The sequence below is a fragment of the Rhea pennata genome, chromosome 1, assembly GCF_028389875.1.
Source record: "Rhea pennata isolate bPtePen1 chromosome 1, bPtePen1.pri, whole genome shotgun sequence".
NCBI classification, from domain to species: Eukaryota; Metazoa; Chordata; class Aves; order Rheiformes; family Rheidae; genus Rhea; species Rhea pennata.
This window is the reverse complement of record NC_084663.1, coordinates 151,769,796-152,011,538: the sequence shown is the minus strand read 5'-3', so window position 1 is coordinate 152,011,538 and position 241,743 is coordinate 151,769,796. Positions and strand designations below refer to the sequence as shown.

The 241,743-nt window shown below is 40.1% G+C and overlaps 2 protein-coding genes across 3 annotated transcripts; both read right to left on the bottom strand.

The window, feature by feature from the left end:
* Positions 1 to 2,654: 2,654 nt before the first annotated feature.
* Positions 2,655 to 45,699, bottom strand: GAS6 (growth arrest specific 6). The gene is made up of 15 exons (XM_062601665.1): positions 45,519 to 45,699; positions 44,877 to 45,043; positions 32,001 to 32,025; positions 31,095 to 31,157; positions 24,493 to 24,615; positions 22,862 to 22,981; positions 20,397 to 20,522; positions 19,133 to 19,254; positions 18,466 to 18,584; positions 17,897 to 18,086; positions 11,645 to 11,809; positions 9,963 to 10,131; positions 8,257 to 8,429; positions 7,204 to 7,432; positions 2,655 to 3,236 (listed from the first exon to the last, which is right to left on the bottom strand). Exons 1-15 carry the CDS (start codon positions 45,586 to 45,588, stop codon positions 3,085 to 3,087), a joined length of 2,013 nt encoding a protein of 670 aa, XP_062457649.1. The 5' UTR covers positions 45,589 to 45,699; the 3' UTR covers positions 2,655 to 3,084.
* A 60,785-nt stretch (positions 45,700 to 106,484) lies between these two features.
* RASA3 (RAS p21 protein activator 3) lies at positions 106,485 to 241,259 on the bottom strand. Of its 2 annotated transcripts, XM_062601661.1 has the most exons (24): positions 241,064 to 241,259; positions 201,136 to 201,253; positions 190,414 to 190,517; positions 175,043 to 175,137; positions 162,316 to 162,392; positions 140,128 to 140,208; positions 137,176 to 137,248; positions 132,562 to 132,641; positions 128,371 to 128,475; positions 127,697 to 127,853; positions 126,744 to 126,892; positions 124,710 to 124,824; positions 123,776 to 123,850; positions 123,062 to 123,185; positions 122,319 to 122,425; positions 121,604 to 121,681; positions 120,616 to 120,693; positions 119,984 to 120,057; positions 116,096 to 116,202; positions 115,038 to 115,120; positions 111,242 to 111,453; positions 110,331 to 110,434; positions 108,244 to 108,427; positions 106,485 to 107,758 (listed from the first exon to the last, which is right to left on the bottom strand). In XM_062601661.1, the coding sequence occupies exons 1-24, from the start codon at positions 241,116 to 241,118 to the stop codon at positions 107,683 to 107,685; spliced, it is 2,511 nt and encodes an 836-aa protein (XP_062457645.1). In that variant the 5' UTR covers positions 241,119 to 241,259; the 3' UTR covers positions 106,485 to 107,682. The 2 variants fall into 2 exon arrangements, with proteins under 2 accessions (XP_062457645.1, XP_062457647.1); XM_062601663.1 differs by lacking the exon at positions 128,371 to 128,475.
* Between the last annotated feature and the right edge of the window lie 484 nt (positions 241,260 to 241,743).

The following is a 241,743-nucleotide window of genomic DNA, read 5'->3' as shown; positions in this document are numbered from 1 at the left end:
AATGAGGTTAGTTTATATAGATTATAAAAATCTCTCTTTGTTCAATTAAGAACATTTTTCTGGGATGCTAAGTTTTAGGCCACTGTTATCAACAAGGAGACTTACATGGACCTGATAAGAGAAACAAAAGTCAGAGAGGACTCATCATATTTTTGATTTAAACATTAATTTAACCAATCCAAAATGCTTAGTAATGTGCAAACATATGCTGTAAACAGTTTACATCACCCTAGTCATGCACTTAATGGAAAAACACACATTTCTTTTTGCTTACTATTATTCATAGTAAGTAATTATTCATAGTATTATTCATAGTAAGTAATTTCCCTACTAGGGGAACCACCTGCATTCACTTTGGTGACTCAGATCCTGGAACAGACTTGCTCCCTTTGGGTTGAGCACCTAGGCTGCTTCCAAAACAAAAATAAAATCAACATTTCCCTTGGGCTGAAGCATTGTGATTGAAGAGGAATGGAGGGGCTACATTTATCACCTTTTTCCTTCTCAAAATGATATACAGAAGCAGCTGCCTCCAGTGGGCCACTGCTGTAGTGTATTAAGAGTAATCAAGCTTGATGCAAAACAAGTCCCCTTTTCTGTAATTCTCCAGATTTACAGATTCTGGACTTCTCTTCTAAATTACATTTTGGGTTAGGGTTCTTTGTGGTCTGTACAATGTATTCATATATACATGCACACATGTGCACAGTCCTAGGGCAATTTTTGTGCTGAAAGAACTAAAATTCCATTTTTAAAAACAATTTAATTTGCATAATATTAAGTCTGAAACTGCGGAGTTTCAGACTTAATACACTGTACCACAAGATTTGTATTTCCAGTATCCAAAATAATTCTGGCCTCATAAATATTACCATGTACATTAACACAGAGGTCAGACATATTTTTGATTCATTTATGCCACATAGTATTTTTGGGGGAACTACCACAGAAATTATACAAAAATGCCAGGCACAAGACTATTTTGCTAGCATGCCTCCTCTGCAAAGAACAAAGTCTAACATAGGGTCTGTTTCATCTATTTGGTTTTAAAAATACGAGGTGTCTTCCAAGCTTGTGCTCTTTTCATTAGACCTACTCCAAGATGAAAAGATGGGAGATGTATTTTAGAAAAGAATTACAATAACAAGGAAAAACAAACAGAAAACAAAGCACCACAGTGGAGAAGTACTGTTAACCACAATACCTTCTATTTCTGCTCTCACTGAAAATACTAAACTGACATTTTCTAGATTCTCCATCATATCACAAGTTGATCCAAAGCCATTAACTATAACAGAAAACACTCTCAGCGACAACTTGATTTCCCTTGCTAAAAAAAAAGTAAAAGAAAAACCTAGAAAGCAAAACCCCTTACTCCTGGGTTTCTCCTGGGTGCACACACCACCAGTAAGCCTATTCCTTTATATTACTGTCTAGTTAGCAGATATCCCTTCAAACATTACAGGTGGTCATACCTGAGCGTGAAGAGTCTTCTGAGGGGTCCTTCTGCAAGTGTGAGGAGTGGAGTGGCTGAAAGTGACAGAGCGCTCTGGCTCTTCTGTCCTGCAGTGTTACTGCTGACTGGTTTGGTCATGATAAGGAGCCACGATGTCATGCTGTCTACTGGCTGAGACAGTAGCTGCCTTTTTTCTTTGCTGAAAAAAGCAGTGATTTTTACCAGGAAAGACATTTGCAGTGTTCTTCCCCATCTTCCGTCCTTTCCTCTGGGAAAGTTTCATCTCCACAGCTTGGTCACCGGTGTTGGCTTATATGTGCATTATTAAATTGTCATTTCTGTATTTGACTAGGCAAAATATTACATAGAATGACTAGGAAAAAACTATAAAACAATCTGTAGAATTAGACCTTTTCCATACTAATCATCTGAAGCACAGGATATCCCTAGCCACTCAGTATCGGGATTTCCACCACAAGGATATACCACAAGAATATATATGCCTCTCAGTTCATTGCTCTATTTTGATGCAAGATAAGGACCAAATAAAGCAAGATTTTAAGTGCCTCTAAGCAGGATAAGCAAAGTGCAGCCCAGCATCACAAGAAAATTCATGCTATTAGCTCAAAAGTTAAATGCACTTTCCGGCTCTACAACCTCTCCTGAGCAAATCCGTGTGCATATTCTCACCACACTGCAATTCAGGCTGGCTAACTTGCACAATCTCAAACTTCAGTGCTCCCATTACGCTCACAGTGAGCGAGCGAATACAAAAATTAAGCAGCAAAAAAATGTCATCACCGCATAATATCCCCCAATTCTTGACACCTCATCATTTGCTTCAGTGGTTATTGACACAAGACCCATATGGCTTTCAACTTACTGAGTCTTTTCTTCTAATTGTTTCCTGCTGATCCAACTTCGTTTTCCATTTTCTGTTGACCAAGAGCTTTTCTAAAGGTCATATCTGAATCTATCTGTGGTACCAAAAAACGAAACTGTAATAGTAATAATAATAGCAGCAACCATTTGCTCTTTAGCCTGAGGATATACAATACTGCCATATGTATACAAAAATAATCTCCAAACAAAAAGAAAACAGGGAAAATAACTCCCATCAGTATTATCTCCACCTCAGGCACAGCCTGACTCATTATCCCCCAATTTCAGAATAAAGAATAATCTCAGCACAAGTAAATTAAAAAGTTGTATGTAAATATTTTATTCTCTCATATTTTGTAAATCAGAAAGCAGTGTTTGGTAATAAAAAATAATACAGCATTATTATTTTTCTTCCAGTCCACATTCATATATTACCAGGTTTTCCACATTACAGATAAAACTGTCTCTTACACTCTGAACATAACATTCACTTTAGGCATATTCTGTAATTTTGGCTTATTTAATATTAGTCTTCTGAACTATTTACAAATATATTACAACCTTTAAACCTCAAAGCAAAGGAGTATCTCAATAATCAATTGACATAAGGATCAGTAGCTCCTACATAACTTCAGTGTTTAAGAGAAACTATACACGCAGTGCAGTAGGTCTGAATAATTTATATTTTTTTTTAAAAAAAAGCATTGAAAGTTTCTGAATATAAAACTTTCGCTTTGCAGTGGTACCTACTGACTCGCCTCAACTGGAGGACAAGAATGTGATGTGATGTCACTGTGCTTGTAAAGAGCCTCATCTAAGTCCAGTGCCTTGTTACTCAGCTTCACAGTCATGCAGCCGTGGTAGAACGCAGTGACCGGAGTTGAAGTGACAGGAACATCTAAGCAAAAGGGGAGACAAACATTTTTGAGGGCCCATTTTGAATAAACACCTGCCCCATCATACTCAGAGGATCACCACTTTGACAAATGCAAATTCTCCTCTTTTCCACTCTAGGATTTCTTCCTTCCTCCGACCCCTCTCATAGGAATGCAAGGGCGCACTTCCAGACATAGGAAGAACGCTGCCTGCTTTCCCATGCAACAACCCATTCTTCCAGGCTGAACCCTCGGCTGCTCTGCATCTGTGCATAGCCTCCAATACTGATGAAACTGCGCCACTGCAGAACAGCACAGCTTCACACCTGTCACACTATGAACATTGTGTTCACACTGCTTTTCCATCCCACTATTTTCTCCCACTCCATCTCTGAATCCTCTATTTTGTCTTTAATGGAGCTGCTAAACCTTCCTCTAAATTCTATTGTTTCAAAATATTTGCTGAAAGATTATAGGAAGAACTTAATGACAGGAAGACCCTCTCCATACACAGACTCTACCATTTGCTACAGTCATCTTTACTGTTCTGCAGTTATGCTATGTATCAGCAAAAGGAGGTTCCTGGCATTGATCAGAAAGGTGCTGGAAGACATCAATTGAGTTGATAAGACCAATGAAAATAATTTTTTCTAGAGAAATCCACAGGTAATATCCTTCTAACCAATTTCAGGGGCAGAGAACAAATAGCAATGAGAAAAGTAGAAGTTAATCAGATAAGATAGTTAATCAGTCTTATTACTAACTTCTGTAACATCAAATACACACTGACCTTAAATAAAGAAACAAAAATGCATGTAGTAAAACATAACATGAACATTTAAACGAGCTGCTTGTTCTTTAACCTTCCCCAAAAGCTATTAGTTTATTTACAGCCCAAAGTCAATCCAGTCAAGCTGGTTGTGCAGTGGGAAGCAATGAATGTCTCAGAGAATATTTAATCTCAGAGTATTCAGGTAGCTAAATAAAGCCCTTATCTCTGCACCGAAGCAAGGACAAACTGAACAATAGGTTCTCCTGTTAGTCTGAGATTATATGTATGTAATTTAAAGGGTCCTGTGTGGAGATGTGCTGGACCAAATTCAAAGCTAATGTAGACAAAACCAGCTCACACTGAGGACAGACAAACTCTGGGACTGCAGACAGAGAAAGAATGTTTGTGAGGGATTTATTTGTAAGCCACAATAATAAACTACAAATTCTTCAGCTTCCTTAACATCATACAGGAATGGCTTGGTACTTGCTGAAACAAATGATTTAATCTCTCCTGCTTAAGAGAACTGGACTCATACTGAAGAAGAGGGTATCAATATTATAGTACATGAATGTAAAATAAACTTTGACCTCATAAACTGGCAGTGTTGGCTTAATGGCTTGAACACTCATCTAAGGGATCATGCAAATTGTTGTTAGTGTGGGCTTTAAGATAGATTTGTAAGATACTATAAAAAAAAAGATTTTTCTTTGTACTATAATTGTAAATCAGGTCAAGTATTTATTTATTCTATTATGACTAGGAATGGATTTGTCTCAGAAATGTGGTTCTGTAAAGACTCAAAAGTCTTGTTTAAAGTCTCATTCACCTGGTTGGTACACACACTGCCTGGAGAAATACTTATGCACCATGTAAAATTAAATAATTTAAGATTAGCCAGGACTGAAAATATCATAGGAAAGGTAGCAAATGCATATATGTTCTCTCTTATCTCTTAGAACACTGAATACTTCTTCCATGTCTGCAATATTATCTGCACTTTACATGGGACATACTGCATATTTCAACCCTGGGTTCTTTCTTTATTCATGGCAAATGGAAATAACAGATTAAGTGTGACTTTGCTCTTTCCAAAGGGTAAGAAAGCAAGGAAAAAAACGAAAACAACCTAATGGTATCAAAATCTGAATGAGCCAACAAGGATCCATCCCCCAGCTCAATTCAATATGACTTTTTGATAAAACTACAATCTTTATTCACTTGGCAAATTTCTCAAGGCAAGCAGTGGGTTCCTCTCAATGGCAAATGCAGACCACAGGTAGAAATTTCTGTTGGTGAGTGGATCAGATCAAAGAGCGAAAGGAGCTAAATCTAGAGAAACCAACCTGGTCTAAATGGCCATAACTACAATAGCTCACACTTAGTTATAGCTACTGTCAAAGGCAGCCATGGAGAACTCAAGAGATACAGAATGGGGCTGTTTTTGTGAAGGTCTCTGTTGTGCATCTAAGAGCTATTTAAAAGAAAGCAGTTTACATCTGTTGCTTGTACAATGGCCTGTTCAGACGATGTAAATTGCTGATGATACCAAACTGGGAGAAGTGATGGATACACTAGAGGGCTGTGCTGCCATTCAGAGGGACCTCAACATGCTGGAGAGATGGGCAGAGAGGAACCTCATGAAGTTCAACAAAGGCAAGCACAGGGTCCTGCATCTGGGGAGGGGAGGAATAACCCCCTGCACCAGTACAGGCTGGGGGCTGACCTGCTGGAAAGCAGCTCTGTAGAGAAGGACCTGGGAGTCCTGGTGGACAAGATAACCATAAGCCAGGAATGTGCCCCTGTGGCCAAGAAGGCCAATGGTATCCTGGGCTGCATTAGGAAGAACATTGCCAACAGGTTGAGGGAGGTGATGCTCCCCCTCTGCTAAGCCCTGGTGAGGTCACACCTCAGTACCTGAAGTACTGTGTGCAGTTCTGGGCTCCTGAATACGAGAGACACATGGAACTACCAGAGCGAGCCCAGCATAGGGCTATGAAGATGATTAAGGGACTAGCGCATCTCTCCTGTGAGGAAAGGCTGAGAGAGCTGGGCCTGTTCAGCATGGCCATGAGAAGGCTGAGGGGGATCTTATCGATGGGTATAAGTATCTGACAGGAGAATGTCAAGAGGATGGAGCCAGACTCTTCTCAGTGGTGCCCTGGGAAAGGATGAGGGGCAACGAGCACAAGTGGAACACAGGAATTTCCATCTGAACATAAAAAACAGTTTTACTGTGAGGGTGACAGAGCATTGGCACAGGCTGCTCATGTAGGTTGAGAAGTCTCCTTCCTTGGAGATATTCAAAAGCTGTATGGGCACAACCCTGGGAATGTGCTTTAGGTGACCCTGCTTGAGCAGCAGTCATGGACTAGACGATCTTTAAAGGTCCCTTCCAACCTCAACCATTCTGTGATTCTGTGAAAACCTAAAAATTGTGGTAGTCCCTTGCCTGTGCACTAAGTACCCTTGTTGGGAGGAAATATGTTATTAATTGTGGACTGGTGTGTTCAGTTCAAAGAGAACTTCAGTCATGGAGAATCACCATACAGGATTTCCCAAGCTTCAGCCAAAACTGCATAAAGCCACTGGAACTGGTCATTTTATGGAAGAACCTATATATTAGGAGATCATGTAGATCTAGGAGTCAGACTGTAAGATTTTAGAGACAAAATGGCAGAAAACCTTATCTGCGTATTTAAGAACCTGGGAAGGTGCTGTGTACTATGGCATGAAACATCAAGCACTCAAAACAGCTTCCTGGGCCAACTCTGAGAATTCCTATCAAAACTGATGGCATTTACAAAGACTTCAATCGAGTATAGATAAGAACTGAGATTACCCCAGGAGGAACACTTAAGCTAAGAACATAATACCCATGCATTTTCATGTAATGAACATTTATGTATCCCTGCAGAAGCTTATGGCACGGCTTCTATGGATTTTCCAGGTTTAAGACAATGACCCTACTTATAGCTACTCTTCAGAAAAATCATTCCCTATTGCTGACCAAACAAAACCTCCTCTTTCTATTTTTGCCTCCAACTGCTCTCAGAAGGACACAGCCATTCAAAAAAAAATTGTCAAGGGTCAGCCTGGTTAAGCAGAAACAGAGAAAGAGGCTCTTTGGTTTAATAAACACAGAGTATATTTCCTGACTGCCAGCTCACCAAGGTGAGTTGGAGTCTGTATTCTATGCTGCAAACCTGGATGCTCACCTGGCAATCCTCCTACATATGTCTTCACCATTGAGTGCAAAGAGTTCTCCAAGATGGACAGGCTGTCCTCTAGTTCAGAGGTACTTAATTCACTCTCTCCAGCTTTCCCATCTACGCTCAAGGATAACTGATTCTTCTTTAGGAGGATGTCCACGGAGTGTTCCCTTTCATCACAGAGATTTATTGCCATTCTGGACACAACCATGTTCTCCAAAGCCAAGATGATAAACTGAACAACAGGAGAAAGAACAAAAAGGGAATGAACTGAAACATACTTAGCCACAGCTACCCAGGGCCATGATGAGCCACTGTGGCCTTGTTTACAAAGATTTTGCAGAGCCACCAGAGAACTGGCCTTATTATTATTGCTGATCATGCGCTGAGCTCATTTGCGCAGAGGCAAAACCACCGAATCAGTGGGCCTGATTCTTACAGCAAGACCACTTTCCTCTCAAAGAGAGTTCTTAGTGGGTCTTAAAAGAGCTTGTTATATTGCAGTGGAACTAAACAGAGTGAGTCTGAGCTGTTTTCGTGTAAGTGAAAGTTGGCTCATTGAATTTAGTAGAATTACTCCTGATTTACACTCATGTAATGGCAGAATCTAGCCCTGTTTCATGAATGTTAGTAAATAAGTAGCTTGTACTCCGTTACAACCAGCCTTTTACAGTGTGTGAAGTAACATCTAAGACTGTTCCTTGACTACCTTGCAACTAGTACTGATAGGTTCCAGAGACTGCAAATTCTTTACTTATAGCATTAATAGCTTATATGCCAGAAAAAAATGTAACAAAATATGTTTGGATTCAACAGACCAGTTACATCTTTTACCCAGACCACATCTGCAAAGAGCTCCCTAGTAGCCCTGAGTATGTATCTAAGCAGAACTTCAGTGTTAGGCAAGCATCTCAGTCTCAACTCATGTTCTGAATTGGTTCGTGCAAATAAGCACACAGAGTGGCAGGCAGCAAACCTGATGACTGTTTTTTTGAAAGTAGTCCGAGTTCCTGGGAAATAGCAATGTGTCTTCTTTGGAAAAAACACTTAATTCTGTACCTGTTGCTTAAGTTTCTTCGTGGAGTGATAGTCAATCAAAGACAGTGATAAAGGAACAGATGCTTCTTCTGTAACCAGAGCAAAGAGCACACCAGTATCTGTTGCTGGTTGAATTACAGCATTTACTTCTATTTTCCAGTTTGTCTTGTTTTCATTTCCAGAAGAAGTTTGCACTACAGGAAAAGAAATGCACGGCAAGACAAACATAGGACTAACAGGTCAAATGGTAGGCAATGTAATTTCTGCTTGGAGAAGAGGATAGATGGGATGAGCATATGGACAGATTGCTACATTTATTTTATTCAAAAAAAGCCACGGCATATGAACATATAATTGGAAAAGAAAATGGCATCAGCTTTGTCTTGTTACCTTACACATTCTGCTGCCTTTCAAGTCAAAAATGACAAGGTTAAGCTTTTTAATCACAAAGAGATTCATATTCCCATGACTACCAATCCATCATATTCAAAGAAGTGCTGCAAGATAGGACACCCAATTTTTACATCTTTCTTGACTGTCAAAAGATGATTGAGGGATCACAGTCCAAATCTGACACAGAAGAAACACTTCTACAAAAGCCTGTACTAAACTAAAAAAGGATGTAAGCAAACCATATTGATCACCTCGTCACCACCTAATCATCAATTATCAAATGCTTGGGATGTTTTATCTCACTTGCTCAATTCTGAATTAAAAACTTGTTGGAATCTTTCTTACTGAGCCAGCATCCTTGCAATTTAAAAAGTGATACCAGCAACAAAGAAAGATTTCAATATTGTTTCTGTGACAAATAAAGCTTATAAAGCTTACGGTTACTGAACCTGCCCAAAAGACCTTTATTTTTTGTAGAAAAACATACATATAAATATGCAGGTGCTGAGGACACATTTCTGCTGAATGTTCTCAAACTGCACTTCAGACTTTGTATAGTTTTAACTTTGCAGCTTTTGAATCTATGTGGTAAACAAGATGACAGACACCTGATATTCCCTAATTTACAGTGGCACAGCAGAGAAATCCACATAATGCTGCACAGAAGGCTTCTGGAGAGGAGGACTTGTACACAGAACTAAAATAGATGGTTGGCACTTGTAATGGTTTAAAAGTACTGACAGTTTATCACACATAAACAAACAGAATAATCTAGAACAAAGAACAGGTGTCCTTATGAGGTCATCTCAGAAGGTCAAACTTGGTTTGAGGTAACCTATGGTCAAGCTCAGTGTGTTTGTCCCAAGCATAACAAGTATCATCCAATGATTAAAAGTAAATTTGATCTTGGGTATTTTGCTATAGACAATATTGATTTTCTGTCCATCATAAACCTAAGATGCAGCATTACAGCTTACAGCTCTCCTTATTTAGGAGAAAACAATGGAAAGGGCTGGAACCAGCTACAGAGTTGACAAAGGGCCTGTGAAGCCACTAACAACGCAGGTGAGCTGGAATATGTGCCAGCCCAGATGTCAAATTGCCGAAGCCACACAGAGATAACCTAATCAATGCTGGCTATATTCATGCCTTCCTTTGTCGTGAACCACAAGTTCAACTATTCTTTTTCCCATCCATAGCTGCCAGTCTTTTCAGCACCAAGCACTGAGGCTGGCATACATGCAAGTTTTAAATTGTTTATTTTTGCTCTACCAAGTATGTCTCATATGACAGAACAGCTTAGAAATAATAATAAAAAAAAAAAAGGTACTTACTATAACCAAGATTAAATACAGCAAAACCTCGGCCAGGATAGAAGGACCCTCGTCCTGCTACAGAAAAGCACTGCATCCTGTCATTCATCTTTATGGTCTCTTGGATAGTGGTATCCTCCCCATTCAGCCAGTTCCATGCCCGCATACAACCATCCAACCGAGGGTTTATCTACAAAGATAAAGCCATATCTTGCACCTTAGAACTGCTATGCAGTGAGGAAGTGATTCCAGGTGCAGAGGAATCATATAAGACTGAGTTATATTATGATATCAAACGTAGGAAAAATCATTTCAACGTGTTACTAGTATGTAACCAAACTGGCTGCAACCCCAATCCTGCAGCCCCAAGCAAATAAGCAGTAGGGTCCTCCCAAGATCAACTTGCCTCCACAGGACATTAACACAGGCCCCAGTTTTGGTTGTATTGATTCTGTTAGCCATTTCTACATGCTACACATTATGGCATTTACTTGTAAAGCTTTGAAGCCAAAGCTTTTTAATGCCCGTAATTCTGCATTGCAAGTACTGGATGCTAACTTGAGGTAAAAAAATCATACTTTGTGCCACTGCAAACAGTCTTCATGACACATAGCATGTTGGGCCTGGCCATGGTATAAATTGTCATATTCTGGCTTAAGGGAGGGGTGCCTGAGCCACAAGATGTGCACAGTACTTTGTACACCACTTGTTTGCTCCAACTTCTAGTTACGTTATTCTGTATCCAAATGCTAGCACTAACAGTGAGACAGTATGTAAGGAGAAGGCTCCCTGCAAAGCCTCTAAATCAGCAATACTACCCCCAATTAACTGAAGCAGGGAGAGAGTAAGTGTCTAAGCCAGGATAAAAACCTCAGGATTTTCTGGCTCTTGGTCCTATGTTCAGACCACACCTCTAGTTTAATATTTCAAACAAGCAGTGGCCCTGAATGACTTCTTGTGAGGAACAGAAGCCTCCCTCAGCTGCTGCATTCCCAGTCATGGAGCCTCAAGCTTGTCACCTCATTTAAAAATAAAGAGATGCCAATCTTGGCTTCAAGATGCCAGCTATGTGTGTGGTAGACATTCAAAACAGATTGAGCAGTAGCTATTTGAGAAATACAGCAATCATCCAATCTCACCCAAAGAGTGTCTTCTGTTTCTACACTCTACCTACTTGAACTGAGGGGACATAAAGAGAAGAGGGTCCTGTTTTTCCTTGGGTCTTACTAAACAGAGACAGTAAAAGCAAGCAGTGGCAAAAGCATGGTAGGATATACATGAAGCACAAATTTCAATCCCAACACAAAAAGTGCCCCCAACAGCTCCAAGACCCAGTGGGCACAATCATCTCACACAGCTGTAACGCACCCACTGACACACCTGGGCCACTGCAGAGCCAGTATGATCACTATTAGTTCTCAGGGCTTTACCACATGCCCCAAGTTTTGCTGTGTCCTAATTCTGTAGGCCAAGGGTGGAATAGCTTATTCACCCAAGCTTATTCATGAAAAATCAGAAGTCTCACCTTTACTACCAGTTAGCTCCCTCTCTAGTCAATGGAAATGCATATGCAGAAGATGATAACTCCACCCATTTCAGGGCAGGCTGAACTGCTCTCAGGAAGGACCTACTTTACCCCAAAAGAAGATGAAATGAAGCCCTTCACGCATGCAATACAACCCAAATGATCTTGCTATACTTACAGGTAGAATAAGGTCCTTTGTTTTGAAAGGAATGCCTCCTACTGTCAAATTCAGCTGATACAGTCCTTTGTCTAGAGTAAACAGGTCCCCTGAGACAGCTATTTTCATAACTGCATCCCTGTTGATCTTTATAACCAAACTTCTCTCAAGTTCTTCAACTGAGATCTGAAGAAGTGAAAATGGAAATAGAAAAATTCAGTATAAAAAGAATTTAATATCTGCAGTCTCAACTAAAGACAGATACCACTAGTGAAATCACCAAAATGGAGAAATATTTTCTGTTCCTGAGCCTCTTTATTTACTGTTAAGTTAAATTCCACCTTGGTATGTAAATCTTTACTCCTGGAGTTGCCTAGGCAGAGAGCCTAGCTACTTCAGAACAGCTAGATGAAAATATATAAGTGGATTAATTACTTGACATTTTTAAGTCGCTAAATAAGTCTATGCAAAGTTTATATGCAAAACATGTTATTAATGAGTTATTTCCTATTGTAGCTGCATGTGAAAGGAAAAGCTGGAAAGACAGATAAGAGAATGTCTGTTGTAGGACCAGTGAAGGATAGCACATAAGCTTTCCAGCCACAGTAAGTCTAATCTTTAAATATGACCACTGAAAGAAAGAACAGTTTACAGCATATTTGAGAGGGTAATAGAAATCTGTAATAGGTAATAATTTTTGTTTCAAAAGTCTGTAAGTTTTACCTCCATTCCTCCAAAGAGCTACTTTTAGGAAAAGTCTCTCACCATCAAAATTTCAATGATTTGTTATAACTTTTATTGAACTGCTATACTTAGGGTATTTCATTGGCACAAAGAACCGCCACAAGGTGCCTCATTTCAAAATAAAAGCCTAGGTTGGACAGAGAAACACTATAAAGCAGCCCCCTCTGGGGAGGTAGAGGAGGAAGTCAGGCACAAACCTGATCTGTAACACCCTGCTTAACAGTGACATGGATTCTGCCACACATAGGACATTCTGGGGCCACAGAGGAAGGCAACCTCTTTCTTCTTGCAGAGAAGAAGAAAGTAGTAGCTATTTCACAATCTTCACCCAGCGCTCCTCCGTCCCACTACATGACAGATGCTCACTCTTCATCTGTAAAGGTCTATTCCCTGGGACACCCAGATATCTAATTTAAAACCCTTTGTCAGTCAATCACTGCATAGAAAGAAATATCCCATCAACAAGTTTAGCAGCTGTTTAGACTTGTTCTTCCCTCACCCCGCTAAGTAGCCCAGGTCATGAGTATCTTTCTCTCTGCATTTTGAGAATACCTGTCTAAAGACTGTTACCATTAGCCAAGCTGCGCGCCTTGTCTGTGGATGTAACATAAAGAACAACAAGGTTGAACATGTTTATACTTGGACACTCCCCTTGGATTGTTATCTTTAGTAATGAAGATTAAGGGGATTTGATAGTTGAAAAGATTATTAACAGAGTATCAAAGCCTTTCCTTCTCATTCCAGTACAGCCTGGTTTACATGGTTAAAACACTGTTTACACCTGAAGGCTGCTCCATGCTGTATCTTGGAGGACATGAATTTACTTGTCTTAAGTATTTCTATTTAAGATAGCATCTACACTTCCTCACTGTGTTCAATGCACGCATATGAGCCAGTTTCAAATAGTCTTTTTGGGGTATTGGCAGGCTGTGAAGTCCACTTGATAAGCCGGGAACATTAGCACATGATCAGGTCCTGGCAGCCACAGCCAAACTGGTTTAAGTATGGTAGCCGTCTTGCTAAAACTTCATTTGGGTGCCTCTACCTTGTGCTGTGGTAACTGCTATCCCAGAGCACAAGGGTACAGAGTGCCACAAGCTGCTGGCACAGACTGTCTCCCTGCTCCTAGCAGAGACCACAGGCAGCCATGGGACAAACAGGAGTGGACGATGTGGAAAAACTGGCTGGAGCAATGCCTCCACTGTGTTTCCTCTATGAAGAAAACATTCAGCTTCTGGGGTGACAAGTACTCCTAAAAAATTATTAAATGATATAAAAAGTATTAACATATAGACCTTAATTATATTTTTTGAAATTAGTCTGAGTTTTTAGCTGCTTCTGATCATCAAAAAACAAAAACAACAACAAAAAAAAAACAGATCAGTGGAAACTTTCATAGCAAAAGGGGTTAATCCCCACGGAAGCTCTTGAGAAATTTCACTTTAGGAGATTACATTCTACCTACTTCACACTGCCCTCAGGCATTTTCAGCTGTGGTGCCTTATATTCAATGTTTAATTGCTGGTGCACCACCATCACCTACAAACCTAAAGGGGAAGCACTTCAGTAGCGAGCAGACTGCTGTAATTCCCTCCCACTGTTGTAAGGCTTAGCTTGTTCCTGCTGGTGGATAGTATGCTCTGAGACTTTCAGGTGGTCAGTTCTAGTAGCTAAAGGCTCCCACACAGTTTAGCCATAAGGGCAATCAGTTTTGTGTTTCAATTTCATGCTCTGCATAATTCATGGTGCACAGCCAGCCTATCTATCTGCTTTATGCTGGAAAGCAAATGAACAGTATTGAAAAGAGATTAGACTAGAGACAGCTGCAGGGTTAAAGCTAAATATGAATCTGTTTATGATTGCTTAACTTTCAGCTCTGACATTTAACAATGTAGGTAGTTGGTTGTTTTTGCTAACTCTACCGTCCTCATATCAGCACTAAACTAAACGTCGAAAATAACAAAAAATGCTGATTGTTTTTTCTGGAAATGCAACACAAAAAGAAGGCAAATGTACCGTCATCAATTCACACATGCCACTTCGCTCAGCTGCATTACACATAAATAACTGCATAAACAATTTTTTCTGAGGCTTGATTGTTTGTGTTTTCAATGTTGGGAACAATCAGCTAAAAATAGATTAGAAGACATCAACATCAGAGAATACACCTAGGTAGGAATGTTGGTCTTAAGTTTTGACGATATCTTAGTATTTCCATAAAATTGTGCAACTTTTGTTCAAGAGACCAAAAGACATATGATGTTGGTGACTTTTTGATATGTTTTACTTTTAAATAGCAACTTTTTATCTGCTGAAAATTAAATAGTAAAATTATTATTTTCTCACAACCCCTATAAAGTTCCCACCAGAATGTAAAATCCACTGTTCCAGGCCTTACCAAAAGTAAGAGTTTGATTCTATGCACACTGAAGTCCAGAATAAAGCCCTGCAACTGCATTTAAAGAGCCTGTGTTATGACCTCTGAAGGTTGTTTGTGTTGTGCTTCATAGAATATGAGGTTGAAAAGTACACAGAAGTCCATGCTTGAAATAACTGTGTGGCTACATGTTTCAAAAAAGGAGCCAGGTAAAAATGCATAACTCTTCCTTGAAAGGATTTTCTAAGTTAAAAACCATGCCATACAGAGGAAAGAGGAGAAATCAAGGGAGGGAAGAATGAGAGGATCGTGTTTATAGTTTTTAGTTGCATGGCTCATCCATACAGATTAAAGGGTATTTAGAGATAGGGACGACACTGACTGCTAAGCAGTAGAGGAGAAAACACATGCAAGGTGGAGGTAAGGGGTAAAAAAAATGGAGCAGAGAAAGGAGAAACCAACAACTAACAGGACCCCAGTGCAACAAACAGCACCCCAAATCTCAGAGGTGAGTGAACCATAAAGTCAAGAGACTAAAGGTTCCTTCTTATTACTGCTTTTCCTCTATAGTTAAATCATCAAGCACAACATTAATAACTTAACTTTGGGAGACAGCTGCACCACCAGAACTACAGCCATTGAGCCAAGACTGAGGGGGGATCTTATCAATGTGTATAAGTACCTGAAGGGAGGGTGTCAAGGGGATGGGGACAAACTCTTTTCAGTTGCCCCGTGTGACAGGACAAGAGGCAATGGGCAGAAATTGAAGCACAGGAAGTTCCTCCTGAGCGTGAGGGGGAATTTCTTCCCTGTGAGAGTGACGGAGCACTGGAACAGGTTGCCCAGAGAGTCTCCTCCTCTGGAGATCTTCAAGGCCCATCTGGATGCAGCTGTGTCTAACATGCTCTAGGTGACCCTGCTGAGCAGGGGGGTTGGACTAGATGATCTCCAGAGGTCCCTTCCAACCCTACTGATTCTATGATTCTATGACTTCAGTGCCAAGCAAGCACTTCTGTGCCAGCACTGCATGATTCTCTCTCTTCTGCTCATGCCATACTACATCTTTTGGCAGCTGCAAGGCCCTGCCCAGACAACGCTGATGGCAGGACTGCTGATGGCAGTGGCAGCAACATGGCACCTATGCCTCACTTCAGTTTGGCTGCTCTCTTCTAACACCACCTAGGGCAGGGGCTGCTGTCACGGCATCTGCAGCTCAGTCTGCACTGTCCCCAGAAGCTGTGTGGAGTCTTGAGAAGAGTTTCCAGTGGATTTATACAATGTCTAAAAAAAAAAAAAAAAAAAAAAAACATGCACAGAGAGTACCTGCTGCAGCAAGCAGTCTGATCTCAAGCAGGCAATTTCTTTGACAGTGGTACATGGGGATAAGACCTCTGTCACAGCTGAATGGCAGGAGACTGGCATTTGTGCTTATCACCTAAAGATGATATTTACTTTTATCATACTGCCTTCCCTGCCTGCAGAAAGCAAATACAGCCTTTGCACTGTTTGCCCTGTAACTCCCACGCATTTAAGCCTCTCTGTATTACTTAAAGAAAGAAAATGAATTCCAGACATCTCCTCCAAAACTGATATGGGAAAGTTTGTAATTACTCCACAGAGAGGTCTGGCACTTAAAAATTATGTTACGCTCCTATGTTAAATGGTTTAACTGGACAATAACTGTTTTATGTGACTGGCAAATCAGTTCAGTGGCATCAATTCCACTTCCTACTTCTTCCTTCACAACTCTAAAGACTAGGTCATACCATCCCCCCCTTGCAGGCAATTATAGATCACTGTATTTCAGATTACCAGAGCAAACCTTTAATTTAGTAAGACCTGGCTTGAGGCTATTCCTACCTGTAAAGTTATGGCAATTTATACATTTCACCTGTGGCTTCACTGCAGCTCCAACACTCTCCATTTGGAATCTAAAATTATTTGTTTCAGTGACAGTAAGGAATTAAGTATCACTTCATGTACTGGAAATATTACCAAATGTCAGCAGTTGACAACACATGCACTCAAGGACTTAATCTAACTGTTCACTAGGAAAAATAATTTTCCACCTTGTTTTTTTTGTAAACATACAATTCTGGTTTTTTTATACTAGAAAAAAACTTTTAAAAATAAAATAATTCCACAGTTATCAATATCTGTGTTCTCATATGGAAGTTAACGCAGAACTTCCCATTTAATTCCCAAAATGCATCAACTTAATTAATAGTGAGAAGATCTGATAGCAAAAATTAAGTATGGAAAAATGGAAGTGTGGAGGGGAAAGGCACAAGTGAGAAGATGCATCTACAAAATCCTAACCTATTACAGATCATATTGCAGGGAGGTTTTAGTAATGGTAACAACAAGTATATGATACCTCCCTAATCATCAGGAGACATTCTGAGAGTGTCATGAACATGATTCCATACAAGCTCCAAAATGGAGCACATCTTCCTGTCAGATTGCTGGGATTATGTTTTTAGTAACTAGAGATCCATGTATTTTCTAATAGACCATGTCTTTACACTGGACTTTACAGGGACTATTTTGTATTTAAATAAGCCTGCACAGTTTAAGAAAGGATACTGTAGCATAAGAGATCACAGGCCAGAACTGAGCCCTGTGAAAAAATGAAACAAAACAAAACAAAAAACAAGAAAACTAACAACAGCCCCCCCCCCCCCAAAAAAAAAAAAAAAAAAAAAAAAAAAAAACACATCATACATCAAACAAACCAGTCTTGGAAGCTTTCCTAAATGAAAAGCTAAAGAGCTTCTTCCCTCTTCCTCCCTTCCTACAGTGACCCATAGGGTGTCCTCTTGAACAACTAAAGCCAACTTAGCACTGATCTATCTCAGAGGAGGCACTGTGTCTGCTATATTTACGCTAGCATTGTGCAAACTAGTCATGCACTCTTGTTTACCCTGGATGTAAAGAATAATTCAATTTGTTAGAAAAAATAAACTATAGTGTTATTTATACCATAGAACGTATAATATACCAGCATGCAAGCAAAAGTTTTGACCACTGAAATAATAGGTTGAAAAAGCATCTTCTCAAAAATACAAATACACAAAACCTGGCTAAATTTGACAGAGCCTAGCAGAAACAAGCAAAGAAAGCGTAAGAGCTCAGAAGTGGTCTATACTCACTGTTTGCCACATGCCATGGTTGATAAGTGGTCCACTGCTGGTCACACGGCCTATCCCGTTGTACTTCAGCTGCAGCTCTAACCGTCCTTTGCGCAAAGCCAAGACTACCCATGTGCTGTCTTGATGGCCTCCAGCAAAGAAAAGGATACCTTCAGGATCAAAGGTTCTAAAGTCGAACTCAGCCACAAGTCTGACCACACAGGTGCCAAGAAATGAATTAGTTTTGCAGAGTTCAGAAACCACAAAGTACTTTCCATACAGAGAGCATCAATTCTAACACTTACAAAGTACTGTTAAAATATACAAGCTTTTAATGTATTTCTGAAAGACTTCAGCTTGAAGAGGGATTTTAATATGAAGTCATAACTCAAGAATACATAACTGTACTTCAACAATTATCTTAGGAGCTCCATGGTCAAGACTGCCTCTCTCAATTAATGATTTGGATAATGTTTAGCATAACAGGACTCCATAATCCGAACAAATAACAATGATCATAGTAGTAAGTGTTATTTTAATGACTTAACTGCATTGCACACATTAAAGTTGCCATTCAAAACTGTCCTCACCTTGTCAGTTGTTTCCTTTTAAAGCGCAGTGTGATAACAGGGGTTCCACTGAACATCCTCCCCAGGTATAATGATTTAATACTTTTTGCAACAGCAAAAGGCACACATGGTATAATGTTCTATAATCAAAACAGATATATTTTCCTCATACAGCAGAAATAAGAGACTCGAACAGTATGCCTTTTCCTTCTTTTCTTTCAAATATATAGTCGCAATACATACAGTAGTTTAGAGCACTTTAATTGGTTATACTCTCAAAAGAAAGTCGTTTCAATCCTGAGGACATTTTCTCCTTCTTTCCCTCCTCCCTGCTATTCATCCATCATGGAAGAATGTTTTCCCATTGCAAATCATTCCCATAACACAGAATCACAGAATCAGTAAGGTTGGAAGGGACTTCTGGAGATCATCTAGTCCAACCTCCTTGCTCAAGCACAGTCACCTAGAGCTCACTTCCTGAGCTTTTCTGGGAGGATGTTATGGGAGACATAACATGAGATCCTCCTTCTCAGGAGGACTACTGTCGTCAGTAGTGACCTTAGCAGTACAGTTCTTTTCTACTGCTCACTCAGCTCAAAGAGCTTCAGTGCAGAGCTTCACCAATTATTCTTAATTGCAGTATAAAGGAAATGTCTGTTCTGCAGTTACTAGACAAAGACTAACTTACCTCACAGGTGTTCATGTCTTGGGAAAGTTTTACTCCCCCTCTGCCATCACAGTGACAGGTGTAACTTCCTGGCGAGTTAACACAGGTCTGTTCACAGAGCTGCTCTTCACATTCATCTATATCTGAACAAAACCAGCAAAGGAGAGAGGAGAAAACAGAAATTTTGTTCTGTGGGGAAAAAAAAAGTTACTGGTGCTGTTTTGCTGCACCTTCCATTGAACGTGTCCAGGTATTCCATAGCCAGTACTTACCTTTTAACACATTCTTACAGGAGGGAAGAATTAGTATTAGCATCTGCACAAATCTGTTTTCATATACAGATTCAAGCTGCCCAGAGCTACACAGCAAGTCAGTGGGAAGGCTGGAAGAAGACCATCTTCTGGTCTGCTGATTCAGAGCCCTAGGCTTTAACTTCTACAAAAGACTTCCTCCCTTCAGATCCCTTCTGCAACTCCTGTGCTGACTGGCTCCTGTTCCTTCAATTCAGGGTAGCAGGGACTGTTTTCTCTGCTTGCTTCATTGCTACTCAGCAGCACTGGATCCTTAATAGACAAGCAAGAGCTGAATTTCTCATTCATTATTTTCCTTTCCTTTTCCTTTCTTCTGCTTTCTTCTTTTCTCTTTCTGCTTTTGTAATTTCTTCTAGCACATTCTTTCTCTTTGGCATATTTTCAGCCACTTTATAAACAAATGTAGGAAAACAAATTGTGATGGCCCACAGAGATCTCTGCAGGCAGAGATAAACACCTCAAGCCCTGCAGGTCTGGTGAGTGTGTGATTCCAGTCATTACATTAACTTAGAAAAAGGCAGGGAGCAATGCTAGTTTTGGAACACTTTCAAAACTTACTCAGTTGAGAAAGCTTGCAGGCAGTGTAGCCAGCAGAACTGTACACGGTTCCATGCATACTGAGCTCCTAGTTCAGAGAAATACCATATGACAGTTTTTGAAAGAGCAACAGCTACTGCTCTGTTACTTTTCTTGTCCTGCAGAGACAGCAATATGCACAGATGCTTCTGAGCTTCTAAGATATCTTGTACTTGTAATAAATTCAAGAAATCTCTGTGACTCCAGCTTGTACAGCTTGATTCAAGCCAAAGAAGATGACTGCAAACTTAATGTACTTGCTAACAACTAGTGAAAGGCAACAGAAGTCTAGTGTCTAAGCAAGATGAAAAAACTTTTAAAGTGTGCAGCTAAACTTGTGTTTTTTATAGCTTTAAGCATGTAATAAATGCTAACATGATGTTATTTCACGATCTTACCTTGACAAGTCTTTCTCAACTCATCGTATTTGTAGCCTGCATCACAAAGACATTCGTATGAGCTTATTAAATTTTTACAACGAGCTTCTCCACAGATGTCTGTTGATGCTGTGCACTCATCTATGTCTGCAAAAACAAGCAATTAAACAACACTATTTCAGATGAACATAATCACTTCAGTGTTCACACAGTGGAGTGGGCTCAGGGTCAATTGATGTGACTATTATTTTGGTAACTGAAAAACTAGTATCTTTAAGAACCTACCTTCAGTGCTAGCTAGCTATTAGAAGTTATTTCAGCTTTCAAAAATCAGTTGTTGTTTCTTTCTTTAAACTGTTAACCACTTATAGAAAAAAACAATTCAAAGCGAACTAGAGGAAAAACTGTAAAATAAATAAATAAGTAAAATACCCTCCCTAAAAATCCAAAAAGCCACTCTGTTCAGAGGCACAAACTCCAGGATAAAAAACAGAAATCAGGAAATGACAAAAGCAGTCTGATTTTTAACATTACACAGAAGGAACACTTAACAACCACAGCTTTTTGTTTTTCTTCAGACAGCCAAACAACCTTTTTCATATTTACAAAATGAAGATCTAAATCTGCCGATCTGCTGTCATAAAGGAGAGTTGAGGCAGCCCAATTTGCTACAAAGGAGAAGTCCTGTATGACATATTTTGTGGGATTTCTCTCCAGACACAGTTAATGGGCTGGCACTAGAGGTCCATAAAACAAAAAAAATGTTTTTCTACCATGTTAACTAATACCTAGCAAAATCCTGGTATTGACAAAACATTTGCAGAATATTATGAGAGAGTTTAATATTTACTTCTGCTTTCTAATAGATATTGAAACTACAATTATATGTTATACTTGGTTATTTTCCCATGTATGAGTGAAAGAATGAACTTTTTAATGTGTATATGTAATTGTAGGAGTTAACAGAAGGAAACTGACAAAAAATGTATAAACAGCATGACAATTCACAGCCGACATTAATCACAGCTGATATTAATATCAGCTCCCCAAAGATCGCATCTTGAAGCTACAAAATGCTTATATGTTATATCCACGGAATCACAGCATAGTAAAGGTTGGAAGGGACCTTTATCTAGTCCAACCTCCCTGCTCAAACAGGGTCAGCCACAGCAGGATTGTGTCCAAACAGATTTTGAGTATCTCCAAAGATGAAGACTCCACAGCTTCTCTGGACAACCTGTTCCAGTGTTCAATCTCATAGTATAAGATTTTTCCTTATATTCAGATGGAATTCCCTGTGTTTCCATTTACGCTCACTGTCTCTTGCTCTGTGTCACAGTATTCTGATAAACAGTACTAAAAGGTTACACAAATATAAGTACATACCATAACTAATAAATATAATTGTGAGTTAAACCCACACTCAGTGTCCACCTGTCCATGCCAACTGTGTCCACCTATCCCTGCCAACTGACACCAGAGGACCATTCAAAAGTGAAAATGTCAGCCTTGTTCTTGGCTCTTCCAAGTAGCTGGTCTCATTAGAAAGGGATACCATGTAAATTTTACAATCATCACTTTAAACACGAGAAGGAGCACAGAAATAAAATCCTGCTATTTGCTTGTTCTAGTTGTTCAGCTGAAGTGGCTGAGATGACATAGAACTATGTCATCACACTATCTGCAAAAGGTGTATATGCAATTTGCTTGTTTTTTTTCCCATGAGATTCAGCTAACACTAACAGCCACTCGTGATCATTAATGAGTCTACGTCTCAGTATGCAAAAAAAGGCACTTTTAAAATCTCAGCTACTTAAAAGTTCTTTTGTTACAAATTCACTCCAGAGTTTCAATCAGGTACTTCTGATTCTCATTTTCTGTTCTCAACTGTTACGTAAAATACCTGCCTCTCTTCACTACTGCCTTTCTACAGACATGAATAATCAATTACAATCTTTCAGAAGAAATAAAAGCTCTATTCTCTGCACTTTACCAATCTGAATTTATAAGCTGCTGCACATATCCAAATTTAGAAAAAAATATATTGAAATAAGGAATGCACAGAAGAAAAACAACCAGCTCACACACTACAACACAGCGAGACTGGAAAGAATCAAAACAATGCATCTGGCCAGTCCTTCCTCCTTTCAGTGTTGGAATATGAGGTCTGATCAACTGGACCAATTTAGCCCAATCCAAGCCACAAATCCTCTGTGAATCACGCCTGTGTTGTGAATCACGCCTGTGTTATGATGTTGGAGAGCAATGTGGTGTGACCACTAACAAGCCCAGGCATGCATAGCTGGCTGGAGTACCAACTACAACCACAGCAGAGTGCAGCTAATAAGAAGTACCAACAGCAGTGGGGCTAGGAAGGCAGCAGACCAGCGCCACTCAGTGCAACCTGGCACTGTGAAATACAATCCTAACTCACTAAGAATTTGCTGAATCAACTGAAACAAACTGAGAGGCCCAGGAAAGCTTACCTTCACATGTTTTGCTGTCTTTAAGAACATAACCGCTGTAGCATGAACAACGGTAGCTGCCTATCTTGTTGAGGCAGATCTGGTTACAGCCACCATGCTGCACACTGCATTCATCAATGTCTACATCAAAAGAAAGTGTCACAGTCAGTTTTTCGGCTCTGTAAATAATCTAGAGAGTGGCAATGGGATAGGAATTGGGATGGAAAAAGTCCAAACAAGAAAGATTATTACATCTGCAACATAACAATATAAAAAAAAGTACAAAGATTTCATTCAATCACTGCAAGTTAATCCAAGTTCACTTAACAATAAAAATGTCAAAGACATAATCAAACTGAGAATCTCCCTCACAATTATGAGCACGTAGAAGAGTACTGTGGAGGTGAAGAGGAGTCTATCTGCAGAAGCAGACCTCTCTCTTTTCTAGAGAAAGAGATATTATAACCAATTTTTAAAATCCTATCAAGACCAGCAAGCTTGGGATAGAAGCACTGAATAAAACAAGAATAAAATGTTCGTACTACTGCAGAACTCATCAGAATGTAAAAATTCACATATAGTGAGCACTGTGAGTCAAACTACTCCACTGAAATTAGCAGTAAAAGTCTTTAAATTCAGTAAAGCCTGGATTTCAGCCTCTGGGAGCTCCATCTGCTCATTTTATCCTGCTTCTGTATATGGAAAACTAGAGTTAACTAGTTGGTAGAACAGTAAATTTCATGGCATTTTATAGGAAAAAGAGGGGACATGCTTCAGACTGATCACTGCTGAGCTCACAGAACTGTTTGTATACTGATCAGCCAACTATCACAAATGCCTAAAATAAGCTGCTTGAGAGTGATCCCATCATTTTCCCACAATTTCACACCAGAAATACAAGTTTTAGCTCTCCTGCTGTCTTGGTTGCCACAATTCTGGACTGGCTGAATGTGATTTCTGGCAATTACTTAGTTCTGGCAGGCAGAACAGCAGCAGCCCTGGTAGGAAGCCTTGCATACAGAAAAACAGAAAACACTAAACAAGAGGAAGAACTTCAATATTCCATAAAGGACAAAGAAATCTTCTTGCATGTATAAGTAGTTTCTGCCTGAATTTTCCTTTTGAAATCAATTGGAACAAGCAGAAATGTGTAACTGGACTTGGAATAAGCTCCTATTAGCAAGGAGACTTTAACATACTGATTTTGTTAATTTGTGCATCAACAGCATAAGAACCCAGCTGTGTGCTAAAAGCCACTGTTCTCATTGCAGTGGTTTCAGAAAGGAGCATGGACCAGCTTCTCAGGCTCTGCAATTTGCAGTCTCTTACATCAGGGTTAGCAGTAGCAGTTGAAGAAATTACCTCTGAAAAGCCAGTATACTTGTTTCTGCTGTCCCTTTCAGAGGGGTGGGACAGAGAGTTGGGGCATAGCTTCTTAGATTGCCTCAGCAAAACTAGGCTAAGATAAACAAAGGCTATTAAAAAAAAAGCTGTATGATGCACAGAAGGGTAGAAAAATATAAGCATTGTGTAATTCGGGTTCAATACTATGACTTTTGAATTGTTCAGTACAGTGTCAGTGACCATTAAAAAATACAGCAAAAATAGTATGTATTTCTGACAGGTATCAAAGATAACAAAACCACAATTACCTTTTTCACATGTTTTTCCCTGCCAGCCACGTTTGCATTCACAATAGAAGTCTCCCTTAAGATCTTCGCATCTGACAGTCCCCTCTTTGTGACAAGGATCGGGAGAACACTGGTTTGGTAAATCTGATTTAAACAAGCAATAAAAAAAGAAAGAAAACAGAGTAATATAGATGTCCCAATCCTTTGTTAAAGTCAAGACACTCAACAGAATCACTATCAGAAATACTCGTACCTGGCAAAACTGGGAGCTAATTCATAGTACTCACATACTGAACAAGCTATGCCAAAAATTTGGCACAGTACATGTGGTGGAATCCAAGTCATTACAAAAGGGAGTGAACCACTACACCCTATTTGAAGAAAACATCTTGAAAACAATTCGAAGTAACTAACTTTTAAGAAAATGAAACTCTCCCCAGTTTTGAAGAAAATAAAAAGAAGCTAGCAATTTGATACTCAAGGAAGGATGGATATTCTTTTCAATTACTTTTCGTAGTTTAGCTGAGGATCTCATCAGGGTTGATAGGTTTGCTGTTAGTAAAGGGCAGTACTTAATACTTTTGACAGAGCTGTCCATGTAGACATTTCTGATATGCAAAATGAAAACAAAAAAAATACCAACAGGGTAACAGTGTAAGACTCAAACAACTAGAGCAGTCTACAGACAGCACAAGGCCCTTACTGGGCCAACACAGGATAAATTCTAGTGGCACAGAGGTTCTGCCACTGATTTTTAAGCAAAGTTGCAAAATGTGACAACAGGCTTTCCCCATGGGAAAGGACATTCCATGCCACCTTCATCCCTTCATCTTCACTGTAAACCTTGGTGCCCCAGATCAGCAATAGTATAGTGCAAGACAGTCATTGAATATGAGCACTGAAAGTCACTGGATTTGGGAAATGACTGGGGAAACAAATATCAAACTATTATGTAACTGCTCAAAGAATGGAATTTACTCAATCAACTTCAGAGATAGTGTTTTGCAGAGACAGTTAAACAAAGGCTCAGGGAATACCCTCTACTCCATAAAAAATGAGTTGGCAGCTATCATGTAGTACGCTGCTAGACAGACATGGGGTTCAGGAGAGCCAGGGGGCTTTCTGCAGGCCTTCTATACTGGGGAGAACTTTAATCACAGTCTATTCTGCCATAAATGTCAACTTAAACAAAATGTGGTAACATATTGCTAAGTTATTACTTTTACATAAGCTATTACTTTTCTCTGACTTCCTCTTTGCATCAGGATGGATTTAGGGTTTCTTTGCTAGTAATTTCACATCTCAACTTAGACCCCTAAAACAACCATAATTCTAGCACTACTGGCTCACTTCAGTTTAATATGCTAATGATTTTGAATAAAATGGGGAAAAGCATGTAAGCCAATTAGGAGGCATTAAAAATGGGTATCAACCACATGCAGTAGATTCTTACGAAGACTTTGAGACATTTCCTGCTCTAGGTCCAACACCAGGATAAAAGGTAACTACTGCAGTGTAAAGGGTATCTCTTGTGCCATTGCGAAAATACATTCATTTAGTTTGTGAAGGTTCTGATCAGGTTCAAACGGTTCTCAGTGCACACCAACATACAAGATGCTCTGAAAGAGGAAGTCCTAAGACATATACCCATGATGTCCAGGCTTCTCTTCTGATGAACATATTTGGCAGTTTCTTGTGCCTGACCAACTATGTTGGAGTGGAGATGACACAGCCACAAAGCAATGATTCTATCCAGTCCTTTTGGTGCATCATACAGGAACTGTTGCAACTGCTGCAGCTAGCAGTCTTTGGAGAAAGAATTATTATGATTAAGAATGTCTTCTCCAGTCCTACAATCTTGGCAATACATCCTTACAACTCAGCAGAACCCCATTCAGTCCAGACAAAAGAGAAGTTTACAAAAAATTGATCAGACAGGTAAAGTCAGAGCCCTTGATCAGCAACAGTCCTACGCATTGGATCAAGAACTATGTTCACTGCTCAGACAAAATATACTAAGTTAAATGATAAAATAATCAAAGACTTTTGACTCATTTCTGCTGTAAAATGATTAGAGAAACTTGATAATGCTGCAGTATACAGTCAAAACAATATTTAAAAGGTGTTATTAATGTATGTGCAACATTGGCAGCTTTATTACTTACATTGCCAACCTAATGCAGCTCTTTCATATTGCTAAGTGTTGACTAATTATCAGTTGCATTACAAAGCAAAAACTGAAAACTTATGCAGAAATACACCACATTTTTTTGCTCATAGCAAATCAAAATAACTGCAAGGATATCTAGATCAAGCATCACAGGCCACACTTGCAGCGCAGGTGTTCACAGGTACACAAATGAAGTGAGCAGCAGGAAGGATAACTTTTCATACAAGTGGTTCTGCTGAAACCAACATTCAGTTCAGATTCTACTTTCTGAAACATGATTTGTGAATTGATGGGCATATGGGGCAGCAGGGAGGTGTACAAAGAGAGGAAATGTTTTTACTTTAGCAGCCTGGTCAGACTTTTCAGACTGAGAAAAGTTAAGATCTGGATTAACTCCTTCTTTTGTCAAGATTATATTATTCCTACATTTCTCTTCTTAACTTTCTCTATGTGACCCTGAAACTCACCTTCATGACAGGCCGCTTTGAAAAAACCTAAATATTTCTGTGAGTGCAGACAGAGGCAACTCCCTTTGATGTATTTATATAGTGCTTACAGTAGTGTTGCTCACAGTTACTGTTTTAGATGTGAACATGAAAAACATTTTTGGTGATAGCACTGCCGACTAAGACTGGTGCTACATTAGGCATAAAAACAGGGCAAGAGAATATACCGTAATATTGCACTGCAATTGTAGAATAGTTATCAGGAAAAATATAGTCAAGAATCTCAGGCTGCACTGCACATTTCATATTAATGTAACCCACAGTGGATGGCCTTTTCTCATCCACATGAACCTATGCTGTTTGTAAACCTTGCAGCCATACTACCTGACAACTGAAGTTAGCAGTGTAGAGTGCTGCAGTTTATCCAGCATACCATGGAGTACTATTTTTGTATTTATTTTATATTTATCACAATAAAGAATATGAAAGTTTTCTTTACTCTTTTCTCTGTAGAGTGTTTAACTGAGCTTCAGACAAGAGGACTGTCTAGTGCAAGTTCAACAATTATCACAAACATACCTGTCCACTAGGAATATGTTCATAATAAAGACCTCACTGTTCTTCTGAAGAAGACTAACAGGTGAAAGAAATCAGTGGATGACTGGCAAGGTCTGTCAATGAACATGGTGGCCTAAATCAAGTAGGGCAAAATAGGAAGAGCAGAAAGGAACTCTATAAAAGGTCATAAAAGATAACTCATCTCCTCAAGCGAAAGAATTTGTATTTCTAGTTGTGTTTTCATCCACAACTCCACATCCACAACACAAATCCACATGTTTGGCCAAAACACAGGATGGTTCCAGCTCCTCCCACACTGTTCTGTCTTCTACATCTAGCATAGCTTCAACCTCAAGCAAGCCTATGTCATAGGGAAGATCCTGGCCTCAGCAAAATTGTGGGCAAGGAAAGAAGGAACTAGAGCACTGCTCTAATTGACGCAGCACTCTGCCAAAGAAATACATATTTTCAGTATCTCTACTTGATGCTCAAAAACTAATGCTTGAGAAAACTCTGTAAGAAAAGCATGGATACGTAATTCTTATTAAAAATAATCATTCACTTACCGTGATCAAGACCTAATTATCTTCCTTCCCCACCATTCCAACTGTGCAGAGCTGTGGCAAAGCCATAGACAAGGCAGAGAACTGGCCACACGAAAGAAAACACAGCTATGTGGGCTGTCTACAACATGAACCTGCAGCATATCTGCAGAAAAATCTCTGCCTGGCTGAGACAACAGAGAATGGTCAAGGAAGGAGTAATGGTGGTGATAAGCTGAGAAAAGTCAGGTCTGATTAGCATGTTTCCTTTTTTAGACAGGCCATGATTTTTATACAGTAAACAATGATTTACATACAGTAAGTCCAGCCTTTTTTGAGTAGCACAAACTAAGCCTCCAAGACATGGAAATGCTTTTAAAGTCATTCAGTAGCCCAAACAAGTCAACAGGGTCATGTACAACTAATCTTCTGGATCCTCAGGCCTCTGAGTGTAGTCTAACACTCCTGGTGGCTCCCTGACTGTGTAATTCCATCAGCTTCACAAAAGTTGCTCTGATTTACAGCCTTGTATGAGAAAACTTTTGTTTCCATTCATTACATGACAGTAAAGGCACTAAAGTAATAAAAATGTGACATGCCTGGATATAGCTCATAAATGCAGAGAATGGAATTATCAGTTCCATTTTCAAGTTTGTATGGAAATAAGATTTTATCTGAATACACTGCTGCTTCTAGTTCATTACTCTGTATTGTGAATTTATTTTTCTGATATTCATGAACAGGACAAATTAAAACTTTACTGGGAAAACACTGGGTTGTGAAGATTACAATACTCACTATTAAAAAACAAACACACAACATAAGAAGAACCTTTCTGTGGTTTTTGAGGCCACCTGCAATTTTATTTCCAAAAAATCCTGCGGAATTTACCAAGCTCTTTCAGAACCAAATCCCTAACTTCTAGCTGGCCTACAGCACCTCTTTTAGAAAAAGATCCAGATCTGCAGACCAAAACATAGGTGTCTATGTGTAAAGCAGGTGTCTAAACTCTCACTGCAGTCAGCAGAGATCTAGTCAGTACAATAAATAGGGTCCACAAGGTGATTCACTTCTCCGTACAGCAGATACCACTTGATAAACTGAATCACTGCAGAACCAACTGAATACAGATTAGCTCTCCATTGATTGTAATAGGTCCTATTTCTCGTGTAGGCACTTGCATCTAGCTATCTAAATCTGGAGCTGAATTATACTTGCAATCCTGATTTAAAGACCTTGTAAAAAAGAGAATTCTCAAATTCCTCACTAAACCGTCTGATCAACATCATGGTTAAAATTTGTACTTTATTCCCAGTATAAGCTTGGCTAATATCACCCTCTAGCCCTTGGATTCTGATATGTCTTTGTATGCCAGATTAAAAAAGCCTTCTACTACCTTGTTTTGAGAGGAGAAGCAGACTTTTAAGAAACATAAAATTTAAATGAGTCTTGCATGCACATGTTATTACACAGCTACATAGCTTTTTGACAGCATCTGTGAAAAATTAAGAGACACCCTGGAATCAGTTAAGCACAAAATCTGAAATTCTTTCAAGCATATTTCAGACTGCTTCTCCCTTACTTCTCCTGTGAACTAACAGCAGCTAGCCAAAACTCAGCCATTTGAAAATATTTTCATATTTTAATGAGAGAATATAAAATCATTCTATTGCCAAACCACTGCATCTGCAATAGGCCAAATTCCTAAAAATTATTATTCAGCTTTTATTTTTTTGGTACAAGGAGAACACCATTATCCATTAGACTTGCATTTCTAAAACACTGAAAAGCTATTTGGAGCAAGTGTTTCCAGTCCATACTACCATTTTTCAGCAGCAGCTCACACCTCTTTGCCGTGCCACACACACAAGCAAAAGGAAGCATTCAGCCTCACTTCCCACTTTAAAGTAGCCTGACACATGTACCTCAGCTCTGAGAATTCCCAGTTCAGAGGACTCTAACATCTGTAAGTGATATTGCTGCATTATGAGGGCAAGTCTTGACATTCTGCTTATTAACCTTGGAATTCACTCTTCAAAAAGGTTGCTGTAATGCAGTTTAAACATGAAAGCATGACTAGATCCTCACCCTGCTTTGGTAGCATTGGTGTGAACACATGACTAATCAAACTTGATTGTTGTAAGATATTGAACCAGAGGGGTAAAAATGAAAATAAATATATATACACATTTTTTTCCTCCTATTTTAACTGATCTACTCCCAGAACATATTTAGTCTTCAATAACAGAAATGCTTATGCCGCTTTTCATCTTTAGCACTGCTAAGCTTCAAGAAGGAATGGAATGATTAGGGTTAATTAAAGAGTTAACTAAATTAGTGTTAGTGATGAATAAATACTCCTCCCCATTCTACACAGATGTCGGACTGATTTCCAAAGTTGAATTTTTAAAGGTGGTAATATTGAAACCATGATCACATAATGGGTGAACCTGACTTCCTTACAGAAAGCTGTCAAATTCCTGCATAAACCTAAGTAGGACTATAAGCTTTTTTAAGGTTATTTAACAGGCCAAACTGAAGTTAGCATTCAAGAAAAAATAAAATGAAGGGCAAAGTATAATGTACAACCTTTTGGTAAACCCTATTTCTTGCCTCCCTTGCTTCTCAGATTATTCAGACCTTGGGATAGCAGTGGGAAAGAAATGTCTCACATCCTGAAATCAAATCACTGAAAGAAGACAGATAGATGACAGTATGTTCTAAAAGAGACAAAGTCTTGTTATGTTGCTCAACTAGATAGGACAGGTAACATGGAGTCTTGAGTGCAGAGAACAGGAAGGACAGTACTAAAATACTATAAAAAATAGAGATGAGTGAGGTGGTTCCACTACTGATAATAGAATGACAGACACATTGAACTACAATATACAATACAAAAATGCTTACTATGAACGCATGTAAGGAAATCTGTTCTTCTTGACTGCAGTGACCCATATTTCTGAATACAAGCTGAAGAACAGAAAATGAAATTATTATTATTATTATTATTATTATTATTATTATTATTATTATTATTATTATTATTACATGTCAGCTGTTTAAAGTATATAAACTGAGTTCTGGCCTGCTGATGTTTCATTAAGCAAAGTTTTGGAGCCTGGGTGCAAAACCTCTGCAATATTACAGTCTCCCAGATGCTTTAAAATGCATCAGCTCATATATAAAGTTTCAGCTCTGACGTACAGTAGAAGTATAAGCCATCCAAACAGCACAATCATTTTACCAGATGCTACTATGATTCAGAAAGTGTGTTAGTAGCTTCTCAAATTTGACCTACAAAATAGTAGCAAACTCTTTTAAATCTGAAAAGCATATGGAATTTTCTAAAATTGTTGACATTTGTGATCTTCAGAACTACATATTAAACACAAATAGAAAACAATATGGTGGCATGACAGTGATAAAGTCAATACAATAAGCCAATGGATCAATCATCAGTAAAAGTATTTTTTTAATAAGGATATTAGTCAATAGCTCAGCTGATTACAAAGGGAAAAAGGTAGAAAACTTCCTATTGTCCATAAATGCTGCAAGCTACAGATAAAAATGCACATTTTAATACACAATATGCAGAAAGCATACAATGAATCTGTGTGAAAATCTATACATAACTAAAAAAAACCACACCTCAAAATCACATAAGGAACATACATTCAATTTTAGAAGTTGGAAATGCTTTCTTACTGCAATTTCTATCACATTCCTTAGAAGCGACTTTAGCTGTAACAAGCTCCAGTATTAGGTACCACATACCGGCACTGCCACAAAGGGAAAGTAAGATCTGCAACTCACCCAAGTATTTCGGGTAAAAATATTCCTGTAGGAGAAAAAAAAAAAAAAAAAAAAAAAAAAAAAAAGATTTATTGGAATAATATTTGTTTATGTTGTTATTCTATTAATATTTAACAGCTGCTGTTAGCTTGGTGGTCTTCCACAGTGGTTGTATAACAAGATTCAAATACAAAAATCTTAATTGCTTTTATTCAGAGCTGGAGGACACACAGTACCGTAGATGCATTTGGTCTCATGACAGAGGGAAGTAACATTTGCTGCATTCTCAATATGCATTTTTTTGACAGTTGCCCTTCTTAAGTGACACTGGTAGTGACTGAGCATGAAGCCACTCACCCACTATCCAAGAGGTAAAGGTGCTTATAAGGTAGAGGAAGGAAGAGGAAGCTAGGGACAAAAATCTAGGGAGTAAGTACAGAATCACTTAGTTACCCTGTGCTGCCTTGAAGTCTTTCTACTGATGCAGAACACTGGCAGCACCATAACCACTAAACTAGAAGGTGACATTTTGCTTTTGTAACAACAAGCACACCACACAATTCTTAATAGTACCCATTGCCATACTGCTCACCACATCATATTATGAACACTGTCCATCTAAAAAAAGAGAACACTGAGAATCTGCAGGTGAGTGTAAAGCAGAGATAATCATAGCTGCTTGTTTCAAAAAGGTCTAATTATATGTTTAAACAGTTTTATGTGGGCAAAAATTGCCTGAGAATGATTTAAGAGTGCAGTTTCACAATCAACTTCCCTCTGATCTAAAACTGAACTGAAAAAGGCATTTGCACACTTCTCATGGTCCACAGCCGCTCATTACCGCTAGCTCCTGCCTTGTGTTAACACAGTGCAGCCATATAGTCAGACCAACAGTTTGCTCATATGATACGGCTCTAATCTTTCACATTAGAAAAATCTTTAGCCAGGTCAGATCTTGCCAGCTGCAAGTTGCTTGCACCAACATAAAGGCCAGGAAAATGCATGGAAGGGTAGGAGACTGGCCTACACTGACCATTAAACCACATTCTTAAACCATGTTCAATGAGAGAAAACTTGTGGATTGTATCAGTGCCTAACTTTTTTTCATTCTCAGCTAATTATGAAAGTTTATGCATACTATAATTCTCTTTCACACAACATAAGCAATTTCTACATAATAGCATGCAATGAGATTGGGATGGTAAATAACCTGTCTTCCACAAAATTAACTTGGGCTGTACAATGTGCAAGATTAGAAACTATTTTCTTGTCTTATTACAAATGTGTGCATAAGCTCACATATGAATAGAGATACGTACATGCTTCACAGACAAGCACACACTAGTAGTCAATTTGCCCTGGACTGTCTAATGCAATCAACTGGTGGACAAGGTCATAAAACCTAAAATAGTTTTGCATTTCTGTCATCCTTGAGAAAAAAAATCAATTGCTTTTGGCAAATATGCTCCAGAAACTGAAATTCACCACGTAAACATTCATCATAAATCATCACAGCTTCAACAAAAAGAAGCTGAAGATATAGCTCACACTTAACCAAATTTTCAGTTCTGATAAGAGGGCAACAGGCTTAGTATCTTTTAGGGCTGAGTTTTCTAATGTCTTTTTAGGTTAACAACTGAGTGAGGAGCAAAGAACTTGCTAAGGTCCCCCCCCCTTTTTCTTTATTTCTAGCTTTAGAAAGGACAAAGAATAAGATAAAAATAAAAGTAAATCCAAACAGTCTGAGTACTCGAATCAGTGCCCAGCTGTGCTATAACCACAATCTGAACCTCAGCCAGTAATAAGGAGAAAAAGATAACTGCATGTGATGAAATATTCCAAAGTTTTTTTTCATTATTTCCCCTTTATTTGATATATGTCCCCAAAATGTGCAGATGTATTTAGCCTTCAGGAGAACTAATTTGGATAATTCAAACCTCTGTGTCTGCTCCTCCTATCAAAATAGCCTTAAAGCATTTCCATCCCTGCTTCTTGTGACCCAGCACACTTTCCTTCTGCCCAGTCATCAACCATCATGACTGTGTGATGTCAGAAGCCTCAATTTTCAATGGACTGGCATCAGGAAACCTGGAGACCACAGACCTGCACGCACTTTAAATTACATACAGTGTGGCAAATGCCATCAGAAGTATAACTCAGCAGAGAACTCAGGAAGACAAGCACAAACAGAAGAGACCAGGAAGTGCCTTGCATCTACAAGTCTCCACCCTTCCAGTGAAGTGGAAAATATGGCATGAGGCCAGTACCTCCAGACAGGTCCTTGCTTGCTTGCTTCTTTCAGCTCAGTTCAAGTTGATTTTTTTTTTTTTTTTTTTTTTTTTTTTGCTGTCCAGGAGACAGAACTGTCCTTTTAACAGAGAACATTTAAGCCATGACAACTGCCATCCCTTCCACACAGACACATTTGCTAGATGAGTCTTTTGATGCATTAAATAAAATTACTAGATTTCCAGCATCCACCAGAGTAAGTAGGAGTACTTGCCTTTATCTCAGAGTGACACAAAACACTTTTTCAGGAGGTTAAGAATTTTCTCTCCCACCCCCTTTACAGCTCGTTCCTACTCCTTATAACATAGTCATTACAAAACTTTGTGTGCATATCTAAAATGAAGAGAGAGCTTAAGTTTAAAAGCATCCTAAAAAACAAAATGAAACAAAAAGAACACTCCAATCCCCCAGGGTGTTGGGTTTTGGATTTGGTTATTTTTTCAAACATGAACGGCTAAGTGAGCCAGTCAAGAGTAATTTCTCTGGAGGCATCCCCATGATACCCTGTATTGGCAAAACAGAGGAGAACAGTAACATGAAGGTAAGAACAGCTGCAGGGCTGTAGACTTGAAGGGGCAGAAGTACGTACACCAACTTCCCTGCCAGAGGAAACACACCATGTAACTATGCTCGCAGTCTGTTCTAAACTCTATGGCCAAGCTCACTTTCAGTGGTACAATCCGGAAATTAGTGAAATTATATTGGGTATGCATTTGTTCTGCCACATTTTTGGAGAAGATGGAAGAATACCAAATCAGACCAGTCCTTACATGAGTCACTGTATATAAATAGCCCTTGTGAAAACATAACAAAGACCCTGTCTACACCAGGAAAATGTTCTCACTGTTGCTTAAAGTGACTGGCAAACCTCAGCCAAAAGGGTCTGCCAACTGCTTCTGTTTGTTTTGCTTGAGTACCAGGTCAGGTAATCCTGATCAGCATTGAATCTAATCAGCATCATGTTTGAGCTGCACTGACAGCTGATAAAAAATGTAATCTATGCAAGGGTTGCAAAACTGCTAACACTGGAGGATCTAATAGACTTGTATTAGCAATGGTAATTTCTAAAAAGTATTTTCTTAGTGCAGACAGGCTACTCAGTCTCTGACAACAGCCAAGTTGCTAGTATTACAAAAACAAAACCAACAAACAGCCCATCACACTACACACTTTCTGGCCTTCTTCAGACATCATGGAGAAGCATAAAAATGCACAAGCCCTACTAACTTTGCCTTTGCAGCTCTGCTTTAGGAACAAAACAGTTCACTCCAGAAATAAAAAACAGAAACATAAAGCTTGTGTCAAAACACAAGGCTTTCCCTACTAGTAAAAATTTAATTTGCCTTCAGCACAATTGCTGCTTCTGCAGACCCACAGCATCTGCAGACTAACTCACAATTCACATGTATGTCAATTTGTTACCTCTTACAGTGGAGTGACAACTCCTACCTGATGCTCTTTTCTCATAGACACACAATGACTCCCCCTTTTCTTCTTTCCTTAGGGACTGAATGTTCATTTTAGGCATAGCATGACCTTGTTTACAAATACACTTCATGTCTACATGCTGCAGGCCTGCACTGTCCTAGCTACTGCTGATCTTAATTGGCTGTAACTTACAATTTGACTTGAGTTGTTTAACTGTTAATGCTCAAGAGCTTTCTTTAAAAAAAAAAAAAAAAAAAAAAAACTCAGCCCTAGGCTTTTCATAAACTGCAAATCTCATGTTGAATGATTAGGTCTTCCTCCTACACAATGTTCTTAAATGGTCCTACAATTCAGAATTGTAAACCTACGGTGGAGAAGTTCAGCTCAACTCAACACCAAGTTCCTTGCACAAGCTTCCCTTCCCTTCTCGTTTTGAGGACTTCTACACCGATGCACACAAACTATGAGTGAGTTGCTTCCACTGAATTGCTGACCTTTCCAAATGCTACAATCTTTGCTAGAAGATGCATTTTAAAATCACCCTTTATAGCAGTTGTTCCCGTTTCATGCAGACTAGGCATATCCACAGAATGCTAAAGATCGAAAATAGAAGTAATTATCACTGTAGCTCTCCTCATCCTCTGAGAGGCTAGACTATTTCCCAACAGCAAAATGATTGTCATTTCAGCAAAAGATTTTGCATTGAGATAAGAAAAACCCAACAATTATGATACACAATTAGGGGGAAAATGTAATGAAAGAGGGAAAAAAACATGTTCGTGTATGGCACGGCTGAGCAAAATACAGATGCTTTACATTTGCAAAGACGCAGGGAGCACAGAGAGCTAGTTTCTGTAGCAGGCCAAGGCAGGACTTGATTGGACAATAATGATATGAAATGGATGTAACTGATGCTAAGGCACAACTATTCCAACAAAAATCACTTGTACAGTGGTCTCAATGAGTTGGTTGCATGTTTTTAAATTATGCTTAATCCAATCCATTTAAAAGTGCCTTGAGGTGTCGTTCACTGCTTCCAGATTCAAAGGCTACTTTTCCTCCCTGTATTAATCTGCATTTTGAAAAGAGGATGCCAATTTGATGCCATGTCCTCGCTTACTGTCTCTTGCTTGATCCTTACTGGTTACAATAGTTACAATATTGCAAGCGTAGTTAAACTAACACTGAGAAATTTCAGGTAATTTAAGCAAAACTGTATCAGAAATGTACCTAGTTATGCTAGGTGTAAAAGGCTATCTTCCTCCAGTCTCACACATTATGTCATTACTTTTTGCACTTATTTAAACAGACTATATATCCCATCTAATGCGATTTAAATGTTTGTGATCTCTTTCATAGGCCAACATTTTATCCATTTAAGTGAAGAAAGATTTTATCTTTTCCTTGATATTTTGTAAAGTTTCTGATGATTTTGCTTATGTGCAGACTTTTCTCTTTGAAGAACTCATACTCACAATATTCAGTAATTTTAAGGCACTGCCAGATTTTGCTTCAGGATGGATAGGTAGGAGAAGAACAGACCAGTGATATCTGAGACAACACTAGGCCCTTGTGACAGAATCTGATCTTAAACTTCTGGTCCACTAGTTTAGGAACAAAGTAACTTTTGCTCTTCTGTTCATATCCAGAACATTTTCTGGAATTGAACTAGGACTCACTGTTCCAGGAGTGAGCAAAATGTGGTCCCTCCCCAGATGCATGTGATTTTGTACAGTGCCACAATGATCCATTCTCCTTTTATCACATTTATGTGCCCTTCTGTCCCGGCATGCCGCACAAAAGGATGCAGAATGAAGACAACACCAACTCTTGCCCAATTTCCTGAGTCTCCTCCTTACTTCCCAACTTTAGTCTTCTGCTGCTTTCCACTGCTGATACTCAATGGAAGAGGGAAAAATCCAGAACGACAATAAAAAGGGAAACTTTGCAACATGCCTCTAGAACCACAAGTCATAACAAAATAGTGATAAAGGTAGAAACACGGAAAGAACACTTGCTCAGAAGCTCCAGACAGATTCTCCAAAGTTTACCTCTTTGTTCATTTCTTCATCAGCCTGGGCTGTGACAAAACTTTTTGCTTCCCTCTTTGAACCTCGCCTTTCCACCCCATCCACACCCCTTCCTTTCCACTGTGCTGGCATAACCCTTTGTAAAGCTGTGTGGTGAAGTGGATTGGAAACTGATCCAGCTGCAGAACAATCATTTTTCTCTTGAATCACTTTACCTTTAGATCAGTTCCTTAAATAAGTCCATTCAGTTGCACAAATTGCTGTGCACGCAGGGTGAAGAGAAGAAGCCGGGGGTTTGCTTAAACCAACTAAATCAACCCAGGTTCCAAATGGGAAAGCAAAGCTGGAAAAGTAATGTGAGTGGAGAAGTAAATTGGAAGAATCTCTTCCTACTCTTTCCACTGCTTCTCTTTTCAAATTGCCAAAATTCTGGTCATTTAGCATTCACTGAACTACTTCATTGGGAACTGAGTAAGAGATAATGAACGTTTCTCTGCTTCTTTTGTAGTTGTCCTGCCCCATCATTTTCCCCTCTTCATAGCCCAGTTTTGTGCCTCACAATCCCTAGAACTGCAGTGCTGTCCATACGTTCGTCATTTGATCCCTTCTTGTTTCTTCCAAAACTCTAACCCTTGCTCTTCAGACCTATTTAAAAGTAATTGCTAGTAATTCCTTAAGTTCATTTAAGAACTTGGAGTGCACAGGACCACAACTGCCTATTTATACAGATTCAGTGTTTCCCTTACCTGATCCTCAAGCATCTGTAATAACAAAGTGTGTATTAATTCCCAATCGGCTGCTGCCTCTCCCCCTCTCCTTTTTTTAATTTTAAACAAAGCAAAATGAGCCCAAAACCACAAAACTTTTTTTTTATTGGCTTTTTTCCTCTCACAGATATTTATTAAAACCTATTGTGTTCCTCTAAAAACTCTGACTTACACTAACTTACTCTGTTTTTCCCATTATCCTCCTCCTTGACCCAAACCTGTATTATCCCCTGCTTCAATTCACCATTTTTTCCATCCTCTCTTTGAACAGCCCCTCCATGTAATATTAGCCACTTCTGTTTTCTCATGTTCCCTCCCTCCTGCCCCACAGGAAGGATAGTGTGTTGTATTTTCATGATGCGATGTTTCTTTACTTCCAACTCTATTCTTAACTATTGAGCTAAATTCACAGATGTGAAAACAGATAAAGATCAAGTGAACAAGAGTCCAACGGCTGATGGAGCTGGAGTTGATGGAGCAGATGGAGCAGAGTTGATGGAGCTTCTACCAGCAGTAAACTTTGCTCATCCTTTTCAATAACATGCAATAATGAGGCATTTAGTTAATAAATGTAGGATCTGGCTTCTAAGGCAGGCAGGAATATTTTTGTTGCACTCCTGCTACTGAACTCCACAACCACAATCAAGGGCTGTGTCTATACCACCAAGAAGATAGATGCATCCTGCTCCAAAGTCTCAGTCTTTCCAATGGGTTTACCAAGATCAGGTGGACCACTGGAGTTGGGCATGACTCACTCCCAGCCTGCATTTTCTTTATAAGAAACTAGGGAAAAGGGGAAGTAAGAGAAAGGAGAAGTTAGTGCATGACCAGGTCTCATTTCAACACAGAACTGGTATACCACTATGGCATATACCTCGATGTTCAACCTTTTCTAGTTCCTTTGTCTCCTCTTGAAGCCATTTTTGGACAAAAATTGAAATTTCCCCACATTTTCTTTCTTAAAATCTACCAAGCAGGTATTGCTGTGCCTCGGAATTTTTTTCATATATTATATCCAAGCAGGTTAAATCATCAGCACAGGGTTCTCCAAAAACTCTTTCTCTCTTGGATGAATTCTGCACCAATATGATAAGATGTAACAACTGCAAATATAGCCCTACATCAATACTCTGCCAAAATGCCATGACAAATGGATACACCGAGAACATTTTTCACAGCAAATATAAAAAGGGTTTGGGGGGGGGGGGGAAATCTAGATAGGAATATTCTATCCAGGGATGATGACATCTGAGTTTAAAGATGGTATTATGCATGTCTAGACTCCACTACATTCACTACATTACTTAAATTTTACACATCTCAACTCTCCCACTTACCTCCCTCCCTCTCCTCCTCCATGCCTTCATGCTATTGTTATTTGTATTTACAAATGTGTATCTACTTCACTATTCTTAGAAATATGACCTAAATATTATCTGCCAAGCACTCCTCCTAAAAGATGGAAGCAAGGGTTGGATGATGTTGATCTCTACATCAGAGCTTATTTCTGATGTAGTATATCTGTGTTTTATCAAGACCATGTTATGTAATGAAACAAATAAAGAAATAAAAACAATGAGCCAATCAAACTGACTGTTATCATTCCCTACACATTGCTTTAGCTACATTTCAGAGAGTCTTGATAAGCTCAGGTTAGAAGAAAGAATGCTGACATTGCTGAATGTTCTGTTGGTATCAATAATCTTCAAGACCTGACTGCATAAAAGCATTGAGCAGCTTAATCTCGTCTCACTGTTTGCCCCACTATGAGCAGGAGATTTGACTAGAGACCACTTGAGTCTCTTCTAGCCTGAGTTTTAAAACGTAAGTTTTAATATCAGTTTGGATGCAAGTCCCTCAAAAAGCAATAGAACTTACCACATGTATATCTGTCAATCAGACGTTCATCCTGTACACATACGAACTATGACTAGCTTTCCATGATACACTACTGTGGGATCAGTCCATAAGTAAAAAATACAGATGGCTAGGCCCTTCAGCTAGCATAAGCTGACATGCTTCAGTATTTTTGGCATGGTCGAACAGCTTTCAAAGAACGTCAGCAGGGCATTTTAAAAGTACACTGCAGAATGACTAGCATTTCTCCAACAGTAACAACAGCAAATAAGATGAGTAGTGACAAGCAGCTACTCTACCAACAAGCAATAGTACCAAAAGATGAGAATAAGAAGCTACATTCAAATACCTGCATTATGTTGAGCTCTCCAAAACAGAGAAGCTCCTTGTACAAGGAGACTTTCGTGTTACATTTAAGTGAAATCCAATGTTTCCAAGGACACCAGCAACTACTTTCTCTTCTGCCCTTCATTTTACATTCTTGGATAACCACATTTTTAGAGCAGGTCAACCAAATTCCAGACCAGTTTATCAGTCAGTTAACAAGCTAAAATACCTTGACTGCATACCAAACTCAAATATTTGTGCAGTACTGTCTTTTATAAGGTCTCATCAACATTCTAAATAGGATAACATTCTTATCGCTATATCCAAAATATTTTGCAATTTCACCCCATCTACCACACCTGACATATCTTCCTAATAAATTTTATTTAGAAACAGTCCTCCTGCCTCCCATGAATATGCTTTCCATCCTTATTTCCCTATCTACCCATCATTATTATCCATTCATTTTTCTGTCAAGTACCTGTAGCATAAATTAAATTATAACACAGGAACCATTTCACATTCTTTAACAGTATCTAAGGATATTATAAGCAACTTCATGGAAAAGATAGGTTTAAAGACTCATTAGCCTAGGCTCACACTTTTTTTCCCTGTGTATAGTCATACAAAGAGCACAGATTGGCTTGTTTTTTGGTGTTTTTCTTTTCTTAGGAAGCAGAACAAAACTCAGTCTGAAAATCTTTCAATTGATCTTCCTTTCAGCAGTCTGGGCTAGCTGATATTTTCCGTAACATAAAAGACAAAAGCTGCATTAGACTTCAAATGAATGGGTATTTAGCCCCACCTAGTACCCTATTATTAGCAGTTGATATAAGTAATCACACATGTGGCAACACCCATATTCAGGTTTCAGAGAATGTGTATCTTCTGCTGACTGCTTGCAGATGTTTCTTTGAAAAGCTGATCAGTGAAACAATGGAAGAGGTACATGTCATTTCATTCCTATCTAGTGGCCTGTCATAGGTACCTTTCCATAAAATATTATTCTTGGCTAGATATTATAATTCACTGGATTCACTGGATTTACCTGGCCACCATGAGACAAATTACAGTACAGCCTTGCTTCATCCTACTTAAACTTTTGGAGCTGTCTGATTAAACCAGTTAATGTGACACTTGCAGGTCATAGTCTAGTTTAGGCCTTAAAATTCTCTTCACACAACCATAAGAGAATTAAGAACAGCAAGATTTCTAAGGAAGACTCATACATTTTAGTAGATCATCTGATGGAGACAGGGGGTAGGGAAGAGAGACAAAGCTTTCGTGCTCACATTACAGGCCTTTTTTGAGGTCTAACAGAAAAGCAGCAACTTATTATCTAATTTTCAACCATCAAGGCTGCAAGAAACTGCACCCATATACAGAAGTAAACATTGAAACAGCTACATCCCTGCTCGTCTGGAGCTTTAAAGCATAAAACTCTGGAGATGTGGACAAACCTGACAACACAGACCAGCATGGCACTGATGTGCTTCTTGTGGCTTGGCTACTATGAGGTTAGGGTTCAGTGCAAGGCAAAAAGTGCTACAGACAGATATGGCCAAAGTAGTTAACCTCTGTGACCAGGTCCAATAGGCAGAGACAAAAATTGCTGCCTTCCTAAAATGCAGTAGAATTTCGACAATAATCTATATATTTCCCCAAGTAATAAAAGTCCTCACTTTACCAACATCATCCAGCTGCAATCTGAGGATGTGCTGAAGCATGATTGCAGTGACTGCAACTCCTCAAACCGCTAGGCGTTGTTTTTCAACAGTTTTCATCTTTCCTGAGTCAAGTCTTTCTCAGTTAGTTTCCTTCAGTCAACAGGACAGGATGTACAATCCAGCATCAGTGAAATGACAATGTGATAACATCCTAGTGTTTAAGAAACACTTCAATTACCTCAGGTGCATATTAAGGAGATGTGAAAAGATCAGTCAGGTGAAAATGATAGATGAGGAAAATACAGATACTGCCATAAAATCAGACACCTGCACTTTACAACGCTCTGAAGGCTTCTAATATATACAGTAATAACAGCCTACATATATGACCTTTGTCATTAGACATCAGAAAACTGCTCCTCAGCAGCAACTGCTATCTTCATGCCACATATTGATTTGAAGCTAGATAGGCAGAGTCACAAATCCACCTGATGGAGGTGCCATGCCATAGTCGCTTCCCAGTAAAATTCAAACCAAGTAACAGCAAGGAGCAGAGCATACTGCATGAGGCAAATAGGTTCATAATCCTTTGGAGTTTTGTGTCTCAGGAGAGAAGGTAGGATCTTATGCCACTGCAGACCTAGAAGCACTTTAAAATACAGTACTTCGATAAAGAAGTACATGTAAAATAAGCAAGAGGGCAGAGACACCGAAAGTTGATCTAGATTTAGTGATGTTCCTTCAGAGGATTTCAGAACTAGAGAGAGGTTTAATAGCAGCAATGAAGGAAATGCACAAAAAAAAATCCTTAGCAATGACAGAAGGTTTGTCCTTTAAAACACACTTAAATGACATGACATGACCGGATCCTATAGAATTTACACACAAAAAGATTTTAAAACCCAAATGATTTCAATATTTTCAGTACAGTAAGAAAACTACATTTTTCCAATGCATGAAAAATAAGTGCCAAATATTGTTAAAACTTGTGCACACATTTACACAGTCTACTGTCTTCTAAACTGATCTATCAATGCATCCTGCATTAGTCACCTTTAATGACTTTCTCAGTCATAAGCCAGTTAAGCAAAGTTGGTGACCTCAGATCACCTTCTTTCCAGAACGCTACAAAATCACATTTGGGATTTTTCCTGCATCACTGCTGTACAATGAGTATTTGTACCAAATTTAAACATATCATTCAATGCAAATATGGAATTTGCTGTGTCAGTCAGAGTCACCCCATTACGATCATCCATATTCTGTATTATCTGTACAGCACACTGACATACACTGCTGTAACCAGATGTGACTATGTGTATATGGAAGTGATGTATTATTATACATTATACATTGCCTGTGCAAGAGCTCCATGGTAAACTCTGCCCTGAGGATACTCAAAAAGAAAACCCAGCATCAGAATTTCTTTGCTGTACTTACTACTAGTACAATCTATTGCACTGTATATCCAGTGCTCTGAGTCTCCTAATGAAGTACACATGTCAAGACTTGTTTGACTGAAACATTTCAAGAGTCCCTCCCTCGCTGCTTGTACGCGTGTCTATGTGTATATATGTATGTATACTTGCATACACACACACACACACACACTCAGTCTCTTCTGTTTTCTCCCAAATGCATCACACAACTAACAGGAACACACTGTGCAGTATCAAGCTTCAATTTGAACACCAGGATATCTACTTCCCACTGTTACATCACTGCCAGATATCTCTGCAACAAGAACAGCCTATTCAAAACAGCATACAGAGGAGGTACAAAGTAACTGGAAGAGTAAGCCAAGCTTAGTAAAACAACACAACTGCATCCACATACTGTCCAAACACAGAAGAAGATTGAAGGGAAAGCCAGGCATGAGAAGACTGAAAAGACTAAAAGTCAATTCTTTATGCAGTTGGCAGGCTATTACTATGAATCCAAACCAACTTCTTGCAAACCAAATGCATCATTGCTGTATTTCTAGACATGTGCTTTCCTCTTTTTTAAGTGACAGGTCCTGAAACTAAATCACTGATTCCAAAATGCTAAACAAGGTGAATATGATCTGAAAGGATTAAAGTATATTTCTGATATGCTGCTTCTGAGAAACTTCTATTCTGACAGACTGCTTTAGGATAGCATTAAATACATCTGAGATGGGAGGGTGAAGGAAAGAGGGAGGGTAAGGTGTCCATAACATTATGTCATGGATTTACGCCACAGATGAACAAGGCACTTCAATTCTTTTGAGACAACAGTCATGCCAACATCATCAGGCAGGGCCATTTACCCAGACAATCCTCACTGCGGTGTTGTTTAGCTGGACAGCACTGACGCAGCCCTTGCTCAGGCTAAGTGCTAGCTATGCTGTGTGGCTTCAACTTATTTACCTAATGCTTCCTCCTTCTCCAAACAGCTTCCCCAGCTGTGCAGGCATCTGGCACCCACTCGGATGACCAGAGCAGCCAGAGAAGAGGGAAGAGCAGAGCCAGACAACAAATTGAAACCTCAGCGGCTGCTCCATCCCCTTACCGTCTCGGGGTCGTTCTCAAACACCTCTCTGGCCTCCTCCTTGTTGCAGTGCTCCTCCACGCACTCCCTCTCCAGATGCCCTTGCTTGGTCTCCTCGAAGATCTGGTAGGCTCGGCGCTGCCTCTGCCGCAGGAACTGGGCAGCCTCCGGGGCGCGCAGCAGCACGGCTGAGCCGCCCGGCCGGAGGGGAAGGAGGAGGAGGAGAGCAGGAGGAAGGGGAGGCAGCGGTGAACGGCCGAGGCCAGGGCAGCCCGGCGGCGCGTCTGACCCGGCGGGCTCCCCTCAGCGGCGTGCCCCCGCCCCTCCCCCCGCCCGCGCGCCCGCCAACGGTCACCCGGAGCGGGCGCCAACGGTCACCCCGAGCGGCCGCGCCCCCGACCCCGCGGCGAGGGGCACCGCCACCGAGCCGGGAAGCCCTGCGCGCCCCCCGCCCCCGACACACACACACACACCCCGCGCAGCCCGGCGCACACGGGCACCTTCCCCCCCCTCCGCCCCGCCCCGCCCGGCCCCCCGCAGCCCCCCGCGTCCTCGCCGGCGCGGAGCCGGTGGGAGATGCTCCGCGGGGCGAGAAGCGGCGGCGGCGGGTCGCTGCGCGGGCGCTGTCCCCCTCCCAACCTCCCCCCCCCCCGCCGTACTCACTCTGCGAGGAGTCCGCCGCCAGCAGGACGAGCAGCAGGGCGGCCCCGAGGGGCGCCGCGCGCTGCGGCATGATGCGGCGGCTGGGGCCGGGCCGAGCCCCGGCGGAGCGCGGAGCGGCGCGGAGCGCGGCGAGCGCAGCAGGGAGCCGCTCGCCCGACCGCTCGCAAAGTTGCCGCGGGAGCCGCGGCGCAGGGACACACCTAGCGGCGGGGCGCGGGCCCAGAGCCCCCGGCCTGCGGCGGGCCGCGCCGCCGGGCACCCCCCCGGGCGGCGCTGGCGGCGGCGCTGGCGGCGGCTACGCAGCGCGCCGCCTCCCCGCGGCCCCCAGCCGCCTACCTGCGCGCTGGCCCCGCTCGGGCCGCGGAGCGGGGCCGGGCGGCTGGAGCGCTCCCCGGGAGGCGGGGGGAGGGCCGGGGCGGGGGGGGGGGGGGAGGGAGGGAGGGAGCCGTGGTGGCGTTTCTATCCCTCTGCTAGAGCTCTGCAGCTGGCAGGCAGGCTCGGAGGAGCTGGCATCCAACCAAGCTCACTTCTGCTTAAAATAAGGGTCTTGGATTCTTTCCCCCCGCATGCATGTTTTCTTCACGACTAAAATATCAGTTTCTTGTAGTATTTTAGGATAAACCCTTAAAGAAAGGGGCAAGGGTATGGTTTATACCAATGAGCTGCATGCCGTTCTGCACTGTCCCTTGTCCATATCCTTGGTGACACAAGATATGCCCCATGTAGGAAACCTGGTCGCTGTAACCCAGAGCAGCAGCAGCAAAGCTCTGAGCTGCCTTCAGACTCATTAGTGTTACCAGCTCAAAGCCGCCTCTGTTATCTGTAGATCACCCTGCAGGCACATAAATGTGACAGGTAACTCGGGTAATACCAAAGCTACTCTTCCAAGATACCTGTAACGGCATAGCTTGTGTAAAGAAAATAAAGGAGAAGTTGTCAAACATAGTTTCAGTATTGTGATTTTTTTTTAGTATTTAGATTTTATATGTCCAGTACAGATTTTGTGTAACAACAATAAGTTACTACTTATGTAACTAATGTAAATAGCATATTATATTATGAATAATTCATGTAACTTACGTGGAAACATAAGCAGCAGCCCACTGGTTCAAAAGCAGACATCCCGAGGGTGGGATTTTGCACTTGACTGCATGGTAAGGGATATGAGAGCATATAAAACAGTATGGGGGGGGGTCTTTTCTTTCTGCATTCAACTTCTGAAATGCAGTGGAGGAGCGCCTTCCGCTAAAAATGGTATCTGCTGTTGTGCCTCTATGTACCACTCATCCATGAATTTGTCATTTTGAACTACTTGTACTTCTCGTCTCCAGGTGTGGCAGTGAGGTCCAGAATGTGTGCAAAGTCTAGACAGGAACGTTTTCCTGCCAGTTTTAAACTCAATGCCCAGTAATTTCTGAATATCTGTTGTCTAAGAAGCAGTGAGTTGTTGTATTCTATTTGTCTTTTCCATGCCATTTTATAGACCTTTGTCATATGCCTTCTGAGCCATCTCCTTTCCTAAGCTATAGAGCTCTGGTCTATTTGGGCCAGAGCTTCAAAAACACTGTGAGCTGCCATTGCCCTCTAAAGAAGCAGTCCCCCCAGTCCTGGTTGCCCATTCCCATCCTTGTCATGCCCCTTTCCTTGTGTTGGCAGTGAACCTGATGGGACTAACCCAGCAGAAAAGATTAATTTTAATTCAGAGCAGTTCCCTAGCTGAGCTGCTGCACAGCGGTGCAGATGTCAAAAGGGAGAAGGCATTCAGAGGTGGCAGGGAGTAGGCAGGAGGGAAGCCAGGCCCACTGGCCTGCTAGTTTCAGCAGCCAACCTGGCTGAAATTGCTTGGGAGATTGCTGCAGCTCCACCTCTGTCGGCTGTGGGGCCTGTCCTTCCCCTTGAGCTTGCTGCAGCACTCGCTGGGCACCATGCTGAGCCATTCCAGCTTGCTCACTTGTCAGAAAACTCTTCACTTTCTCAGTAGGTATGTATTTTCTGCCAGGTTACTGTGCTGAAACATCTCAGAGAAAGGTCAGAGAAACATAAGATGAGGAGTGGGATTGCAGCAGTGAGTAGGCAGGTTGCTGTGGATCAGCAGCCTGTACCTTTTCTCATACAGAAGCCATTCCCTATCTTTGCTTTCATCCTTCTCTGTATCTTTTCCATTTATATTCTTTTTCAGACAAAGTGACCAAAACTACGTGTGATAATCAAGATGTAGGTTTGCTGTATTTAAACACTGTGGTGGTTTTGTCTCTCTCTCTCTCTCTCTCTCTTTCTTCATTTTTTCTTAATATTTCCAAGCATTGCATTTGTTTCCTGTCACTTCCTGACCTAGTATTTTCAAAGAGCTATAACAAAAGAGCTGAGACCTCTTTCCTGAGAGGAGCCGCTTCTTTGCTAGTGGATATGTATGGTAAGGGTTGCCTTCCACAGATATCCTACCTTGCATGTATCAACATTAAATTTTGTTTGTCATTTTATCACTCTGTCACTTTAAAAGTGCTAGTAAGTGAAGTAGCTGATAATTGAATAGCTTCTTGCTGCCAAAAGATCTTCAGATCTTCCTTTATCCTATCCCCGCTTCCCTGGATGCACAATTTTCTCTCCCCCTTCTATATACAGTTTTGTCACTCAAATCACCTCTCGGCAAACGAATTCAGCTCACTAAACCAGCAGCAAAAGTATTACCTTTCTCTAAGAGTTTTTCCAAACTCTTGATTGTTAGTTTAAGATTTGACTGTTCAGAGGGATTTTGTATTATCTGCAAACAGTCACCATGGCATTGAACTTCACTGTATGTTTCCTGAATGTGCTGAACAATACAGGTTCTTGTGGGTTCTTCTGGAAACTGCTGTTCATTTTGTAATCCAGTTGTGACTTTCCTATCTTTTAGCCAGTTCTTTGTCCATTTCCTTTTATTCCATAAGAATATACACTTTAAGAGCCTGTGGTGAAAGACCAAGACAAAAGCTTTTTGAAAATTCAGGTATATTATCAGGATCACCCTCATCTTCATAAAAAATCATTCTTTAAACCTCTAATGGACTTGCAAAACATGACTTCCTTTTTGAAATCCAATGTTGATACTGCTCCAACGTGTCATGTCTACTAATTCTATTTTTTATTATAATTTACAACTAGTTGTCTGGTACAACCACCAAACATGGATTTGAGTGGGCCCTAATGTCATTTTAACAGTCACATTTTCCACCTTCCATTCTTCTGGCACTATAGATTTAAAGGTTGATTTAAGCAATGGTTTACACATTTCCTTCCTCCTACTTCAATTTCCTTTGTATTTCATGGGTTAATACGAACTGGTCTTGGCTATGCCAGTGAGCTCTCAGGGAACATGAAAAGCAGGATGGAAAAACAATGAAGAAAATACTAAAACAATATTATATAAAATATTTACACTTTCGGCATGTCCCATTTTAGCCCCCCTTTTGACTTTAAAGTAGTGCTATCTAGGCAAGGGATTTCCAGCTGTAAATCTGAGTTTGTAGGATCAGAATCCATTCGTTACTAGACAATAACAAAAAATATACAGCAAAACCTAATTTTGGGGAAAAGCAATAAAAAATACCACAAGAAGATGCTACATAAATATCTAAAAATCAAAAATGGTTTAGTCAGATCTTGAGCCAGGCGTTCCAAATTCTGAAAAGTACCAGTCAATCCCTCTTCCTTATCTAGTTCCAAAACAAAAAACAAGGTATCATTTGCCTTTCAGTGAAAAACAATGCATAGCATATAGCTGGGTATAGAGGTCATTGCTCTAGTGGAATCAAGCATAAATTAACATAGTTAATTAAATTCCCACAACTAGTAACGTTCGTAAGTACAAAGATGTAGAATGCAATTGTAAAATGTCGTGAATAAGTGAGTCATCAGAAACAAATGCTTCATGATTTCAAAGATGCTGAGATATGCCAAGGAGGAAGGATTTCCTCAGCACTTCCTCCCTTCCCAATGTACATCATTTTCTCAGCCAGGGCACCACAGGGAGCTTTCTTGTTAACTTCTGAAGGACCACCTTGCTCATGTAATATGTTAGCTTGACCTGAAGGAAAATTGTTAGACATTTGTCCTATGGGTTTTTTTCCACAAAGTATATCAGATTTTAGAGAGAAGCGAGAATTTCATATGCTCATTCCATGTTCATTTCTTGTTCTTTTTCCTTCAGCACTGCTCCAAACATATTTCTGTGTTCCGTATTCTACAAAGAGGGAGGAGTAAAAGGTTGTGAGATTACGTCAGAGTATTTTAAAAATTAAATGGTTGTGGAAGACAGCATAGTTAACCAGCAAATCCCTGTGAGAGTAAGAAAGTAGATTTCACAATCCTTGACCTGAATGCACTGCAGGCTGGGCATGTGCCAAATATGCTCAGCACATCAAGATCTGGAACTTACTGCTTAGTTGGGTGAACTACAATTCATAGCCTGATGCCAGGAAATAAACTATAGTTTTCAAGGACAGGAAGCTGTAAAGCGTCGTCCCCTCTGTGTCTGTCTTGGTTCCAACTCAATGGGATTTCCTTTCATTTGAGGTCAAAATGTGACTGACATCTAAAAATGTCTTTAGGCAATCACAAAATCAAATTTTAATCTCAGCAGTGGCACTCCCTCTACTGCAAGTGAGGAAATGTGCATGCTCCTGGACAGAAGGCACCATAGTCATACACAAATGATACCTCCTGCTAAATGACATTGAGCAAAATCACTAAATCTCCTGCTGCAACCTAAGGTATATTACAACTCCCTGGTTGTTAAATAGCGTTGTAGGTCACAAAAGGCATTGGATGGGGATGTGGGACCTGCAGATCTATCTTCTGTGTAGTCTGACTCACCATGATCCAATTAGCACCAAGAGCCCAGGAGGCAGTAAGTACAACGGGGCTGTTATTTTTCACGGCAACAAGAGGTTATGAATAGGCAGGAGAAATTGGAATGGGTCCTTACATGATACACTCTACTTTTTACTTCTTAATTTCTGTCAGAATAAGAGATCACCTTTCTTCCATTCTGGAAAAGAACTCTTGGATCCCTGGGATCCAAACATCAAATTAGGGAATTAACTGCTTTGACTAGACCAAGTGTCAACAAAGCCACGTTCCTTTACCACTCACCTGCCTTTGCATGTACATTATCCAATTATAAGTAAGAATATTCTACAGTATTTTATGAGAAAAGACATAATAAATTTCTTACTTGAGCAGCCATCATACCCTCATTAAATGCTATTATCATATCTTTTTATATTGCTACTGAGTGTTAATGTTCTGCAGAGGTTGAAAGAATGTGTTGATTTTCAGCCATGTGTGAACAGAGACAAGGGCACTAGCTAATTAGATAAGTGAAACTGGAGTCACTGGAGGCAAACAAAAAATAAGTAATTCTAGGAGGTCCCTGATGTGTAATTTACATTAAAAAACAACACTCCAAGTATCCTATTCTCTTGACACAGCAAAAAATTTGTATACTTGATTGTATGAAAAGGAAGTACACAAGATCATTACTAAAATAGTGTGATTTTGAAGATGAACTGAGGATTTGAATTTCTGTTTCACTCAAAGGTAATGGAGGTCCTGTGGCAGTGTGTGGAGCTTCCCCAGATGGACTTAAGTTAACCAGAAAAAGTGGGTAAGAGTTCCTGCTCTAGAAATTTAAGATTTTTTTCTTGACATCAAACACAAATTGAATCCAGGTTGAAAGATAAGAATCTCTTGTGATAGCAGTATGTCCCTGACCCCGGTTACTTGGGAACCTCCTGTGATGGGTCAGGCTGGACTGTCTGCTGAAGGAAGGAACATGAGGCAGCTGCTGAAGCAGATGAGCTGGGACTTTTTGCACAACATACACTTTCCTCTTTGAAAACAATAGAGTTTGAAACATGTCAGCTTCTCTTAATTTCAGGGTGTAAAATGAATCACACTCAAAAGTGTTAAGTGTTTGCATTTATGAGAAAAGAAAGCTGGAAGAATACAAAAGGATACAAGCCTTCTAAGAAGATTTCAAGGCACTCAACATAAAAATAGATGGTCATGTGGCTCAGCTGAAAAAAATCTTATTCTTGTGTAAAACCTTATTCAAAGATACAAGTTGATGTAGAATGAGAATGATGCAGGGAAAAGGACCTGTCACATAGATGAGAGAGAAACTTGGATTAAAAACAATTAGAACCCAGACCTTCATTCAGGTGATCTTGAGATCCCTGGATAAATAAGAAAAATTGCTCCCCCCTCCCATCTTCCAGATGTAAATCCTTCCTCAAACCAGTCAAACATCTATTTTTTTATATATTAGACCAATGTTTTTGTGGGAGGATGTGAAATGTCATCAAGAGATCTCCAATAACCCTAAAGTCATAAAGTTCCTCTTATCCAATATGTTCAAATTAAACATTTTCTAATAAAAACAATCACAGAAGAGTTCCTATTATACCACTAAACTCTTCTGCGCAACTAACATATTGACTTAAAAAGAAAAGGTTAATTTCCAAAATATACACAATTTTATTAGAGGAAGAGATGGATGAGAAGACTAAACAAATGCAGACTTGAGAGAAAAAGACTTGGCTAAAGAAATAGAGCTGGATTCATGAAGGGAGATGTAGAGATGCAATTTACACCTATACACCTACACACATACGCACACATGCACACGCACTCCCATAAAAACTCCCCAACTAGGATCTCTCTGTAATAATGATCCAAAACACATTTTCTGACAGTGATGCCTTATGCTGCAAGGGCTGGGGAGAAAGGGAGAAATGGTCCTTTCCCAACACTTGCTAGTCATGCCCAGACAGCCAAATATATGCTGGACTGAATGACCACAGGAATAACCTTTTAAGAGGCACATTTTATCTTTAGCTCTTTACCTTTATCATTTATCTTTAACTCTTTATCATTTGCCTGCTGAAGGCTCATCTGCAGAGGAGATCGCTGGACTCCTTAATCTGCAACTGCTTGCTGAAGCATTGCTCCAGTGAGGAAGGAGCTGGTCGCTCATCCGCACCATCCTCACCTAGGGACAGTATGCTGAGGTACAACACGGAGCATCCCGGGGACGAAGCAACTACCCCAACATGCCATATTGCTAAGAAATAATTGTGAGAAAGCAGTATAAACATATGGAGCCCATTTCTTACTTGTGCAGAGGACAAGAGTTCAAGAAGCTGTAACGGCTGAATCCCAAGCCAGACTCTCTGAATATGAATGAACTTTTGAATGATGTAAGGTATTTCATCAATGTTGCTAATGGATGTGGTTTATCTTTTGTAAGGCCAGCTGTATATATTATGCTATATGTATTATATATAGCTGTAATATATTATGCTCTGCATGAGATCATAGTGGTTTTTATTCCTGTGTACTCCATGTGTGTTTTTTTTCTGAGTTTTTTAGTTGCTTGAATAAGAATTAGAATAAATATTAAAAAAGTCAAGTGTAGCATGAGGAGCAAAAGAACACTGCGGCAAAATAGTGAGAAGAAACAAAAATCTGTGCAGTGTGTTATTTCCTACAGATTTGCACCAGGGATAGCTTTGTCACTGGATTGGTGACAGGACTCCCTAAGAGATTATGTAAATTGTTTCTCAGAGGCATGAGAGATCGGACTGACGTTTCCATTACTGCCTTTGAAACACGCTTCTTATCAGAAAAGCGTGATGTATTCTTTATTGTGCTCGTTGACTCAGAGCAATCAATACATAATTTAAAAATTGCTGGTGTACGGAAGAGTGATGGCTTATTGGAAGTCAGTGGCTAAGCTGCCAGCTATAATGCAGTGTAACGGGATGATGAGAGATGAAGCCACAATTTCCATCCAGCCTAGCTCTTGCAAATGTTTGACGCTCTTGAAGGAGCCCCACACTGAAACAGCCTCCCCGTAGCCCCCATTGACTTTGGGAGAGCAGAGCAGAGCTGTCGCTGCGCTGCACTTCCCAAACTCTGGTCCTTGGAGCAAGCCCTGGTGGCTGGGCAGAGTTGCCTGGTAACCTGCAGCTGCCTCTTCTCCTTACCAGCTGTCAAACCACGCAGAAAGGAGCTGAGTAACAGCAGAATAGAAACGTAGTTGATAGTTTGTCTGCTTTAATGCCAGATATAACAAAACAGGAGTCATCTAATCACATCTCTAAACTGTTTACCAGAACAACATGCCTGATGACTGACAAAGTAAGAAAAAGCATTTTAACCTTTAACCGCAGTTAACATTTTGCCTGTGGGTGTTTTATTTTAAGTAGGTGAAAAAGCTGATACATAACCAGTAAGCTCTTGTGCTGATTAGTGCAGCAACGCTTTGTTGCTTTGTTTTTGCCACTCACCTTTTTCCTATTAGCAGCAGGAAGTCATTATCTCCTTGCTGAAGCCAAGTGTATCCATTCTTTTTTGTCCCTAATTAAAAGCCAAACAAAAGGGGTAAGATAAATAAAATTCCACAAATCTGAAGAGCCTTAAACAGAAGTATGTTGCTGCTTTCCCTAATGTGTGCATCCTCTCCTGCCCCTGTTTATATGTGTGTTTATATTACCCATATGGGTTCAGGGGCTGAAAATGTATTTACTAAATACGATGGAGTAAATATTTTTCCTCTGGATTAAATATTTATTATTTTGTGTTCAAAGGACACTTTTTTTTCAGTAACATTTCTCTAGGTCCACACTGAAAAAGGAAAATGAAGCTTTCTATAGTCTTTTACTGATTAGCCACTTGTTCCAGCAAGGTTTGTCAGTGTGATGCTGTAATCTTCAGCATGTGTGAAAGATGGGGAAGAGGTGATGGAAATGGGGATTATACCAGGCAAGACAAGACATAGACATAATTGAGAAGCTGAAAAGTCATTTTCTGAAAGTGCATGTGAAGGTGCGTATTAAAAGAACAAGTTTAGATTTACTTTTTGAATGGAGAATGGAATTTCTTACATGCTGACTTCCTCATCCTAGTGGCAATTTGCATAATTATATTAATAATAATAAAATGAAGGTTCGTCCAGGCTAAATAAAGCAAGACTACTGAGTTTTGTTTTGGTTATTTCCAGAAGGGAAGTTCTAACTGCCCATTTGGGAAAAAATAGGGCATGAAGGGGACCTTTTAATGTCTATATGGTAAACAAAGAAACATGGAAGCGGAGAGCAGGTCAAGGCTGAGAGTTAGTATGAAGTAAGGCAAAACTATGATCAATGAGGAAAGTACTTTTCAGATGTAATGTTGTTGATCAGCTTATGACTGACTTCCAGGAAATTTGCATTTCTCAAAAATGGAAGGAAAATGCCTTCAAAAAACAAAAAGCAGTCAAACCACAACATCTAAGCTATCCCAAATGGCTTACAAGTCCTAGGTGATATTGAAATGGGGCTTTGAGGTGGGAGACTACTTAGCAAAGAGCTTCTGCTGTAGCTCATATGAACTCTTTCTGAGGGCTCTAGCAACAGAGATAAAATAAGATTGATTTTTGCTTAAATGCAAAAAAAAAAAAAAAAAATCATAGTTCACTAACATGTTATTTAAACCAGGAAAATTAGGGAGGGAGGAAAGTATCTAACTGAACTCTTGCTTCACTTCTCAGTTTATCTGTATTTTAGAGTGCTCTAAAAATATGGTAATGTGATAATACCTTGTTGGTGAAAGATTGTTTTGAGCCTGTGTTCTGCTATGTTTTTCAAATACCAAAACCTTCTAACATTGGCACTTAGCATGAGCATGAAGTATACATCAAGAAAATACGGTATTTCATGTGAGTGTAAGCTGATCTTCAGTTAGACATATTGAGTCTCGCTTGTTTGTAAGAAAGCTTTGTGTTTTATAAAGATAACGATATAGATAGATTAAAAAAAACAGGAGGCATGCACAAAAATAAAAAAGGTCTTTGTACCTCCATTCATAGATATATACAAATAAGCACATATATGATCTCCCTATCTACATATGTTGCCATATCCCAGCACTGTATAAACATGAATCAGTTAAGCTTCTTACAATATTCCTCTCAGACAGGAAAGTATTACTCATGTTTACAGACTAGATGGCTGAAGCCCCAAGATGAGGAAGTTCAACATAAACCCCAGGAAGAGCAGGAGTTGACTTTCTTTTTTTTAAGTCCAAGTTTTATGCATAATCCACATACCACCTTTTCAGTGTTTGACCAGATCTCAAAACTTGTATGACAGAGAGGGAAAAATCAGAGGTAGAATAGTATGCAAATAAAAGGAGAGAATTAATGTTTCCTTTCAGTCACAGAGAGAGAGAGGTTCTTTTCCCCACCTTAGGCTGTATCAGAACATTAATTGAAAAATGAAAGCCTGATGTGGCTTCAAAAAGCCACGTATCAAAGATAATATTGAAGAGTTGTGTCAGCTCTGCCATAGGAAGGGGAAAGTACATGGCTGAGAAACCATCTGAGATGAATTACACTCAGGTGACTCTAATTAAAGCTCTTCTTAGGCCTAAAGGACTAGACTGGAAAAAGATGTAATACCTTAAAGCTAGATTAGGTGGCAATTTAGGTACCTACCTCCAAAAGTAATAGTCAAAAAGACTCTGTTCAACTGCACTGTAAGCTTAGAGATATCTAAGTGCCTTGAGCACTGTTATATTTCAGGATGATGGTCTCTAAGTGAGGAGCTGGCAGGACCAGGATTGTCTGTGAAGAGATGGCTGGGAAGACACATGCATCCACATTTGGCAGACCAGAGCTCCATGCAAAACGCAGCAGTAGCACAGCAGCACCCCTTAAAAAAATAAAGGTCAAACAGGTCTTTCTGGAGCGGCAGTACCCCCCTCTTAAAGAGAGGTGCTGGGGGCAGGGTAATCCAGCTCCACCAGCAGGACATAGGTTTGAGGCTTTCCTCAGCTGAGACGTGTACCCAAGGAGCGCACCCCCAATTCCTATGAGCAGCACTACTGAGCAGTAAAACATTGCCAGCTCAGGAGGTGCTGGAGAAGGCTACTGTGATAATGTAACATATGAGCAGGACACTGAGTAAGGTACAGAGGATCCTGTATGTTAGCCTCATTTCAATATGTTATAGTCATATCCAATGACTATGCAATGTAAAGACATTCCCCACATAGTGTATACAGGACCCCCTAACACCAGATAGTGGACTCCACTGCAGATTCTTTGCTGGATTTATTCCTAAGTGACTTGCATTGACTCCTTCCAAAGGAAAGCCAGTCATCTAGTTAGTCAGTGGTTTCCCTTTTGTTTGTAATCAGTTAACTTTCATCTGTGGTTTGGCAACAACTGCACTGGGTAAAAAAGGCAGACTTGCATGAAATTGTATTTCACTTCTCAACTATTTAACCAGGAATCCAAATTCTAACTCCTAGAAATTATATGTTGGTTTTAGCTAAGAAAAAAATCATGTATTCCTTCAAAAAGCAAGCATTAAACAAAATGTTCCAGAATAAGTCAAACTAATCACAAGTGAAGTATCTGTGAAAACACCTTAATATCTGAAAAATAACCTTCAGTTATCAGCTAGCTAGAAAATTAAGCTCAGTTATTTCTTATGAAAACTTTCCAGTTCTTATTTTTATTATCAGTGTGTATTGTTTATACATTGTGCTCTAGAAATATTTGTATTATATAAATATTTTTATTGAGAGGCGGAAAGGTAAGAAAAAAATCAACAAATAAATCCAGCCTATTTAAGACTTTGAGTCTGTACATACCCTGCAAGAAAAGTTCTCACAGTGTGGTTCACCATGCCAGATGCATTTTCTGCCTGGAAACATTGCTCCAATTTCATACAACTGGCAACACTGTCAAAACTAGAAATCGTAGGTGGGTGCATCACTTGTGTGGAGATCAGCTCTTAAGTGCAATGCATCGCCAATGCCCACTTGGGAGCGAAGCCCACTAAATCCCACACACAATATCCCAGAAGTGCTGGACTGGCTGCATGTGTGCTGTGCAAGATATTCGTACCACCAGAAGTGCAGCGGCCCAAATTGTGCAGCGACGGCAGGCTATAGCAAGGCCAGCCAGGGCTTCTCAAACTGTTTGGAGGTGGGGGGGACGTGTGCCATGCCAGCAGCTCTCCCAAAGGTGATGCCACCCTCTAACCTTCTTGCAGAGAAGGGCTCACAAGGTCAAAGCTCTGTGGTCAGTGCAAAACGTAAAATAGAGAGGGGAGCACGTGCCCCCATCCCGCTACCTGATGGGCACGGCGGGGCTTCTCTGACGTAACTCGGTGGCGATGGAGCCACTCGGCTCCTCCTGCCATTCACATGGTGGCTGCCTCCACCCCAAAAGTGCTCCTTCCAGGTGCACTCCCTTTTTCCTCCCCTGTATTAAACTTTAAATATATATACAGCTATAGCATTGTGCAGCTTCCGATAGCAGCAGATAAGCAGATTACAAAGACAAATTATTCTAGAAGGGCAGAAAACTAAAGCAAATGACATTTCCTGTGTTTTTCGATACGTGCAGCTCGATGCTTATCAGCCCAATTGTGCGCTCGGGAAAGAAATGACAGGATTGTTCACCTTGTCTGACATTGACTTTTACAAGAAAAATTGTGAAACTCTTTGTATTGCCATCAAGCCAAACTAGGGCCTCCACATTTCCAGAAGTAAAGTGGGCGCTCTGGCCAAATTAAAGAAAATGGAAAGTTGCCAAAGAAAACATTTTTGTCCAGCTTTGCTTATCTGATGTTACCAGCATGTAGCGATACTTTATTGTAGCAAGTTATTTCCTCTATTAAACATAGAAGCAAGAGCAAGTATGGATAAACAATGCGTGCAACCAGAGGCAAAACATTTAACTATTTTAACTTACCGGGATGGGGATAAAATGAAGCATTTCTCAAAGTGTCTAATTCATGCTTACTGGACCAGAATTTACTCATACAAATAAGAAAGCATAAACCACAGAGTGAGTGGTAGTTTGGCAGTCAAAAGCTCTCCCTGGACCCGGGTTTGTTTCAAAATGTGGCCACTTTCTGCAAGGATGGGATGGGTTGGTCTGGGATAGGCTGGGATGAGAGGGAGGGGGAGCGAGAGAGAGCTCAGATTTCAGGGCCTGGGAGATGCATGCATGAGGAAGCAACCATCTCATCTGTCTTTAGACATGTCTAGAGCAGATGTCTATGTCGGAGCCACTCATCCCAGGCTTTCCTTATGGTAAGGAAATGCAGAGGGATGCAGACACCTTTAAGGGCACGATTCATCTGCGCTATTTTGGAATTAAATGAATCACACACTGAATACCTATTCATGGGCTACTCCAGAGTGGGTGTCTATGCTAGACATATCCATAATTTGTGAACTCATGGGTCAGCAAAAAACTTGCTCATGATGGTTACCATTAGTAGTTATCTTTGGCTATTAGGAACTGCAAGGCTGCATCCACCAGAATGGCAAAGGGAGGAATGAGCATTTGGGAACCTCCATAGAATCATAGAATCAGTAAGGTTGGAAGGGACCTCTGGAGATCATCTAGTCCAACCTCCCTGCTCAAGCACAGTCACCTAGAGCACGGTAGGCAGGGTTGCATCCAGGTGGGCCTTGAAGATCTCCAGAGAAGGAGACTCCACAACCTCTCTGGGCAACCTATGCCAGTGCTCCGTCACTCTCACAGGGAAGAAATTCCCCCTCACGTTCAGGCAGAACTTCCTGTGCTTCAATTTCTGCCCATTGCTTCTTGTCCTGTCACACGGGACAACTGAAAAGAGTTTGTCCTCATTCCCTTGACACCCTTCAGGTACTTGTACACGTTGATAAGATCCCCCCTCAGTCTTCTCTTCCCCAGGCTGAAGAGGCCCAGCTCTCGCAGCTGTTCCTCACAGGGCAGGTGCTCCAGCCCTCTGATCATCTTTGTAGCCCTACGCTGGACTCTCTCCAGTAGCTCCATGTCTCTCTTGTCCTGGGGAATCCAGACCTGGACATAGTACTTGAGATGAGGCCTCCCCAGGGCTGAGTAGAGGGGCAGGATCACCTCCCTCCACCTGCTGGCAACACTCTTCCTAATGCACCCCAGGAGACCATTGGTCTTCTTGGCCACACGGGCACATTGCTGGCTCGTGGTCAACTTGTCATCCACCAGCACTCCCAGGTCCTTCTCTGCAGAGCTGCTCTCCGGCAGGTCAGCCCTCAGCTTGTACTGGTGCCTAGGGTTATTCCTTCCTAGGTGCAGGACTCTGCACTTGCCCTTGTTGAACCTCAGGAGGTTCCTCTCCGTCCAACTCTCCAGCCTGTACAGGTCTCTCTGAATGGCAGCACAACCCTCAAGTGTATTAGCCACTTCCTTCTTATGAATAAGATCTTGGGGGTCCCTACACTGCTCCTGGCCTAACCTTGGATTTCTCTTCTGTCTCCTTCTTCCTCCATAGATGAAAAACCTTGACTGTCCTTTGCTCAGTCAGAACATCCCATGAAAACTGAGAATTGAGCAGAATATATGGCAAAATAAAGCAAGTGTCCTCCGCATTGATAAGGTGAAAGCCTGGACTATTTGTACACAAAGACCTTGATGAAGGGAATGGGTTTCACGATGGGACCAAGTGAGAGGCTAGACCATAGCAGTGCTCTGTGAAGGCATTAGAGAAGGAAGCTGAATGTGCTTTGCACCAGTGTGAACCACTCAGTGACCACAACTGCACTGCCCAGTGACGCCTGGTTTAGCTTTGCCATTACCTGTACATGCTCCAGATGGTTGAGTCTGAACTGCCTTAACTGCCACCTGCTTCTGCTTGCTATAAGCAAAACACGGTTCATACACACAAAATCAGTATAATAACCTCTCTCAGCACTCTGTAGTCCTCTCACACTACAAGAGGCAGAATAATCTAGTTATAACTGATCTGCTGTGCTGTTGCGCCTCTTTTTCTTCATCATTTTACTGCCCATCAATTGCCCTCCAGTCCTCTGAGGGGTCCTAATGTGAACCCTACAAAGAAAAGATGTACGGTTGCACAGTGGCAAGGAGGAGTGGCAAGGATTATCTCCCCAGATAATGCAATTTCACAGGTATCCTGCCATTCTTGAATTCTAAAAATGGACAGTTTAAGTATCTAGAAAATTCTGAGGCACCCAAGACCATGAGCGTTCTAAGGTAAAGAGCACCTACAAAAAATATTTAAAGAGTAGGTGTATGGTGCAATCAGCATTATTCATTATATCATTTGCAATAAAATTACCACCATAAATCAGTCTTTATCACAATGGCTTTGTTCAGGGCAGTTTGGTAGGAGCATATACAGAGATTATAGAGAAGGCCAAAGGGATTTTCCGAGATGAAGAGCTGAAATAGGTTTGTGTGGATGAGACAGTTTCTCTACTGTAAGGCCACAACATTCTGTGGCTGGAAGATGAGGAGAGCCCTTATAAGGGGGGAGATGTCTGCAGGGAGTGAGGTGCCCTTTGGTGCAAGGAGGGAGGGTAGAGGCTGATCCTCAGCTGCCAGGGAGGCAATGGCCAATCTCACCTGATTTACAACTTCTTGAAAATTAATTATGATTTATTATGCTTTAGTGTGATATATGTGTGGTCACTTACTTAGTGTTATTAAAGAAAAATATCATTTGAATATCCACTGTCGCCAAGCCTTTGGGGCTGACTCAGGTATGATTTCTTAAACCTCACTAAAAATAAACTCAGCTATTGCCCTGGAGACTGGGCTGTGACCCTGGACATCACTTCCCTGCTCATAATCCCTATGCCAATGGACCTTGTTTGCACATCAAAATGCATTTTGGCATGTGCAGTCCCAGCTCCTGCCCGTATGTTTTCAATTATATTAGGCCTAGTGAGAAGCAATTCTTTCTAACAGCATATACTGAACCATAAGCTGGGACATTCATTAGTACAGCAGCAAAAGAAAGGTGTTTGCTAGCCCTTCTGCACGTCAGACAAGTACTGACTGCAATTAAATATATTCCATTTCTGCAGAAGATCCTGAGGAACCTCAAGGCTGAACAGAGGGCTATAGAGTTGTCTCATTCCCTGCCAGCAGCCCCTGGACTTCATCCAAAATTACCTGTGGCTTCTCAAATCCTATTGAGCTGGAACTGAGAATTAAAAATTAATGTGTAGGTATTTAAGTGTGTAGACATTTAAAAAACAATACACAGAAGACTGCATTTTGGCAGCCTACATATAAGACTAAGGGAACACTATAAAGAATATATGTATATAAATGTTTATTTGTTTTCCAGTGTATATATGTGAGCCATGATTTAAATTCATGAGGTTGAAAGTCAAGAGACAAAGATTCAGAATGAGGTGAAACACCAAAGTGGTGCTTTGCATGTTATCACATTGTCCCACAGTAGGATTTGAATTATATCTTATCAGGCTTTCTGAATTAAGCCCAGTCCAGAAAAGCTCTCAAATGTGTGTAACTTTAGGCATGCAAATAGTCCCTTGTATGTCAGTGATTTGAGTGCTACTAGTTATGTTCTTTAATGATGTGAAACTGTAAGTCCAGATTCGTAACTGGGATCCAAATTCCAAATATCAACTGACAGCTTGAATGCTTTTCTGAAATGAAATCCCTGAGTCAAGTCCTGAGCATATTCCTTGAGAGAATCCTTCAAACTGAAAACTGAAAAATAAAACCCAAACAAACCATGGATCTAGATGCAGTCTAAATGTCAAGGAGGTTAGCATCTAGAACAAATATTGTTTGCTGCCAAGTATAAGCAAGAAAGTAGGACAAAAATCTGCAGAAAGCACCTGTGTTCCTAATTTTCTTAAACCTCATTAAAAATAAGCTCAGCAAAATAAAGGTTATTGTAAGCAATCTCCATTTCTTATTTGGGGGATTACTTTAATGAACATGCAGAATTCAGGTTAGACTCAAGCCCCCACAGTGTAAAATGCTCTAAGACGCACGGGAATTTGCTAGTGGCTTGCAATAGGCTGGGATGGGATCTCTCTGAATAGGACAGGATAGAATAACTGGTACATGCCTATCCCACTGCATAATTATTTTCCTCATGTTTTTGTAGATGTGCCTACATCCACATTCAGATGTATAACATCTAAAACTGAATCCTATGAACACCAACAATTCTGTGGATGTGAGCAGAGGAGAAATAAAGTTAAACAGACCAAAGGAACACAGAGATTGCATTGCACGGGAGGAGTCTTTTGGTATTTCTTTGGGGACATAGCAGTTGCGCCCACACAGAAACAACTCATCCCACCTTACCATACTCCATCTGTTGGGTACAGTTTTCTGAATGACCGTGTGCAAGATCATGCTTCGTGGAAAGAGCAGGAAAGCAGGAGTGTATGTCAGGCTGCTGCATATGACAAGGTGAAGCAAAGAGCACAACTGTGGTCTTACTGACTACTGAATTCACAGCTAACGTAGAGCTGGAGAAGGGGCATGGAGAATCTACTTCTTTAAAAATATTTTGATTTTGACACAGTCAATCTTGGTAAGTATTTTCAAGGATCTAGGTGTAATACCTGGCAGGAGATCCCATCTCTCTCTCCCTAATTTTGTGTTTTCTTGGTCAGCAGAGATAAGAGTGCAGCTCCTTTGGGTAACTAGAGTTGCCACCTCTCCAGTCCAATGCAGGGAAGTGTCAGGGCCCTGAGAGCATCAACAAGCCCTACTTGCCCCCAGCAGCATCAGCGAGCCTATTTGCCCCTAGGCCTCCCCCAGGCACTCTCTGCTGTTTTCCTGGGAGCACCGAACAAGCTCTGGTGTTTGCCCTCGTGTCCTTGCTTGAGCTGTGCTGCAGGTAGGTCTGTGCCCAGCCCTGGCACCAGGGTGTCCAGGCTTGGCACAGCCACTCTTGTCCAGCGACCTCATGCCACCGTGGGCTGCAATAGCGGAAGATCCATATCAGGGTGCTCATTGCTTTTGTTTCTTCATCTGTGAGAAGTGTTCAAAGGACGGCAATCAGAATCAAAGGGCTTGCGGTGAGGGAAAAAAAAGCCCAAGGGAAGCTGACTGGCTTGAAAGACTTCATTGTCTGCGTCCACTCCTTTCTCCTTATTGTCTAGGAATTTGGGAGTGCTGTCGCGTGGAGACATCTTGAAAAGTAAAGGACAGAGCAGTCGTGGAAAGATACACCCTGACCAAGATCCCAACATCAAATAAAGATCTTCTTAAAATCAATAACTGTAGCATACTTAGGGTGACTGTTGTAAGTAGGCTTAGGACTTATGCAGCCTATCTTGATGGAAAGGACTTTATGGCTCCCTGTAACAGTAAATGGGACTTAATGAAATTTTTACCAGCCCTCTTTATATTTACACATTCTTTTCTGATTGGAAAGCTGGGGTTTTTTTGTTTGTTTTATGGCTCTTTTTCATTTTGTCTTTGTGACTGCAGTATATTGGAAAAAAAAAAAAAACCCGGAAATGTCAGCTATATCAAGACAGTGACTGTCTGGGAATAGTCTAAGTACTTTCTTTCCTACAAAGAAAGAATGATAAATAAGTATCTTCCTTTATCTCTGGGGGAATTACTGAAGTCTTCCAGGAAATCCTCCTCTGTTAAAACTTTTTTTTTGGGGGGGGAGGGCCAATAAAGTTTTCTAAACTTCTAAGAGGTGCTTGTGTCTTCAGAGACACTCACAGGAACTGACTGATTTCCCTGCCTCTCCTTCTGTTAGAACCACATTTATCTTTGCTACAAGACTTTACTTGGGTATGGAAGTTGCATGCCGATGCAATGGTCAGGTACTAAATTTTTGAAGTTCTTTTACTTTTCAGACAAGATATCACAAATCCCATGGTACACAATCTCTCCCTTCTAAAGCCACTGGGGCAGCAATCTAGGGTAGCTGGCACATCTTAGAGTAGTCACAAAGCTTAGCTCTACCTCTTTATTTTGAAGAGTTAGGCTTCTTTTTATTTTTTGGCTTTGTGTTTTAAAGTTGATTTGTTCTCCAAAAAGCGAAATGTGACAGAAGTGTGTCCTTCTCCTTTTAAAAAAAGCACGTTCTCCCACATCTTAGAGAGATCAATGTGTTTCTAGTAAATCTCTGTTGAATAGTAACACCAGTAAAACTGAGATAATTTCTTCACTGCTGGGCTTCCCTCTCCCTGGCAGCTTTGCCATTGGTATTCCATCAAAGTCAATGCACATGTCTGGCTCCGAGCACACTACTGGAGGCTCTTCTGACATCCTCACAGTGCAGGTGGAGATCTGAAAATGGAACATCATGCTTTGCTGAAAAACCCGTAGTCAAGTCATCCATACGTTGCCACAAACCATTCCGCTTTTCTCTACTTTGCAGGGAACACTCTATTAATTCCTCCTTGATTTTCTCTTGAAACTTGTTATACTGTGTTTCCTCTCTTTTCCTCCTACTTGTCTGTAATACAGCACTTTTCTTTGCCCTTCTGCCTCTGTTTTCTCTTCTTTCCCACCAGGTCTCCAGTGACTCAGAAGAACAGGAGTTTGTCATCTGTTCTGTGGAATAGACATGTTCATCTCTGCATACTCTTTACTATTTTTCAGAACAGCTTGACAACATTGACTCATCGCATCCTATAAGTCACTGTATGTTGCAAACCTGACTGTGGAACCTCACATTCCTCCTTATCGAACTAATTTTGTTTTCAAACTATTATGCTGATTTATCAAGATCTTTTTGAATTCTAATCCTGTTCGCCAAAGTGCTCACTACCCTTCACAATAAATGCTCTGAAAAATAAGAAGTGCTCGGTATAATCTTTACTGCATTATTGAAATTACTCATGAAAATTTTGAAGAGAAAAAGACTCAGGCCCTTCTAAATGTCCATTTCATGCTTCCTTCTCTTCTGATCATAAATCACAGATAACTACCCTCTGAACAGTTTTCCAACCACTTTTTCACTTCCCTTGATTTAATATACTTATGCAGTGTGCATGAGGATGTCATGTGAGATGGTTGCTAGATCTTGTCAAAATGAAGTGATATTGCTTCTCCCCTATCTGCAAATCTATTGGAATAAATAATTAAATTTATTTCCTTCTCTTTAAAGCAAATTACTGTATTTTGGCATGACCTGTCCTTGACAAATCCTTACTAAATCTTTTGTCAATCCTACTTCTACATTCAATCCATGCTACTTCTATGGTTTTTTTTCTGCTATGTAACAAATTCCTTATTTGTATTAGGCTGTCAAGTCTTTCATGAGTAAATAAAATTTCCAGTTAAAATCCAGTCAGAAATAAATGGAAAGTTTTATAACAGTTAATCAAGTAAATTGAGCAAAATATTCAAGGTGATTTCAGCCTAGCAGGTAGGTTGTTTCCAGTGGGTAGGTGTACATGTCACATTAGGCCTCCACACATTGACTTTGTACGTTCCAGATAACAACGTACAAGGCATGGACTGAGTGATACATGTCTGGATTAAGTATGCATGCATTTCGGCCAGCCTACAGTTACCATTTGTTGTATTAAATAGCTGGATGAAGGGGAGAAACACGTGAATGTTAAGATCAGCTTTAAACTAGTCCTTCCTTGTTTTGAAGTATGTCTCAACACAGAGATCAAGCTCCTTTGGTCATTAGTGAAGTTGCTTTGAGTAGACCTAGAGAAGTGTCTGGGACTGGAAGGGAATCCAGGTTATGTTACCTGGCGTGTTGCTAACTTCACTGGACCCAAGGTGTCCATAAGATCTTCTTGCTCTCTTGCTCAGGTCTTTTATTTGGCTGTTGAATTGCAGTTACAGGAGGAAGAGTTAGCAAATACACTGTATAGGAAGACTTTCAAAATCCTGAAGCTTTTGTACTCTGCTACTCCAGTAAAACCAGTGGCAAAACTCCTACTGCCTTTGGTGAAAGCAGAGTTAGGTGACCTCTGTGTTTGAATGCCATTTTGTATTTGATACACTTGGTTAGTTTACTGGGATACACTACATGCAATAAATAAAAACACACTGGATGGCTCTCCTCTCTTCTGCACCGGAGCTGGCCTGCTGAAGCCCTGCGCACTCCTCACATCTCCAGTGAGGGATGGGAGCGGAGGCGGAAAGTGCTGCGGTCCCTGATGGCAGCCCCTGCATGGGACCCTCCTGCCCACAGCGCCTTTCCTGCCGGGGCTCCCCAGCCACGCAGTACTGCTGCCCCAGAGGAAGCAAATGCAAAGGTCATCCTCATCCTAGGTGGGAGTAATTTTTAGGGCAGTAAAAGTAAAATTGTAAGAAATTTTGCTGCTTATCTTTAAGCTGGCCCTGTCAATCTCAATTTTGCAATTAACCGTCCCTCCCAAACCTGTCACAACACACATTACTCAGGGGTGTTGTCACAAGGTGCAGCCAGTCTAGTCTGCATCCGTACTCCTGAGCAGGGAAACAGCTTGCTAATGTGCATCAGAGTTAGCAGAATCATGGTCTTCACTGCACACAGAAATGCTCTGTTCTGCAGGTCACTTCAAGCATATGTCTAGCTTTAACTGAACTAACCACAGTATTAAATATTCCCCTTGGTAGCAAGTGAGTAGAGGACATTTATTTTACTTAACAAAAATAAAATAAACATAATATTTTCTTTCTGAAAATAAGTGGGAATAATATCTTGGAAAATGAACCTAAAATAGATATTTAAGTCATGAAAAAATGCCTTTCCTCTTTGTTATTTCAAAGCACAATCATTTGTATTCATTTTGGCTCCTTCAACAACAGGCTAGTGGTGATGAAGTAACTGAAAAAGAATATAAATTACTGAATCAGAGCTTAGCGAGTTTTGTAATCTTGTGACCTATATATTCCTATTAGGTTACTTGCTGCATTTGCAGGGTTCCAAATTTGAATTAAAAAAAATGTTTCTTTAGGAACACAGAGATGGATGGTTGGAAAAAAAGCGTATAGAAGATAATAATAAAAAGGTATATAGCTGAACACAGAAAGACAAATCTGTGAATTAGTGCAAATGTCCTTTTTCTCTAAATCCATCTGTTTATCATACATTTTCATGTCTGAACAGGCATACTGAAAGATATTCAGTGATGTGGTAGTTATTGGAATCATTACAAAAACATCAAACCTGAGGAGAAAGCCATAGGACAAGCAATAAAATGTACTTGTAAAATTTTGAAACTCAGCAAGCACTCTGTAAGAAAAGCTTAGTTTTGCAGCAGGTTTCAACTGCATGTACGGTGCATTTCAGGACAGTTTCATCAGATTCTATATGCTAGATAAATTACACTGGAGATTTTTCAAGTGTTCAGTGTTTTCAAAATAATCCTATAGGTAGGCAGAATTTTGCCTGTTCAGAAATCAGACTGAAACAATGGTGAAATTACTTTCCCTGAGAATCCAAGAGTGTATGAACAAATTGGCTAAATATTTGGGTTGTCTATTCAGACTTATTTTAAGTTCTTACCATATGTACACACAATTTCTATTCTACTATTCAACCAAAAAAAAAAAGTAAAACACTAGCAATGTGAACCTTTTCCCAGTTTGATCATTAAGAAGCAGACTGTGGTGTTTCAAGAATGTTTTAAATGGAAGGAAGAGGAGACTAGAAAAAAAGATTAAGTAAATGATTGGTTATTCACTGATGTCTTGTAAGTAAAGAGAATGCTGTAAAAAAACAGCCATAGACTAAATGTGGCCTCCACGGGCTTTTAAAAATCCCAGCACAGAGTCCTGCCAGTCCTTTAGGAAGACTGGCAAAATCAGCAAGCCAAACACCATAATCCAATGCTCGTCTAGACATAATCCTTCCACCTCCTTTCAGGCCTCATTCCTCTCCATGGTCATTTTTTAAATACCTCAGCAGTGACTGCCTGTGTATCCTTGCAGAGAAGTAAGGAATCCCCATGTGATGGTCCAAACTCCTGGTACTTTATTACTTCAAGACATTTCATTTGAGTAGCAAGTTTCCATAAGAGCAAGAGGAAAATTAGGAGAAAGCATAAGTCTGTGCTGATGTGCTGTCAGTAGGAAAAGATGACTATGGTAGAGAAGGTGTTTTATGGGATTCATGTCTGTACGGCTGTGGCAAGGGCGGGTGTCTACATCAGCAGTGGCTTGCCAAGTCACCCAAAGAAGGGCACATCATCGCCTCAAACAGAGCACAGAGTGCTTCCCATGGGGAGAAATGTGGCTGCCCGAGGGCATGAGAGCTGAGAAATAACTTCTAGGATGCATAGAAGCAGCCATGGGAGGACTTATTGTCCCCTTCCAGTTTCCTGGCCCTTCGCTCCTCCTTTTCCATTCACTCTCAGCAAATTCCAAGGTGAGGAGAAGAGCACAGGGGCTTCAGCTGAGGTGGATGCAGGTCAGTCATCAGAGCTCCTGCCCACATAGGTGTTTGGCTGCAGCTGTGGGCAACACAATACCTTTTCTCCTAAAGGCTCTTGAGTTTGCTTGGCAGCAACAGGACTGGGGTGTAGGGACCTGGGAGGTGAGGGGAAAGGGCTGCTGTCGTGAAGGGTCCCAGGGCTTGGCAGAGAACATGGGCCTTGGGGCACCAGGAGCTGATAGAGGTACAAGAACTTGAATGGTCAAGGGGACCGTGAAGGGAGATGTGCTGGGAACTGGGGTGGAGAGGCATTAGGGCTGGCTTTGGTGGAGCTCAGGGAGTAGGGATGCTTTTTGGGTGGGGAAAGGACTAGACAGTTATATCTGGTTGCTGGATTCAAGACATTTGGGTCAGGCCAGCAGTGAATGACACGAAGCTATGAGGACTTGGCAGGAGGAAAAGTCTGGCACTGAGGAGCTGGACAACCACAGAGCCATGGAAGGGAAGGGCACTGGAAGGACTCAAGTTGTCTGAGGACTGCAAAGATCTGACAAAAAGCAGGATGAACTCCCATCCTGTTGTTGCATGGTTGGTCAGTGCTTTAAGTGAGTTTAGTGCAAATTTCCTTCCTAAAAGAAGATGTTGTTTTGAAGTAAGCCTGTATGTTTCATGAGCTGTGCCAATATACTGGCTGTCCCTAATCCTATTCCAGAAGAGGAATGTATTGTTTCATCTTGATAGGAGGTCAAAGGAAGAAGGGAATGGACTGAAACCACATTCCAGTATATTTGTTATTTCCAAGCTCCTAATTGAGAAAAACAGAGTTGCACAACATTTTGTGCGATTTCATCCATAGCTGTTCTCTGAAGGAAAACTTCCAAAATACATCAAATATTACAAGAGACACTCATGTGGACAGCTGGGCAAATACCTCCTTAAAAATTCCAGCAGGATGAAGAACAAGATTTTCTGGAAATCACTCGGTACAAACCACTGTCCAAATTCCTTTTGAACTGAAAGGCACGTCTACAGATGAAGCAGCCAGCTTTCAGATTTTTTTTCAGATTTTGAGTGCTGCTTAATTCAACCTCTGTCATCAGGTGGGAACACTCCTGCGTTATTTAAAGCTCTATGAGCACCAGCACCTATTCTTCCTCTGTCGGGAGCTTGTGGTTTTAGCTTCTCATTTTTGGAGTGCTCAGCCTGAGATGTATGGGAACATCTATTCTGATAAATAGAAAAGGGCTTGGGAGTCAGCTTAAGCCCTGGACCTCCAACTGCCCACGAGCTTAACAGGTAGCTCTGTTTGGACTGCTCCACGCAGCTCTATTCAAGGTGAGTCTGATGTAGAAGAGCATAGCTCTAAGCAATACGAACGTGAGCCCGTTAGTGCTTCTTGTCCTTGGGACACAGCCCTCTTTAATTTAGCTGTGATGATCTAGATGCAAGTCCTACTTCTCTGAAAGAGCTGAGCATCCACAACCTCTGCAGCAATTTTTTTCATGGCATGTTCATAGCAGCTGGGGATTTAAAAATCCTTAATTTCCTTTAAATACTTTGGTTTGGTTTTCCAAAGAAATCAGCACTGTTGTGTGCAGAGAGGATGTTGGGTTAATGGCCATGTTTTGCTTTCTTACTGCAGTTCAGTGCCTAAAAGAAACATACAGCTCTTCAATGATTATTTCAATTTTGGGAATCAAAGGCAGTTCACTACTTGATATCACAATATTTGTCAAGATAGTACTCCTCTTATGATACCTGTCTGCCGTGCACGCCTCTGAAGGGCTGGATGACTAATTTCATGATTATTTGCTGTACAAGGCACAGGAAAGGGAGAGCAAGCATTCCCAGCCTGATGGAGAAAACCAAAGCACTAATCTCAGAGCTACCACAAACACAGGCTATGACGACTTAACTGAGTAAGTCAGCAGAGATCACCTTAAGTTCTGGCAATGATGCTGCAATAGCACAGAAATTTATAACAGCAGCTGTTTCACATCTCCAAAACAGTGGGACCTGCAACACACACTTTGGCTGAAACTAGTTCCATAAAATTCATACTGTGAGACTTAGCTGCCTTTTAACCAAGCTGCATATTCTGACTGCATGTCTTGCCCCCAGAATCATTCTTCTGAGCCCTGTAACCACAGGGAGTGACTCTTCTTAGCCACTTTCTCAATCAACCTGGTCTAATCACGAAATGCCTGAACTGGATCTGTTGTTGTAGAGAGGTTTTCCCAGCAACGTAGATGGAGGAAGGGAGCTGTGTCCCACATCTCATACAAGCATGTCCCCAGGACACCAAATGTGTGGCTCCTGGTTTTGAAACCACAAAGCTGTGGAAGTATCCAAGTCACTTGTTTTTGTACTGTGCCCAGATGCCCTTTGACTTTGCCACTTTCCAGACTCTTTCTGGGTTCATGCTTCTGGGCTCTCACGTAGTGTTAACCTCCAGTTTTTCAGGCTGAATCCAGAGTTTAATCTCACAACCTGATCTTGTTGCACAGATGTCATGGCAGTAAGGTAAATACCCTTTCTCTCAATGTGCATCTTTCTTTGCATTGCATCCTCAGCACTGTGTGATACTTACACTTTCTACTATTACGTGAAGAAACCAAACAGGTTGTGACCTTTCACTGATCACCGTTCAGTGAAACATTCAGATTGGACCACATTCACTTGCTGTATGACTTAGGTGGTGGCAGACTGTGGTTTGAATTGGCTTGTTGCAATTTATACTTGTCACTTCAGATGTGTATCCTGGTACCAAGGAGTTCTATAGAGAAATCTGCCTCTTCTTCAACTAACCCTGCAGCAGTCCAGCTCTGCAGAAGTCTTACAGTTTAGTCCCTAATCATTAGACAAGTTTCCAAATCAAGGATCATTACTCATTTGTCTTTTTGCAGCTAACACATACTGTCCAACATGCATGAGGAAATCCAGCAAAATATAGTAAGCAAAGGAGTCAAACAAGGAGAAGAAAAATCTGCCACTCTATAATTAAAGCAGCCAAAGAAAACAGAGTTCTGGAATAGCAGTTATTTAAAGACAAAAACTCACAAAACACACAAATGTTAAAGTACTTATTAGCCTGATTTCCAGTCAATGTGCCCTGTGCAACCACAGTGTCTGTCTGTCTCTAACCTTTTTTTGAATGTTTGACACTCTCCCACTGGATCCAATTTCAGTCAGATATGAGTGTGGGTAGTGATTGCAAAGATGCCACATGCTTGCAAGAGCAGTGAAAAGCAGCCAGGTAGGGGAGAAAAATTTAAATGAAAGCCATCATGAAAGGGAAAACAGAGAGCGCTCCATCCTCAGCTGCTTCCTGCTAACATGTGCACGGCATGGGGCGGCACAGCTGGCAGGAGAAATAGGCAGCTACAGAAAACATGGGAAGGGACAATAAATATGGTGAGAAGAGATTAGGAGTCCTAGGAAAGACATGGGGATACATGGGGATATTCCTTTGGCTGTTTTAGCTTTAGTTTTACCAGTTTCTTCCCCCTTTGGGGGTTTAGGCCTCTTCCCTTCCCTTCCCTTCCCTTCCCTTCCCTTCCCTTCCCTTCCCTTCCCTTCCCTTCCCTTCCCTTCCTCTCTTTTTTTCCTGAATTAATGCATTATTAATTCAATTGTATTTGGAATAGGCAAAAATCACAGCTTCAAAATCAAAGAACAGCAAGTACAGAGGCTGGGACTGTGGTTGGGGTTATTGTAGTAGGATGCAGAAAGTCATAGAGCAGAAGCAGCCCACAAGAAACCAGACACTGTTGGTTCTCCTGATCCCAGAACCAGCTTGTGTTATTTTTCTTCTTCTCCTTTTCCTTTTCCTTCTCCTTCTCCCTTTCCTTCTCCTTCTCCTTTTCCTTTTCCTTTGCCTTTTCCTTTTTTCCTTTTCCTTTTTCTTTTTCTCATTATTCTCCTCTCTCATTATTTTCTGAGACATCTAAATTTCTGAATAACTCATCAAATCTAAAAGCAAACTGTGGTTACAAGAGCATATCTGCCTCAACTGTGTGTATCGTAGACTCACACGTTCTTGTTTTTCCTTCCACTACCACCAATTAAGCCTAAGTCACAGAGTTTGGGTGATTCTTAGGTTTAAACTCTTGCACTGTTCAGCATATGCAAGCCTGAGGCTTTGGTTTGTTGCATGAGGATGTCAGCTCAGAAGAAAAGAAAAAGCCTTGAGGCTTCATTATCTCGGGTTGTGGGTAGTCACGTGCATCCCTACAGAACAAGGGCAAAAATGTTACCAAACCAGAACATCATCCTTACACGCCTCAGTTATGGGGAAGTTGACAGCTTCACAAGGCAAGAGGCAGCAGAGAAAGGGGCCGGAGAGTGAATAATGACCAACAGATCATTTGTGTACCAACTTTCTGCTGCTGTTTCCACAAGCTGTCCTGAACTTACCTGCTTCTAAACTTACTTACTGCAAAAATTATCTCTAAAAGTGACTGCATTTATGAGGCTGTGCTTACAGCAAACATCCACAAAAAAGTCTAGAGATGGCTATACGTAAAATACTGACTTAGGTTTTTCTCAGTTAATCCACAATAAGCTGGATGTTGTTACAGTACAAGGAAAGTTTACTCTTGGAAATATCCCATAGGATGTTGCTTCTCCAGCAGCTGCCAGGTACGCACAGCTGAATAGGTATGACTTTAGCTCCACTCTGCGTTCTCCTGAGGTCCCCAAATCCTCATCCTTTAGGAACTTAGGAAAAAATATGTTTGGCTTTACCTCAGGCTACCTCATTGCATAATTTTGAACATCGCTGTTCCCCAAGGCACAGGCAATCACAGCAGATCCGATTTACAGGAACTATCGTCTCATGCACTCAGCGACTGCATCATGCTCATCATCTGGTCTCCATGTTCCCAGCTCTGCTAATGCATGGGTATTTTTGATTATCTGGTGCCATTGGTGGGCACCAGATAGCTTGTCCCAGGTGTGTCAGGCTTTTAATCTGTGACTATAGTGGCTGGGCTCTCGCCCCCCATTTCTCTGAGTCACATCAGTAGTGGCACCAGGAGCAACTTTGTCTCATCCCAGCAAGCAAGAAGAACAGTTTTCTCTCTCTGAGATGTTAACCAAATAATCTTTTCCAATTCACAGCTCGCCTCCATAAGGGGAGCGACTGAAAATTACAAAATTATGTATTTCATCTCAGAGCAACTTCCCCTTTGCCAGCTTCTCCTGGGAGAGCACAGCTGTGGTTGTGAGGGGCATTGCGTGGCTGAAGATAAGCGGAACAGCAAGAGAGGCGAGGGCCTGATCCTGGCTGACTGCTGCCTCGATAAGTGGACCTCACCATAGGTGTGTATATGACTCATTTACAGGAACAAGCGTCAATGCTATGGCCGTAAATATTTACTGTGCAATAAAACCTGATGAGCCTTTTTCCCTCCATGTTTTCACATTTTCAAGGCAATCAGTAGGCAGAGAGCATTGCTGTCCAGCAACTCTTACCTTTCAAACTGCTTTCAGATATGCAAAAGTCAGTGATTTCTGCCTCTTTGCAGTGAAAAGAATAATTATTCTTTCTGACTAAGTTTAGAAGATTTTGTCATGTCTGATTTAGCTTGAGGCTCCAGTCCTTCATGCCAAGTTATGGTATCACACAGTAAGAACAGTTAAACAACCCCAGATGGCCTTGTTGGTTCACATTAGCCTCCTAGGTTTTCAGCAGCACTGTCCGATACCCTGTTAATCTTGGACGGCATATATGTTGCTTTTCAGAGCCAGGTTTGTCAACAGTCTAGGTGGATTCTCAAGGGCTTCTTTCTGGAACACTGCGCACTTCGACTTGGCGAGGGTTTAAAGTACACCGTGGTTTTGAATAAATCATATCCCCATGTACTACCATAAAGGAATGTGGATGATACTTCTGTGGTTATCCACAACATCTTTGTGGAGATTTGGGGAAGAAAAACAAATAGTGCCCTTCCAGATATTTTGAAATGCTACCTCCAACTGTGAGGCAGAAAAAGTTTAAAGAGAAATTAAGCTGTCATGAGTTGTTTGGACTAATAACTGCTGCTAGAAGAATAAGCTAACTGCTAAAATATTGTTCAGTAGAGACTTCTGTGGATGTTTTTTTTTTACTAATCCACACAGTATAAAGAAAGGCAAAATATTCAGTGACTTAGTAGGTAGCTAGTGAGCTTTAAAATAAAGTTTCATCACACAGGTTTTGTCCTACATAAGCTGAAAGACATAGCAAAGCTCTTACTGACTGCTGTGACGAAACATCATACATTATCGTTTCAGGTGGTTCATTTTGCTGATAACTGTTCCAGCTATGGTCTCAAGCAAAATATTATACTTGCAAAGGCTGAACTAAAAGGATCAACAGAAATTTCCTAGTATGGTATAGCATAATATGTTTGCTAGATTTACTGAAGTGTTGGGTTTGGGAATTTCTATTTCAGAATTTGTTCATGAGGATGCAACAGATACTTTGACAACTTGTTCAAAAGAAAAATCTGGTCTTCATTATTTGAATGTGCTATCTCACGTTAAGCTGAAATAGAAAGACACCATTCTTTTAGCCCAGTTTGGGACAAAGACATTATGACTGTATCCTGCCATTGATCTGTATCTAGGGCTCCCAGTTATGTCCATTAGGAGTTTTGAAAAAATATCAATAGCAGGATACAGCCCTTTGTTCTTTCATTTTTATAATCACAAGAAATAAGAGTGAGATCTGGCTCCCAGGACTCTGAGCTGGCCTGAAACTATTAACTTTATGAGAATGGCCTGCATCCCTCGATCAGAAATGCCTCTGGAAAAACAGGCTATCATCCGACAGCTTCCAAACTCTGATATTGCCAAATACGGACTACTTTCCCATCGTATGAGCATATCTGCCCTTATAGAGCGTTGGCGGTGATTTGTTTGTGATAATTGTGCATTCTCAGATCTTCTTGAACTACCGCCGTTTATTACATTTCGATCCCGCTTCAAACAGGCGCAGATGTGATTTTCCCTGCTGTTCTTACCACACAAGGTGGGACACGTTGCCTTAGCCCTGCATGTACCCGCTTGGCTGGAAAGCCATGAAGTGCATCCCAAGAAATGCACAGAGGGACTGGGGACAGTCTGGCTTGATGGCCAGGTCCTCGAAGGACCACGTGCTGGGTTAACATGCTCTTAGTTGCCCCGAGGTAAGTGTTTCACTCACCAGGGTCAAGTTCAGCCTCTTCCAGTGCCAGGTCAGGGTACAGCTAGAAACTTTTCAGGCTTAAAATATGTTTTTTAGAGATGCAGATGACGTAGTATCAGCTCAGCAAAGCAGGATTTTAACTACCTTCATGAACATCTCCATAGACATAAATTTTGCTGTTGGTGAGCCAAAGAAAAGTAGCACTCTTAGTCAGTGATCAAAATGTGTTCCACACACTTTCATTCACTTCCCAGTTGATCTTTTGCATTTAATGCCAACCCAGAAACTTGCTGAAGCTTTTAAAATGCTTGGGTAGGAATAATATTCTGGAATTTGAAACAAGTAACTCACACTAATTCATTTGTCTAAATATTTTGATTGTGGAAATCGATTTTCATCCTGTGCACTCTTGTGAAAATTATTTAAGCATTGTACCTGTTCTGAAAAAAATCTCTTGCTTCTCTATAGTTTTTCAGTCCGGGGGGGGGGGGGAGGGAATTTTATATGGAATACTATTAATAGACCGGCTTAAAAATATATACCTTTTTTTTAAAACTAGCTCTTGCCACTAACAGCAGGACTTTAAATGAAGGCTTTTATTCATTCAGAACACATGCAGAAACCCAAGACTGAATGTTTATCCATATTGTTTTATTAAAAGATTCAAAATATCCTTCTGAACCAAACCAGAAATCAGTTTTGCAGTAAGATAGTGAAAGGAGAATAATTTTGATGATATTCTTACAGTCTGATATTTTCTGATTAAGGAAGAATTGCAATTGATTTCTAGTAGTAGATTGAAATCTCTTTTTTCTGTATATGCACAGCATTAACAGATGTAAAGAACAATGCAGTAAAGAATAATCAAGGGCAAAAGGTCTTTAAGCACAATACTAGCTGATGCCCCATTTAATATATAGAAGACTATTATTGCACTGCTCTAGTGATTTTTCACATGGACTTTGATTCTGGATGATGTGTGAGTGAGCAGCCTGCCAACTCCCAATTAGTCAATACAAATATATTGGTCATACCCTGCTGTTAACATACCAATTTGTTAAATGTTTTGTATTTTAAAACTTCATTAAAGGGAAAGGACCTTGGTGTTACTTGTTAAAAATAAAGTCCATTTCAGTATCGATCTTAACACTCTTGCATAATACATGTATCTTCCTTTCAAGGTGCCAGTAGTAAGGTGCTGCCTATAGCTTACAGGCAGCAGTTTCAAAGCTTTCTATGCTGGGTTTCTCAGGAGCAAAGCCCCAAATCTACCAGACAGGGAGACAAAAAGGGCAGAGCTGGAGCTCAGCCAGGATCACCACTTGCTACATCTATTTTGACTCTCCCACATTCATTTCTGCCAGCCTCTGCTCTGCGGTTACAGTGCAGTTTATGAGATTTCTTTTGCTCTTTACTTTAATCAGCCTGGAGAGAAAACTGTGCTCTCCCCCAGACCTGAAAGTCAGCAGCCCCTGGCAGCATGAGCACAGGGCACACTAGGTTGGCTGTGAGCTTTGCAAGCCTATGAGGCTCAGCAGAGAGCCCACTGCACATCCCGTGACTCGCATCCCTTTTGAGCTTTTCCCTGCTGGCTCATTGAAGGAACCTCCAAACAGAGCAGGAACATTTTGAAATTTGACCATAAAGAAGCAATTGAGGGGTTCAGGAGAGCACATGAGTAGATCAGTCGATCACCACGTCAAGCTTCTTCCCCTTGTATATCTTCTCAAGTAAGTAAAAATGCAAAAACAAGTATGTCCTGCTAGTTCCAACCATTTTTGAGTAGGAACACAGCTCTGAATTCAGTTCCCACAAAGGAGATTTCTTTTTCTTTTATTTGGATAGTGGTTAAACACAATATTTGGGTTTTAAGTTTTTGTCCTGCCTGAAGTAACACATCCCAGACTGCTGCTGCTCTATGATGGAGAGGCAAAAACCAGGAGCATTTTGTTCTGGACTACTTGTGGGTTTGCAGGCATTTCATGATTCGTTCTAGCTGGTGCTGGTCACAAAACTCTCCCATGCTGGCATGCTATAAGCCAGCCAGCAACTTCAAAAATATTTTTAATTGTCACTAATTACAGACCTTTTACGGAAATCTCTGAGGAAAATGTTCTAGAGGAAAAGTATTAGTGTGATGAGCCGTGCCTGCTGAACAGAGTGTCACAGCAATGACCTCCAAGTTCATGTGTCCAGCTTAGGTCCATCTTCTTGGGGGTAAGGGGTTATTTATAATTTGCCTCCTCACAGTTATCCCAAATGTTGATACCTGTTTGGGTGAAAGAGCCATAATTCATTAAATATCCCCCTGAGTTTCCAAAATTAACACTTCATTTAACAGTCTGCCAGTGGGCTGTGGAGATCCCAAGTTAAAACCCCCTACGCCATAACCGTTTGTTTTCACGCAGCTGCAGGCAGGAGCAGGGTATGGTGGGGAGAGGCTATCCCCACAACATTTGGCCACTGCTGCTACAGCTAGACCTGGAATATATGCTTCATGTCTGTCTTTACAATATTAGCCAAAACATCCACGTGAGGGGGGTGCCAGGGAAGGTGCTGCCATGGTATTTGGGGCACGGCAGCCCTGCCCTGACCTGTGCTGCACTGCTAGGGCTGGCTCAGGCTAATCTGAGTGCACGCTGCAGCCAAAGCAAGGTCTCAGCCTTCTCCTTTACCCCCACCACACACTGTTTCTCCTTTTTAGTGCTGAACAAATGCTTATTCTAACATCACAGCTAGCACCTGGGGGGTGTTAGCGAAGGAAGGGCATCCAAACGGCTGGGGAATGGAGGGAGCGTTAAGGTGTCTCCTCCGGTCACAATATAGATTATACACATATATACAGAGGGAGATTATAGCTTGAGCTGCACCAGGGTGTCCTTGATCCCTGCACCTGGCCCCACTTCTCCCAACTGCTGCAGAACAGGAGCAGTCACCAGCCCCTTGGGGCCTGTGCGATGCCATGCTGAAGGGCAGCAAAAAGTTAATAGTGAATGATTACAGCAATGAGAGTGTTTGTGTTACAAGGGGAGAGGGAGAAAGAGAAGGAGAGGGGGAATTTATAAAAAAAAAAGAAAAAAGAGAGAGAGAAAAAAAGAAGGGAATGAAGATATTAGTACAATACCTTCTAAAATGCTGAGAAAAGAAGAGACCTGAAAACTAAAGCTAACAGGAGAAAGCAATCTTGACCCAGCAACCCTGCAGACCCTTGGAGACTCTTGCATAGGCAGGGCTGTGGACTGCTCTTGAAAAGAAGATGATGGACAGCATGGGGCTGGTGAATATGTCTTACCATGCCAGTACTACCAATCTTGTTTCTTGGAAGACACTGCCTGCCTTCATGCTGCCCTCGGCAGCACTCAGAAAGACCATGGGCAAGATCAACCCCCCCCACACACCTCTCAAGCCCAGGTTACAGCTTTTTAAAAACAAAGTGCTATGGGAAAGAGGTGTTGCTAAACTGCCCGTGGTTGCCACTAAGCCCTGGTAAAGGTGAATGCTTCAGTCATAGTCTACTATTCGGCTTCTGTGAGCAGAGGCATTGCTGAAAATAGCATTACAAAGAGCTGAAACACAAAGTGATGTGGTTGCACATCTCGTGCAGCCTTAGACTGCTTCCTTCACTCTTCAACTTGGCCTCAGAGCAAATCCTGAAGAAATGAAATGCTTGTCCCTGCCTCCACCCATGGAAACCTGGATCTGCTTCTGGCCCAGAGCCAGAGGAGTCACATAGGGCTGGTGGTGCAAATAGCACCTCATTTTCTGGATTTGAACACTGTGGAGCAAATTAAGGATAAAACATTTTCTTTAAGTTTAAAATGACATGTGCTTGCTGGATTTGAGTCACACTCAAGCTATTTTAAAACTCTGTTAGAAAGTTTTCTTTTACTTTTCAAGAACACGAACTGTGGCCCCAAAAATGCTGAGCTTGGGTGGGGGTCAGCAAAAATCTACATCCCAGTTTTTTCAATTATTTGGCTTATCCTGCTATAATAAACGATTTTCAGAGGAACAGCACTTGTAGGAGAATTTCAGAAACTATCTTGTACTCGAATGCTCTTTGTTCTTGAGGTTTTTCTTCCACAGTATTATTTCTTTTGAAACTCTTCAAAGTGCAGTTTGAATAAGTATCTGCCTGACTATGGTATGCCTGATTTTTAAAAGCATAAGCCTCAAAAGGCTGAGGATCTGGTAGATCACTAGAAGACTGAACTGCAAAGTGGAATAAAAAGCAATAATTCTAAAGCAACGCTCCATATACAAAAATCTTTGTATCTTGAGCTTGAAGTCAGCTAGTTTTTTCTTTGAAGAAGCCAAAATTTTCAGCCTGAAGCCCTTCCTGGAAAGTCTCACAGGCTTGAGCTGACATGATCATGTGAAAACACTTTTTTTTTTTTCTTTTTAACCACAAAAACTGAAAATCTGTGTTTGCTGACCAAAGGCTTTAAGTCCATCAAGAAGTGTTTACTTTTGCTAAGCTTTGTACGCCTGTGCCTTTTCTAATTGTGCCATTCCCAATCCTGTATTTCCCACAAGGGAAGAGGTAACTGCCAAATACAGTGCTGTCCACGTCGATTAGGGCCTGATTCCTGCTTCCCCATTCCCCTTGATACCCAGCATTTGCCAGGATCAGCGAAAGCCACCTCTGAGGGCCCGAGCAGCAAGCAGCAGAGTTTCCAAATTACAAAGCTGAACGACTACTATCCTTAAGGCTCTCTAAGACATCACAAGCACATGAGCAGTGACATCTTCCATGAATCCTGCCACTGCTGCCAGGCAGAAGAGGGCAAAGGGTGCTGGGTTGGTGGCCCATCCTCAGTGCGCCCATGCTTCTGGGCTAGCTGCCAATGCTGGTGGCTGGGAGCCAGCGCACCAAAGCTGGCACAACCGCAAAGCAAAGCAAGAGAGGATGTCCAAGTTCAGATGAAATGGGTGCAATGTGAAAGTCTTGCTGAAATTGGACACACACACACACACACACCACACACTGCGAATATGTCACCGAAAGGGACTGGCTGTTCCGACTGGGAACTCCAGGATACTTCTGAGGCCAGAGAAACAGAGAGAAGCATCAGTTCAGGAAACTAGCCTGGTACTCTTGTACCCATAAGCTGAGTGTGTTGCCCATTAGCCGGGAAAAGCACCTTCAGCAACATGTTTTTTTCTTCTAGCTGGCGATATGGCTCGCTGATTCTATCACAGCATCTTTGGGCTGCGTTGTTTCCATCCATGCTTTTCCTCCCAACTAGGACTCTCATAAATAACACACTCAGGGGTTATCTTTCTCTTGATAGCCTTGCAGACATTCAGCTTTGAAGTCACAAAATGGTTCCAAGCAATGTCAAACACGTGGGAAGCAGATATCTGCTGCTGGCACTTGCTTTTTCGTGACAAGCTTCCCTGAAACGCAGAGGTAATGTCGGGTGCAAAGCTCCTGAAGGCTGCACCTTCCTCTGTTTGCATAAATTTTTCTTGACTCTGTAATGTGCAATGACACAAGTGTTAAAAGATGTTAATTTAAAGGGTTGCCAGGAGGCAACTGCAGACAAGACTGGCTCATAATGAGTCTCAGCTCAGAATATTGATTTATAGCTTGTGTGGTACACACCTTCCCATTTTAAAGGCAAGGAAAGTTTTTGCAGCCATGCCAAAACATGAGCAAACCAAACAAAAATTAAACACTCACAAGACAGAGGTATTGTACGGGACAGTTGCAATCTCAGAAGTTCCTCTGCTTTCTGGTCCTGCCCTATATGTGCAGCTAGCCGATGGTTGCCAGTGAGACAACCCCCACTCAGATAAAATGCTACCATGAAATACTACCAGTTCTTTCCAAGGAGGCTGCACACTCTCTAGGAACCTCTTTCAAAACACAGCGAAATCCACAGGGATATTCTCACGGAGGTTTTGGATCAGGCCCTTCAGCATCAGAGGTTAATGGAGCATGGAGGAAGAAAATTTCAGCAGGAGCATGGGAGTGGAGCAAGTGCCCATGCTTCTTCATTTTCTGTGTCATTTTTCAGTAGGGAGATGGAAAGTCCCATGCACAAACCCTCCAAAGCCATTATGCTTCATTTCTGGAAAAGAGTAGAGATGAGGAAAATGCCAAACTGCAGTCACAACGTCAGGTCACAGGTGGCTCAGGTATCTTCTCTGTGACTGCTCTATCTTTCCCATGTGCTTTCCGCATTAATTGGTACACCACTGGGGTGGACTGCTTATACACAAATTCTTGTTTTCCATGTTATCTGAGTAGACAAAGGCCAAGCTGGCACAATCTTAAACAATATGACCTGAACTGCAGTGTGATCAGTCCTTCCAATCCTCAGCGCTAAAAATGTGGCTGAAATCCTGACTTTATGGTAATGAACAGCAAAAAAATCCCTGTACACAAGAGATGTCAGGCTGTAATTTAAAAAGTCTAATAGTGCAACCATAAACAGAATAGAAAATATGATTGCTGCCATTCCAGCATGGGATAATAAACTTTTTATGGATGGGGTAAATTCAGTCCCAGAATGATGCAATGATGCAATAATTTAAACAATAATTCACAACAGCCAGCAAAATCAGGCAAAAGTTTTCATTGACTTCAGCAAGGGCAGGATTGGTCCCAGAAGACACTCTGGCCTTCTCTGGCCAACAACTTACAGTATTTAACCTCATGTTTTCCAATGATGAGCCACGCGAGGGGCCTGTTACCTCACCGTGTCTCACAGCTTGGGGAATCTGCTCTGAGAAAACATCTGTGGAAGGAAGTGCAGGAGGAAAGGAGGAGACCCACTTTACCTAATTTAGGCACCCAACTCGCACTTTCATTTTAGGTGACTAATAACGCAGTTCTCCAGCATTAAGTGCCCAAGTGCCCTGGGCAGTTAAAGGTGGTGCAGGTGGATCCACACAGAGATCCTGTCTACCAAGAAGTGCAGGTGCATAAAGCGAATTTGAGAATATTGGCCCTACCTTGTATCAGATGTGACAGCTGTCCTACCAGACCGTCCTAGGCACGTGCACCCCCACATTCCTAAATAATTTCTTTTGTGAAAAATCCCCAGACTGTTTACTACAGAAGGTGAAGTTTCCTGACTGCTCTAACTCAATCTAAATGTGAGCTGTCACCGAAAGGAGCCACCTCGTTCTTCCCTTCACCTCTGGCCCTCCATTCCTGCCCTCCCACATGCTGCTGGAAGTACACAGCTGTTTGTGGTTTCGGTGGAGTTAGCTTCCAGCCAGAGCAGTGCCCCTGTCTGACTTGGATGTTCAACATCACGAGCCCCAGGTCTGGGAGAAGAACACGCGTTTTGGAGGGACTGCATCTTTGGCTGCGAACACGCAGCCTGAACTGCCATTTGTGATAAATCCTTCTGCTCACCAGTGCCAAATACAAGGGCAAAAGCCTGACTCTGCTGTAGTGGAGGGCCAAAAATTTGAGGACAGGCGGGATGTTAGAAGCTGCACAAGGCAAGGAGAAATAGAAGAGGAAATCTGAGCGCTGTCATTGCAGGCCAGGGTAATAAACTCTTTATGGATGTGGCAGATGCAGTCCCAGTGTGTCACATACTAATTTATGCCTTCAACAGCAGTGAAAACTTGAGTTGATCTTGAAACTGTATCCCACAAACTGGATATTGAACAGCTATAATCTTACCAAGAGTACCAAAACAGTTGGCTAGAAAAGGTATCGCTTCTCCCAAATTCTGATTTACGTTCATGCAAACTGCCATGGGTGAAGAATTGGGATGCTGAAAACATAGACATCACGTACCACACTAAGCTATGGGGCAAGAAAAAGTGGAGATGGAGGATGGAGACAGTTATTTTTGAAGTTATCTTTCTACTCTGTCTGGAAGAAGGGAATATTTAGATATAGAAAGCATTTTAGATTTTTCCACAGTAAGATCCTCCTGCACACAATTCCATGACCTTCTGCATGGAGAAGAGAACTCCAAAAGGAAAAAGAAAAAAAATATTCCAAAAACCAGGATAGCTTCAGTTCCCTTCCAATTCTACCTGCTGACTCCTGCTTACAAAGGATGAGAAAGGCTTGGTCTGGGGAGAAGGTCTCCGGATTTCGCCAGCTGCAAGCTCTGACTGCCGCGCGGCTACCCGTCACTTGGCAGGCAGGGGCCTCTCAAGACGATGCAGCTGTGCGAGAGCTAGCCAGGTGGCAAATCTCTTTCGATGCTTCTCAAATTTTCACGCGATGGGGTTTTGCCCAGAGGAGCAAGGGGGTCGCTGCAGGAAGCCTTCCTAAACTGCACACGGAGGCCGTGCGGCTGCTGAGCGAGGGGAGCGCCGGGTTGACGTGGGCTGCTGCCGGCGGGCGGGCAGGGGCGTCGGAGCATGACGACCTTCGAGCTGCACAGCTTATTTTGATATTCCAAGTCAAGCCTTGATTTCTTGTTCAGCAAGGCGGATTGAAAACATAAGCAGATTGTTTTTCAGGCCTGGCTCGGGGCCCGCGGGTAGCAGCTCCGCGCTGGTCGAAGGCAGGCTGCTAGTCACGGCTCTCAGGTACCAGGGTAAATAAATACGGGCAGAAGCCCCACTTCATTAACATCGCTGTTCTAACTGATTAGGGGACAAAAAGAAATAAAAATAACTGCTGCGGGTTTAAATGGAGGAGTGATCGCACCCTGGAGCAGGCACCTCTTTTCCTTCTTTTGGGATGGAGTCAAGGCAGCAGCCGATGGACTTTGCTCGGGGCTGCAGAGACCCAGTCCTTATTCAGCAGTGGGGCAGGAAGTTATAAGAACCTATGAAGATATCCAGTTCCTCAGATGCTCCGGAGGTGAAATCCTGGCCGTGCTGAAACCAGTGGGAACTTTGCCATGGCCTTCAACGGAGCCATGATTTCACCCCACAAGCATTATTTTTTCCTCTCATGTCATGACTGGTGTAGATATTAGAAACTGCAGCAGCAGCTACTGTCAGGGTGCTGTAAATAAATAGTCTAGGCCACAAAACTGGTTCTTTGTCAATAGTGGCAAAATGAAAATAAAAACACAGCCCAGAAAGAAGCATGGATACAATAAAGCACAACAGATACAAAATAGAAGAAGAGAGGCAAAAAAGGTTCTGTCCACAATAGGAGATAATATTTACTGTATTCTGCAAAATTAATCTGCTTATACATACAGCTTAAAATATACTATGAACTTTGTTTTCCTACAGATATAAACTGTGTCTTTCAGTGCTACACTGAGCACAGCCTTTGACAGCCTTTCAATGTGAGAAGCACATACACCCAGAAAGAGTTGATCCTGCAACAATACACCAGACAGAAGGGGCTTTCTTGAGAAAAGACCATTTTCTTGCTAAGCTAAGTTTAGATTCAACCAGTCATTCCTTTTATCACTGTGGGACCTACTGGCATGAGGTGGTGGTGTGTGGAGTGAGACAGGTATGGAGAACACCAGCAAAGCAGAAGATGCTCCATTTACCTTTGGACTTTTTCCAGCATAGCCAGAAGAGTCACCAACTCCAGTTTTCATGTAGGGGAAAGGAGAACAGTTAAATTGAACGAAACTTCTTTTTTTTCCCCTATTTTTACACCCACATGGCACCACCAAGCTGCTCAGAATTTGCTAGCTTCACTTGGAGTCATCCAAGAGCGTTGGCTCCCACATTAATTCACATGGCTCTGCAAGACACCCCCATACTACCATATACGTGATACACATGGTCAAAAAGACACTTCCCATGGGTGACTTACCAGGCTACCCTGTTGGCCTTTATCTTAGACTTAAGTGCTTTAAGGCAGGTTAATTAGGAATGTCTGGTACAGAGGAAATGCTTCTTAATTAATGTGACTGCTTTCTAAAAACATCTCATTGTAACCTGGGCTGCTGCCCATTTCTGTTGAGCATGATAAGGACAAAAGCTGCTTTGGCGAGTTTAAATGAAACCAAATAGGAAAACAAAACTGATTGTAACAGCAAAAATATGAATTTGGAAGGAGGGCTTTTTTTAGACACTTCTCTTATTGTAGCTCGGAGGAAATCAGCTAAATTGCATAATTTTTAAAAAAGGTCTTGGACTTGAAACCTGCCAAATGACCCAAAAGTCTTGCAAATGGAGGAGAATACAGTCCACAGCAGTTGCCAACCCACAGGTATTGAGGGAATTTTGCTAAGTATTGCCACTGGCAACTGAACTGGGGAAAGATAAACAAAATTTTTCACAGAAGACAGCTTGCTCCTGATAAAATCTGGTGACGATTAATTAGCTTTTGCAAGACGATTGCTGAAGATACAGATGCATCTACCTGCTGCAGTAAAACGTGGCCTCATTCGCAGTGTTTCTGCTACACTTGGTGTACATGTAAAGATAGATACCTAGCTATGCTGATGGCTCTAATCTGACCAACTTTAAGAGACTTCCAAAGATAAAAGCACAGCATGGAGCTCTCTTGCAAGCTTAGGGTTTCCTACATTGACCCTGAAGGAAACTAGCTGAGTTAGTCAACATCATGTGGGGTCCTTGCTCCTATGAACATTGAATTTCTTAATCTAGAGGGAATTTCTGTACATGGGAGTGGACAGGATCTTTGAACCGGTTTGAATCTGTGTTTTCCACCACCTTGTATCTGCTGGGAGCAAGGACATCCCATAGTAGAATAGAGAACTTAAAAACAGGAAAAAAAATCTCTGAGCTATGACCACGTGGCTTGAATTTCAGTGATCATCAGCATTCAACACCAAGCAGTTGCAATGTATCTGCAATGTAGGGAAATGCAGCTGGCCTCACAGAAGGGGCTAAAGTTGAGAAATCAGCTCTACTGAGGGGGTATCTGAAGCTGTCTTGGAGGCCAGCTAGCAGAGACCAGAAACCTTTTCAAAGCCAGATCTCCTCAAGCCTGCAAGAAATCTCGTGCGCACAAGGAACCAGAGGACTGATAGAAAGAGCAGATCCAGATGCGTCCAGAATGGACACTAGACAACCCCCGAGGTGTCTTACAGCAGTGAGGCTGAAGGAGGTCAGAAGGAGGAAGGGGAGAGCAGTTTGAGGGATGCAGCAGTTTTTCCCTTCAGATCTGTGGGGTTTTTAGCTTCATCTGTGACTAAAGTGCCTCTAGCCCAGAAACTCCTTTGCATCATCAATATTCCCTTATTTCAACAGTCACAATATTCCAAATAATGAACACAGCAAAAGATTTCAAACCAGGCAGCAGTTTGAAACTACAAAAAAGGAAAAATATCTGAAGAAGTGGTTTGAAATTTCAAACATGTCAGTAGGCCAAAGAACAGGCAGTCTACAAGAAGCCCCCTCTTGTGAAAGCTGACAAAAGCCCCCAGAAATGGTATCTCCTCTCCTGAGGACAGAGAGGTTGAAGGAACTGGAGGAGACCTTGTGCTGGGGTTCTGGGAAAGACATGTAGGAACACAGTGAAAACAAGAGGGATTGGCTAGCCAACCTTGTTTGGCACAAGGATATAAGAATGGTTGAGCCACAACAAATCAAGGTCCATCTGGCTGAATAGCCTGTTTCTGACACAGAAACTAGCAGATCCTGCAGAAAGAGCATATGGCATAATTTCCTGGAGCGCTCTCCCAGAATCTAATAATTTGCAGAAACAGTGTTTTCTGAGCTGGAGGTGATGTCCCTCTGGTTATATGTTTTTGTTTGGCCACAGTGTGTTTTGTTCTACATTTTTGCCCAGTCGGCTTCTAAATTCTTATAAACGTACAGCAATTGCACTATGCTGCAAGAAGGGACCCCACGGCTTACCCACACATTGTGTGAAGGACTATTCCCCCCCTTTTTTCTGAATCTTCTAGTTTTTGTTGTTGTTTTTGTTTTTTTTCTGAAGCTCTTCAGAACGCTGGGCCCGGTCTGGTCCAGCACAACACAGAGTGACATTGCTGGGCTGCAAAAAGTGTGACCCTCATAGCACCATGGGCTTGAAGAACCAGAGTTCTCAGCCAGCTTCATACACAAATCCATCACAGCAGTGAAAGGGAATACAACGGGAGAGGGACTTTCTAATTGCTGCAAACTCGCTCACCCAGCCCGGCTCCACTAGCGTCACATGCCAAATTCGGGTCACATGCCAAATTCAGGATACTAGCTTGTTCTAATTTACAACCAAAGAGAAATTAAGCTGAGCATTTAAAAGCTATTTGCTTTCTTCTCTGGAGGTTGCTGGTATATATATAACAGCTGGAACATTCCTACAAAATGTGATTCCCAGCTCCCATAGGTGAGATCTCTATTCTGCAATACTGCAGCTAGTGTATTTGGGCAGCGCTATCTTTTATAGGCGTGTGGTAGAGGACAATGATTTTCCACCTGAGGTTCTAGGGCTCCTCAGTGGACTACTTCTAAAGCGTCTGTGCACAATAGCTTAAAAAAAAAAAAAAAAAAAAGGAGGGCTTTTGTTAGTGAAAGTAAATACAGGGAACCCACACTGCCACTGGAAAATATTTAGGAGTCTAAGAAACACAAAATATTGCCAAGCACTGCCAGAGAACAGGCGTTTTATATTTGTGGCTACTCGTGTTGTGTGGTTTATCCTGAGGGCTTTTTTTTTTTTCCTTTTCTTTTTTAGTTTGCAATACCACACCTAGTTCGTTTTGACTATCACCTGGTTGCAGGTGTGTAATAGGGGCCGGCTGGCAGACACCTAAACACAGAGTGATATTTGCACAACTTGCTGACAGGCACAATCATAGAAAATGTTCTCTACAGGCATTTTTCAATCATGTGATCCTTGGAGACCCAGATTTGTTACAAAGTACAGTGCTATTGGAGAATGTTATAATTACAGTTGATTTACACTTGCTTCTACAGCTAATCAGTTTTATTATTCCCTGTTCTCTCAATTATATCACTAGTTATGAACACATAAAAGCAGATAAATAGAGAAAATGGGAAAATCCTTTTCCCAAGTTAAATATCTTGAGTGTTGAAGTGTTTCTTTTAATACCAAAAGCAACTGGATCGTATTTTGTAATCTAATATTAATAGGTTTTTTTCTAATTCTAAGGCTGTCAGAATTTTGTAGTCGTAAAAAAAAGCAGCACAACTAACATTTCTCTGTGTATCAACACTGCAGAAAAACAGTCAAGCTGGCATTAAAATAATCCTCTTAGAAGACTGCGATTTTCTACATCAAATGTCAGCTGAGCATTCCCACATGAGCAATATCGAGGCATTTCCATGGGGCATTCTAGTGATTTAAACTTGTCAATTTAAGTTTACATTTTCAAATATTTTTGGTAGGAAAACCATGCCAAAAAAGAACTTTGGCTGGGCTCCTCTATCTCGCTGGCTACGGGTATCTGCAGAGCCAGCACCTCCCCTGCCCGGCAGCTCTGGCACGTTCTGTAACTTCATGCTTGCTAGCAGCATTCTTGGAAACCATGTGTCCCTGCAATCGGGAAGGAAACAGCCCTGGGACATTGTGCAAATTTTCTTGTTAGATGCTGAACGCTTCTCAGAGGTTCCAAAAGCAGGAGGTGGGATGGGAGGAGCCTTCCATGGCTAAATAAACCTCCATTCATATTTAACTATAAAGATACCTTTAATCACTCTTCTCAGTTCCTCCCTTCTAATGCCAGGAAGCGCCCATCAAACAGAAGAGTTAGCTCATATTTTTGGCATAGAGAGGTGAACTGATAGAAAAACTCCAGCAGAATCCATCACAGGAGGATCAGTTCTCCAAATCAGCTCCCAAAACAGCTCCAAGGAAAATGGTAATATGGACACATAGTTGCATCTACCTCTTCTAACCACTGTATGCTAGTGAACAAAAACTTGTTTCTGTCCCTGGGACCCCAAAATCTTGCATCTTATCAGAGATCAAATATTCTGTGCATGGGATTGTTCTTTTAATACACTGCTGTATTCTTTTACAAAACTATTTGAGGCTTCCAGCAGCCAAGAGCTAATTTCTTGCATGTGAGGTTAACAGCTGTTATCCTCCCTGACTCCCTCTAGAGAAGGTTTCTGGACAACCATCTCACAAGGGCTGATTTGAAGAGCAAGAGATCATTGCCTTTCCCAAGGGAGCTGGAGCCAGCTTCAGTCGAGGGAGAACTATATTATGCATCAGTCTGCAGCTTTTGGCTTTCAGGCTGTCATAGTCTTTCCCTTCTTTGCAGCAACTGCAATTAGCTCATAAAAGCATTAAATAGCAACAGTGGATGGTAACCACTTGGGAGGACACATCTGCCCTGCTAAATAAAGAGAGCTAAGGAGTCAGTTCAAGCAGCAGCACCACCCTGCCCCATTCAGCCAGGTGCTTTTTCCAGGTTATTTCAAAGAAAAGAGACAAAAAGTGGCACCAAATGGCAGAGACAACAAAATAACCAAGCCTCTGCTACCAGCTCACTGAGAGGTCTTGAGTGATTTCTTTACAGCCTGTTTCTTCAGCTTCCTTACGAAAAGGCACATTGTTTGAATGGGCCAGCTATAGCTGGCAGTTAGTTGTGGTGGTTGCTCCACAGTGGCCTCTCTTGCTGGGAGCTGGGCAACAGAATTAAAAAAATCTCCCAGCCTGAGTTGAGGTGTATCCCTGCTCCAGATAACAGCGGATGGAGAGGCAGAAACTTTACAGCAGACAAACGAACCTTGCATGTTTAAGTCTTCAAAAAAAAAAAAAAAATAAATAAAAAGGAGAGAAATGAAAGAAAGCAAAAATGAAAAAAAAGAAAAAAAGAAAAAAAAATCCTCATATATGCTGCTTGCTACATTGGATGTACTTGGAATATTTGTCCAGTAGTGAGAGACTTTCATAATACCTGTCTATCACTCAACTGCAAGAGAAAAAAAAAGTGTTTAAGTGAAAAATAGGAGGGTAAGGTGGTTTTCTGTCTGGCCATGAGGTAGCACAGTTGAGCTCTTCACAGCAAAACCTAATCCACCTCAAGCTTACAAAGCAGTGCTTCTGGAGGTGGAAGTCCTCTGTCAGTTTGCATCAACCAGACCAAGAGTCCATTAAATACATTAATTTAGTTCTGCTGATGAATCAGGCCATACCTATGCTTCTCGGCTTTTTTTCTCTCCTCTGGGCTCTTACACGAAAATTAGAATTTTGTTTTTTCAAAGGCAGACTTTCACATTGGGCTTACATCATGCCTTTTATCAAGGTGTCTCCAGGCACCTAACAGCTATTGGTTAAAGCTGAGTCTAGCAGGTAGTAAATAGATTGGGGCTGTCTATATCCAACCAAATTATGCAGCTCCAAATGAGACACAGGGGGAACAAAGCAAGCTGGACCTACTTAGAGAGTGAGGAAATGGAAAGCATGCTCTCTGAAAGACTTTACAAGTTTGAATGGAGAGTTCTGTGTGAGCTCCTAGTTTCAGACCATAGCCAAAAGGGTTAATCTGTTTTTTAGCTATGTCCATAAAGAAACAGATAGAAACATGGAAGAACTGGCAAATCTGTTCCTAGACAATTATATTGTCTAATTATATTATCTGCCTTTTGAAGACATTGAAAAATTGGAGAAGAGTGTAGTTTGCTGCCAGACAGAGACATTGTCTGGAAAATATCAGATAATGGCCTACAGGATGTCCACATTCTTCCACAGCAGCTTCTCAGCATTGTTTTTGTATGCTGTTGCCAAGCAAATCAGTTGATCCAAACGGGGTGAAGAAATCCAGCTTAGGAGATGCTTTGCTGGCCTCCCTGCAAGCCCATTGCTCTAAGTAACATATTTCCTCCAGTACCAATGATCTCAGGGAAAGGAATAGAAAGACTGTCTGATGAAAAGACATTTCTATCTCCAGCTGCAAAGTTGATTAGACCTATTCAAAGGCAACTAAAACGACACTACCCTTAGCATTTCAAGGAAGCTGCATGAATATTAGATTAAATTCCTCAGCACTGAAAGACATTTATGTTAGGAGAAGAAAATGGTGGTCCCCACAGTTTCTAACTGACATAGAATTGGTTACACAATGGCAGCAACTAATTTGGTTCAAGCAAGGGATAGCGTTATGCTTTTCCCATAATTTAGTGGCAGATGTATGTAGGTAACCTGACAGAAAACATTCCCATCCCCATTGATGGAGGCAGAGCAGAGAGAAGGCAAAATGTTACTAGGGAACCATGTGACACAGCGGATTTCATCTAGACCATCAAATATTTAGCAGCAAGCCTTATGCTTTGTAAGATGGAAAATAACCTTCATTTCCAACTAACATCATAAGGCTGCTGAGGTCGAGGCAAGCCCTATGGGGAGGAAAGCTGTGGTGACCTTGGAATATTTGTTGGACAGCTCAATCTGAGCTGGAGCAGCTCTGCTGCCTACAGACCTACATCACTGAAGGCTAAGAGGCTGCCCTCAAGCTTCAGCCCTTTGGCAGCCTGTATCTGTGAACGGCTGCCAGGAGGTTTTGGAGGGCAGCTTTACATTTTTTTCACGGTATTACACTTGACAGAGTCTTCAGATCCCCCTCACCAAAGGGCCTGGCAATAGAAGAAAATCTCATTCCACATCCTTCTAGCCCTCAGAATATCTCAGTGAAAACCAGTCATTTAGTTAAAGTACTGCAACAGCTCCTTTTGGTGCTGTTGATACCTACCAAGTGAGGACAGTGGTGGCAATGAGCAAGCATTATCGAATGCACATGTCTGTTAAGGGCATGTAAATGTCTCTCATGCAGCAATTTTCCTGCATCTGGTTCTACAGAATTTAGGCTCACATCACTAAGAGGCTTTGTGGACCCAGCAGCTCCCAGCAAGAAACAGAGTAGGCAACAAAGAAGTTTGGAAACTGCTGTTCTGTGCTGAGCAAGTTTTTGGTGTGCTATTTTTCAGATTAAGATGCCAACTCTTAGTTTTGGTAGGTTTTGAAAGAGTTTCGGTAGGATCTGAAAGAGGTTAAGACCAGATGGGACTTCCTCTCAGCAAGGAAAGCTGAGTAACGTGCTGCTCAGTCTCTGGCCCAAGGGAGCTGAAAGGTGACCAGTCTTCATGATGTACCTCACCTGGCTCCTGGCCTGGTGCACAGCCAGCATTTAGGCAGTCCCAGGGATGAGGTGAGGTTGGGATCCTTCGTACCCAGCAGTGCATGCATTCATACATTCCTCTTTTACTTTTCCCCAAGCTGTCAGAGAGGAGAATAGGGGCAAGAAGAAGACAGGATGCCAGAGGAACTACCAGGGGGCAAAGCATCACATCATGAGCCCTCAAAGCTAAATCTCACCATGACAGATGGAAAAGGGCTTCTTGGGACACAGCTGCCTCAAGGGCAGAGAGGGTCAGAGAGAACCTGTCCAGACCAACAGAGCCATTTTGTTTGCTGATGATTTAAAACTCAGAGGTTAAAGTTTTAAAACCCATTTCGTGAAAGACAATATGTGCAGCTCTTGGGCTGAGCTGGCTGACATGCTTGTCACTGTATAAGAGAAGTCCCAGAGCATCTTCTAAATTCCTACTCCCGTGACCTTGATTCAGGTGAAAAAAGTCGTAGAAATGCTCCATTACTGTAGTCTTTTAGAACACAGTTACTCAGTTGCCACTTCCCAAATAGGCACCCAGTTTGGAAGGATAATACGTTAGTCCTCTTCCCAAACCACACCGACAGCCTTCTTTTCTTTTAAGAATGTTTCAATTTCTGGTTCGGCTTTGTCACCTCAGATGATGATCGCAGACAGATGTACTGCTCGGTTTGAGGCACCTAAGCTGGCACTAGATCCACCCTACTGAATGTGCACGTCCACCCATAAATATGACTACTCCTTGAGGTCAGCTATCTTCCTGCTATGTTACCGGGAAGATGCTCCTAGCAGGTTCCTTAGAGCTGAGTTTGCTCTCACCTTTCTCAGTTTTTTTGAACTGCCAAATTCAGAGAACTCAGCATCCATGGAAAAGCTTTCTGCTAAGTTTTAGCCCACTAAACTTAGCAGAAAGCTTTGAAAACTTGCAAGGTACATGCAGAGCTGTCATCCACGGGAAACAGCCTCTTTGCTTTCTGTTGAGTGGAAATCTCCTAGCATCATCTCATCCGTGTCTATTGTAAGCGAAGCAACATGAATGGCAGAAGGAAGGACATTGTATTTATCACTGATTTCTTCTCCCTATCATAGGCTTTCACATTTGCAACAAATGCATTTCAAGAAGAGCAGCCTGAGTACAGAGGTACATCTCTGTTGCAAGATGAGCAAGCTTTCCTCATTCCCCCCAAACCTGCCACCAAAAATGCTGCTTTGGATTATGAAAACAGGACCATGATGTAAGAGCAAGGTAAAATTTAGGCTGGGTATATGAACAAGCCAGTCTGAAGCTCTGCTTTTCCATTTAATTAGCATTTGCTTCTCAACTGGTCCAGGTCAGCCCTTATAGCCAAAGATCAGATGCTCTTGTGTCTGCAGACGAACATCTCCGCTAACCAGTGCATAAATCATATAGCCATTGGCTACATAGCTGGGGAGGACTGTTTGTGCCCCAAACACACCGTTCTTGCCAGCATACCTTAGACCAGCCCTGCCCCTGCGTCTGCCCCATCTAAAGGCTTCTCCCAAGGTGGCACAAAACACTGCAGTTCAGTAGCATCATGGAAGAGGGGCTGACTGAGAGCTGCTTCATGCTCAGGTCACATGCTTTCCAGGGAAAAACACACAGTGCAAGCAGAAAGAAATCTGCTGATCTACGCAGAGTGGGGGTGGGGGAGACGCTGCACAGCCGGCGTGATTTACGCTGCCTCTTTTAGGAGAGGCCCTGGAGAAGTGCCCCAACTCCAAGCTCCAGGGCCAGCTGGGCACAGCTCGGGGTGAGCCGGTTCACCCACCTTGCCAGCAAGCTCCCCGAGCTCCCGTAGGCCTGGGGGTGGTGGCGGGTGGTGCATGGAGAGCAGGACCCATTCCTCCCAGGAGAGCTGCCAGCAGTGGCCACGGGAGGATAGTGAACAGCAGGAAGGAGCTGGAGAAGGTCACCTTTAGGTTATGGCATGCTGGGGAAAAGGTCTGAAACCGTGTCAGAGTCCAGGAAGGAGAACGGGAAAGATGGCTGGTGGAGAAAGTTTCTCCCCTTCCCTTAGGTGTCCCATGTGCCTCACCCCTGCCTACCTGAAGTCCAAGTCATTCCTCGGGCCAAAGTCCGAGGAGCTTTTGGGACACAGTTACTTGTTTCACGTTGCTCCTTTTCTCTCCTTCTGTTTCTCCTACTTTTTCCAGCCTGGAAGGCAGCCCATCTCCTTTGGGGCCTAATAGCCAGGAAAGAGTTTGCCAACAGCACCATGCTAAGGACTTTGCACTGCTGATAACTCCATCTGAACCCTGAAAATTTGATAAGAAAGTATGAAGGATGCTTGCTCTGTCTTAAGGAAGTGCTTTATAGTTGTCCTGGATAGGACAGCTGAAAGGCTCTGAAGTCTTCACATAATTATATTTCACACAATTGACAGTATATTTTTCCTGTTTTGCAAAAACAACAGGATATTCCCCACCCCAAATCTAGGATTGCCTTGACATTTTTTCAATCTTTTTTTCTCAGGCTTGTTTTCAGAACGTAAATTCTTTGGACCAGCTGTAACATAGGTGTAATGGCTACTGTGTTACTAATGCTGTAAGGCCGAGTGGCCTTGGGTTTTGTTCCTAGACAGCCTTGAAAAGGTCGCATGGCCAACTCGGTTCCCAAGCTGTGATCCCTGCCACAGGAATCACTTACTTGTGTCACTGAAGAGTCAAATATACGGTTGTTTTCCAATGCAAGTTTAACAGTAAGGATGCACAGCACACCCAGTCAAGTAGGTTTCCTTTCCCACATTGGAAAGACGGACAGAATAAGCAGCTTGAGGGAGTAGAGCTCCTTAAAATAAGATCAGTACTATACAAGTAAAATATGTCAATAAATACAGTACAAAAAATACAAAAGTAAATGGAAAGCAATAACCAGGAAATTCATTGCTGCTTGGGGTCTTGAGATCTAAGTGACAGCACATGAAAACAACCAGTCTTCTCATTTTGTTCTATTTGACATCGCTGAGGGAGTGAGAGATTTCATTTTCTGACCTCCCAGTAGAATTTGCCTAAATCTAATTTTAGAGTGCAAGATACTCGGTCAAAACACTGTGAACACATGACACAAGTCTTGAGCCTATCATCTGCTCAGAGTCCACCGGTTTAAACTTATTCACAGGTTTTGAGGGGAAGACATTGTCCCAGCAGCCTTTATACTATGCCAGGCCTTGTCCATGCATCGCTAGCTTTATACCCGATTGAGTATCTTTCTGTCCTGCTGCAGTAGGCATAAAACCAAAACACCAGTATAAACAAGCTCCAGCTACCTGGACAGGAACGCAGCGGTGCGCTTGCACCCGATCTGGGTCGAACACGTCATGCCCGGTGCCTCAGTAGCACGCAGATCTAGTGCTAATGCTCACCGACTGGTGCTCACAAACTTCTCCAAACTGGGATCGCTGCAAAACAGTGCAATTACGAGCAGAGCTCTGGCGTTATCTGGAGGATACTGCACGAGAGCACCACCACCTAGTGGTCTGATCAGTCCCTGTGATGGCAAATACAGGAGAAAAAGACACTAAGGAGAACCAGGGCTTGCAGGAAAACCATTGTTGCCAAAATGACAGAGTGAAAAAGTGTAAAAATGCTCAAAGCAGCTGCTGGGCTTCTCTTATCACCCTGGATGGGGTTTGTCTTACCAACTTGAGATGTTTTCACTATAACCTCACCTACTGGAAATGGTCGTGGCAGGTTCCTTGCACAGTCAACAGAAGAGAAATGGAAATTTCTTGGGCTTGATTCATTTCATCCTAAGGTAGCCATCTAAAATGATGAGTCACAGCCTAAAAGTGTCTACCTCTCTTTTCCGACTACTAAAGGAGGCTGGGTGACTAAATAAAAAGCAGGCTGCTGCATAGTAGACGACTACATTTGGAGAAATGGATTCCATCTTCTTTGCCTTATGGCTGTTACTGAATTAATTTGGAATGCAGATCTTGTTTCCTATGGCTCTGCAATGAAACATCAGCAATTGTCTGGTTAAATAATACTCAAACAATGATGTCAGGATTATATATGAACATATTCAGCAGAACATGATCCACCTTCCTGCAAAGGAAAACTCACTCCTAATTAGTATAGTTTCAAAGCCCCTAATAACAGTTTTTAAGCACCAGCCCCTGCTATATACAAGCATTCAGATAAGTGAGATTTTACAGACAAGAATGTTTGCTTAGTTGCCTATGGCATCAAAATACTTCTCTTTGCACCCCACATTATTGAGGCTTTTGCATTTACAAAGGAAGAAAAATAAAAATACTCCACAGAGAAGCTCACCAGCATAGTCAGAATCTGCAACATCTTCCTTCCCCTATAATGTCATATCATCACCCAAGTGGCCTCCTTGACTGAATGAAGTCAGTGGTGCTACATCCCTGACAAAGGTACTACTGGGAAGAATCAAGAGAGCAGCCTGGACCTAAAAGTGTAAAAAAGAAATGTAATAAGTTAAAAGTCAAATATTGAACAATATAGAACATCATCAGGAAAGAAACTAAACCATGTTCAGGTCTCCTCACCACCTGCTCCAGATGGGGGATCCTTACAGTACTATGGAGGCTGTCAGCCTTAGGCCAGCGTAAGTTTGCTGACCTCCCAAGTTGTTTATGCTCAGGTGACAGCTCAGCTCAGGATTTTAGAGCAACCACTGCCACAGCTCTACCTACATATAATGTGATTGTTCCCAGCGTGCTGTGCCTGGCCTGGTCCCTGCACGTACCCATCTACTCTTGTCATGCAACCAACATCAAGGATAAAAGATGGTTCTGTAACTTCCCAGCAAGATCGAGATCCCACCTGCCTGGGAGCACATCAATGGCCCAAGTTAAGGCTGTCCACATGGACAATAGGGCACATGGTGCTGGGTCACACCTTCTGGCATCAGTCAACTTAGACGCACTATAGTTCTTGAGTGCTCTATCCATCCAGTTATCACCTCTTCAGCTTCCTCTCTCCAGTCATAAATGTCATTCAGAAGCTGAATAGTTTTGCTGTTTCAAGAGGTTAGTTGTTGTTTGGGGTTTTTTTAAGATAACAAATCAAATGAAAAGTAAAAAAATCTGCATCTGATTCTGTTCTCAAGTAAAGCCCATGTCTACTGCTCCCACTGGACTGTATTTACAGACGAAGCTAAAAAAGATCAGCTAAATTTTCAGAGCAAAAAATGCTTAAAAAGTGAAAACAGATTTCATAATGAATTATTTATCAAGTCATAACACAAAGAGCATTTAACTGATGGCTGCCTATTTGAAAAGCAAAAGAAACAAAAGCAAATGATAAGAAAGTACTTATACTGCTAAATAGACTCTTGGGCTGTGAGATTATGCATAACTTTTTTTGTAAGCAAGAAGAAAATAGCTAATCCTACTTTTCTAGAGCAAGTTTTTGCAAGCTTTTATTCGTCCCAGGAATACTTAGACAAGGGTAACTAGATACAGTGTGATCTAGCTATTTGGACCATGAAGTATGACAGAAGACCCAAACTTTATTTCAGCACAGTCTGCAAACTGCTCTGCTCGCTGAGGGTCCCAAAAGAAAAGACATCTTTCTGTACTAGGAAATGGTTAGGCAAGAGGCAAACATTGTATCTAGTAATATAAAATTCACAAGTCTCAAATGAGGAAAGACAGAGGACATGCAAATGTTGGCGGTGTTCAAGGCCGGAATCAGGTTCAGCTAGGTTTTGCCTGTCCACGCCTGTACCAAATCTGAGCATCTGGGTCAAAGTAGCAACTAGAGCCACTGGTTTCCACATGGATGGAAAAGTAATTGTGGCACTACAATGCTTGCAACATTGGATCATTTCCTTTATCCATATATTACTCTTTGTCAGTCTGCCCCTCTTCACCTCCAGCAGGATACAGCTTTTCCTGCACAGCATTCTCATCCAACAAGAGCACACCATCATTTTGTATTATCTTTTCCTGTTAGCTATTTGTGTGAAGGCGAAATATTTTCCCTACCCAATTTCAGATAATTCTTTCTTTTCTTTTGGCCTTTTTTTTTTAATCAATTTGTTTGCATTTCACAAAAATAGAGAAAAGTTAAATAATGGTTTCAAATGGGAATGTCTTAATGAAATATGTTCAATAATATGCAACAACACTTGGCATGCAGGTCTATTCCAGAGACAACTGGGCACATGGCAGCTTTTACTTGGCCTCTACTCTCTCCAGGCTTGCTTAAGAAAGCAAGCTTTGCTGCCCAGCTTTGTGCTTTGCTAATTAATCCTTGCTGCAATCTGTTGATATTACCAGGCCACCTACAGATTTCTTGCAAGTGGAGTAGATCTGATACAGCAATTAGGAATATGGTAACCTAAAGTTTTTTTTTTTTTTTTTTTTTTTTGCTGTTGTTGTTGTTTAAATAGAAGGGCCATGTATTTGTCAGACATTACAAAAAAAGAAGAAACAGAACACAGATGTTAGGTTTATTTAATTAACAATGCTGCTTCCCATGGAGGTAGGTTGGAAAACTAATCTAACTTTGAAGCTGACCCTGCTTTGAGGGGGAGCTGAGACTAGATGAACTCCTGAGGCCCTTTCCATGCAGAATTTCTGAGTGATTCCGTAGTAAGTGATGATGATCAGGATCAGGGAAATGGTGAATAAGACGTCTGAGGACAAGGGCAGGCAGCCAGGCCAGCAGCCTGAGGCAAGAGGAAGGCAATGGGAAGCTGGGTGAGATGGAGGGTAGAGCTGCTAATGGCTTGGTGGAGAGCTGCTGTGGCAGTGGGTGGACAACTGTCTTCAAGACTGGAAGGGAACTGGAGCAGGTGTGTGGGATGTGAACAGCTCAGAGAAGCTATTAGGAATAGGGAAATGTGGAAACAGGGTCTGAGGATTCACAGCAGGTAGAAGACAAGCTGTGTGGGAGCAAGGGCCTGGGACGAAAGCCAAAGGAGCAGGTCTGGCTGGTCATACGGAGCAGCAGGCACCAGATGGGAGAAGAGATGGGGACAGTTTTGAAAGGATAGGGCCAATGTGGTACATTTGGCGGAAGAAAGGCCTGCCCCCACCTCAGCCCCATGAAGAGTGCCTGGCCTTCCTCCTTTTAATGATGGGCTGATGCTCACCTACCTGGCTAGGCCTGCGCTTTTCTTCTTTTGCATGCACAACTTCTAAACACAACAAAAGGCATCAGCTGTTTCCTTCTGGCACCAAAATCCTCTCAAGCATCTCTGCCTAGAAGCAGTGCTGACTCCCCTCCAGACTCTCCAGATTCCTCAGACCAGGGCATTTTGCCCACCGTTCTTCTTCTCAGCGCCTTCCCCCGTCGCCCTCCACCTACTCCACCAAGGCCACAATGGTGCTGATTCACAGGACAAACCCTCCTCTGTTATTCCCAGCCTTAGTCGCCTCTTCTGCTGCAGCCAGAGACTCTGGGCATGGAGCTGAGTGCCCGGGGCAGGCAGGTGACCCCGGAGAGGTTTGCCAGGGGCTGTGAATGGAGCACCCTGGAGCAGGACATCCCAAGGGAGCACCAGCTCACAGAAGGGGCAAGGTATTAGGCAGCAGGGGTAGAGCCAACTGGTGAGCAAGCAGAAGGCAAAGAAAACAGGGAGAGAACGAAAGGCAAGGCAAGCTATGGCAAAAGTGGTGCTGAGACTCATGCCTCCATCTGCTCCTGCTGTGGATGGAGCTGAGGTTCTTCACACACTGGAGCAAGCACAGGCGAGTTGTAGTTGAGCCATTTTGACCAGAGCTTGCAGACCCAGAGCTCTCTCTCCGGTGGGCGGTGGTGACAAGCAGCAGAGCTGTGCAGGGAAGCATTACAGGAAAAAGAGCATGGAAGAAGAGGATTACCAAAGTCAAGACAGAAGATAGAAATCACATCAAAGGGACTTCTCTGCACAGAAAAAGGATGACAAACTTTTCAGACAAATGAGATTCAGGCCCAGAAAAGACGGGGAACCTGCAGTGAGGAACCTGCCTTTGAACCTGTAGCACTCTTCACAAGGGAAATTCAGGGTAGCAAAGAGCTATCTGCGATGGTGGCAGAGCAACTATTGCAGGTCCAGCTCCTTGGTAAAACCTTTGTGGAAATATGGTACTAGGACAGTGAGAAGAGACAAATCTTGAGGCTGAATTTCACTCTGATTTTGCCTGCTGTCAAGCCAGAACAGCAAGACTTTTGGTCCGTAGCCATGCTGCACACACAGAAAAGGGAAAAGATGACTTGACAGGGACAGGTGCCATCTGCCACCTCGCATACTGCTGGTGAAAGACAGCAGTGTGGTTTTGTGGGGAGGAGGACATATAAACAGGCAATAGCAATTTCAGAAGAAGTTCCTGTTACAGATAGAGCTGCACGGCAGTGATTTTAATAGGGACTGTGAGGTGGGACACTGCTGGAAGCGAATGAATTTGGGGCAGAGATGGAAGATGCATTTGCTGGTGGCAACGCTGTCTGGGGCGATTTGTCCCCCTCCAGCCCATCAATTGTGCTGATGCCAGTGTTTGTGAGACTACTGTAAACCTCGCCAGATAAATAAATGATCCAAGCTTCTAAAAAATCTCCTCCTGTTTTTGAGCAACTCCCTCGCCCCGCTGATTTCACTGATTCGGTTACAGCATAGCCTCACGCACGGTTGCATCAGTGCTATTAAGAGGATGCTGAACCGCAGTGGAGGGGGCAGGAATCTCTTCAAGGGGCTTTACCGCAAGACAAAACATGCCATGAGGGTGTCCTCACAGCGCCGTGGCCCAGCGGGAGGCAAAGCCCTTACATCGCTAGACATCACAGATGAGCCTGTCTATTTTTAAAGTTGCTCTCATCAGCTGTGAGCCTCCCCAGTCATTTCCATCACGGGCATAGGATGTCATGGCTGCCAAAGTATGACTTCTAGAGAGGAGGGTGAGTGGGAGTAACAGCTCAGTTGTAACACAGAAAACCTCGCTAAAGAAAGCAGAACATAAGCTGTTTTAGGGAGGTTTTTCAGTGTACAAATTTTGTTTTCATCAAGTAAAAAAAATGCCCTTTTTCTTCATTTATAATTAATTCATAAAATTCACTTTCTTTATTTATCCTCCTCAGCAAATCTCTAATTCACAAACACAACTACTACGGTTTTAGTTTCTGACCCCAGAAAAATACATCTATTTATCCAATGTGTTTGCAATCCAATAAATTAATTGTTTCAAACCTCCAGTGCCTGATGGCAACACTGTGCACCATGTTTACCTGTATCAAGACTTATTTGTTTTAAAGTAAGAGGAGTTAGTGTCCACATCTGAACCAAAGGATAAGAACATGTAAGGACTGACTTTTTCTGAGGAAGTCTAGCTATAGGAGTTCTTTCTGATAAATGCATATATTGCCTGGCTGAGCTACAATTATTCTAATTAACTCTCCTGGAGTTCAGTACATTTGTTGTGGCCCCAACTGAGCAGTAAAAAATGTATTTCCTCTCAACACCTTTAGGCAGGGCAGGGTAACAGTGACAACTGCGACAGAAGTTAAAGCAGTAGAGTGAATTCAGTAAAATTAGCCAAACACCATGCAGGCCCCACACTTCTGGAGAAGACATGTCCTCAGTATTGAGAACTGTGCACAAGTAGGGTACATCTTTGGCAAGATTCACACAGCAACTTGATGGCTTCCATGATGGCTTCCTTCCAATCTTTACTTACACAGTCCAGCTGTAGAATTTTATGCGTGTAGGAATCCAGCATTTCTGTCTTAAAACCTTGTCTTTTCCTTAGTGCCCACTTGAGCTTTGGAATAATTCATTTGCTGTATAATGACATTAGCACAGAACCAGAAATAAACATCTTTCCCAATCAGTCTGTTAGTCTTGTCTACAGCAGCAGTTAATACAGCAGATGCCTCACAGAGAGATGCTGTTCTTTATTGTTAACATTATTTTGCAGCATCACTCTAAGTCCCTGGCTATCCTGAGCCCTCTGCCTTAGTCCTCCCATTGCATTCATTTCCTGAAGCAAGTAACAGGGACTGGCAAGGTTCACACACACTCCCAGTATCCAAGTCAGCTTCTTACAGAGGTCTTTCTAAGCATGCTTACAGGTTTAGAGTTGAAATGACCTCCTTGAAACAGTATATTGCAGGGAAGGGATGGAACAGAGAATCACATCAAAATACAAATGTCTCAGAGAGCTGTGTCATGCTGGCAGCCTTCCTAGCCCTGAATCAGGATATCAACAACAAAAACACTTTGCTTCTCATGTAGACAGATGTCTTCACCAATTTCTTGCAGTTGCCTCAATCTGCCTGGGAGGTTCAGGTCTTGGGGGGCCCTAGGTAATCTCATTGATTATAAGTCATGCCCACTGCACATGGAGCTTTTCTGCTTTTCTATTTGGTGTCTTTTATTTGGAAAAGTTGCTAGGCAGGAGTCATGTTCTTCAACCCCTTCAGCCATATGCAGACCTCATTAAAACCTTAGTGCATGAAGAATCGAGTGCTACAGATGCTAAGAACTTTGAGATGGTATTGGCACATGTGAGGCTTGTCACTCCTGCTGTCCACTTGACTGTGTCACAGCAAAGATTCAGAATGACATGACAGCATGAAAATGCCCAGCAGTGGTTTGTCATTGCTGTAGCAGCCGTTCTCCATCTCTACTCCATTCGTCCCAGAAAACAAAAACACGTGCAAGAGTGACAGTATTTTATCTGTGAGCTAAGCTCCTGTGCATTGCTTTGGGGAAGTCTAACAGGAATGCTTATTCCTCAGGTGTGTCATTTCACAGTTTAATCTCTACCTCTGAATTCCTCACTTTGAAACGCACAGAGATGTTTGGCCAGGTACACTACCTGTATCCGCGCTGTCCAAAGGAGAGCAGGACTGCTTGGATTCTGTCACCAGAACAGCCTTGCTTCATCATACTGGTACTAATGACAGAGAAAACAGGCACAAGAATGGTCTTTGGTATCTGGAGTCCCAGGAGAGAACAGCCCAGTTTCTTTTTTCTTTTTTTCTTTTTCTTTTTCTTTCTTTCTTTTTTTTTTTTGTTTTCTTCCCAAAAAATCATTTTTCATCTTTCAAGCTGGGACAGACAACAAAGGAAAAAGAAAGAAAACTGACCTGACACTCTCTTGTGCTTCCTTCCCAGATATAAGGGATGCTGCACCATCCTTATCAAGTCATTTCTCTCATGGGTAGGATTTGCTGAGCATCTCTAACATTAAAAACTTCTGCTGCAACAGACAGGAAACAGAGGCTAAGCAAGTAGTGAAAGCCATGTTTTAATGCAGCCCTCTCACCAACCCTGTTTAATTGAAGTCATGCCATAGAAAAACAGCTTTCAAAGATTTCCTATGGGAAAAACCATAGCCCTGGATTTTCCACAGGGCCACAGCCCTGGGATGGCTGTGTGGAGACAGGAGAACGTCAGCAAGAACAAACTACAGTCAGAATCCATCAAGTGAAATCAGGTAGCCACCCTTAGCAGCCTACTGTCAGCCTGACCTGACAGTAGGTTCCAAAATCCAAGATTTCTAGACATTGCCAAGGCTAACAATTTAAGTGTTGAAAGTGACCTTAGGAAACTTAAATTTGGAATTGGTTAGCAGTGGTTTATGCTATGACCAAAGATAGTACCTGAAAAACAAGAACAGAGTCAGCTCTGTGGGCACTGGGAGAAAAGGCTTCTGGAAAGCACTTCTGTCTTGTCATGATCTGGTATGTCAAGGTACCAGGACCTTACCATTTTTTCATTCTGAGCTCTCTTGGTCTCCAAGTTCCCACTATTTTATAGTTGCTGATTCTCTCTGGCCACCAGCTATGCCTCTATGGTTGTGGAGTTTCAGGATTGGTTTTCTTCCTAAGGATTAGAGACGTTCTACAGGAAAAGGGGCAGATAGGACTGAGAGTCTCGGTCAACTCTGCAGTGGACAACTGTTGCGTCCCTGCCTCTTCACGTCATACAGACACAGAGGACCACAACTGAGCTGGGAAATCAATACGTATTGTGACAGTTGGAGACATGATGGCATGGAATAAAATAGCAGCCAGCCAAGACAGGTAGTCAGGAAGAGGAAATGACTCCGTATGCTAAATGAGGTAAGTGAGAATTTGAAAAATTGGAGAGACATGGGAATAGTGTTACACTAATTTTGCTTTTAAATCGGCTCACTTCTTACAATTATCTGCCACTTTATTATATCATTTCATCACGTTTGTTTCTAAAACAAGATGACCACAGCATGCAAGAGTATGTTTAAGTTTCACTTTCACCAAGATGCTTGTGATGTGATTTCTACCATCAGTCTGGTTTTCTTTGCTGGCTGTGGTCTACCTGTTAAACCACTGCTGTCACTCAGCAGCTGAGTTTGTCTGCAAAAGCACTTCTCCAAGAAGTTTCTCAAAAATGGACACTCATGTTTTGGTGACAGCTAGAGACATCTGATGCAGCAGTGGGAGGTATCTTGAAAACAAGCTAGATTAATACACTCCTGTATGAGCTGGCCAACCGCTTTGTGTACTGGAGATGCTGTTGCCTAGCCTTCCTGCAAATACTCCCCAATAAGAATTTTAAAGCAGAGGCTTATCACAGGGAGTGTCAGAGCTAAAGCTTAATTCACACAAGTCTTCAGGAAGGATGGATAAACTCTAGAAACTCTCAGTGGATATGAGAGAAAACTACTGCAGACCTGCAAGACTGACTTGCAAAAACAGTAACACGTCCAAGCTTTAGCCACAGAACAGGTCACAGCCAGAAAGGCAGTGGCTCCATAAGGTCACAAGCTAACCTAAATGCAGGTGTCATGCTCCCACTTGTCCCTCCTGTCTTTGCAACATGGTCTCACCCCTCCTCTCTACCAGCAGCAACTGTGTACTAACACAAGGAACCAGTTCGAAAGGCTGATCTGGCTGAACAAGAACTGCTTTCTATGCTGGATTCATTTACAGTTGGCTCTCGTGCCCCATCTGGTTGCACAGTCCCACATGTGCAATGTTGACCCAAGAGAAGGGGTGAGGAAGAAAGGAGAAGGGAGGATGGGACTCAGCAGCCCCAGCTGAGGTTGATTTAAACTCACAAGAATCCCTATCCACAGTTCAACTCTGAACAGTGGATGCTGTGTTAAGTGGCACCCCTGGTGACCACTATAAACCTAAACAGACTTCAGGCGCGCACACAGTTTTCAGAAATAAAACAATTTTAATTGGCAAGTAGAACACACATTACAGGTCATTAGTATTTTATAAACAATATTAAGTTACAAATACATGTTAAAAATTGCAGTTCATGGCAGCTAAAAGCTTGGAGTCCAAAATGCATCTCTGTAATGCTTCAGTATTTCTCTTTCCCCAATGTTCTGGGTGAAGATGAATAAAAGATCATTTATCATCTACTAGGAGGTGCTCTACTGTATACTCAAACAAAAAGAAAACCTCATTCTTAAGAGCATCACTAACAAACAGAGGTATTCCAAATAATTCAGCCATCTTAAATCACACCAGATGCAGTGAGGACACAGTTGAGAGTTACTCTGTAACACTTTAGGCAAAGATACAGATATCTTCACATTAAACTGATTGTTCAATGTTTTCTGGTCCAATTCAGCTTAAAACCAACACTAGCTTCTACCTTACAGAAGCTTAAAGTCCATTACACAAGCTTCTGTGTTACCAAAGCTAAATGTCTGTGAATTAGACCCTTATACAGAGGAAAGTTATGGAGTACAACTAAACAGCATACATAAATATATATATCTTATATTTAGCAGATCTTTATTCTTCTCCTTAATGACTTTTGTTGGTATTAGTGAGATACATAGTTCATTCCATTTTCACTACACTCAGAACATTAACAAGTTACCATTATTCATGTTAATATACTAAGTTACTTTTAGCAAATCTCTTTTAAAAAGTATTTAAAAACATTTTTGGAAAAGTAGAAATCTATATTCCAGAAAACCAAGTGGTACCAGGATAGTGTGGACTCCAGTGCTTAAACATCCTTTAATCGAAAACCCATCGTTGATGACTTTTGTGTGTGGGACTCAGTGCATCTCAGCTGCTGGACTTGTGTTCTAGTCATTCTTCTTGCTGGTGAAAAGTCTTCAGACGCAGCTTACCTTGCCTTCCCATTGCTAGACTTCCAAAGGTTATAATTTCTGGACTGTATAAAAAGCCACGTAGCTTTGACAGTAGTTCATTTCTTACCTACTCACACTTATATGAGTCAGTTTTATCATACCACTGAGAGTTCATCTTCAAAGTCGGCTGAATGTATCTGGAAAAATGACTTTGTATCTCAAAAATATCAAGAGTACCATTCAGATCTGGATTTCTATTAAAAACTGTGCACGTTTAGCAAAAATTATGCTGCTGTAAAAACAAAAAGCCTGCTCCTTGGCCTGCTCATAATACAAGCTACAATGCAAGAGATTACACCAACCAGAGGGCTTTTCTCTGCTTTTTTTCCTAAATGCAGGCATTAAAAGCAAAGTGTTACTAAGCTTTTCCTAAGACAGCACACAGGGGTGTGGCATAATATACAGTAACCAGGAACAAAAACAGTAACAAACAATTCTAGAAAATGCTGCATATTAGCAGCATGCTTGGTTTCTGAGACATAAGGAATTGCATGGAAGTTGTCAAGATGAAGACCACACAGCTTGATCATTGAACTGATCACTAGATTCCAAGAAACCAAAGCAAGTTTAAAAATACACATGACAACAACTGCCTAGAAGGCAGAGTTTTATCATCTGTCAACAACCAGATGAATAAAGTGCATAGCAACTATTGTAACAGTTTCTTGAAAAGAGAGTACAACCTTCAGCAAGTCTCAAAGTTTGTAAGCTTGACACTTATCCATATGTTTTGCTACATGTGTGGCTTCCCTTTTGTTTTGCTTTTTAGCTTCACTGATCGACCCTTCAGCACTGTCCCGCTGCACTTCAAATGGAATGTGCTGAGATCTCTGACTGCTGCCTAATATAAGTCTGGAAGCTCTTGTCACCAATTGGATGTTCTCTAAAAGGAAAACAAAATTGGAAAAAGCGTTATACATAGAGTTTTCTCTCAGGACACCAAAATCTGAGAATGGAAAGTGAACAAGCAAAACCTCTGCCGTAAGAAAGATTTTCAGAGTTGTATTTGTAATGATATTCTGCATCTAACTTTAACTGGAAGAACTGACCTGCAGTTGAATTGAACTCCTTTTTCTTTTTGTCAGCTGTGCCCCAAACTGCTTTGTTTATATGTATACAAAATACGGTCATATAGCTGTATCAACCACTCCTCCTAGTTTTAAATAGAGTGGAACTATATTAAAAAAGAAAGCATTTAAAAAATCCTTTTAACTCTTTAAAGTATCATGCTACCAGCCCCAAGTTAAAAATCTTACTTTGTATGTATTTTTTGATCTTTTTTGAATATAAATAGGGTGAAGGCCAAGCAATAAGTAAGTGAATTGCTGTTTCCCAGGACTGTTTCTCTGCTTGGACACCCATACTTACTGGCTTCCATATTTTGTCTTCTTAAATTTATCCCTCTTATATTGAGCATGTTCCTGCTCTAAAGTTCCGACACCTTCAATAATGAGCTTTAGTGTTTTATAAGTCTCCTTAGGGTCGTCAATGATAAATGTTGAATATTCTTCTTCTTCAGGCCCATCATACACAGATTTGCTGCCACAGGCCTCTGGGGAAAAAAAACAGAGTACAGAAATAGGTAGGAATAGACATCAGATAGGTCAGAAAAAGTGAAAGAGGCAGACTAAAAATACTCAGTCTGGGGTTCACACAGGCCAGCAGTTCCTAAACTTAGTTTGCCTCAGCATGACCACCACAGCACTGCAGCTGACATCAACGGCGACTTCCCTGTCCTTCTGCTGAGCTGCTTATAGGCACAGGGGCTGGTCTGTGCCCACTCTCACCTTCTAGTCTGATAAGGAAAGGGCAACAAGCCTGGCAGCTGCTCCCAACCTTGTGCTAAGCTGGCCTCTGCTGTGCTAGTAGTGCTCCTATCTCCTCTTGGAAAAAAAGACTGAAAAAGATAAAAGGCAGGCCAGGTTTTTTTCCTGTGCACATAACTGAAGCAGCTCTAGTACCACCAGCAGTACCATGCACACCCTTTGGAAACTCTAACACAGAGCAAAACATGCCACTTCACTGCAAGACTGGCCTGCATGAAATCAAGTATTTTCTTGTCAAAAGGCAAGACAGGAAATGTTCATAAGCAGCAGATAAGCAGCAAAGCATGACTCTCCACAACAGACTGAATTTGAAACAGAATTACAGGTTGAAATAGGCACAGAAGATGTTTTACTGCATTATCCCCAAAAGAATGAGAAAGCAAGAGTTAAGTAGAACATGTCACAACTATTGACTGGCTGCCTGCTAAAGGAAATGTTCTAAGAAAGGGTAAGCTGTAACATTACCTCCTTATCCCATCAGTGAACCTTGCTGCATAAGAGACCAGAATACTGCTTATATGAACATATGCAACATTTTCATCACGTGGTCTACTTCTACATTGTAGCTGACCACATTAGAAGCAGGGGAAAGAATATTTTACTCTTGTCTTTACTTTTCCTGAACTTTATATCTTTACTGCTGCTTCAGTCTCAGCTTTCGATTTACTTTCCTCTTGCAGTGCTGTCTGTGCCAGACTTGTGTTCTTTTCCCTGTTGCTGAAACTAGACGCTGGCCCTGGCACTGAGGATTTGGAACAGGGGAAGCTGGGCATCAGTTCAGGCAGCTCGGAAGTGTTGGGGGATCTTAAGTTTGCAATTGCATGGCAGCCAGGAATGGATTAAAGTGCTTTCCAAGCTGAAAGTCTGACACCACTGGCTTATCTCATATTATAAAATAAACTACTATTTAAAGGTTAGTGCCACAGTGAAGGCTTCCCTGCCACTCCCTGTACTAAATTGGGATTTCAAGTCTGGCACCATGTACACCGGATACTTTTCTTGGCATGCCTACCAGTACTAACTTCCTCTGCTGTCTCTTCTAGCTTTGATCCTTCCTTTTATATCTCTGTTCCCGTCAGTTTTTGAGTGTTTCCCAGCCCAAACTTCACTTCTCATTTCAGAGATGTCCACAGGGTCAGCTTTCATTGATAACTCCAAAACAGCCTGCCTAAAGAAACCATTTGGATCCAGCCTGTTCTTGGGAACTGAATTAGAGAATGTGCACATGGCTTCTGGTAACATAAAACCATGTTACACTGAAACCTCAACTTTGCTGGTGTTTCTTTTCAGTATCAGTAAACTTCTGGTTTAGTACATGCAGTGATTTATCAATTTAGATCATGTAAGCTATGCCCTGAGCCTATGCTATTTTAGGACACTGTGGTTAAGACTGTATTTTAAACAACTGTTTAACATGCAAATAGCTTTGTACAGACTATGAGATTGCAGAGTGTGCCAAAAATAATTCACTCAACTGCCTTAAGGCAGCAGGAGGGAAAATAAGTCAAATAAGGGCCACAATATTATGGGCATGTGATCTGCAAGGCTAGTCTAGCTAGAATATACAATTTTTCAAAGTACTTTCATCTTGCTAAATGTTTTGAAGATGCAAAGATCTTTCATCCTCACCTTGCATTTTCTCCAATTTTGACATATACAAGTTGAAAAGAGAGTAGATGCGCTCAGTTTCTCTATCTCCATCTATATCCAGTTGTATATTTGCTGGCAGGCCTCTGTAAGGCATCAGGAAGAGAGAGAGAAGTCAGATTATATATAGTGCATTATGGCATAAAAACACTTAACATGTGACTTTCATGCTTAAAAGCAGTCACGAAAGCTCTCAGATTGTATGTAATGAATCTTGAAACTTCCCCATTTGTCCCAACAGAAAAGGTAGACAAGCCCAAAATGTCTTCCTATCCAGATTAACCAACATATTTTCACTCTGATTTGAAAGAACAGACTCCACCAGTATCCAGACATTCTAGTGAATTAAACTGCTACAGCCAGATGGAGGAGCTAAAACACTGAGTTCCCAGCTCTTCAGATTTTACATTCTGAGACTAGCAACCACTACAGACTTGTTGCCTCTCTGCCAGTCTCCCAGAAACTGGATAGCACCTCTTCCTTTAACAGAGGCAATGGGGGGGGAGGTGTCTTAGAAAAATATCAGTTAAGAATTAAATCTAGAAGCAAAAGCTTCTCAGTTTCAGAAAATTTATAAACAACAGAAAGTTGCAGGAATTTCTAGCATTTGTTCTGGCACAGTTGGCCAGAGGAAAAATAACTTATCCCACAGGGAATTCCTATCAACACCTTGAACTCTAAAAATGTCAACATTTTGACCAAGATATGCAGATACTGACAGCATGAGGAACAGCAACAAAGACAATCTCCGACAGTGTTTCTTGTCAGAGCTGAAAACTCCATAGTGCTGGTGCACCTTGCAGATCTTCTTGGCAACTGCACATCTGTAGGTTACTTTGCAGAGACACATCCCCTGGCAATATCTAGACCAATGCCATGTTGTCAGTCCTTACCCTGTGCAGGGTGTGCAGCCAGGAGTGTTATCTGCAGTAGCTTTACAGCAAAGCCAGTGGCCATTAAGATAAGCAGAGGGATGGTAGACTGTCAGGCGCTTCTTGTTGCATTGGCTAACTTTGGTGAGTATATCAATCCAGTCCTTGGCTTCCACACAGTTATTTGCCTGGATATATAGGACTCTTCTTTCAGGCTGTATCACCTGGAACATCTGCAAACAAGGAAATAAGCCACAGAATAAGCCACTGGTATGAGTCAAATTTAAGACTGGCCACAGACTGAAGATTTACTACAGAAAGAAAGAAAAAAAAGCATATGAAAAGAATGCACCAATAAATATATTTCAATATAAAACCAAGCAGCAAGTGTGCCCTTAAAACAACAAGGCTTTCAACCTGGTACAGGAATAAGATCCTGTTCCTGAGGGAGATGATTTAAAACCAGCTATTAGCAACTTGCTGAGCTGGGCCCTTGCAAGATTTGCTCTCAGCCTCAGGGATGCAATTTAAATCATGCTGCAGCTCCAATTTTTGGAAGGCTGACAGAAGAAACGAATGCAGGGCTGAAAGGAAATGCACTAGTCAGCAGGGGTCAGGAAAGGGAAAATCAGAGTTTGGATTCAGCCTTGGCGACAGTTTTGCTTTATTTAACACTGTCAAATCACTGGTCTTTTTAATATGCATTTCAGCCCCATTCTTTCCTTTTAATAATTCCTATGCTTCTATGCCTCCCAAATATATCTGCTATTAGTAAATCACAGCCATGCAGTTTTCTGTGCAACTCTCTAATCACCTGTGAGGATGGTTCAAATAATGATACTTGAATTCTGCATTATAGCTTGGGCACTCAAAACCTAAACTAGACCTCCATTACCTGTTCAAAACAGCTTGTAACCCAATATGGAACAATTGCATTCATTTTCTTCCTCTTCATCAGAAGTTTCTGATGGACAGCCCTAATGCTTGATTACATTGATCTTACACTGAAGTAAGCTAAAGCTAAAGTTCATGACCTTAACCATAAATGCTCAGAAGGCAAGGTGTCAGTCATCTCCATTTCCTCTAACTTCTGCAAATACTTAATTTGAATAGGTTTTTACTCTCTGTATCATCTAAATTATCCTTTTCCCTTTCTACTTTCCCACTTGAATATTCAACTCATCAGATACTATGCTACTCATACCATATGGAGTATTATTTTCCAAATAGCTGGTTCCTCTGTGTTTTTTTTTTTTTCAAAACAAGCACACACACAAAAAACTAACAGGTACCTTTGTGCATTATGAAAACCTGAAACATTGGCCTGTTTTCTTCACCTAGCAGGTTAGGACAATGTTGCTGACTGGCACAACGTTGTTGACCAGCCACAATCTCTTCTCTTTTTGTGATACTCTTCAGTGTGCATTCCTCAAAATGGCTTGCAAATATAATTGCTAATTCAGGAGCAAATAGCTTTATTTTAATTATATGTCATTTCTGAAAAGAAACAGAAAGCTTCAACAGTCATTTCCCCAGATTTTGTATTTCTGTGAGTGTGGGAGATCAATCAGAAAAGCACAAAGGCTACCATAATACCAATGGAGGAGCTGCTACCAGCAGCTGTAATCAGTCCAACATCGCTAAAATACATACTAAAGAGAGAATTCTTTTATTAGAACTTTTGAGGACATAACTGGCTACTTTGAGTTTAGGGGTTGGGGAAAAAAAGAAAGAGGAAGACAGGATTGTGCAGTTTAACTCTCATTTACCACAGAACCACAGGAAGAAAAAAATTTTAACATACTGCCGGGCTAAACGGTGCCACCTGCATTACAGCAGAGGAACAGATTTAAGGGCTATGGCTTTGCGTAAGAAGATACCAGTCTAAGTGAACAAACATATGGCAACTGTTACTCAGAAGCCAACAACTAAGCCAAGATTTTCAAGTGGTTGTAAGACCTTTACACTCTCAAAAACAACAGTTGCTCCTTAAACAACACTGAAGATGGAAACAGTACTTAGAAAAACAAAAGCACGCCATCTTCCCAAAAAGATATTAGCTCCCCAGAACCCAAAAGTCTACTTTGGATGATGAAGGCTGCTTGAATTGTGATGCACAGACTTTCTGACTTTTCTGCCAGACATGCAGACTTACTAGAAGTGAGGAAAATAGATCTGGATCAATTCTGAGCACATGCAGAATATTAATACAAACCTTGGATTTTTAATCACACTTAGCACCTAAAATGGAATATCCAGTACAAATACATCTGCTGTGTTTGAGAATTCTGTCCTTGCCGTGGTATTCTGTTTACATATGGCAAGATAAATGGAAATATATTAGCAAAGGAAAGTGGCAATGATATTTTCTACTACTTATGGAAAGACTCTGCTTTTTACTTTCTTGAATGAAAATCGTCTTCATTCCCTAAGCAATATTGAATGTAGGCATCCAAATAAGTCCAATTTCTGTTTGTAATCAGAGTACTATCTTCTGACTTTAGCAATAAAGGGATATTTTTCCTTAACTAATATCTGCAATAAAGGGATTCTGAATGCGTTTTAGCCCAATAGAATCAGCATAAGTTAAAAATCGTCTTCACTAAAGAGTTAATCAGAGTTACAGCTCAGCTCAGCTTCATACACAATAACTTTTATGTTAACTGTGTGGCTACTTTTAGTTCCAGCAGGCTACTTTGCAGAGCACGGAAGGCAACAGTTCAAGTGAGTCCTACTCGCCACACATTATCATTGTCTTCTGATAGCTTGAGAATTATTTTGCAGCTTTGCTGCTTTTGCTTATCTTAGGAGGAATTAACATGAGGTTATAAAAGCCAAAGCCAGCTACACAGTGAAAATGTGCTCTAAGAGCAAGTAATCTGGAACTTGTTCCATCTTTTAACAGAGACCTGGTGCCAAAATAACATCTGAAGTGGGAAAAATACCGTAAAGTTGAGCAGTCTCATTTTGAAAAAGCACTGTCCAGAAGACAAGCACAGGGCCTAGTATATAGGGTAGGCTTGAGCATTGCCCTGAATGGTGCACAGAAGCAGTATAGATAGTGGGAAAGACTTAAAGGCAAAAAAGATGAAAGTCACAGCCATTTTTGTGTATAAAGTAGTCTGGAGTAGACCTGTGTGGGGTGTTTTTTTTTCAAATAAAACTTTCTAAAGGTTGTACGCAGTTTTACAGGCAGGAAAGTATGAAGAAGGCTCCTAATATCACTTAAACTGATCATGTCTAAGAAGTGTCCTGGCACAATAGATGATATGTACAACATACACAGAAACTGGTAGCAGTGCTCTGTGCATGAGAAATACAGCTGTATTTCCCCTAATGTGGCAATCAAAATGCTGCACCATACTGGCACAGCACAGATGTTATTCAAGCACATGACCTAAACCAAATATATATGCACTTTCATTATCCTACAAAGAAATTCTGATGGTTAGAGCAAGATGATATGATTCTTCACAAAAATAAGCAGTAAGTTTCTTCCCAAGAGACAGTTCTGACAGAAAGTGCAGAGACTCGATTATTTTACCCATGTCTGACACTATGGAGTCCAGACAGCTGATCAGCAGTGGTAAGTACTGAGTGTGCTGCACATCACGAAACCCAAGGACTGCTGACTGGGCTGTTAAGAATCTGAATGGGCTGTACTTTTGGAAACTCTTGCTACTATATACAGAACAAGCAGCTGTGGTTGTACATCTTTCAATAGAAATCCAACCCGCGTTACAAAAGGGAAAAAGGCAGTTAGGTTGGTGGATCCAGACCAGCCTAACAAGTAAATTAATGAAGATGACCTACTTACGTTTTTCATTTTAAAGGACTCCTCCTCCAGTCTTTCCACTGCCAGAATGTTTTCTATTGGAATGCTACACAGAGGGTGGTCACCTGCAGAACAGACACACTGACACTGAGCAATTTGTTCAAAACTCAGCTTCACCCTCTCTCGTTACGCTAAGCACTGATTCAGTTTCTTTGAAGACTACTGTGACTGCACAGGGGAAAAACCTTTAACGGAAGAGGGTTTTACTGGTGTGCCCTTGAAGCAGTATCTTAGTTTCATTTCTGTTTTCAGCTGTACTAGGTTACGCTAGCAAATCTTTTAGAGATGGACTACTGCAACAGGACACAGTATATTTGCTGATGAGGTGACAGGGAAAAAAATAATTCCTGTCAACTTTGTTGAACTAGGTTGGTAGTGGTGACATAAGATTTCAAAGCTGAAAATGAATTGACGACTGGTAGCCTCGAGGTTTTGTTGAATCTGAATATGTTTCCTCACCTTTCTCATCCCATATGTACATATATGTTGGAAAAGAGTGGTATTTGCATAGCACTAATGAACAAACAGAACCAATCTAAGAAAAGCAAGATTCTTTATACTAGGCAACATTAAGTGAACAAATGCTTACAAGTTCAAAGTTTTCAGTCAAATGCCTGCCTACTGCAGTCTATTGGGCCAATGCTTCAGAGTTTATGAGAACCAGCTGAGACGCATTTGACAATGCCCAGTAAAATCTAAACCCCAGTGTAAGGTATTGAAGCTCCTGAGTTTTGTTTCCTCAGGTAATCTGCTAAATGACCGTAATGCCTACAGATTTTATTAATAACTGATACTACACAAACAATCAAACAGTCCATCAATTAATATGGTCCTGCGCTATCCAAGAACCTTCTCTAATAATTAGTACAGATATACTAAAATGTTAGCAAGAACATACAGGCTGACAGGACTTCTCTGCACCGTGCCTTTTACAGTCACAGATCTAGACCTCATTGTTCTGTTCTTATACAATCTTCATGTTTAATCTCCACTTTTATGTATATATATATAAAAAAAAAAAAAAGGCAAGCCTTTGTTACCTTTGCTTTTCTGATAAGTAAACTCGTGGTTTGTCAGGCGGAACCATCTCTTCTTGAAGTTTTTCATACCAAATCGTTTTCTTCCCTGTGCTCTTTTGATCATGAACCTAGTAGACAGGATAGTTGTTACACCAATACCCTGGATAATCTATCAACATTATTTTTATATATATACATACACACACACACATATAAGCAAGTATTTTATATACACACACACACACACACGTGATGGCACTTGGAAAGCTTTAGGAGGGAAAACGCAGTGTTTTCTAACTACTGAGGCTTTGTCTTGACAAGGAAAGAAAAGGTTTGACAGATTCAGCATGTCTGTTAGCTAAGCCTGTCCTTTTTCCAAATCTAGATAGGGTAAAACACATAGCCTGACTTGTGGTCTACATGTAGACTCTAATTGTTACCTAAACTGTAGCAACGTTTGCCCTTTCCTCAGTTACAAATTCAGTTAGAGGATTTCCTCCTACTGCAGGAAAAGGGCAGAGCATGGCTAGCATGGATCTCCTAAGGCTGATCTAACTCTACCATTATTTTCAGCTGTGAGAGAGCTCAAAAGATTTGGAGTGTTTTTAATAATTAAGAGGCAGGTGTAAAGTCGCTGGGAGTAAGGAATCTGTGCCTTACATGCTTTATTCACTCACATGCTCTAGGAAAACTCAGGATGTTCCACAAATTCAGTTGCAATTGCACACTGATCCTACAGCTGGATATATGTTTTTAGTAACAGTAGAAAACAACCTAATTGTTGAAAGCCATAACCTTTTCTGTGTGTGTGTGTGTGTGTGTGTGTGTGTGTGTGTGTGTGTGTGTATGTGTGTGTGTTGGGGGTATCACGTAATGAACTGTCATCCGCAGTTATTTTTGAACTTGAACTGGCTTACAAGGAACTGTGACGCATCCAGCATCTTCCAAGCTACTAAATAATCCAAAAGTTTAATTTGTGACTTTGGAAAGCCTGAAGACTTCACAGTGCTCAGCATCACCTTGGATGAAAACCATGTGCGCATGTGTGGTAGGGAGTTGACAACAGCTACTCTACGCATTGTCCTAGCTATCATGAAAAACACAAAATTGTTTAACAGAGCCACTAAAAACTACTTACTATAGAGTAGTTTTTAAGCAGGTAGGAAAGCACTCTACATTACACAAAGCACACACACGATACAGAGAACAGCGAGTGATTCAGTTGAAGATTTTCAGTTGCAGACCTACAACTTTTGGAACAACCAATATTGTTTCTCACTTATGATACCTAGACTTGGGAACAATTACATTATATCCAACCAAACAGCAGTTAAAAGCTAAAACAGAAACTGAAGTTCCTTCAGACTAATGATTTTGTGACCAGTTGGGCTGATGGATGCCTGCTGCCCATTAGCCTGTAAAGTTCTGGGGGCAAAAGGCTGACAAGCACTGTATGCAACAACAGATCCTTTTAAAACTAGTTACACACCATTTTTGAGAAGCTCAGTTACTATCTCAGACACTGTTCTTGGATGGCTTGAGAAAGATTTAATAAAACCATACGACTCAGATCCTCGCCAGGGCCCCAAGGTCAGTGGTAACTTTTGTGTTGTAAGGTTTAGCCAAATTTCAAGAGAAGAGCAGATATCCTTTGGTGGACAATATGCTCTTCATTTTAGTTTCTCTTCCTTCTCATGCAGACACTTGAAGGTCACTTACAACTGAAACCATCCTAAAGAGCCTCTCCCTTTCAGAAATGCACACTCCACACTGTAGAGCTGAGAGCACATTTCTAATCAAATTCTTCCTAGCTGTTTAAAATTACACATTATATGTTGTATCAGATACTGGATATCCACAGAAGAGATCTGTTTTTGATATGAGAACAGGAAGCTTTGAAGATCCAAGGCTACCTTCAGCAATTTATCCAAGAGAAGAGTGTGCTTTTATTTCCCAAAGATCGGTGACAAGTATCCAGAATCACATAGGATTTTCAAAGTCAATTTAAAGGATTTCTTTGTTTTTGATATTCATGGAATGTATAAAAACTTGGAGCAAGCAGTCAGAAACACAAAGGAAAAAAAACATGAACAGCATTTCAGTGCTGAGTGGACGGAGAAACTTTCTATTCTTGTGTTTATAGTAGATCCAAGCTTGGATCTGCATTAGCTTTGGTTGGAAGTGTCAGCACGCCCCTTTCACCCATGAGAACAACAGGATTGCACTTCTTTTGGTTCTCTTCCTTTTGGAAAGAGCCAGACAGAAGGCTGTAGAGCAGCAATGGCATGATGAATGCCAGCACAGCACAAGTGTCAGTGACTAAACTTGGGTACGGTACATCCACTCAAAAGCATATATGCTATAGCGTTCCATCTAGATACTCTTTTAATAGAAAAAAAGGTAAATTAAGAAAAGGAAATGAAAAAAACAAAAACAATTTACTTGAATGCTACTTAAGTGCCTAGAAAACGTATAGCAACTTCTTAGTCACATGCAGTGAGGTCATCAAAATATGTACACTGAAAATTAAGCAAATTTCAGTAGTTCTTGGATCTTTTACCTAAAGGCTCTTGATTCTCTACTTTCAGTAAGCATTTTTTTTAAGGGGGGAAAAAAAAGGAGGAGTCGGTCAACATCAAGAAATAGGTAACAAAATAATCTCTGCTGGTTTTCCATAGGCATTTCAAGATTACTAAACAGAATACTTCCTTCCCAAAGTTATCAGACAAGTCTGTTGCTGTGAAGGAAGGACACGCTGCTGGCAGGTAGCTATAGCAAAGCACCAACTGTCCCTACTATCTTACCTGCATGAACTATTACCATCAACTTTCTTTACTGTTAGTTTAAGAGTCCTTACAACAGCAGCCACAGGCCGAGCAAGAAAAGACAGAAAAAAATCAGACAGGAGCAAAAGAAAGACAGAGGCAGAAAAAAGAATCATGTTTTAGAGTTAGAGGAAAAAAATGTTACAAACTATACATTCATTTTCAAAAACAAAAGAATGATAAATGTACAGAATTAAAATAGACAAAGTGGCTTTTCGGGACAGACCCTCATTAAAGAAGCAAAGTGAACTGCAGAGGCTAACTGAAGTGGTAGTCATGTTCTAACTGCAAACCTCATTTTTCCACGACTTACAACTGCCATGAAAGCTTACTTTCAGCAGGGTTTCAGCTTACTGAGTTCTGACAGGATGAATGTGAATTTTCACTTTCTTCCTCCCAGCCCAAAGAAGCTGTTTCCACAATGCACTTAGGTGATCTTACCAATTCATTTTTTAAAACAGGAAAAAAAAATGTCAAAAGTTTGTCCCTAAAACTGAACTAGCATATAGTACTTTAAAAAACAAAACAAAAAACAAACAAACAAACAAACAAAAAAAACCCTACTAAAACCAGAAACGTTCCAAGCCTAACACAAATTTCCTCAAACAGCCATGGTAATGGTTAACATATGGATTTTTTTTTTTTTTTTTTTTTTTAACAGGGCAGCAACAGCAAAACAAATTCCATTTGCAGGGTTTGCCCTCATCAACATATTCAGCATCTGTATTCACAGTGGAATTTGAAATTTTACAGTTTTTGTTCACTGGAATATAAAAATTGAACTTGATTTTAACACAACATTGATTTAAGTTTATTTTGCCTTAGCTGTGCTAATTAAGTTCCACAAGTTTCTATTTCCTCCACATGTTTCAGAACATACTAAAATTAAAATGTTTAAATCAAATGAAATGATGTTAAAATCAACTATAGCAGCTGCAGAGAGTAGAAAGAGCAATACAAAAAACTTTTTGACATGTTTCTCTGAATGTATGGATGGAATGGGGGGAAAAATAGATAGCTGTCTTAAAATGGTAATAAGTACATAAGTAATAAGTAAAAGTTTTTGTTGCAAAGGCATACTTACCCTTCCTTAAGCAATATAGGTTGCTCTATGCTCTTGTGATCTCTCCTTCCCGATGATGAAATCAAATCTAAAAACTAAAAGGTGAAAAAAGAAAAAAAAGAGATACAAAAACAGTACAGCACTATCAAATTAATTTCTTTAACACCTGTATAGTACTATGCTACAAGAAAATACTGTAAAAGTAGTTAAATAGAAGGGTATGGCAAATGCTTGAGGAATCTGGGAGGTTTCCTGGGTTTTACACTAAAAATAGCACAAATGCTCTTAAGTGCAAAAACTGCAGATGACCAGCCCTTCTTTTTATGCTTCTCCTTTATTACACATATCTTTCACTTCCTTTTGGACTAGACAGTTTTCATTGCAGATCTACAGCATCCTAAAATGCACAAGTCTCAAGATCTAAGCAGCAGTTTGTTGATGTAACGTAATTATCAAATAAAAGTAGATCCAAAAAGATTCTAATACTGACACGTGTACAATTAGATGCATGTTTCTTGAATACAGAGTCTGATTTTTCTTGCACACATTTGCTGATTTTCCAAACATTATCGATGCAGTCTAAGCTTATGAACATCAGCTTCGGCTTACTGTTCAAAACAGTAAGATTTTCAGCACATGCATGCGTTACTTACATTTTTTACTGCATCTGCATATTTCTGCTCATTAAAATAGTCATAAAAAGTAGCCATGTAGGATTCCTTGAAGCTGGCCTGAAATACAAAACCAAAACCATAATACAGTTTATATCTAAAATATTCTTGTTAAGAGCAGTAGATCATGAGGCAAACCATCACAGGTAAGAGGATTTTTTTTCTGGCCGTAAGAAAAAGAAGCAAAAACTACTTCAATGTTGTTCAGCCTGCATTCAGTAATATCCAAAATTTTCTTTCAAAAAGGTAACAGAAGGCATTTCAAACATTTTTAAATGTTTGAAAGAGATTTTTAATCTTAGTTTTAAAAGAAGCTGACAAAACCAGGAAGAGATAAGGAATTCCATGGTCTCGGAGGATTCTTCTTTGGAGTACAGTCTGATCTATGAATCCTAACTAGACCATCACACCAGTGATCTGGCTCTGTGAATCCTAACTAGACCATCAGTGACCTGAAATTATCACTGGACACTGCAGTTTCGTGGCCTATTTAAATGTTTCATTTCAATCAAATGTCCAGAGACTGGGCATCCAGATCTAATATTGCCATTCCCTCGCAGAAAACAGAACTGGTACAAAAAGCATATCCCTTCCCCACAGTAGGTAAGTCTTCTAGGTTAAACTTTAAAATGCTCAGACAATCTGAAAAGTCCTGCAGAGCTGCTACCATGTACCAGAGGCAAGCAGAGAATGTCATTGAATTTCCTCATTGCTACCTTTCTCCCAAAAGAATGGAATGAGAAGTCCTGCAATACTCTTCTAGTATGGTGGTACATACAATTTTGCTTTATTAAAGCATAGTTCAGATTAAGGTAGGTTTATTTCTCCCATGAACATGAGGCTTATAATTAAAGCAACAAATACACATTTTTCATAAACCTGGTTTATGAAAGGCTTAATTAAATGAATTATAAAAGCATAAAAAAATGTTTTCTTAAAATAAAACTTTAAATGAAAATGTCACACTTACAGATTTAGATTTTGATAAGCTGCCCAGTGTTTGAATAGTCTTAGAGATAAGTGTCAAAGTTCGAGAAGTCTGAGGATCCTAGGAAAGAGAAAAGTGCTATTATATGGACTAGATATTTAAAACATGGGCTAGAGGAAAATAAATTTTATTTCCTATTTCACTTGCAGAAAATTAACATGAAATTTAAAAAGTCTAAATAAAATAGTATAGTTTGCTTCTTTTAAAGGCATTTGACTCTTGTAAACCATCATGTTGCATAGCTATCTTATTGTCTTTGGTTCTCTGAAGAACAATCATACACAAAGCAGAGAAAATAAGTCAATCTTGAAAATTGTTTCAGTCCTTCCTACCCCTAGTCAGAACAACTACTTAAAGTTTTGAGCAGAACATCTCCAAGCATTGCTTTTACAATCAATCCAGAATTAACACAAGGCAGTAAAAAAAAAAGGAAGCAATAACTATCTTCTGCACAGTAATTTAGACCTTTCAGCTCATTTGATCTTAATGTAAAATGCCCTATTCCTCCCATACCTTTCAAGTTCTTCATGCACACAGTTCATCAACATATACTCCATATACAAGACAAGCATAGCAGACCTGTGAACTAAGCTATTTCTCCTAAATGCTATTAAAAGAATTAAAGCAAGAATCTTGATAAACAGACTATGGTGACAGAACTACATACATAGCCAGAAAAAAATGATACAGTACTTACTGGATGGTGTGGTGTAAGCTGAAAGAGGTTTGGAGAAAGAATAGCAGGAGCAAAGAATCTCAGGAAAATAAAGCTGCTGACAGCTGTATATCTCACATCTGGGTCACCTATATACATATATACATATATATATATAAAAAAAATCTGCTCAGCATTTCATTAATCCTTCTTAAAAACAATCAATGGCATTCTGCTCAAGTTTCTCTCTTGTGAAATGACTAGTTAAAAAACTGAACTCGTATTACTCTCTCTGAAAAGTCCTATTCTAATCTGCTTCCCTTAGTGAAAATACCTAGGTTGTTTTTTGTTGTTTTTGTTTTGTTTTTAATCAGTGCTGTTTTATGTTGCTGCTGCTTCTCACAGAGCCAATATACCTAAGAGGGATTGAAATGAATTCTCTCCTAACAAGCAAAAAACTTTTGAATCATATGTGTCCCCCTGATTATGCAAAAGAACATTTTGTAAATGTTGATACCACAAATACATACCTCTACCCTGCTCTTTCTAAATGTTTTTTTCCTTTGAAAGATGTTTAAGAAAAATCTCATATAATCACCAAAAGTTCTGTTCTTTGTGGAACAAATAGTCAAAGAGAAAAACGGCATTAATATGCACCCTTATTTGTATTTTAGATAAACTGCTGTTCAATTACTAAATCCCTTATGGATCATACAGAACTGTAGACTACACGCACATTTAAAGGATACCAAAGATATGAGATAAAACAATACATTGCAACTTACCTTGAAAACGTTTAGCAGCTGACTCTCTCAGTGAAAAGAAAATATCGCACATCACTGTGGGACAGCTTACACCAGATTTTGTAATTACAGTAAAAATGCGATCAACATATTGCCTCAAGTTTTCCTGAAAAATATAATGATCATGACAAAATCAATGTCTTTTTCTGTTGTGGAAAGTGAGACTATTCATGTTTTTATGCATAACGGCAACATTATGAGAGTCCTACTTGCAACATAATACACTTGCAAAACAATCCCACACTCGGTGATAGGCTCTTTGGTAAATGGACTTATTCAAGTACAAGAGTGAAAGTGTTATTTCTGTGAAAAGGAAACATCCAGCGATATGGCATGTTGATCCTTTTGATAGTGTTGTTTTCTATAACATCATTAGGCACCACCAGAGCCTTATCAAGGCTAAGTTATCCTTGCTCCCAATACTATACTGAGTATTCAGTCATTTGTCAGCAAGCTCTAGTCTTCCCTGTTTTGCTTTTTTTTTTTTTTAATTCTACAGATATCATATTTCAGCACTACGCCTTACAGCTTAATGTGAAACTCACGTGAAATAATAATACACACTTTGTGTGATTAATAACATTTCCAGAGTATTCTAATGAACGACAACTTTATTTGCAACATGAAACATCTGAGGACCTCAGTTACAAAAAATTCTATTCATACTAGCATGTATCTTCAAAATCTAGTGCATACCCTGTTATTTTCCAGGTTTTCGCCATCTTTTAGTTTCACAGGATCAATTTCACAAGGTTTATGGACCTGGCAGATCTAGAAAGAATATATTGAGCAATTAACGCATTAGTTTACCTTTAAGTGGGAAATTTTAGTAAAAAATTTAGAGTAAATAGCTGAACTCAACTTTATAATGTATATGTTTTTCCTTTGGAAAAAGTGTCAAAGTTAAATTATCCATTATCTTTTATTTTTTCCAAAAAGTAACATTAATTTGTTCTACTTTAGCCTTTAACTGAAATGTACAATTGTTTGTTAAGCCTTCTTAAGCAGGGCTGGTAACGAAAAGACCTACTTTGCCAAAACAGTTGATTTAAAAATGTATCTTTATTCTTCCAAAACTTAATTTTTCTCGATGAATGTATTAAAACAACCGATGAACAAAATGTCAAATCATTTAAAGGAAATCTGTGGTCTGAAAGTATTGCTTAATAACTGCACTAAAGAACCGCACCCCTACCACTCTGGTCTAGATAGATAATAAACCATTGCTACAACACATGCATCATATACACTGTTATCTAAGAATAATTTTATTGTTTTAAAACCACTAGAGACAATGTACTGCTTATAGGGCTCTGGCAGTTTTCTGCGGTGGATATTCTTTATTCATCCACATTTTTAATTTATTTATTAATTTCTCAGGGAAAAAAGTTATATTTAATAAAACAGAAGAAATCCATTCAGACAAATGCAAACCTCCCATTTCCTTAAATACTGTTTCTGAACGTGGTAGCTCAGCTGTGGATAAACTAACACACCAGATTTCGATGCAGAAACAGGCTCTTACATATTAATCCTACAAAGTCATCTTAAAATGTGAAGAAATAAACAGCATCTGTTCCCTAAAGGCCTTTTACAGTGATTTTTATCAAACACTCTAAACTGTTCTTACCTCATCTATGATTGGCTTCAGTGTAACTTGCAGATAATGCATCCCTGCCAGTTTCATGGTCTCATCAATACACTTGGAAGTTAATGAGTTCCCTCTGAAAATGGTGTTTGGATCTCTGAAAGTGAACAATTTTCTGTAATTTAGTCTCTTTGCAAGAAACTGCTAACATACGGAAATAAAAGAAGCAGTGAAAGGTGATGGAAATCTGGTTTTGAATACACAAACAAAAAAATCCCTTTGAATCCAGTCTGCCACTAAACGCAGTTATGTAGCATTTAGTGCACTCCCAGGTTGTAACAGAAAAGCAGTATAGCAAGTCCAAAGATGTTGGTAGCGGCTTTTTTTTTTTTTTTTTTGTATTAGGGTAGTGTGTAAAAGCCTCAGTGCACCACCCAAATACATGGCAACATGCAGACTCAGATCAAATGTTTTTACAATGTAAATGGACGAAAACGCACCTGCTTTTACATGCTCCATGTTTACATCACATGTGACCTACTATCTTATACCACAAGATGAGTATTTGTAAGTTAGGAGGGATATGAAAACATTGGCTCCAATGGCACAGCCATCTTTTCTAGGTGACCTGCAGCACTGTCCTATGATAATATCCTTCAACAAGGCACTGATCTCAGTCCTGCACTGAGAGTCCTGTGGATGCTGTGGAGACACTTACTTCTTTCTGCAAGGGCCACTTGCACACAGTTTCTCTACTACAATGCATGGACACAGCACTTGCTAAGCTTCAGCTATCTGCACTGTGATGTGGGGTTTTTCTGTTACTGCATTTGGAGAATGCAAACAATTTCATATTAAATTTGTACCTGTAACTCTCTGTATAGCAGTTTAATTTATGCAGATAGGTACATAATCAACTATTCTTTCTAAACCTAAATGATCAAAACTGTGCCCATAGACAGTATTTCAAATCTAGACATCAAGTCTTTTGCTTGCTCTCATACATACAGTAACAACATATCTTTCCTGATTTTTATACTGTACCACAGCTGTATTCATTTACAAGCAGTGAAGAACAGGATTAGTTCTTCTGCTGGATTCACGATTTTGTTTTTTAAAGAAACAAGCTGCCTACCTGTTAGAAGTGCCAGACAGCCCTGAAAACACATAAACAGCCCTTGCTGTCTTATCACAGGAACACGACTGACCAGAGAGCAGCAAATTTCCTCACATTGCATTAACCAGAATACTTCAGCCAACTTGCAGCACAGAAAAATACACCTACCTACAGGAAGGAAAACAGTCTATCCCTTAGACACTATGAAAAAAGCCAACCCACACACAGACTTTATTTTGTACTGAGGAAAGCTTTTACTTTAGAGTCAGTATCTGTCACTCCCCTCAGCTCCCAGCTATCTCTGCTGTCAGCCAAGAGCATGACTATGTAGGCTTATGGCAACAAGTCCTGCCTGTCCTGAATGCTAGATCTTGATGCTGCAAAAATGTCAACAGGACAGTAAGTCAAGGCAGAGACTTAGATAGAAGTGACCAGAGAAAAGATTACGCTTTCTGCCATCCACTGCCAGATCCAATCCCATCTTTGTTCTTCAGCCATCTAATTGGAAAGATGGAATTCAGTTTGCCTTAAAAATTCATCCCTAGGAAGAAACTTGCCTTTTGTTTTCGAACAAGTTCAGGAAGCACTTAGTGTTAGATGGGTTATTAGCACACTATAAAGCTGAAATGTTTTCATGTGAACAGCTGAATGTAGGATTTTTACAATTACCAAATATAATCAAGACTGAGAACACAGTAAGAATCTCTGCTCTCAGACCTAACAACAATCTTGTAAGTAGACAGAGGAAAATCTTATGGGGTGTCCTCTAAGATTTCAACTCATAGATCTTCAGAGCACTGAATGAATTTAAATACTCTGTCACTCAGCTGGGAGGAACAGGAACAACACCAACAGTTTCTTTTGAAATTACACGAAATTCTAGAAACTGAGTGCAAGATCCTAAAACTAGCCAACATTGAGAATGTAAGTTTAATAGCAATTGGTTTGTTGGTACTTACTGAGTTCTCTTCACTTCGGCATTCGCAATGGCACTTATGAAAGGCACAATTCTGCCATAGTGTAAGAAAAGCCTGACAAGAGGTATGGCTGCTTCCTGTTTTTCTCTGCAAACTTCACCCAAAATGTGTGCAGCTGATGCCGAAACAGGCTGAACAGTGGAGATAAATAAAAACTTTGAGAGGTCTTTCTAGAAGAAGCATCATTTTCTTTCCTTCCCATCAGCTCCTTAATGCAGAAGACCATGCAACATTTGCAGCAGCCCATTACCCAAATGTGCCTGCACATAACATGGCTGTACCTTACCTTCTATTTTTCTGTTGGTGGAAGGTTTTGCTCACAAGAGGGCAGCAACTTAAAAACTATTACAATACAGTCTCTTTTTCCCCATTTTTAATAGCTATCTTTTCATTGAATATCACTGCTGCCTGGGAAGCAACTGAAGAAGAACTCTAAACTTTCCTTTTCAAGCCACAATCATAACAGAACACAGTTCTTGTACTGAAAAAATAGCAGTGCTGTTACAACTGCTAAAAGTATATATAATGGCAGACATGGGCCAGCATCTGATATTTCAGGATCAGGTTTTTGTTTGTTTTATTGTGCAAGTAAACCTGTTTATTTCCAGTGAAGAAAAACCATTTCAAACTGAAGTTCACTTTGTATTTTCAAATATAAAATTAAAAAACCACACAGAATATGTGGCTGTCATAACCACTGTTGTTCCTGGGTGTGCCTTCACCCACCATACTGCATGCAGATAAAGATCTTTTCTGCAAGGACTGAAAACAAACATGCTGGATATGCACAGCTTAACAAGACCCTCAAATGGTAAAAGAAAGAAGGTGAAGTCTATGGTGAAGAACTATAGTGCCAGGTAGATACTGACAAACATTTCAGGAGAACTTTGTGAGGATGATCAGCAGGTAAACAATAAGCAATACAAGCAAATTACCTCAACATCTGCAGATTTTAGCAGGAGGTCTCTAAGTGGACTGTAATAGTCTGAGGAGAAAACATGGTCCTCAGTGTAAACCACATTTAACCTTAAGGAACCAAGGTCATCAGGTTTCAGTGACTTGTTACCATTATCTCTGGGCTGCAGGAAATACCTGACAAGCAAAATAAGACAGAAAGCTTATTTTGAAATACAACACTATCTCAAGCTATACATGAGTATATATAACATGTACAGACATACACAATATTTATATATTTATTAAATTTTTGAGAGTTCTGAATCAGGATTTTTAAATGAAGTTTACCAGTTTATTTTGCACCAATTGTAACATGGGGAATTCTGATTATAAAGATTTATGTAGCTGTGATATGAAATTCCATATAATAAGAAAACTATAGCACTGGTGCTAAATTACAGCAGATAATAGTAAAAAGTCAATGCATTAGAACTCCCACAAACAATATACAGAGGCAAACTGAGATCTCCAATCATATATCAAAACTTACTGTTCTTATATCTAGCTCTTTTTTAAAAAAAAAAACACCAAAATAATCTTAGTAAATGTAAGTTAAATCCATTTAAAAACTTTATTATATAGTAATAGTTATTCTTAGAACTTCATAGCAAACATATACTTTCACCTATACTACCAAAAAAACGTCAAATACCATGCTTCGTATGAACTAGACTGTCGGAGAAATTTCAAAGGAAGTCTTAGTTCTCCTAGAAACTCATCTCCAAATTTCAAGTTACTGGCATTCCAAAGATCAACTCTGTAATAAAACAAATAATTAATATGACCATGTCATAATAAAAGAAAAAAAAATCAACAACTTTGTTTTCAATTTTGTGGCTCTCCCTCCCAAACACGAGTCAGAAAGGTCCAAAACTCTACTAGACTGGTTTCCAAGCCATCAGGGACAACCTCAGATTTCTGGAGCTTTACAATTCACCTCCATGAAACATCAGTGAAAAATCTCTGACCACCTTTCCCTCATCTGTATAACCAATTTTCCACAATCCATATTGATAAAGATTCAGTGGGCTCTTTGGAATCCCCAACAGGAGGGAAAAAATACAAAGATTTCAGTCTGGGTCTAATTTAGGATTATTAGAAGTGGGAGTCCTTACAGAGTTAGGGTGAATGTCTACACAGTCTTTCCTGGTGTTTTTGGTTCTAGGAAGGTTTACTGTATCAGGCTAATAAACTTTACTGCACCTAAACTAGTTCTGCACAGATTTTCAGAAACCTTAAGACAGTTCTACCATTCTGTATAATAATAGTTCACCTGTGTACTGACTGCAGCCTACATAAATTACAGCACTCAGTCCCTCACATTTGGGAAGCTCTAGTGTGTATCTCTAGATGATACTTCCTCTCCTTGGTGTATAAAACAAACTGCCGAGATTCAAAGTAGTAGTACTGGTTTGCACCTGCAGAAAAATGATGATGTTTAGCATTAATGTTTCAAACTCTAGGATGGAGTTTCCTCTGAGAGGCACTTTTATTTTAGAACAAGCTCAGCTGAGAATTTCACAACTAATCAAGTGACAGTCTGAATGCACACATACAGGGCATTCAAATAAAGAGGATTTTTGAGAGAACAGTAAGTTTAATTTAGATCAAGTGCAAAGTCATCCAGTTATGGATACATTTATGCCACCTTCCTAGTCTCAAGCAATTCACAGCAGGCTTGTCAAGGAACGAAGGCTGACAGTCCCTATAAAGGTTAGTTCTACCTTATATGAACACATAGGATATCTCTTAAATCCTCTGAGGCTTATCTCTCAACAGCATCTCATGCATCAAATTTCATATGCTAGACATAGCATCAGCTCATATTGCATGTCTGCTGCTTTAAGTTCTTCAAACTCTGATATTTTGACAGTATTTTTGTAGGGCAAGATTTCCAAAAAAGGAAAAATTTTCTATGCAAATTCTACCTCCTCTACCCTTTCTCCATATTTGGTCAGCTACTATCCTGCTAACTCTAATTCACGTGACTCAAAGCAGCTTCAGGAGAGGATGAATCTTGAGAAACTTATTTATATGTGGTCAAACAGTTTACCAAGTATTTATAGGCGAATGGTTTATAGCTTAGCCAAATTCTGTCAAGACACTCACTAGCAACAACAGATTCAAACATACACAGCCTTACACACTTCCAAAGAGAATGCTCCCATATGAAATCAAGTTATAGATAAAAATCAGTACAAACAATCTGTAGGAGTGGAGCTAGCAACTCAAGACCTCACACTACACAGTAAATAAGCCAGGCATGCAAAGTGTTGAAACTATTGTTTTGTGCACTTGGAGTATGAAGGATAAGGCAGCATAAAAAAATGTGTCATAATATGCCTCAGAGTGAAAGATTACTGTCTTTTAACTTTTTAAAAAGCAAAATTACGTCAAGCGCAGCTTTACAAATGGCCAGGCTGAAACCAAGTATAACAAGAGTCTTCACTGCTAAGTTAATGTCCCTTTAGCCACAGAAAGAAGCAAGCAAGCAGAGAGGCGGAGGAGAGACAATGGATTTCCCCAGAACATCTGGTCCCAAAGCACTGATATGCCCTGCCTGCAACTTCCTACACCCACTCAAAGACAAAAACCTTTCATTGCTTTAGAGAAAAAGCCATGAGAGATTAAGACTGCTCCATACCCTGTGGAATGATATTCTTCTCAGGAGTAAAAAAAAAAAAAACACAAAAACCAAAAAAGAAAAACAAATTGCATGAGCCATCCAGAGGGCATGGGGGCAATCTAGCCCTGACTGAACAGGGTCACTCAAGGAAGTGAGCGGGGGTGGAAGGGGAATCCAGGATGGAAACAAAAAAACCCACTGTCCTTTTTGGGACAAAAATCTCTGAACAAAGTTTGCTCAACTAAAACTGCTTTCCATTATTAAGTGCTTAATCTTTTTCCCAACTGTTCTGTATGTCTCTTCACAAACTCTTTACCATACTCTTTTTTTTCAAGCTCAGTTACCTGCACATTATCATTGCAGCCAGTCATTTGTCCAGAAATCACTTACTAAGAAAACCAAAACCACTGTATAATTCTATTCAGTTCCAGCAGTCCAAAATAAGAATAGACTGAAATATTAAGCAATGTGTAAATCCTGTCCATCAATGCCAAGGGTCCCCCTCCAGGAGTCAAGCAGCCAACAAAGAATCCTAGCTTTCATTTAAAGTCAGTTTATGCCTGGACAGCATGCTTACAAAGGTAGGTCTGAAAACATGTCCTGAATTCTACCAAAGCCATAACTTTATCCATGGGCTGCCCAAAACAGCATTTTAAAAGTGTGAAATATTCAAGTGCAGGTGTCAGTTCCAGGACAGCTGATTCAGTGAACATCTAACATCACCTTTGCAATAGGCAATTCATTAAAAATAGCGGCATTCCAGTCTACAACAGTGGATTTGGAATCTCAAGATGTTGTTCAATTGCATGCTCCAATATATATCCTATGGAACACGGAACATGTTGTTTACTACCTGCCTACATCATGCAGAAATACTAGTCTGGTGCTAGGTCATCTGGTGTGATCCTCATACTAATACAGCCAAATCAGCATGGCACTGAGCCTGAGATTTCTAGCTCTCTTACGAAATTAGTCGCAGGTTGCCCTTAAACTAGCTACCTTTGCACTGCCTAATGCAGACACTCTCAGTTTATTGTATCTCTCAAATAGGAATAGTTTTACTTTCCTGTCTCGCAGAGCCCTGGCAAAGATAAATCTAGTAATGGTCATGCACAGCTGTGATACTACAGTAACAGGCTACCTGAACCAGTTGCTGAGAGTCAGTCTAAGTAGAGAATAATATGGCAGACTGCATCCATTCATTCACTAACATAAATGCATCTTGCTCACTAGGATAAGTATTGTCTTCTCTGTCTGGTCCCCTCTCTTTCCCTTACTGCCAGTTTTGCTTCTGAAGGGACAAGAGAAATATTTTGAGAAATAAGCCCTTACTGCCTCTCCAGAAGGAACATACACACAGAAGGAGGTGGAGAGTGTGGCAACTGTTCTCCTTCAACTTTCGTTCCTCCAAATCTTAGCAGACCGGAGGAGGGAAATATCACACTTCTTGATACAGACACAACAGTCTTCAGCTGCGGTGCATCCAGCTCACCAGATGGCCCAGATCTCTAAGTTTCAACACATATGATGGTATCATGCATGCAATACTTCCAAGTTTTGCTCCTTCTATTCACCTGTCCCAACAGACACTATTGACAGGCCCCAGCAAGTTTTAAAATAGTAATAACTGTGTGTGTGTGTGTGGGGGGGGGGGGTGTTTGCTTTGTTTTTGAAATTAGAGCTGCTTCTTTCCTGTGCATTTTATCATACCCAGCCTTGCAAGAAGGAGTTAAATTCTGGCAGGCAAAAAGAAAGAGAAACTGCCTTGGCCACCAAGAAACTCTGATCTCAAGAGTTTCCTATCAGGGAAAGAGGACCTCCATCTGGGTTGCTAAAATGAAGGGACAAAAGAAAACAGATTGTTCAAACTGAGAGCATCCTATAACTTCTAGACTCTCTTTGGGAACTGAGGGAGGAATGAAAGATGAACCTACAAATAAAAGAGTACACTTAACAACAACAGCATATTAGTAACTTACACATAATATCAAGGAAAATAATCAGGATCTCTCCCACAGTGGAACTATTATGTACATTCAGACATGATCTACAGGACTGTGGAGATAAAGGCACGTACAGACACAGCGACAAAGACTCATCTTGATTTATCAGAAGTAAAACCATGCTTGCCACTTGGAAAACTCACTGTACTATAAAGTTACACAACTTTGGAAGAAAAGTTAATTTGTATGAAGTTTTTTTTTTTTTTAATATTACCTGATCTCCATTTTGTCAACTTCATCAACATCTTCAATATCAAAATGAGATTTCTTGTTGTAGCTACTGGGTCTTGTAACCTAGTGAAAAGGAGGAATCTTTAACAAATTAATCTGATACAAAAGAATTTCTCTGTTACTTGTGCAATGCTCTGACAGATTGCAATCTTTGACTATCAGCAGTAAGAGGATAGGGTTGGACTCTTTTCAGTGGTGCCAAGTGACAGGACATGAGGCAATGGGCACAAACTGAAACACAGGAATATAAGGAAGAGCTTTTTTACTGTGAGGTAACACTGGCACAAGCTGCCCAGAGAGGTTGTGGAATCTTCTTCCTTGGAGTTACACAAAACCTGCCTGGACACAGTCCTGTGCCACGTGCTCTAGGCGACTCTGCTTTAGCAGGGCAGTTGGACTAGATGATCTCCAGAGGTCCCTTCCAACCTCAACCATTCCGTGATTCTGTGAACTTTAGTCCTGATTCTGAAAACCTTTATGCATGTGAATAAACCTGTTGACTAAACAGATTCCTCACTACTCAGAAGTAGTTACATAATCATATCAAAGAGTAACTACATCATACACCAGACTTTCTTTAACCAGAAAAGGGGAATTTTTCATATTACTATGGTACTTTCAGTTTACATTGAAAAGAAAAAGTTGTGTGAAGGAATACTTCCTTTTTTTCCATAGATAAATTCTAAAAGAAAAAGTAAATTAATTAAGTGGTTTGAAATAGTCTTACAACAGATGCCCTGAGGAACTCTGAAGAGAATAAAACAAAAACAACCAAACAACTCCTCCCTCCTCCCCCCAAAAAACATTTTGCAGTTAATTAAAACTGGGAAGTTCTGCCTGTTCTGCTATCTTGGATGTCAGTTAATCATATCCACATAAAAATACCAAGCAGATTGATTTTCCAGGAGAAGCTAGACTGTTATGCATATCAGAATACAGAATCAGCTCCACAGATCAGCTTTTCTCACCAAACATTTGCCACATTGATAAACAGCAAAGCATAGGTAGAAAGACATGGAAAGATAGCTGCAAGTGTAGAGCAGAGAAGAGAAAGTTTTTATGCAAACATTTCTTAAAATTTGTTTTCTAGCATGATAAGAAGAAAAAAAAGACTTTGATGGCTGTATTTTTGACTAGTGTGTCAGAAACCTGAGAAAAAAGTTACCCCACCCAGCTGAAACCACAGCAGAAACTGATCAAATGCAAGCATATATAACATGTGGGTTTGGCTCTTGGTTGCACATACAAGTGCAACTTTATTGTAGCTTTAAAATACTTTCGTGGCTTAATACTTCCTACTCATGGAAAGTGGCTTCTATTGTAAACTTAGCTTTTTAGTTTTACATTGTACACCAGATGGTACAAAGAAGAGAGGCAAAGATTTAGCTGCACTGTAAGAGAGGAACCAGAGGAGTATCATCCTCAGCATGTGATGCTGAATATAGTTTTTGTTCACAAAAACAAGGCTATTTTTGAGGTGATACCTAACACCTAAAAGGTACTAGGCAGCAGTGGAGACCAAACCCTTCAGTCTATAATTGATTCAAATGCACCTGTAAGCCCAAGAGTATGGTGATTTAAATACATCATATCACTTCAGGAGTTCAGCATAAATTTCCTTACCCTACCTTGAAACAGTCTTCATTGTGGCTTGAAGAAATGATCCTACATAACTGAAAATGGCTTATTTTCTACTACTGCAAAGCTAATAGTGTAATTTTGAATAAGGAAGTTATCTTACATATTTTTTTATTAGCTGTAACATGAGTGGTCAAAAGGTTCCAGCACAGGTGTAAGTTACAACACAACCTGTCTAGTAAACATTTTTCTGAGGAGCTTTGCTGGAGTCTGCATGTATAAGGCCTCTATTATCTGCAAGCCTGCTCAGCATGCAGATTAGTTTAAATGCTCAAGAACTGTATTTCTAAAAAGATAGTTGTATGAAGTTTACCGGTACAAGGACAGGATTGAATATTAGGAAATTCCTAGCCCACAGTGCTGAAATTGTTGTAAAATGGTATATGATAGCTAAGAGGGCACAGCTCAGCTCTGTTGCTCCTTTTATTCATGCAAAGCTCTCAAGAAACTTACCAGCTGCTCAAAACTTTTTCAGCACACGTGGGTTTGCAAAGGGGTCCTCAGCACGTACCTTCCTCAGTTCCCATGAGGGGGGAATTTTCCTGTAGCTGCATATAGACTTCTGAGTCCCTTTGCAGCGCTACAGCTGGATAGTGGTAGAAATGGTCCCCATACCTCAGGTGCAAGTTTCACTTGTTCCACCCTTTTAATAAGCACTTAGATTTCACAGCAATGAAGAGCTATTTTCCGCTTAGAAAACTAAATCTATGAAAGGAAAGTATCTATTCACTGACTTTTACAGAGCTGCTTCCTGCTTGGATCCATGGACAGTCACTGGGCTTGCAGACTGCAGGAAAGTTGAGGAAGCTGTTTGGAATTGGCAAATGACACCTCTGTCAACAGCATGAATCTGTGTAGCTCTACAGGAATCAGAGCACTCTGTTAGCTTGCATCAGCTACAAGGCTGCTCATGTCTCATTACCAAATATATTTCCCAGTCATAGCAGTTCTCCTGAACTTTGGTCCCTGGAGACATTTAGTTAGGTATGTACTAACCACTCTCCAAAAAATGACATAAATCTATGATGACTCTGTCTGCACTGGGGGTATGTTTTTGCAGCAGAGTTCCTGCTGATTCAGGCATGGCCCCAGCTCTGTTCTTACCACACAGTAAACCTTTTACTCTGATTTAGCAGAACAGCTGCGGCATAGGTTTGAGCTCAGGTTTTGCTTCTGCTGATCCTTGCATGCAACCTGACTTTTACCAAAAAGGCAAGCTAAATAAGCCTCCAGCTCCCTTTCATAATTCCAGCTAGCAGGTGCTTCCCTTTTCCCTCATTCTTCCTCTCAATCTCCATCAGCTGCCAAGTTCAGTGCTGAATTTGTTTGTTCTGTTTCTGCAAGGCACAGAGGGCAGAGGAATCAAACAGGTGAAGCTTTGTGGTTTGCAGACTGAATTCCTGGATTACATTCTCGTTAAAAAGTTCTCGCAGTTAGATGTCTCTAGAACTGCCTATGTTAGGAACAAGGAAACCCATTTTAGCTTATTTACATACAGCATCATTCATGTGTCACTGCCAAAGGCAGCAGCTTTGGGCCAGGTGAGAAGCTGATATCCTGGGCAGCCCTGGGTGAACACACAGCGCACCTCAGTGCAGGTTCACTACTCAGAGCTGCGAGATCTCTGCCCTGCCAGCCAGCCATGCCTACGCAGCACCAGTGGGGCTGCGGGCTCATGGAGTCAGGCAGGGAGAGAGGTTCGTCACCAGCTATAGTTAAATTTGCAGTGAAGCTATACTTTAGAAAGATTTGCTGGATTACCACAGCAAAGATTACCCTAAAAGGTTATCCCAGCCAACCTTCAGTGCTTCCACCACTTAGGGTAGAAAGAAGAAAGAGCTTCTGCCAATAAAGAGCTTGTCTGTTCCTCAAACACAAATATATTACACCAATATGAGCACATTTCTGCTGGTATGACTGACTTTACATTTTGGTATAACTGTCCAGTTTCTAGATAAAGATGGTAGTTCATAGAGGGTGGAGGGAGAAAGCAGTAAGTTCCCTCACTGGCACAGGCCAGAATGATATGTGCATTTCAGATCAGCATGATGCAGTAGCACTTGTATGGCTGCACAGCTCTTCTATCCCTGACTCCTTCCTGCTATGGCTGAACATGCTTCTGAATTTACTCTAGAAAACACATCCCTAAGTGCCATTCCTACACAGGTAACAATTTCTACTGCAGATGTGAGCATGTTTTTGAAATATCTATTTAATTAGACCCATAAAATGTAGACCAGGAATAAAATGTCCAAGAGAAAGATGCAGATACTTTATAAGACAGAATGAAAAGTTTCAAGAGGTATCCAAGCTATAAAGCTATAAACATACATACACACACAAATACGCTCAGATCTAGGGAAAAAAAAAAGGGGGGAGAACTTTGAGTTACGCTTCATGGGAACAGGACCTGTTCTACGTTAAATACAGTTGCAGAGGCTTCACCCGCTTGGAGAAAAGGCACTGGTATTGCAGCAGAATGGTAACAGCTAAAACATCCAGTTTTAAATATGCTTTCTTTCTGCTGTTTTCAATGTTTTAATATTCCTATGAGACAACCTTCCTTCCACTGAATAGGGAAGGTAGGCTAGAAAAAACACAGGCTAGAAAGAACCACATAAGCTAAATAAATAAATAAAATGTAATAAAAAGTAATAATAATTAGAAATCCTACTCTTTATCTATCCTTTCTCAAAACTGCCTGGGCTGAGTTATAGGGGAACGAAAAGCTTGCTGCTCAGGAGAAGTGGCTGGAAGCTTTTCCTTTGGGCACCTGGGCTGAAGCAATATATTGCTGCCTCAGCAGACAGCTAGTCTGAATCTGGATACTTCTGTGCTCTGCACTATGCTTTGAAACAGCCTTCAAAGAAGACAGCTGGCACAACATGGGGCAGCCTGTTGTGCCAACTATCTACAGTGTAGTATTTCAGCTTGTCACCCATTCCTTTGAAATACCAACCTCAAAATAAAACACTTCATCAAAATGTGGATTGTTGGTCTTCTTTTTAACTTTAGTCTTTTTGGCTTCTGATCTGAATTAAAGAAAGAAAAAAAAAGTGTAAGAAACAACATTAGCAGAAGTGTGATCCTAGAACAGAGTCACTGAGGAACAATGAAATAGTCAAACATTTGATTTATTTGAAAGAACTGGAGTGCCATGTGGCTCTAGGACAGCAAGGCACATGTGCTCACACAAATTTGAGAGCGCGATTCACTGTGTTGCTGTGTAAGTAATTGTAGTTTGTTACCCACTCTTAAACTGGCACCCTTGAACCCTGATTCTGTCACTTGCTCCCTCCGGCAGTCTCGTATGTGTACAAAGCAACTTGCAGGAATATGGCTTTGAGCAGCAGTATTTGGGGGACATTTTCAATTGTCATGTGACTCAAGGAGTTCTCACACCCTAAAAGCACAGGAGATGGATGAGGGCTGATACACATATTTCCGTATTTTATTTTTTTGTAATCTTGGCATGAGGAATTAATGAATGCTTTTCAATGGTGTTAAATAATAAATAATAATGAATAATTTACTCTGTAAGAATGAAGAGGTTGTTCAAAGAAACAGTTTAGCACATGAGCACTTCAAACATTTTTTTAAGCTCTACTTTTTATAAGATCAGAAAGTCATATTTTTACTGCTCTATCATATACCTCTATTCCTTTTACCCTTTTCCCTGCAGCCCCAACAGCTCCTAGTAAACATTACGCTGTTGAATTGAGAGAGGTTCTAGGCAGAAGTCTTCAATTTATACTGTTATTGGCAGACCTCCCTCAAATCTCTCACAGGGTAATAGGCCTGCCAAAGTTCAGTGCTGCCCACGCATTCTCTGTAGACGGTATCTTCCTCCTACGTCTGCATTTTAGAATACAGACTAATACTAACTGCTTGGTATTGAGCTAAAGCCAGTCAATGCATTTCACATAGGCCAGCCAAACAGCTGTTTGATGATTTCCAAACATTATGAACCTAATGCTTGATTTGCCCTAGTTACCTACAATTGAAAAGCTCTATAACTTCTTGTGTCATTCAATTTCCTCTTCAGCTCAGCAGTAATAAGAGGGTATAGATAAAACAGACACAGATGGAAAGATGCAACAACTACGATGAAACCTGACCTACTAATCATTTCATCTCAGAATTTATCCCTCATTTCTCATGCAGCAGAGCTGCTTATATTGCCTTTAACTAGGTATATTGACCAGACAATTCTACGTGTTCTCTTACAGTGCCTAAGCAAAGCTAGGTTTAATTCCCCGTGCTGCTAAAGCCTTCCTGTATGAATTGAATGAGCCAGTCCACCAGCATACGCTGCTTTCACATCTATAATACAGGTGCTGAATGAGTTCTGGTTGAGAAGTCTCTAGGCTCTGTAAGTACAAATTACACAATAAACAACAGCACATCTGTTGGCATTTTTATGCTTGGCATTGCATAAAATGCAATAGCATAAAGCAGCTTTCCTGCTCCAGGAGGAGAGGCATTGAAAGATCCAGAGAGGAGAATGATTTAGAGATTAAAATATCTCACTATTCCTAGGAGGAGCTGAGAGATAATCGCCTCTAGGACACAGGGCTGACTGCCTACCCCATCTCATCAGCCAGGCTTGCCAATCAACCTCTTTACTGATAAGCCCATCAGGGAAGGGACTGGGAAGTAGGATGTAGAACGGGAGATGATTAAAGCGAGCACAGCTACCAGGCAGTAACAAAGCAGTGGATGGGAATAAGCTGCATGCCGCTAACTGAAGATGGGAGGTAAGCCCCCCCACACCCCCCCCCCAAAAAAAAAAAAAAAAAAAAAAAAAGAAAAGATAGGAAGAGGATGGAGCTATGCTCTATGTTTTGAAATGAGACAAACTGTTCTGTGTTATCAGGAGTTATACATTATTAGGACTTGGGGGGAGCAGACAAGGAGAGGTAGATTTGGACATTCAAGGATACATTAGTTAGTCAAAAAACCTCCTGACAGTGCCAGCAATATCCATCTATATACCATCTGAAACAAGTTATATGATTAAAACATCAAAGCATACAAGTGAAATATGCAGCTCATTTTGAGGGATAAGACATAACACACCCAGAAAAGATGAAGGCTACAGATCAGTCTCAAAGACTCCTCTGTAGACAGGTCAAGTATTTGTCAGGAATGAGTCTTATTTATAGTACTTTATTTAAAGTGTTGTAAAATACTGATTCATCTACGCTATAAATGTGATTTTCTGCAGCCATAGCACAGCCATTTTATTCCTAACAGGGCACAGACATACAGAATGACTCTCCAGATCAGCAAAACCGAAATAGTGATATTCAACAGCATATGAAATTTTGTAACAAAATATGAAAGTTTAATCCCAAATCTAAACTAAATAGTACTGTGTAAATATATCGTATCATCTAATTATTTAACCTCTTCCCAGAGTTTTATCCTGGTATTATGTCTGCATAGTTCAAATTAGAGGACTGAGTCACCTACAGCTTTCTAGATATACATTAATTTGCCACACCTTGAAAGTGAAAAGATTCCAAAATATTCACATACAGTTGCACATATTCTGCAATATGTTGATATATTGAGCCTCCCCACTTGCCAAAAATTGGGCAATAAATTTGGTTAAAAACTAGCCTCCGATTGCTACATGAGAAGTTGCACAAATTAAACCTCAACAAAATTAAATACTCTAAGATACTCAAATTATTAAAAAATTATTCAGACCTTTACACAAATCAAAATTGAAATAAGCCTCAAATTACTTGTTCTAGTCTAATTTACTTGTTCATACATGCAGAACACATGAACACTTAGGTATTTTAGTGGTATTCAAACTCTCTGTCCATCTGAAAAGGCAGGTTTCTAATGATGAAGGAAACAAATCATTGTTATAAAATGTTCTTGTATTTGTAATACTTGCCTGGAGGGTCCTGCTAAGGTAACTGTGGCATAGGGATCGCATTGCCCATTCACAATGGGCAGGCCTTGGCATTCTAGAACTCTAGAAAAGAAGAAAATGCAGACAAACAAATCAATAACATAAGAAGAGCTTGCAAAGCAAATAGAAGCAATGCATTTTTCTCTTATCTCATTTTCACAATACCTCTTACTAAAGAATTTAAATGTCATTAAGCACAATCCTTTTAAAAATAAACATGTATGTTGGTCTTAAATACTGTCTTTAATAGAGTCAAAAGTATGGTTAAATTACACAGAAATCTTAAACTTGAAGGATTCTTAGTATGCAGGAACAACAATTTAAGGTTCATAAAATAAGTCAGTTATCAAGATGGGAACTGTCAACACTTTAGAATTATCCAACTTATTCACCAAAAATAATAATAATCAGAATTTACTTCTGTAACAAAAGATGGGAAAAGAACACAGATCCCAGTAGTAGACAAACGATTTCTCAGAATCATGTTCACGATGCCCTCAGTGCTTCTGACAAAATTTTGCATTGGCTTGTTTGTCAAGAAATCTTAACTACAGACCAAGACACTGCTATGAGGCATCCATCTTCCTTGCTAAAATTTTTATATAGCAAAACTGAAAAGGGGAACACATTCAGCAGCTCAGCACTGAAGAAGTCAGAGACACTGGAGGGACAAAATAGAACAAATCAGTTTCTGCTGACATGTGGCAAGTCATGGTGACAAATCTGCACCTTCACACTCTCATTCCCACATCTCTGTCTAAAACGTGGATCAATGTAAAGACATTCCATGCTTCATGAACTAAAACCTTACTTAGAAAGGTAGGATCAATTAGAAATAACAACAGGCAAGTCAGTTGCTGGGACTTTCCCTCCTGAAACAACTTCTGCTTCAAGCAGGTAAGTCTGCTGGTTTTGTAGAGGATGCCAAATATATCTTCCAGCAAGTGAAGTGCTGAAAAGGTGGTGTACTGCAGCAGCTCATATGTGGCCTCTTCCAGAGATGGTGTCAAAAATGCTCCCAAGTGTAATAATACTCCCTAGTCTTTCAGAAATACGTCAAATCGCACCTTACCTGCACAAACACTTGATCCTATGCTTACTGCAGTGCTAGACTTTAATTTACTTGGTGCCTTTGTTTTGTGTAGGAGCATTTACTTATACCAGAGAGCAGTATGCTCTAAAGCAGGAAAAGGGAAAAGCAGATAAAGATAGTTCTAAGAATGGGACAATGGAACAACTGAAAATGATCTTTCTCATGAACACAGCAGATTCGCAGAATCTTTACCAAGTTGCAGAAAAGAGGCTGCTTTTCAGTGCAACTCTAGTCTTGCTGCAGTCCTTAGACTACACACACAGAGCTGTAATTACACAGGCAGAACTACATTGTCGCAACTGGAAATTTTTAAATGAAGACAAAATCTAAAGCTCCTTGGGCAGGTAAGCAGTACCTATACTCACAGTGTGACATACTTTACACACTTCTGGGTGCTATAAATTCAGTAAGAAAAACAATATCCATTTCCTTGCTTTCAGCAACTTTGATATAAAAAGCAACACGAAAAAAAAATCAGCAACAGATAGCACTCTACAAATTTATCCACAAAGCAAAGTTTTTGGAACACATGATGTAGACTTCAAACATTATTTTACCACAGAGCTATTACTTGTTCTGCATAAAGTGATGAAAAAATTTATACTCTACCAATACCAGTTAGAGTAAAATAAATAATTTATTCTATCTAGGCAAAATCCTTCTATACCAAAGCCTACTACAGTCCAGAACTGTACTTTCTTTGACTAGAACAGGAAATACTGTTTACTGGAGGGGTAAACAATGCACACTTAAAAAAAAAAAAAAAATCAGAGAAGTTCTACTCTCAGTCAATCTAGATAGGTTCAAATGGGCCTAAAAAGGACATCAGGATCAAAGATTACACTAAAGTGGCACAAGCAAGAAGCAGAACGCTCAGGCTTACAACCTCACTGAATAAAGTCTAAATAATTGGCTTACTACAGGCAGCCCCCAATAATGCTATCACTCACAAGCTTCCTATTTTCACAGCCTCCACTTGCACAGGAAAACACTTAGTTGTTAACCTTGATGGATCTCCTTTTCATTACTGATTCATTAATACTGGTGCAAAAGAGAATTATGTCTATTATTTTGAATAGTCAAGTGAAATCATAGATCAAAACCATAGCAAAAGTAATCAAAGAAACTTGGATGGGATAGGTGCTCTACCACTTTTATTTCTAGACATCTTTTGTTCTATTAAAAATTTTACTTTTCACATATAATTGGAAGCCCTTCATATGCCCAGGCTAGTAGGTATCTGATACTGCACAGTGCTGCCATGCCAATACCTCGATTCGAGCTACAAATGCTATCACAGTGCTAGTTGGAAATGAAAGATTCATGTCCCTCTAAGCCTCAAAGTCAAATATACACCATACAGAATTTGGTCGTCTAAATGCAGAGATGAGTTAGTTCTTCTCTGCAGACTCCTGCTGCTGCTTCCAGAAAGGCAGCGGTTGCTCATGGGTCCTGTATATTTGACGGCTCCGTGCCTCCCTGGGGCATCACACTCTAGATGTACGCTCTCAGGCAATCAAGTCCTACCCCAAATCCACCCAGGCTATCTTACAGAAGGTGAAAATCATTTTTTCTTTTTTTTTCTTTTCTTTTTTTTTCTTTTTTCTTTCTTTTTTTTTTTTTTTTTTTTTGCATGTGTATTAATACAAATATGCAACACTGCAAGGCAAGTGTTACTTTTTAAATTCACACAGGGTAGATGTGAATAAATTGAACAAAGTAGACCTTTGGCAGAATAGCTAGGACAAGTGTGGGAGGAAAAATCCAGAAGCAGAAATAAAAAATCTTTATGAAGAGCCAGCTTCAGTTTGATTCTCTTGTGGGGACAGAGGAGACCGCTTTTAGTACTCTTCATATCAACTGCTGGTAACACTCTTCCAAAATAGCAAACACGGCTTGAACATAATTTCATTTGAAACAGAGAACAACGGTACACCACGTGTTAGTATCAAAAAATATACCGCTTCCACTGCTTCCTTAAAGCAGCCTTTAAGTTCCTTAAAATAAAATATTAGCTCAATGGCTTTAAAGCAGCCAGCCGATCTTTCTGCTGTTGATGAACAGCTTCCAAGCCAGCTCTCATTCACACAGGAAGAACTATGTGAAATCTAAACACCATGACAGCATGTTCAAAAAGAGTATTATTCCTGTCTTAATAAAAGCAGTCCTTTCAAGAATATGCAGATGATAGAAAGTTAACCAAGACAGATGTTAAATTTAGATCTATGATCTATGACCTAAATTTAAGGACATGTACAGGATAAAAATCGGTTCACAGTACAACCTCAGAAGAATTTCAAAGATAGAAAGTGCAAAGTTATTCACCAGAAAATGTTCATACCCTAACTGAATATGTATACAATGATAGGATCCATTCTAATATTGCCACACAGGAAAGTTCTTTACATTTTTGTGGCTAGTCCTCTGATATAACTTCAGTCATCAGTGACAGTTAAAAAGACAAACAGTATCAGGAGTCAGTCAGAGAGATCATAGCAGCATAAATTGTAGGGTTCTTGCATCTTAAATTGTATGTGCTGTTCCAATTATCAGCTCTCAAAAATAGACCTAGAAAAGACAGGATAACTAGAAATACCAAGAGACACAAAAGATTAGAACTTGTCAAAACAGAAGACAAAAAATTAAAGTTATCAATTCACAAATATTTTATCAAATAATTAATCATCTGGGGAACACCTCAGAAAACTAGAATTAGGCAGCAACTAACGAAATTAGCAGAGAGAAGGCTTAAGATAAACAAAAGGAAGTACTATTTCCACATAATGTATAATGAAATTATGAAAGTTACTGCCACAGGATGTCATGGATGCCAAAAGTAGACACGGATTCAAACTGGGATTACGCAAATTATGAGTGTAAGCTCATAGGTAGCTATGAAAGTATAATGGTCCAGAAGCCACCTCCAGCTCAATAAAGCTCAAACTGCTGATTGAGAAGAGTGTAACACTGGGACGATCAAGTCGTATTTGAAGCATTGTTCGCTGGCAAATACCAGAAACAGTTTGGGGCTAGACCAGAAGTGCATTTAAAACAGTAAGGTAGTCTTTATGTTCTCCGAAAAGAAGGGGGGAAAATAGCAGAGAGCACAGATGTGTTTATATACTCAGGACAGCTTAGAGTGCAAGATGTTTCTTTGTGTGGCATGGGAACGAGAAAAGGAAAAACAACCTTGAAAGAAACAAATACAGAAGAACAGAAAACAGTCACTGACAGAAACTGCACCCAAATCCTTCCATGTAATTTAAAAATGTTAATGTATAATGATGCTGGTGAAAGCAGGCAAGAAACTGGAGATCTATAGATTTGAAAGAATGAAGGTTATGTCTAGAGAAAGACTCGTTCTTTTATCTTACTAAGTAGTGGGCAGAGATATAATAAACTTCAACCAATTTGACAGTGTGATTGACTCATATTACTATACTCTCATCAGTTGTAGGAAACTAATCCTAGAATTGCTTTCATTATAGCCATTTTCTTTAGTCATAGGAAGGCGGTTAGGTAAATTAATACTCCTTCCCTCCCAACCTGGTACCAAAATACATGCTTTCATTTGCAAGTAGGAAAAGAGGTAGGACAAAATCATAGCTACTCAGAAACACAATAAAATGGAGCTCCAATTCTGCCACATGTGTAACACATTATTAAGACTGACAGTTAATAATTAGATTAGATGGAAAACCATACAAAAAAGAGAGATATAATACTATTTTTACAAAATGGGGAGGGTTGGTGTGAGAAGCAGTAAAACCAGTCAAAAATGAATGTCTTTGCTCTATTCATCTGCAGAATTAATTTAATGTATGTGTACTAGGTTAATGAAAAAAAGCCTAGACAATCAAGATTATTCAAGAATTACAAGCTGACTCATCAGACCCCAGAGGGAAAACGTCTGGCAGCTGCTAGAACCTTTTCTGTCCAACTGGTAGTTTCTGATCATTAGCTGTCTAGAGCCCAGCTGGGACAGAGTTAGCTATCCCTCGCAGCTAGAGAGTTTGGGCCAAGGTTATTGGTGGGTCATATGGGAAAATTCTCAATGCAGCTGCCTCACTATATTTTGCTTGTGGTTTATAAAATTAACAGGTTTCAAGGAACAAGAGATTTCAGTTTTCAATGTGGTTCATGACCAAACCTTCTCATGAGTAAACATGCTATGGAAAATTCCTAGAGGGTTAAAAAAAAAAAAAAAAACACCCAAATCCAAACACATCATAGACATGCCCTCTCTAAATTATGTGATTACAGAAGTTTGAGGGGGTGGAGAATAGAAGGGTTTTTTTAAAAAAGTTTCCACAAAGGCTAAGCAGCACACATCTGAGACAAGGTATTCCTTCTGCCTCTGGGCTGCCAACCAGGAGCTGTAGCCTGCAGTCTCTAAGACAGCCTCCCACACAGTCTTACCCAAGAACAGGCCTATCATAAGCAAACAACACAAGGGTGATCCAAGCCTGTAGGAGTCCCACACCCCTTCCTTGAAACTGTGTAAGTCATTTGAAAATTAGAGACTCTTCTGATTAGTCAAGGATGTGCAAGTGTCATTGGCATCCTGTTAGCCAGGATGGAAAACCAATACTCAGATGGACATTGAGAAAAAAAATCAGAAGGGACACGGTTGTTTTCAAAATGTGTACTCATATTAACTTTACTGTTCTTTCCACACTGAGCCACTTTTCTAAGAAGCTTCCAAGATACCTGGCCATGCTCCACTCTTCCTTCAGTTCCAACCTAAGGAACAGCACAGTATTCCCACACCCTTTTGTCAAATCAGACTGCTTTCTCATTGCAAGTCCTCAACAGAAAATACACCTTCTTTTCTATGTGTAAACTTCTTTTGTAAATAACCCATACATTTTAACTGCTTTTACTTATATATTTGGTTCCTGAGACCAACCTTATGCTTGGCATGTTTACTGATGTATTTTATTAATCTTCTATTTCCAACCTCTACTTGTTCAAGTACTCTTAGTTTCTTCATCTTAAGGATTTCTCCCATCTCCTAGGCATGTTTGTTGATTCTTCTCAGATTCTTCTTTGCTTCATTTCAAGGACAAGGAAATTCCTATTCCTTGCTTGCTCTAGTGAACTAGCTATTACTTGAACACCGATGTTTTGTGTAGTAAGTTCAACTAGACAAAGCTTAAAGGCAAACCACGTAGTAGATTTGTCAGAACTGTCATCAAAACAATGCATCTTTGGTTTCTTATGTTTAGTACTTCTCTGGTAAGGTATATCCTCCTGTACTTACTAGAGGGATCTAAGAAAAATGGGTCACATATATCTTTTTTCTAGCATACTACAGGGTCACTCAGTGACAAATGTATCATTCTGAGTACCCTGTCTTGAATAGTGTCCCTTTGTGAATACACTTCATATTCTCTCTCAGGATAGAGAGAGAAAGCTATTAATCTCTAACTTCATAATACAGTAGCCCAGTCTCTTTGTCCAGTCTGACAGTAAAGAAGCAGCACTTACTCCTCCTGGCCACACTGAGTTCATTGTTGAATGTCCTTTTCTTTCAATGCAGCCCTGCATCATAACCTTAGCTCCTTACTCATTCCCAGTACTTTAAGAGGAACTCTGAGGTAAAGCTGCAGGGTAGATTTCCAAATGTACCTTGGCCAACCTCACATCTATGCTGGCACATGGCTGCTGCTCTCAGACCTGTGATCTGACTTCTTTCTTCCATTACAATCAGGAACTGTTCCAAGGTCTCTTTTTTGCTCTTTTGATCTGGGTGTGATCAGGACCTTGCCAAGCGAGTCATATTCATGTGTTTTAATGGGATTTTGCCAGGATGCATCTGCATCCACCACTACTAAGCATAAAGAAGCTACCTCTAGCTCAGGAATTCCCTGAATCATAAATTCCTGAAGGCCAGGAAAGCACATCATGATATGGCTGTTCTCCTAATCCTTCAGCTGCTATCAGATATACTCAGGTGTGACAAAACATTCTTATGTCTTGAACTGGTGGTGCACTACAAACCCTGATATGTGTGATAAGTTCAACTCGACAGAGCTTAAAGGCAAAGCATGCAGTAGATTTGTCAGAACTGTCATCAAAACAATGCATCTTTGGTTTCTTATGTTTAGTACTTCTTTGGTAAGGTATATCTTCCAGTACTTAGTATGTGACCCATTTTTCTTATGTCCCTCTATATCTTTTTTCTAGCAGACTACAGGGTCACGTAGCAACAAATGTTTTTGTCATTTTGTCACTTTTTGTCATCAAATGAATTAAATTGTTTCATTAAATACACAGACGACAACCTTCTGTCAATGCCTATATATCCCTAACATCACTACTGCTTCAAAGAAGCTGCAGTAACTTCTCACATCAGCATAAGTCTAAAATTTCATAATAGTAATAGTCTGCTATTAATATGGGAGCTGTCCTCCACACTACAGTTGAAAATACCAAAACAAATTCCCCATATCAACTCTCAAAAGAATTTTAAAACCACATATTTGCAGAATACCAGCTGGTATGATAAACAAAGCAAGCAAAATAAAAAGTTGGTGTCAACCACACTATTCTCACAGGGCAAGGAGTTGACTCATTAGCAGCTTAGCCAGTTTGAGTCAATTATATGAGTTGCAAGTTTCCTAAAAGGCACTTGAGATTTTTTTTTTAAGTTAGGTTAATATAAAAAAAAGTTAAATTATATTCAGTGATAGTTTCCTGGGGGACTTTAACAAAGACACGAGCTTGCTGAAATTCTAAATTGCACAGGTTTAGTGACTAGTATATGCACTGACACCCTCATTTCTTCCTGCCTCAATCTCTGTCTTATATCTCCAATTATTAACAGAGAGTAACAGCTGAGCTGTGGGAGAGCAAAGAGAAAGGGTAAGGAAGAAGAAGGACCTATTTCTACAATAAGGTGATTTTCAGAGGGGACAGAAGACCCAAATACAAGTTGTGCCAAAGCAAGAAGTATGTAAAAATTATAAAGAAACAGCTACACAAGAAAGAAGGCACAATCAGGAAAGGATGAATTAGACCAATGATAAAACTATGTTGGTTCTTACAAGAAAAATGAAGAAATTTCAATTTGATATAGTATGGCAGGAAGCCAAGGAATGGGTCAACACAGCAAGGCAGTTGCAGAAGCATTTGTGTTACAACAGTGTGGTTAATGAGGAATGTAAGAAGAGGAAAAGATAAAACGACAGTAATTATGATATGCAGCAAATGACTAGAGCCCAGACAACAGCTTTAGCTGAGTTGTCAGTGGCCTGAGGCAATATCAAATGGAAGAAACGAGATAGTGCCTATACAGGCAGATAAGGAAAGAAATAAGACCAAAGAGCAAAACACAGCTTGCAAGTCTGAGACACAGGAAGGCTACTATGGCCTAAATAACAAAGTCAGCTAGTGACACTTGAGTCTTCTACATTCTTTTTGTTTGCTCAGAAAGACAGCTTAGTCTCAAGAAGCTGTACTATCTGCATATGGGATCTACAGGGTTGAGGGAAATGAATCTGCATCAACTGCTCTGATTTCTGACTGGAGACCTGTCCAGGTTTAATCCATTCCCAAGAAGGAACTACCTGCATGCCACATAGTCATCTCCTCAGCACGTACATGCATGTCACTGCATCAGTACATTAGCAAACAAAATAAGCACGTCTTGGGTTTTCCTTCATTTGGCCATTGTGGCCAAATGAGGCCACAAAAATCTACAACTGCTAGACAAACTGATAATGATATGAATAGAAAGAAGACAAAACAAAGAAGCTAGTTTTGGAATGATTAAAATTCATCCCAAACATGAAGCATGATTATGAGTTAAATTAAAAGAGGGAAGAGACTAAAACCAGAAGCTTAGCTCTACTTAAGAGAGGAGGAAATAAGAAAACTCTGAAGAAGGGAAAAAAAAATATTCAGCTGTGGGAAATGGAATCAAAACAGCAAAACAGAAGCAGCACGTCCTTGACTTAGCTAAGGGCTTTCCAAACTAATTGGTGAGTAAGGGTTTCCTCCTACTTGGTGAGTTCAGCTGAGTCAAGCTGTCATTGCAGCTTAGCCATAGATGGTTATATTTTAAATAAAACTATTTACAACTCCGCATGCAACTTGAACAGACATCCGTAACAACGATGAGAACATGAAGTACAGCAGACTAGATGGAAGCAAGCATCTAAATCTCATCCCACAACACACTTTAACCAGAGGGAACAAAAACCTAGAAGTCTTGGACTGAACGAATACATCAGTTGAGTGTGTCTGGATCAAATCTCAACAACTCTTGGGGTGTCGGGAAGGACATATGAGGCCATTTAATGAAAAACAGGTGGCACTGACAGAATGAAAGCTCAGTTTCTTCTCATCACTACCTAATCAAAGTATAATATTTTCTCTATTAAATAAATCCTTGATGATTGTTTCACTGAGATTCTTGCATCATTTTTATATTTAATTAGATGTATTACAACAATAAATTCACCTTTTTGAAATAAGATAAAACAGCTTACAATAAAAAGTGAAGAAAAAAAATAAAGAAGTGATTATTCATGGACCTAGAAAACAATCAAAGGTGACTTTAAAACACTCAGGCAACAACCTTCTGAACTGGGCATGCCTTACCTCACCTTAATATATCCCACTGCAATTACAGACCAGTAAACAAGTGGGGTGAGAGGGGACAGAAAAGGCACATGGTGTCAGATATTTAACAATAAATTCAAGGCACTACATGCTTGAAAACTACTTTTTATTAAAAAAAAAAACAACAATAACAACACAGAATACAAGATAGTTCAATTCAAACTGGCATTTGGATACACCAACTTTGTGAAGGGCAGTCAGGAAGCAGAACTGTAGAGTCATCCTTAGTTATCCAAATAGAGAAATACGGACCAGGCTCGTTATGTTCTGATTATCTGCCATACTGTAAAAATTTTAGGTTAAGTTCTTCATTTCAAGAAGCACAAACGTCACAGGCATGAAAAGGCACAGTTTGAAATATACTCTTTGATGAAACGAGCTAAAAAAAATCCTCCTTAATGTCTACGACTTGACCAAAAGAGAGGTTGAATAGGATTCATAAATCATTCATTTTAAAAGAGTTGTTACAGAATGGTTACTTACCTAGTTTGAACTGTTTCCCTAGTGCTACAAGACCATTTACTATATTGCAACACTAGAAAGTATTCTTCCAGAAATGCTCAAATGTACTGTAGTGTTACACTAAAATTAAAGTGGGTATTGAAACACCTTACATGCAAGTCAATGTACATACAATTTCTCAGAGCTAGTATAACACATATTGATCAGTTGCTGCCCTCTCTTCTTATCAGTACTGGTATACTGGTACAAGTTTTGCTGCCCTAGCTTCCTGCTAGGGTCAGCTTGAAAGTTCAACAGAGAAAGGGGCCATCTTTCCTGGAGATGTGTATTACAGTACTCTGTGGCCAGAGGACTGTGCTGTGAATACGATACAGAAACAGTATTGATTATTTGATTATTTGAGGCCTTTTTGTGGAAACAAAGAGTGGGTCCTGCAGAAAAACCCTTCCACTAGCAATGAAACCTTCCTAATAAAGCATTGACCTCCATATCAACACAGCCACAAAGCACTGGACTCCTGACACCTTCCATAATTTTTAAGACTTTAGGAAAACACCTGTACTGATGTTTTCTCCTCTAGAAAGTGCATGCACATATTGTCTTATGTGCTGTTTCAGGAAATATCCAGTGATTGAGTTTTCTAACTGATGTCATACTATTGAATCATCGAAGAGCAATACCCAGAAAGTATCTATTGATAAGGGCACAGACTTTCAGTGGAAGACTGAAATACCTTTACCAGTTGGATGTGATAAAGCACTAGGTGAGATTTTCTGCACAATGAGAGAAAGTCAGGATGGTAACCCTGGTATTCTAGCAGAAACAAAGCATTAAGATATGGCTGACATTTTCCTCTAGCACATTGTCCCATTCTGCTTTCTGCCCTGAAAGGTCAGGCATGTGTCCTGCGCTCACCATATTCCATTCCAAATGAGGCTGTGCTTCACAAAGTGAAGCTCTGTTTGTAGAGCACTCTGAGCTCCTTGGTAACGCAAAGCAGTACAAAGTAAGTTTTTTTTTTTTTTTTTTTAAAAAAAGGTTATAGTTGCTTGCCACTTTTTATCTTCTTAGGGAAAAACAAGATGAAAATTAGGGCATGGTCAGGTAGCTATTCTGGTATAACAAGGCCTAATTAGTAACTCACGTCAGCTAGAGTTCCATTGCACAAACAGTTCATACTCACTTCAAGTTTCTCCTTACATTTTGGTACCAAAAGGGATCTCTGAAATCACACAGTCTGACCTCTTTCATGGCACTGATCAAATGCTCTCACCTGTCAATGTCTGCATTAAGTTCATGATGTCTATGGCATCTCCAGAGCATCTTCTGGACAGAAATCCAATGTGACTTAAAGAACTCCCAATAATTAAAAAAAAATTCCTACAACACCCTACAGGAAACTATTTACTGATTAATGATCCTGTTTAAACAAGTGATTTACTACTGATTTCCCATTAGATCAGCCTTTAGCTTCCAACCACTGAGTACTACTGTGGTAAGAGTAAGCAACCATACTATCAGAACAACCCTCCTCTGAATATACTACATACCTACTTCGGTACAACCACAAGGTATAACCACTTTGGTTTTTCTTGCATAAATCAAATGCACTTTCACTATAAGGCACATTTATCAAGTCTCCAATTCTTCCTGTAGCTCTGTTACGAACCCTTTCCAGTTAATAGCATCTGTTTAGCCTAGTCTCCTGAAGAAACAAGGCTTACGAGAAAACGCTATCTGCCCACATTTGGCCATCCTACTGATTGTTTTTTTGAATCAGTTGGCAATTTTCATAAAATTTAAAGGAGCTGTAGAGATCCCAAGAGATACTGCAGTTTGACATATTTTCTTAAACCCAATAGCTGGATAGAGAAGAAAGGACCACTAAACATGCCCAGGGAGGAAATGGCTGCAGATGATGACAATTCAGTGATTCTCTGTGGTCATTAATTTGTAAGCACTCACATACCAAGAGCCAACCATCACACTGTGCCACCTCTTACCAACATGATATTTAGAGTATCAAGGGAGGAAACAGAGGACAATACAGCACTGACGTCAAACAACAAAAAGGCTAACACCAAGTACAGCTAGTAAAACAGCTAGTACATCCGTAACTGTACAGAGTCTAACTCAAGGCCTACTTCTGTCTGAAGTGTATGTGTATGAAATTACTACAAAACCATCATCTTGGAAGCAACTCAACTGGAACATGAATTTAAATTAATTGCAGATACTACTGCCTCCAAGAGTACAGCCTCCTTGCCAATTTCTGTGTTTGTAGAATCACATCTTGCATTTTCTTTCAAAGTGTTTCCCTTTTCTCTTTGTATTTGAGAAAGAAAAAACACTAAAGGAGGAATGAGCAAACTATCTTGCAGAGTGAGAAGGAGAATAATGGTACAGTGCAAATGACTGACCTCAAAGTCCTATTAAATTGAAAAGTGAACTCAAAGACTTCTCACCTTTTCCATTCACAAGTGCTTTTACATGTTATAAATAAAGAAGTAGCAACATAGCGCAAGTATTTCACAGTTGTCATCCAAATCAAAAGTCTACACCAAGATACAAAAAACAATACAGGAGACATTGGCGATGTTAGTGCTATGGACTCCAAAAACAGCTTCATCATACTACATAACCTGTTAAGTTCACATTATTGTACAGCATATCCAGAAGCATGAAGATGATTTTTGGCTCATGCTAAAAGACTGGGGAAAGGAATATTTTCTCATTATCATGGTAGTATTACATACACAGGCAGACTTCTTGGAGCAACTTCCTTTCAATAAATAGTTCTGTGAAAAACAGAATTGACAAAGACTGTTTCCTATGCATTGTGTACCATGTCTTAACGCTCCTTATAATTGCGAAAAAAACCACCCAACTTCAACACCTGAGGCCTGTGACTTTCCTTTTACCTATCCTATTCCTTTTTATCATACCTTAATATTCTCAGTTCCCTGCTGTGCTATTTATCACCCTGGCAAGAACACTCCTCCTGCAACAGTAGTGAAATAACAGCACTAGATAAAGAAGAAGCATGATTTTTAAGTTGCATTATATTCCATCATGTTGCTCTTTCAGAAGTTTCACTAACTTTCTTTGGGATGTTACTTACCACAGAAGCTGTACCAATTCCAGCAAAGTCATTCAGAATGAAAAAGCATAAAATTTACCCTTACATTATGTAAAGGCTTTGTACATCAAAGAGCCATTTGATACAGGTCAGGCTACAAAACAGCTCACATTTTTCCTAGGGACCTATTCCAAAAGCAATTAATTGAACTTCTCTAGCTGATTAAAGAACATGCAGACAACTTAGTACTGACAGTTGTCAGTATCACAAAGTGCTAACAATTCACAGTTCTCAAAATTTATGCATCTATTACAACAATGGATACCACAGGAATACTCTAATGCCCCCCCCAGCCACTCTAACACTGTGACCTCAAGTACATTTAGAAGTTAAAAATAATCCATTGAAAGGATTTATGCTTGACTAATTTGCCTCAATTTATCATCCCAGACTATGTTTACTCTGTGCAAAACAGGAAATACCCTCAAGTTATTTAAACAGTGGCACTTACTGTTGAAATAGACTGACTTAGAATAGATATATTCCAGTCTTCCACTGCAAGACCAGTCTTATATGTACTCCGAAGAGTCATGCAACAGCTCAATCTCAAAATGGTGATCCATTTACATTCTCTGCTTGAGGAAGACTACTACTAAAAGCCCTAATCAAAGAAGTTGCTCTTAAGTAGAATTACAGATAAGATATTTGCTTGCGACTTCAGTAAATGGGAAGAATTTCATGAACAGAGGAAAAAGCACTGAAAAAAAACCCACAGAACATAAAAATGAAGAATGGGAAATTTGGCAGCAGGAGGAAGTGATGTTTATAGACGTGGGAAGGTTTGATGGAAGGAATGAGCAGTTTAAATCTGATTTAAGCTATAGAATACGCAAGACAAGTTTTGGTGTTAAAGGAGAAGCAAATGGCAGAGAATGGCCCAGGTGGCAAGCAGCTCATTACCTTACCATCACCAGGGGTGGGAGGAAGGAAAACCTGTGATCTGTACTAAAACCTCAGACAGAAGCATATCTCCACTCCCTTTCTCTTCCCCTCCCTACTCCCCAAAATTCACAGTACTGCAGCACTACACAAAGAAATACCAGGTGCTTTGTGATTTAATCTCAGAGTAATTTTTTTCCCCCGGGTTTGTTACTAAACACATACAAGATTAAAAGCATGACCAAGATGCAGTGCTGCAGGAAAAAGCATAGCTTGATGCAGGATACACACTTCAGACCAACAAGACTGTGACACATTTTAATGGTTGCTTACATTTATTGAAAATGAATCCTTGAAACCATTAAACTGGCCTGCGTATAGTCAGCAACACCATTTTTCCCCCCAACTTACTCAGCTCAAATTTCAGTCAGGAAAATAAACTTCATTTGACCCTGAAGCGAGTTCAAAGTTTGCTGTGTACTGTATGTCCATGTAATTAAGTAGAAGCTTATCTGAAGCAGTACAAAAAAAACTGTGTTCTCTAAACCTTGAAGCACCAAACAGGCACAGGTGGCAAGGCAGCTCACAGACAGGTTTTGAGTGGAGGTAAACACTGCTGAGAGCTGTAGCGCCCTGCCAGTGGCATCAGCTTCCAGCTCTGGCCTCAGACTAGTTCCAGGCTCAACAGGAGCTGCAGTCTCGCACCGGGGCAGCATAAAATAAAGAGCCTGAGAGCTGCTGCCTCGCACAGTAACAAAATACTGCTGTCAGCATATTGCCTCTATGAGGCAGCACCTCCTGGCTCCTGCTGACTTTCTTGCAGAACACCACCTGTAATTTGGAAGAGAAAAATATTGTACGGCACAGCACCCTCAAGAGGGGGCTAACCCCTGCTCTACACCATTGTCTTCCTTTAACTCCAAGTGAACTGGAGCCTGCTGTGTTTTAAACCTAGGATTCATGTCCATGCAGCATTATTGCCTATGATTAATAATAATATGAGAGATTAAAGAAACTGCATCAAGCTAACAGGTTCTAGAGTCTTCTGCGTTTATGTGACCTACAAACCCCTCCAAAAAAATCAAAAACTACAGAAAGCATTATCTGAAATTTTGCTGGCTATCCTTTCTGCACTCCCATTTTCCATCCCATCAATGTCAAAGAGCCATGACAGAAAGCAGTAACATTTTGGTCTTCAGTGTCACAGATACAGTAAAGTCACACATTTTGAAGTTCTCTTTAATCAAACCCTTTGAACAGTTTCTTTACTTATTCCTGGGATCTGATGAAGACAGTTATCCACAGAAAAGTAAACTAGTCTCAACAAAAATGAGAAAAGCAGGAAGCAAGCTAGTTTGAAAAGCAAAATTTTCAGATGACTCAAAGATGATGCCTGCAGGTTTTAATTTTAAAATTTACTTTTAAAAGTACTTAAATATATTCTGCGGTTGAAGGATTAGCAGCATTCCTGTCCTTTTTAAGGTGTCTCCAAATGCAGTTACAGGTCAACACAGCGAACCCTCTCCACTCAAGATGAGATCATGTATTCTCTTACACTGAGGTTATGATTCACTTGTGATCCACAAACAGGAGCTGCAGCTACCTTAGCCCTTCTAACTAGACTTGATACCTATGGTTTTGCCCCTCAGAAACTGTGACTAGCAAAACACAGAGACTGGCCATCTAAACTTTTCAAAACGGAGTACCAGTTACACTTAACCTTAGAAATACCACACTGCGTAAGAGAATTTTAAATGTAGTTACATAAGCAGAATGATGTAGAGCAATGGTTGTCAGCCTGTAAGCAAAATACTGCCCACACCATTTTCCAAAGCTCATAAACAAGTAAACTGGAAGTTGTACTGTGAGCCGTCAGAGAGCAAAGGTGCTGCCCGCCGAATGCTCAGTTGATAGTGCAGGGACACTTGGGGAACCATCACCCAGTCCACCCCTCCCACCTTCTGCTCTAACCACACTTGACAACTGACTCCTTCCTCCTTACCTCCCCCTTCCTCCTCAGAAGGGCTTTTAAAGCTCTTGAATGCCCACAGCTCCGTCACTGTTCTCTTAATGACCCCTGAAGTGTTTATCTCAGAGATGTCATATCTACTCATTGTTTCCTTTCCTGCCTGCTCTTGCAAATAAGCCCGTTTAACTTTGTTCCACATGGCCAGAATACATCTCTTGGAGCACTCAAGAGAGTCACATAGCATTTAAGATTAACTCATAAATTAATGCAGAGCAACAGCATGTCTTCCACACCAGGGTTACAAATGCTTCATTGAGCAAATAAAACTTCAGCATTGGTAATGTATTTGCAGATCCATGAATCACTCACTGGAAAACTGTGTTGCTATATATGAAAGGCAGCAGAGGCTGCTAAACCACATAATTCAGCTGTATAGATTTACTGGGGTGGGGAGAGCACAAAAGAGAGGGAAGCTCTTGAAAACAGATGTTTTCCAGCTTTTTTTAAACCAAACAGACAAGACATAAGACAACACTTGAAGGAGCAGCTGGGGACACTGAATAAATACAGACATTTAAATGCGACTAATTACATACACATGCTGGAATTCTCAAAGGAACCTCAGGGAGCTAGACTCCCAGCTCACGCTGACTTTAGGAGTTCAGTGGCCTATTCCTTTAGGCATTCTGGAAGTCAGATGTCATCTTGCTAAATAGAGAACACTGCTTTTAAATGCTGCCTCTGGTAGCTTAGCTAAAGTGAAACGCATGGATTTTTCACAAAGCCATCTCCAGAAGCCCTCCCTTTTATTTAATAAATGTGAATGCACATATGCATGGATCCTAGCATATGCTGCTCTGCAAGATGAGAGAAAGTTGTCTACACTAGCCCAGAGGCCTTAAAGCCTCTGATGAACAACCTTTCTGTGGTGAACACACACATGCTGCATGGAATCTGCAGTAAAGATGGTGGGAAAAGGTTCACAAAAGCTCTACAATTCCTTTCTAAGCACTTCTGTCGTGAAGCAGGAAGGATATCTGTACAGGGAATGTGGTGATTCAGAAAAAAAAATGTAGAGAGGCACGTGTCATCGTTTTTCCAGATGTATTTCACGGAATAGGGGTGTACACGCACTGCTTACGCCTTTGTTCAAATGCTTTACATTGGCATGGCTGCAGAAGGAGCATCCTTCCCTCATCGCTACCACTTACTCTCTTACTCTTTTTTGTGCAGTTCCTAGGGTATACACAATCAGTGACTAAAATAGCTTAAAAAATTTGAGGAAAAAAAAATGTACTGTTGCTCATGCAGTTGCCAAGGAACTTGTGTTAGCACAAAGGCGAAGGTGGAACAGGCCTGGGTGCAAGCAGCAGGGCACATGGGAAGGTCCAGATTGCTTTTTTCTGTGGCCTTGTTACCTTAAAAAAAATCATAAAACTACAGATAGATTTCTGGCAAGTGCCAAATCACGTGACAAATAAGAGATGGTTTTCACTCTACAGCCAAGAAAAGGTGAGGCCAGATGTTGGTAGCCATGAGAAGCTGCAGCTGACTGCGCAGAGGGCCAGGAAGGCTGTCGTTGTACATGGCAGTGGAAGACAACTCAAGATCTTCAGTGAGGAAATAATAGAGGGGAGAAAATCAGAACCTTCTGAACAGCCTTACTTTTTCCAAGCACTCTGTGTACTCAAGATGACACACTGCATAGCACATCAGTATTTAGCATAAATGCACAGTTGCATGGAGGTACCAGGCCACAAAGTCCATATGTGTTTTTTCCTGTCTCATTAGCACTTAGTCAAGGGTCTGTGCTATAGACTTGCTCTGCCTACGTATGACATAAATACAGAACACACCAGAAGCCTGAGTTCTGTGCTAGGAACATGAGATGCTTAGAGAGACCAGTCGACAACTCAGAGCAACCCAGTCACTGGGTCCATCAAGATTCCCAACCGTTTCGCAGAGAGAAGCCACAAGCAGCAAAGGGCTCCCAAAAGGAGCCCACAAAGATGAGTTCTCGTTCTCACACAGGGTGACAGCAGAAGCCACTTGAGGACACAGGCGGTTTGATCATAGTGCCTACATCTGTACTGCCAATGTAACTTTTAAATCCACTAATGCTTCTCCTCATAATCTCTGCTGCAGTGATTCAGGCAGAGAAATTGTGCTGTACCAGCTGGCAAAGACTACAGCCTCTGAAGGGCTCTGATGAAGCACAACAGCTTAGTGGTTTAGGGCTAAATGAAAGTATTGAATGCTTCCTAGGGAAAAGTTATTAGGTAACAATTTTTAATCGACTTTTTTTGCTTCTTTTGTAGAGGCTAAGAAAGCTTGCATGCCTTTTGCATTTTAAAATAATCTAATTCTTCATATTCAAGAGCTCAGCACGTAGCAATTTTAATGCCTGCTTCCATTCAGACGAACGTTCCCATTCAGCTGACTGCTGACAGTGTGCTCCACAGGGCTGCAGACTAGCTGAGCAAAGTCCCAGCTGTCTGAGGCTCTCTGGGAGATGGAGGTGGTGACAATGCACACAGGCTTGAAGAAGGCACAGCAATGAAGATATGACCTGCTGAGGAGCTGATAAGAAAACTGATTTTTTGGAACTGAGTTTCTGGAAAAATTTCCTAGCTAGGCCTAGTTTTTAGTGAGTCTGCATATGTGTCTTTGAGCACTATCCTGGGGCTTAGAAAAGCATCTCTGAGGTATTTCTGAACTGTTGCCCACTGGAAGCAGCTTTTGTTCTCCTCACCAACCTGAATTGTTCAACTAGCTACATCTAAGTGTCAATTTACAAGTAGTATTTATCTTCCTGCACCTAAGAGTCCTATTAAAGAAAAAAAGTCAACAAAATCACAAGATAAGCATTCTAAACATTCTGCTCTGAAGAATGCAGAATTAAGTGATTTTAGGTTCTTGCTCACAGTCTTATAGCTTTATCTTACTTGCTCACTGTGAGAGCTTTCATGAGCTACCCACATCAAAATCAGGTATCTTTACATACTTCATTTGGTAGCTGCACTCCTCTAATTCACCTAGTCTCTACTTTTTACTCATGCATTATCTATAACACACAGTCTACCTTCCTTACCTTCTCTATTCTTCCCAGTGGCAAATCTTCCCACTGTGTCCAGGCATGCAGACACTTAATTAAGCATTACTTAATTACTATGCTCTCTCTTTACATGTCTGAACACCAGAATCAAACTATCTATGAACAAACCTGAAATAGATTTCAGGCAGTGTGGGAAAATGTCGCAGAGCCATAGTCTGCAGGAAAGGCTTTGTATACGTTCCAAAAGCAAAATTTTAAAAAGGTGCTGCATGAAGAAAATGCCACACTACATTCTGAAATGCTATTTTTCTGCTGTGATCATTCCGCTTTCTCTCTTCCCATTCATAAGATATACTGTCACAAAAACCTGTAACAATGGATCTACATACTCTAAAAATATTTATTTCCTAATCTAAACTTTACTCCCACTTACCACTCAAACTACAAATAGCTTTGGAGACTAGCCAGAGCCAAACGGAGTACTTAGATCATCTACAGAAGAGAGGCTGGGAAAGACATCTCCAGCAAAAAAACTTGTTTAGGTCCAATGTTCAGTTTTTATTTCTTAGATCCAAAAGCTGGATTTAAATTGAGATAAACTCTGAACATTATTATATAGTGGTTAAAAGCTCATTTTTCTAGGCATTTCAGCCAATGCATTTTATTTATTGAACAATACCTTGCAAGTCAAGGTTATGGAATGTAATCCATAACAATCCAATCTAAGTATTTTCTCTGTGTTATAGAAAATGAAAGAAATAGTGTTCAAATCAAGGTCATATAAGCAAGAATTTGAATAGAGATTTAAAACCTGTCTGGTCAAATGAATAGAAAGGTAAAGAAAATGCTGAACATTCTTATGTCTGAAAAGGTGCTTCTTAATATATTACACATGCACCTTCTTGCTTCATGAAAAGTAATAAGGCAATGACAACTTTAAGAATACAACCATCTCTAGCATTTCAGGAATTTAGCTAGAGTTAAAAAACTTCTATGATGTTCTATGATGTTAATGTTACCAGGTCTTATTTCACTGAAGACAAAATCTTTAAAAGAAGACAAAACCTTTAAAAGAAGGCTGGCCATGGCATGGCATAATTCCACAAAACAAAGTGAAGGGAGTCAAGCACTTTGATGCTCTATCAATATGGCACCTCACTGTCCAAAACAGAGACCATGGTGACAGTGGAAGGATGCTCTAGTTAATCTCTATTTATAAAGTACCAGACATCACAGCCCACAATTAGGGTTCACAAGGAATCTACAGAGAGGCTTCTGTGGCTGTATCACACCACATGGGAGTGCACTGCACGCCTCCAGAAAGGCCAAAACAATGTATTTTGGTCCTTTGGACAATTCTACTCCTTTTCCCTCTCCAGGCACTGCATTCTCTGAGTCCAAGTCTAGAGATAAGCACAAATGTCCCATGCACCCCATACACCTACAGCCTCTTGGCATTGCAGAGATATGGTGGATAGGACAATAAAAAAGAAGGACAATAAAATGTCTTTTCCCATCCTTTGCTACCTCATCTCTCAAAGCCTTAGGACCTATTGCACAATACAAATAACACATCAACATAAGATACTAGACTAGGACTTGGGAGATGCAGGTTTTAACTCTGGTTTCTTGGACTTTCTGTGATCATCACCTGGGCATATTCAAATTGCACAATGGAAAATCACATAAAAAAACTCCTCAGGTAATAATTACATGAAGGCTGGGCCCTCCAAGTGGTGCACAGCTATACTGACATAACAACCTCTGTCCTGAGAGAGGTACAGCTAGGTTCAAAGAGGTATTGTGCCTCAATTAGCAAGTTTGCTGGATATCAGAGTCTACACAGTAATTTTCACCAGAGTCTCTGTGCTATTCAATATGCCTCACTGCTTAGAAGAAGGAAAAAAAAAAAAAAAAAAAAAAAGATCAGTGGAGTCAGTGGAGTGCAGAGAGAAAGACTTCAAGTATGCCAACTCACTGAGCTTTGAAAGTGCTAGATGTATGCGCAGGCATGCAAGACTGCATAATCCAGCGCATCCTCATATTAACAGTATGCCTGGAAGGATGCAGATCAACAGACATTTCTCACCTGCATTTGCTAACAGGTCCAAGCTGCAAAAACTACTCTGATAGCATCATACACGTTAAGCTAGTTGGCAATTGTTTCAAAAGAAAAGTGCTCTGCTAGGAAAGTTCTGTCCAGCCCTATTATTAGACTCTCATTTGACACCGTTCTGTGCTTTTGCCAAGGCTTTGTGCACAGGTTAATGCTCCAATTTTAACAGCTTTTCTGACAGACAGAGAATACAAGGCAGGTTCCTGACAGAAACCTACCAGCTCAGCCACTGCTCCTGAAGCAGCCACCTAACAGGCTTTGCTGCTGTCAGACTGATGGCCTCACATACTCCTCCATAGCAGAATGGGAAATCTTGACTCCTATCTGAGTCCCGGGGCTTCAAGATTTCAATTAGTTAGAAGTGAGATGCGATGGCCGATTCTGAGACTACTACCATAACTGATGGAAGACTTTTTGTTAAGCTAGCTCTGTAACACTCTGTCACTATGTAAGTTATGCTATAAATTTGCTTAGCTCATAAGATCCTTAACATAAAGCAGAAGGACATTAACATTATGCTTTGATGAGTTTTTAATATTTATGCCATGACTAAATTGGATAAGTGATTTATTAACATTTAAAAGTGTTACGAAAAAAATTACTTAGATCATGTGGAGAAGGGGAGGAAAAAATGAAAAAACATCCCACATCCTAGAAATTCATAAGGATATCACTTATTAAGAGCAGCTGTTAATTAAGTTCAGAGGATAAGGATATCCTCTGATTCAATTTTCAATCAATGTTTTGATTCCTCCAACTATTTTTAAATGAAGTATTGCACACTATCTGTGATTAACATGCTTCTTCATAACTCTGTATTCAACCCTACCGTGTTGCCAGCTTATGGCAGACGACACCAGTGTCTGTTATGACTTCACTCAGTCTCAGTTCAAGGTGGACCTTTCCCTGAAAAACATCAAAAATATCAGACAAAAGTTTAATGTTACTCATAGCCAGTCATACCATTCCAACTTAAAACAAAGCAAGTCTGCTAATGTGAACAATTCCAAAAGGAGTTTAAAGATCAGTTAACAGCTGTAAAGTTATTTCACCTGCCAGAGAATCCAGATTAGTAGCCGTTCTACTCAATTTCAGTGCATAAGAACTCTACTATCCTCCCTTATCTTATCTCTGTATATTTTACTAATTGAGGGATACAGAGTGCCTCTGGTCTGAGACTAAAATACTTTGTTATAGCTTTATCTATATTTAGCTTTTAAAAAGTTAAGCAAAGATCTGCAGCACAGTCTTCAAAAAAGATATCACATCATCACAATGTGTCACAGATGGATACCTACAAGTCTTACATTTTAAATGTTAGAAAACCACAGGGTCTAAAAATTATGAAATAGTGAAACTGTGAGAAAATTATCTGTAAAACTACATTAGCCATCTAAAGGAAAAAAAAAAAAAACAGGTCAAAAATGTTGCTAGCTTTCATAACATCTATAATTACATAGTTTTCCACTCCTTACCATCACACTAAATAACCTGGGCCAAAACTACACTCGAACATACTGAGAAAATAAAAGCATTCACAAATACAACACTGCATTCCTCTTCGTAATACTGTTACATTTTGAAACATGAGCAAATAGTCTCACTGGCAACAACTCAGCAACAGCAAATGCAAAATACATTTTGTTGTTGGCCTATTCTGGCATACCATAGCTGCCCAATGATCTATTTAAGGTAACATGGCCAAAATTGAGTCACTGACCTTCACAACTATCATCCCCTTCACCCTTTTTACTGAAGGACCCTAAAATCCTTCTTGTTAGTTACTCAGGGTGCTAACATGGGTGTCACCTTCGACTCAGTTCTGTCTCAACTCATATAAGAGACTGTTGCCACCCCTGTCATAAGATCTTCCAGATTTGACCTTTTTCTTTTTAAATACCCCCAGAACTCTTACCAGAGACTTCGTCTCTTCTGACTGCCTACAGCAACCTCCTCCTCTACAAGAACGTCTATCCTGCTTAACAAAAGATCAAACCCTGGCCTGAAATTTTAACAACGCTGTTAAGATCTACTTCCTCTACAGCAGATTTGTCTGGAGGAGATCTAGTGGAAGCAGCCTAAACCAGAGCACAAATATACTACTAAGTGACATGGACACTCAGAAGTTTTGATTAAACTCGTTCCCTGGTTCTCTGGCATTTAGCAGTTTAGATAAACTCACTCCAGTGCCTGAACATTCATATTGCAAAAGTCTATGAAAGGTGCCGCTTCTTACTGTGACAGTCAACATCTCTCCTCTTCCTTGGGTACTCTTGTCTAAGGACCGTTCTTTCCGTCTGCAGTCTTGAATGCAAGCTTCATGCTTGTTTAGGTATTTTCTTTCATCAGACCTTTATCTTAGTATTCTACTAAGTCAGAATACTTTATCTTAGTATTCTGACTTGGTAAGAAAGATTTTTTTTTCCTGACTGAGGGCTACAGTACAGGCCTTTCAAGTACATTTGGTAGAAGACACTCGTATTTATCCAGAAAACAAAAAAAAAGAGGTCTGAGCTGTATAAAACAAAATCTCACACCATATCTAGCCCTCTGACCTCTGATTCACCTCCATTTCACCAAGAAATTAATCCTCTCTTTACTCAGCATATAGAGATGCCAACATCTGTCATTTTCTTCCAAACTTGAGCCAGTTTTCATGGACAGGAAAAAGATTTTTCTGCGCAAGTACATAAAGCAGGTTCTAGAAACACTTCTTTAAGACTCAGTCCTGCTAGAGTGACCAGAAAATATGTATAACAAGGGCTATGCACACAATAAGCTGAGAATTCTGGTCATGCAGCACAGTTTTCTGGCTTTATTTTTACTACATTTTACCTTTTTCTTCACTGTTCTCTCTTCTGCCTGTCACATACTTTATCACAAGAGCTAGACCATGAGTCTCTGGAGAACAAATTTATATTACATACCAATAACAAAACACTGCTGCCATCTTCTATTGATCTTCTACATACTACCTATATTAGAGAAATTAACACTAATAAGAGTTTTGAAAGAATTAAGAGGCAGGAATAGAGAATCAGGAACTCTAGAGAAAATGCCAAGAAGGTAAGATGGTGTTTTCATAGAAATATTTCTGCTGATCTTAAGCAAAGAGAAAACCGGTCTCTCAGGAAGAAAAGAATGCCTCAATACACTTAGGTGAGCCCAAATACAAATTTACACTGCCAATTTGTTAGATTTTGCTGAAACTGAGTAAGACAGTTTAAAAATTAGAAATTAAGCTCAAAAAATGCTTTAAAGTCAGCATTATTTCACACATTTTCCCAGTTATATTAAGTATAAAAATACAGTGCAGCCTCCTTCGGGATAAATGCCAATTTTTCTTGTAGCTCTCATTTTTCTCTTGTGAAGACTTCGAAACTGGCCAGCTGCTCCAAAAGTGACTCAAAGCTTTGCAGAGCAAAACAAAGGTCATGGAATCACTTGGGCTGTCAGCCCTATGACTATTCCCAGAATACCTCATTACTTCCAGTTAAAGAATTCAAATACAAAAATATCTTAAAATAAAATAAGGCTGTCGTAATATACTTGTGAGGTTTAATTTGCAGAAAATAACCGCTCTATAGACAGAATGCCTTTTTCCAAATCAATTATACCTTTAGGCAAAACATAAGGATCCATCTGAACAAATTTACTCTTGAGCAATACCATTAGTTGGTCTACAAAATATTGGATAATGCATTTTTCAAAGAGAAGATAGAAAACTATGCAGCATTATAAAATCATCAGTTCAGCTAACCAACAGAAGGTCAGTCAATTACCTACACAGAATTAAATGGACCAAAGAAACAGGAAGCAGCCAGCATGTTTGTTTTCTGATAGTTTTTAACTAAAAAATTAATATTATTAAAAGAACTACTGTGATAATATCTACAGTCTCCAGTTGTACTAGATGCACATAGTTAAAGACTGCCTCTATGAGCAGGAAAGATTAGACAAAGCAGCAGGATTAAAAAAAAAAAAAAAAAAAGTATTTTATTCCCATTTGACAGCTGAAACACTGGGGCTTGCTCCTGTTCAGATGAAATCCCCACTGCAGAGCCAGGAAGCAAATCTAGGATCAGTCCCAGGCCTATGTCTAGGATCAGTCCCAGGCCTATGTCCTAGGCACGGTTTTTTTCCCCTCTAACTGTGAACAAATTCAGAGAAGAACCTGGAGGTTTGAAAATTTTAAAGTAGATCGCATTAATTACTACATGGATTTGTATAAAAAAGTGTGTCAGGATGTTCCTAGAAGCAGCTATGTTCTTTAGCACACCCTCCATATTTAGCTGGGCAGAATCTTTTCAAGGAACAAGTATAAGGAGTGCCAACTCAACTGCTGCACAACACTTCCTTTTGCATAAGCTGTAGGTCGTATGTCTTTCCTAATCATGTTTGACATACCATATTGGGCCCAATCAGGTTTCATATTTCAGTTCTTCATTAAAGAAGTCACCAGTAGATTGAGTTTCTTGTAGGGAAGTAAACAGTGTTCAGGAAGAAATCAGTAACAATAAAAGCTGTAAAAATGGTCTTACTAAGAAAAAACTATATGATGCTTGTTAAATATTCCATTTATTAAAAAGATAAAAGGATCTAGTTCCATTCTTGCTGACATGTTCACAGCTCTAACAGATACCAGTAAGAACGACAAACACACTTGTTAAAAAACAAACTGAACTAATTATAAGTTTGCAAAGCAAATAAAAGGAAAAAAAATAAAATAAAAAAGCAGAACCAAGGTTCTCTTTTTATGTCTGCAGGAAAAGCTTGTTCTCCACCAATTTTATTTCTCCTTGGAACGTAACCATAAGTTACTACAGACTGAAATACTAGAAGACAGTTGTAAAACAAGTAAAACTATATAAATGCTACTTACCTGTATCATGTTTCCAGCAGTTACAAATTTGTGGTTTAATTTAAACACAGTGTGTTAAAGAAGGAAAAAAAAAAAACCCACACAACCACAGATTATCCTAAGGTTATTCTTATTACAAAGCTCTGCCATATTGGCATGAGCCACTTTTAAACATTTTGAATAGATGGTGGGCCTCAGAGACAGTAATTCCAGAGTTGCCAGGACAATACTAGGAGATATTTCTTAGTGCAGTTGTGCTCTGCACACATTTTGGACTGGAATCTAACACGTATCATGTGATCCAGTGGTTGTGTGTGGACTCAGATAAAACATCTGACCTAACTCAAAACAGATGCAGATTTTTCAGGGAAAAAGTTATATATATATATATATATGTATATATATATATATATATATATATATAAAAAAAAAAATACTGATACACCCTAGAAACTTCTGTACTGTATCTTAGGTTTCAGTAAATACAAAAAGGATTCTGACCATGTAAGTTTAGAAAACAGGAGCTAATCTATCTACATCTGTTAACTTACACCTTCAAGGAGCTATCAACTATATCTTCACTAGGTCATCCTTTTTGTTACTATGAAATAGTTTTTAGAAATATTTCACTTTTAAAAAACTCAAAGGAGAAAAAACATGTCCTCATTGTTAATTCCTAACAAAAACAGGTAAAATGTTTAATTTTTAAGCAAGAGGGTTGGATATCAAAGACAACTGTCTTCACATAAAGGCTCACACACAACTATAATTGGTGCTTCTACAAAGTAACAGCAGCTGATACCATTTACATTTTCACAACACTTAAAGCAAAAAAAAAAAAAAAAAAAAAAAAAAAAAAAAAAAAGATATTGCTTCTGTTAACCTGCTGGACATGACACTGGTGCTCACCAGCTGTTCCACTTCTCTCTAGGTTTGCTGATTTTGCTGAGAATCTTTCCCCTATGGCAGGAGTGCACATGCATGAATTTCAAAACACTTGTCCCACATGGATCCATTGAGACCCTACCTCAGCACAGCTCCCCTGATCTCATCAACTCTGCAGCTCAGCTCACTGCTTCAGAGTGTGAAAGGAGGGCCTGGGACCCACCTGTGGCTCTTCACTCTTCGTACTGCTGCGGCTGCAGGTGGTATCACTCTAGCACCGGGAGATGGAGGAGGGAGGAGGAATAGCAGGGATAGGTTGCGGAGAGAGGGCTGGGCTAAGCAGGCAACCTGACACAGACACACAATTAATACCAACCCCTCATTATTTAAGATTCTCATGAATTTAGAATCATGATACTCATGGGATGTTGGTTCACTGTTCCTCACAATAAAAACACAGTTTAAAGTTTCAGAGAAAGCAGCCTACGGAAAGGAGCCCCGGAAGAATCTTAGTTCTGCAGGTACCCATGGACCAATCCAAAGCAAGAGATAACCTGTGCTGCTGCTTTTTCTGCCTTTCCAAATTTTGTTTCAGGATCTGGCAAGCGTTATTAGCCAGATCCTGTCTACTTTGACACTCTCTTAGGCAGCTGAAATGTCACTGTCTGGCACTGGAAAAGCTGAAAAACAAACAAAGCAGCCCACCCAATCTCTAAGGGCTCCTTAAACGTTGTCTGTGAGTGGGTGGAAGAGATAAGAGCAAGGGTGCAGCTACTGCTTTAAGTAAATCCAGCCCTGCAGTATTAACAGTACCCCACATAAGGTCACAGCCTGATGGCAAGTTTGAGAGCAGGAGAAAGTTTGTTTGCTCTCTACATTTACTGCTGTAACAGCTGCTTCTTCCTTTAGCAGAGGGCAGCAGGCTGCTGGGGAAGGTCTAAGTATCATGCTCCAGATCACTGGCTGCCTCTTGGACCAGGAGACAGCATACAGAAAGCCTGGAACAAAATACAATCTACTGATGAGGAAGGTTTAACAGCTCTAACAAACACTGTATGGATTCGTAAGTGCTAGACAAAATAGAACTCATGCCTGCTTGGCTTCTAAATATACAAATAAAGACAAACTAGCATGTCACCGCCACTAGGTAATTAGGAAAGCATCTTCAAACAGCACAATATTAACTTTCTTGTTTCTTTAAAGAAGTACTTCAATGTGATCAAAATACTTGCAATTGCTTGCATTCTTCTCAAATACTTTAACATGATACACTGGGTGGATATTAATCACCTGGTTTTCATGTTCCCAGACAAACTGTGTTTTTCAAATTTAGAATTCAGCTATGTTATTTTGAAATAATGTAAATTTTTAATGAAGTGGTGGGTGCTCTTTACTCTGTGCTATGTTTCAGATTAGCTTTCAGAATTAAGAAATCGAAACCAGATAGACTATCTTACTGCTTTGTGCTCCCAAGTTTGAATATAGTGCTCTTATATTCGAATCAGGAGGAAGTCTTGCCACAAAGCAGGATTTGGTCAACAACTGGTCTTTTCATTTATCAGAAACATTATTGTGAAACATTACCATTGTTTACACATGATCAAGTGCTCTGATATAATTAGGCTGGTAGGCATGTAGCCTTGAGAATTTCCCATTCTACCAAAACAGAGATTTCACATCTTTTCAAAACAACTAAAAGACAGAAACCTGAAAGCCACTGTTCATAAAAAAGAGGATCACACCCATTTATTTCCTGTGTGCGGTAGAAAGTTGATACTGAACCTGGAAGCAGCTTCTTCTTTTTAAAATTTGCATAAAGCCATGTTTATAGTAGGTTATATAAAATGTGCCAGGAACTGACTCATCTTTATGCTTGAAGCATTTAAATACCTAAATAAAGACAGTTAATGTCAGTGTTGGACAATGTGTATGTTATGTTCTAAACTGTTTAACTAAGTAAATAATTCTACCAATCACTGGAGTGATTGCTCAGTACAGTTGCTTATAAAGACAATCAACTTACCTTCAAACTGTTATGCTTAATAAAAATAGCAATTAACACCTGAATCATTCGAATTTAACACAGTTTGCTCTACATACATATCTAAAAAAACCATTGCTTTATGTAGAACAGGAGGCAGGCAGATACAGGAGAGATTCTGGCAACTTCCACAATATCAAGACGATAAGGCAAAAGAAAAAGTAACATGCTTCCAACTTCCTCTGAAGATCTGGGATAAATTCTCTTTAATTGTTAGAAGAACTGAATTTAGTAGAGCTTATTCAGAAGCTTGAGGTGAAATCCTGGCTCTGCAGAAGTCATGGCAAAACTCCCACCCCAGCAGAGCCAGGATTTCATTCATGAAACTTGACATTTGGAATACAGACACTGCACTGAATAGGAAGGTGCTAACAAAAAAGGAGGTTCTAAGCAGCAGAGTGCTCTGCCTATATTCTTCTAGGTAAAATACAGGAAACATTTGAAAGCCATGAGTGATTCTCAGCATAAAAAAAGGCTTTTAGGTGTACTCTCTAAACATCTGTGTACTCTCTAAACATCTGTGTAAATAACATTTCCCACTAGGGACACATATATGGTCCACTAAGTGGCATTCATACCAGTTTGTTCTCAAGAAAAGGCATATTTAATCAACCATAATCAAAGACCAGTGTAAGCAAAATGCAAGTGTGGTAGAGGAAGGAAGAGCTTTGGGTGTCTGAAGAAAGTATTTCTTAGCATCAGTGAATCATTAGCACAAAACATTGTGTACAGAAGGTTAAGATGTGAGACCGTTTGCTTCCTCAGTGCTGATTATCTGTCTTTTACTTTTTTGTGTGTGTTGTTAAGTTGATAGCTAAATGGATAAGTTTCAGACACAAAGTTCTTAAGAGGAGGAAGGGGAAATGAGCAATTTAAGTTTTATGTCAAATTTTTTTTTCCTCCCAACAATAAGTTTTACAGAAGACCTTGAGAAAGACTGGCTGTGCAAAAGCACTCTGTCATTTAACACTGGGAACTCAGCGGTAAGAGAACGTGACCACTGTTACATTTGTCACCGCTGTGGAGGAAGTAACTCAGAGGACACTTGAAAGGAGGAACTTTGTAACGCAAGAGGCTGCCCATGAAAACATTTCAGAATGAAATGACTCTCCTTGCCTTCTTCCCCCTCTTTAATATATACCACTACCATTTGGAATATGATAGGATATTTTAGTGTTTTTAGAATGCACTTGGATTTTTAACTGCTTCACTGATTACATGCACACAGAGTATTTCAGTTGAAAAGCTCAAACTTTGCAAAACAGACCTGAACTAGGCAGGGCTGAAGCTACTGTGGGGGGAAAAAAAAAGATAGAGAGAGAACTGCTCAAAAACAACAAAAAAGTCCTTATAAAGATCAGATGTGCACTTGAGCTTAAACTCCACTGAGAACATACAGACCACTAGAAGCATCTGTCCTCTACAGCCCCAGGCAAATGTTTGAATCAGTTACTGTTGGGTAAACTTGTGTATATAAAGGAGAAGCAAACATGCATGGATCAAGACAGATGTACACACAACAGAATGGCAATTTCTAGTTACAGTCTTCAAATAGCATAAGAATGAGAAAACAGCAGATTCTGGAAGACAAAAGACTAGTAGAAAAGAGATATCACATGGAAAGTGTGCAACACCATGCTCTTATTACACTCCATCTGCTTAAAAAATTGTCTTCTGATGTTAGTCCCTGTCTGTTTCGAAGCAAAGTTAAACCATTTTCAGTCCCCAAGTCCTGTTTTACTTCCCACTGAAATGTTTTTACTCTTAGATGCTGCATATTTAAACTCTAGGCCTGGTAACCTCCCATTGAGGAGAAGGCAGCCTCCACCAGAGGACGGGAGCTTAAACTCCTTCAACTAAATCTGCACAAACCTATTTGGTTACAGTCTCATACTTTCAAAACAAGTTCTCCAGTCTGGAAAGTTTAGCTATGAATTATACATTTAATGGCTGCTGTCAAGTGTTATTCTGCACTCCGTATAATAAGTCTTCCTGACAGCATTTAACATGTTTTAATATATTCAAAAAGAAGACACTCCTAATTCATGTCACTTCATATTTGTATACCAAACAAATATAATTTTGCTAGAGTTCAATCATTTGTTCTCCTCAGAGCAGCTTGAACTCGTGCACTTACAGCACAACAGGTCTATTTATCATCCAGGTTATAAACAGCGTTTGGGGTACGCACTGGCAGCACTACAATGGATATGCACTTAGTTATCTTCAAGCTAGCAAGAGCAAAAATAGCCATGAAGATGGGGGAGGTACTGATTTACCAGTAGAATAAAAGCTTTTCATCCTCAAGAGGTAAGAATAGCCCACAGCTGACCTATACACCATTATGTCCTGGTGGCTACTGTCACCCTGCTAGTCAGATTAAAGGAAATTCAAGTGTTCCTGGTCACAGTAGTTCCACTGATCTCAGCTAGCTAGTTTACTAAAGCTTATGAACCATACCACAAAGGACATATGAGTGGGTAATGCCCAATCTGCATTTGTGAGCTGAAGAGCTGCGCAGCATCTGTACTACAACAAACACATGGACAGTGCCCTCTTTTTTCCTTCAAAATGAGCAATCATGGTGGACTCGACTATATATTCTTGTCTTTCCAGTGCTGTCAAGCAATGAACAGACTTGGCATTAAAGCATCTGACAGTAAAACTCTGTGCAGCTTGACAATTAACTTAGCCCTGTTGTCAGTAACACTCTGCCTGCAATAAAGATCATCAAGTGAAAGCCCATCATAGTCTCACCTTGAGCTCCTGACAATACCAAACATCTCTACAAACCAGCAAGAATCAACAGCTTCAAGAAACCATAAGACAACGCAAAGCCTCAAGCTAAGCATTTCTATGAGTAGACCTGATGGCGTTACACAACAGTGCCACTCACATTTTGATTCTTTTAATATATAGGCTTATTTTTGTGTGGTATCAGAACACTTACAAAGCTATGGCTTCCAAACAAAATTTGAAAAACAGCACAAAAATCGCATCACATACTTTTCCATATCTACATATGAAAACCAAAAATCATACTCATTAAACTTCGGGTAGCCAACTCAAAACACCAGTTCTGACATTCAGAAAAGCTTATTATCCGTAATTGCAAATAAATCCTTCCATTTTCAAAAACAGATGTTCCAAAATTGGACATCTGAGAATACAGGCACTTAAGATCATTAGTATTTCAATAATCCATTGATTTTAAGATGGTTTTCAATTTCTGACTGTGCTGGATGCTTGCTTAAATCTTGGATATTTAGTGGCTTCACACATGGTAAAGAAAAGGCCTACACATGCTTAACACTGTTACCCAGTTTCTTTCATACTACAGCCTAGTAAATTGGGGCGAGGGCAAAGTTTGGTCTCCGAATCTCTTTTTTTATGCCTCACTAGCTCTTACGACCTCAAGTTACTCACATTCTCTTTGACACTTGCTTAGGGGGCAGGTTTAGCTCAGTTAGAGCATGGTGCTGCTGACACCAAGGTTGCAGGTTCAATCCCCACCCAATGGGCTATGCTGAGGGTTGGACTAGATGATCTCCAGAGGTTCCTTCCAACCTTATGATTCTATGCTTTCTCACTGTATTCAAAGCACAGGAGTTACAGTAGTATACCTCAACACAGCGATCTGATGCATAACTAAATAACCATAAAGTGCTCTATGACATGGAAAATAGTATTAAGGCCACTGACCGACAAAACCAGAAGTAGGTGTGGGAGTTCCTGGCACGTAGCCCAATGCTTCATCCACTAGATTATGGAGACAATTTCTAGCATGATTAACTGACAGTTGGTACACTAAAATTGCTTTTTGACTATTATTTTTGTATGATTCAGTGTAAATGTTAACCATTTAAAATTTCTTCAATGTTTCCCTAAAAATTGAAGAAAAACTGAGTAACATTTCTAAGTACTTCTTCCGATTAACACAAATATTCTTTCCCTTGCAAACAAAAGAGTAAATGTTTAGAAAAAAGATACAACTGAGATACCACAAATACCAAAAAAAAAACCCTCAAAACAAAAACTACACAGAAAATACCGTCTATTATTTGACCATCTTCCCTTGCATAAAAATTCCTAAAAAAATATTCACAAATCTGCTCTCACTGTCACGAAAAACAAAGCCCTCTTACAGACTTCATAAATTTAAGGACTGTGGAACACCTAAGTAAATTGACAAAGCCATCTGAGTGCTGTTCGTATTTATATTAGTTGTAATAACTGCTTATCATGGAGCCCAGAAACAGCTTTTAGCAGTTGGGCTCTTGTGAAGATACAAACAGAGGAAGTGATAAACTGTACAAACAAAGAACATGCTTTCCAGCATGCACTCCTGATTTCCCCAAGCAGCTAGAACTGTCTGCAAACCTTTCTGTTATGAGTTCACAGCATTATATTACCACTTCTGTCCTGGGTCCAAAAAGCTTCCACAAGCTCCTTTTGTGCCAATATTATAGCAAAATAAATAGTGTGGAAGCTTATCTCAATATTGGCCTTTTCAACTGATAAATTATAAAGGGAAAGTTTTCATATCCTGCAGGAAATAAACACTAAATCTATTGTTTTAAAGTCACTGTCATAAGAGGCTTTGAGGCGAGAATAGAGGGAGAAAAGGGTAAACAGAATAGACTTCAATGTTAAAAGGTTGTTAAAAGCCTTTCCGTCACCACTGGCATGAAATGTGGTGTTAAAAAGAATCAATATTTTACAAGGGAATGTTATAGACTGAACAGGCTGTCATGAGGCTTTCTTTGTATCATGTGCACAACAGTAGATTATTTAACTATATCTCTCCAAGTAAATAGAAAATTGAGCCTTGAATATATTTTCATGCATGCTTCATTATGCATAATCACACTATGTATCTGCATGCATATGCTCTAGTTGTCATTTTATGGCCTAATGTGGCAGACTTACATGCAGATTGAAAAACTAATACTTTTGTAGCAGCATTTCCCCTTATATTTATTGGGTACTGATGCACAGATAAGATTGGAGTGTCTGGGAGCTTCTAAACAAATACTGTGATTTGAAAGTGACCTATAATACATATTTACAGAAAAAAAAATCAGTTAAATAACTTCTTTATAGTGACATGATATCCCACTATATCATTTTCATTTCTTATTTGGTCATGATGGCTGTAGTCACAAGAGCTAGCATTGCAATAGATAATAGAGTTTGCTCCAAAAGAAGCTAAGCAGAGAAGAACAGGAGTCACTCACACTGTGTACCAAAAATCTGAAACCTCCCAAATCCTAAATGAAGCTGAAGTGATATCATCAGAATTCCCATGGTTTGGAGCAAGGCCTAGAAATCTGACAAGGAGTGTTTTTTGTTCAAGATGTGTTTGCTATCATTCCTGCAATAACCCATGTACAAAATTATTTAAGACAGTTACCTGCAGATACTGTTTTTAACTTGGCACTGCTCCTTGAGGAGTCAACAGTTATTTTTAAAGTTTGAAGTTACTTGATATTAGCAGATGACCACATCCCTCCTTGCAATACAGTGACCCTAACAGTTCACCTAGCTTTAATTATTTATGTGGGCAGAATCTTGGTCCCATTGATTTAAGCACACCAATATTTCACCCTCCAAGCAGACACTACACAACTTGCAAACACCAATGAAAACTAAACCATACTGAGCAATGCTTCCCTTATGCAGGGAAGCGATGCATTTGTCCTAGAGCCATCCAACCCATAATATTGCCACAGCCCTTTTACAAATATTCCTTTGCCAAGATCATCTCACCTGTACTTCTGAATCAGCATCAACATGCTGGAGTTGAAACCAGGTGTCTCTGTTATGATACTTCTGCAGATCTTCTTTCTGTATGGCTACTTTTCCTGGAAATAAAGCAAACCAGAAGCACAGTTTAAGAAATGGCTATAGTTGCCCAAAAGTACACTTCAGTAAGATTTCCAACAGAAACAGGTTTTTAAAGCAATCATTTAAGGACTATCCTCTTTAAACAGGGCTTCAGAGCAAGGAAAAATTTCTTCAGGGCATATTTCTTTACACAATACATAATTATTTCTGATGAACAGCTTTTTCCATTTCATATTGTGAAAGACTTTAAAATTCCTAACAGCATACTCAATTTAACAGTCTGAAGTACTCTGCAGTGTGGCTTAGGTTGCAAATATAGCAAAAATATTATTAATTTTTGTCATGATACTATAATTAAATGGAGGGACTTTTGTTTTGTTTTCTGTTTTTTGAGGCAGATGTCTCTAACAATCCCAATAGAATGTTGCAAGCTTGGGGGTTACTAACAACACTTTACAATGAGGTATTTCACTTTGTTTTTGTAGAAGTACAGCTACTACAGAAGATATCAAGTCAAGACTGAATCAGAGATCTGCATTTTGAGGCTGGGAGCTCTTTGCTGTGCTGACAGCACTTTACCACTCTTAGTGGTAAAAGATTTACTTTCTTCACTCACTCAAATCTTGTACAGCTAGCATGTCACAATCCAGAGTCACCTAAGTACTGCCACTCATGTTCCACCTCTAACCATACAGAGAAAACAGAGTTGAGCTTTCCCCTCCACTGTTTTAAAAATCCCCTGTCCTCACCAAATTAGTTTTTTTTTTTTTTTTTTTTTTTTTTTTTTTTTCTGGTAATTATGGCAACAGCAGCCAATTCCATGCTGTGAACTGGTGTACATGCACACTGAGGGATAATATATATGTAAAGCTCTAACTTTTATCTTGCCCAATCTCTCACAGGTGTTACATAAAGCACACTCTGAGGGGTAATGAAATTTTTTCCAAGCTTCTTTCTTTGTATATACAAAACAGAGCATGGCATGTTCATGGATCACATGATCCTCAGAAAGCATCTTTGGGCTGCATGCTTCCCTAGGCACTGAGAAAAGCAGCATGTTATAGATGAAAGAATCCAGGACGTTCAGAGATGTTCATGAGGCTCAAGACAGCTGCCTTTTGTCAATGTAGCTCAGTAGCAGACTTTCCTGACAGACTTGTTCACATACAATTTGTGACCACCACTTTGCTGAGGAAATAAAAGACCAAATCCTCAACCAAATCATGTTAAGAAAATATTCTAGTAGCCACAGTCTTTGTTGTAAGCATGAGAGAGATTTCCAAGACTCCCCAAATCCATGCCATCCAATCAAGTATCAGTAATACATTACCCCAGCAAACGTTAATAGAAGACATTTACAAAAAAAAAAAAAAAAAAAAAAAAAAAAATCCACACAATGGAAGGCTGTGAAAATGGCAGACACAAAGTATTCTCCCTTCTGAAACCTAAAAGCTTAATTAAGTCCTGAGAATAGTTTTTAAGTGGGATGGGTTGTAAAACCACCCCTACATCCACCTGTCTCCCAACAAATTTTGGCCTTTTCTTTAGCCGTGCTTAGACAGATACACTCAGCTCTCCTGTTTGCTGGGCAGCTGCCAAGCACTTGGTTGCAGCTACTACTGCGTCCCCCTGTCACCCTCAGGCTGATTCTGGGGAGTTTCCAGACTTTCAGTCCAATTTCTAAATTGCTCTGCCATCCTTCCACAGCTGCCTTCCATAGCTTCCGCCAGTGTTTCTGCTCCGGCTTCCACAGGGCTTCTGACACGTTACTCCCAAGCCATCCTCCCTCTGCTCTCAGCACTCTCCTCCTCTTTCTTATCCTTTGGAGACTACTAGGCCCCTCTCCTGGCTAATATTAAACTGGGGATTAAAGCAGCAAATACAATACCAGGCTCTTTATTGGACATACAAACCTAGTGACTTGAAACTTGAAAACCAGTAATTATATTACACAAATCTACAAAGTAAGAAGGCTGAAAGGGTAAATAAGACACTTGAACTCTGCTGAACAGAGAAACAGATGAAGTCACGCTGCTGAGAATCTCTGTAATGATGGCTGTGTATTTTCAAAGCTACCATGTTTATTCTCTAACCATAGCACTATCTGGGCAACTTCTCAGAGGTATAGGTTTAAACACATGACCTTCCAGTAACTGCTTTGGATCTCATTTGAAATCGTTTACTTTCACTGCTTGCTGTCCTCATTCTACCCTCCTAATCCTTTGCAGAAACCCTCTGCCGGACCGCAGTGTAACGCCTGCTTCGCGAATGGCATCCCTCATCTCTTCCTCTCAATCGGTTTCCTACGCAGTCCCCTCCCTTGCAGGGCTCTTCCTTGGGGAAAACCCAAGGACAATTTCTCTTACTTTAGCACATTTAATCACCATAAATAGTGTGGCCACTGCCCCTCTTTTCGTAGGGAGTCCCACTGCTTTCTAAACGAAGTACAGCAAGACCAATACAGAAGGTCTGACAACAGAATCAGGAGGTAATTACAGTGCACAAGATTTTGAGACAGTGGCACATGCCTCCAGCTCTAAGAGGGTTAACGTGATGGTACAACAGTTTTGATTAGGAAACCGTTTGAACAGTACTGTGTGCTCCGCAAATCTGCAGTTCCTATTAATGACTGAAACTTATTGACCAGGCTGGCTGGAAGCCAGTGTTTTTCCACTACACATCAAATGATCCACAAAGAAGAAAAATATTGGGGGAGGAGGAAGAGAAAGAATAAGGGAAAGGCCTATATTTTTACTAGTCTAAACATATAAAAAGTGCATTATTGACAGGGCAGATTAAACAATCTGGCCTGTTAAACAATTCTCTGTGTATGGCAGTGTCCTACAGACTTTCTGTTTTATAAACTCTTAGCCTGTACAGGCAACGTTCATACCCAAACCACACTTCTCCATCGCATGGCCCACATAAGGCATCATGCAGGCACTGGACAGGGTTCGGCCCTGCACTCTTCTGCACAGTTACTGTTCTGTCACCCACTGACCTATGTATTGGCTCAAACAACTTCTAGACTTGCAAGATCCAGGTTAAATCTAGGCCAATAATCTTAAACTGTTGGCACCTATAATTTGAATTCATAAGGGCCTACAATTCTCCTTGAAGATAAACCTGACAACAGAGATCAAAAAAAATTTACCATCACTCACTCAGGGCACTTTTTCCTCATTGAGATTCTTCAACACACTCCCACACTCGACTCCAATGTCCAATACTCTTTCTCAAAACTTGGATTGCTGCCAGGCAGCTGTACTAGACTCCAAAACTTGTATCTGAGGCAACCAGTCACTTATGTCTGCTTCCTCACAGCTACCCAAGGCTGCAGAGACTCTGGCTCTGTTAGCTTAACCTTTTAGATGCTGTATGGAAGGAGACAAGAAATGCAAACAACATGCTTCACACAATGTAAGGTATAGTTTCAATGCACACATGTGACTTTTTTAAAAAGTAAACTATTTTCTCAGGAACAGGACCAGCAAAGGTGCGGTAAAAGCATTTCTTCATTTGAACTCATTTCTTCCCTATGTCTGAGGTTCATCAAGTCAGGGGATCCCATGCACACTTCTGCACATTTTTCACCTAACGTGGCAGTGATTTTCTTTTGCTTCCCAACCTCAAACAGAACAGATCTTCACTGGCATATTTAAACCTTGAGCCTTGTGTTCAAAACAAAGATGCGACATGCAATAACTGGCCCTTTCCTTGTGCAAATCTGTCTGTAGGGAAAAGCAATCTACCAACAATCTATTATTTCAAGACACACAGCCAGCACACAGACGAAATAAGTTATTAGCTAGGGGCTTCACAGTCCTAAGGGTGCAGACTTGATTTTACAATCTCTGATACAAACAGATTTAAGAGACTCCCATTTTCCCCAACCATTCCCCTCTGTCCCTGTGATGTTCTGAAACACTGTGAGTAAAATAATCCAAATTCAAAACCTCCAAACAATGAAAATAAACACTCTGGGGGAGAAGAAGGCAGGAGGAAATAGGTTTCAGGGGTCATGTGTGGGTGGTGTTTGCATTTTTAACACAGACCGTTTCAGCTGACCTGTTTTATGGCTCCCCTACTCAAAGTCACATTAACACAGCTGGAAGATAGAGGATGGCAGAAGGTCAGTCCTCTGGGCACAGAGGCAGAAATTAGGCAACATGGATGGGTAGGGAAATGTGGGCTTTACCACGGGAGAAAGTGTATGTGAAAGTACTGCACCCTCAGTGCCTGTCCCTCACTGGGATTTCTGGTGCTCTTCCCAGGCAAGTCTGGAAAATAGGCCACTAAATTGTCTGAGCTCGTTAATTCACTGTCCAACATTTCCATACAAAGACTAAAACACAGTTCATAATTTGGCTCAGGCATACCCCACGTTCAGTCACAGCTACCTTCTGTCTGGATTACCTCCTGGTGACGAAAGGATTAGGCACTAGTCTGATGATTACTTCTCACCTTTTAATGACCATTTGCCAGTTTGCAGAGAGCCTCACTTACAGCTAAGGCATCTGAATGTTTATGTCAGATGCTAAATTAATAAAAGATATGTTTCCTTACAAAAACAAAAAAAGTCAGCCAGCAGCAGGACTGGAACTTGTCATTTTAAAAAGGCATGAGGCTTAATCTGAAAAACTACCTTACAGTTATTCTACAGATTTTAAAATATACCATTTCAGGAGTTCTTGTGTCTTCTTTAAATTTTCTAAAGATACTTTATACAGTGAAAAGCATGAAACTTTGCATAATGCTGTTAAATGAGCTGAGGCAATATAACGTAGCATTTCTAACGCATCGTCCTCCGCTAATGCTGGCTGCAGTACCATTAATTCACTTACAGTGAAGGGTTAGGCCTGAGTCACATGTTAAAAGGACCCAAAGTCCTAACTAATTAACTCTTCCCTCAACTCTGAGCAGGGACTAGTTTGCCTCCTATGTGCACATCGTCAAAGAGGGGTCACTGATTAAACACCAGAACTATTTATCTTAAGGGTAATAAAGACAAATGTTACCTGCTGTCCAGCTGCAACAAAGCAGTTTAAAATTTCTACATCCACAGCAGATAAAAATCCACTGCCTGAATTCCCTGCTGAACCCCCTTTATTACAGACAAGTGTTTCCACTATAGAGAGTGCCTATAAATGCAGAGAAAGAGTACATGCTATGATCTAGTGCAAACCATACTCGCAATGAGCCTGCCCCATCAGAATCCCTTGACCTCAATGCTGATATGAGGCTTTGCAACCAAATGGAGCAAAGCCAGGTTGGCACTTACACTTCAGCAAAAATTAACAAAGGTATCAGAAACGACTGCTAGGAAAACATGAGGAATATTTTTCGCATGCAGATTTTCAGTAAGTGGGTGACTTTTGTTTGATCTCTAGCTGCAAAAAACCTCTTTCCCCTCTCTTATTCATACAATACTTGACAGCTGTTCAAACCTAAATACCTTAGTTTCCTCAAGTTTTACACTGATGATGAGCCGAATATCCAGAGCAAACATCACAGGATAAACAGAGGTCTAAAGGGTATGCTATTATCCATTTTAGAATAAGTATTGTAGAAGCTACATGAATACATTTTTTTTCATCCCACTTGGGCCAAACCTTATGTAGAATCATCTGATAAATGTTTGTCAGCCCCAACTCCTTTTACTCTGTGTAAGATGTGTACTTTTCACACTGTAGGGCTTTTTGCTGTGATAGGGCATCTCCCAGTGTCATATGCACCTCCTTACTTGAGTTGCCTGAGGAGCTGTTTTGAAAAGTGCTCTTGGAAGAAACTTGCCCATAATATGGGGGGTTGAGGGAACACTCTTAGTCTGCCAACATATTCTCTGCTTTTGAGCTTCCAGTTCCTCATTCTGTTATAGCTTGAATCAAGTGAGATCAATAAACTGTTCCTCTTTATAACTGCAATATTAAATGGTGAGAGGTCATGGAGGCCAATTAAGCCACTGCTTCTGACTCCCTGAAGGTGGCTAAGCCTAGAGAATAGCCCACTCCAAACACGACAGAACACAGACAGCTGCTGCAAGTTGCAGTTATTGCAAATTCCCCGCTTGTGTTGAGGAAAAATTAAAACAGCACAGTAGGACCATCTTGACAGAAAGACACAGGTTAGCCAGCAATGGCTCCAGAACTTAAACACAAGGAAATCTTCATAGAGCCATGGAAAGTCTGTCATACTATTTCAGTGCCTTAACAAGGAACAAAGTGATACTGACTCCCAAGGGAGAAAGTTTTTCCCATCCAGAAGACGGACATGCTAAACTGCTGAGGGCCCACGAGTAAGCGTTTTGGGACTGGCAAGTCAACAACCAGATAACGACAGGAAATGTGCATGTCAGAGAGACATGTTTGCTCATCAGCAGTGGAGCTTACTGACATGCCTCAAATTCATAGCTGGCACCAGAGTGCTGAAGTAGTGACACTGTCTTTTTGGGCAGCAAGTATCTTACCCACCCTCCTTCAACTCCATAGATATCAGCAACAGCCATAAATACCTTCCCCATTCAACTAAGACATGCAATCTGAGCTAAGTTTTGAAGGTCTGCTTTATTAGACATAAAAAAGTTACATACCTGTGTTTCTTTTAGTTCACGGATGGAGTTATTTTTGGAATCTTCTAGGGGGAGATGCAGTTGCTTAAGTGTAAGTATCTAAATTGGAGGCGAATGCTTTTCAGAAGCTTTCTTTCAAACATACTTACGCCAAATGCAAGGTGAATGTAGGCTCGCCTAAACTATCACATTAAGCAGTTACATTTAGGGGTTAGATGTCCAATTTCAACTGGATCCTATCCAGTCTTGGTAGCTATATCATGAAGAATAAGGAAATGAAATTTAACCAGAGTGTCTCTGCCCACCGTTTTAAGAGAATTATTGCTACTTCGTTAGAAGTCTTAGATACACTTTCATAACTACTCTGCCTCAAGCACTCATAGACCACTATTTTCACAACAAGTCAAATTATAAGCATGAGAAAAGGCTTACTAAAATGCCCAGAGTACCTTAGTTACTATCACAGGCTTCATCCATCCATAAACAAATTCAAAAAATAAACACGAGTAAATCATGTTCACAAAGCCTCATATCAGCATTGAGGTCAAAGGGGTTCTGGCTGGGCAGACTCACTGAGGTCTGAACTAGCTCATAGCATGTGCTGTTTCACTCGCAATTTCAGTCTGCATTTATGGGCACTTCCATAGTGGAAAATATTTGTCTGATAAAAAATAAAAAAATGAAAACATGACCACACATATTTTAAAACATGTAAATGTGAACATGTTCATGTAAATGTGAACATAATGCCATGAAAATGGAGTCTCTTTGGGATGCTTTAAATTCATTGTGACATATTGGCCAGTTCAGAAATTGTTCCCTGCAAGCATATTAGTGCAGTGACCCCTACATCAGGGAATTCATTTAAAACAGTTGATATGAAGGTGCACAAGTAGAGCAGCTCTGAGTAGCAGGGAAATGCTAAGGACAAAACAGAATTGTTTTAATCACATTTTAGGCCAAAAAAGGCTTATGGGATTTTAATCAATGAAATCTCCAACATTAAAAACATACCCCCCCACACACACATCACTGCTACTCCTCCAAACTACATGGAATTCATAATTATCTACATGAATGGGTTATTTTTACCTCAAATAAGAGGCTTTATAAGGCAAAAAGAGCTAGAAGCCTGTCTTGTTCAAGAACAGTACAAGTACTCCCCTCACAACGTGAGAGAAGACTAAAACAGTAACATCCCTACTTCAGAATTAGAAAGATATGGATAAGCATTACGGACAACACAAAGTTTCAGAGTCTCAGAAGCAGGACAACTGTTCCTTCCCAGCTCCTGTGTTGCATATCATGAACCACGAGCACGGCTATATCATTTGCTGCTATTGATAGAAATTAATGGTGACAATGGCAGAACACTCTTCCAACACAAAAGCATTGCGTGCTATGCATTGGGGACTACTATACTCAAAATCCCTGCTTCATCTGTTCTTTGAATAATTAGTGCAAACACAATAAAAATAAGTCACTTGTGAAACACTTTCCCCATTTTTTGAGATCTATCTTGGACAAGAAGGTGAAGAAAGGCAGGTTGTGAAAAATGTGTAGCATCTATCTGTCAGAGAAACCAGGCACAGCATTGCAAGGACCATCCTCTGTCAGGACGGTTCTGTTGGCCACAACCCTAAAGAATCCCCCGATCTACATTGCAATTTCATCTCTCCCCCACCCCCATTAAAAAAAAAAAAAGTAATATAATAATCTACGCAACCACACCTTCAGTATCAGTTCCTAGTTAGCTGCTATCTGGGCCCTTAAAATAGACACACACACACACTTCAGAAAGTTGCTAAAACCTGTGGCTCATTCTATGCTGGACCAGTCCCAAATCAAGGCTTGCAGTCACCATCGTCTGTCTTACAGTAGGCAATCAAGATCCTCAGCATGCTGCCTGCACTGGACAACTACATCCTTCATGCCCTCCATCATCAGCTCCTTCTAGGTACTGCCACCAGAAGCCACTGCTGTTGCATCTTCTTCAGAGTCTTCGCTTTATTCAAGCAAAAAAACCCAGATAAACTGCTTTACACCTTCCAGTGCTGAAATGAGTCAAGTACTGCAGAAAACAGAGCAATCCCCACTCAAAATATAGTAGCCAGAGGTAAGCTTTGAGGACAGAACAACAACGATAACCCAAATACAGACACTAATGCCGTTGTGTGGTAACAGGGCCTGCATAAAAGGACATGCTGAACAGACAGTCAAGGTTCTAGCACATCATGCACAATAGCTTTGTTTATAAGATGTGTACTCTTAGGAGGAAAAAGGAAAAATATGTATTTTTGAAAGCTCAACTTTGTTTTCCTGCTTTTGTGATCATTTGTTATGTTAAAAGATATTGTCAACGCATCCTAAGAATTTATTCTATGCAGAAAGTATTTACTTTAGGCTTTCTGTGCAACTGTAGAGGATCTTCTCAGGCTAATTCTAGTTTACAGCTTCTCAAGACTTGTCTTTGTGGGACACAGTCATCTGTTTCCTTTATTTCATTAGTAGCTCTATTTATACCTTAGTGAGTAGACATTATTCCCATGTCATCCAACAGTCACATCACAGAAACAGTAAACCAGAAGTTGTGACTTCTGCCTAAGCCATAGTCAGCTGTGTGGAGGACTGGGAAAGAAAAGGAACACAATTGTCTACTTTAACCTTGGTCTCAATTTTGCATTGTATTGGAAGATCTTTCCTCCATTTACCTAACAGGAACCATAGCTTAGCAGGAATGGTTCTTTTTCAGTTTTACTTCAAATGCAGTATAGTATAAAATGGTGATGTTTCAGTTACACTTGGCAACAGTTACTTCATGATGGATGGTGTGCTTGGTCTTTTGGTAACAAATGGTGACAACTTTATAAATACACCTTCTCCTCAGCCCTGCACATACTTATTAACAAAGGCACAGACAGCTCAAACGTGCTACCCTCAAACCACTTCCAGTTCCAGAGTGTTTTCATTCTCTGAGAATGTCCATGAGCTATGACTTGCTTTTTTCTAATTTAGTCCGCAGCAGCCAACTTTGATTACCTCCAAAGGCAACATTTGTTTTACTGCTCCCTACATAATACTAAATGAACTGAAGCAAAGTGCAGATTGTTCAACCTGTTAGGATACACCAGCCACAAGGGTTACAATTTATTTTAGAACACACCTAGTAACCTCTATAAACGTGTCTCAGAGCAGTGAAGTATAGTAAATGTAATTAACAGAATAACTGGCTAGTCTTCTCCACAATGGTCTTCTGCCTCTTCACTGAGCACCTCAGGAATTTGACTTTGGTAATTTCTTAGTACTCTCCCACCCCACCCCCACTGCAACCAAACCTGTCCATCAGTCCGGACTACGATAAACTTAAATATAAAAGAGTTCTTATTCCTCAGTGCAATAAGAAGGACAAAATTTGATATGGTAAAGTAATTTCTTCCCCTCAGAACTTCACTGTTGGTTGCACTTTATTCTGTCCAGCTTCCTGCTTAATATAGATATTATCACACCAGTTACGTGTATCTGTTAACAAAACAAATGAAGCGCTCAGGAAAAAAATACAGCATGATTTGTGATTTGAACAGAGGATAAATAACTGTGCACCTACCACCTGAAGGGCATGTAATATTAACTATTCTTTCAGTGCAGTGTTAAATGATTTGGTGTGGCACATTTCCTGTTTTTAACTGATCTATATATTCAAGGTCACAGACTTGCAACTTGAACTGTTCATTATACACCCATAAGAATACCAGCTCAGGGCCTCTCGCGGAGATGTTTTCTTCAGTTAATCTAGCTCATTTATGAAAGAGTGAGAAAACCTGTATTGTAATTCTAATGTATTGGCTCAGCTTGATTCATTTATACTTTCGTTTAATATTTTTTTTAAAAAAATAAGAAATATCAAAATTAATCATTAATGAATGTATATTTATATTTGCCATATTTAGCAGCATTAATTCCTTGTACTGCATTTACTCAGAGCTATCTTGTTTTCCCCTTACTGCTGGTAGAGAATCAATTGCCAGTTTTTCAAGTTACCCCATTTACCCAGAATTTTTCTCATTATAACATTTAGATGAAAGTAACTCTGCTATTTATTATACATACACTTTTCATCAACTTTGCCTCCTACTCATATTTGATCACTTGGAAACAGTGTAGAGAAAGTCATTCTTTTATTTTAGAAAGTAAAGCTGTTCTGGCTCCTCTTTGGAAAAAAAAGGCTAAATTAAAATGGAACTTATCATCATTCTAATTTCCTACTCAAAGCATCCGACATACAATGTAAATCAGTATTAAACTCTAGCCAGCTAACAGTTAAAAGACACAATAGCAAGAGACAACTTAAGACTAATCTATTTCCATAGGAAGTGTATATTTGCCACAGCTTATCAAAAACCAGACACAACTCATACTTTAGATCAATTAAGTTGTGTATTTCATTCATTATATTTGCATTTCAGCTGGCATCGAAGATTCTTCCAAGATGCAGTTCAGAGTTGCATCTGTTCCACTAACAAAATCCTACGTGACTTAGCAAATTATCATTAGGAAAACTCAAACATAATAAACAAACATGCAAACCCAAAGATAGTTTTATCTGAACAATTCTCTCATCCTGTATGCCAAAGTATTACATTATGTTCCAAAACATATCTGCTAGACACGTGTTCATTTTTTTTGCATTTGTTTGGTTCTCCTCAGAAGTATTTGTCAGAGGTTTCAGGGGTTTCTCATTTTTCATTTTCTCCCTACGCCTTCCTTTTTTTGCTGGCTTGAGCATTCTCATCTGTCACATACTGAGCAAGCTGCATTTTGGACGTTAGATAATTTGCTATCACAAACATGCACTTTACCTTTGAATAAAGTATGCCTACTCTGAGCTCCAGTCACGCTGGAAATGAATATTAGAGCATCAAGAGAAAGTTCTGACAATGCAAAGTAGTGATTCAAAAGGAATTTTTCTAGTCAACCATCTTCAAAAAATAGCTACTTTCACATTCTCACTGCTTTGAGACACATGCACTCTGTGTTCCCGCTCTCAGAAAAACCCCAGCCAAATAAACAACATAAACAGATGTCTTAAACATACCAGATCACACAGGAAACACAGTCAAATTCACAAGCTCAGTAACATCTGAAGTTAAATTCAGTCTCCCTGGATGGAAGGCACTAATCCCCAATTCCCCTCTTTGAGAAAGCACATTGCTAGATGAGCATGGGTAACCACACTTACTTCAGAAGTGTCTCATGATGACAGAACATAACAAGCGATCTCTATAATGCAAACAAAGGGCCCCTATTCGCAGAATTCAGCAGCTCAGTGGAAGAGACTATTCTAGCATTACTCTAAACAAACTTTTCAGTGCAAGCCTCTTCCAGAGGAGGTCTCTTAAGACTTACTGAATTGAATGCATATTAAAGCAACTATTCCTTTTTAATGTTACAGACGTTGTTCCTATGAAAGAGTTCCCTTCATCAAAAAAAAAAAAAAAAAAAAAAAAAAAAAAAAAAAACACTCTACTGCTTAGCTTTGCTGCTGCTGACTCCTGCTCAACAAGAACTATTGAAAATAACTGCATGCAGTTACTCCAGAGTGCTGCTTTGGTTCCAGAACCATTTCCTACTACAAACAAAAGCTTTAAATATTGATACATGGTAAATTCTATCAATTTAAATTCAAATTTAATATCTTGATTTATCAATATCATAAAGTGACAGTAATTCTGCTTTTTCGCTCCTCTCTCCATTGCCTTTTAGCTACTTATCAGGATTCTGCATCTTTGCAATGCTTTTCACATATGCCTATGATCAGAATGAAGGAAAAAAACAGAGTGAAAAAGAGGGAAAACTCTTGGACTACAACAGCTAATATAAACTGTAAAATATCAATGCAGTTAAAGCCAGAACTCCATTGTTACCTAACTGCTACAGTAAAACAGTAATACATCAGTCTGCCTATATATGGATTCTTCAATACACACACACAAGAAAAAAGAAAAGTCAAACTGCAAGAATACTACCTCTTTTTCCCGAAGAGGTAGAGAAGAATGGAAACCTGATCAACAATCTGCACATCCAAACAAATTTCTCTGCATATCTTCTGCAGGTCCTTTATTGCATGAGCTGCTCTCAGCAGTTCCTGAAGGATTCCCCTCCAATGTCAGAGCCTGACTATTAAAATAGGAATTTAGGGAACACGGAAATAAAATGAAGTAATCTGCACTTCTCCCTGCAGTTTCATGGGGTCTGATTTGTGTCATGTCTGCCAAAACCCTTGCTCCAGAGTAAAACTCTTAGCAAGAAAATCCCAGTCCATGGCCTGCTTGTGAGCCACTGCAGCGAAAGAAAACTGGTAACATACAGGAGATCCAGTAAGATGATTTCAAGAATGAAAAACTCATCAGTTAAAAAAAAAAAAAAAAAGGAGATATTATTTCACATTACCAGTGAGAAGCTGGAGATTAGAGACCAAACAGCTTTCAAAAAGCCCACTCAAAACCCCAAAACTGAAAGCCTCACACAAGATGCGTATGCTAGAACTAAGCGTTCATTTTAGACCAGCTCAGTTCTACCCTAGCTCTTTACCTAACACTTTTCTTCTGCAAAGTCTCTGGCTATAACTGCATATTCTTGTGCAACAGCATTTTCCTCTGAAATGGATAGTTAAAGTAGCTGCCACTTGGACCTGCAAGTAAAGATGAAATATTTCATAATGCCTGCAAGATGGACTTCTTGCTTCCTGTTAAATTGCCTTGGCTCCACAGCATTATCTGTTATTGTACTGTATTTACCTGGTGATCCTGCCTTTAAGATCTTTCATGTATCTTGTGTTGTTTCTCAGAAAGAGACATGAATTTTACCTAACTGCACTTCTGTACACTGATATTTCAAGATGGGGTTAACACATTAAATTGAAAAAGGTAGTTATTTGCCTCAAGAAAAAGTAACCTCAGAAAAAGCCCCCAAAATAACAGAATTCCTAATTTTTTCATTTTGAGGAACAAGGTATCCTAAAACTTACATAAACCAACCTACCAGCTGGAGAGTTTGGCTGAACATATCGCAGAGTCCTACTTTAGAAATATGGCAAAATCTAAAGAGATGTCAGGAAACAAGAAAGTTCTTAAAAATCACAGTAATGACTTCTACTTGTCAGTGACTGATGGAAATATACACCTATTTGTTTTAAACTGATGTACAGGTATGAGGACACACAGCTAAGAGAACCTCAATTTAAAGCTGATACACCTTAAAGGAATGGAGTATCTGACAGCAGATTAACACTTTAAATAAAGCAGACAATTTCTTGTTAAAGAATTGTTCAATTAAGTTTAATACAAACAGTTTCTAGTAACTTTACTGGATTTTGGATTAAGTTTCACAAGCTCTGACCCAGTGAACCAGAAGTCAAATTCTCACCGTAACATTAAACACGAAATCCACAAAAAGAATTCAAAACTAAGATTCCTACCACATTCTCAAAAGCAGGCTAGGTCTTCCCCTCCACTGCCACCATTAAAAAACAAAAACAAAAAACAACAAAAATGCTAGATTCCACACACAGATGAGCTGGGTTAGGGCCATAAAGAGAATGATCCAGCTTCTCAGCTCATATGTAAATCACAAAGAATTAAAGAGAAAAGACAGTAACTGCATGATAAACTAGTGTAATGGAAAGATATATGTGAAGAGATCAACACTACAATTCTGTGCATATAATAGCTTTTTATAGCACTGTACAAACTATTGCTGAACATCAGACAGCTTCCTCACCACAAGCTCCATCAAAATATACACACCTCACTGTGAGCTACAGCCATTCTATATTGGAATTTAGTGAGTCAGTCATACATGGCTTATTTCAATTAAGGGAACTAAAAAAAAAACCACTAAAAAAACCCTAAAAAAATAACAAATAAAAAAAGGCCACTAACACACAGCAATCAAATAAAATAGAAAAAAATATATATTTTATAAATAATATGTATATACATACATATATGTATAAAAATATATATATGATATGATATCAGTCCTCAAAATTGATATGGTTTCAGGAAGCTTAAATGCCGTAATAAAATGCCTTAAAACTTAAATTGTTCCCGCGTATAATAACTTGAGTTGAATAAGCTTCTTACCCCTAGGGATGAATCAAGTGTCATGCAGTTTGCTGCCTGTGAAATGTTTGGCAAGCAATATTTGGAAAAGCTGAACCTTTGTCTATCTCAAATAGGCACCGAAAGTCTCACAGACCTGAAACTTTCAGTTCTACAAGTAACAGCTTGCTCTGATGCTCTTCATAACTTTTTTTCCTGTCATCACTGTACTGTGGGTACCTGTGACCAGTAACTATTACTGTGCAGCCCACTAAGGTCGTTGGACTTTAATGATACTGCCTACAGATAACTCCAATGAGCCCTGTAACACTCCAAAACTAAAAGACCTTACATTAAAAAAAAATACAGTAACTAATACCGCCAACATTTAGACACTGCTATAATGCCTATTTTGATTAAACTGCAATCTGCACTTGCCCCCAGAACAACCAGCACTTATCTCCTAACCTTTTTTGTAACAGTAATGCTGTAGTCACTAACTGATTTGACAAAAAAAAAAAAAAAAACTCAACTCAAGACCTCCACTTGTAAGGCCATGGTCTGACAGTCAAAATCCAAGAGAATTAAGCTTATAAAGGAAAAAAAAAAATAATATGTACACATACCTATGATGGAATCCCTTCGAAAAACATCTCTATCAAAAATATAAAATGACAGATGACGAAAGCTCCGAGGAATTTCACAGTAAAAGTCTTCTCCGTAGAAGGGGCTGGGTAAAAAAACAAAACAAAAAACACATACACACACACACACACAAAGAAAGAGAGAAATTAGTGTTGGCACCCTGGAAGAAAAAGTGTGCTTACACTTCATACCCAGAACATCACTGTGGACTACAATGGTCTCTCCCTCCCACGAAGATGCATCTTCAAGCGCTGTTCTATCTCAGCTCTCCCCACCTACCTTGAATGGCCACAAAACAAGATTTCCTAACGTTCAAGAAAGAACAGGTACTTCCTTTTATTTGGAAAAACAAGGGTCCCTAAACAGAACTGGCAGAGACACTATATTACATGTTAGCATGTGCCTAAAATGGATGGGAGAGACCCCTGCTTACAGAAGGCCTTGTAAGAGAGACCACTAGAGCACATAGAGAAGCAGGATGAGCAAATACAGCAGGGAATTGTTGCATACATATTTAAGGGCTTCATTCATTTAAAATAAAATGCCTACAGCCATTGCCTCCTTTCTCATCCCTTCCAAAGTTTCTAATTTAAAGACAGGTTCAGACAATTGATAGTAACTAACCCTTGAAGCCAGCATGATGCTTGTTATCCAACAGCCCTGCACACCTCTATTTCTGCTTGCTGGAATTCCCTAGAATAAAGTTCTTTTACAGTAAGACCATTTAAAAAAAATTACTATCTCAGCACAAAAAGCTCTTTAGAGACTTAAGTGACTTGCTTTGAATCCTACCAATTTAAATGGAAAATGTCTCAGACTTCTAACAGCAACCCTTTCAGTTTTTCTCTATCCAATTACACGGTTAAAGGATTACGCCTGAGAACTATAAGCATCTATCAACATTATTTGTTCATTGACAGCTCTGCCATTTTACCACAGATTCTTTACCACATGTGCATGCTTCAGTAAATCTAAATTGATGGATGCAATTTGAGTCATATGGAGGAATAGAGCATGCACTGCAGATGTAGACTTAAAATAAATCTCTAATTCTAATTAACAGGCAGAAAGCCAGGAGGTTTTTTCTTCCCTTTTTAAACATAGGCCTCCCTATTGTCTTGCTAAGCACAAAACTGGGAGATGAAAGTGTGCTGTAGCTTTAATCTTTATTAAAGGCTTTTTATGTTAGAAAATTACATATCCAAGAGTTATTAATAGTTCCTTGCATTAACTTTCCATTTTTCATGCATTTTGTCAGTAGAGGCTGCTCCCTTGGCTTCTTCTCTCAGGATACCACAGCATAGGTATTTTACACCACTGTATACTTTTGCTTATATTTCTGCCTACAGTAAAAATACACTCCAAAAGATTCCTGTATGCCCTCAACAGCTAGCTAGCAAATCTCACTCAAAACATACAGGCACTGCATATTGGCTCAACAGTAAACATTGTACTCAAAGGGAATATGCCACACTGGGTAATTTCAAGTTCAGAGATGTCACTCAAAATGCAGGAAAAACATTTTTACATCTTTACCTCACCAGCAACGTGGAAAAACGCATATTGGATGAACAATGAAGCCCAAGGCTCACCCACAGGTTAAACTTCCGACACCAAAACAAGGTCCTGTTCCTTAAACTTAAATGCATCCAGCTGTAAATCATGGCAATTTAGCAACCAATGTGCGACCCATTCAGCCATCCCTACTAAGAAAAAAGGGGAGGAAAAAAAGGTAACAACTGGAAATGGTAATTGGTTTGATTGCTACATTCATCCTAGCTACTGTCTTTGATTCTGTATTCTGTTATCTCATCTTTATCCATTCTAGATTTTATTTAGAAGCAAGAATGCAACAGCCACTCCTTCAGATACAAAATATCCAAATTCTTCCTTAGAATAAACTTCTACCAAACCAAGGGTAGTCTGGCTGTCCCAGTGGCCACAGTCCAATAGCAGCCACAAATGTGCACATCCCTTGATGCAAGTTTTCACACAGGCTTAACTCAGTGGGGTCTACAAATGCATAAACCACTGTCCAAACATTTAGTGTATTCTACATGCAAAACACCTGCAACTTTCTGAAAGTTTAATACTCTGTTTAGCCACAGACCTGTGCTTTTTTCAGGAAGAACATGACAGATGAATTCACTCACTAATGACTTTGGAATAAAATAATATTTGATGAATAGTAGATTATGTACCCATTCCTTTGTGAATAACACTATGGAAGCTTCCCTGCTATTTTTCCCAAAACCAGCTAAATAAAAGTATGCTCAGTGCAACCTTCACTTGTATTTTCATTGCTTTTCAACTTCTAGGATATGGAAGAGACAACAATTGGGTCCTTTGGCAAGTCCTTGATTAACCATCATCGCCAGCAGTGGTCAGGAGCAGGAGATAGCCAAGACTGCGAAACACAGGCCATTCTGAAAAGCAGACTGGACAACAGAAAGTTTCCAGTCCAATATACAGTATCAGAAAGAAATTTATTAATAGTAATACAGTGGAGTCAGAGTGAGCCATGCCAGGACCAGATGTCGTCATTACTTTTAGGCACAAGGCTTAGCAGCCCCTGCCGGCTGGTGCTTTTCACAGGCTGCAGAACATAACCTTTGTTCAGCACTTCGTTTCCTCTCGCCACCCCAAGATCTCGTAGCCCTTGTAGACTTACAAGCTTACGTCAGTCAGGTAACACCCCTGAATCACACTACATTCTTCATTCATAAAAGCAAGCAGATTTCCAACACAAGTGCATTCACTCCCCACAGGACAACTAAACAGCAGAGTTTTAACTGTTAGGAAAACACACATTAAGATTAGTCTGACTCTCTCCCCCAAATCTCGCGTAGCTCTGTAGACATAGTCTCTTCTTTCTGAAAGAACCAACAGTAGCCACACAAGTGCTTTGAGCTTCCACTTAAAATGTGTGCTTATCCTCCATCTATCTCCTCAGAACAGTGCTCGCTTTGTCTCCCTCCTGGACCTGAAGAGCAAGAGGTCGCAGCAGTCAAACCCCATGATTTATTTCCCAAGCTAACTTATTTGAGCAGAAGCCCCAGGGCTCCAGAATCTTTTTTCCAAAAGACTATACAAAATTCCTCCCTCCCTCACTGTCGCCCTCTATTCCATAAGCCAAAATTGGTTCAATGGCTTCAGTGAGCACTTTTATTTTGACATAGCAATTAATAAAAAGCAGCAGCATCTGCCTACACAGCCCTCAGGAGCCTGACAAGATGCTCCAAAACAAACATGAAAAATAGCCCAGCTGAAAACTCAGGAATCTTTCAGATTCAACTTTCAAGTTTTACTTTAAAGTTTTCACTGTAGATTAGTCCCATGCTCAGGAGAAATTTTAAATGTTCAAAGACGAGGAGAAACAATGAAGGTCCGTGTCAGTCTGTCCCTGTCTCCTCCTCCTCAACATTACAGTGTAGGTTGCACACCAATATGGTCAAAAATGAAAGTCGTACACAATCATACACAGAACCAGCATTGTTATTTCCGCTTCTTTCAGATTTCAAGCAAGCAGTAGAAGAAAATAGGATTTTGCACAGACAGAAAACAGTGGAACAACCCTCCACTGTAAAAGCAAATTAGCCTCCGTCCAAGCTGCATTTAGAAGTAGTTTCAAATTAAGCTTCAGAATACTGAACTTAGTCCAATTTTACTAATTTCTTTTAAGTTTTGCTGTCATAGCAATGAGAAGACTGGCAGGGCAGGCACTAGTCACTACTTATTTATGAAATAGGATTTGTGCCTAGGTCAGTCTCTGTAACTGTCGTGACAGGGACTGGACAGTGCAGATAAAGATTCTTATCAATTTTTAAAGCCTTGCTCAGAGTTTTCAGGCACATGGGAAAGGCCCAGCTCTGTAGCCTTCAAGCCCTCCCATCCTCTTCTCTCTGGTACACAGGCAGCACCTTGCTGGGCTCCAAAGGAGGGGAGGTCTCCTTCAGCAGTCCGTCCTTCAGGCAGTGTGGGGCTCTCTTCTTGCACAGCTTTTACACTACCCCTAAGGCAGAGGCACAACCTAATGGATTTTTCTTCAGGATGGCACTTTCCCTAGGAAACTTCCAGAGTTATCATGACAGGAGAGTCATAAAGCTTTGTTAAATAAATAAATAAATAAACAAACAGTCAAGTAAAAGTGTAAAGGACACAGTGCAATGGATTTAAAACTTTCGGCCTATTCTCCCTGCACAAGGAAATAAAAAAGAAAAAAAAAACTTACTTGTTCTAAATGCTCAGGTGAACAGGAACACCAGGAAATCAAAGGCAAAGAGTTCCTTACAAGTATTGTTTCATTCACACGTAACTATCCAACTTGCAGCACTTCCCCTTTGAGATACTCATTTCTGAATCTAATATATGTTTTGGCAATGGATGTGTTTTCAGGAGAAGAGAGGGAAGGAGAAGAGAAACAAATGATTGTATAAATCAAGTGGAATGAAAGCAAATAAGGAACAGAATCCTCAAATACCAATTTTCAAATGTGATGAATGGGGACTTTCTTCCCCCGAAAAGAGGTGCAAAATTTATTTGCTTTTACATGTTTTACTAAACTCCGGAGGCAACTTTAATTCCATAGGACTACATATCTACTGAAATCATCACAAATAGTACTAGCTGAGAAGAGGAGGCTTTATAAAGCAAATCTCAAAATAAAAACATTTCTTCAGTTTAAGCTATGCTGCAAAACCTTGTGCTTGCTTCTCAATACTTGAGGATTTGCAAAAGCAGTTTTGTTTTCACTTTGGCATTAGAACTTCAGTGGATGAAGCGAGAGAGTTGCATGATGAATAATAATGAAACTCCTCAAACCAAAACTCTTTGTGTATAGATTTTTTTTAAATCGCTTTTGTGCTTGGAAGTAAGGACTATTAACATGCCACAGACAACTCCACATCCTCTGACTATTGTAAAACGTTTAGAAATACTGGATACATCCTGTTGCATGAACTGAAAACCAGAGTTCACATCTCAGTGTGAGCTGGAAGTGGGGGAGGAAAAAAGAAAAAAGAAAAAAAAAAAGACTGTATACAAAGGAGTACACTTGTTTGTTTCTACTACTTTTTTCTGCTGTGTGGCTGATAGATTTTTTTTTAACTATGCTTTGCAGCATACATAAAAGAGGGGGAAAGAGAAGGGAAGGATTAGTCAAAGCAGCCCGAGCAAGCCAAATAAAATCTGAATACACTTCAGTCTCCTACTAGACAACAGATCTACAAGAAGACAAGCAAGTAAGGTCCTGCAAGAGCCAAAGTTGGCAGATGTCGTACTAGCTTTCTTACACAAGTTCTTAAAAATACTTAGTATTATATTTGAAGCACAGATTTGGCAGAGTACATGCAGCAGGAAGTATATGGCACACAAGGCAACATCTAAATCCAAACATACCACTTATGCCCATTGTTAGAGTGCAGACTGTAGTGTCCCAGACATCCACTCTGCCTAATTTTCCTTGTGTCATTGTGCAGACACACACAGGTGGGCACTGCCCTGTCATAGCCACAGCCACCTCTACCACATGGAGGAAAAAAATAAAATAATGCACTACGTGTGTTCTCTATCCTAAACTTGGAAGGGAGACAGACACACTAGCTACAGTTATCATCCTCACTTGACAGTTGCTAGTTTGGCTCAGTGAGGCTTACAGGGATTATGATAATGTTAAGCAGCAGCCATTTGGCCCCTGGTCACCTCCCAAAATATTCTGTAAGATGACACACACCAACAACGGGAGAAGTCACATTACAACATTACAGCTGCGTTTACTCTCTCTCTCTCTCTTTTTTTTTTTTTTTTTTTTGGTTTTTAAATAGCTCAAAGTAGTCTACAACACCAACAATTGTTACTCACATGGGTGGCTTTCAGTATGGATAAACGCTCTCATTCATAAACCTCGCCTTGGGTCTCAAGGCTCACTTTATTCTTCTCCTTCCATTAAGCCTTACTTCCCTTCCTGGCACCCTTCCTAGCTGTATTACTTCCCCACGCAACCATGCGCTCCTCACCACCTGTAACATCCCTGGGCAGCCTGAAGTCTAGCCCATGCCCGTCTTAGCTTTTTGCCTTAATTGAAGAGATTAAAGCTCTGGGTAGATGTAGCCCAGCGCAGGAGATGGCAGGCCCCAGCAGAAGACAGGGCACTGAGGAGGGAGTGGAGAGCAAGTGGGAGAGAAGCTGCAGAGCTCACGCTCAGCATCCACTTTGAGGCCTGCAGAAGGCTGGTATCTCAAGGCAGTGGGTTGGCAACATAAGAACACAGAAGCAGCTAACAGAGCTCACTCTGATACAACAGCTAATTTTGGCAACACTCCAACTAAGGGAAACAACTATGTGCTTAAGATTTGAGAAGTGGCCTGTGTCCAAAATCTTATCAGAACACGTGAGAGAAGTTTAGCTCAGCAGCCATGAACTGCAAACAGAAGAAAGTAAAGTGTTCAAATATGCCCCAAATTTAAAAAATGAAAAATAAATAAATATTGTGTAGAATTATTTAGAGAAGGTTGTGAGAGCTGCTGACTGAATTTATTACCAGATTCAATGTTAACACAAAGACATAACAGCATCCTGTTAAAAAGGACACAGCCTTAACTATGAATTTACAGCACACTTCACTATACACTCAAAAGCACACTGCAGACTTGTAGTTCTCACCATTTCCTCCACTGGAGACTAAGAAAAAAAGAAACTGGGGGTTGGAGAAAGTGCCTCTGGCTTCATTTTCTGTTTCATTCAGGCTTTGATAGCTATGTTAAGCATGTGAAAAAATCTCCAGAGAAATAGTAAAGAACTAAATAACCATGGACTCAAGGTGTTTGGCTCATGTCTCTAAAGTCACACCGCCAGCCATTTGATTCTTAATGTACGACACTTTTTGCCTTTATTCATATCCTTGAAACAAATTTAGAGATGTCACATTCCTTCCATTCTTCACCTATGATTTGAGAAGCTGCCTTGACTTCCTGTAGCAGCTGACACTGCCCTTTAAGTGAATGGAAACATTTGATGCAAACAGCAACGGCAAAGTCAATCCTAATGCCAACAAACCAAGAAAGTTTATCCTCAGGGAAGAACTGTAGCTAGGAATGAGCCCTGAATGATGGCGCCAAAAAGTCTGAAGCTAACCATAAGGGAAGCTAAATGGTTGGTTCAACAAAGGAAATGAACTGGCAAAATTCTTGTCAGGCTGTCTAAACAAGAAAATTCACTGCTTGCAGCTCAGAACTACAGAAAAGTTGTAGATATATGCATTTAAAAATTATATATTCTCACATATTCCTTAGGACATAACACACATGAATCACTTTGTGGACATCTGTACTAGGTTATATGGAACGGATCCAATTATATTCAGTGCCTTTTGTATGATGGTAACATAAATATTGAAAGATAATTACAAAACAGAAAAGTGTGCTAAATCCTGGCTCTAACTGCCCTCTCCCTTGTATCTTATGACTTGCATGTGACCTTTTACAATTTACTAAAAGCTTGTGCCAAGGAGTTCATGAAAACAGTATTGCTTGAGGAGTTCAAGATTCTCTTCCTGGGAGCCTGGAGAGCTTGCTCCAACCAGGCCTTTTAAAATAAATAAACAAACAAACAAACTACTGTAAAAGATTAGGACAGTACTCAGGGAGGTAACTTTTTATATCAGCCCAGCCTAGAACACAGGAGATCATGAGTCAGAGTCCAAACGTTTATCGATAAACAGTTATCCCAAGCAAGCTAGAAGAGGTCATTCATCTAAGTTCCCTTGGGACTTAGGGAGGGAGGGATGACTGCTTTCTTTCTCCTATTTGTGAGCTCTGTTTAAATTCTACAGCAGGAGGTGGTCTGCCTGGGGGGTGGGGTGGGGGGTGGGGGGGAAGAGGCATTTCTATAGTGCTTAACAGAATGGGGCTGATTTTAGTTCAGTGAAGCTCAACTAAGGAAAAAAAAAAAAAAAAAAAACAAACCTCTTCACACTCACTGAATTCCCAACTAAACAAGATGATGTGTTTCAGCATAATTTTAATAAGTCTCCTTATGTAGATAGTTGGAAAAGATTTCAGTCATACACTGACTCAGCTTTGCATCTCAACTTTTATCTGACATTACATATCACAACAATACCTCAGAATAAGGGATCCAATATGTGCTTCAGTATTATTTGATGAGTGTCTGGCAAAGAAACTCTCCACAGGAAAGCAGGTATTTCTCTGCTGCATACAAAGTACATGGGCCTTCGAGTACATAAGCCCGTCTGGCCAATTATTCACAGCTACTCTACGAGTTGAATCAATTTACAAACAAGCATTAAAGAATGTAACAACATGACTGGCTCCTCAGCTATGCGCTCATATTGGAGTACTACAAAAAACAATAGGCTACCACAGCACTGTTTTGAATCATTTGAAAAGTATCTCCCTATGGAAGTCAATGCACCTTGTTTTAATACATTTAAATACAATCATATTTAAAATTAAGTAGTCTCCTGAGTGTTCCTCACCAAGAGCAATTCCTACCAAGAGACTGGGAAGACATCCCTAAGCTTTTCCATTCACGGATTTGGAATTTCTACCTGCTTTTTTGATGTAAGAAAAGCCAAAATGAAGTATCAAACATTATATAAATAAATGCAAAATTGAGTTGATATCAATATCTAGAAGCGGATACTCAGGCATTGCAAAAAAGCAATTTCTTCACAAAAAGTATGGTTTCTATAACTAAACTTGCAAATAGAAGCTCACAGAGAGAGAAGGAAGACTACCACTGGAGAAAAACTTCATGGTCATCACTTCCTCTCTCAGTGAAGAGATGGCCTTCAATCAGCCCTCAGATCAGAAAAAATAGGACTACACGGGATTTTGAAAGGTCACCTGGTCTGCTTATTGTTCTGTAGCAGAAGGATTCCCATTTTTGGTCAGAACTGATTACAGCTAAACCGTCAAAAGTCTTCAGGAATCAACATGCAAAACACGAAAGCAACCTAGTCCAGTGCTCCAGAACCTTTAATGGTAGGAAGCTTTTCTTTGCAACAAATCTAACCGAACTTCCTTCCCCACTGCAATTTAAGCCCGTTATTACTTGCAGTATCTGTACTGGACATACAGAACAATTTCCTTCCTCTTGATTTTAAGTATTTACATAATTATGTCTCCCCTCAGCCCTCTCTTCTCTAGACCGAACAACTCCAATTCTTTTAATTAAAGTGCATCAGTTCTGCTTTCCAGAGCTCTGATCATGTGTTGCTCTCCTCTGAATTCACCTCAAAGGATGAAAAGAACCCAGCTCCACAGGAAAACAGAAACCTAATTTCTGCATGGCCTCAGTGTACCTCTTCAGCTTTATAATAATATCTAAAGACAGGTGGAATTTTTGCCAAAGGAAAAGTTACACTTCTTGCTTAGTCTTACTACTAAGAGTTTGTTTTCTCAATAGGAAAATAATTGGATTAGTTCAAGGAAATGACGTCAGCTATGACCATAAACCCTCTTTTCCCCCCATGAAGCACTTTAATGATCATCTAACAAAAAAATCCACTGTGTGATTTCTAGTTGTGAGCAATAAGGCTACAGACAGTTGACTCAGGACTATACTCAAATGAGTTACAAAATAACTTTTAGAGAAACAAGTGGTTCATGGACATGGCATGTCAGTTATCTTAAAAAAACGTACAGATCAACTGTGGGATTTTCTTTCTCCTGCAAAGTGTTAACACCATCACACAAAAACACTTACCCTAATTATATCTGTCTGATCTAAACACTTTAAGAACCGAAAATCTCCATCATGGACTCTCAGTGTACCATGTCAGAATATAAGATAAGGGATAAAGACTTAAAATAAGTAATAAGGAAAAAAATATGTGAGAGAAGATTAAGTGACTTAAGGGAATAAATCTCACTTCAAGCTACTCAGACTCGCGCTATTAAGTGAGCTAAGTACTTGGGGGGAAGTGAGAATAGAGCCATTTCCCTAAGTAAATTATTCGCAGTAAAAAGAGAAGGCAAATAGCAAATTCCTAACTGTAGTACTCAATTCTCACTCCGTTCCCACTTTCTTTCTTAAGATAAAAGTCTCTTTGCTATTTGCTCTTCAATTTCAAAAAAGCTTCACTTGCATATATAGTGTTCCCTTTATATTTTTGACATTTGGGGACTCCCAGGAGAAAGTGGTCTAACTTTTGCTACCTGTTTCATTCTATATTGCCTACTACAGTCTCACACCCAGTACTCAAGATAATCAGCCAAGTAACTTCATGTTCAATCTCTACTTTTAGTTGCTGCCCCATGACAGAAAGAACCCCACACTCCAGCCACTAGGGTAGCTGAACCAACGCACAATTCCAAGCACAGAGAGTCATGAAGAGGATTTCGGTGCTCTAAGATGAGAACTAGAAACTTAGGGAAATTCAAAACAAGTATCACAACAGAAAGGAGAGCACTGGCTGCAAATTCTTTGGAGTACAGCTTACATGGCTTGCCTTGGTGGAGACGTTTTCTTGTACATACAGACAGCAATCATGACATTGATACTTTTACCACTACAGAGTCCCTAAAATTGGGGGAGGAAAAAAAATATATATATCTATGTTCATCCCCCCCTCTCTCTCCTTCCCCCATGCATCTATGGAACATTAACATCGTAATAAGCAGAGAAATAGTCTAGGAAGCTAGTAAGTGTTAACAGAACACATGCACACATTAATTTATTACCATAATGACTTCTCCACTATTTTGGTCCTGAAAACCTCCTCCTGGTCCAGGTTTACAGTACAGTAGCAATCCCTCATCTTGTTTGGCCCTGGATATGTAGGAAGATTTTTGGCTTCACCTAAAGACAAGAAAGAAAAAAATCCAAGAGGATTACATACTAAGAAGTTATCCATATATTAGTCAACTGTCAACTAATGTAGGGTTAGCAACATGAGTAAGGCAAAGTACTACGTATTTTTCTTCCCAAGTGGTATGTCTCTATTGAACTTAGCAACAGCATCTTGCTTCCAAGACAGGAGCTCCTGACAGTCACAGAATTAAGACAGTAGCAAGGCGTCAATGACTTAGAGATATCCCAGCTTCCAGCCTTGATGAGTCCATCGCAAGTCTGTCTGTCAACATAAGCAACAGGTCAAATTTTTCTTTATTTTAATCTCCAATTTAATTGCATTTGTTTCATTCCAATTACTAATTTAGAAAGTTATTCTCCCCCCTCACGTACAATAGGAGGAACATAATACAACGTGGTACTAAAGCCTTCACATACATGCCACTCACTTTATCCAAAGCGATTGTCAGAGCACAGTAAATGAGGGCTGATGCCCAGCTCTACTACTCTCACAGATGCTGAAACGGAAAACAGTCACTCAGATACAGTGAATAACCTTACACCACACAGACTTTGAAGCACTCTGATGGGATAATCAGTGCTTGTGAAGTCCCCTAAGGTCTCTGGGAAAAGGCACCATGTAAGTCATATTTATTTATTTTGAAACAAACAAACACTCTTCTAAAATGCGACAGGAAACATACTGAGGAACTAAGGGTAACTAAAAGACTACAAAACACAGGAGCATGAAACAACAACGAAACCACAGCTTTGTCCTCTACATATCCATTAATAACCAAAATTGAGAACTAAATTTGCCTGGCAGAGTGACGGAAACAAAACTTTCAGAAAGGAAATTGGGTAATGCTCCCTGTGGCTTTACTCAAGCACCGTAGCACCACCTGGCAATGGCAAGTGTTTCAAATCCAAGGACAAAACTTAAAACTCTCAAAGAATGACTAAATAAAAGTCCAAAAGCCATGTGGTCTTATTTACCTTCACTTTTTCAGTACCAGGAGATAATTGGATCCTCCTGGGAACTAGAACATTCTCTCCAGATAAAAATACAAGGTAAAAAAAGACAACAAAAGCACAGACCAGGGGAACCACAGCTTGTCTGCTAGTGCAGGAGGGAACTCTAAATGACAGAAACAAATGTAACTTTTTATCAGACCTCTGCACTAGACACATGCCTTTCCCTGTCTCCAACTCCCAAATAGCTTTACTATTAACAGAAGCAGTCTTGCATCTTTCAACCCCATCTTCAATGGAGATGCATTTTCCTCCCCCCTTTACAAATTCATTCAACAACAACAATTTGCTGCAATGTGTATGGAAATACTGCAGAACTATAGCAGGAAAATATCAAGCCAGCTAGCATCCTCAGCTTTAAAAGAGGAGCACAAAGAGACATGGGACTTTCTGTGCTGCACTCATCTGCTCTCTTTTTTCACATACAATTGATGTGCTTTTGCTAACTGACTCACATCATGACATCTCCTGACCTCAGCCCTCAGAAATGCTACATGTCCACATCTCCTACAAACTCTCTAGGTATGGGTGATCATACACGTGTACATTTTCTGAATTTAACCACAGGACATATAAAGAACTATTGAAATGTGGACAAGAATGTTTCACATATTTAAAAAATTCTGAAGAGAGGCTTTACTAAGTTTGCTCACAACTCCGCTGATGCAGCTTGATGGCATTCTTCCCACTTTGTTCAGAGTTGTAAGACATTACGTTAAAAAAGCTGTCTCCGCGGTAATTCAAAGGTGCAACTGCAATGTCTATTAGCATGCCCTAGATGGTTTTAAACTAAGCTGAAGTGTTAACAATAGCTTAACTGCAGCAACTCCTACCAAGAATATACTGAAGATTCTTGGGAGCTTGTATAATCTGCATTAAAGTCTATTTTGCTGTGGTAAACCTCCAGCTTTCACTCTTGTTAGTCAAAGTTCATACAAGTTAGAAATGAAGCCTACTGGCCTCGTACAGGCTAGGTTCTAGCCTGAATTCAAATTCTTCTATTCTCACTTTAAAACCATGTGAGACCAGCCTCTTTCTGGATGACTGGGTACAGGTCTCCAGAGACGGTGAGGCAGTCTCCACAGGAAGCATTACTAAAGATACGGAAGTCTCCCCCTGGAGCTGCCATACTATTCTCACAGTTCTTCCAAAAGAGGACTGATCACAACTCTTCAAGCTCAGAAGTTAAAGAAAAAATGCAATTTCCATTTTTCTGCACTCTTCCACTTCCCAGTTCAACACAAATACACATAAATAAAACTACTTCTAGATTCTACACTCCTGATTTCCAAGTAGGTTTCTAATGCAGACAATATTCACTCAAATGATTAAAGTTAATACATAACTGTCTCAGAGTGCTCTGTAAGAACTGTAATTTCAAGCTCATTTCTCCATTAAAAGAATTACAGAAGAAAACCCGTATTAAAATCCATAAACAGTATAAAGGAGAACACCATTCTGTATCACTAGGAAGCAGCAATCTACAAAAACTGCAAAGTAACTTAAAGATAACCACCACCACCATTTTAGAAAAAGATAGAGAAGACATTTGACAGTAATTTCTTTCTTCAAGCTGGAAAAAGGCCCTGAAAAAAAACACTGAGACCAGAACAAGGGATTGATTGACGAACCGCATATACTAATCATGTTACTTACTTGAGTAGAAGCTTACCAAAAAATATGGTTTCTTCCCAATTCCAAGAGCAACCAATGGCTGTTTAGATTCTTCTAGCACTGAGCAGTTAGGGAGGAAAAAACTGTCAAGCTTTCAAGCATAGCTAAAGACACAACTCTCTAGCCAGGCATTTTATATCAACAAATGCACTCTGTTAGAGCTTCAATTGTTCTTTAGATTCCTTCAAGACAAAAAATGTTCCCTGCGTGGAACCATTTCTGCTTTGACAATGAAGCTGAACAATTCAATCAGTTTTTCTGGGTCCTGCTCCTACTGATGCAGGAGGAAAAAAAAAAAAAAAAAAAAAAAGCCCAAAATACCTGACAGCCAACTGTGTTTCTGTATTCTAAATTACCAGAGCTGATGAGATCAATTCATTTGGTCAGGAATTCCACAGGTTAACATATCTGCATAGAAGAAGCACCTTCACTGAGTGTGTTTTTAAGAGGAAGCTATACTCTGGTTTTTCATATTTGTGAGGTACCAGTACGCTAGACACTTCTCGAGTATTTGACAAAATGTCAATACACTCACCTTTAAGCCCTTCAGTTTTCCACTTCTGTTAACAGGAAATAAAATGTTTCCCAATAAGACCTTGACGATTTAAAATATATATGCACTTCCTTTTGGAGCATAAAGCTTCCATTCAGAGCCCTGCAGGAAGAATAATCAGTTTATGTCTGCAATAGTTTTTCCTTCTATCCTTGCTATTGTACATTTCTAAGGTATATGGTCCTAATTTAACCGAGTGACACACTTAACCTTGCACTATGCGCTTAAACCTAGCAAAGCTCATTTAATTTATGAAAAGACTCTCATTAGATATTGTGGACAAGTCCTTAAAAACAGACTATACAGTCTGGATATCTCACTGACTTGCTATCTTCTCCCACTGATACAGTGCCACTGAAGTTTAAAAGAGGACTTCCACAGCAGCACAGACAGCTAGCTTGAGCTAGGCATAGGGAACACCACAGGCTGCAAATATTCTAAAGAAGAACATAGCTCAGATGCTTTGGAGCAAAACTAATGAAAAAAAGAAACAATCTGTCCTTTCTGCAGGCTTAGAAGAAAACTAAAAAGTATGTATACAAGCATGTATGTATGTATTTCCCTACAGTTTTGTCACTGTAAATGTTTCCAGGTATCTAGTATTTTTAATTCAACTTAGATACTTGGCATTGTGTTGTCCTTGCTTCTGACATATTTCCCCAGGTTCAATTTTCTGAAGAGTAGAGAATGCATGAGAGAGACATTATTTCTGCTTTTCAGAACAAAATTTGCTGGTCCTATGCTTCTAAGTATTGGCCAGAATGCATCCACTGTGTTCATTCAGGAAATTTTTGTTACATGCTGACACATTTCTAGCTGCAATATATTTGATTTTTAATCAAGAAGGCACGGGAGAATCATTTCCCAAACTACACCCCCCCCCCAAAAAAAAAAAAAAAGCATCTGAGCTCTCTACATCTCAGCAGTTGACTTCAGAGAGTCAGCAGAAAGACTTAAGCGCAGAAGCAAAGAGACACATCTGAAAAGGGCAATATATCCAAATCATCAACAACGATTCACTTGGTTTCTGCCATCTTCAGGAAACTTGCTCCAAGCAAGCTCCTAGGCAAGCAAGTCGGGTACAAAACAGAGCAATGAAGTATGCCAAGAATGAAAAGCTTCGCCTGTTTTCCACTAAGCTCTCTATTCTGTTAGAGCTGCTGGGATCCAAAAACTTCTCAAGTACACCTTTCAGGTTTTCTTCCTAAAAAGCACTATTCCTTTAACATGCATAAATCATCCCCAAAACAAAGGAAAAATGTGTGTACAGACACTGATCAGGTTCTTAATGCGAATTTAAACTTAAAAAAATTCCTCATGCACTAAACCCAGAGTGTGTATGTAAAACATTAAGATGTCAGCAAATTTATAACAAATACTTCCCTAATGTCAGTTAACCTTACTTTGAAATATAATATCATACAATAACAATTTAAACATGCAGAAATACCCAGAAGCACACTAAATTTTGTGCCTATGTGTGAACTTACACTAATCAAACACTGGTGTCTGAAGGCTGAGAAAGCAGTTAGGGGAAAATTCCAATTCTTTTTGCCTTTCCCAAGAGGAGAAAAGCAACAATAAAAAAAAAATCATAAAATTTGAGGTCTCAAAGACCAGTCTATCCAGCATATGCATATGAAGTTAATAAGTGGTATGATATTCCTGTGTACTTGTTATAACAACTTAGAATCAATGTATGCTTTTTTGGCAATATATGCAGAGTATCAAAAACTTTCCTCTCCCCTCGATACACCTATATAGGTCACTCAGCCTGAAAATAAAACAAAATTATGGAATTCACAAAAATCTGATCAAGTAAATGTATACACTAAAAATAGCTGTGTTTAGAAACAGATCTTAGAAATATTATTGGTCCTATATTAGTGGTTAAATATGGAAATATTAGTGGTTAGAAATACTATTTGTCCATCAATTTCTCTCGGCTTTAACTTCAGATATTTATCTGTGCACTGTCACACACACAAGCTTTACCCTCATAAAGAGGCAGGTTGCATGAGATTTCTAAATCAGGTCAAAAATAGCCATCTGTGAACATATTTTGATCATCTGGAAAATGAGATTTTTAGATGACCTACCCTTAATGTAAACCCTTGCCTGCCAGCCCCTTTCCATGCAGTACAGTGAATTGATTATTGGATTGGAAGACTCAGGGAAAGCATCATTTCCTCAGCAAAATGATATTGAACTGGGCCACAGCAACCCCAGAACAACTTGGTACCACTACTGCTTTGGCATGTAAGCAGCAAGGAAACAAACTGTTCTACATTAATTACAACTCTTCAGACAAGAGCATCATGTTAAACTCTCTTGTCTCAGGGGCAATAAGCAATATCAGCTCCCAATCCTTTGGCACTAAACTCAGGACAACCACAGTACTGATACCAGATGACATCGCGTTGCCAAAAATTACCTGTAACTACTTAGGCCTAGTATTTACAGTGCAGTTTCAATGTCTTCACAATCTAGGCATCAGGAGCCTTGGGCGCCCATCTAAACCCCCTCTGCACCACCCACTCCATCAGTACACATGGTACCAGAGTACAGCACTGAAGAGCTGTACTACTACCCTTTCATTTCATTATCAAAGTTTACTCTACACTCTTTAGAAACTTTGCTGAGCAGACTCAGGCCTATTGCTCTGAAGAGCCAATTCCTTCCCTCTTTCCTGCATGTGTTTAATAGACATCTCCGTTCTCCTGCAGCACCAATTTCCAAGCCTTTTGCAGCCCTGAAGGTCCACAAAGCAACAAAATATCTTGCCTTTTCCATCCTGTGCATGACAGAAGTGGCCAAGTATATTCTCATGTGGAGCAATGAGAAGCTCCAGGCTGATATCCTTACTTTTCTTTGCATGAAGCAATGCATGCTGACAAGGCTCAAAAGATGTTGTAAAGATATCAAGTAATTTAGTGACACTTGTGCTGTGAGCCCTTACCAAATCCCATGGTTGGGGAGGGGAGAAATCTATGCAGCAAGCTTCATGAGAGCTGCTCTCAAATTAAGAGTTGTGAGGTGTTTTGATTTGGTCTTGGAGGAATCAAGTCTCTCTTGAGATTTCCTTAGGGTAGTAACATATCCCTACACAAAACAAACAAAAAAAATGTACAATCCAGCAGTTTTCTAATAAAATTGAAGCCATTTTGTGCAAAAGGACATTTCAAAGACGTCACTTTAAAGTGGTCATAAAAGAGGTGCTCTCAAGTTGTTTTCACTTGAATTCTAAGTTTTCCTGTTGCAGGCTGGGGCAAGTGTTCAAAGTTCCTTGGATGCAACTTTCTTATATTACTGCAGAAAAACAGATGAATTAACCAAACTGCCTCTTTATCTATGTTGCTGCTCTGGTAAAGTCACCTCACTACTACTTTTCAGTCTGGCTTGTATTTTGAAAATGGTATTTTGGATCGAAACACATCTCATGCAACTTCCCTGCTGCATTTGCTAGAGGCTCTCGAGTTTTTTTTCCCTGGCAGTTTCAGTAATGTAGGGATTGGCTACAGGTTGTTCTGTGACTCTGAATTGTGACCTTCATTTTGCTTGCAGTATTTTTTTTTTTAATTAGCTTCCTAAAGTTATAAAAGATTTTCTCTCAGCAGAGTTTAAGGCACTGAACATTTGCTGTGGGAGCCCATGCGGGAGAACATGAAGGCTGGAGGAGGGGCAGTGGCTCAGAGGAAGTAACATGCTATTCTATCATGGAACCGTGCTGGGCAAACAGCTAGCAATTTAAGCTATTTTTAGAAGAACAGTATGAGACAGGAAATACAAACAAATGATTTCAAACATCCAACAAAACGTGACCATAACCCAACATCAATTCAACTGCTTTCTTTTGAAAAATTCTATCTCCAGTGTAATTTACATGCTTCCTTTATAGTAAGTAGCCTGGTCATCACTAAAGACCAACTGTAACAGTATCAAATTTCTGTGAAAGTAATTATCCATTTTACCTGCCTTCATTTATATTTTCACATGCAAACTCCAAAAGCCAGATGACAAAAAAAAAAAAAAAAAGAAAAAAAAGAAAAGAAAAAAAATGAAAAGAAAAAGAAAAAGAAAATAAAAGGTTTAAATCTATGTACACCCAGGGAAAAAAGAAAGGAATAGAAAAAGGAACAATACAATTAATATCATACAAGAGAGGGGCATATCACCAATGACAAGTGACCCTAAAAGGAATAACATGAAAAATATGAATCTGCTAATGTTTGTTTTACTTAGATTAAAAAGTAGCCACAAAAGGAGTAATTGCCCAAAAGTTTTAAGAAACCATAACTGTTTTCTCTGATGATTCAAGTCACCCGTAATTGCTCCTGTTTCAGAAATACTCATTTAGAAATGCCTTTCCTAACCAGAGTTTCACAGGATCAGATATAGATTAAGCTCAGTTTGCCCGTTTGGCCCCAGTGTTTTAAAACGCAAGTACAACTGTTGAGAAGCAAGGTGACTAAGAGCACAGCAATTTAGGGCAGTCACAATGCACTTGCTCCTTGTAAAGTGAAACACCTCACTTGTTTGCTCTTAAGTTGGGTGTCTTATATAATGTACAGCTGACTTTCCCATGCTAGCTATATAAAATTATCTCAGTGAAAAACTTATTTCACTGTTGAACAGCCTCTAATGTGTGGATGTGTGCTGACGACTCCGACTGACAACACACAAAAAAGATATTCTATAGACGCTGTTAACTTCTTGTTGCTAGTTTGAAGTCTCATTAATCACACGAACAGCAATAGCATCTCCATTGTCTCCTTACTGCATTTTAATATGTTTGGACGTATTTGAGCTTGATAAAGTGATTGCTTGCCAGTTTGCTACACTGTGCAATTAAACTCATTTTATTAGCTCAAATCAACAAGGATACACTGTAGCTGATCTACAGGCCTACTGATGTCTCTGTGAAGAGAAAGAGGACAAAAAGCCTCTAGACTCAGTAGCTTGGGCTGCCTTAGCTACTGCTACCACACAGTTTGCCACATGGATTTCTAAAAATGGCCAGTTACTGAACATCCGCACACTGATAGAACTGGACTGTCACCAACCAAGAACAAACATTCAATTTGCCATGTCAGAAGGCTCAGCAGAGATTTTTCATATATATATAGATAGATAGTCAGATAGACAGACTTTTTAAAAAGTATCAGCACAAGATTTCTGACTTACTGCTGAAATTAAATTTTCAATTAGAAAATAAAAACATAGTTGGAGAGAGAAACAAAATCACCTATGCGTAGGGAGGAAGGGACAATATTAGCTACCACTTTCTTCTGCATTCGCTCTTTGCAAACTTTCTCTGAATGCTTTACCATGCAGCAGGTCACCTCCACTTTGTTACTCTGCAAGTCCACAAACACAGTTTCAGTAGGTCTAATGAGGCTCAGCTGAGAGACTGACTATAAAGTCCTTCTGCCAGACCAGAAATGTAGTAAAATAAAGCATACTGACATAACTTTAGGCAATAACTTGTCTCCAAAGTGCAAACATTTCTTTCTGTTTTTTTTTAAACTTTGTCTTCTTTTCACATGATAGAAGTGTTTTTGCAGCTTAAGTATACTTCAAGAAAAATAAATATATTTTGATACGACCTTAGTGAGGTATACCTTTTCTTCAAAAACAAACTAAGCTGGAAGTTCTCTCACAAAGCACACTGTGCCATCCAGCCTTGTAAGAACAATATATACAATGTTCTGCTAAACCCTTAGTGTTTTCTATCTGTCATAGCAAAAGATGCTCCATAACAATATTTAAATTGATAAATACTTTTCACACGAGACTAAACAAATGATATTGGAATTAATCCTCAGCATCGAACAAGTAAGGGACAGCTGCAACATGGGATACAAAAGACATCACCCACAAGCACATACTGTATAGATAAGAACCCATAATATTAAATCATTTACAGACTCTTTCGCTACTTCATAAAGCAATCTGAAATCTTGGCATCAGTTTCCACTCTCTATATATAAGCACAAGAAGTATGGGAGTCAGTACCCCATTGCAATTTGAGGTCCCTTGCTATTATTCTGCCAGTTTCCCCATAACACCATGGGAAAACCACCACCACCTCAGCCTCTTTGAAGAGAAGGTGCTAATTACAGCAATAAACTTCGAGGATGATGATACAGAATGACAAGAGAAGTCAGTGACTTAACTAAAAAGTAAACAACATAGTTTACTTAGATTCACAGAAAAAACAGACTGCTAAAGTCACTAATCTCAATGCTCAGAAGGCCACTGGATTCCAGCTTTCAAGAAGTAGTATTTTCTTTTAATTAATTTTCAGAGGAGAGAAGAATTTACCTTTAAAAGCCAGTCATATAGAGTTGGAGAAAACTGTTTGGGGGCAGGAGGGAATGAGTCTATCTATAGTCATCAAAACTACTCTGCTGAAACTTGTGCAAAACTTAGAAATAGATTCTTTCCCTTCAAAAGATTCATGCAGGCATTAGACCTTTAAATAAGGACGACTGTTTACCTACATCATTTTTAAAATCTTAGAACTTAAAATCTCATTTAGTGATCATAGGACAGACTTTTCATTACATGTTCTTTATAAAAGTTACATGGTATTTATTTTTCCTAAATAAGAAATCTTAGGGTAGGTCCTCATGTATCCTTTTAAATATACCTCCTCAGAAAACCCCAAGCAAGCCAACCTGAAGACCCTAGATTTAAGTACTTAACAATGGACATCTTATTAAACCAGAAGTGCACGCATCAATCCCACTGATGCGCTACAAAAACTCTACCCCTACTTACTGCTGAGCCACTTGAGGAATTTTGTTTAGTGTACGTCATAGACTTCTGCTTTTACATTAATCTTCAGCACAAATGATATTTTTAAAATTGCTAAGTAATTTCAAATGCTATTTCAAAATGAAGAGACAAGAGATTGAAATATACGTGTGACTTACATTGCCAAACAGTACCAAAATAAAAAGAATTTGTCACAATTACAAACTAATTTATTCCTAAATGATTTGCATTGCCTATTGAGGAAAAATATATTCCAAAACAGAGTCCTGTAACTCTGCAGGATGAAGGAGCTCTCTCTCTTTCTCTCTGCTGTGCAAGTTGATGTACTTCCTTATGGGTCAGCCTGTCTGCTCTCAAACCTTTATCAACAGCATCTGTCCAGCGCTCATCCCTAATTCAAGATCGACTAGCCACCAACTTCAGAGCACTCAAATATTGCCTTAACTTTTTCTAAGCTGACAGACATATATGCAAGTATACATGCAATATACATATTTCTCTATGCACTTAGAAAAATGAGAGAACAGGAACCTCCCTTTCAAATGTTCTATTTTGCCAGCTGAATTGAATACTGCAACTTTTTTTTTTTTTTTTTTAAGTGCTCTTCCTGGGTTCTTGTAAGGAGTACTTTTTACCTGCTAGTGCTTGTTCAACATTTTCTATTTAGCTGCCATTTAACAAAGTTCATTGTAGTTGGACTACTCAACTAGCGAGCCAAGCTCTATTGGACAAGCTACAATTCCATCCTGCCAGGGCAGTTCTGAGATAAACAGAAAGCAGACATTGCTTCAGAAGGAGGAAAAGGAGACAGTGATGTTAGAAGAACACACTGATAGCCAGAAACAGTGTTTTAGCATGAAAAGTTCTAGGGCATCCTACAGTATTTTCCAATTATAGTTGACAATGGAATAACAAAGGAACAGTTATCTAGTATACACCATATAGAAAGCAAAAAAACTTCTGGAAACAATCTTAGATCCCTAAAGGTTACTTTTTTTCTACGGGGAGAAAAGAGAAAAACAAAAATATTAAAATTGGTTCTGCCTCATACAAGCTGAAAAGGCTTACTAAGGTTCTCTGCTATGTTTTACAGTGTAATAGAGCAATTTCCAAACAGTGCCCAAGCTTCACTGTGTTGAAGTCCACACAAAGCTAAAACATACACATAAGAACAGACTCAAACTTTTTGTCTTTGAGAATGTCAGAGTTGTAAGCTGATAGAGTACCTGATTACTTTTACACTATAATAACGAGCTATAAAGTTCCAGCCACAAATCTAGGGCAGTATATAAGACTGATTGATCAGTGTCAAGCAAAACAAACAAACAAACAAACAAAAAAACCCCTTCACACTAGGTCTCCATTCTCCTGAGTAGTGGCAGCTGGGAGCTTCATTTACTTCCTTCAAGTACACGAAATTCATGCGCTGGAAAGAATATCTGAGGATTAATTTCTCCTTAGTAGATGTGCATGGCCTGATGTCAGTGGATCACACCACAGAATCACAGAATGGTTGAGATCAGAAGGGACCTCTGGAGATCATCTAGTCCAACCCCCCAGACCCTCAACTCACAAGCTAATTTGTATCAGCTAAAACTTTGATCCAACATACTACTTTGGTGCAGAGATCAGTAACTGCCTAAATACAGGGTTATGCTGTTTTCCAGAGAAAAACCAACAAATAGTTCACAGGAGGGGCAAATGAACTTCAAAGCAGCAAAGGTTTGGTTTTTTTCATTGGTTATTCCTACAGAAATGGGAGCGAGATTCAAACAGAAATCCTGAAGAAGCAGAATTCCTAGGCACTCACCCAAAGCCCAAACGTTTTTCAAAACTGCCAATGATATTTAGAAGCTGGGCATTCCTTAAGAACTGCTCATCCACACCCACAAAGTTCATCCGAAGTTGAATTTTTAATATGCCTGTTCAGACACTATTCGGACCTGTCTCTCACAGAGAATGAAAGGAAAATTAATAATCTGAATTAATACTTATACCAGTAGTGAGTGTCTGATATCTGTAAAAATCAACTGAAAATGAGGCAAAACAAGAACAGCAGGAAAGGCTACTTAAAAGAACCACTATTTGAATGTTGTATAGATAATCTTATTTTCTACCCCACTGGTCTACATCTTCATCCATTTCACGCGCATTTTCTTATCAAAACAGTTTTAAGAACTCAAAAAGATGGAAAATAATGCTGTTCAGAAGAGCCAGAATCAAAGTTTAATGAGAAACATGAATTTATCTTTCCTACGACAGTGTTTATGACCATGTATTTTGGCAACTTCCTGTCCTCCACCTTGTCACAATCCTTATGATCTTTCAAGGCACAAACCAGACGTTGCTCCTGAGGATAATCATAGGATTCAACTTTATACAAAATTTAGGTGCCTAAATCAGCCTCTCTACAGCACCTCTACAGTTCACACAGGCTTCTGTGAAAGAGCAGGAATATAACTGTTTTTCTGAATTCAAATTTGAAGGAGTCCCTCTCTCTCATTGGCCAAAGAGGGAGCTCAAGTCAGCACTCTGGTTAAGTGTTTACAGCTGCAAAGTATATATCTCCTCCAGTGCCTTCCTACCTTCGATCTATTCAGCTCATGTTTTCTATACGCATAGCTAGTCTACTCAACTGCTGTTGCTCAGAATCAACTATCAACCCATTAATCTCTTCCATTATCAGGATGAAGAACCTCACAAGCCTTCATGTAACATCCCTCTCGGGCCTGGAAACTCTGCCCCTGTTCTAAGATTGTTTGAAACTCCCATCAGGCCTCAGCTCCATCAAACATTTCCAGGGATGGAGAATTCTGCAGGGATGATTTCTGTCCAAAATACTTTTTCAAATCTGATTCAAGTAGTATGAGAAGAGACCATCAACACCAATAATTCTCGTTATTTTTTTTAAATGGTTCACAAAGTTCCAGCCACTGCCACAACCATAATGTAGTTTTTGTTCTCCTTAACAGAGTAATGAATGAAGTTCAAGTTTAAGTTAGATGTATTTTAGGAAACTCTTAAGTACTATAAATTAAACTGTCTTACAAACAGTCTCCCACTAACACCAAAAAAGTCCTCAATTTAATATACTAATTTCAGTGGGACTCCAAGAATGTGTCTGTTACTGTGACTAAACCCAATTTCTCAGTGTAATGATGCTGCTGATCTCAAACATCAGGCAGAGGGGAAGGAGGGGGAAAAGTAAAGCAAAGCACACAACTGGTAAGTAAGGCATCAACCTGTGGTGCAATTTATTTTTTAAACAAGATTTCAAACAGTGACTAATCTGATCTCCCTGAGAGAGGGAACATCACATGAATCTTGGTCTGAGGAACAAGCCTAACCAAGAATGACTCATCGCATTGTGCAGGCAATGTGATGAGAACCGAATGCTAGCTTATCCAGCTTCAGTAACAAGGGCTTCACAGTGAGAAGAGGAAAAAAAATGTTTACTTCTTCACTCCTCAGTGCTGAATATAGATTACACAGGCACAACTGCATAGAAAAAACAAGCAAGAAGAGACAGAACTGAGCATATTCATTCATTACAGAAATAGTGATCAAAACTGCAGAGTTCAGCTGCTACTTAATGTAACTATGTGCACCTGAAACGCATCACTGGTATAAGCAGTTGAGATTTTGAAGAAACCACCTGAAACGCATCACTGGTATAAGCAGTTGAGATTTTGAAGAAACATCTAAGCCAAAAATAGATTTCCCCCATCTAATTACTCTAAATGCTTGCATGATTAAAATTTATATTTACAGGGAAATTTACAACATTCCTTGAAATGTTTGCAATCCAGCTGTTTTTTTTTCATGCAATGGATAAAGCAAAGTATTTAAAAAGAGACATAGTTTCTTTTTCTAAGCTGTGCAAAAAGTGTTAATACAAAAAAAATTCAATAGTTTTTTTTTTTTTTTTTTACCATTCTAGTTTCAGTTTAGAAGTTAATTGTATCAGCTGTAGGAGAGAAGGTGAACAACACTTACTGTCTGTGAAAGATTTTGGACATGTTAAGCATTTTGCATATTTATTACTAGTGACAAAGCAGAAGCCATTTATGCATATAGATGCCAGAAAATTCAGAAACACATACAGGAGGAACAACTGGCAACTGCTCCGAAACACGTATGCAGAAATTTATAAAAACACTTTCAGTTTAATAAATCTGTGTAACACAGCAGAAATCCATTCTGACTTAGCTTCCATAGCAAAGACCCAACTGCAGTTGCGAGCTGTACAAATGCAGAAGGCATTCTCTGCTTTGAAATGCTTAAGCCTGCCCAAACGTTCATACATAAAATGGCAGAATTAAGCTTTAAAAAGAGGAGTAGGTAAAGTATACAGGACAGACATACAGGCATAGCACTCCCAAAGATAATGCAATACAAAACAGGAGAGAGGGGGGACAAGGAGCAGGGAGAAAAGCCCTGTACTGAAAACTTCTTCAAACCAAGATCCAGTTTAGCAATACTTGAGGTGGGCAAAGCTAGCTAGTGACAACAGCTTGCTTTAATGATACGCAGCCAAGCTAGTTCCTTGTCCCACTGACCAGCAAGGATGACGCATGCTGGTCAGCTTGAACTCACAGCTTTGAATTCACACTGATGTGCTCCAACTAGTCCATCACCAAAAACCCAGGATGCACAAAACCTGGGGCAACCCCATCCCCTCATCAGTTTAAAAAACACATCAAGTGGGCAGTCATAAAAGCTACCCACGCTCATCAGCTTCTATTTCATTTTTCAGGACTCAACAGAAGTGATAAAACATACATCACATTTTTGTTGTATAGCATGTACAAGTTTTATCATAAATTTAAAAGTGAAAAGCAAGAAGCCATTCACATTTATTCAGAGGGCCAAGTGAAACTATGGTACCTCATGTATCTGCTGTCAATAAGCTAGACCAGTGCAACACCCTCTTGTCTTTAAACAAACTCCTGAAACCCCTGTGCAAACTCGCTACTTACAAAAGAGTAGCAGACTGGAGCTGAGGAATACTTCCAAAAAACACGTGCAAGACTAAGTTGATTCCTGGATTATATCATGTTCTTTCACTGTTACAGTGAGAAAGCATCTCACTCATATGTACAGTAACCAGCTGCAAAGCTTAAAAAAAATGTAAACAGGCATGCATTTCCAAAGGCTATTTGCTGAATAAAAAGATACCTCTTTTTTACCATTTAGGGTAGAAGATAAGAAGATAGGTTAGACACTAGATACAAGCAAATTCACGCTCATCCTGTAGTCAGTAAGACTAATGCTTCTTTAAAAAAAAATCACCAAGAATGAAAAGCTATGTGGCTTCAAATAATCCACGTCCATACACTTTCAAAAATGTTCCCATTTGTTTTTACAAAGCAGTACTATATAACAGAGCTATTCCATGCAAGAAGTTTGTATTCCCATTCAAGAAGTTAGCTCCTTTGGTTAAAGATCTGGGTTGCATCCCAGTTCTGCCGCAGACTTCCATCTGTGTTTGCACATACTAAGTCGGACAGCTGACTTCTGTGCTTGAACTACCTCCCTCTGTAACACTTCATGTTCATACACAACTTCAGTTCCTCAGATGAAAGACTGCACTAATTACTGCATGCAGCATTTGCTAATGCAACCACATGAGGTGTTGCAGAAACTGCATGTGAGGGCTAGCTACAAGGAGGCCAGTTAAGGTAGGGCAGCCTCACACCAAAGGACCCTCCGTTGTGCAGCAAGATCATTATTCTTCTTGGCCTCAGAAGCACTCTGCCTACCTATTTAGAAGCACGCAGGGGGAAAATCGAATATAAACCAGGATGTATGAACACAGAGTAAAAGGAGACAGAAAGCATCTGGCCCCTTTAACAGAAAGGTGAGGCAGGAATATAGGTCTCCCTAACCAAAAGGGGAAATACCTTCTTGTTAGCAGTGCATACTCCCAGCAGCACTGCCACAGACGAGAGAGAAAATGGCTCCCACAGGCCTTACTGCAGAAACGCCACCAACTCAGGTACGAAAGAGGTACCTACCATATTACTTTGAAAGCAAACTGGCAAAAATTGCTTCATGACAGAAATTGCTTTGATAGGAAGGACACCACGCATGGGAGGCTGCCTGAGGTACACCGCACCAAAATGTGGAGCAGAGAGACTGTGAGGAAACAGGCAGAGGGATAAGAAGGGAGGAGCACAGACTGGGAGCACAGGATAACAGAGAGAGAAGCTCAAGAGCAGTTCCAGTTGAAGTAAAAGATCGCTTCTACCTCCTCCAGCACTGTTGCACCCCAAACAGCCACCCCATAACTATCCCACTGCTGCCAGCTACAGATTTCTTAGATCTGAAGACAGACGCTGCCTTCTCAGAAGATGGGTCATTTTTGAATCTGAACATAAAGAACCATTGGAACAGGAAAACATCTGTTTTGACTTTCGCGCATCTCTTGAGTTACTTGACTGTTGAGGACTTTGGCAAAAGAAATGTGCTGTTTCTTAGTTCCAGGTCTAACTTGTCTTGAAATTAAAGTACTCCTGTTATAAACTCAGAAGTGAGGCAGTAGGTAAATCTAACGTGGGAAAATAAGCTAGCTATTCGGCAAAAGAATCACCTACAACAATAAACAGAAACACTCTTAAAAACAGTTGTCTACTTAGGTGACAGCATTTTGGGTCACTTTTTTTGCTTAATACCTATGAAAATGCCCCCAAAAATAGTTTGAGCTTCTCTTGTATCTGACTTTGAAGTCAGATACAGGTTTATGCAATAGCATGGTTTTGGCACATATAGAGTATTCCTCCAGAGGAAGGCAACAAACACTATTTAACAGCATAAATTTGGTAGGGAAGCTCAGAGGCAAATATTACATCAGATTTTTAATATTAAGTATATTGTGAGTTGGTGTCTCTTACTCCCTTGAATTCCAACACACTCATCCTGTTCCAAATGACAAATATATATTTTTTAAGTATGCAGTAGTGATTTCCTCACTGGTTTCAGTATCACTGTAGTTTCACAGCCACTTGAAACCACTGTAAGCCAGCTGACTGCTCATTGCCCATCTTCCCCAACATGATGCCATCACAAAATGTTCACATGAACACATTTTAGGAAACAGATCAGGTCAAAATGAAACTTTTACCTCCACTGGCTTTAACATAAGAGAGGTTCCTTCGTGATTCACAGTGCAGATGCCTGCTCTGGTCCACGAGAAGGGGGAACAAGGAGAGAGAATAGGACAGTATTATAGAATCATAGAATCAGTAAGGTTGGAAGAGACCTCTGGAGATCATCTAGTCCAAACCCCTGCTCAGCAGGGTCACCCCAGAACTTAAAGAGCTCATGCAATTGCCTGGTATTACACGTGCATTTCAAACAGGTTTATGGAAGGCATACTATTGGTAGAAATTCGAGTGTACCGTCTCAAAATCAGCTTAACTATGGGCACACTTTCTAACGCTGCCCTTATTAGCGTTGTTGTATAATGCTATCATCAGAAGACTCTGTCAAAACCAGCAAAGTCTCTAACCCATTCTGGTTACACAAAAATGAGAAGCCACTCTACTTATGACAGTCCAATTCAATCGTTGGTCATTCTTATTTCAATTCTACTTTACCCAACTTAAAGCTCTTTGCCAGGCAGTCTCCTCCACTCCCTTTAGTGTTGAGCCACCCTCTTACTTCAAACACCTATTCATTCTGCAAAGGTTTCCAGATCTAACATTTGCCTTTGATTCTGGTAGATGGGATTCCTTCACTGCTCTTTTTTTAAAGCAGAACCAAATCTTGTCCATACTCCAATGCTTGAACTCAGATGAATTTATTTACTATCAAGTTTCTTCTTCAAGTCCTTCTTTGACAGTGAACTTGTCTACTTTCATTTAGCCTTCCTTTTAATTCAGTTGAACCACTCTCTTGATTCAAGCTTGTTTTACAACATCTCTTTCATGAAGTCCCTCCCTCCTTATCAAAACCAAGTCTAAAATACAATCAAGAAACCCACAACGGAATCACCTGCCTGCCACATCAGGTGTGTCTATACCCCACTACCAAAGTGACAGCCTAAATACTGCCTGGGACCTTTACATTTATTCTCCAACATAGATCTGAGAATTTAATATTTTCCCCAAAATGTAAGCTGTAAGCTTCTCAGTGCACATGTTGCACCTAATCCAGCACAACTGCAGGCTGTCAACTGAAGAAGCTCTGCCACTGGCTCTCCATCTTCAGTGCTTTCCCATGGGCCAGTGGTAGCTATTGCCTCTGATTAGGAATCTGAAGTTTGGCATGGATTGGGCTGTGAGTTCTGCACTGGATCAGCAACTCCATCAACTCCCCAGCTGCCTCACAACCACTTTCAACAGGAGGGCGACGGCAGCAGGGAACACTTCCTTTATATAAATTACGCAACTACAGCAAGCGTGCCCTATTAATAAAGATGTCTCTAGCTATATTCAAATCCAGCTATAGAGGATCTATATCCAAATCAATGCGGTACCAAGCTGAAACGCATCACAGGTCTACCATAAAACAGCATTTTCTCCCCAAATGGAGCATTATTCACTCTGATACACATGCAAACTGAAGGTAAGCAGACGACCTATCAGGCTTTTATTAAAAATACTATCTGGAGATTGTTCATAACAGCTGTTTCCTCTTCAGGCTAGAGGAAGACAGATGGCAACATAACAAGAACTAGATAATTTTTAAAAATTAACTCTAAAACATGACACTTTGTAGGATTTCTTCCACTCATGCATCCCAAAATGGAATAGTAAAAAAACAGCACCAAATGTTATTTTGTTAGTAGAACACGCAACAGCTTGCTAGCATAATTAACTTATTAAGAACAAAGGCAGAAAAAAGAATGCACCAAATTGCATTAAAAAATGCAAGTTGCATAGAACACTAGATCACAAAGCTGTTGCTATAAATTTCCTACAAAAACACTGAGAACAGGTTATCACCAGTCCCAAACACATAACAAGTCTGAGAACATTAAGAAAACAGTGTTATTATGTGTGTGCAGAATATAGCTGGGTTTTTTAATATTCATTAACAACTTTAATCAAGATTAATAAGGATGGGAAATGGCAAGAAAACCATTTAAAGTCACACCAATTGTCCTTGTGAACATAACTATGGAATTTTGTTTGTATCAGTCTGGCAGCTCATCAACTGTATTTCGGGCACATTCCATACACTTAAGAGCAGAAATGAAAAATAATATAAATGCATCACCAATATATCTTAGAAATAGGCTGAGGAAGACCATACATCTATGAGTTGCATGTCGAAATAGTCATTTAAAAGTTTAAAGATTCCTATTAAAATAGTAGTAGTATTATTTTAGTAGTAGTATTTTAGCAGTACTAAAGTAGTAGTATTTCTTAACAGACTTGTAAATACTTGACTAGTTGTTCCTTCTACAGGACCAATGAAGAACAGGGCAAAAAATTTTGGACAAGAATGCAAACTATGTTTTTGGCTATATAATTCAAGGAAACACAAAGTTAAGAGTAAGTCAATGAGTTTATATTTTTTCAAACAGTGCTTAGAGTTGAAGTATGATCACAGCAGACCCCTGCATTGCCAGCCCAAGTTCCAGGTTCTGCCAATACCTATTAGAATCACCTTTAGTAAAGAAAAAGCTACACTTCATTATTTCTTTAGGCAGACCATTGCCTGGAAGTGCCTGCTCAGTTTGGCATACAGTGAAGAATTACTATCTTTCATCTCTTTTTCCAGGCAGAGGAATTCATTTTACAAATGAAATGCAATCTGACAATTCAAACAACTTTTTAAAATCTCAGTGAAGATCTGTAGAGAGCTACCCCTTAACAAGACAGATAAGGGCCTCATGCTGCCTGTTCTATCACCATTTTTAAACAACTAGGAATTAAATAACCAGACCAGTTAGATGACAGCTTTTTAGTGACATTAAAATTGGTTCAAAAGAAAACATACTAGATGCACATGTACACCTATTCATCTTTAAAAACAAACAAAACTCTGCTGGACAACTAGCATATTTAGAAATGAAGATAGTCCTGAACTAGTCTCTGGAAATCACCCAAATCATTCATAGTATAACCCAAGCTACGATTCCTCTGATTCTTCCACAAATAATGTTTAACTGTAGTAATTTGTAGACAGTACACATGAAAACTGCAGAGCTTGTGGTTTGTAGGTTTCAGGTTTGTCCTGAAATACTGTTCTCCAGATTTGTTTAATTATTTAAACCTTATTCACAAGTTTGAAGCAATTTTAAACTCAAGTTCTGTTCAGCTAACATTTTAATAAATTTAACTTTGTTTCTGACAGTATTTATTCCACTGCTTTTGGATACAGCTTCATCTGAGTTACAGAACAGAATTTTTCTTTTCTATAATAATCAATCATCTTATGGTGCTAATCTTTAATTGCTGCACTAGATCATAAGAAAACATTAAGCATCTTGAAAAGGATCCAGTGAAATCTTTTGGAGTATTAAAAATTCAAAAGCTGAATTAGAGAAACAAACATGTTTCTTCCCACACCATTTTGTCTTTCTGACATCCATTCCAAGAACAGAAGAGGATCAGATTTTGCAACCTGACAGGCACTTTATTCAGTGCATTTGTGATCTCAAGCAAGACAGTGAAGTCTCAGACATGCTCATATATTCTTTAGCTGTGACTATATGAACAAGCTTCCTCTATTTATGGAAAGGGGATATTAAATTAACTCTTGCATTGGCATTTACTATCCACCAGCTTTATCCTGACATTCATGGGATATCCACTGTCCAACACAGTCTTGTTGTTCCAAACAAATTGCATAACTCCTGCTGACATGGCTAAGAAAAGTTGACACGTGCACATTACAGAAAAAAAAAAAAACATAAATCGGTACTGTCTTGCCAACTATAAAACTCAAGTGGTGTTGAGATTTCCATTCCTTATTATCAATCCCACTTTCAAATGAATTTAAGTGGTACCTCTTCTTTTAGTTTGTTCCCTTTTTCTGAAGGCATCAAAGTAGATGTAAACACATTTATCCAAATCTGTTGTGTAGATTAGAACCTGCAATTCTAATTTTAAGAATATAATCTGCCTTGTTTTCCTCAGGAATCAGAGGTAATAAATGCTGTCAAAAAAGCTTCCATTCAATAGAAGGAGATAGGGCATATGAGGGCAACTGAGAACTGCAAAATAACCACTACCTAAAGTAAATCTGCAGAGAAATCCAATTACTTAATTGAGCTTTAACTGGTTATACTATATTTGCAGGAAAGAGCAGGACACCCATTTACAAACAAGCTTCTTTCTCCATTCAGACAATTCTCCATTAAAAAAAAAAAAAAAAAAAGCTTTATGGCAATTACCTCTGCCACACAGGTTATCTAAAATGAAGTTCTCCCACTTGTTACTATTAAGTGGTGCAAACTACAAACATCTCCAGCCCAATGGAAGATGCCTACTAAATAGATAGTACCGCTTTGTGGTCTTCTCGGCAGGGAGAAAAAAGCCACTTAACCAGAAAAGCATGTCCTTTCAATTTTTCTCCACTTCTACCTCCTTGCTGTACCCTTCAATTCAAAGGAGGAATATCTAATCTCATCTAATTTAGACAGTGGCAGACTCAACACCACATATACGTGAGAGAGCTCATGTAAAACCCCTTTACTAACAGTAGAGGCATGCTATAAAGCAACATTCAATAACTCATTGTATACTTCTAATGAACTCTCTTTGCTTATTAGTTTAGTGAGATCCTCTCCAACATTCTTTACATGACGATTGTGATAAGTTTTTATGATAATTACAATTTTTTTTATTATTTCTAACTGCTCTGATTCCTTACATCTTTGCTTAACTTGATTCCTTGTCATCTCCCTGCTCTCACTGAAGCAAGATGCCCTTAAATATAGGGAATGTTTACTGTTCTGCAGCAAGGAACCACCAAATACACAGCACAAATTTTATGTGCATCTTAATTCAGGATAAAAATCTCTGATGAACTTGTTTATGCAGAACAAACCTCAGATGTATTTAATAGTTTCTCCAGTATTTTGAATTTTCCATAATACACATTTCAAAACATTTTGCGTAAGTTATCATTTGCTTTACTAAAAAAATTCATGCTGATTACTACTACTTCTATCTCTTTTCACCAGGGGGAATTTAAGAGGAAGGATGAGGCACTGTATGCTTCTATCTCTAAAACACTGGTCATTTATTTTTCCTTCTGTGGGAGCAACACATTGCAAATATTGCTTTTCTGAGACACTTTCAAAGGAGCAGAAAACTCAGATGTAAACGGATCCCTTTCATCTTGACTCCAAGTCTTAAGGGAGACCTACTGGTTGAGCTCAAAAGCTATTTTTTTTTTTTTTTTTTAAAGAACCACAAAGAACTTCCACTTCACTCTTCTGCGTGTAAAAAAAAAAAAAAAAAAAAAAAAACAAAACAAAAAAAAAAACTCCTTCAATAGTGTTCCCATTGAAATATCAGAGAAAAGGCTACAAAATCATTACTAGTTTCTGTCAGGGATGGAGGGCGAGATAAGAGAAAAGAGACAAGGAAACATTACACTAATAGTGCTTTTTTGCTATTCAGCAGAACAGTGCTGACATGATCTAAGAGCAGACTTGCCACAGCCTGGAGAGAAATAAGAACATGCACCATAAACTTCATAAAGTTGGATACTATTTTCAAACCACAGAAAAGGGGAAGAAGAATAAATCACTAAAAATATGTCACAGAATGACAGCTACATATTAAGCAGAATATATGGATGAATAAAGGGACAAAACACAGCTGGAAAAGGTTAAAGAAGCATCAGGAGATTTTAATTTCTCTCCATTCCAACAGTCCAATTAAGAATCACTGTTACATATTGTAGCAGTAACTACCTATCTAGTGCCTCCCATGCACACCTTCCTATCCAGAAAAAGTTGTTTGAATATTCACCTTATAGCATGATCATGGTGACTTCAGGAAGCACAAGTGAAGGCTGGCTCCTTAGCATACAGGATGCATTTTACTGCCGCAGTTAGCGTTAAAAACATGCAGCCGTACATTGTGTTATTGCACCTGCATTTCCCTTTTCCTCCCTTTAGGATTCCTACCATGGTGATTACCAGGATTAGGAACTGTAGGAAGTTTTACAACACAAAGGCTAACCCAGACAAGGCCTTTCTGAGACATCAGTGCTGCCAGGGCCCCAAGCACAGCCTCCACACCAGGGTTCAAAAGCCTCAGCACAAGGCTGGCTGTGATACAGTGCAGCCATGTAACATTGGATCAGACTCCTGGGATAAGAGCAGTGCAAGAAAGTGCTGGGAGAAGCCTCGTGGGGCCCCTTCCTTCACTTCAGAGCTGTGTTTCAGCTCAGACCCTCACCCTTGGTCCTTACTAGAGCTATGTGGCAGGTCTGTTTGTGCCTGGCCGTTTACCTGGATGATCCTGACCCCAACCTGCTGATCTGATCTCCTAGCTTGACCTTGGACCTACCTCATCATTACCTGTCTGGCAATCACTGGCCTCTTGTCTGACATGAGTTACCATCATGCACCCGCTCTGCTCTTCTCGTTTGAGTACTGCTGGACTGCTCGCTTGCTGGCAAGACCACTGCTCCATCTGCCTTGTCACACTCAGCTTCCAGCTCACCTTCCCCTACCAAGCAGTCTACACTTCCTGCTCAAAGGCAAGTGGGATAGGACAGCCTCATGGCTTAGCAGAGCCACATTACATTCATCCCATGTGCATTTAGCTCTGCTCTCAGTATTAGTATACAACACCTCCCTACACCAGCAGGGCACTGGGGGTTCTGTTACTAAGTTCACAAGGACCACAAGAGTATTTAAGTATTCCTTCACTGCTATCTTGAACACTGGCCAAAGCTAAGCAAAAGGTTGTATTTGAAACTTGAGTGACCAGCAGCTCTTCAGAAAGGTAAGCTGCTAGAATACAAAGACAGATTTATTATTAAGAAGGCTATAGTAAGCTTCATTACCTTGTTTAGACTCCAAGCAATTACAGTATGGAGTATATGTTGCACACACCCATGAAACAAGGCTCTAAATGTTGACCGGGACCTTTACATGGCAGTGCAATGCTAAAAATTCCATTACCATCAGCTTACAGAAAGGATGAAAATGATGTTAACCCCTGCACAAGAACTGGAGGAGCCTAAACAAATCCTGGTAACATGGGTATGCAGGAGGAAGAGAAGGGAAAGCAACAAACAATTTAGCACCTACTTCTTAACAGCTTCTTCCTTGGTCTCTATTGTGCAGACCCAAGTAGTCTCTAAAACTTTCTACTAAATGCTTTCTATTTCCCTCAAGTGTTTCAGCTAAAACAGCTAAGAGTTTCAGGAGAAGTCAGTTTGTCCTGTAGATGTCAAAATAGGTAGCAGACTTTAGAATTAGGATCTAAACAATAAATAAAAAAAAATAAAAAAAAAAAAGTCAGTGTATTTTCTGACCCATGTGAGAGCTATTTGTTCTTATATTGTATTTCATTTTCTCAGTACTGAATAAGCCAGGCAAAATTTTTACCACTGTAACAAGGAGGAGGCAGAAGGCATTTGACTCAAATGCTGATTGAAAAGAACAGGATCCCGTAAGGAAGGAAACAAGACTTGATCAGGCAGAGAAACAGGATCTTCTTTGTCCTTCCATCTTGCACACTGCATACCCAAAGCACATCAGTCCTATCACAGGTGAGAAACAGGGAGACTCATTTGCCCCTTTTATCAACAGCAAGAAGGTGCACAGTGAACAAGGTAGGCAAGAAGAAACAAATGCCACAGTGCAAGAGTGGTACCCCAGGCCCACTATTAAGACCCTTGTCTCTCCTACAGGATCCCCTTCCAGTTCCTGACAACTCACTCAAAGCTTTTTAAAGGGCTATCACCTATTTTGCAATCTTTTCTTCCTAAAGAACCCAAATTCAAATGTCAACTTTGATTTGCAGGAAGATTAAGCATTCACAATGCCAACTGAAGTCAAAGTAAGCTGTATTGTGAGTGTATGATGTTGGACTGGCTTGGGGGGTGGTGAGAGAGAAGACAAAAAGCACTGCAAAAATCCAGAACTAGCCTCAAATTGGAAGCCATTACTAGCGGATACCATTTCCCTACACTCTCTCGCAGTTAAGAGGGTCACCCTATACTCTCAAAAGGCAGAAAGATAAGCTGATGCTTATAAAGAATTCCGTTGTATGGTAAGGAACACAGTTCCTTTTTTTAAAAAAAACACTTACCAGAGTAGGATTTGAACAAAACAGATATGCGGGAAGACACATTTCACACTATAGGAACAGAATATAGACCATCTGCTCATTAAGCAAATACCATCCATCACATGGATGGAAAGAAACACAGTATGGTTGCTTTCCTTTTTTTTCTTTTTAATTAAAGTATTTATTCTGGTAGTGACATGAATTCCATGTCCACAAGAGGATTAGATTAAGGTTCCAATGAACAACCCTCATGATGATATTCCTCAATTTTGACTGTTCAACTTTGGAAGCTCACCAGTGTTTAACAGATCCAGGAGTAGATAATGCAAAACCCCTTCTAGATACTGGTTCCAGGCTGGCCCGTAAGTGAATAAAGGTCACTAAGTCTGACATTATATTGTCACAGTGAGTTAAGTATCCAGGCTGTCATATCAGCAGAACAGAAGCTATGTGTTTCAATGACTTTCTTAAATCAGGCTTTTAAATAATTAGTGTAAGACCCCATTTATCATTAAGGTTAATTAGGCAATTAATGAACTGATAAATCAAAATCACAACTGAAAACACTGTAAAATGAACTAAGTGGGCCACCTTAAACTGTTATGGTTTAACATCTTGAAAGTTTGGGACTGAACTATCCGATCTGGATTATCTGAAGAGTACAAGTCAACAGCAATACAATCACACTGCCTATGGCTAGGCCTACAAATCCCAGATTTGATCCTGAAGTCTTAAAGCTCTTCTAGAGGCTCCACTAATATATTAGAAAATTCACAGCAGCATCTTCTTCTCTGGAGCCACTTAAAAAAAAAAAAAAAAAAAAAAAAAAAAAGAAAGAAAGAAAGAAAAAGACTTTTTTCTTTCCCCAGAAGCTCCAAATCACAGCCCTCAAACAGAATTCACATTACCATCCATGAACAGGTACCAGATTCTTCACTCCTCAAAGAAATACCTGAGTACACTCTTGATAATCACCTGTTTTGGTCCTGGTCAAGAATTTACTTTAATGTCTGCCAACCCACTGGCTCAAAATCATATTTTGAAGCTTTATTCTGTCATCACCTTCATCCTCTCTGTACGCAGGTCTAGGTTAGCATTAATCTCATTCTCCAAAGAAAATTATTATTCAGCAAATAAATAATACTACAAAGCAAAATCTAACACACAATAGTTAAGCTACAGCTCACCCTTTGCACTCCCTACTGTGGCTGCAGCTACTAACACACAGTGCTCCAGCGCAGACAGTTTCAAGTGTATGAAGCTGGGGCAGGGAAGTGACAAACATTTTATCAGAGGCTACTCACCGACACCGACATACTTGTTCAGCCTCTTAAGGGACATCTGCAGTAGAAGATCAGCACAGACTTCTTGTGCAATTTTCTAGCTGTGTTCATCATAAGACTGCCTTCTCTCCCTGCCATGCCCTGCCTCATTCCCTATATGATTTCTAGCATTGGGAAAAATGATTCAGAGGACAAGACACCAAAAACAAGAAAACAGATAGAGAAAAACATGTATCCATGCCCAAAACAATGCTAGAAAGAAAATAAACGCACATGACATCTGTGCTGGACTAGAATGCTCCACTGCACTTTGCTTCTGTACAAGCCCCAGCTACCCTAACACAAATAGCCCAAATCCTACCTCAGGCTGCCTGATACCCTAGAAAACACTGTATAGTAGCATTTGGTCATAGGACCAAAGACTACCAAAAGGCTTTATTTGGGACATAACAAAAGCATGGATACATCACCACCACTGCCTCCTCTAAAAGCATAAAGAGAGACATACCTACATCTTTAAAAAGAGCTGCAAGGTCCTGCCTTGCAGCTGACCCCATGCTCTGAAGGAGTAGAGGGAAGCTCCCTCCCCATCCTCACACGAGCAAGCTCAGGAGAGTAGCAATGGATCAGATGTAACCCAGTATACCGCATTTCCTCTAGGCAGCTCAGCATACAAGCAGTGTTTGGCTCATATTCTGAAGCATCTAGTTATCCCCATGCACTATAGGAGGAATTTTGGTGTCCTTATAGCCTGGTGCTAATTTGCAGCTATGTAAACCCTTACTTGGATGAGATGTTCATACATGACCCTATTTCATTTCGCCATTGTGGACAGTTTATTAAGCATGGTACTTGCTCCTACGGGCTTCCCAATGCAGTGCATGGTACTGCTGAAGTAGGGAGCCCACCTTATAAGCATTTAATAATTCTGGTTCAGTGCTAAAAATCAAATGGCTACAGTGCAGAAAAGGACACAGAGGATTTAACATAATTCAACTATACCTGAGTAGGAGGATTTCATGGAACATGGAGGAAAAAAAGTACTCTCCAGCGTCAGGAGTTTGCTTTGCACAGGCAATTTATGCCTGTACTCAAGAGAATGAAGAGTCTTCTTGCCCAAAAGTATAAATCTTACATTATATGAAAGACTAGATTACTAATTCCCATTACCAAAAGCAGGGCATCGGCATATCAAAAACTTGCAGGTGTACCAGGAAACAACTCTCATAACAACAACTTATACAACAATTCTCACTAGGCTATTAAAGAGATCAGTTACCATGGTATTCAAAATTGAAGTTAACATTAAAATAATCATTTAATGATTCAGTTAAAAAACTTGCAGACCCACAGCTTGCTGGAACACAGTTGTAGAAGCAGGTGTCAAAACATACTAATTATCAGCTTGTTAGAGCTTCATCTTACTTAAATTATTTCACCCTATCTCAATATCCTGAATTCCCCCAGGCATTTTTATTGCCTGTCAAAAATTTCTGTCTCACTACTCAAAAACAGACCAACAGTATGCAGTATCAGTCTGAATAAAAAAAAAATAGCTTCTTCTCTCAAGCAATTTTGCTAAATAGACCTAACAAATAAAAATCCACAGGGTGATGGGGCAAGAGTAAGTATACTGCTTATGCTAGTCTGTAATCCAATTCCTTCCAATCCTACAAACAACTCCAGCTTCCTGAAGTTCACCACATTCACTTCCAATATGACTCTACACATCAATACGAGAGGGAGCACGCATCAACAGTTCCCCTAGCTTTAGTCAGAGGTGGATTTGTGACCACTGCTCCAGGTCTCTTCCTCCATCATCAACTCCAAAACTCTCATAGTCCGATCTGTTCTGCAGCAATTCCCTGGAGCTCCTGCTCCAAAGTATTGTGCAAACATGGGCCTATGTTCTCAGTGGGAACTCAGGTGTTTATACTGGTCAAGCAAAATTGCCTGAGGGCAGCTGCCTGGCACTGTGAAGAAAAACTACCTGGAACATAGTCTGCAAAAACAGGGTAAAACTAATATATATATATATATATATATATATATATATATATATATATATATATGTAGGGAAGGGGAAAAAAAAAAGTAGTGGTTGTCAGTTGTCAGCTCACCTTAAGTTTGGGCCAAAGGATGCTAACAGAGCAAAAAACGTATTTCTTAGACTATCTTAACAACCTGATATTTGAGTATTATACAACATCAGCCAAGCTCCCAAACATCAGTATGTACACCAGGAAATGCCACTTCAAATTTTGAAAGGAGAACAGATCACAAAGTTTGCAGAAAGAGTTGAAGGGGTCTTTCTGCTTATCTACTGGGGAATATTTATGCAGAAGTCTTTTTGACACTGTCTCCCATAACATCCTCCTAGATAAGCTCAGGAAATGTGGGTTAGATGAGTGGACAGTGAGGTGGATTGAAAACTGGCTGAAAGGCAGAGCTCAGAGGGTCGTCAGCAGTGGCGTGGAGTCTAGTTGGAGGCCTGTGGCTAGTGGAGTCCCCCAGGGCTCAGTTCTGGGTCCCATCCTGTTCAACTTTTTCATCAATGACCTGGATGAGGGGACGGAGTGCCTCCTCAGCAAGTTTGCTGATGATCCCAAGCTGGGAGGAGTGGCCAACACACCTGAGGGCTGTGCTGCCATTCAGAGAGACCTGGACAGGCTGGAGAGCTGGGCAGAGAGGAACCTCCTGAGGTTCAACAAGGGCAAGTGCAGAGTCCTGCACCTAGGAAGGAATAACCCTAGGCACCAGTACAAGCTGGGGGCTGACCTGCTGGAGAGCAGCTCTGCAGAGAAGGACCTGGGAGTGCTGGTGGATGACAGGCTGACCAGGAGCCAGCAATGTGCCCTTGTGGCCAAGAAGGCCAATGGTATCCTCGGGTGCATTAGGAAGAGTGTTGCCAGCAGGTCGAGGGAGGTGATCCTGCCCCTCTACTCAGCCCTTGTGAGGCCTCATCTTCAGTACTGTGTCCAGGTCTGGGCTCCGCAGGACAAGAGAGACATGGAGCTACTGGAGAGAGTCCAGCGTAGGGCTACAAAGATGATCAGAGGGCTGGAGCATCTGCCCTATGAGGAACGGCTGTGAGAGCCAGGCGTGTTTAGCCTGGGGAAGAGAAGACTGAGGGGGGATCTTATCAATGTGTACCTGAAGGGAGGTTGTCAAGAGGACGGGGACAAACTCTTTTCAGTTGCCCCGTGTGACAGGACAAGAGGCAATGGGCAGAAATTGAACCTCAGGAAGTTCCGCCTGAATGTGAGGGGGAATTTCTTCCCTGTGAGAGTGATGGAGCACTGGCACAGGTTGCCCAGAGAGGTTGTGGAGTCTCCTTCTCTGGAGATCTTCAAGGCCCGCCTGGATGCAGCCCTGTCTACCATGCTCTAGGTGACCCTGCTGAGCAGGGGTTGGACTAGATGATCTCCAGAGGTCCCTTCCAACTTTACTGATTCTGTGATTCTATGATTCTAAGTCAATTCAGCCATCCACTGCATTCATGGAGGCAAAATGCAACTCCCCATCTCAGGTAGCAAAACAGAGCCCAGTGCTGCAAGGAGAGACATGGTTTGAAGGAGGTTTCCAGAAACAGACTAGGTCTAGGCTACTGAGAATATGTATAGATCAAGACAAGGACCTTACTGACAGACAGCTTAGGAAGCACATCTCTTTTCTGACTTGAACAGTCCAGATGCATTTACAGGTGCATTTTAGTGCATTTTCTATCTCCCTGAAACAGAACACAATACAGCCTATAAGAAACAATAATCATCTGTAGGAAAAAGTAACCTTGCCTTCAGCCAATTCTCAGCCACACTGAGCATCAGTTCTTTTACACAACTGTGGAAGACCTTGCAATTTTCACATTTCAGTGTGCTATCTCACCCCACACCCATATGCTCTGCTGAGAGGCAGATTTCAGACAAGCGCTGGAGTTTTACAGTTCTTTCACTATTTTTCCATACCTTGTGGTATGGACAGCACTGCCGTTGGTTTCCTTACGAATACATGGCATAAATATAAAACTACACATATTTACAGAGTCTTTTAGTGTAATCAGTGATGCACTGTTGCTGATAGGGATATTAAAAAAAAAAAAGTGGAGAAGATAAAGGCTACTGGAGTCAGCAGATCTCAAAATCTGATCTGTAGAAAACTGACAGGTCACAGCGACAGCATTCCTTGTTTCTACCTACTAAATTGCATTAAAAGAGGCAGCTAAAAATAATACTTCCCTAATATAAAGTTCTCCATGAAAGCAACTGCTGCCATCCGTTGCAGAGATGTTATACAACTCAAAAGGGGAGGGAAAACAACTCGCGCATTTACAAAGAGGAAAAACAGTGTTCATAACGCAAGCCACATCTTAATAGCAGGCATTTTGTGAAGAAGCTTTTGAACCTGCATTGTACCACTACAGAGCTTTCATGACTACAGATACCACATAAAGAGCAAAGCTCCAGTCTTGGAGGCAGTATTCACACTTGGCAGATGACAGCAAAAGAACCAACTACTGGACTATGAACTTCCATTTTTTTCTGGAAAACCTGGACAAGCTACTAACATAACTTCAGGATGCAAATATACATAAAAACACAGCTTTTATCAGATGTTTTGCTGGTAAAACAGAACATAATGTTGCCAAAAATAAGAGCAATTCTGTTAAACCATTACGTTCCCACTCCTTTTCAGTCAGTACTGTCTTTCTGCAACAATTCAATTTACACTACTGCATCTGTTGGTTTGGAAGATGGATTGTTTTTGTTCTTAGATCCATACTGCTCTCAAGTTTTGTTATATTCTCAAAGCTCAGTATTCCAAGGTTGTGTTCACGTGTTCTACAGCAGTCACCACTTTTCAAAACAGAATATAAAAACAAGCCTAAGAAGTTGCACTCTGTGTCTCCTGCAAAATAGATCTAATTTTGTATCACAAACTACTGATTGTTCCAGGGCTAGAGAGAGATTAAGAGAGCTTTTATACCATCTAGCATATTTTTCTTCTCTTTCTATCATCCTCCTTCCTACAACTCTAAAAGCTGAATGACTGCCAGAAAAATTAGAGAAACTATTTTTCACTGATATATTTGAATAAAACATTATAATAAGTTCCATGATACAGTTTAATTATGCTGTTAAACACAAAGAACATTTAACTATCTTTAAGAAGTTACAAATGCTTAAAAAAAAAAAAAAAACCACACATCTTAGAAGATACCAAGTGAAATCGCTTTCAAAATGCTGCACTGTAGCGCTGAATGACACAGGAAATGAGGAACAAAGAAAGGAATTTCATAGATTCCAGATGTACTCTAACACCAGCTGGGAAATACAAGCAAGAATCAACTAAAGCCTTGTAAAAAGCTACCACTAACTATTTTCTTCTAGAGCTCTTGAACAAAAGTAGCTGTAAACAATTTGAAAATAAAAATATTTTTAGAAGAAATTGGAAACAGTAGTCAAAATAATCTTCTTCCCCTCTCTCCTGTTTTAAAGGAGTTTAAAACCCAAGCCTGAACGCATCTGTTTTTCTGGGCTGCTTCCATAAATACAAAAACTCTGTATGCGCAGCCATAACAGAAGCACAACTGTAAAATAAAGTATTTTGAATTGCCTGTTCTCTTATACCTGAAATATGAAAGCTGAATGATTTCCCTTGCTTATGAGTTTCAAAAATATGAAAGTTATTTACACTTTATACCTTCAAGAAAGCTATAGAGAAAATGGAATGGAACAGGGAATTTGTATCTGTAAAATGCTAGAACAAATTATCAGGCATTCAAACTTTATTCCATTAGTTAGAAATTCAAAAATTAGAGAGGATAAGAACCCTAAATAGAACTCCTTTGCAAGTTTAAAGACTCTTGTGCTCTCTGAGTAAACCACAGTCTCCAATGTTCCTTTTCTGAAGCACAGACTTAGGGCTTGTAAGGCAGGCTCCTTTTAAATGGATTTTGAAATCTCTGAGTAACAAGTACAATGACAAATGGACAAGTATAATTCCTCCTAAAGTCACTGCAAAAGAATAGAAGTGTGAGGTTACTTCTAATGCAGGTCTGTGTTCCAAAAGAAGATTTCCCCTCCTCCTGTTATTTGAGAAGTATTCTGTCCAAATGAACTTCAAATCCTTCCTCAGATTTGTTGTGCATAGCTAATTTGAGTAGTTTCAGCTAATGTTTCATCTAGTTTATGCAACATTGCATAAATGAATATTTAATATTAAAAATAAATTGCATACTAAACATTGTTTCAAATGTTACCTGCTGAAACCTACTGTTCTTTTATGTGTAGGTGAATCACCCTCCTCCTTCACACTACTGAGATTTCCCACCACATCACGCCTGACCTTTTCTGCTATTTGCGATGCAGTCCCACAGTTACACTCCCCAGCAGGTAGGGAACAGGGAGATGCAGCTGGTGAGACTCTTCCCGTTGCACTCCTTCTTCCGCTGGGAGAGGCAATAACCAGCAAATGGGAAAGTCTCTAGCCACAGAGACCAAGATAGACATCTGATGCCTGCAATATGAAACTGGAGAGCAGCACTTCTAACTACAGAAGTTAGTTAGAAGTTAAGCAAGTCAGACCAGGATGCAAGTCTTCAGTATTTTCATTCCTTCCTCAAAAAGGCTTTAAAAAATATAAATATACTATACTATTTTCCCTTCCAGACAGGAAAGGCAGTGGGGGAGGGAAAATCAAAGCCCTCAAACTTTCAACTGAATCTTTAAAGTATTTTCCATTTGGCTATGATCCAAAAAAAAAAAAACAAAAAAAAACAAAAAAAAAAAGAACTGGAAATTTTTCCTTTTTTCACTCCACCACAATTTTAATTTTTTTCATTTTGCCAAACTTTCACCCAGAAAATGTTTAAAAGGAGGAAAAAAAACACACGAAGTTTCAGGGAAGTTGCTTTCCCTTCGTAGAGGTTAGGAATGGGGAGGAAGGAAGTTAAATTTGTTTTGTTTTTATTCCAAAACAAAGCTTCTAGCTGGATCCTAAATTCAGTCATCAGTCTATGCTGAAGAAATAAAGACACTGTTAAAAGAACAGACACCCGCCAAACAGATACACTGTTAAAGATACACTGTGTTATACCTCACAGTATTATTAAACATTGCTAAAAAGCAGAAGGTGAGAGCTGTTCAGAATGTGAAAGTCTGTGACTATCTTTTCAGTTTAATAAAATATAACCTGTTATTACATTTAAGCATATACCAAGTTTCTCCTTGATTATGAACACAAAATGAATAAACTCCTGGTACTAGAAAGTTTTAAACAACAACATTAAGACAAAATAATGGTTTAATTACTGTTAATAATGTCTTTAACGACTGTTAATATACACCTTGGGTGACCAGATCCCCAGAGCATTAGCAGACCACTGGCACACAAGCACACACATTTTTCTTCTACATATTTGGCTATTAACTTTTATTAGTCTGGAATTATTATGACTAATATAATGGTCTGATATTTACATCTTTAATATTCAAAGACAACAAACTTCTGTGTTTATTCTAGGGTTTCTGTTCCCTCACCTGCTTCTTCCTCTCGAACAGGAAAACAGCTTATCCTATAAATGCACCAGTTTGCAGAGGGTTTCCCACAAGGAAATTGTCACAAAATTAGAGGTATTAAGTGCTCCTTAACAACTCTAAGTGGATTCAGCCTCGTCCTTCTTCCCCTCTCTCCAAGAGAACAAGTGCTACATGAGCTACTCAGATTTAATTCAGCTCTCACAGAAATATAATTATGGCTCCAACAGAATTATTCACAATTTACACCATTTTTTCAGGTTAGGGATAAAGACAATACTCAATACCGCACACTTCAGCTTTAGAAGATGTGTCCATGATGGAGAAGTTATGGTGGGGGAAGAGAAGCCAATACCAATTAATAAGAACCAAAATGCTTGAACTGTTGTAGGCAGCTAGAGGGTCTAGAACTGAGCTTGAGAGACAAGTAGTTCTCAGGTGAAAGGTCCTAGAGACATGTATAACAGTTTGTCAGATTATCCTCTGGGTGATCTCATCGCAGTTTTAGCATCTGTGCTCCACAGCAGCTGACTGAGCCCACGTGGACTGAGACTAACAAATTCAGCACCATCAAGAATGCACGAACTACAGAAGAAAAGCAGACTAAAGCCATGCCTTAGACTGTATCTACTAGTAGAAAATAACAAAGCAATGGGTGAAACATGAAGGAGATCAGGACCAGATACAGAACAGAGATACAGAAACACAGCAAGATGCAGCATAGAAGTGAGTATCAAGACCTGCCTAATCTGACAGTTTAAGCACTAGAACACTTGTTTTCCATAAGAGAATAGTCTGAAGAGTCATTTCAACACAATGAAAAGTTTCCAAAAGCATTTTCTGGAAAACAGTGAAGCTAAGATATCCAGCATGTAAGAGCACTTCTCACTCAGAAGGACTATGCTTTGAAGACACCAGTCTGCTCTCCATAGGGTTAGGGTTAGGGTTAGGGTTAGGTCTGCTCTCCATATTTGTTCCAACCGTGGCTGCTCCTGACAGTCCATGACAAACTGCCATAGCTTGCTGTTCTTGAAAGACCATTGGCCTTGGCTCTTTTCATTCAGCATACTGAACAGCCAGAACACAATAAATATCAAAATTGGCAGTGTCTGAAATTTCAAAACAAAGGTGAAAAATCTGCATAACCTATTCTGCACCCTCCACAGCCAGTGGCAAACTCAAGCCTTAAACTGTTTTTAGCATTGCAGTCAGCTGGTAACACTTGCCACTTTATTTTACCAACCCAGCATCAATTTAAGCTGTACCTGTAAACTATTAACTTTGAAACAAATCATTAGAACATCATCCACATTTTTATAAGAAACATTTTGCATTTCCTAAATAAACTTCTTCTATTACATATATGGGGAAAATTTTCACATTCTAAAAATACCTAGTTAATAACCTTATGCCTCTTTTACCTGGGGATAAATCCATTTATAGTACTACGCAGTGAGCATATTTAGTTGTACTGACTTACTTCCATGAGCAACCACTTAAGATAAGGCACTAAATCCCAACAGATAACATTAAAAGGGACATCTTCTCAAGGCAAAATGGATTTCCCTGATGAACTTTAGGATTACTAGCCTAAGAAAAGTCTTTTAAGTTTGTCAGAGTCAGGATGGCTCCTCCTTACCCTTGGAGGAATGCATCGGAGCGTTTCTCTCAAACACTTATTTTGTATTAGGTTTTATGGTAGCAGTGCAACAAATACTTTCGCTTGGCAATCAATCTTCTTAAACACTAGTATACTGGCACTGAAACAAATACTCAGTAGCTGACATCACCTAAGGCTCCCAGTTTCCCAAAGAAGGGTTCAGTTCCCTCTGCAACATCTTCAAACCCATAGCTCTGTATACATTTGCAAGGAAGACACAGTAAGTACAAACCAACAACCTTCACTTGAGTAGTCAAATTGGATCACTGCAATGTAACTGAGACTTCTGAGCTCTCAAAAATAGTGGGTTTGTTTTCTGATCAGGGTAAGTTGTGAATGTGCTGTCAACCTAGGTCAGGCAGTAGCAAGCCTTTACAAGACAACACGTTAAAAGTTTGTATCTGATCACACACAGCACTAAGGAAAGACCATGCTGCCAGAAGTTCCACATTTTAGATTATGAACTCAACATTTTTAACCACAAAAGATCAATCCCCTGGTCCTTTCCAAGAATCATAAAGGACATCTGTAAGTCTACAAATGTCTTAATCCCCACTGTAAGCACTTACAGTGTATCAGCTGGCCACTATACCCCTGAGGTCAACAGAACTGTAAGCAAATAGGTCCTACTCATTAAATTGGGACTTCTGATAGTCTTCTCCTGCATAACATGCTCCTGTCCCAAACCCATCACTCCAAGAATATACAGTATCACATCATTATTATTCTAAAGGTATGAAAACTTAATCTACACAACAAGCCTAGCTATAGCTAGAAAAATACTATTTTAGGGCAGTTTGAAGAGTCTTAAGAGTCCTAAATCAATCAGCAATAGATTTTAGGGACAGGAAGAGCCAAATTGCTTATTATATTACAGTGAGAATTCACAAATGAGCAGTTTCCCTAAGTTCCTTAAGTTTTCAAGTATAAATTTCATCAAGTTGATCCTGCCACAAAGGGAGCCATTCTCTGCTAACTAGAATATAGCCTTCCAAAGCAGATGTGCTGAATATGAGCCTTCAGTTTTTGAAATGAAAGTTTAAGTTAAACAGTTAATTTCATTTAAGAAGAGCAAAAAGTAGCAATCAAGAAAAATTAAATATTATTAGCAGTAAAATACAAGTCATGTTGTCAAGCAGAAGCACTCTCTTTGTAGTTTTTCCAGCCAATCATCAGCCATAGAGCCTTATGTTGTTTCCTTTCAGGTTTTGAAACACTGACTCATGGAAATATCAGCACTGCACACTTCCTCAAAGTGGCAATCTTATAGGAAGTGTTTGTTTAGTCTTACATGACACATTGTTTTGTTTAGGTATAAGGGATTCCGGTAAAAATAATTTTTAATTAAGAAAAAAGACAAGATGACAACAGTTTCAATAAAGGGAAGCCAAAAGAAATCAATTTCAAATAGATTTGAGAACAGTGTACATATTTGCACAGAAATTACTTTCTTCTTTTAACTGTATGCTACTTTCTTACAATAAACATGAGCAGAAGTAGTCAGGCACCAAGTTCTCTCAATTCAACAAACCGCAAAAGAAACCAGAAACTGGACAAGAGACAGCACAGTAACAACTCCTCCTAACATTGCTACCCACAATGACAGAGTTCATGTTATTGCTGCATGTCTTCAGTATCTCAATGAGACATTTTTGGAAACGGCACATCATTAGCAGTGCAACCAAATGAAGAAAACATGGGATCTTAAGGACCTCAAGGGTTCACATTTTCAATAGAGAACAGATGGCACAAGCCAAATCCAAATAAGACTAAAAATAACATTATTCAGAATGGAGAAGCATTTAGAAGAACTGGGATAAAATTCCCCATCTAGCTAAATATGGCTGATTCTATTCAGCCCATCAGTCCCAGAAGAACAAGTAATATCAGCAGAGGAAAATGTGCCTTCATTTACATTCAGCTTAGAAATACAGGATAAGACATTGCTATAGCAATATTAGGGTATTCAAACATCTCTAGGCTATGGATGCTTTTACACAGCCTTAAGCCTCCAAACTGTACCAATCTTTCTACTGAAAGACAAGTCACCATGTGTTCTCCACCCTTATCTCGCAGTGTGTTTGCAATGATTCTTCAAAACATCCTGCATTTCATCAGATTCACACCAAGGCACACTTGCATACCAGTGCCACCATTCATGATTTGCCAGCAGAGGTGCTACAGACCCAGAAATGTCAGATATTCTGTGCATGATCTGTTAAGAAAGTTGGGGATTTGCTGGAATTTGGCTGTGGAACAAGCCTCCAAGAAACAGAACTGACTTCAAGGCTGAGCACTTCTAGAGCACGATAATTAAAACAAGTCAAGAGGGTAAATAACTTCCCTCTCTTCAAAAGGTTGAGAGCTTCCTATCACTAGAAGAAGTCCACAAGATGTTAGTGAATGGAAAGTGCTAACAGACTAGTTATTTTACTGTTGGGAATAGCTGCCAGCAACAGTGTCCCTCCCTCTCCCTCCAGTGCTCACCATTGCCTATTACATCTACACACTAGTATCTTTCTGGAGAGAATCTACAAGCCTCCACATACAATTTCTTTTAGATTTCAGGATCAATTAATTTAGAAAGCCTGTTAGATTACAATTACTTCCTCAAGCCATCAGTAACCAAAGCAATCCTGGCACTTCTGTTTTTCCCACAAGACTCTCACAGAACATAGTCAGCTACAGAAAAGTATTCCATTTCTGAAAACGAACTCCATAAACTCCTGCCGCAAAAGTTGACTAATAATGGCTTCAGACACTTTCCAATACAGAAAGAAGGAGTTTGCTTTTCCACGCACTTACTATCGCCCTCTGCTGCATTAGAGCAGAAAACCTGAGGGCTGCAACGCTCCCTGCTGCTTAAGGCACTGACGTTATTCTTGCAGTTCAACGAGCGAAGATCTCTCGCTTAGAAGAGAGAGATGAAACGCCGGCATATGAGCGGTGCGTGCAGTCTTTCCTACTCAGGACCCACGCGAAGGGAAGGCAAGGAGAATTCCTGCAACAGTGCACATTAATCAAATGCTCAACTCTAACGACGGCTCTGGTAACTGAGCTCAGTAGCAGGATTAACTTCAGTCAATGATTTAATCACATTAATCTCAAGTCTTTTACTGCTGTTATTACCTTCGATCTTTTCTGGCACTCAAAGGAGTCCCCATGTTCTAGTCACCTCAATCAATTAGGTATGATAACGTTGCTGTTTTCTTCTCAAAACATGAGATAGCATCCTGTATTTGAGGCCCTGTTCTTACTCCATTCACAAAGATCAGCAGGTAGGAACAACAAAGCAATATCAACTACTCACATAGACTTTTTTCCTTAACCTAAGGTGACAACTGGCTGTTACAAAGTTGCTTTTACAAGCACCAAAAGGCAAGGGGAGATTTGTCAAGAGTGGCAACAAGAGGCTACAGGTCCAGCTCCCTCAGGACCCTCCACATGGAGTCGGGCACTATCTTCCCACTTCCTTTCAAATTCCCAGCCACCAGCACAACAAACTGCTCCCTCTGAAAATGAGTTTAATTCTGTTACGGAAACAAGGGATTTCGCTACAATCCTGCACACTCAAAACAGTACCAGAGAGAGCTTAATCTGCACAGTGACATCTGTCGCTTACTTTCTAATAATGTGGTTTAGAGTTCGATCAACAGCAAGGATAAGAGCGAAGCTGCAAACACGAACCGTAAGAAACCATCAAGCGACAACAGCCCCGGCCGGGCCCATTTGGCGAGGCGCTGAGGCACAGATGCCTCTTACCAACCGTTTTTTTTCTTTTTCTTTCCCTTTTCCCTGGTTTTACAGCAGCTTTGGCAGCGACATGCAGAACTGAGACTCGGCAACCGCGCTCGCCTTCAAACTTTTAGCATGTAGCTTAGCAGCGATTAAGCTATGTATTATATATACGAGAAGAATAACTAAAACGGACCTAACGCCGGGCTGTCACCGCTGCCTCGGGGCGGCCCCCGGCCCCACGCCAACGGCCGCGGCGGGGGAAGGGGCCGCCGGGAGGGGCCCCGCGCCGACCCCCCATCGCCGCGCCACCCCCGTACCCCGGCCGGGGGACCCGCGCCGCTGCCGCCCTCACCGATTTTAATCCTGACGCTCTGGAAAACGCGCAGCCCCTCTTCCTCCACCGCCATGGTGCCGGCGGCGCCGCAGCCTCTCCGCCGCGGGGACGCGCGGGCCGGGCCGGGGGGAAGGAGGCAGGCGAGCCGCCGCCACGGGACGGAGGGCGAGCGGACGGCTCGGAGCGCGCCGCCACCGAGTCCCCTGCGCCAGTGAGGGAGGGAGGGAGCGAGCGAGCGGCGGAGCGGAGCGCGGCGCGGCGAAGCGCAGCGGCGGAGCGGCACCACCTCCGCCCCCCGCGCTGGCAACGCCGGCCGCGGCAGCGCCCGCCCCCGCCCCGCCATTGGCCAGCGGCGCTGCCGGCCGCGGCGCTCATTGGTCACTCCCTGCCGGGGGCTGGGAGGGAGCGGCAGCGCGCGGGGGGGGGGGGGGGGGCTGCGGCGCTTTGCAACAGCTGGAGCGCGGCGCGCGCCGCCCGCCCAGCTGCGGGCGCCTCCGCCACCGCGGCCCCCGGCAGCCGCGCCGCCAGGGGGCCGCGGCACCGCCGCCCGGCACCGTCCCGCCTCGGCCGCGCCGGGGGCAGCGGGCGGAGGGGGAGCGAGGCGCCGCGGGTCGCTTTGGTTTCTCCTTTCGCTTCGCTGCCCAGAGGGAGCGCCGCGCTGGGGGGGGGGGGGGGGGGGGGGGGAAGGGGGGCGGCCG

Coding starts and splice junctions, on each gene's coding strand:
- RASA3 (XM_062601661.1), bottom strand. CDS start 241,118: ATGGCGGTGGAGGAAGAGGGGCTGCGCGTTTTCCAGAGCGTCAGGATT. Junction 140,209..162,315: donor TGCCATAAGCTGGCAACACG/GTAGGGTTGAAT, acceptor CTTCTTTTCTAG/AGTTCTAGAATGCCAAGGCC. Junction 120,058..120,615: donor ATGCAGATGCAGTAAAAAAT/GTAAGTAACGCA, acceptor TTCACCTTTTAG/TTTTTAGATTTGATTTCATC.
- GAS6 (XM_062601665.1), bottom strand. CDS start 45,588: ATGCCGCAGCGCGCGGCGCCCCTCGGGGCCGCCCTGCTGCTCGTCCTG. Junction 31,158..32,000: donor TTTTTACCCGAAATACTTGG/GTGAGTTGCAGA, acceptor TCTGTTCTTCAG/CTTGTATTCAGAAATATGGG. Junction 10,132..11,644: donor CAAAGGACCTTATTCTACCT/GTAAGTATAGCA, acceptor TTATCTTTGTAG/ATAAACCCTCGGTTGGATGG.